Source organism: Eublepharis macularius, chromosome 12 (genome assembly GCF_028583425.1).
Source record: "Eublepharis macularius isolate TG4126 chromosome 12, MPM_Emac_v1.0, whole genome shotgun sequence".
Taxonomy (NCBI): domain Eukaryota; kingdom Metazoa; phylum Chordata; class Lepidosauria; order Squamata; family Eublepharidae; genus Eublepharis; species Eublepharis macularius.
The window spans coordinates 37,928,346-38,163,797 of NC_072801.1; the positions used below are offsets into that span (position 1 = coordinate 37,928,346).

General features: G+C 44.1%; 5 protein-coding genes across 9 annotated transcripts; all 5 read left to right on the top strand.

Annotated features, from left to right (window-relative positions):
• The first annotated feature begins 4,657 nt into the window (after positions 1–4,657).
• MSL1 (MSL complex subunit 1) lies at positions 4,658–23,915 on the top strand. The gene is made up of 8 exons (XM_054995026.1): positions 4,658–7,043; positions 10,869–11,095; positions 11,762–12,138; positions 18,171–18,235; positions 19,640–19,707; positions 20,237–20,361; positions 20,574–20,646; positions 21,583–23,915. The coding sequence occupies exons 1-8, from the start codon at positions 6,249–6,251 to the stop codon at positions 21,671–21,673; spliced, it is 1,821 nt and encodes a 606-aa protein (XP_054851001.1). The 5' UTR covers positions 4,658–6,248; the 3' UTR covers positions 21,674–23,915.
• Positions 23,916–25,217: 1,302 nt separating this feature from the next.
• On the top strand, positions 25,218–45,036 carry CASC3 (CASC3 exon junction complex subunit). Of its 2 annotated transcripts, XM_054995024.1 has the most exons (15): positions 25,218–25,245; positions 25,395–25,620; positions 28,724–28,751; positions 31,591–31,628; positions 32,077–32,235; positions 32,508–32,659; positions 32,857–33,033; positions 33,220–33,905; positions 37,659–37,723; positions 38,328–38,439; positions 39,779–39,877; positions 40,813–41,042; positions 42,013–42,135; positions 42,285–42,328; positions 43,549–45,036. In XM_054995024.1, the coding sequence occupies exons 2-14, from the start codon at positions 25,399–25,401 to the stop codon at positions 42,324–42,326; spliced, it is 2,133 nt and encodes a 710-aa protein (XP_054850999.1). In that variant the 5' UTR covers positions 25,218–25,245; positions 25,395–25,398; the 3' UTR covers positions 42,327–42,328; positions 43,549–45,036. The 2 variants fall into 2 exon arrangements, with proteins under 2 accessions (XP_054850999.1, XP_054851000.1); XM_054995025.1 differs by lacking the exons at positions 25,218–25,245; positions 42,285–42,328 and having other exon boundaries at positions 25,301–25,620.
• Positions 45,037–80,659: 35,623 nt separating this feature from the next.
• Positions 80,660–157,446, top strand: RAPGEFL1 (Rap guanine nucleotide exchange factor like 1). The gene is made up of 15 exons (XM_054993340.1): positions 80,660–81,070; positions 120,970–121,048; positions 124,377–124,530; positions 124,765–124,862; positions 126,175–126,287; positions 127,750–127,917; positions 129,159–129,256; positions 129,522–129,644; positions 132,298–132,476; positions 137,786–137,876; positions 142,254–142,304; positions 143,052–143,139; positions 144,176–144,240; positions 151,123–151,177; positions 154,046–157,446. The coding sequence occupies exons 1-15, from the start codon at positions 80,674–80,676 to the stop codon at positions 154,168–154,170; spliced, it is 1,884 nt and encodes a 627-aa protein (XP_054849315.1). The 5' UTR covers positions 80,660–80,673; the 3' UTR covers positions 154,171–157,446.
• Positions 157,447–161,144: 3,698 nt separating this feature from the next.
• On the top strand, positions 161,145–196,115 carry WIPF2 (WAS/WASL interacting protein family member 2). 3 transcript variants are annotated; one of them, XM_054993304.1, is made up of 9 exons: positions 161,166–161,201; positions 167,774–167,953; positions 180,977–181,091; positions 182,111–182,243; positions 183,002–183,127; positions 183,899–184,567; positions 185,881–186,090; positions 190,026–190,127; positions 190,782–196,115. In XM_054993304.1, exons 3-9 carry the CDS (start codon positions 181,035–181,037, stop codon positions 190,820–190,822), a joined length of 1,338 nt encoding a protein of 445 aa, XP_054849279.1. In that variant the 5' UTR covers positions 161,166–161,201; positions 167,774–167,953; positions 180,977–181,034; the 3' UTR covers positions 190,823–196,115. The 3 variants fall into 3 exon arrangements, with proteins under 3 accessions (XP_054849280.1, XP_054849279.1, XP_054849281.1); XM_054993305.1 differs by lacking the exon at positions 167,774–167,953 and having other exon boundaries at positions 161,145–161,201; XM_054993306.1 differs by lacking the exons at positions 161,166–161,201; positions 167,774–167,953 and adding an exon at positions 179,608–179,679.
• Positions 196,116–206,606: 10,491 nt separating this feature from the next.
• CDC6 (cell division cycle 6) lies at positions 206,607–233,753 on the top strand. Of its 2 annotated transcripts, none has more exons than XM_054994615.1 (12): positions 206,607–206,667; positions 208,457–208,657; positions 209,977–210,234; positions 211,455–211,654; positions 212,835–213,010; positions 216,941–217,047; positions 217,755–217,894; positions 218,668–218,768; positions 225,576–225,640; positions 226,904–227,121; positions 228,875–229,015; positions 232,614–233,753. In XM_054994615.1, the coding sequence occupies exons 2-12, from the start codon at positions 208,465–208,467 to the stop codon at positions 232,698–232,700; spliced, it is 1,686 nt and encodes a 561-aa protein (XP_054850590.1). In that variant the 5' UTR covers positions 206,607–206,667; positions 208,457–208,464; the 3' UTR covers positions 232,701–233,753. The 2 variants fall into 2 exon arrangements, with proteins under 2 accessions (XP_054850590.1, XP_054850589.1); XM_054994614.1 differs by having other exon boundaries at positions 206,652–206,708.
• Positions 233,754–235,452: the final 1,699 nt, after the last annotated feature.

A 235,452-nucleotide genomic window follows, 5' to 3' on the forward strand; every position in this document is an offset into this window, starting at 1 on the left:
CATTTTGAGGGGGAACACGCAGGAACGCAGTTCCGGCAGTTCCCCAAAGAGGTCACATGTCAGGTGGCCCTGCTCACCTGACTCTCAGCCATTTTGGGCCCATTTCAGCCCAGATCGGGCCTCTGACGGGTGGTGGATCACTCTCCCACTCAGCAGCAGCAGTCCGATCCTGACCATTTTGGGCCCCTTTTCCACCATTTACAGCCCCTTTTTGCTATTTTGGACCCAATTTCGGCCCTGAATGGCCAGGATTGGGTCCAAAACAGCCAGGCTAGGTGAGGTTAGGGGGTGTGGCATATGCAAATCAGCCAATGACACATTTTCAGTGATGTCAAGGGGTGTGGCATATGCTAATGTGTTATGCTAATGAGTTCCTCCAGCTCTTTTTCTATGAAATGACCCGACAAATATTATCCCTCCTGCCTACCTTTCTGGGTCATATTGTCCTTTGTACTTGAAAGCAAAATATATCATGACCATATGAGAAAGTATCCTCTCACTTTAAGCAAATCCTCTCACATTTGAGCACAAGTGGGATCATTTGGAGATATGCAGTGCAATCCTAATTAAGATCTAAGTAAGTGTGCATATAAATAAAGCCTCAGAATCATCTTTGTAAACCAAGCTTATCTCAGTACAAAAAAGAACCTGGAAAATTTTGTATTTTGTAGTCTGCTTGTCCAGGGAGCAGCTACACAACAAACTTGAAGGCCTGTTTAGCTGGCCAAGTAGCAAACGATTTACCGTAGCTATAAATAAAATTAAGTATATAAAAACTATATATTTATTATAACAAGTCCAATAATAATATATTTAAAAATATTTTCTATTTCCAGGTCCCCTCAGAGGTCAGAAGACGCTCGAACCAATTCCAGCTTTTGAGGCGCATAGCCATAACAAACATAAAAACAACAACTGTGCTTATATACCACTCTTCTAGACAAATTAGTGCCCCACTCAGAGCGGTGAACAAAGTCAGTGTTATTATTATCCCCACAATACAGCTCAAAGGAGTGGCTTACCTGCTGAAAAGTAGTGCAATTCAAACCATCAGAGTGATGATGTGCAACTCAACCACTTAACCACTATGCTATAGCAGCTGCAATATTAAAAGTGCTATGTGATGCACACAAAACTTGCAAAGCGTATAAAATACCAAAATATTAACAAGCATCCCAAATTTGAACCATCTCCTTAAGTTTCAGATCTCGGCCAAATGCTGCCCCCTCCCCAATTGGCAGAAAGGGAGAAAATCATGATCCATGCAGGGCCTATGGTGAATCCGAAGGAGTGGGGAAAAATGCAAAAAGAAAATTGAGATCCTTGCATGAATGGGTAAATAGAAATATTGTGGAATCCCTAAACAGGGATTCCAGGTCCAGGATGGAAAATTCCAGGAGATTTAGTGGTTGAGCCTGGAGAAAGCTGGGTTTGGGGAGGGGCTGGACCTCAGCAGGTTGTAATGCCATAGCGTTGACCCTCCAAAGCAGCCATTTTCTCCAGGAAAAACTGATCACTGTACTTGAGAGATCAGTTGTAATTCTGGAAGATCTTCAGTCCCCACCTGGAGCTTGGCAACTCTAACATAATATGCTGAATTCCAGTGTAATCTTTCATGGACTGCAGCCCACTTTGTCAGATGCAAACATTATATCCTACGTTACCAGGGAGCATTTATGGGTTAAAAAAAAGAGTTTGTTCCTCCTTTAGTTAGCAAGAAAGCCACATTAGGAATTTTCCACTGGTGAGGTAAGAACAGAAATATTTTACATAAATACTTTCTCAGTGGGTCAGAAGGGAAGGCAGGGCAACCTCAACGAACCCTAACTATATGCCACTATCTCCATTTCCTCACACCTTTATTGCTTACTCTACAATTGTTTCTAAATCCGTCAAATACCCCATCTATATATCCGACTTTGCTCCCTAACGGGAACCTATGAGAGCTGGGCTGAAGTGGAGTCCACAACCTACTAATTAACATGGGAAATTCTTCTGCACAAACTTAATGCAGTAATGCGCTTTTCTGCAGCTCTCCTTAACGTTCATCAAGTTGAGAACCAGTTTGGAGTGGTGGCTAGAGGGACAGACTACAATCTCAGAGGCCCAGATTCAAATTCTCCCCCCTCAGCCATAGAAGCTTGCTGGGTGATCTTGGGCCCAATCACACTCTCAGCCTAACATACCTCACAAGGTTGTTGTCAGGATAAAATGGAGTAGAGAAGACGAATGTAAGCCACTTTGGGTCCTCATTGGGAGTTAAGGCATTAAATGAAGTAAGTAAATAAATAAATTGTGCAGGTGAACAATCTGGGGGGGGGTGTTGTCTCAGGAGTATGCTGACAGGGGTTTCCTTTTTAATGGCAGAAAGTCAAAATCCACTTCCTGAGAAGGCCATCACTGCTTCTTGCCTTGCAGAAGGTCCACTTCTGCCTTTTCCATCCTTCCCATCCATTTCCTGTGTCCCCCTTCATTCATACCGCTCCTAGAAGCCAAGATGTTTTGCATTTCAGTTTGCATTTTCTTCTAGATCTTTCTCCAGGGTTTCCTTCAACCCGAGTTTGAATTTTGCCTCTGCCATGGATGCTCACTGTCTGACTGTGTCACTCTTTCTCAGCCTGACCTGCTTCACAGGGTGGTTGTGAGTAGGGGAGGCTGATATTGTTAGCCTCCCCTTGTTGTTTTCTGTTCAAGACCCTCTGGATTTAACCCCAAAGCATCAAGAAACAAGTGGGCTAAGGAAACACCACAGCACTCCATTTTACCCAGTTGGAGATCACTGGATTAGGGGACTAACAAGTAAACTGTGTAGCTTGGACTAGGAGTCAGAAGTCCCTAGTTCCGGTCCCCACTCTGCTACAAAGCTCACTGGAAAATTTTGGGCCAGTCACTATCTCCTGCAGTCTAGACTACTTAGCAGGATGTCCAGGGTTATGTATACCACCCTGTGCTCTTTGGAGGAAAGGCAGCATAAACGTGACAGGCAGAGAAAGAGAATGACTCCTTTAAGAGATGGTATACTCCTGGTCATTCCTGGGTTTCAATTCACTTCTCTTTTGTGAGAATAAAATATATAACACCTTGAGCTCTTTGAAAGGCTAGAATACAAAACATGATAAACAAAATACTTCTAAATTAAAAAAATTACAGAATAACACAGAAAATGTAATAAGCTAGCGCTGATGATCATGTATTGTCATTTCCAATTTTAAAGCATGTCATTGTTAAGTATTAGGGTTATGCAGCAATCACATTATTTTAATGAACAGACCATTTGGCTTGTAACCAATAAATTGTATTTTAAAATAATAAAAGCTTGCTATGTAGGTGCTGTTTGGAGGATATTGAAGGGAAAGTGTGCTACGCTTTAAATTCTCTTGTTCATTAGCTATTACAAAAATGCACTAGATTCAAAATGGCTTCCTTAAAGTATACCCATCAAACTCGTCACCCAATCAACTAAAATTTTAATCCATCAACTGAATCTTGCCATCCTCATAAATCAACGATAACTATTGATACATCATCACTGTATCCTGCAGTCGTCTAAAGCAGCTGAATTAAATAAAGCAATGAACGCTCCTTTACTATGCTCCTTAACCTGTCCTCACTTCTGTGAAGGGGTGCCTACTTCACAAGGTTGTTGTTAAAAATATAGTGGCTAGTGCTGCTCTCAGATGAGGATTTAAATCCCCTCATGCAAGTCATTCTCTCTCAGCCTAGCCTAGCCTACTTCAAAGGGTTATTGCCCGTAAAAATGTCACAGTCTAGGAGGGTAAGGTAAAGGTGTGCAAGCAATGAGTCATTACTGACCCATGGCGGGACATTGCATCACGACGTTTTCTTGGCAGACTTCTAGAGAAAGCTCTAGAAGAAAATGCAAACGGAAATGCAAAACATCTTGGCTTCTAGGAGCGATATGAGTGAAGGGGGACACAGGAAATGGATGGGAAGGATGGAAAGAGCAGAAGTGGACCTTCTGCAAGGCAAGAAACGGTGGCCTCCCCAGGAAGTGAATTTTGACTTGATGCCATTAAAAGGAAGGTTTGCCATTGCCTTCCCCTACACTTTACCCCCAGGAAACTGGATACTCATTTTACCGACCTCGGAGCGGGGTATTTGAACCTGGCTTCCGCCAGGATCGAACTCTAGATGTGAGCAGAGCCTAGGCTGCAGCTTACCTCTGCACCACGGGGCTCTAGTACCTAGGAGAGCCAGGTTCAAATCACCACTTTGCCATGAAGTTCACTGGGTGGCCTAGGGCGGGCCAGTCATTCTTACTCTGCCTAGCCTACCTCATGAGGGTGTTATAAGAATAAAAACGATGGTGAGAGAACTCTGCATGTTGCCCAGACTTCGCTGAAGGGTGGGATAAAAATACATTTAATAAAAATAAAACTACACCACGCGTTCTTCGCCTTGCTCGCCCAAACTTTCTACCCAACTTGTCTTTGTTCACATTCAGTATTTTTAAAGGCATTATTTGCAGTGGGCACACTAGATGAAGTGCAATATAAATAGATTAAAACAAACAAACAAACCCCACCACGGAAGCAAAATTTACAGCTCTCCAATTCTCAGTACGTTCAACCTTCTTTTTCGCCCCTCCCCCTCCAAGGCACCCCTCCCTCTACTGATGACGGTTGGCGCATGCGCACTGGCAGGAGGCGGCCCAGGCAATGGCGGCCGTTTAAAGGTAACCGATTCAGCCCAACCGCAGAGGCGGATATATATATATTCGTCCAAAGCGCCCCCCCCCAGCCCAGGGTTATGAGAGCTTAACGAGGCTCTGGGTTAGCCCCTTGTAGGGGGGAGTAAGAGGAGAAAGGGAAGCCCTCCAAATTCCCGCTCCTCACTTCAGCCCCCAACCTCCCCCCCTCACGAACTTGGAGTGGGGTGGAGAAAGTCTCAGTTTTTCACCTAAAGGAGCAGGAGGTCATTAGCCTCCCAATGTAAAAAGGAAGCCGGCCTGCGTTATTCTGGGGAGAAATTTCCTCCTTCGGCCCGCTTTCCCCGCCTTCAGTCATAAACACCCCCCCCCCAGTATTCCACTCCCTCTCCCTAAGTGAGAATCTCCCACTTGAAACCCCTTGTCCTCCCCTAATACTCTCCCCATACAAGAGGGTGGGCGAAGGAAGAAAGGAGCTCCTTTATTTTCAACCACCCTATGCTAGGAAAGGGGTGGGGAGAAGACCCCAGGATGCTCTGAGGAAAGAAGGACCAGTGAGCCCCTCTCCAGTTGTTTTGGGGGGCTCGTTTTCAGCAGGTTTAGGGGGAGCATCTCTAGCGGGGTGGGATTCTGCAGCTGGGGCGATTTGGATATCTGTTAGGGAACAGGGTTGCTCCAGCCCCCCTCTCAGTGCTAATTGCTGGGAGGGGAGGGGGTAATCGTGTGACGGGGAGAGGGTGGAGCCCGCAGCTATCTGGGGGGCTCTCCCTCCTAGCAGGTGAAACCCCCACCAGTAGAAGGGAAGAACCCTGAAGGGTTCTCATTGCCAGGGAAGGGGAAACGCATTTGGGAAGGAGGTCGTTTCTAGGTAGCCCCCCCTCCCCGGCCGATTCCGGGGAGGCAGATCCCACAGCGCCCTAGGCAGGAAAGGCGGCCATTTCTTGGTGCCCTTTCTTGGCAAGGGTGAGCAGGAAAGAAAGAGGCCCAACAGGTGAACAAAAATACTGGGGTGAGGGATCCAGTAACTTAAGAGATTCCCGTCCGGTATATATTCGATTTCCTAGTATCCACTCATTCTTTGCAAAGAAAGCCCCTCCCTATCCCCCCCCCAATTCCTTGTAGGTTATCCTTGCAAATAAAGAACCCTGTTTTTAAAAAATTATTTCCCGATTCCCCATCCACTTTTTGCCAAGAAAAGCCCCTCTTCCACCGCCCCGACTTCCCTCTTCCTGCAGCGAAGGGGGTGGCGCCCCCTTTCCTCCCCCCTCCCCTTGAGTGGCGCTCGGCGGGGAGAGAGAAGCCAGGCAAGGGATGCTCGGTGCAGCCGCAGCAAGAGGGAGCGAAGAGGGAGACGGTCCGTGAGTGGGTCACCGAGGCAGGGGGAAGGTTGCGTCGGAAGGAAGGGGGCGATGGGGCTTGGCGGGGCGGAGGACGGCGGCGGCGGCGCCCCCCGAGGGGTCCAGGTGGGGGATCCAGCCCGGGCGGGGAGAGGAGGAGGAGGAGGAGGCGCCGCCACCACCACTATCAGCAGCAGCACCGCGGCTGCGGAACCCGGAGCCTGAGCCGCCGCAGCTTCGCCATGAGATCCACCGTGTACAAAGCCGCGGCGGCGGCAGCGACGACGACCGCGACGGGGACGGGCTTGCTGGAGCCTGGCCCGGAGGAAGAGGAGGAGCCGCCGCCACCCCCCCATCTCCGCCAGCCTCCGCCTCCCCCGCAGAACCAGATCCCCGTGCCAGCCCCAGCGGCGGCAGCGGGTCCCAAGGGCCGGGCTATCGTCCCGGCGGCGGCGGCCCCGGGGCCACAGCAACAGGAAGGCGGCGGTGGCGGCTGCTGTTGGGGCGGCCTGGTGCCCTCGCCGTGCCCGGCGGGCAGCACTCGACAGGCGGGCGTGGGCGATGCCGCCGGTAGCTCCCGCCCCTCCAAGTACCAGGCGGTGCTGCCCGGACACACCGCTGCGGCTGCTACCGCCGCCGCCAAGGACAGCAAACGTGGCGGCGGCCCGCATTCCGGGCCAGGAAGAACCCCAGCTTCTCTTTCCCCTCCTTCTCCGCTGCCGTCGCCGGCTTCAGCCACGGCCGAGCCCGGCCAGCCTCCACCGGGGACAGCAGCGGCCGCAGGGGGATCTCCCGCCTCTTCGGACCCCGGCAGCAAGTGGAAAAGCGGGAGCAGCAGCAGCAGCAGCACCGGTAGTGGCGGCGGCGGTGGGAGCAGCCTTCGGAAGAGCCCCATGGGGGCCGGCGGGGGCGCCTCCAGCCAGGCGGCCTGCCTCAAGCAGATCCTGCTGCTCCAACTGGACCTTATTGAGCAGCAGCAGCAACAGTTGCAGGCCAAGGAGAAGGAGATCGAGGAACTCAAGGCCGAGAGGGACTCGGTGAGTTGAGGAAAAGGGACGGAAGGGGTTAATGTTCGGCGGTGTGGAGGGAACACGTGGGGGTGGCGAGGAGTGGGCTATCTAAAAGGAGGCGGTGGCTCACGGGTTAACGGGGCGGAGCCGCATAGGATGGGGTGCGTGCTGGGGCTCTAAGGGTTAAAGCTTGGTATGTAAAGCGGGTGTGTGAAGGGTTAGTAGTGGGCGGGATCGATGTAAATCCGCGCAGTGAGAGATGGGGGTTAATGGAGATGGGCTAGCTCAGTGGGAGGGATTTAGAGGAAGAAATGGGGCAAGGTGAATTGCCACCGCTAGAGATGTGGGGGAAGGGGAGAGTGTGATTTTAAAGATGGGCATGGCAAGGAGTTAGTTGAATGTAGATATGTGGAATAATGCAGATGGTAGCAGGAAGTCAGTCAAAAAGCAGAGCCCTTGGAAGTGACTTGCAGGGCATTCCTAAGCAGAGTTGCACCCTTCTCAGTCCATTGATTTCAGTGAATTTAGAAGGGTGTAACTTTTTTGAAGACTATAGTGTTGTGAATAAGCATCTTGGGTCACCCTCCACTTTTCAGGTAGCATTTCCAGAAGTGTAGCAATCTAGGTATAGTCATGGGTACTGGCAAGTCATAGGTTAATATGTGAGAGCAGATGACTCCAAGGGATAATTTAATTAGGACCTAAAGTGATAATATGGCATAAGGATACTCTGTGATGGAAAGTAAAAATAGCAAGTGAATGGTTAATAAAATTCAAAATCAGGTGCTGATAGAGCTGAATGGTAGAACTGTAGTAAGGCGCTCTAACAACTAAGGTGGTAAGAGTAACAATCAAGGACTGCAGCATGCTATAAAGTATGCTGGCGCCTTAAGTGTTAAAAAGGCCTAGGTCCTCCTCTAGTTAACAAGCAACTAGGAAGGGGTTGATAACCCAGGGGCTAAGCTGAGAACCCTGCTGAGTAGTTTGGGTGGAGTTAAAGGCACTAGAACAGCTCAGGCAAACAATGGTTGGGAGCGGATCTGGGAGGGGTTGTAGTCACCAAGGAGTTAATCAAAAGCTGGCCAGGCTAGGGGAGGGAGGGGAAGTTTGATAGCAACAAGGTTAACTTAAAGAAGCAGTTATCTGATAATAATAGGCACATGGTACAAATGGGGTTAATTAAAAGGCTGTGGCTGCCATATTGGGGAGGGGGCAGGAGCAGAAAAGCAAAGCACCTTCTGAAGCAAAACCACCAGCTTTAGTGTGTGCAATGTGGGTGGTAGGCCAGGGAGGGATTATAAGCAGTGCATTTTTAAAGGAAGATTACAGATTTAGTACTCTCCCTTCCTTCTCTAGAGATTTTCCCCTTTAGAGAAGCACTGGTCATCATTTTATTATGGTGATGGCAAAATATTTTGTGTGGCGGATTTTTTCCTACAAAGTGCTCTTCTTCACCCTTGCTGTGGCACTATACACTTCCAGCCTTGCTGCCTCCATGTCTCCTCTAGACTGTCAGCACAACAGCTTAATGGGGTACAGGGAGAAGCTTGGGGGGGAGGCTCTTTGGATCAGCTGCCAATGAAAGTTGGTTTGTTACTCTTGGTTTTTTAAAGATGACTCCTGTCTGCAGAGAAGGCACTTGGGTGCATAATGTTTGTTTCTAAGCCATTGTCTCAGAAGTAGTTGTTTGGTGTACTGTGCCTTCCTTCCCAAATTGTCACAAAGGCCCTGTCATCCCAGCTTCTATGCATGGCACGTATGCAACCTAAAAATAGTCCCCTCTTCCCAGTTCCTGCAGCTGCTGCACCCGTTATTGTCAAGACAAGGAATGCTTTCTTCCTCCCCCTCCCCTCAGCATGATCAATAGTATCTGTAATTCAAACTATGTTTGTATTTGTGGGGTGGTGAAGTTGCAGTAAGTGGCAGCAGTTTATTTTACGGGCTATAACAGAAAGATGGGATGTTACACAAAAATTCATCTTCCTGTCAGCCTAGTGTCAAGTTAACTAACATGGAGGTGCCACAGCTGCCATTTGGCAATTGGGTTGTGATGATGGCAGGCTGAGCATGTTGCAGGAATGAGTGAAGGCTCCCCCCCCCCAACAAAACAGAGCAACCCTCTTAAGGAGCTAGTGGACAAACAGCAAAGCTTGTTAGTCAGACTGATACCAGAACTGTTGGATCAGTTGTCCCTGCATCTGCTGTTGGCAGATTCACAAAGCTTTCCCCTTTTTGTGCTCCCCCACCCTGTGTGAGGTGGCAGAATCGTATGAGTGTCAACAGTATTTTGGTTTGAGTTATAGTGATACTAAAGCACTCCTCAGACTTCACAATTCAGCAATCCTCTCAGTTTCTTTTATGCTCTGTGCAGCATTGGCATCTAAGATGGAGGCTTTGCAGAATGTTTTTTAAAGATTATTCAGAAACACTTCAACAAGACTTATTTGAAAGTAGAGGGGCTCTGGAATACATACAAAGAACATTTCAGTTCAAAGTGCTTTGCAATCTTTAGTCATTCTCACGCAATCTTCTTCCATTATTAAAGATTTATTTACTGGCTGCAGTGTGCCAGGTGCTTGGGGGGGGGAGGAAGAATTATATGTTCATTTGTGTATAAGAAAGGGACTAAAGGGAGAATGCAGGGCTTTGATGGAAGGTGGCTAGGATAGGTCAAAGAGAAGGATCAGTGGTGGTCTCAATCAGAGGGCTTCTATATGCTTCTCATTTTACAGATTGGCAAATGGGACTAAGGCAAGAGTGGTGGTGGTTATCAGAGGCTTCATGCCGAATTGAGGGCTTTGGTTCCAAGTCTTCAAACCAGCCTATCCGCTGTCATCATTGGCTCTTTAGCCCCTCCCCCCACCACATGTATTTGTGCAGTTGCTTTAGGAATTATCCCAGTCCTGCTGGCTGCAAAGCTTGAGACACAGATATAGAACAGTTGATTACACCCCTTTGGGATCAGAGTATGTAGCTTGAGCACCACAGGGACAGGACTTGTTCCCAGTGCTATTTAATGAATGTATGCTGAGAAGAAGTAGTAAACAGTTTTTCTTAAAAATTAGTTATTTAAAAGAATGTACGGCATGTTTGCACCTATATATTTGATGGTTATAGGAGACAGAAGTATATTTGTGGGAGCCTTGATTCCCGTGGCTTTGAAACCATGGAGTTTGCAATATACCATCACATGCATACTATTAAAAGTGGGATATATATAGACTGGCTGTGGGGTTATTCCGTCTCCTCTACTGTTCATATTATTTGTTGGAGTGCCTGTTCCACTCCTTCCTCATAAGCCAAATGAGGAAAGGCAAATTACATTCAGTGATCTGGAAGAGAGGTGTTTTTCAGGGTTGTCTTATGAGATATTTTTTTACAGCTTTTTGTATATCCTCACTGATTATCCAGGCAGTGAAAGCAACTACCACAGAGCTCCTTCATAAAAAGGAAATGGGGTTTCTTTGTTGTTTGTGGTCAGCAGTTGCATCCTGGCAAATTGGTATAGAGTTTCCTACTCCAGTGATGTTGGCAGTTCAGGTATAGGGGTACATATTAGACTGCTATCCCTAGTTGTTGACAAAATAAGCAGTAATATGGGTAATAAACATGTCCAGATAGGCCTTGTCAAGATGTATGGCTTCATCACATAAGCAAAGATGAGTGGTCATTGGTAAGTATTCCAAGAACAGTCACATGCACACACTGGGAATTGTGTATTGCTTTGTAACTTCTGATTCCTTTCTCTCAAATGCTACAGCAAGTTGAGTTTTAATGAAGTGGGGGAGGGGGGAGTTGTTCAGGAGATGAAATACCACCTTTAACATCAACATTGCACTGTTACCTTCTCAGCTCCTTGCTCGAATTGAGCGCATGGAAAGGAGGATGCAGCTGGTGAAGAAGGATAACGAGCGTGAAAAACACAAAATATTTCAAGGATATGAAACTGAGGACAAGGTGGAGCCTGAGGCACCGGAGACATTGCCTATTGAATGCCCACCCCAAGAACTCCTGGAGATGCCCCAGCCACTGCCTTTGAAACATTTCCCATATGGAAGAAATGGAAAGGGTCACAAACGGTAAACCTACAGTTCGTTTTCTTGGATTTTTTAATTTAAAACATTTATTCTTTCTACCTTGCAGGAGTTTAAGACAGCTTACAATATAAATAAAATAACAGTAAAAGTTTTGGCAGCATGAATTTGTCTCTAGCTTTCTGTCTGTTGCTTTACCTAGAAGTGCTTTTCTGTACCATCCTACATCTTTGTCATCTGCATGGCAAACTGAAGTGGGGTTCAAACCTATTTTGCTAGTGTTCCCACCTATGGCTCAGCAGAAATTCTAGTTCTTTGTACATGGTGGGTCTTTCTGATAAAGAAGCATTGGTGTCCTGAAAAAATACAATTTTCAGGGTTCTTTGGTAGAAGCCATAACAGTTAAAACAGGTTAGAGACCTTTTAAAATGTGTAGTGTATATAACGCCTTCAATTTCCATTTTCTATCGAGCAGGTGGACCCAGGACCTGTTTCTCTCCAAGTGGTCCTCTGTGTGTCCCAAATATTATCTGTATATTAACTTGCAGGGATTTTTCTCTTTCTGGTATCTTAGATAGGAATACCATGAGATGTAGACTGGAGAATTCTGCTTCTAATTTTGAAGATGCTTGAGGACCGAAGTTAGAGATGCTTGCTTCAGCCGTCTGTGAATATGTTGCTATAATCTTGCATCCTTTCTGTTATTTGCAGAAAATCTGCATTTGGAAGTGCGGAGAGGAAAACTCCAATGAAGAAACTGGCAGCTGAATTCTCAAAAGTTAAGTGTAAATCACCAAAGTCTTCTCCATTGAAAGAAGAGCCTGGCAGTTCTTTAGCTGAATCTGTTACCAGACGTGAACTACGAAGTCAGGAGACTCCAGAGAAAGCCCGATCATTGGGGGACACTACGCTGAAATCCTTGGCTCCTCTGAAAGGACCTGGGGGCCATGCAAAGGACAACAGCTCATGCAGCGAAATAGAAGACTTGCCATACCTTTCCACCACTGAAATGTACTTGTGCCGATGGCACCAGCCACCTCCTTCACCATTGCGAGAACCTTCTCCCAAGAAGGAGGAGACTGTAGCAAGTAAGAAGCTTGCTTATGCCTTTGTGGTGGTTGTCCTGATGTGGGTTAGAGAGGGCATGGAATCCACCCCATTGTGTGGGGGGTTGCTTTAGAGTTTTTGAAACACTTAAAGACAACTCAGGGGCAACATTCCATTTCTGAGTTACGCTGTTGTAGGTCCTGGATCTCTGAATGGAGTAAGGAAGCATTTGAAACTTCACAAACAGCTTAGAACAGGTATGGGAAGTGTGTGAAGAAAATCAGCCATCCAGTTCAGGAATCTTTTGGTGACATTTCTGGTGCTTGTGGTGTATGCTGTAACAGTTCATTTTTGCCAGCAAACTGTTCTCCCTTTGCAACATCTCATAATGTGGGGTGGGCAGATAGAATTGATGGTTGGTGTGCCAGCCAGCTTGGTGGTCGATGAAGACTATGTAAAGAGACATGCTCATGGCAGTTGTGTGCTGGGAGACCTGGACCTGCTGAAGTGTGTGAGAGGTCTGGTATTGCCAAAGTGTTCTAAAATAATAATTTAAGTTCTCTTTCTTTCCCCGTCTTCATCCCTGGCAACAGCTGGCTTGTGAATCATTCGGGCTGTATTCCAAAGGAGCCGTATTAAAATGATTTAAGGAACCCAGGTATAGAGTGAAAGCTTTTGAGAGAGTTTTCGCAGCTGCAACTTTTATAGCTGATGAAGCCAACTGCTGTTCAATTTCTGAAACTGGCTTGCCTTGTTATGGCCCCAAACAGGGTTGCATTCTGATTTAAGATGCGTCACCCTGGCACTACTGAATTTCTTTTTAAAGGGGGAGGGAGAGCGAAGAAGTGGGAGCATCAGAAGGAGATTTGATTATTTATTTAGATATTTATGTGCCACTTACGAATGTAGATATTTATATGCTTCTTTTCCCTCTCCTTCGGAACCTAAAGCAGCTTATAGCATCCTCCTCCCTCTCCATTTTATCCTCACAACCACCATCCTGTGAGGTAGGTTAGGCTAAAAGAGTGACTGGCCCACAGTCACCAAGGAGGCTTTCCTGGTAGAGTAGGGATTCACACCTGGGGCTCCCAAATCCTAATCTGAATTTATAACCATGACACCATGTTGGCTCTGCAGGAAATATGATTCAGAATTAAAACTGAACTTACGTTACAGATTTGGGTGAAAGGCATGTTCTTAGCCTGAAATGCTTGAATTTCAGTAGGCTAGGAGAGGTACAGCAATAAGCATACAAAGCAAGTTCTGGTTGCATGCACTTATGCTGCTTTTTTAAATTGGAGTAAAAAAAAAATAAAGAGGTAAGATGGATTGCCCAGGTTCTGCGCAAATAGTATGCTCAAATCATGATAAGTGTGTTATGCCATTTCCCCCCAATGTTGCATTTTTAGCATGACACAGTCATACATTAATATTGCCACTTTATTTAAATACTTTTTGTAGGTTTGTATTTTTATTTTTTATTAAATCTGCTATTGGAGGAAGAGAAATGGGCAAGTGGAGAGGAGTGGGGTATGTGTATGATTAGCTAATGTGAGGCCATGCAGAAGCTCTGCTCTTGGCTTATCTTTGGTAAGCAGTGCCCCAGATGTCAGATCTTACCATATCTATTGAGAATTCTACATGTGGAAAAGAAGCAAACTGCTAAAACTGAAGGTTTTAGTAAAAGCCTAAATTCTGTCCCAAGATATGCCAAATGTGGCACTTGGCCTCCTTATATAAAATGCTCAGTAAATGCTAACTTACTTACAGGTGTGTAACTTAAGTGACTGTAGTTGAAGTCTTCCACAGATTATTAGCAAGATCATAGGGCAAAAATTTTGGAGACAGGGAGGATCAAAAGAAATGGGATCAGTCCAGTATTAACAGACCTGGAGAGATCCCAGTCTTGTGAGTCTCACGAAACTCTGAGCTGAATTACAGGTGCAAGATTTCCTTGAGGGAAGCCCTATCAAGTTATTATTTATTTATTTATATATTTTACTATAGAACATATGATTGAAAACATTGTCACCTGAGCCTTCAGTGACTTGTTGCTGGCATATTTTCAGGTCTTACATCATGAATATTAGTAGGAAGAGTCAATAGATGATCTGGGCTTTTTCCTTATTTGCTTAATTTATAACCCCATCTCCCCCCCCCGCCCCAAGCAGCTTACATCAGTCTTCTTCCCTCCATTTTATCCTAACAGTAATTCTGTGGGTAAGTTAGGCTGTGTGTGTGTGACTGGCTGGCCCAAGGTCACCCAGCAAGCTTCCATGACAAAGGGGTTTGAACATGGGTCTCCCAGATCCTAGCCTGGTCCCCAACCTTTTCAAGTCTGAGGGCACATTAGAATTCTGACAGAGTGGTGGGCGCTATCACAAAATGGCTGCAGCAGGAAGCGGAGCTAATCGCAAAATGTCAGGGAGTGAAGTTATACATAACTAATATTACTCTTCAATAATTTCAGGCAGAAGCTCTGTTTAATTGGCTATCTTTTAAAATGAACATATTAAAAAAACCCATTTCTTGTATTCATATACAGTAAAGATTCTTGTGCTGTGGTAGCACATGTGGCAACTTTTTAAAAAAACGACAGTGGAGCCAGGTGTGGCTTTTGCCCAGCAGGGCCATTGGAGATCTGACTGGCTATGCAGAGTTTTTTAAAGTTACTGTGCATATGCAAGAAAATATTTTTTAAAACGTTCATTTCTGAAAGCATCATGTTAAACAGAGCTTCTGCTTGAAAAGTCACTAAGTGTTCTCAGAACGTTCCATTGATATGTTGACTTGCAGGATTCTAGCAAAACACAGCCTTTTTCTACCAGTGAGCATCCAGAATGCAAATGATTCACAGATACCTGTTCTTCAGAATTGTGGACATAGTTTACCAGGCTGAATTAGGGTGAATAAATTTGCCAGAGTTCGAACTGGAAATCTTTTACAGACCAAAAAGGCTAAAAAGGCATGACTTCCATCCTGCCTACTTTCTGAAAACCCTTGGCGGATGGAAGTGTGTCACCAAGTGCCACACTGGGGACCCATGCCCTAACCACTACACCATGCTAGCTCTCTGTGAGTGAAATCTCCAGGAAAGTGTTCTGATGGATAGTAGCCTCATTTCAAAAGAAAAAAACTTGACTCTCAATTCCTATCCTGCCACTGGACAGTGTAGGGTTCAGCGAGGAGCTTTGGCTCTCAGACTTTTGAATTCGTGAAGTAATTGCTTAGATATTTTTCTAGTAGGTTTCCTTGATTCCTGTTAAGCTCCTTGAAATACTGTTTTTTCTGTACTTTCCCAATCTTTTGTTGGTTTATTTGGTAAAAAGCAGTGGGTATTGGTTTGTGTTTTTAAAAGCAGGGAAAGCAAGAACTATTACTTAAAGGCAATCTGTCTTCGTTTATTTCTTAGGAATACACAAGCCTTCGAGGAATTGGGATAGGGGCCAGTGGCAGACTTTCATGCATAGAGTCTTCCTGCTACCCAAGTCTTTCCATTCAAGCTGTAGTTTTGTTGGGCCCTTTAAGGGTGATTAGAAGAACACAATTATTCTGAATAGGGTGGGATGGGCTGTCTCCTTGACAGTGTTACCATTTTTTTCTTCTACTTATTGGGATTGTGGTTCCTCTACACAAGGAAAATCATCCATTACTTGTAAACTTTTTCGGCTGGAGTCCTTCTAGGACTGTCCTGGAAGTGAATCAGTTGTGCAAATATCATTCAAGCAACAGGCTTTGAATGCATGCCTCGTTTTCGTCATCTTTCCTTACGAACCTTCTCTCCCCCCGCCCAGCTTTCTTTGCAGGAAAAACATTCATTCAGCCTTGCAAATGTTTAGGTCTCTTGTACAAGGCCAAACTTCTGAGATTAACTGTGCTGATCCATCACCTTGTGCCTTGGCTGAATTGAGCCATCTTGCAATTCTGTTTTTCTTTGTCTCTTTTAACAATATGGCAAGCCAGGCATACTTCTGTGAAAAACTGTGAAGCAATTTCCTTCTGAAGGTTGAGAAAGATTTTTTTTCCTTTACGTAGAAAGTTGCTGAAACTTCTTCCTCTTCCAGTATTCTTATTTTTAACACCCAGGCAATATTTTCACAATAGAATAAACAAGGACAGTGAACCTGGAGGCTTGACCTGTCCTTGCTGACTTGTGCTTGGAATGGAAGGGATTTAGAGAAGACTATGCTGCTTATGGGGGTCAGTCCTTAATAAGACATGTAGCTATAAGCTTTGTGAGATCATCCAGAAGGCCCAGCTAGTCGAGCACCTTGTCTACACCAGTAGCCAACTGATTACCTCTTGGAAGCTCACAAATGCAACTTTATGAAAATAGTGATTCCCTAGAGATTATTAATAGATCTGAGAATCTGAGATATACTGCTTGTGAACAGGAAGGCTTTATTCTATTACCTTTTTCTATCCTGCCCTTTGTCCAAGCAGCTAAGGGTAGCTTACACAGTTCTCTCCATTTTAGCTTTGGAACATACATCCTGTGAGGTATGTCTGTCTAAGGAAGAATTAACTGGCCCCGGAGAATGCCATATGCTCCATGACTGAGTGGGGATTTCAACTCAGATTGTCCTAGTCCTTTCTAACTGCAACACCACATTCTATTAATTATCATGGCTACTAACTATTATGCTTGATAAACTTGTTTCATCATTTAAAAACCAATCTGTGCTCTGTGGCAATTCATAACATCCTGTGACAGTGAATATACTGCCAGGCTGTAGGCTGTTTGGGTGTCCTTCAAATGGAATTGGGGTTAATTTTAAACTCAAATATGAGAGCTGGTTTGATTCAGGTGGAGGTGGAAGAAGGTGTGGTTTCGAGAAAATGCAGCATAACGTCTCATCAGTCTTGGGGTCAAACTAGATATGACAGCATCCTTGTGGCTGCCACAAGGACACTGTTGCCATTTTAAAGTGATTATAAAATGCCCCAATGCCTGCAGTATGGTGGACTGAGGTACTTTTGTTCCTCCCCCAGCACCTTATCAATTGCTGAAACAATTATGCATGCATCCATACCCTGTGGCTATTTCAGCACTTGAAAAAGGGAGGAAACAAGAATGCCCCATTGTAGGCCAGATCAGGATTGGACGCTTGCAGAATTTTAAAAACACTGTAAAATGATGTTGTCTTTGTGGTGGCAACAAGAGCACATCTAGTTTGGCCCTTACAAATAGTCATTCACTTGGTCTTTCATGATAAATAAAAGTCACTCCTGGGAACTGGACAGGAAAACTTTGATAATTGGAAAGGAATTCATTTCTTTCAGGTCATTGCTGTTCTGCATGGGAATATGTGTGGACCAGTGGAGTTCTGTGGGCCAGTCACATTTATGGACCGTTTCTGTGGCTTGAACTAATGCTTCTTTTCCCAGTTCCTTTTAGTTAGTGATAGTTCTTAAAATGAAGATTTCTGCTATATATATCAAGTTGATGTTTGAAGGAGGCTTTAGGCTAGATTCAGCCAGCTCTTTCATTCACTCTTGCTCTTTTCTCCTTACTATTGCCCGTACTTGCGCTGTTCTTCATCCCACGTGGCATTTGGACATGCAGGTCCTATGGTCCCCAGCATAGCCTTATTGGGTAGTCAGAGGACCCTGCTTTCTTTTTCCCCAGTTGAATCCTGCCCCTTCTTTGGAACTTGGTGCATAGAAAAGAGCAACATGTTTGTTTGATTCTGGCACTAAAGTACATTTAGCAGAATAAGAGAGCCATTCAATTCATTTCTGGATTGTTTTGTTCCAGAAGATGGGAAATTAGGTAAATTTCAACTTTTAAAATGTAATATACATCAGTTAGACTACTTGACATAATGAATCACTTACCTCCACTTTAATGCTTTGTCTGAAGAGATCCAATATTATTATTCATTGATTTGTGAATGTAGAGTTGTGAAAACAGAAAAGGTAGATGTGCATTTAATGATACCACTGACTGTTCAATAAAATCTGGTTTGATTTAGTAGCAGTGGGGTTGGTGCTGTTATCTAGCATCCATTTCTCTACAGAAATATCCCTTCCAAACTGGCAGTTTTGACACTCTTCTCTTCCTCCCTTCTAGTTCCGTCATGGAGGGACCACGTGGTAGAGCCCTTGAGAGACCTGAATCCTTCAGAGCTTTTGGAGGTATGTCAGTGAATTAACAGCAATAAGGGAAAAGGCTAGAAACAAATAAAGCCCTGCTAGCGGGGTGGTGGTGGTGGTGGTGGTGGTGGAATGCTATAGAAGAAAAAGAGCTGTGTGGAACATCATTATTGACCACTGCTATCTGATCAGCCGTGCTGTTGTGCTTTAATGTTTGCAAGACACTGGCAATGTGTTTCTCAGCTGCCTTTGATATTTGAGGGATGGAATTGTTGAAATCTGATCGATAGTTAACAGATTTTTTCACCCTAGACCGATCCAGCTTCATTGTCCGCCCACTTTTTTTGTTCTTGAATTTGTGTATATGAGACTGATGAGAACATCTACCTCCCCTTGAATGAAATATGTTCTTAGAGCATTGCCTTCAGTTTGCTTGTTTTGCTGGGTCAGTGTCCCAGACAAGCTGAACATCAGTGGTCCCACTGATGTTCCGGAATGTGCCTTTGAATCTGGCAGCCCATCTTTGGAACTGTCTGTTTAAAGAAGAGTAAACTCTCCAGGTCAAGCCTGCAGATAATGGGATTTTATGATGAGGCATGGTTGCCAAGGCATCAGGCTTCACTTGGCAGTATTGTGATCTGCATAATGTTTATGATTTCTGGTGCTTGGGTTTGAACCAAAATGTATCATAACTCTCCCTGTGAGCTTTGAGGGATATGTAAGCCTGTCAGAAGTTGATGTTTATTATGGGTGGGTTGGGCAGAGGCTGTTGTAGAGATCTGTACAGTTTATACCTCAAAAGTGGTATAGAAATAATTCAATAACAATATTTAAAACCTTAAGATTAAAATTCCACAGAAACACATGAAGATCTGAAAGCCTGGTAGCAAGTCAGTGTTTGCACTTAGATCAAAGTCATTCATTCCTGCCTCTCAAGCTGAGGTGTGCTCTAGAAGCCAGCAACATCTGCCAGTGTGTGATTTCTTTTGTTGCTGAGGGGTGTCATGGAGCCTGATTTGACTGCTACTGTTTTAAAGACTATACCTGCAGAATCAGTCCCTTGTAACTGACATGTGCAACAGCTAGCATTTAATGTCTAATATTTTATCTGGTTGTGTGTATGTGCATACATGCACATAAACATCCCAGCAACCCTAAACTAGTTATCTTCTTGGTCTTATCATCTGTACTAATGATGCGAGAAACAGTTGTTTCACGGGCAAAATGTGTCCCATTATGGCATGAAGTCACAGGAGTGCTACCAGAAGACAGCGTCCTGTCAAAAAGATTAGGTTGCCTCACTGTGAGCAAGGCTGGTATAAAAGCCTTCTTTTTAAAGGAAAGACAAGGGGAATTCTCAGGAGGTGATTGAGAATCAGGTGCCCTAAAAAGGCTTTTAAAATTGTGTGAACTTGTGCATACTTATTTTTGCAAAACTTTTCACAGAACTTAGATGACAGTGTCTTCTCCAAACGGCACGCAAAACTGGAGTTGGATGAGAAAAGGAGGAAGAGGTAAGGGAAGGGAGGGGAGGGGGCCGTTATTTGCATGCCAAAACTATGCATGTTATTTTTCTCTGTAAGTGTGCAGTTTCCAAATGCATTGCCAGAAGGTGATAGAGAACAGGGTACAAATGTTCTGAAAACCTCGTGCAAGTGGAATCTAGTAATATCTGTTGATTGTTAACATGGCATTGTGAGTACTTTCAAAGGGGTCTGGGTGGCTGATTCAGATGTGGAGAGCATTGGATAGCAGTTTGCATTATGGAAGGTGTAAGCAAGTAGAATCAGAAAACCTCACAGTCATAGAGCTATTACGCAGGATCACCCATTGAAATTGGTAGGTAGTTGGTTTAATATGTAACTAGTTTCCCACGCTAGTTACAAAAAAATTATGGAATGCCTGGTAATCAATGTTTTGACAGTTCTTAAAAAGTAAAATATTAGACTAGTTGAGGATAGTGGCTGCTGGACATGACAGAGGTCTTCTTGAGGAAAGTTGTTAAAGCATATTTTCTTCTCTTCTTGCCGGCCTTTGCAAAAGGTGGGATATTCAGCGGATCCGAGAGCAAAGAATTTTGCAGCGACTGCAGCTGAGAATGTATAAAAAGAAAGGAATTCAGGAATCTGAGCCTGAAGTTACCTCATTTTTCCCAGAGTCAGATGATGGTGAGTGGCTTTAAGTGTAGTTCTGGAGGTTCCCCCCATTCCCTGCCAAAACACAGACAGAACTGGGAGAATCTGGTTATACAAAAAGGAAGACATTGTCAAAATAAGTACATAGGGTGTGTGTGTGTGTGTGTGTGTGTGCGCGCGCGCGCGCGGGCATTGTATCTATAGTACTGATGTTTTCCTGTGTGTTCTTTCTCTCCCTCCCATAGTTGAAAGCTTGCTAATCACCCCTTACTTGCCTGTTGTAGCATTTGGCCGACCACTACCAAAATTAACCCCACAGTAAGTATCCTCATATATTAAGTGCTTGCATTAAAGGAAACTGTACATAAGAGAAGGGCTTGAATTGTGATTGTCTTTTGAGAGGGAGGAAAGTGTTCTGTTTATACACTGATACCTTTCAAACATAGTCTGCTGTAGCAGTCAGTAATTACTGAGTATGCGAGTTAGTAGTCTCAGACTTCTCTGAGCATTGTCCCTTTGCAGTGAAAGAGGCATCCAGAATCTCAGCCTTGATGTGGGTGGGAATAGCAATAGAGAACAATAATTGTGACAACCTAATGAATATAAACACTTATAACAATTGCAAAAATATTCTTATTGTTATTGCATAGTTCAATTTGCCATTCAATATATATCAATACACACAGTCTTCATATACAGACCTATACATAAAGTGCTAGTGCAAAGCAATGGTGATACTACCTATAAACAGTTGATACTTTTAAAGTCCATTAGTATTCCTTAGGATCAAACTTGTGTTGATTGGGTGGAGGGTGAAAGAAAACTTTCTACCAAGCGAAGTAAGTAATGTACTTTATATATAGTATGAAGGAGGAAAAGCTGTGTTGAGCCTATAAAAAGCAGGAATATCGTAAAAGTGGGAAGCTTAGATTGATTTGTTTTGCTTTTGACATTCCTCCCTCTCCCTAATTTTGGTGCAGGGATTCCCCACTCTTAAGCTTAAGAGACATGATATAGCCACACTTTTATGTCCCTTGTGTTCTTGCTATCTTTTTGTCCATTATTAATTTCTGCCCCAGTCCAAGTTATAAACCATATGGCTACAGGCGATTTTCACACCCTGTGTTGCTTGTCTCTCTACACCAGACATGTGGTCCTGCTATTGAATCTTTTGTCAAGGACTAGAAACACCAGTTATTTTCCTCCCTTTCCCATTGACTTTCATCATCGTCTACTTTTTTTCTTGTCTGGCAGGAACTTTGAACTGCCATGGCTGGATGAGCGAAGCCGTTGTCGGTTGGAGATGCAGAAGAAACAGACGCCTCACCGGACATGCAGGAAATAGGCCACTAGGAGGTGTCTCTGCCTCAGTAGTTGGCCTGTGCCATTTGCAGCAAATGGCAGAGAACTGCATATATTATCACACCAGTCTTTCTTCCCTTGATGTACATTCTTGTTCACTATAGACATTTTTTATGCTTCTGTATGGTTTTTCTCTTTCCTCTTCTCACCCTCCCCCCCAAAAAAACTGTTCAACTGTTTTCTTTTATTCCCCCCCCTCTTTGTTTGGTAGAAAGTACTGGAGTTTATTTTGGGTCAAGGCGGGTGGCATTGGGTGTGTAGTGGTTGAGTTCCTTTGAGCAGGTGTAGCCAACCACATTCTGTTTGGCATCACAAAAGATGGTCAGGCATTAAAAATATAATGAAACAGTTCCCATTAGTAGATATCCCAACATATGGAGTCCACCTTCCTTTAAAAAAAAATAAACCCTAGTATGGTCACTTAAAAACATATTATATTGTATTGCAAAGGAGCACCAACAAGCATCACCAAAATTGGTTTCCTCTACTGCACTAAAGGCCCCAGACTATGCTGCTTGCTGTAGTATTGGATAGAAGCACCGTGCTGCTTGGGAATCACTGTGTGCTTCCTTCCCCACATCAGGCAACTGCTACTGGAGGGAAGGAGAGCAATGAGATGAGGTGGTTCATTTTCAGAATACCTCTTGAATAGGGTTGTGTTGCCTCCTCTTGTTTCCTCCCTTATCTGAAGTCCACCGTGACCTGACTATTGGCATTTTTTGTATGCCTTTCGGAAGGTTGGTTAGTGGTGATACCTTTGCTCATAGCTACAGCAAGTAACACCCACTGGCACTCCCCGCTCTTTGTACAATAATGAATTAAGCTAGAAACCTGAAATCTGTAAAACCTGAAACCTTTAATTGTGTCCATTGGTGTGTGGCTGGTATTTCTTTAAAATACAATTTTGATAAATTTTTATAGCTGGTGCAATGGGACTCCTACACACACTCATCTGTCTGATGTGTACAGCTGCTGGAAGCTCTGTGTGCGTGTATAGAAGACCAGTGATACTAACCTCTTCCCTTTTCCATTTCTATAGAAATTTCATTTAGTGCAAAAGTATCAGACCTCAGTTTTCTGGATTAAGAGTGCAGTGCAGGACAGTATCTGTTATTGTTAAAAATGCTAAACTTGGGAGGAGGCAGTCACCCAGCAATGTTGTTCTTCTTTCCCAGCTTTCAAATAGTTCCAGTAGATGCTGCTCCACTTCTGCAATATGTTCTCTAGAAATTCAAAAGGATACCTTTATGACAGTAGGTAACAAGGTGACTACTATAGAAGAGTCAAACTTAAGACTCTCTTGCCAAGTAGCCTGTGTTTGTTGAGGTTGCACACAATGCTTGCTGCCTAATTTAATTTGATTTAAATTAAGGCTGTATATTGGTCTCGGTTTTTAGCATGCCAGCATGCATCCTTCTCTCCCCTGCCTCGCTGTTAAAAGTCTGGATGTATAAAATAAACATTAAGTGGAGGTTTCTTAAAGGCATTGTTGATTTCACAGCATAATCCTCCCTAAGCTAAAGAGCTTTTAAAATTGTATTTTGGATCTGAATACTGTTTTGAGGGGGAGGAAAAAGTTACCACGTAGTGCAAAATATTACTCTATTGGAAGTGCCACAGTCCTGTATTCCTTAAAAATAAAAGCGAATGTTCCCTCTTTGCCAGTTAATATGCTGGCTTTTATGGAGAATCCCATTAAATACTAACATATGCATCTGAAAAAAAGATGGGTAGATGGGCATAAGTAGTTAGGGGTTTGCACAAAAAGTTTGCAGTGGATGTTAGCTGGGAGAAGGAATAGTCTCTTCTCCCTATAAACGATACAGCACTGTGAAATTCATATTAATGAAAAGCCCTTGGACATTAGATCTGATTTTTGATTTAAATAAAAATGTTCCTTTCTTTAACCAAGTTTACTGTAGTTCTAAAAGCAGTGTCTGTACTTTCCCTCGTTTTTCTGCCTTTGACACGTGGTTGTCTGCAAATGCATCCTTTTTGATACCATTTTAAATATGTAAAATCAGTTGTCTTGTAAATATCTTATAAAAAAAAAAGTTTGTAAATACCAAATTTGTGGCTGTTAATGTTTGCCTTTTTTAATTTTTGCTTCAGTTTGTTTAGGTTTAACAGTGTTAACAGGGAGTATTAAAAGAGATTCTGCTCGTATGTTTAAACAAAATTGGAACAAAATCATTTTTTTTTTACAATAAAATGAAAAACATTAAGGCTCTTGTCTTGCTTTGTGCTTTAGTTGACAGCTTGGGTAAAATTCTGAGGATGGCAATCTGCCACTGGCAGTGGACTCATTCTCTTATTCAAGGCCATTTTTCAACATACATCAGTTTAACACACAAAATACAAACCCTCCAATAACAGCTAATAATATCATGGTGCAAGCTTTCATGAGGCAGAGCCATCACTCAGTAGCCGAACAAGACCCAGTTCAATCCCTGCAAAGGGATCTCGGGCTTTGGGTAAATCAGCTTGCAGCTGTTCTTCCATAGTAGGGCAGAGGTATCAACAGCCTGAATGTATAGTCCTGTATGTAAAATTCCTTCTGCACATACAATGCCATCTGTTGCCCAAACATGCAGAGGCGGAATAGACATGAATGTGCTGGCTGGGCATCTGCATAACTTCCATCTGTGAGTTGGCCCCTAGGTGCAGAGATGAAGTACATATGTATACTCCTTTTCTGTGAACAGCCTGTTTGGAAAGCATCTCCAATCAAAGGGAAGATGTGTACATGTGAACATTGCATCTTTGCTATAGGTGCCGTGCTGATCATGTGGGGGGGGGGGGCAGTGCATTCATGCCCCTGCTCTGTACATTCAGTGAACAGAGAGGATGTGTGTAAGGGGCTTATACAAGAGGTATTCATAAACGATCTGCGGGGGAATTCTGAATAGCAGAACAAAAAGGCCATATAATGCAAACATTAGGAATAAATCTGTTTAGCACAATACCTATACTAAGTGGGAAGTTCTTAAAACTTCACCTATAAGACGTACAGAAAGTAAAAAATCCAAAATAATCTATACTAGTTTTGGTATAATTAGTGAATTTGATCAGCGTTATTCTTCATTGGGTTTGAATTTTAGTTAAGCTTCCCCCTGCACTTCTTGATGCCCCCTTGACTCCTACATAAAATACCTTCAATCCGCGCATTGCATCTACGCAACTACTCTATAAAAAGCTTGTGATTAAATAAGACGTTGCTAGCCGTTACGTGATTATTACTCTGCCGCAACATACACGGGTTGCACACACACCCCACACATCTCCCTTTGCAGCGCCTAATGCGACTGCAGGAGCAACGCCACCGTCGCCACGTGAAGACGTCACCTAGGCAAAGTTTTCTCGCCCACCTCTGCGGAGCGCGGAGCACGTGACACTGTTGCTGAGGCGTCTGCTTTCCTTCCCTTCGTCTCGAACTGGGAGCAAGACGACGCGGCCCCCGTGCTCCTTCTCTTCCTTGACATCTCTTCGCCGCGGCGCCGTCATTGGACGAGGCCGCTCCCTCTTCTCTCAACCCCGGAGCAAAGAATTGTGGGAGTGAGTTGTAAGGTTGGGGAGGCGGGAAAGGCGCGCATGCGCGTTAGGTGCCGGACGTAGTAGTCCTGCGGCCGAGAGAAAAGCGCCCTTACCCGTCGTCCGCCTCGCGCCTCCTCAAAACCGTTTTCGCTTCTTGTTTCTTCTCCTAGCAAGATGGCGGACCGTCGGCGGCAACGCGCCTCACAAGATAGCAGCGAAGAGGACGAGTCCGACTCGCCGCCCGGCAGCGCCGCTCCTTCCCCACGCGGCCCTCACCGTCTCGGCCTGGCTGGCCCGGGTGCCGCTGGCGCCGGGAGCGGCCACGGTGAGGTCGAGAGTGCGGAGGCGGCCGCTGAGCCGCTGGCCGGGGGAGCCAGCCCGGCAGACTCGGAGTGTGTGAGTAGCGGGAAACCCGAGGGGTCGAGGACGGGGCTCCAGGAGAGACCACCGCTTCTCTCCCCCGAGCGGAGGCTGCAGCCTGGGTCTTCTTGAGCATTTGTGGAGTGGCCTTCTCACTTGCCTCACAACTGTGCTAAGCTACGTCCCGGTTATTTTGGCCCAGGCATTGCGGGCCAAACGTTGTTCCGGCTCCTGCGGCAGGGAGACGAGCGTCTCAGAGCATATTCATAGTGACTTTTTCGCAGCTTAGTTTCCAGGCCTGGACGATGTCATTTTTCAGAAAACGAGAAGCAGGCTGCTGTGTCGCTGAGAGGCGAACGTCTGTGCATGTGCCGAGTGGTTCCTCTCCCAGCTTAGTTCCCAGGGCCCAAATGTTAGAACGAGATTCGAGTCAGTTCAGTAGTATTTTAAATACCTGCACAAATTTTCAGGGTGTTTTCTTTCATGAGTCTCTCAAACTGAAAGCCTGTACCCTGAATAATTTTGCTGGGCTTTAAGACGCTGCAGGATTCGAATTTTGTTCAGTTGCTACAGACTAACATGGGTACCCCCCTGAATCTAGGCCCAAATGATGTTCCTTTGGGGACCTTAAAAACTGCTTTGTGCATGTGATTTGTTTTTATGAGTGTTTACTCAAGTTAGCAGCAGTTCTCTGTCCTCTCAGGAAGAGGCCTTTTCTAGTTCTTCTATCTGAGATTCCACTAGGACTAAAGCATATAACGTACTCTTCAGCTGCAGTTCCTCCTCTGGTTTAGGGAGCAGGTGACTGACCTTCCATAATAATGTGTGAAGTGAAAGAGCCACTACTGAAATCTTGAAAGTTTTAGGTAACTTGTGTATGTTTACAAGTGGTATTTCAGTACAGAGGGCATAATTATGTCTGCTGTTGACCATCACCTAAAAGACAAGTCATTCTGTGCCTGCACAGTTTCAAGTGGCTAGCCACGTTGGTCTGTAGAAGAGCGACAGGTCCAGTAGGAAAGACCTGTAAGATTTTCAGAGTACGAGTTTTCAAGAGTAAAAGCTGTTTTTGTCAGAAGCATGGAGTGGAAAAAGGTAGAAGTCTTTGTAGTCCAAGCAGAGGGTGGGAGGTGTATTATAAGTTAGAGTATCAAGAAGTGCTTTCATGCAGCAGGCATGAATATAAGTAACATTGATAAAATGAACTATGAATTTCCATGTCCAAAGCCTGCATAATGTTAGGTCTGGGGAACAGATTTGGCCTGCCTTGGTCAGATCTCAGTGCAGGGTATTCCTTGGGTCTTTGGTAGACATTAGACTATATTGTTAATCACTTTTTCCCCTCCCCCTCTGCCCCAGAGCTGAGGAATCTATTATACACAAAGTGGTGCTTAACAAACAGTGTGGATGGAAGGTGTTTTAACTTTTTTTCTTAGCAAGCAGATTTTACTTTAAAATGTTATAGTTTATGAACATTATATGGTGGTCTGTACTGCTGCATTGATTGCCCTGCATAGAAAATAATTCTGGTAGAATGTGTTGGGAAGACAGACAAACATTGAGTTGAGAAGTTTAAAATGGAAGTGCATGCAAAAGAAAGGTTGCTGAAATAAGCCCCTTGAGAGGCATATGGCTGCTTCAGGATATAAGAATGGTTTGCATCTGATTTTTATGCCCTTTGATTATCCCTTGAGCACATCTGGCAGGACTCTGGCTAATTTATTTTGTGGATAACTAAATAATAGACATTTTTTCTAGTAATTGTCTGTAGATTAGGTTTAGTATTCCGGTGTGTGAGATCTGAGCTAAGAATATCTAACTTATCTTATGATATATAGGTTCTCTCTCTAGACTGGATAATTTTGTGATTTGGTGGAATTAGTTTTTGCCTGGCTGGGCAATAACTAGTGGCAGTCATTTTCTCTGCATCTGCTTTCCTGATTTTGTGTTTTCTTCAGGGTGTGGTTCTCAAAGGGTAAACCTGGCCATTGCTCTTAGGAAACTTAAGTAGCTGCTTGAGGTAGGGGCTAAGGGAAAAATGTGCCATGATCAACTTACTCAAACAGGTTAAACTGTGATACAGTAACAATGAAGAATCATTATGCTCATTTATGAAGTGTCATTTATAGTCAATTATTCTGGAATGCACACAAAAAGAACTACTGAGCGTAAAAGTCATTCAGTCATCAACAGAATACATAGAACATATTTAAATCATATTGGTAAACCAGCCCAGCAGTGTAGGACTAGTACAGTCATAAATGTCTAAAGTGCATAGTGCTAATGTTTGGTACCTTCCATAATAAATTAGTATTCTTTAATCACAGCAGTTCCAAAGTGCTGGTGCCTGTATAAAGTGTCCATGCTACTCAGCATGAATTACATGTAGATACAGCTACACATTTCATACAAAGAGATAAAGTGCAATCCAATTTAGAAAAGGGATATATCTTCTGGATTTCTCCACTTGTGACCTACATTTTCCTGGAGGATGATGGAGAAAGATGTTCTTTATCCTGGAATGTTTTGCTGCTCCTCTTCACAAGAGTGCACTTTGCATTCTCCAAGAGTAGCCCAAAGTGATCCGCCCTGTGATATGACAAGCTGGCCTCCTTATTCATGAGAAGGTCTGCTGGTGAAGCGCACTCGTCTCTGCAGCTTAAAGCTGAACTCACTCCAACCAAACTGATCATCTGCAGCCCTTCCTAGGATGTAAATTATCTAGTTGGGAGTAATTGCTGGTGGGTCAATTCCAGAGTGCATGTTGGATATCCCCACTTTACTGAGGAACTAATTGCAGAACATCCTGGGGGAACAAGTCCCTCTTGTCCATAATTAAATCTGATAAAACAGTGGTTTCACCCAGAGTTTGCTGTGTTGCACTACCAGCTTTTCCTTGGTGACATCTTCAGTCAAATGTAAAATTGAGAAATGTATGGTTTCTGATTAGTATTTGGTCAGATGATAGGGGTACTTTGTAATTGGATTATTGACAATATACACCCTCAATCCTCCAGCTCAAGCTTCTTCCACATTCTAGATTTTAAAAATATATATATTAGCTGTTATTTTTCTGTATGTGCATCTCTGTAAGGTAATGTATCTCTCTCTCTTTCTTTCTCTGTCTCATGTATAACAGGAAAGCGAAGATGGCATAGAAGGAGATGGTGAGTGGGGATCCCCTTTGTTCTGAACCAATGGGAATGAAAAGGGAGGATCCAAAGGGTAGATTAGTCAGTACCTGTTCATATTTGGCTCCTGAAAGATAGTATGCTTTTTCCTGCCCAGGCAAATGTACTAGTACTGTCTGCCCTCCACTTTTAGGTACATTACAGTACTTTTTGTTGTGTAGACTGCTTGCTGCTCCAGGCCTTCTGCTGATAAAAGCAGATGTTTTGTCTGGTTTAACAAAGAGAGGATGTGAGCCATGTATTTTAGAGAGCTTGAACTTGGGATAAGCATCTGGAAGCTTAGAGCCCCCAGCATAATCTGGTTATAGTGTTGGACTAGGACTTGGGAGAACTAGGTTCAAATCCCTTCTCTGCCCTGAAGCTCACTGGTTGATTTGGGGCAAGTTATTTCTCAGCCAAGCCTATTTCACAGTGATGTTTTGAGGGTAAAAATGGAGGGAGACTGTGACCACCACTTTGAGCTCCTTAAAGGAGAGGTAAGATAGAATGTGGTACAAGAGACACGGGCACTCTTATGCATATCATCCATTTTTTTCTCAAACTGAGACACAGAGGACATCTTTCACTATCTTCTTTCCCAGAATGAATTGTAGCAGAGCCTCTGTGAGAGCTTTCATTGTATGCTCCTCAGCTTTTCTTTCCTGTATGCAAGTTGAGACTCAAACAAATGAGCAGAAGCAGCTGAAATGTTAAAGGAAGAGCTTTGTTGAAGCTTCTGATGCTGATTCTATGCAGGGATTAGCAGTGCTTTGCTTGTGCTTTGGGCTTCAATTGGCATAGCCACTGTTGCTAGCCCTTCAGTCCATGCTCCATTTGAAATACAGTCCCTGTTACAAAACAAATGACTTGCTCAACTAAGTATCATACACTGTTCTCCCCTTATTCATTTTATCCTCACAACCACCTTGTGAAGTAGGCTAGTCTGAGGTGTGTCACTAGCCCAAGATCATCTAGCAAGCTTCCATGGCAGAGTGGGGATTTGAACCTGCATCTCCCAAATCCTAGTCTGAGACTTGAACCACTACACTATCATGGTACACGTTATGTACTGCTCAGCAGTACCTGAGGGAATCCCAGATCTCCACTAGACAAGCAGCAAAAGCCAGAGAGGTTTGCTGTCAAAATTTTTCAAAAAGATGACAGGAAGAAAAAGCTGTTGACTGAGGCCCATTGTTTATCTCATCCTGGCAGTTGATTTTCCCTGCTCTGTCCCTTCCCAACTTTTAGGGAAAAGTAGCCTTTTAGAAGAGAATAGTGGACTGTCCAGCAGAAATTTCTTGCCTGAGTATTGACCAGTCATCCTCTCAGGCTTTCCCTGTCTCTTGGTAAAAGAGCCTTTGGAATTCTCGGGGGGTGCAGTTGAGATACTGGTGAGGGAATCGTGTAACCTGGCTCTTGCCTCTTAAGTAAACATAGGGTCATGCTGCTTAAATCCTTGATGGATGTCTAGTATTTCAGTTTGCTCTTCTGCCTAAAAATGGGAATAGCCATGAGAGTCTGTCTCTTGAGGAAGCTGGGAGACTCTACAGAGCTTGTAGAACGTAGACATTGGTTCTTCTGTTCTTAAGTTATTTCAATTGAACAGGCGCAATACTGTTAACCCAGTGAAACTTTGCAAACGTAGGCATTGTTTTTTGCAGGTCCTTGAATTGTTTTTTTTTAACAGAGAGGCTGTTATAAAAAAGTAACCCATAGAGATCTTGCTGTTTCTGAGCCCTGCTGTGCTATTACTGAAGCATTAATTCATTCACTAAGCATTATTAGTATTCTGGTACAAATTCACATTGCTCCTTGTGCATAACCCTGCAGAACGTGCTGTCTGAATTCTCCACAGCAAGGAAGAGATGAAGGTAAATGAGAAGAATATGCATTTAGTCTAGTTAAGCTTGGTCCTCTTTGAAGAAATCAAGAGGCTGCTTCATGTAGATGCTGTTGGAAGTAGGTCCAGGCATAAGAGACGTCAGTGTTATAATGAATAATATGTACATATATTTATAAAATGACAAGTGCATATAATGAATAAATAACTCCTTCCTATAAATACCAATGAAATCCAATTACAATATATGTATACAATATCCTCCAATACATCCAATCTGCATAATAAATACAGTAAGTAACAACAATTTCAGAACACGTTCATGGATGCATGTGTAGGGCGGGGGAGGGGGTCTTTGTGCCCCCAGTTTGCAGTATCTGACCTGTAGAAAGAACATAAAGATGCCAGAAAGTTTGTCTGGCATCTACCTGTTTGTCTTCCAAGGACAGTGTTTGTTACCTTAAGGCTTCGTCCTGGTGTCTTTGCAGGAGAAGGAAACAGAAGGTATTCTTGCCTTGGACTATGAAGGCCAGGGTGGGAAGTTTGTGCTAGATGCAGGAGAAGACAGGAAGCCAGCGTAGGAAGCTGTGGTAAGGCATCTCACAGTGTGAGCTGTGTCTTGATGCTAGAGCTCTGGATAGCAGCAAAGAAGACCAAGGCATAACACCAGAAGGCCACAAAAGAGAGAATTGCACTAAATCAATCTGGTAGATTACTAGAGCATTAAGCAGACACTTTGCCAAAAGGCCAAAGAATGCTTATTTTTCAAATACTGTGCAGGGAGAAGTGACAGCACTTGGTGGCAGATTGAATGTGGGGAGCGACAACAATTGAGCAATCAAAGAAGAAGCAAAGTCTTTATGCTTATGGTGGGGTTCTTGTCACTGTGTGCTGAGAAAACAAGCGGATGACGGGAGAAAATACGGAAAGTTTGATCTTAGACATGTTTAGATTGAGATAATGTCTTTAATGTCAAAATCTCTCTTGTGTTTTTAGCTGTTCTCTCTGACTATGAAAGTGCTGAAGATTCTGAGGTGAGATGAATGCGTGTGCATTTTTTAATCATGATTTACCATTCTGCCTGTTGGCATTTCATGTTGTGCAGGATCACAGCATACAGATCTCAACTTGTTGACTATTGTAAAGTCCCTTCAAGGAGCAACCTATTAGAGAGAGATACTTGAACCACTGATCGTGAGATCACACTATGCATCCTGGGCACAGAATCGTTAGCTCACTGTTTGCAGGTGGTGGTCCTACACCTGTGATTTGCAATGTTATGCTTCCCTCTGCTCTTCATATTCAAGGCTGGCTTTGTACGTGTGTGAGCTGAATGCTTGTTCCTTGGATGTGCGGATTCAGTTTCTGTAGATGCTGGCAAATGTGATCACACTGACATAGTCAAGCATGTGTAGTTTTGGTAAAAGTGTTTCCTTACTCCCAGACTGAATCAGCTCACGTCAGACTCAATGTTTGTTTCAGGGTGAGGAGGGGGAATACAGTGAGGAAGAAACATCTAAAGTGGACCTGAAGCAGGACAGCAATGACACTAATGAGTTGGCAACAAAGACAGACAAAGGGGATGAAAAAACAGAACCTAAAGGCACTGTGGCAGGCGAGAGGCAAAGCGGGGATGGCCAGGTGAGTTGACTTCAGTGTTGAGGGCAGGTACCAACCCTTTGTGTTAGTTCCACTGGCTTTTTGTGTTTCTTGAAAAATAAGTTTCCTGTTCAATGTGTTGTGTCTTATGGGTGATACTTTTATGAATGTGTCTCTGCAGGTTAGCAATTTCCTTTGGTGAAAGTTTGCAGAAACAAATTCTTAGTGGGAAGTAGGGAGTTATTATTGATGTTTGTGACAAGCATCTGTAGAAGGGAAGGTTAAAAAACATTTTGCTCCCTTGTTCTCCATAGGAAAGCACTGAACCAACTGAAAATAAAGTTGGCAAAAAAGTTCCCAAGCACCTGGACGATGATGAGGACCGCAAGAATCCTGCATACATACCTCGCAAAGGTCTCTTCTTTGAACACGACCTTCGTGGGCAGACCCAGGAAGAAGAAGTCCGGTGGGTGACATAAACAGCAGGGAGGCATTAGAGGCTCTTATGGTTTGGAGACAAATGAGAGGGGCATATTTATATGGGATATAATTTTGCTTTAACTATTTGGACAGTTAATGTGTAGAAGTTGCAAGCCTGCTTCTTTTGAGCCTCCTTGTCTTTATCAAAAACTATCATTGGTTCCCTTACTTTTGATGTCCCAGTCCTAAGGGTCGGCAGCGTAAGCTGTGGAAAGATGAGGGGCGGTGGGAACATGACAAGTTCCGAGAAGATGAGCAAGCACCAAAATCAAGGCAGGAGCTGATTGCACTGTATGGGTATGATATCCGCTCAGCTCATAACCCTGATGACATCAAGCCCAGGAGGATGCGCAAACCAAGGTGAGCTAAAAAGTACAAGGTGAGGCTGTATGTGTGCTTTTATTAGGTGATGGGATCGGGGGGGGGTGGAGGCCTTAATGCTTTATTGAATCTGACAGTATCGGAGGGGAGTTAATTATGGTAATCTTAATATTCCATCTCACATGATTTTGAGGATCTGACCTGTAGCATCCCTTCTTGATTTAGGTTTGGGAGTCCACCTCAGAGAGAGCCGAATTGGGCTAATGAGCGGCCTAGCAAGCCACCACGTCACCAAAGCCATGACAGTACCCCTGTACCACCTCGGACATTCATCAACCGAAACTCTGCAGGGACAGGACGGATGCCCCTGCCAAGGACTTTCCCTAGAACTGGCCATAAAGATACCCGTTCAAGCTACCATGCTGTGGATGTAAACATTCAGCATACGCCTCATTTCGGCGAGCAGTCCAAGCGCGAGAGCAATTACCGGATCAGGCGCTCAGAGCCAGTTCCGGCAAGAGAGCCTTCTCCCGAGGCAGAAGTCGTACATGTTCGAAGCAGCCCTGTCAAAAAGGAAGAGGGTCTTGCAGAAAGTCCAATCGCTCCTGCAGATGCTTTGCAGCCACCTCCCGATAGGCCCATAGAAAAGAAGTCCTATTCGCGAGCAAGGAGAAGCCGGACCAAAGCAGGCGAGACAGGGAAATTGGCAGATGAAGTCCCACCACCGTTGGGGTTGACACCTGCACCACTAAAAACTGCAGAGGTTATACCATCTCCTTCGCCAGCAAAGACTGAGAATTGGGAGGTACCTGTTGAAGCCAGTCTAGATGATCTCGAGCAAGACATGACCCAGTTGAATATAACAGAACAGAACTGGAACCAAGGGCAGCCCCAGTTCATTCAACCTCAGAGTAAGCAGCTGCCAGATGTCCTGAAACCAGAGGAGTGGGAAATAGCTTTAACTTACTTACCTTAAATTTATGATCCACCCAAGCAGAAGTTTGGGAAGTTTAGAAGGCTAGGTGGGGATGCAACTTTTTAAAAAAATTACAGCATGATAGAAGCTTATAGCCAAATATTTGGCTGATAGTTTAAAATCAGTGAGTGATCATTAGCTTTCACCCTCTCAGTTTTCCCTCTTTTCAGATTTTTTTCTCCTCTGGCCATCTGCAGATCTCACCATCTCCCAAGTGCTGGCCTTGATTTCCTAGCTCTGTGTGCTTTCTGTGGCCTGCTTTCCAAGTTTATCTGTTCTTTTCCTACATCTTCATTTATCTTCTTTTCCTACATCCTTTGGTCTTCTCTCTCTTTTTCTGGGAATAGAGCAGTGATAGTCAGAGACTCTTCTGCTCGCCCACTTCTCTGTGACTTTAAGTCATCATAGCCATAGATTTCTACACGGTCGCAAAATCCCTAACAATTAGAACATGTAAAATCCCTGTTGCATGTTTCCAGTCACTGAATGTATGTGCCTAAATTGAAAGATTGGAAAGTGATCTAGGAAGGTGCTTGCTCTTCAGCAAAACTGAGGAGAATTCCAGGGCTGCTGGAAAATGTAGTCCTGCAAGAACTTCCTTTTGGGGTGGAGGGTACTTTGTTGTCCTGCAGATGTTTGGGATAAGTTCATTTGAGAGATCCCAGTGGGGCAGAGAGGAAAAAACTTTCTTGGAGGATCTGTAGGACCCAAGTTGGTGAAAATTCCTTATGGCAAGCCTTTTGCATTGTTTGCACATTACAATTACAGTTGTTGAACACTCTGCCTGCACCTTTAAAACTCCACATTTTTACACCATGAGCTCTGCGAACTTCACAAAATACGGATCTTTTGAAGCCATGTTCTGTGCTCTGTGAACAAATATGAGGGAATAGGCACAGCTCCATATAAATTGTTTTGTTGCTGGGTGTCAGAGCTGTTGAGGGAGCAGGAAAGTTGGGATTCATACATACTAATCTTGGAAGGGTAGCAATTACGTTGTGAGTATCTGATGGTAAATCCAGAAGCAATGTGGCATTGTGGCTAGGACTAGGATCTGGTTCAAATCCCCACTCTGCTGTGGAAGCTTGCTGGGTGATCTTGAGTCAGTCTACACACTCTTGGCTAACCAGCCTCACAGGGTTATTGAAAGGATAAAATGGAGAACAGGAGAACAATATAAGCTGCTTTGGATCTCCTTTGGGGAGAAGTGTGGAGCATAAATGAAGTAAATACAGAGGTAGTGTAAGAGTGCAGAATCTCAGTTTCTGGGACTCGCAGCATCCAGCTTGGCTGAATGGAGTCATAGGATCCAGTCCATTACCTGCAAGATTGGTTTCTTGGATATCTTTAGGAATGAAATCTGTGCCAGCTGCCCCATTTAGCCATGTCACCCAGCCATGCAAGCTTTTAAATATCTGGGCTGTGTTGAGCAATTCTATATGAAGTGATGACTTTGTGCATGCCACAATCCATGCTCTTCTTTGCCTGGCCCTCTGCCACACCCATGATTCTTGCAACTTCTCTTGTACCCAACTCCAACTCAAACATGGAAAAACGGGGGCATAACCATTCACACACACTCATCACTTGATGACTTCCATGTGTGAAAAAGCTGTTGCATTTTTATCTTACTAAGTCTAGACAGAATCTTTATGGGGGTTGATCACGGGCACTTTGCACTCTGAGCTGAATGTCATTGAGAGGTAAGAAAGCATGTGTGAATCAGCCTTTGGAAGCAAAAGTGTCGCAAACATACTTGTAGAGTTTATTCCAAGGGAAGGGATTTAGTCATTCTTGGTGAGGTTTATTGTAATTGTTAAGGGCAGCCATCACACACTCTTTAGCCATCCAGTTATTGCCATGCTAGATTTCATTTGCAGGCTTTCCTGTTGCAGCTCCTCCTTTTTCTTGTTTAATCCACCCTGGAATGCTCAGAACAAGACAGATCACCTTTGCTCAAAGTTGTGTGTACACAAGGCAAGCCACAGCATGACTGTTTGAAATTTTTATACTTACGTGTACACCATCAAAAAATATTGGCTCATGAGATACTCTACTGAGGCCTCTCAGGTTGTGAGAGATTTTATTTTATTTATGTATAAATATATACATATTTATAGAAAAGAGCAAGAGTCCAGTAGCACCTATAAGAATAAAATTTGTGGTAGGGTATGAGCTTTCGTGAGTCACGGCTCACTTCTTTAGATCTGAAGTGAGCTGTGACTCCCAGAAGCTCGCACCCTACTGCAAATTTTGTTAGTCTTATAGGTGCTACTGGACTCTTGCTCTTTTCTGCTGCTAGACAGACAGACCCAGCTACCCATCTTGATCTATTTTATATGTGTGAATTCTGGTTAAGCTGCCAGCAGTTAGATGTATGTGAAACCAAATACACCATTGAAACAAATATTAAAATAATTGCTGTCAAATGAATTCATGCGAGCATTTACCTATGTAAAAAGAAGTTATATTCCCTAAACATTTGCAGTGGTTATGAGTATATTTGTATTAGTCTTTAGCTTAATCCACGAAATGGTCTGTCAAGTGAAATGGTCTGTCAGGGTAAGCAGAGAGTACTAGGCTAAAAGAGTGGGAACATGGCAGGGTGAGGCGCCACTTGAGGCTCTCCTGACCTTCAGGAGATACAGGCCTTCCATAGGCACCATTACATATCCCCGAGATGGAGTCTTCAGTCTTGGGACTTTCTTATTCTTTCTTAAAAGGAAGTTGAGGGTCAGAGGGTGACGGCACCAAATTCTGCCCTTCCATTGTAAGCTTTGCAGGTATGTGAAGTGTGCCAACCTTACGTTTCAGCTAGGAAGACATGAAAGTGGTGGCCACCCGCAATAGGGAACTTAATGGTCCTCATGCCGCAGCTTGGGTGGATCTCTCTTGTTTCCTGTGTGGGGCTCCTTTGTTTTCCAGTTGTGGGCCGTGATCGAATCCTGAGCTTTGTAGAAGCTAGCTGTTAAAACCAGGCAGAGATGTAGCATTGCAGAGCAAAGTTCTTCATGTTGTCCACACATGTGAACCCAAATGTACTGCCTGGGAACCAGGATGCTTAACCTGCACCTTCCTACAAAGTTGGTTGCATTTTGTTATAATAATTGGTTTGTATTTAGAAGTCACCTTGGTAGGCTTGGACAAGAGTCCCATGAACAAATGGGTCATTTGAATGTGATCATTTTCTTCACTATGCCTCTGAAACAGTGTTCTAGTCATAATGGAACCTAGCTTGGCAGGCAATCTGAGAGTGGAATGAAATCATCATAAAAGGGCTGCATTTGTGTAGGATTTTTGCTTGCCCATCTGAACTGGTACAGTCCCAGGAATACACTTGGTATGTTGTCTCCTATTTGCACATGAACTTTTAGGGGAAAGAGATGTCAGGAAGGGGTTGAGGTACAATTTCTTCTTGTTGTATATAGGTGGCACAGGGAATGCTTAGTTCTTAGCCTCTTTGCATGGTGTTACCACAAAGGGCTGGTCAGGCATTATTTCCTGAATGAGGAATAAGAAAGGACTTGCCCTTCTTTCCCTGGGTTAGCAAGTAATATCTGGTTTTATAGGGTACTCATTAACATCTGTTTTTACTCAGGATCCTCTAAACTCACTGGCTATATATGCATATAAAGATTGAATAGTAATTGGTGTTTTTATTTTTCTCTCTCCTTCCTTTTCCCAATAGGTATTCCTAATCAGATGCATATTGGAGCAGCCCCACCTCCTCAGTTCAACCGGATGGAAGAGATGGTAAAAATCCCTGCATCTCTTGCCTGTCCTGAAATGTTGACAAGCCAAGAGGGGGCAGGCAGAGACTAGAACAACATATCAGTCCCCATGTTCAGCAATGAGAAAAGCTAAGTTAGGACAAATTGTGCTGCTCAGGTCTTGTTGAGCTTACACCTTTGTGGCAGGATTGGCCCAATTTCCGAATTGCTCTCATTTTTTGGTGGGGGGACAGAATGCAGTACAGGCAGACACAGTAATAAGGCAACGTGTTAGTGGTGTGTTGTAGCAATGGGTCTTGTCAATCCTTGCTCTGTACACCCTCCCCCCTTGTAGCTGAACCATTCATTCAGACCTCTTCACCCCTCTCCCTGTTCCGAAGTATTTAATTACAGGGTCTTGTATGGTTACCCCACCCTGAGGCTCCAGAATCAGAAGAGTGCTCATGCCACTGTGGCCTTCTTGTTTTGAACTGCAAGGACTAGAAGCCTGAGTTTAGATTTTTCCTGTTCAGACATCTCACTCAGCAGGACATAAGATACGAAGTAGCCTGAAAGCTAGCAGGGCAGGGAGGTCTTTTCTTACAACCCCCCCCCCCCGACGCTCTGACCCTGTTGCCCTTGTCCAGGGAGTCCAGGGAGGCCGTGCAAAGCGTTACTCGTCACAGCGCCAGAGGCCTGTCCCAGAGCCTGCTCCACCTGTGCACATCAGTATAATGGAAGGACACTACTATGACACACGTGAGTGCAAGTTGCTGCTGAAGGACCCTCTCCTTGTTGGCTGGTTTTCTAGTGATGCAGAGTTGGAATGGGCTGCAACTCAGGTATTCAGTCTCTGTCTCGGTGTCCAAGTTACTTGCTTAAGGAAAGCAGATCCGTGTATTCCAGTTTCATTGTTGGTGGTGGGGTGTCTCATGTGGGGCTGAGTAGGGGCTCTTGCCAAACAGCCAGGGATGTTTTGCACATGGGCAGCCAGAGAACAGATGTGTGGAGGACTTATGTCTCCTGTCAAGTACAGGCACACAACTGATCTTCCTGGTTCAGAGCTTAGATTTTAGCATTGATTTTATTTGTATCCTTTCAAAGCATTTGGAGCACCATACACACTGCTGTCCTGTTGACTGCTCCTTCACATAAAAAACTCAATGCAACTAGAAAGCTAGCACAACAGGGGAGACAGCGTATGCACGCACACATTTTTTTTGCTTGACATGCTCTTCTTCTTTTAGCAGGGAGTTGAAAATACAGGAAATTCCAAAATCTGCTTCACAGTCTGAAGTGGTTCAGTGGAATAGCCATGTTAGTCTGTTGTAGCAAAACAGTTTGGAGAAGAGGAGGTTGAGGGGGGACATGATTGCTCTCTTTAAATATTTGAAAGGCTGTCATTTGGAGGAGGGCAAGGAGCTGTTCCAGTTGGCAGCAGAGGGTAGGACGCAAAGCAATGGGCTTAAATTACATGCACAAAGGTACCGGCTGGATATTAGGAAAAACTTTTTCATGGTCAGAGTAGTTCAAAAGTGGAATCAGCTGCCTAGGGAGGTGGTGAGCTCCCCTTCACTGGCAATTTTCAAGAAGAGGCTGGATGAATACTTGTCAGAGATGCTTCAGGCTGATCCTGCACTGGGCAGGGGGTTGGACTAGATGGTCTGTATGGCCCCTTCCAACTCTATAATTCTATGAACAAGAGAGAAGTCTGGGAAGTGAGCTCTCACTTACGAATGCTCATACTGGAATAAATATTTTTAGTCTTCAGGATGCCACTGGGCTTCTGTTTTGAAGTGGTTCAGTCTGTCCCGCCCTCTCTGCATATTGCCATTTTGTTCCTTTGAACTGATGAGCCATAGTGATCGCGTAGGAGTAACAATTGAGTTAGGCTGTACTTTGAACCCAGATCTTTCTGACCAGTGCTCAGCACTGATTCAAGATAGTAGGTGTGGCTGAGTTTCCTTGGGACTCGAACTCTTTCCCACATCACGATGAATTGTGTCTTTTCTTGTACTGGTATCCCAGTGTATTACTGCTAAAGTGTCTGTGGTATAAATCTTTCTCTCATACTCTTTCCCTTTATCTACATTTACAGTACAGTTCCAGGGTCCAATCTACACCCACGGTGAGAACCCTGCCCCACTGCCTCCCCAAGGGGTGATTGTTCAGCCTGAAATGCATCTTCCCCATCCAGGTAAGGTGGCCACCTTCTCACACCATCTCTGCAGAGAAACAGCTTCCTAAGAATATTCTTGTAGGCATTCTTTCTGTGGAGGGCACTCTTCCTTTTACATTGGACATATTTTTTTGAAGATGGGAGGTTCCATGTTGTCACTTGTAGCAGATGGTCATGGTTTTGTATCAAGGAGGCCTGCTGTCTGTGTACAAATACAGTGATTTATGAGAGTGGACTGTGTGGTCAGCACAAAAGATTGGTTTCCATATCCTGGAGCACTTTTGATCCCGTTAGGTGATTTTTCTCTCTCCCTGTCCTCTGCTCCCATTGATTTATGAGGCCAAATTTCTGCTTCATTAGCGTTATACTTCCCTTAGTTGGTTTTCTTTTTTTAATGCACCATTAAAGCTTTGCACCTTAAGTAAATCTTTGACATAAAATCCAAAGCAACGTTTCACGGTTCCATGGAGTGGGCAGTTTCTATTGTGATATTCTTTCCTTGCTAATTGGGGGACCCAGAATAGGTGTAATTCCATCATTTTTGTCAGCTGATCTTACCTGGAATCACAATGCCCTACAGTTGCAGGCATGAAAACACTGCTTAGAGTTTGCTGAAAATGGAGAGGTGGTATTTAACAGTAGTCCTCTCTTGTTTGGTACCGCAGCTAGGCAAAGTAGGGTTAAACAACCCTGTTAAAAGATAGTCACTTCATTTCCCAAGGCAGGCAGCTCCCTTTGAATCAGATCAAAGAAGAGAGGTGTGTACAATGTGTTTTTGCAGAACGGTGCTCCAGGCATCTTGCTTATCTGATAGAAGGTTTTGTCCCATAAAATGCTGCCATTCGTGGGGTAGAGTCCTCAGTTGTAAAGAACTGTAGCATTTTCCGCATGTGGTATTTTGGTTGCATAAGCTCCTGGTTGCTTATTCATTCTCTCCCTCTCTGTTTTGCCAGGATTACATCCTCACCAGGCGCCTGCACCTTTGACTAATCCCGGCTTGTATCCTCCAGTCTCTCTGCCTCCTGGGCAGCAGCCCCCGCCCCCGCCCCCACCTCAGCAACTACTGGCACCCACTTACTTCTCCCCTGCTCCAGGAGTAATGAATTTTGGCAGTCCAGGTTACCCTTACCCTCCAGGAGCTCTCCCGCCACCCCCACCTCCTCATCTCTATCCCAACACTCAAGTAAGTTTGCTCTGACTTGGGCTTGGATCTGGGACACTGAATCCAGAAGGGAGAAGCAAGGTTGTTTGCTTGCTTATACCCTGCTATGCTCCACAGTGGGGACATAAAGGAGCTACAGCATCATTCTCCCCTCCTCCACTATATCATCACAACAATCCCGTGAAGTAGAAAGAGTGACAGCTCAGAGTCACCCCGAGTAGTGAACCAGGGTCTCCTAGGTTTTAGACCGACACTCTTAACTACTACAAAGTGCTGACCATCTCAGCAGGTTGTAATGATAGAAGGCCCTGCTCATGTTCTATAAATATAAGGGCTAGAAACTTGCTCTTCTTACAGCTTAGAAGATGTGAGCCTTTGGGATAATGAACTTACAGTGGGAAGCTTTTATTCATTTATGCCCCACCCTGCCTTTCTCCCCAGCGAGGACCCAAAGCGGCTTAACATCGTTCACTTCTCCACAATTTGATCTTTACAGTAACCTTGTGTGTAGGTTAGTATAGGTGGCCCAAGGGTCACCCAGCAAGCTTCTATAGCAAAGTGTGGATTTGAAGTGTGGATTCCCTCCCTCCATCTCCAAAATCTGGGAAATGATCATCTTGATACAAAGACAGATCAGACCCAGCACAATACCTAATCTACCCTTTCCCTGTTGCTCTCCAGCAGGAATTGGAGGGTTGCTGTAGGCAAAGATCTTGTGGTTCTTTGATGTTTGGGGGTGGAGACAGCCAGACTTTTCAGGACTCAGTAATGCAAGTGGTTAGTGTCGTGGTTAGATAGTTGAACTTCACCTCACAGTTTTATTGTGACTATAAATGGAGGCAAGCAGAACCACTTATGCCTCCCTGAGATCTTTGAAGGAAAGACCTAGTGCAATACAATAAATTAACATAAAATAGACTAGACACCAGAAGTGGGCTGGGTGGCATCTGCCAGTTGATAAAGTATAGTTTTCTTTCCCTTGGGTCTACAGGCCCAGTCTCAGGTGTACGGAGGGGTCACCTATTACAACACTGTTCAGCAGCAAGTCCAGCCGAAGCCTTCTCCTCCCCGAAGAACCTCTCAGCCAGTCACCATCAAGCCACCCCCTCCTGAGGTACCTGTTGCGTGCCTGCTGTGGCATGACTCGGTTGTGTGATCCTGTCTGTGCCCTTGAGCAGGATTTCACTCTTCCTCTGTCTGTTTATGAGAAATGCTCCACCTGTCTGTTGTTGATATATTGCAAACTCTAGATTCTCGTTGCAGGTGGTAAGCAGGGTTCCCGTTAACGTTTCTAAACGCTTTTGAAGGTGAGCTTAGATGTTACGTCCAAAGTTGATGCTTGGACCCTGCTTATTATGAATTATAATTAATACCATCACACTCTAAATTCCATCTTGTTAATAAATCACAACTTTGCTAGATTTCAAACTATTTCAGCATCAAGTTGGTTGCATCTGTTGTGACAAATGTAAAAGAATAAAATTCATTATTCCTCGAGTTTTAGACAACCCTTGCAGGGCTATATTAAAACATGACTTTTTACCACCTCACCATAGCAAAATGTTCACCCAAAAAAGCACAGACTATGTTTTTGACATGCTAGCTTTCTATATGCAGGGTTTTTTTTTTTTAAATGGAAGGGCATTCAGTCATGTCAGCCTTCAGTTGCAGTCTGAAGTGGTAGAACCATGACACACATCTCTCTTCACAGAAAAGACAAGGCCACAGTGAACTGTGAGTGACCCAAGAGAGTTGGCAAGAGGATAGTTTATTATTTTTTAAAAAAGATGTACCCTAAAATTCCTAACCTTAATCAGCTTCTGAATGTATACTCTTGATTTCCCAGTACTGTGCTGTATTTAGAAAGGTTCCCCCCAGGCTTTTGATGTCTACTCTAGCCCGCTCATTTGTTGAGGTAAATAGTGGCATCATTAATAAGATGTGGCAGAAATTGTAAGGTTATGCAAATAATGGTGAGAAGATCTGTGTTTACTTGTAATCCTGGAAATTATGCTGTTCCACCAAGGAGGTTTGGCTAAGCCAGAGTCCAGAACAAAGTCAGTGGCTCTCGTTTTGGAGATCCCCATGTTGATCACTGAACTCTGTTTCCCTGTCAATGGAAAGTTCCAAGATACATTCAAGGGCATGTATACACGGGCACAGTCTATGCCTGTTTATTTCTGGGGAAGCTTTCTTTCAAGACGCCTTCTGTGCTATTACCAGCCTTATTAATTGGAAGCCCTTGATAAACTTCAGCAGAACCTGCTAAGGTTCCTTGGCACACAGTTTGAAACCACTGAATTTCCCAACCAAGGCAGTCCTATGAGGGGGAAAAAGGGGAAGGGGGGGAGCAGACAGAACAGGCATATTTGCTGCTGGGGTGGGGGCCATAATGGAAAGAGCTTGGATTTAACCTATCAGGATAAAGAATTACGGGTTTTAGGAGCTAGCGATTCCCAAGCTGAACAATTAATGCTAAGATTTTTTTTTATTTTTCCCATCCCCTCTCTCCATTATTTCTATCTAGGACAACAGAAATGAAAAATCCTAAGAGAGGAACAACCCTTAAGGACTCTGCATTTTGCTGGTTTCAGGAAAGTGTCAGAGCTGACATCTGTGGCACGCAGAAGGCATCTCCTATGTGTGGAGCCTTTCCTTTTCCCTTGGTATAGGCAATGCAAGTAGATGTGGCTGTTTCTGCTGTGCCAAACCGTGTCAGTATTGAGACTGGGGCCAGGCTGTCCATCAGAAGAGCACCAGCAAACTTGCATCTCTTTGCAGTTTTTTTTCTCTTTTTATGCCCCCCCATGACAAAAAGACGACACAAACATTGGATGTAAGATTCCTTTCTGAGTATATTATGGGGCGGGGGTTTTTTTGGTGCTGAACTAAAATTCCTGCTTCTTCCTTGTGTTCAGCTTCCCATTTTGAAGAACTTGACTGCTTTTTTTCCTGCTCCGTTAAACTGTTGTTTGCTTTCCTTAAGTTGTGGGATCTTGCTCTTCTTGGCTGTCCTTCTACCCCTGCCCCATGATATGATTTTAAAGTAAGTTATATTTTGTGTGTGCTCTTAGATTCTTAGTTGAAATTTATCAAGGAATCCTGGAAAGGACTGCTGAATCAAAGGGCACCAGGCTTCTTTCCCCCACTACCCAGTTACCACTTTTTACTTTTGGTGAGTCAGACTGGGATAGAATAAGCTCCAGCAGCAGTTGTCTCGTTTCCCTCAGTTTGGCCCTTTTAACTACACCTTAATTTCCCCTTCCTCAAATTAAACATGCTGGAATAAATCTGCAAGTGTGCGTGTTTGGCAAACAGAAGTAAGTGCAGTAAGTTTCTCTAATCCAGTCCTGATACATTGTTTAGGAGGCAAAGGGGAGCGTCCTCCTTCCACTTGAAACAGTGTGGGTCCTTCTCCAAGCAAAGCTCTGCAAATAGCTAGCTGGCTTGTTTGCCTCATCACAGCTTAGATTTTGCCTGCAAAGCTGCATGGCTTCCACTGACTTTCCCACAATTTGTACACTTTTTAAAGTTCATTTTCAAAAGTACATTAGGAAGGCAAAGTTCAATTGACCAACTTTCAGCCCCATGTGTTGGCTGAAGGAGATATCCAAGATTGGACTCAGCCTAAAAGTTTCTAAGGCACCATACTAGGCCTATCTGCTTTTTCTGAATAGTTGTTTCGTGCATGTATAGTTTCCTAACTTGAAGCACCAGGAATGGTGAGCTTCCTTTGTTTAAATTCAGTAATTCTTTAACATTTTAATTTTGAACAAGTACAACTGGCATTTTTAAGGAGAAAGTCCTCTATGTTCTCAGTGTATTTGTTTGTTCCTCTGCCTTAACGTTTGAAATGTATCCTTTAACATATCAGTCTTGAAATTTTTAGACCTAACAACACTGTGATAGCTAATTTTTTGTTAATAAATATTCTTGTTCCCGTTCTCAGAGTGCATGTTTTGTAAATGGCACTGTAATTGCTTGCTGCAAATGATATAATAGATGGTGTAAATTACTTGGTAGTGGTTTCTTGCTTCGTGCGCCTTTTAGAACCCAGGTTTGCATAGCCAGGCTGACTGTTGCCCAGACATGTGAAAAATTGTATACAAATACATTTTTATACATATGCTTAGTGTAACATGGCTTTGAAGATGTGAGTCTTTAATTGGAACTCAGGAAACAAGAGATGAGGAGATGAGTTGGTAGCTCGCTTAGAGTAAAGTTTGGGGAGAGCTGATAAGGCGAATCTTAGCTGGGGTAGCTGCACAAGGTATTAGAAACGTTGCTATTAACACCTGAAAGCCTTAGTCAGTTCCTTTCTAGTTTCTGAGCCTTTCTCAGGAGTCTTGTCTCAACTTCAGGTTTTCTCCCAAATTTAATGAGGGATAGAAATTTGCTATCTTTAGCTAACACCCGCACATAAATTAGGTGTAAGAGTCAACTCTGTCTTGCCCTCCAGCATCTCTTGATTGGCCCATTTGAGGAAAAGGTCCACCAGATTCTGGTATGGAACAACTATTTTATGTTTCCAAGACTTCATTCAGGCGCACTGCATTCACTGATGTGTTGTTCTGCCTGTGAGAAAGAGATTGAAATAACCTGTGTAGAACAGATATTTTAATCACTGCATTTAGCAATGCAGCCAGCAGAGGGCAGTGTAATTCAAACCCTTCTATTTCTTGGTCTTGTTGCTGAGATCTGCAGAGGCTGCTCAGAGAACCTTATTTTTACAAATCAAGAATTAAACCAGCTCCGAGTCTTTTTAAATGAAAAGAAAAATTCAGAAAGGCACATGATGCAGTTCTGCTCAAGCTATAAGCTGCCCAAATAGGAGAGTGCTTGCCATTCATATGAAAGCCATTCAGAGCTATGATGGTATAATAATAAACCAAACTTCAATTCTGTTCTTTTTAGATAACCAAGAGGGGTGGGCATTAGGAAGGGAAGGCAGGGATATGAATATCACTTTAGAGGTAGGCTTGGGTTGCAAATGGAATTGACCTTGCTTGCCTTTAGGCAATTCTATCTACAGCCTCAGTTTAGCCATCTATAGAATAGATCCAATGAGGGGAAGGAAAGTAATAGTAATAAAAGTAATGCCCGCACCCCCTGCCACAATACTGGGTCACACCAGGGAGGAAGTAATACATTCAGCAGTTGAACATGCTGCTGTGGCAGTAGGTGGGAAAATGAGGGGAGTATTTCTAATTGACCTAGCTAGAGCCAGTTAAGGTGCTGTCCCTTCCTAAACAGAAGGGACATAGAATAGAATATTGTGCTAAGAGGGTCATGCTCTTGGAGCTTGTGTTGGCACTTGCCACCATTTGCCAAGGGCATTAGTAGTTTAAAGCAGATACACATGCCTGGTATAATGGGTTTAGAGAGTAGGCTAGAAAGGGTGCTTCTCAGCTGATGCTTGTCCACAAGAGTCCCTTGCTTTTTAAAGCCTCAACTCCTGACTACTGTCCAGCAAAAGGCCTCAGAATGACAGCCCAGTGATTTTGAGGGCATCTCCTTTTGTAACCCAAAAGAGGGTTTCAGCCCAGGGCAACTTCCATACCAGAATCTCACTGTTTTCCACTCCTGATCTGGCCTCTTCCCTCCTTTTACATGCATCACCCCTGTGCTGCTTTTGTAGAGCTGATTAACCTTACACCTGGCTCTGGCACATGATGTTCCGTGTTTCTGTACCACACCTTTAATTTTTTTCAGAGCTTGGATGGTGTGAGCTGTGCTAATCCTGCAAAGAGTAGGCTTGCATAGGAGCTAAATTGGAGCTGTCTCAAAATCTCAGCAGAACCTGCAATCTGCTATCCAGGCTATGTTGGTAGGCATGGGTAAGCATCATGGTAGACATGTTCTCACAGATTTTTCCAACTCTTGCTACTTGAAGGGAATGCTCTGGCCATGGGAGGCATGGTCTTTGCCACATCCTGAAACATTTTAAAGGCAAAAGGGGGCATTTTTAAATATTGGGGGGATATCTATGTTTGCCCTTCGTGGACCACAGGTATCATTGCTGGCTAATCTTGACTTTTGTGGCAATCTAAATTCACTGACCTTATCTTCCCTGGATCTCAAATAGTGGCTGTTTTGTGTATCCCTTTGTTGACATACTAGAAAAATATAGATCAAGATGGGTAGCCACGTTTGTCTGCAGCAGTAGAAAAGAGCAAGAGTCCAGTGGTACCTATAAGACTTAACAAAATTTGTGGTAGGGTATGAGCTTTCACGAGCCACAGCTCACTTCAGTATCTAAAGTATCTCATAAAGCTCATGCCGTATCACAAATTGTCCTGTAGTTGGTTATCAAAAGGAACCTCATCTGCTGCTGTCTGTGGAATGGCTCTGCATGGTTCCTTGAGTGTTCATGAGCACACATTTACATTTGGACTGCTAGAAAATAAACACACTTAATAGATTTAACTTTTAGATGGTGAGCTGGGAGAGGGATGAAACCAGAGCAACACAGAGGCAGCATTTCACACTAATGATGTTCTTAAAAGGCATTTTAGAAATGGCAAAATTAGGGACAGTGATTTAGCAGGGAGGTCTGGGATGTGTCCTTGGTAAATGTAGATCATTGGAGCATTTTTGAGTACTGGTATGAAAATGGGTTAATAGATGCATAGACACACACTCTGTGAAAAGGAATTTTTTCTTTCCCTTCTCTGAATGCCATGTAATTTGTCACTCCCACACATGGTCTGTTTGGCAACGTCGTCGCCAAGGTTTCACAGGCAGCACCCGGCTGCTGGGGTGCCAGGAGAACTGACAATTCTTTACAAGTAAAATTGAAATGAAACTAAATGGGAGGGAGCGGACAAGGCAGCTACTCTTCAGATACTGGCTCCGTAGCTGTACAACCTTCTTGCTCTCTTTTTTGTGGCGTGCTGCTGCATAAGCAGGAAGAGTTGGAAATGTTTTTAAATGTGGCATGCTCAGAGCATTTGTGAAACTGAACCATGATTAATGAATGCAAAAGAGAGTTTGCAAACCTGGTTCAAATCATGGTGATACATGCTGGATTGCAATCTTTTTTCAACTGTCTTTCAAACATACATTTGGATCCAGCCAGCTTTTTCACGAAATCTCTTCAGTTACCCCCCCATACATACCCGCCCCTCCACACATAGCTTTTAGCCATGCAGTTTCCTTGATCACCAATGTAGCCTTTTGGGGTGGTCTAAGGACATCCTTTTTCACCAGCAGAAAAGCTGGCTGAAATCTAACCCATAGGCCTCAGCCCTGGTTACATCTAAGCATTGATTGTATTTGAACTCTGACCTGGAGTGGCTGAAGGTTTCTTGAAAAAATGTCAATGCATTCCTAGGGCAAATGATAGACATTTACAAATAAGAAGAGATTTTAGAAACTCCTTTTCTTTGGGACAATTCTTGAACACCTAAGTTTTTCATTTAGACCAAAAAGGGATGAAATTAAGAACAGGTTGCCTTGCAGCTTATGCTTACTGGGGTGGTGGTGTTGCCTTTCCAATTAGTAACTTAGGCTAAGCTTTCCTCCTATGGGATAAAGTTTCAAGGTCAGAGGGTAGTATCTTCCCAGAGACCTTATTTTTCTGCATCACACTACAACGCTGGATAATTCTGCAGAAGTATCTGATCTTTCCTGTTCTTGAATAGCAGCATTTCTCCTAAACTGGTGGTTTTAAGGGAGCCTAAATCTCTGGAACTCTTTGGTTGGGTCCTGAAGTCTATCGATGGTTGGCCAAGTCAGCGAAGATGGTGTTTAATACTACAAAGAGTTAAATGCTACAGAAATGTTTCACTTAAAAAATATTTACTTTATGCCCCACCTTTATCACCAGTGGGGTTCTGAAGTGGCTTATATCCGCCATTTTATCCTCACAACAATCCTATGAGGAAGGTTAGGCTGCGAATGACTGGCTCGAGGTCACCCAGCAAGCCTCCATGGGAGAGAGGGAATTCAAACCTGCATCTCCCAGATCATAGTCTGACACTCTACACCACCATTTAGTGGTTAATAGATGTAGAGAGTTGCTTTTCATATATGATTCATAGTCGATATTATGGGTTGGTTTTGTACTGGGATTTTGTGTGTTTGGGGCAGGGGGCTCTCGGCTCTTCTCATACCTGAGCAAGTTAGTTATTGTTGCTTTTTTATTAAAACAATTTTCTAGTAGTGCAGAAGTGTTCTGGGATAAACCAGACCTGTCTTTCTCTTCTATCCTGTGCCTTGAGGTGTAAGATGGCCTGATATGTGACTTTTTTGCCCATCTCAACAGACACACCAAATCATGTGAAAGTGTGATATCCCTCTTTTCTTGAGTACATGATGGGAGAGAGGCTTTTGCATATCTAGACAAGAAATACACTGAGAACAATTCCCACCCTCCTTTCTACCATCTGCCTACCAAGCTGTCACCTGGCTCCGACATGCTTTCCATCTGCAGTCTCCAGGAGAAAATTTGGAGGGAATGCATGAGCCCTTTCCTGCCACTCAAACTAAAGGTAGAAATCTGCTCCCCCACCCCTCTCAAATGTCTGAAGTGGAATAGATCTTGCCATTTTCCAGCTCCCTAATTTTACAAGGTAAAAGTTGAGAGATGTTGCTATTGTGATGTCTGTTTTCAGGCTCCACCAGTGACCTATCTTAGACTTCAAGGAAAATGTCTAACTTCCTGTCCACCTCAAAGACATATCAGGGCCCCAGGTCCATGTTCAAAAATCAATTTATTTTCTACATCTACTTAGCCAGTGTGTAGTAGTGGTTAGAGTGTAAGACTAGAATCTGGGAGACCCAGGTTTGAATCCCTGCTCCGCCGTAGAAGCTTGCTGGGAGGCCTTGGACCAGTCATGCACATGCAAACTAAACCACCTCACAGCATGGTGGGGAGGATAAAATGGAGGAGAGGATAACAATGTTAGCTGCTTTGGGTCCCCGTTGGGAGAAAGATGGGCCTATAAATGAAGTAAATATATAAACAGTTCAAAAAGGAGTGAACAAGTTGAACTGCATAGGGGGATTATACCTATACTCAAATAAATAGAATCTACCTCAGATCAGCCTACAAAGAGTCAAGTTCAATGTTCACGGGGAAAACATGCATACCAAAAGAAACAAAAACAATATGGGAACCTGCCAGTGGTCCAGCTACCTCAGCACTCTGTTTCCAACAGTGGACAGTTAGGGAAAACCTGTAAGCAGGGCCTTTAGGCCGCATCCCTCTCCTGCCAGCTCCCCCCACCCCAGTATTCTTTCTGTGAACTTGGAGAGCCCATTAAGAAATAAGACAAGCTGGATTAGACCAGTAGTCCAACATCCTGTATCACACATTGGTCAACCAGTTGCCCTGGAAGATCAAAAAACAAGGTTCAGAGGCTAGGGCCTTCTCCCATTGCTGCCTCTGAATATAAAGGTTCTCTTTAGTCATCTTGGTTGGTAGCCATTGATTGATCTATCCATGAATCTGTCCAATCCCCTTGTAAAGCCAGTTGTCCTTGTGATCATCTCTACCTCCACTGGCTGTGAATCCCACAATTTAAGTACTTCTTGCATGAAAAAAACATTTTGTGCATTTTGGTGTCTCCTCAGAACAGATGAGAGGTGACCATGAGCACCGTTCAGAAGTGTGAGGTGCAGCAAACTGCCCAGAAGGTAATAAACCAGATTTAGCTGTGTGGGAACAGGGGGATTGGGAGGTATTTCAGGAAGACTGTGTAGTTCCTGCTGTATACCAGGCTTGGTATCAGTTGTACCTTATATATCTCTGTGATTCTATTCCCATGAGATTACTATGATGCATTGTAAGCAGGGCAGAGGCCGTGGCTTAGTGGTGAGTGTTTCCTTTGTATGCAGAAGCATTCAGCTATTATGGCTAAAAGCCAGTGACAGACCTATTCTCTCTAAATTTGTTTAGTACCCTTTTAATAAGGACATAAAAATGTATTGCACCAGAGATGGAAGAAGAATAGACGTGGGAATGCTCCTCCCTCTGCAGAAAGGGAAATTGAGCATGGTTCTTGGTTGCTTGTGAAATGAACTACCTGCCTCTCCTTTTTTTTGTGTTCCAGTCACGTAAGGTTGGAGGTACTTATCCTCAAAGGGGGGGGCACGTTAGCAATGATGGTGCATTCACTCTGATCATAGAATTTATGAAGCACAGAGGAGATACAGGGAAGGGGAGACAAGAGAGACATGATAATTTCAAAGGAAAGTAAAATGCTGTATCTAGCAAAGTGATATTTGATGCATGTCTTAATGCAAAGTTACAACTCCTGCCCGGAAGAGCTGGTTGGTGAAGAACATTTGTTAGTTTCCTTGTACTTATGAAGGGGTTTCAAAATGAAAACAATTTCTCCTGCCCCGAAGGGTCAAAGTTAAGGAAAGCACGTTTTCCAGTGGGGGTTTTGTGCTTGGCCTTTGAAGAGGTGAGCAAAGCCCAGACCTCTTTCGGTAAGGATGTGCAAAGGTTCTGCTTTGCACCTGTCAGTTACCAGTGGATGGTTTGGTTGTCACATGAGGGTTCACCCATTAAAAGTCCTTGTCTGTAAGGAAAGACCAAGCAGTCTTCTGGGCTCTGCGTCCGAGAGAACTCCCAAGTGACAGAGCTGAGGGCTGTTTGTCACAAACAAAATGGCAAGCACAGGGGATGGGGGTTGCACCCTGTACAATTAAAACTGTAGGATACACTTCACTGTCACTTAAAGATAGGAATGCTTAATTGGTATTAAACAGCTTTAACAGGTAAAACTAACACTTTCCTTTTTAATCGGTGGTTCAGAAGAGGAAATAGTATGTACCCCAACTTTTAAAAGGGGGGGTTAATGATTTGATAATTTCCAATTGTCATGGAAATTGTACTCTGTTGGTTCTAGCAGATCCTGAGGTCTATAAGAAGTTGAGGATTTGGTTGTGGGATTATGTAGTTCTTTGCCTTCCTTTCGTTAAGCACCGTCCACTCCTTCAGAGGCCCTGCTTTGGGTGCCCCCGCCTTCTGAGGTTGAATAGGTGGCAACCCAAGAAGGTAAAGAGTCCAGTAGTACCATCTGACAAAGATAGCTGTGGCTCTCGAAAGCTTATGCTACAATAAAGTTGGTTAGTCTTAAAGGTGCTACTGGACTCTTTACTATTTTGCTACTACAGACTAACACGGCTAACTCCTCTGGATCTATAACCCAAGAAAGGGCTTTCTTGTTGTGGCACCAAAATTATGGAAGTCCCTCCCCAAGGAGATTTGTCTGTCTCCCACGATCACTGTCTTCCACCAATAGGTTAAGACTTCTTTGTTCTGTTTGGCTTTCCCTCATTGACCCTCCATGCTGTTTATGTAAATGCATTTGTGTTTTGTTGAACTATTTATAAAGTTTGTTTTTATCTTCACTACCTTGAGAACCCTGAAGCGGTTTTAAATAAATAAATCCATCCATTGCAATGAAAGTAAATGGGCAGGAATGCCATCAGGGATCTAATGGTGTGTCCTCTGTTTTTTGGCTCAACAGGCTTAAGAGGTTTCCAGAGGAAGCCCTGTGTGAAATATGCAAAAACCATCCCCATTATGCCTCCCTTTCTTTGTCATCTTTATTTACTTTCTTAATTTATAGTCTACCATTTTAGCTGAAACCTGAGGTGGATTACAGAATTAGAAAACGATGCAATAAAAGAAGTACAGCACGCACACAAAATAATAGTGCAGTAAAACTAGATTACATTATACCCTGTTTTTCTACCCAGTGGGAATCAAAAGCAAACATTCTCCCGTCCTTCCATTTTTATCTTCACACAACCCTGTGAGCTATTATTAATTTATCTAGGGGATGTATTTGGCCACCTACGGAGAGCTGCTTGAGACAGCTTGCAAGCAGAAGTAATACCACAGAATCATAATCATAAATAATGTAAAAAGCAACCAGCTGTTGGCATAAAAGCAGCATAAAACAACCTTTGATCGCCATAAACGTGTTCATAAAACAGATCCCAGACCAGAAGCTGGACCATAAAGCAGCTTGACTTAAAAAACAGAACAAATGTTTTGGCCTGGTGCCTAAAAGAGGGTAGATCGGTGCCAGGCAAGCCTCAGGGAAGGCATTCCAAGGACCGGTAAGTTACGGTAAGAGAGTGACTGGCCCAAGGTCACCCTGCGAGCTTCCATGACGGAGAGGGGATTTGAACCTGGGTCTCCCTAACCCTATTCCGACACTCCAATCCCTGCATCATGCTGACCTTACAGATGCTTCATAGCGGGTTCTTACGACTTCATGGGGCCAAGCCAGCTGAGGTCAAATACAGACAAAACAGGTTAACAAATAAGAAGGTTAACAAATAACCTCGGAGCTGCCCGGCCAATCTTCCCAGCGCAGTCCCATCTGGTTTCCACAAAGCAGAGGGAATTTCACTGCGGAGGTCCTGTGAGAACAAAAGACAGATTGTCACAAGCAGAGCTCAGCAAGATCCTGGATGCACATTCTCGCCTCCCTCCAGGGCACTTTCTTCTGCTGCTGCTGCTGTTTGGCCATGTGATTTAAATCTCTTGTTGTGCTATCTTGACGGAGAGGTGCCTTGGAATATCCCTTGCACCTGATGGACAATCAAATCGAGGATGAGCATTAGGCAGACCTCAGTCTGAGCCAGAATTTGCCCCCCCCCCTCATTTTCAGTGTTCAGGTTCTGCCCTGGAGCAGGTGAAGCCACAGAAATGGTACTGGAGGGACAGCCAAGAACATGAACTGTGAGCCAGGACTGTTCCAATTCAGATCTCTTCTTGGCCATAAATTTATGAGATGTACTGCATCAGGTGAGTTCAGATCCATCAGTGTTTTGGCTCCAAGAAATGTGTTAGCCTTCAAGGCATCACAGGATTCTTCTGGGGATTTTTTTAGGTAAACATCTTTCAGCTTCAGTGCCCATTGTCGTCACTTCCATTGAGGTGGAGCAGGCCCCCGCCTTGGGCGCTGAACTCTGAAGGAGGCGCCGTGCTGGCCCCCAACAATCAGCGTTCCCTGCAGTGTGCGCGCTCCTGTGTGCTCGCGCAAGAATTCTCCTCTTGGTGCAAGGCATTTCTTCTGGAGTGCAGAAGGGCAGCCCTGCCTTCCTGCTCATCCAACCCCCAAGGAGCTTTGAGTTCAGCCCCATCAGCAGGGACATTTCTTTCTCTGCTTTTTTCCCCCTTCTCCTTTCTCTCTCAATTTAAGCCTTGGGCAACGCTTCTGCGAGCAAGAGCAAGAGAGAATCTCGCTGGCTGGGGAGCAGAGAACTCCTGTCTGACCTTTTGTCCCCCTTGTTCCCTCCTTTCTTGCTTGCTTCCCCCCCCCCACCCCATGTACTAAAAGGAATGACAGGAAGATTGCCCATTGGAAATAATAGGAGAGGCTTGAAGGCCCATTGGACATAATGGGAGCCAGGGATGCCAATTTACTTGCCTGGGCTTCATTGAAATGCATCACAACACAAAAAAAGTTGCAAAGAAAATGTGGAATGGATTTTCCATAAAGGTCTCTGGGACCAGATGGAATACTCTGGGAGTGGAATGACAGCCCCCAGAGTGCAATGATGGTCCCTAGGAATAGAACCTGTGTTCAGGGACTGGAATGACAGGTCAAAGAATGGAGCGACTGCTCCTGGGAATAGGGTCAGGGCTCTGGGACTGGAATGACACCCCCTGTCATTCCACACCCACTGCCATTCCAGTCCCAGACCTGATTCTTCTCCCAGGGACTGTCATTCCACTCTGTTGATAGATCAAGATGGGTAGCCGTGTTTATCTGTAGCAGTAGAAAAAAGCAAGAGTCCAGTAGCACCTATAAGACTAACAAAATTTGTGGTAGGGTATGAGCTTTCATGAGCCACAGCTCACTTTTTCACTACTGTTGTAATGCATTTCAATGGAGCCCATGCAAGTAAATTGGCATTCCTGGCTCCCATTTTCTCGAATGAGCCTTCAAGCCTCTCCCATTATTTCCAGGGGCAATCCTGTCATTCCCTTTAGTACATCACTTTCCCCCTCCCCAGCTGGTATCAATTCTACTTCTCACCTTTCCTCAGGCTTTTGAGAGGGGGGGGGGCTGCTTTTGGTGGAAAGAGTGGCTGGTTGTGTATGCACCGCCACAGAGGAAGGAGAAAGCGAGGTGAGACACACACAATTCCCTTTCAGTCCCTGTGCAACGTAGGAGCAAATCACTGTTGTTGGGTTTAAAGTTGTTGTTTTAGATTCTATTACTTTCATCCCCCCTTCTCCCTTTCGTTCTCCCTCCCCCTTGCTATTCTCCGATCTCAATGCTGCTCCCCCTTCACTCCAGCAGAGCAGCACCCCCACTGCGCCCCCTCTTTATCACCTTCCTTCTCTCATTCCCTAGTTTACATATATCACCCCCACCTTCCCCCTCTCCCCAATAGTTTATTTCAATATTTATACACCACATGCTTAGCTGCCAGGGGCTGTTCACTTCCAACCCAAGGAGGGGAGGAGAAGGATGAGCATGGAGGGTAGTTCCCGAAAGGGATCTCTGACAAAGGTGATCGATATTTTAAGGCTTGGAGAGGGTTGGAGAAAAAGAGAAGGCTTCAGCTCAGTCTCCCCCTTCCAAACATCTCTCTCCTCCAAGCAGGCCCTGTAAGAGAAGCCCTCCTTCTACTGCCAAGAGTCCCTGAGTTCAGATAGAGGTGAGAAGAAAGAGAGAGGGAAACTTTTACACACACACACACACAAGGAGGTGTGCTCAAAACTTCAATGCAAGTCGCTGGTTCTGCTCACAAAATAGATGTTTGGCTCACGATAAGAAAAACAAAGATTGTTATTCTCATACTTATTTAAAAATTTAAATTTAAATTAAGAAATAAAAATTAAATTTAAAATGTAAAAAGTTTCAAGTTTTGTGCTTTTCATTTTTTCTACATTTCTTCTATTTTTAAAAATTGGTTAGTGGGGGTGGGGGCACAAGTAGGTATCTCACCTCAGGCGCCAGAAACCCTGGCACTGGCCCTGTCAGTGCCCCCCTCTCAAATATAAGGACTGTAATACTGGCCTACTTTCTTGGGTTGTTGTTAGGATTACTGAGCTGCTGCGGCGTAGTGGCTAAGTGGTCAGGATGTAAATCAGCACTCTTGCTAGTTTGAATCCCAATACTGTCATGAGTACAGCAGGTGGCCTTGAGTAAGCCATTCCTCTAAATCCCAGCTCCTCAGATGTATTGTATATTGATGATAATAATACTGACTTTGTTCACTACTCTGAGTGGAGCACTAATCTGTCTAGAATAGTGGTATATAAGCACAGTTGTTATTTTACAGAGAAATCCTAAGCAGGTCTACTTAGAACCCTACTCGGGTCTATTCAAGGGGGCTTAACTCCCAGGAGGAGTAACTGAACATACCCCCCCCTCCCCAAAAAAAGATTTGTGTGGAATTGATGTCTTAAAAACATGATTCTGCCTTCCAAATATTTGAGGCTGCTTCTTAAGAGATTTGGGGAAAAAATTGTAGAGATTGGCTTGGCTTCCAAGTCCGAGAGCATGGTTTTGAGAGAGAGAGAGAGAGAGAGAGAGAGAGATTATCTCACCAACAGTGACATTCCAGGCACTATTAGAGCCTTCTAAACCCATTGAAATCCGTGGGCTTAGAACGGGGTGTGTGTATAACTCTGCTTAGGGTGCTACTGCAAATAAACCTTCCCATATTCACATTCACTGACATAAAGGAAATAATTGGGTATTGGGAGGGCAAAGCTGGAGAAAGTACAGAAGGCAACCAAGATAATTAGGGGGTTGGAACACCTTTCCTATGAGGAAAGGCTGAAGAGTCGGGGACTTTTCAGTTTAGAAAAGTACAACTGGAGGTGGGGAGCATGATGCAGGTATATAAAATTATGTACAGGGTAGAGAGGGTGGACACAGAAAACTTTTGCTCCTTCTCATAAAATACTAGAACTCCAGGCATCCAGTGAAGTTAATGGACAGTAGATTCAGGTCAAACAAAAGGAAATGTTTCTTTACACAAGTGGTTAAGACATGGAATCCACTGCTGCGGGATGTAGAGATGGCCACAGGCATTGACAGCTGTAAAAGGGGATTAGGCAGAGTCATGGAGGAGAGGTGTATCAATGGCTACTAGCCATAGTGAAGGGAACCTCCATATTCAAAGCCAGTCAACCTCTGCATCCCAGTGTCAGGGAGCAAATTGAGGGGAAGATCACAGCCTGTATACTCTTTTTGTTGGCCCACTAGGGCAACTGGTTGGCCATTGTGTGAGACAGGAAGATGGACCACTGGTCTGATCAAGCATGGCTTTTCATATGTTCTTATGGTCTTATTTTCAGGAAGGGTTGGCAGGCGAGAGGGAGCAAGGGTGCTTTGACCTTTCTGTAGCTGTCAGTTTCCCCCTGCAAATCCCCTTCCACCTGCGTTTGCCTCAACTAAGCTTACTTCCACGGGGTGGGAAAGGGGCCAATTAAAAATGGCCTGGGGGCACAAATATAGAGGAAACAGGAAAGGACTGCTTCTGTTTGCTAATTAGGGTCAAACTTGACAGAAAGAGATGGTGACCAGAATTTTTTTTAAAAGGTAAAAGCAGCCAGAGATGTCTGTAAAAGTGGTTGGTGGTAAACCAGCACAAGAAGGGTTAAACCTCCCACCCCGTGACATCTTAATTCAAGTCCCGAACCCTCTGGAGCTGGTATTTGCCCCATGGGGGGGGGGAGACTCACAGGTGTCATAAGGTCCCTGCACATTTTCTTCTTTAGGGCAACTATACCTGTGGGTGTGATTAGCAGCTGGGAGACAATTGATAGTTTGTAGGGTTGCAAACTAGGTTCTGGGAAACACAGGTTGAAATCTCTGCCATGAAACTCACTGGGTGACTTTGGGTCAGTCACTCTCAGCCTAACCTACCTCAGAGGGTTGCTGTGAAGATAAAACAGAGGAGGGTAGATCCATGGGTGCTGCTGAGCTCCTTTTACAATGATCAGGATAAAAAAATGCACACAAACAAAAAATGCATAAATCCATTATGCAAGTAAGGTTGCCTGGAGAAAAATGTCACTTTAATAGAGGCTTGAAGTTTGGAAATAGGCAGTTGAAGTTTTTCATGGCATTAGAGGTAACACCTGCAAATATACAAAAATTTCCCAGTCCAGAGCTGGCAAGCCTACCCACGAGTCACCTGGACGTTGGTAACCATAGGGCATCTGGACTGGGGAGGAGCCTGTTGGGCATCAAGGGGATACCCTCCTTCACGGTTTGCACTCCCCCCTACCACATCACAAACAGTCCCTTCCCAGAGCATAATTTCAGCTAAGGGCCACCACCAGGATTAAATCCTGGGCTCTTTTTTTTTCATTGTGAGGCTCAGCTGCAAGTAGCAATATTGAGAGTACCTCTGAGCAGGTGCAGGAACTTAAAAGTCTGAACCTAAACTGTGGGGAGCCTCAGGACCCTTCTTCTGTACCCCCACTGCACAAGCTGTCAGTAGATAATGTCAAAATGGGTAGCCGTGTTTGTCTGTAGCAGTAGAAAAGAGCAAGAGTCCAGTAGCACCTATCTGAGGAAGTGAGCTGTGACTCACGAAAGCTCATACCCTACTACAATTTTTGTTAGTCTTTTAGGTGCTACTGGTCTCTTGCTTTTTCTACTGCTACAGACAAACAGAGAATGGAAATTCATCAGCCTTGTGAAGAAACTTGCACAAATACAAACAGACATCAGTAGATAATGTATCTGAGTACATAGAACAGCAACATAACAGGAGTATTTTACTTCATTTATACTCAGTGTCTCAGAACATTCGACCCATCTCCATTTTATCCTCACATCAACGCTGTGAAGTAGGTTAAGTTTGAGAGTATGTGACTGTTCCAAGGTAACCCAAAAAGCTTCCTCAGCAGATTTGAACCTGATCCTCCCAGACCCTTGTCTAACACTAACCACTGCATCATGCTGATGTAGTTCCTTATGTAGTATAGAATCATGATAATAACCATAAATGCCAGTTCACTAGATGGGAAAACAGGCTCTTTATGTGACTCTGTCAGTCATGGCCTTGAAGGTGAAAGGTCAGATGGCTACGACCCTAGGCAATGTGGATCAATTATATTGGGGACCCCAGGGCAGTTTGTCCCCCTTTACCCATCACCCCTGCATGCCAGCCTATACTAGTTTTTGGAGGGGATGTTAAGTAAAAATATGTGCAGCACCTAGGAATGGTTTAGATCTGTAGGAAGGCCCGACCCATAGCTTAAGAAGAATGCTGGGTGTTCCTGAGAAGGGATTCCAGCACGGGGGCAGCAGCGGTGGGCAGATTTTCCAGAAAGTGGGTCTGCTCTTTAGAAATGACAGTGTCTCTTTTACATGAGAAAAGTCTCCACTGTACAAGCCAAGCATCTCTGGCTCTGCATTCAACATGGAGGTGGTTTGGAGCAGGGTCTCTGAGATGGCAGAGGCAGAATAAGTTGTGGTTACTCCCATGAGCCCCTTTCTCTGATTCCCCCGCCCCCCACCTCTAGTCTTCAGCTAACCATTGAGTGAAGCAAAGGGGGTTGCTAGAGCAGCAGCTTGGTTTTCAGTGTTCCCTCATCGCCATCACAAACTTCAGTACTTCACCCAGCAAGCAGGTTGCCAGGCAACTGGCTTTAACATAGCAACACACATAAAGGTGCCAGAAGCTGATGTGGGCCCCAGCCTCCACCTCGTCATGTCAACACACATTTTGTGCCCACACCAGAGGGTTCCCCCCTTCGTATTTCAAAAGGAGAACATGGGTTAGCACAAAAATCTCTATGAGCAAAAAGCCAGAGGAAGACTCATCTTCTGGAAGATCTTGTGGAATAACTGCACACATGGGGAGGCGGGGCAGGGATATTTTATGCACTGAAGCCATAGAGCCCTTTATTGTGTTTGTGTCCTCACAACAAAATTAACAGGCTTGAGTCATTGTGTTTCTCCTTTGGCAGACAGTGGGCTGGCTCTTCCAGTCACTCTGCTGAGGGAAGTGCAAGCACAAGTGATCCTCCCATGTAGGACAGGCCTGAATCAGGTGATCTTCCTTTACTGAGGAGGGGGGAAGCATGGCATGAATCGGACCTCCCCACATGCCAGTCAAGAGCTGGAGAACCCCATTCAAACAGTGCCTTTCCATCTTCCCACCTCCCATAAATGTACCATCGTATTTTTTAAATTCAAGTATTTTCCCTCAGACTCAGCATAACATTTTTCTTGCTGGAGAGGTACATTTTCTAAACATTATTTCGTACCTGAGTAACTGCAGCCTTTCAATTAGGCTGTCATGCAGTTGCTCTTGGGTTGGATCCAAAAAGTTTTCCTACTAAGTCTGACCTAATTCCTCTCCTCATGGTGAGTCCAATTCGGTAGATTGCAGCTACATGTTCTTTAACAGACTTTCAATGCACTGAAATGGAGGGGGGGGTGTATATCACCAACATTCATGTGAAGGCAGTAGCCAGCACAAGTTTGCAGCCCTCATGCTGTTCTATGCAATATCAGCTTGTCCACTTGTGAAAGAAAAGCTGGGCCTTGAACCTGGGCCTTCCTTCAGGCAAAGCAGAGGTTCCATCACTGAGCTACAGCCACTTCCAGAATGGAAAAAGGCTATTTCTCTATCCAGCCCTTTCAGAATTAAAAAAAAAATATATTGGGCAAGGGGACTTCTTCCCCCACCCACAATTGCTATTCATTAGTGACCTAACAAAATGAATTAAGTTTCTGGTAGTGGTCTTCCTCCATTATTGTGTTGTTGTATGTGTTGGTCTGTTGATATGATTTTATAGAGTATGCTTTTATAGAGTTTTACAGAATGCTGTTTTAATGTTGAAATGTTTTGATGTTCATCACCTTGAGGACCCTATCTGGGTGGGAAAGCAGCACAGAAATGTTTTAAATAAATTAATAAAAGTTTCATCAACTTTGGTTCAGATCTGTCAATGTTATATATTGCCAAACATAAGGGGAAAAATCCCTAGCTACTTAGGTCCTGTTTCCACTTCCCTGAGTAGTAGAAAAGTTTAATGGTGTGCCTTTTTCAGGGCCAGTTTACTTGTGGAAGATGACTGGAGATTAGGGTTGCCAATCTCAGGTGAGGCCTGGAGATCTCCCGGAACTGATCTCCAGACTACAGAGTTCTGTTCAAGGGGAAATGTTGGTCAGTGGAGGAAATGTACATAAAACTGTCTGGATGCTCCACTGTGAATGCCGATGTGAATACTTCTGAGGGCCAAGCTAGAAGTGACAAATTACACTTGAATGGCAAGTAAACAGACTCACATGTATTCCTCCCTGTTCACTTGTACTTCACTTGCACTCCACTCAATCACGTAGTGGAATGCAAGTGGAGCACAAATGAACAGGGAGGAATACATGTGAGTCTGTTCACTTGCCATTCAAGTGTAATTTGTCACTTCTAGCTTGGCTTTGAGTTCTCACTGTGCGGATGCAGCCTATTGCTCTCAGTCCTTCCATGCAGGTGAGGTGGATTCAGTAGCTAGTATCTCCCAGACTTCAAAAGCCATCAGGTGATTACATTCTCCATTCACACCTTTGGAGGCAGCCTTAATTCTAGTTCCAGAGGAGTTAGCCATGTTGGTCTGTAGTAGCAAAATAGTAAAAAGTCCAGTCGCACCTTTAAGACTAACTAGGGCTTCTTGTCTGGGAAAAGAGGTGGTGGAACTTAGTGGTGGAACTCAAGACCGCACAATGATATCACTTTGGGTCAGCTGGAACAAGGGAGGAGTTTTTTAAAGTTTAAATTGCCCTCGGCAAAAATGGTCACATGGCCGGTGGCCCCGCCCCCTGATCTCCAGACAGAGGGGAGTTTAGATTGCCCTCCGCGCTGCTCGGAGGCATGGAGGGCAATCTAAACTCTCCTCTGTCTGGAGATCAGGGGGCGGGGCCACCGGCCATGTGACCATTTTTAAGAGGTACCGGGACTCCATTCCACCGCGTTCCTGCTGAAAAAAAAGCCCTGAGACTAACCAACTTTACTGTAGCATAAGCTTTCGAGAACCACAGTTCTCTTTATCAGATGCACCATAAAGGTTCTACTGGACTCTTTACTATTTTAATTCTAGTTATTAGCTTAAGAACCGTTGAGGAAACGAATCATGCACACACCCAGCCAAAGATGATGCTTACAGTAACAAGATTGTACCCCGAATTTACAGACATGGGAGAATGAAAAGGGAAGAAAACCAACATCTTAAAGAGAAATGAAATACGATTTTCTGCTCTGCTTTATTGATTTGTCCCTAATTTGAGTTCTGGAGCTGCAGATTGAAGCTCAGCTGCTCCAGGGAAGGTCACCTGCTGTCAGACGCCCACAAGGCAGATATGCAACAAGACGGGGAGAAAAGGGTGCCAGTTTTAACTCTCTGCCTTCCAAGGCTGTGGAAGAAGGCCAGGCTGGTTTCTTGTTCTTGGTTGAATGTGCAAAACAAAGCTGAAATGGTCATCCTGAGTGAGCCCTGGAAATCTCTCCTGCCCTTGGAAGAGAGAATGGTTATGGCACTTCTCTGGAGAGCAGAGGGCACTCTCCACATGTTCAGAGGAACTCACTTTTCTAGATGGTTGTTGTGGATTTTCTGGGCTATATAGCCGTGGTCTTGGCATTGTAGTTCCTGACGTTTCGCCAATTGCTGGCGAAACGTCAGGAACTACAATGGCAAGACCACGGCTATATAGCCCGGAAAATCCACAACAACCATCGTTCTCCGGCCGTGAAAGCCTTCGACAATATATCACTTTTCTAGCCTGCTTGTGGATGCCCAGGAAAATAAGGCTGAGAGATGGACTTACTTCACAATAAAGATGAAAAAAGCCCTTCCCAGTGTGGTTGTGCAAGGGTGGCCAGCACAGATGCTGAAGAGCCCTCCTGAATCAAGAACTGCGTTTCCTTTTTGAAAGCGTGCTTGGTGTGAAGATTGATGATACCCTCCTCTTCATAGAACAAGGATGGCCAAACTTCTCCTTCAGCTGTGGAGGCTCCTCCGTGGGAGGGTTCTCCCCAACCAAATGGCTTTGGGGGCTAGACCCCCCCCCAGCATAACATTACTGCTGCCCCCTCTCACTGTGCCAGCTAGGACAAAGCTTGGCCAGCATTTCCTGCTAGCTGACTGGAGAGTCTAATTTCTTGCAGGTGACCTGTCAAGTCAAATGCAGCACCTGGCATTGCTGCTGGCAACGCTGTGAGTCAATTGTTTGATTTGGGACATGGAATCTCACATTCAAATGTGCTCCACCAGGCGCTCTTGGCTTTGACAAAATTATCCCCCCACCCCTGCACTCAAACATTAGCCACTGAACTCCACTTTTGGAGTTCCCTTCTGTTCCCACCCATCAGCCTGCATAGGAGTGCCAGTCACTGACTCAGGGCTGCTTTTCTGCAGGCTTGCTTGCCTGTCACCTGTGTGTGCATCTCACCATGCCTTCTCTCCTTGGCAGCTCTCCCTGTCTGCTCACAGATGCTCCCCTCTTGATCAGCCATGCAGAGGAATATTTTATGAGCCAGCCTGTGATAGGCCTGAGGACAACTTCAAAATAATGTGGGTAAACCCTGCTCTGTGCTCAGAGAAAGTGCCTCCTGTCTTAATGCTGCAATCTCTGCAGAGGACCTTAAGCACCCATGTTTATTAATAGTCTCCATCCCACCCACCCCAAAGCAATGCCTGGTTCTCAGGACTTTCAAGAGCCCAGAACCTGTTGTAGCCCTGGAACAAATGTGAGAGCATCTCCGAGTATATAAAAGTACCTTTACCTTACTCATTAGCTGCAACAGCCACCCCCCCCCCCCATTTGGGGTTAGAAGACTGGGCATTTCTACTCCAAACCCATCAAGAGCCCAAGAATCTTCCTTTCATCCCTCTTATTTCCACCTATAACCCATAACTGAGAAATCCAGTTTGAGTAGTCGGAAGAAATGGCAAAGAATTACTTTATTACATATCCCATCTTTCCCCATGTTGTTTGTGAGGCTCCCATACAGCTACTGAGCCCACCAAGGCCTCCATCAATTTCGTAAGATGATTGCATTAGACTCTGCCCCAATGTATATCAGCACGTGTTCAGTGTAATCTGAGATTTTAAATGAGGTTTTTTTCCTTGCATGCAGATGGGGGAAAGAATGGATAAAGCAAATGGGCTTTCTGTAGCCTTTCCTATAACTACGAGAACTGGAACCTTTATATATGTTCATATGGCCGTGTATAAAACTCTGGGTGTCTTGTGGTGCTCTAGACATCAGATTCTAAATCTACGCATCAACTACATGGATGAAAACACGTAACAGATTTTTCTGTTCTTCCTTCTCCACAAGACCTAGCATTAGAATCATCGCATTTCATGCAAGAGTGCTTGTTTCAGATGGGTATGCCCACCAACTGTGCCAATTTAATAAAGTACCTTTTTCTTTTTAAACTTTGGGTATTAGGTGCTGGCAAGAACCAAAGTAGTATCTAATACTGGAGCAGATCTCCCCGTCCCCCACAAGATGCAGCTATTTGGCTAATTGAATCAAAGCTGTCTCCAGATATTCCCAAAGCGACTGCAGTGTATGATGCGCCACGGGCATTTAATCCTGAGTTGGGGCTGTGCGTTCACATCCTGTCCTCCCCCATGCCAGAGTGGAGCAGAGGCCTGTGCTTTGGGAGGGCTGAGCTTGCACTTTGCAAGCTGGAGTTCAGATTTCCATGAGGCTATGCATTTTGTGGGTGAATTTGGGGCAACCATGTTTCCTCAGATCAGTCTTCCACAGAGTTGTTGTGAAGGTGAAATGCTGTACAGGTATGCTGTTTTGAGCTCCTTGAAAGAAGGCTGTGATTTAAATAAATAAATGGAATTGGAGTGGTCCCCAAACCCTTGCTACATCACAAAGGATTCTGGGACATTGCTTTCCAGTTGCACGGATTTATGCTTCCTTTTCTCACAGTGAGAAATTGCAGGGGCAGCACTATAGGATTTAGCTTCCTTTTGGATGAGATTGGTGGAGAGTTATAATGTTTGTTGTGATAATCTGATTATTTACTAATATACCAAGTTTGGAAGAGTGAACAGGCAGTTCTGCCCTGCAAGGCAGCATCAGAGTAGACAGGCAGTCCTCATCCGGCAGGCAGCATCAGAGTAGACAGGGAGCCCTAGTTTGCCAGGCAGCATCTGCCCCAACAGCAGAGAGTGACATCCGTTTAGAGCGCCTCTAGACTCTTTTTTGCTGGTCACCAGGGGAAAAAAGCAGACTTTTCCTTCTCTTTTCTCCCAGGAGCTTCTTTCCACACATATGCATACACACATGTATGTGCTCTCTCTTCAGAAAGGATCGTCCCTGGCGGTAGACATGTCTTGACTGGTGAAAGCTGTCAAAGAATCATCCCGCCACTGTGAAAATAGACAAAATAATGAGACACTCAAAGATCCATGAAATCTCTTCTCAGAGGGCTTTTAAAAAAAAGTAGCCCAAGCTATGATACAAGAGCTTGTGCGGTATAGTGGTTAGAGTGTCAGACTGGAATCTGGGAGACCCAGGTTCAAATCCCCACTTGGCCACTGAATCTTGGTGAGTGATCTTGGCCAAGTCATACATTTCAGCTTAACCTACATCACAGGGATGTTGAGATGATAAAATAAAGAGCAGGAGAGATTATATTTCAACCTGATTTCTTGGAGGAAAGGTAGGATTAAATAAATAAGATGGGGGAAATGGGCCATATCATGTTGCTGATAAAGTCCAACTCTGTTATTAGCTGCATATGGTGAAACAACAGGCTTCTTCTCGCCTCTTTCAAGGATAATGACAGCATGGGGGATCGCTTTTGATCTGCAAAACAGGGAAGGTTGAAAGTTTAAATCCCCTCTAGCCTTTTGGTGCTGTCCTGATCTAAATGGGGAGGGTCATGTAGCTTCAATAAATATTTTAAAATTGTTGAAAAAACCTTCATGAACATCTAGGCATCTAGTCCAATTTGAGCCAACATCAACCAATCATCACTTACCATTCATAAACTGCCAACTACGGAGTGCTCAAACAATCCTCGTTTACTTGGGACAATCTCGGTTTTCTGGTAAAAATCACTGCCCTTGGTTTGCCCAGAGCTGGGGGATGCATTTCAACCAGTGGGCCCCCATTTCTATCCTTCCCTCCCGCACAACTGCGCATCCAGACATTAAAAATCACCAAGTGTGATTAAGATACAGCCAGCCCATAATTAAAATAAACTGACCTGTTGTGAGATGAAGCATTGTCTCAAACTTTCCTTAAATATGTTTTAAAAATTAAAACAACTGCTCCTTATCCCTAAGGCATAAATGGTTTGAGGCTGGGGTACTTGAAGGACTCTGTTCTTCTGTACTGTCCAGCCTGCCAATTAAGATCCTTTTTGGAAGCCCTGCTGATGAAGTGAGTAGCAGCCAAAGACAGGGCCCTTTCAGTGGTGGCACCTCACCTTTGGAATGCCCTCCCCCTTGAGGGCTGCCTGACACAAATTTTACTGTCTTTTCAGTGCCACCCCCAACCATTTCTTTTTACCCAGGTTTTTAACTAATCGTTTCCCTCTTTTTTAAAGTTATTTTTGTGGTCCGTTTCTAGTGTGAGAACTGTTTTTTAAATATCAATTTAGGCAGCTGGATTTTGTTTTCTTCTGATTTTATTCCCTGGTTTGTTTTTGTGGCTTGTTTTCATGCTGCTGGTTTTTATGATTTTACTGTATCATTTTTAACTTGTGAGTTGCCTCGAGCAGGTCTCTGGAGAGGCAGCACGGGTGTTTTCTAAATCAATGAAAGTGTTAGAATTAGTTTACTGACAGACTCTGCTTCAGAAGCCAGCCCAAGATGGGTTGCTGGGCGGGGGGGGGGGAGTGGGTGGTAAATGAAAACAGGGTACATTGGACAGAGATGAGCTTTCAGCTTGTGCGATGTAAGAAGGCATCTTGCTCAGGCAATGATCTGTTGAGTAAGAATGGGGTATAAGAACCCAAAAGCTTTCCTAAATTCATCTTTGAAATGATAGCAAGCAGACAACTATACGAGATAGGCTTATCTGAAATGGTCCTTGTTTTTATCCCAGAACTAACACATGTGTTAGTATAGGCTAGACGTTGGAGACTCAAGTCTTGTATTCAGGCAGTGCATCACCACCAAAATGGGAAGCTGAGGGAGACCAGTCAAGGACTCCTCCTTGCTTGAGAGCGCGCCAGGCAATTCTCATTCATTCATTCATATCAAATCATATCAATTCTCGCTCATTCGTTCATATGACTGCTGCCCTAAAAGTATCTGTCCTCAAATAGAGAAACTTCAAGGGGAGGTTGCAAGGAGAGATTGCTGAAACTGAGCTCATTCACAGATTCAGAACAATGAACCCCCTCTGGGCTGAATTGAGACAGGATTCTTATCTCAGGACACATGCTAATTTCTGCTCTAATCAAGCTGCATTATACATTGTAACTTTACATCCTGACTTCTTCCTTGCTACACCCCTCCCATCTAATCAAGCTGCAGCGCATATTTGCATCCTTCCTGATGCCCTTCCTTGTAACACCCCACCCACCTTTGGGCTGGGATATAAAGGCTCAGGGATCTCCATTCCTACTCACATCTGAAAAAAGGAGCTCTGCCTCTTGAAAGCTCATAGCCTGAAAATCTTCTTAGTCTCTACTGCAAATCCTACTGTTCTATTGCAAATCCTACTGTTCTACTACAGCTACCCACCTACAACTATCATATCAAAGCTTCCACTCAGACTTGCACAGTAGTCTGAGCCAGCTGCTTTCAAACTTTTGGAAATAAGACCCCCTTCTAAATTTACACTACGTTTTGGGACCCATTTGCAAAGTAAATTTATGCTACTTTCCAGCTTCTCCAACATGTCATGCAAGAATCTCACACCGGTTGACACCAAACAAGTTTATAATATAATTTTCATTTTAGTATTTATAAATGAACAAGTAGGAGGAGACTTGGAAGGAATTATGGGGGCATCTCATTTTCCCCTGTGCCTCCCCCACACCGTTTTCTCTTCCCCTTCCCTGGGAGCCCCCGTAGACTCCTCCCCTTTTCCTGCTTTCTTCTCTTCTTCTCACCTACCAGCCAACCTACCTTTATTTGCCCCCACTACTTCAGCTTTCCCTCCTTGCTTCCCATTGGCCATTTCTCCCTGGCAAAAATTGAACCCAGCTGCAGAGTGGCTACTGGGGATATTTGCACAGTGGTCACTGGGGAAGGCCCAGTAGCATAGGTACTGGTCATCACTGAGCCTGCCTCCAGTGAGTCCTCCTCCACCAGGGAAAATGACAGGAAGGGGGGGGGGAAACCCTTTCTAGGGCTGTTTTTGGCTTTCATGTCCACACCTGCCCCCCATAGCTTTGCTTTATAGAAACCAAGGCTTTTAAAAAAAGATTTAACATTTTTAATTAATTAACAAAAAAATTAATAAAAACACAAAAATACAATGCTGGCTACAAAAACACTATTGGCAAATCTATACGTAGGCTTCTTTCTAGAAAAGGTTTCCAAATATCTACAAATAAGTTCATACGCATTTGCTGTCTATACTTGATATGTTCAAATGTTGATAAATTTATAACATCCTCAGTCCAATTAATTACAGAAAGTGGGCTTTTGTCTTTCCAGTGTTATAGTATAAATGTTTTATTGACTGTAAGGGCATGATGGGTCCATTTATGTTGACCATCAGTGAGATTCCAAGAGACACGCAATATTTTAATAGTACATTAACATCCTCAAAAATAAATGAATATTCTAATACAAAATTACTATCAGTAATGACTTCCTTCCAAAAGGGCTGAGTGGCTGAATATGTCAAAACATAAGCTTAAGAGCTACATCTTGTAAATTACACTGCCAACAATTAGACACTGTGCTTAATCCTTTAGTAAAAAGGTGCTGTGATGTCCAATATACCCTAAACATAATTTTTTGCTGAATCAGTCACAAAGATCCATAGCAGCAACAGGTATAAGGTTTAAACCTGTATCCCATTGCTTTAGCAGAATTGAAAGCTTGGAAAAATCAGCAATATTGTTGTGGTTGCCTAGCAACTTTCAAAATGGCAACTGAGACCTCAGTGCTTTTCTTAAAAGCTTCTGTTATTTCTGGGTTTTTTTAATCCTCCAATGTATTTTGGTTTTTAGAATTTCAGATTTTTCTGCAAACCTGGGACTTCCTTCGGGGTTATAGAGAACCTCACCACAACCAGGCCTTAGCTCTATTTTGTTGATCTATTAATCTACATTCTATGGTCTGGTTTGAAATAAGATAGATGATGGAATTATTAATTATTATTAATAACTGGCTGTTTTATAGAAACTACTGGTCTGAACAGTTAGGAGGTATACAGCACCATCCTAAGCATGGTTGCGCTCTTGTACGTCAATTGAAGTCCACACACACACACACACACACACACACACTTTTCCTCCCCCCAAAGTTTAGGAAAAAAGTAGAAGGGGTGCTGTACTTGAACAGAGAGTGTTCAGAGTGCAAAACAAAGGCATAGTTCTCACAAGCGGTGTGAGGCTGTAAATTTGTGTCTGGACTGTACCACTTCAGAAAGCAGCTAGGATTTCATGTGATAGGATGTCCCCTGACTTAAAAAATCCTATAGATGGAAAACTGGAATATTGGGAGAAGGCTGGGCTGTAATTGTTCTCCTTAGCAGATTTTTTTTTAAATCTGGAGGAACATACAATTATATGAGCTTCCAAAGCTATATAATCCCAACTCAGTTTACTCACCTCCTCCACTCTTTGTGAGAAGTGAAGCTATGAAATACTTTCCTGCATATAATAGAATTTTACCTTGACTCATGTGAACACAGCCTCGGGCACCTGCTAATTCTGGGCAACACAGCAGCACAGATTCTTTTAAAATGTATTTTTATCTGACAAAACATTGCAGCGTGGGTTATTCCTCCATGTTGTTCAAGGGCTTTTGATTGACTTCAAGTTGCATTGAATGTTTTTGGCTATAAACTGAAACAGACGGTTTGTTTCCATGGTTGCAGCACATGGAGAGAGGCAGACCCACTTGGGCAGCCACATGTCACAGAAGCACGTTGCAGAAACAGAGGATGAAAGTGCCAAGACAGTTTTTACAAACTTAAGTTTGATCTGACTAGGCTTTAACTGGTTCATAAAATATTTATTTATTTACTGTATTTATAATCTACTTTCTCACTGAGATTCCAAGCAGATTACACAGTGTAGATCGATAACAGTCCCTGCAAAGAGACATCTAATAAGCACAGTGTAGGTTGATGCAATCAATATAAGGAGACGTCAAATGAGCAATGTACTATGACTAGAATTACTGAAATCTGCATAGCACATTAGGCATGATATGCAGGGTGGATATAATGAAGAAAAATGGCACTACATCAGTAGAAAACAATGGAATGCAATAGGGTAATGCTCACAGCAAACTGATAATACGCCCTTTACATAGTGATGTAATTGACAGCCCCTTTCTTTTTGTTAAAGCACCTTCTTGTACTATTCTGTGGTAATACAGCCCTATTAGGTATTTCTAAGAATGATACAAGAGCAGAGCTGGAAATGGTTGTAGAGCAATAATAAAATGTCACATAATTTGGCTTTCCAATTTTCTGTCATTAATTATTTCCATTGGTGTTTTAAATCTTCCTGATAGCATTAATCAAGGTAGGAAAAAATATAGTAGCTTCAGGTAAAAAACCCAAACCAACTAGCACAATTCCTGCCATCCCCCGCCTTTGTTCTCATCAGCTGGGCAATGTGTACTTTGCACTAAAAGTTTAAAAATCTGGTGCCAAGAAGAGGAGGCTTTTGCAATCTGTAGAAATTAGGCAAATGGAAGCTGCACAATTTATCTTGTTGTGGGTGATTTATTCTGCAACTTTTTGTTATTTTCAATACATTTTGCTAGCGATGAAAATGGACAAGGAGGTGCTTGTTGAAAGGAAGATACGCAAACACATGGGAATTTTAAAAGGAGGTTTCACCAGACATTATCCAAAAGCATAGCTGTAAAAACCGGAAACTTGCTTTAGAAAATGGCTAAGATTCCCAGGAAGCTGAAATCTCATATTCACATTCTGTGCCTATTCTGTAGGTTGGTTGTCACTGTAGCATTTACACAGCATTTGAAATGAAAGGGGACACCAACAGGAATATTGTTACCGACACTCTTTCAAAAATACCCATGCCCTTTGCGCAAGCAAAATCCATATCATCATTTGCAGTATCAGCAAATTTGCTCAAGATTCAGAATTTCCTAGCAAATAACACTCAGGAAAAAGATGCTATGTCTCTGACACCTGATTCTTGTTATGATGTCTGGATTTTGTACAACAAACAAATAGCAACTGTGAATTTTTTTAAAAAAAATGGGCTCATAAAATTGACTGCCACACAGTTTGTACTTTCTCCTCAATTTGCATAAAGAGACTTGCATTTATCTATTTTTTTTTATTCTCGGCTTCTGTAAGCATAAGCACACAAGAACTCCTTGACTAGATCAGACCCTTGTCCAGCTTGTCCAACTTTCTGGTTCTGTCCAGTCATGGTGGGGGCCCCACAGGGCAGAGACAAGTTCATGCTCGACTCTAAAGGATGGAGTCACCACTGCCAGCAAGGGTGGCCAGCCAGGCTTGGCTGGAGGCAAGCTGCAGAACCTTGGAGAGCTCCAAAGCAGACAACTTCTGTTAAACCTTGTTACAGGTCTTTGCTACCAGAAGGGTAGATCCAACTAGGCCCCAAGAAGTGCTGGACCTACCTTGCAGGATTGTTGTGAGGTTAAAATGAGGGAGAGGAGAATGATATAAGCCATATTAGATCTTCATTGGGGAGAAAGGCAGGGTATAAATAAATGCATAAAGTGCTTCATAAATTGGGCCCATATTTAGAATCTGAGTTTGGACTTCCTGTGTCACTTGGCAACCTGGAAAGCCAGCATATTGTAGTGGTTAGAGTGTTGGATTGGGATCTAGGAGACCCAAGTTCGAATCCCCACTCTGCCATGGAAGCTTGCTGGTGATCTTGGGCCAGTCACACCCTTTCATCGTAACCTACCTCACAGGGTTGTTGTGAGGATAAAATGTAGAGGGGCAGACTTCTGTAACCTCTAGCAGAGAATTCCACAACTGAATTACTCCAGTACAGGAGTAGGGGCAAGAGATCTTAATCTAGTCTAACAGTCATCCCTTTCTTCCCAGGGCACTGTCATTTAGAGAGGAGGGAGGTGTCCAATTGGGAGCCATCAGCATCTCTTACCAAGCTATGATTTCCAGGATTCTTTGGAGGATGCCTTGACAGTTAATGTGGTATAAAACTGACAGGGGTCTGTACATAGTAAACATTTGTGTGTCTATCAAGAGAAGAGAGAGAGAGAGCCTTGCCCAAGGCTGCCCGGTGAATCCATGGCAGAGGTGACGTGCCCCCCCCATGTCCCAGCTCAGTGCAGTGTGCCCCCTCCGCCCCCAGGATGACACTGTCTCTGCCTTGTTTTCCCTCCCTCCAAGGCCCTTTTCTGTTCCTCCTTTGCTTGGCATCACTCAGCCTTGCCATTTGCCCAGCCTAGCTCATCTTGCCAGAGTTGCTTGCCAGGGCTTGTTGGCCCAGTTATTCACCAGTCTAAACATTCCAGTTCTCCTCCACCACACCCTGCCCCAATGTGGCACGTAACCACCTGCTCAGCTCCTCTTGCAAGAAGGGAAAGCCCAGGAGCCAAGGAGAAGGGCGGGTTTGGAGCTGCCCAAACCTGCTTGTGCTTGGGAGATGCTCTGGAATGGCCACAGGAACAGTCAATGGGGGAGGAGAACTGGCATCTTGGCATCTAGCTGCAGAAAGGATTGCCCAAGTCAAGGGTGTCTTTGTGTTTATCCGGGCAGGTTACATATAAAATGCTAGCGCTAGAAGGCTGTTTGCTGGTGATGCCTGCCTGGTCGGTTTGCCTCCCCAGGGAAATTGCCAGGCAGTCCCCATTGCAATCTTTAGAAAAATCAGTAAAAACATTTATTCCACCAGACTTTCTGAGAAGTGCTATCATTCTATCTTTTAACATGGGGTGTTCCTGCTGTTTTGTTTCTTTATTTGCATATTTCTTTCATGATGATTTACAGCCAACATGGTGCAGTGGTTAGAATGTCAGCCTAGGATCTGGGAGAACCAGGTTCAAATCCCACTTTGCCATGAAAGCTTGCTGGGTGACCCTGGGCCAGTCACACACAGAGAGCCTAACCTACCTCACAGGGCCATTGTGAGGATAAAATGGAGGAGAGGAGAACAATGCAAGCTGCTTCAGGTCCCCATTGGAGGAGAATGTGGGGTAGAAACTAAGTTAAATAACTAAATTTGCTTTAAGGTCCATTATGGCCAAGGAGAACCCTGTCAAGTCTAAATCTGAAATGAGTAAAAGAAAATCATATGTTTATGCAGCCAAATCTGTTGGTTGGGGCAAGGTAGCAAGCGTCCAGATTGTGCAGAATTTTTGGTTCAAGACAATCCAGTACCGAGTGTTTAAGAAGATAATCATGGTTCCATGCTGTGGTGCAGAATTCCTCCATCAGGGTCTTGGGATGCAAAGTAGCCTGGGAGGTTTACCCTATAAACCAGAAACCTTATGCATCAGTCTCCGGTGTGTGGGAATCGCCTACAGTTATTCAGCAATGAGAAAGACACATCCTGTATATGGTGGCAAGCATTACCTTGACTATTACTTCCTATCGTCCCAGACGCAACCTGATTCAAAACAGGTTGGTTTTCTGATCAATAGACGAGGGATTCAGTTCCATTTGGTTCTCCTCTCTAGAGAGCTATGCAGTGGCTGTACTGTGGAACCAGAAAATCTTTGGTTCAGAGTTCACCCCTGCCATGAACTCACCATGGCCTTTATGGATCAAACTCAGTGAAGTGGACAGAGGACTAGGGTCTAGGTGACCTTGTAAGTAATGAAAAGCAGTCATTCATAGAAGTGAGAGAAAATAAGGACATGACCTGCACGGGGCTGGGGGCTGAAAATGGCTCCACATTTCTGATAGGACCAGCCAATAAGGACTCCAGCACAACCTCTTCCTGCCTTCTGTTCCATGGTCATGCTTGCTGGAGTGTGGAAATAGGTTTATGGGGAGGGGGATGGAGGGATTCCTTGCTGAGGGGCTATATCAGGGGTCAGCAACCTTTTACAAATAAAGAACCAAAGTACATCAACATTCAGAGCAGGAGATCAACAGGGAGCCAGTATGAGATAAATCCCATTTGCAGAACTGAAACGATACAATTTGACATTGCTGATCATTTGACCTGTTGCCAAACACTGTTGTGAGTCCTTTATTTGGAAGTGGCAGGCGCAAAGTTTCACAGTAAATAATAAATATACACAGGAGAACTCTGCTGTATTGTTGTAGTGCACCGGCATAAATTGACACATGGCTCACCCTTAGATTACAGGAAATGGTTCACCTCTATCATTTCCATTTCTGTAAACTAGCTCTAAGGAGCAATTTAATGCAATAAAAAAATAACATTTGCTTGCCATTTCCTTCACATCCTAGTTGTTCTAGTGTCCCACCTACCCCTCCAGAATACCTTAACTTGAATAAATTATTATTTTTTTGGTAATGGAAAGTAGAGTCAAGTCATAGCTAACTTATGGTGACCCCGAAGGGTTTTCATGTCAAGAGACTTCAGAGGTGGTTTGCCATTGCCTTTCTCTGCATAGCAACCCTGGACTTCCATGGTGGTCTCCCATCCAAATACTAATCAGGGCTGACTCCGCTTAGCTCCCAAGATCTTACAAGACTGGGTTAGCCTTTTTTAAGGGGCCACATTTGGCTCTAGATGCACAGGTTGCAGATATAGAAGCTTCAATGGGGTCACAACACTGTGTGGAGGGCATGTGACCCTGGAAAAAGTTATAGGCTTGGAAGTCTCAGTTGGCAATAGAAACACTTGGGGGGGTCAATATGACCCCAATATCCTATTGACAAGTCTGAGAAATCAAACAGGAGCCCAAGGGTGCCTTAAACACTTTTATTTTTTTGCAATAGCAGAAACGTTAATGAGCCAGAACTCACATCCACGAGAAGCATGGAGTGTATACCTGATCCATCTGATGGAGTGAACTGCAATTTACACAAGCTCCTGTTGCAATAAATTTTGTGAGTCTAAGTTGCCCATGGACTCTTGCCTGAGTGTGCTGCTGGAGGCAAATGAGAAGGGCATTGCTGCTTTAAATGAAACACAGTGCTACATAACTGAATTTTAAAACAAGGCATGTGCAGCCCATTCTCTATGCAGGTGCGGGCATGTTGTTAAAAAAAAGCATGTTTTTTGTTCACATGTTCAAAAACCTGTGACAGATTTTGTGGAATGGTACTTTTCTACTTGCTGTCTGTCTCTAGTAGTGTTGTGATTCGATTCTACTTTTCCTTTCTTTTTGCACTCAGTTTGGAAATCATGTAGTAGCCTGAGAATTAAATAAGCAAAGGAGAAAAAAAACCCTTCTCAAGGTGTGTGGTTGAAATTGCAAACAACAATAATCTCCTTGAGTTACATGCTGCATTAACAATATGCTTTGAGCTCTTACACTCTGGCTGAAATCCAGCTGGAAATTATTCTCGCACAAGACTCAATGAAATAAATGGGAGCTGTGCAGAGCTTCTAGAAGGCTTGAGGAAAGAGACCCTCCAGGTGGGGCTGCAACCATTCTTTTTTAGGCATATACCTAAAATGAGTTGTGAACAGCTAAAATTGTGACTGATTTTGCAGGCACCTGATTCATACAAGTCTATTGCCAAGGAGTCAGAAGTGCTGGTGAGCCAATCTGGTGTAATGGTTAGAGTGGCAGGCTAGGATCTCAGAGAACCAGGTTCAAGTCTCTACTCTGTCATGGAAGCCTGTAGAATGACCTTGGACGAGCCTTTCTCTCTATCTAGCCTACCTCAAAGGGTTGTTGTGGGGATAAAATGAAGGAGAAGGAGAAAACAATGTACATCACCTTTGGTCTCTGCTGGGGTGAAAAGTAGGGAATATATAATAATAAATAATAATAATAATATTCGATTTATATACCGTCCTTCAGGACAACTTAATGCCCACTCAGAGCGTTTTACAAAGTATGTCATTATTATCCCCACAACAAAACACCCTGTGAGGTGGGTGGGGCTGAGAGAGCTCCTAGAAGCTGTGACTGACCCAAGGTCACCCAGCTGGCTTCAAGTGGAGGAGTGGGGAATCAAACCCAGCTCTCCAGATTAGAGTCCCACGCTCTTAACCACTACACCAAACTGGCTCTCTGAAGTAAATAAATAAATGGCTTACGAGACAGAGTTGTTGCTGCAGTTATGAAATGGAGGAGGGAAGAACAATGATGTAAGCCACTTTAGGGTCCTGTTTGGGAAGAAAAGTGGGGTATAAATATCCATATAAATATAACAGCAGTGGCTCCTAATTTGAATGCACCCCTAAAGGCAAACATTTACTGCTGTATGGTTTTATTTATTTATTTTATTTACACCCAGCCTTTCTCCTCAGTGGAGACCCAAAGCGGTATTGTTCTCTCTTCTGTTTTATTCTCACAATAACCCTGTGAGGTAGATTAGGCTGAAAGAACATGACTGGCCCAAGGTCACCCTGCAAGTTTCTGTGGTAGAGGGGGTATTCGAACCTGGACCTCCTCGACCCTAGTCTGAAACTCTAACCACCACATGTTATGATGGGGGAACCAACTCATCTAAAGTGTGTTTTTTCTTATAACTTTATCACCTTATTGGACTGCAGTTAGAAGATGAAGAGTTTCATGTTGGAGGATGAGGATGTTTCGGCAGTTGTGATACTTGCAGTCCAGGTGGGGCCACATTAGTAGTCCCTGTGGCTGTCCAAGACGGGTAGAATCAGCACATAAGAACCTAACAGCCCTCCTGGATCGGACCAGTGGGACATTTAGTCCAGCCTCCTATATTACAGAGTGGCCAACCAGTTTCCCTGGAGGACCAACAAACAGGGCACAGAGGTCAAGGCTTTCCCCTGACATTGCCTCCAACCACTAGACATTCAGAGGTTTGCTGCATCTAAATATGGAGGGTCCTTTTAGTCACCGTGACTGGTAACCATTGATGGCTCTCTCATTGACGCATCTATCTAATCTCTTTTTAAAGCCATCCATGCTCATGTCATCACTATAATTGATGGCATTCCATAACTGATTTACTCATTGAGTAAAGAAGTATTTCCTTTTATCTGTTTCCTATTACTGCCCAAATGAGGATGGATGGAAGACTGAGTAAAGAAGAGGAATGGTATTGAAAAGGAGCAAGAGAAAAGTGAGCAAATCTAGGTGATAAGGCAAAATAACATGCAATTTTAAAAAATCCAGTTTGGCCCATCATTGATGCACATTGGTATTAAAGGTGGATCTGGAGGAGTTGAAGGGGTCAGCTTACAGAGAGGACAGGGGTTTCTGTTGAGTAAACGTGGGCATTTCAGAGGGGTGGGTTATGGTCAGTGGTGGATGCCTGCTTTGCATGCAGAATGTCCCCGGTTCAATTCCCACTATCTTAGAAAACCAGATAGTAGGTGACGTGAAAGCCCTCTCTGCCTGAGACCCTGGAGGGCTGCTGCCAATCAAAGCAGACAATGCTGACCTTGATAGACCAAGAGTCTGACTCAGTAGAAGGCAGCTTCATGTGTATGTATGTATTTTGGCAGGTGCCACTGGAGAACTGGGTGTGAGAAGCACACCAGTCGGAAGCTCTGTTTGTGTGTGCTTAATTATCAAAGGTACAGGAGCTGAGACCTCTTTTTCATCTGAACATCCTTCTAGGGACCTCTTTCAAATTTCTGCTCTCTCGGGTCCTCCCAGGCTTAGCTTGGTCCCACTTCTGTGCATGGAATAAGGGTGACCTTACTCCCAAACTCTGCTGCCCAACTTTCATTCATGCATTCTGTATCTGCTCAGATTTTGCCTTGGTTTTGTACACTTGGTAGCTCTAATACAGGGAACCTTATATCTCCTTGTATAGTTTTAAACTTATGTCTGCACCTTAGTTTTATTTGAGCATTGTTCTTATTTCTACCGCAGAATAATTTTTAATTCAATAAAAATTAGTATTTTCCTTCACTTGGCAAAACCTTGGGAAGTGATGCTGGGAAATCAATCAAACTCTTACGCATTTTTCCAGGGACAGCGATTGAGAATTCAGTGTGGGAGGCTTTCTGTTGCATAAGGGCATAAACTCTTTGCAGAAGGGGCCACCTTCCCGTGAAAATATGTGAACGGAATCGTGACAAGCAGAACTTGATCAAGGCTGATCTAAGTGGGCCGAGGAAGAGGACATGCAACACATATACAACAAATGACTTGAACAATCCTTGAATGAGAAGTACCAAATTATTTAGTTCATTTCTAGGCAATCAACATACCTCATTTTTACTCCCATTCATATTCTTAGCCCGCTTTCCAAGGCTGTTGGTTTGCAGCAACAAGTTGAAAATATGCACAGAAAATAGACAATGAAAATCTGAACCTTTATTTTTTATTTGCTTCATTTACACCATGCCTTTCTCTTCAAAGCATCTTCCATCCTTCTCCTGTCCCAGCATCCCTGTAGGTTAGGCTAAGAGTGTGTGACTGGCCCAAGGTCACCTAGCAAGCTTCCATGGCAGAGCAAGGATTTGAACCTGGGCCTCCCAGATCCTAGCCTGACACTCTAACCACTACACCATGCTAGTCTGTTACAGCAAGGGGTGGGTGGGGATGACCTGATGCAGCTGTAGCTCAGTTACAGCCCCATCCTTACCCTGGCAGTGGTACCCACATACTTCCAGATATGCTGGCTTGTTTTTAGGATACACTGGCTGGTGTCACTTCGGGATATGTGGGCACAACGCTTAATTGGCTTCCTATGCCCTTTTGCCTCAGGGTTTAGGATTGTGCTGCTAGGCATTCATTCCAAAGGCACAGGTGACTAGTTCATCTCAGAGACCAGGTGGAGTACTGTAATGGTTAGAGCAGAGTCTTAAGTATGATTTCTTTGGGCACGGTAGAAGTGTTTTACAGTTGAACCCATTGAATCTCATGAGTTGTGAAAGAAAAAATCCTCCTATTTTATGTCTAAAACGACTGTGAATAAACCATATAATAATAAGCTTGCCATCCAAGCCACATCTCTCAGGATTCCTCAAGAGCCTAGAAAAGTGTACCCATTCTCCTCCATACTTGTGCTCTTATGAGACAGGGGAGACCAGAGTTCAAATCCCTTCCTGCTATGTAATTTACTAGGTAGCCTTGGGCCAGTTTAGCCTACCTCATCCAGTTGTTGTTAATATAAAACGTCAGACCCCCAGAAGCTGAGTGTGCCAGGTTCAAGCAAGATTTTTTTTAAGTGCTTGAAATGTATTGTGTGTGGCCAGCTTCCTCAAATTCATGAGGAATTGTCTTTTACTTATTCTGGTCTGCAAGTTTTTATACTGTATGAAAGGGGGGGGGAGCTTCTGCTCTAAAATACCTGTCAATAATATGTATGTGATTTTTTAGGACAAGGAAGTGGTAGCCAGCAAATTGTTCTGCTGCAGCCATAACAACAATAGTAATTTATAGTCCACCTTTCTCACTGAGACCCAAGGCGGATTACACACCACAAATGAAATACAATACAATATAAACAACAGCTAGGAAATTCACCGAGCCAAATACAATAATGAACAACATTTTGGACATTCAGTGAGCAGAGACAATAGGGAATGGTAGCAGAAAATTTGAGAACAAGCATCAAACCGGGAACAGAGACGAAAATCTTTATGAAACAGAATAGACAGTCGCATGGTGGCCCCTGGAGGCCAAACGTCCCTCCGACCACCAGCAGCCAGGGGCGAGAAGACGTGGAAAGGCATGTCGTTAGTCTTTACGCAGCCGCCAGCCTCTCGTCCATTGAGGCGGCTCTTTCGTTTTATAAACGCTCTTTAGCTTAGCGGCCGGTTCGCAGCGAGTCGCCTCCTCTGGGCAGCCGAGGGCCGGTTCCGACACCGACACGCCTCCGCACCGCGATCGAGGCGGAGATCCCGCCAGTCCGGGCCCCACGCAACAAGTGCGGGCAGGCGGGAAGGGGGCGCGGCGTCCACAGAGGGGCGGGGCCCGCGCAGCTTTCCCGGGAGGAGGCGGCGGTGCGGCGCACGGCGCGGCGGAGCCACAGTGGCGCTCTGCGAGCGGCGGATGCGGATTGGCGCGCCCGGGCCGGGAGCGCGAAGGCGAAGGGGGGTTCCGCGGGAGGGGGTCCCCGCCCGAGGCGCGGCGAGGCGAGGCGGCTTCAGCCCCCGCCGCTGTCATGAGCGCCCATAAAGGAGGAGCCCGTTGCCCGCAGCCGGGCGCGTAGCGAGCGCGCAGGGCACACGGAGCCGGCGAGGCGCGGCAGAGCGCAGCCTGGTGGGGCGGAGGGGAGCGGGCAGCGGAGAGCGGCCAGCCGGCGGCGGCGGCCTTTGCTCGGGAGCCGCTCCGCCCGCCGCGCCTTCCTCGCCAGGTGGGCCCCGGCGGGCGGCAGCTGCGGCTCTGCCCCGGCCATGGCTGGCTGAGCGCCCGCCTGCAGCCCTCCTCGCTCCTCGCCGCGCTCGCTCGGGCCCGGCCGCAGAGGAGAGGGCGCGTTGGCTCAGCCGCAGCCCCCGTGCTGGGGCCCCGCGGCGCCCCCCGCCGCCCCCGCCGCCATGAAGCCGCTGGAGAAATTCCTCAAGAAGCAGGGCTCGCACTTGGCCGGCGGCGGCGGGGGCGGCGGGCAGCTGAGCCGGCGGCCCAGCGTCTCCAAGATCCTGCTGCCCGGCTTCCTCAAGGACGAGCCCCCCGAGGCGGGCCCGGAGGGCGACGGGCGCTGGCTGGAGCTGCGGCCCCCCGAGGGCGCCCTGCGCTCGCCCACCTCCTTCTCTTCCGAGGAGCTCTCCCCCGCCGGCGGCGGAGGGGGCGAGAGCCAGCTCAGCCCCGAGGCCGTGCCCACCTGCTGCTGGGCGCCGCTGGCAGAGCCCGAGAGCCCCGAGCGCTTGCTGGAGAGGCTGCTGGAGGGACTGGCCGGAGACCCCACGGCGCCCCACGGGCACGGCTGCGGCGCAGGTAAGGGCGGCTGTGGTGGGGGCGGGGGTGGCAGGACAGGGCTGCTGGTCGAAGGCGCACCGGAGCCAAAGTGGGGTGGCGGGATTTGCACCCAGCACCTGACGCTGTCAAAAGCCTTGAGTGTGTGCAGTGTCTCTCCCCCCCCCATCCACTCTTCTTCCCTGCCTCCAAGCATACGGCGGTGATCTCCAAGCAAGGGTGACCCAGCATTTCCCCTTATCTTAGGGGCGGATCACCCTGACAGTGTGGGCCACCAGCTCTTGCTGGAGCCTATTTGATCCCAGGCAGTCAAAGAGTCTCACTATTCAGGATCTGTTCCAAGGTCTTAACTGGTGGGACTTCTGTCTTCCCCCCCCCTCCCTCCTTGACTGTCTGGGATCATCAGAGTTTGGGAGCAAGGATCTGGAGAAGCAGCCCCCAGAATGGAGGAAGAAATCTTGGAGGGGGGTTAGAGAAGGGAGAGAGGAAAAAAGAGGAGGGGCCCCTCCATCTCTCTCCTTGATGCTAGTGCTTGCTCCAGGGTAAGGACGGATGACAAATGTGGGTGGCGTAAGTACAAAGAGAATGTTTTCTGTGGGCAGGAAGGTAGGATATATATAGTGCCCTCCTAAGCAGAGCTGCACCCTCTTCAGTGGCCTTAGAGGGGTGTCAGTTTGCTTGGGATGGCACTGTTAACGGGGGGGGGGATTGTGAAGGTGGGTTCAGGGTCAGAGCTTGGCTGCCCCTTGGTCCTGGGGCTAGGCCATGGAAGCTCTTGCAAGTGGCTGCAGTGAGAGAGTTCTTTCTGAGAGTCACGGGGAGGAAAGCACAAGATCTCCTGCTGTTCATTCCCATCTAATAGCATCAGGGAGGTTTGCAGTTGAGAACTGACAGTATGGGAGGGCTTTGGAGGAACCAGAGAGGGATGAATGAGAGAAGCAATCCAGGGCTGGTTCAAGGAGGTGAGGGGCTTCCTGAATGCTTAGTATGGCAGCCAGCAGTGCGTTAAGAGCTCTCAGCCAGAAAGTGTCCAGTCACAAACCTTTGCTCAACCATGAAATCTCTGGAAGGCGGGTTTTTTTTCTGGGAAAAGAGGTGGCGGAACTCTCAAGAGAGAAATGAGGAAGAAACACACGGGATTCTTTGAAATCATATTATTTTCAAGCACTATTGCTGAGTATCTTCAAGAGGTGCCAGAACTCCGTTCCCCCACGTTCCCCCTGAAAAAAAGCCATGGGAAGGCCCAAAGCAAGCCACTGTCTCTGGGCTTCAAGGTTCCTGTTTGTGAACATCAGGTTCTAATAATCTTGGCCTCTTTTTTGCAATGTTCTTGTAAGGGTTGCTGAAAGAATTCTGAAACCTTTGGTAAAAGAGCTGTATAAATATTAAGCATTTAATTGTTCATTTCTCTAGACTTTTTTCTGAAGCATTTTATTTCTCACCTGTCTTTGCTAGCACCCTGGGAAACATGTTATTTTTCACTCTAGGCTTGCAAAATAGCCAGTTGATGGGATTAATCTATGGCAAGTTAGAATCACCTCTAGGTGACCAGGCAGGTTAGGGTTAGGCTCATCTTTCAGGCCACCAGTTGACCATAAACGGCTACTAAACTGGTAAAGGAGAGAGGGGGCTGATAAAATGTGCATTGTAGACTGGTCATGTTTTCAGACCAGGTGACAAGGCTATTTTCTTTTCCTCTCCCCAGTTCTGCAAACTGAGGCTGAGAAAAGGTTACTTACTCAAGGTCATCCATTTTTTAGCATTTGGATTTGAGCCTGTTTCTAAAGGTTGGTTTGGGTGTGCAAGGGTAACTAGCAGCTCAACTGAACACGTGAGGTGGTGCATGGCGACGGGGAAGTTCTGTCCATGCGCCACCCCGTTGCGCCACCCCGTTCACATGTGCTCGTCACCTTCTGATGCTGCAGTCAGTATTGAATCAGTCCCTGAGTGAGCTGCTATAAGTACAAAACTGCATTTGGGGGGGGAAAGATCTCTGATTGAGGAGGCTGGTATGGATTGGGGCCACAGCGCTTGGAAGGGGAGTGGTCGAACTCTTTCCTGTGCATGCCATTTTCCTGATAAAAGTGCTCTTCACTGTGGGCTACTTTCAGCCCCAAGGAAAGCTACTAGGCCAGGAGGGCATTTTCAATGAGAAAACGGTATGGGGAGGGTTTTAAAAAATTCTTCATGACTGTGGTTCCATCTATATTGGGCTCCCTCAGGGTATTGATATAAGGGAAATTCACTCTGGAACATAAAGTAATAGATCTCTAATGCCATATATATTTCCCCTCAATGCACCTTTGAACCCACCTGTTTGTAAAAATGCTTGAATAACTAACCCTATATTTAATGTGAAAGGATGTGCCTGAGGAGCTGTGAAGGAAAGTGAATGTCTGTTTGCTTCATGTGTCACCTGTGAGCAGACATACTCTGCATGAAGCTTGCCATTACTCTGAGATTTCTTGGATATGCTTTTACTGTGCAGTGTGAAAATGTTCCAAAGCCTGCTCTCAGTCCCCTACACCGGTGTCCCCCCCCCAAAAAACTTTCTGCTTCAGAGAACACTTTTCACATTGACTCATCTCCTGAGGAGCATCCGTGCATATTGCAAGAGGATTCTGGGAATGTTCTGGGTTGCACATTCATTTTACGGGGCACGTGCCTGGCCGGATGAGTCTCGTACTGTCAACTGAGAGTGTGCTGTAGAGCAGCACCAATGCTTTGTTGCAACTGCACACTGCCTGGGGAGGCTGGGAATGGTGAGCAGGCTGCCTTGCAGGGAGGTCTGTCTGCCCTTCTCACCTTAAGCTTCCCAGGAACTACTGGCTCTCCCAGAAGACAATTTGTGAAACCATTGTTTTACACCCCATTATACGGGAATATGGCTTGGGAAAGCCAATGTGGTTCTGTGCAGAATTACGCCAATATAAGCACCTTATAAACAGTGGGAAGCTTATCTTAGAGTAACTCTATGTAGGATTACGCTGTAAGTGGTCCAGTCGTTTACATGCATGTATATGTCATGGTAGTTAATATTTGGTACTGTGCATTAATCTTCCCCATTTGGAGCCAAGGTTTTTTTGGGGGGTTTACAGGTATTATATATGCTATATATAATGTTTGGGGTTTACATATAATGTTATATATGTTTGAGGTTTACAGGTATTATATATGCTAATATCTATTAGCATATTAAAAAGTTTTTTCCCTCTGGTAATTTATATGAAGTGATAATCGTAGTGCTATCCTAAGGATAAATTATTTATTTATGTATATTTATATTCCATCTTTATCTCTAATTGGGGACCCAAAGCAGCTCACATTGTTCTCTCTTCCATTTTATCCTCACAACAACCCTGTGAGATGGCCCAACATCACCCAGTGAGCTTCCATGGCAGAGTGCATATTTGAACCTGGGCCTCCCAGATCCTAGTCCAACACTAACCACTATGCCACACCTTTCTAAGCCCAGTGACTTCACCGGGTTTTAAAGGGTATAATTCTGCTTGGGATGGTGCAATGAGAACATGACCCAGAAAATGTAATGAGAATGTGTCTTATTTTTGGAGTGTGTGTGTGTGTTTACAGCACATTTTTGGAAAGTCAGATCGCTTTGAATCAGATTAATGGAACTGAATGTGAATTACACTTTTGGTATGCAACATAAAAGGGTCCTATCTGTCACTTCAGGCTACTGCTGAACTTACCTCCCTGCAATGTGTGTAAAGGACTGGGGAGGGTGGGGGGATGGCTAAGTTCATGATCAGGCTTTGGAGACACTTGGAAGTGGTGCTTTGGTGTGTCCCTGGCTCAGAGCATGGTGTAATGAAAGACTTGCTTGGCACATACCAGAGATCTTGGAGAGACCGAGAGGCCTGGGCTGTATTATCCCATGGCTGGGCCCCTAAGCTTTCAGGTATCTCGGGCCCCCTCCAGCACTTCAGTCTTTCATCCCACTGCAGCTGACAGCCTGACGCTGGCACGGTAGGTACTAGACCGCAGTACATACTAGCTCTATATCCATTTTGAGGGTCTCCTGAAGAATTCTCTTCACTGTGCAAAGTGCCTTTAGCCATCGGAGCTCTTGGGTGCAGGTAACAGTGCCTCAGCAAAAATAAAAAATAAAAAAATGATGGACCCCTAGTCCCTGCGGGGCCCCTAGGCTTCAGCCTTATGAATAATATGGCCCTGAGAGAGGCACCTGTCTCCCACCAGTGAACTTAGAGGAGGGGGAGTATCTTTTGCTTCTTGCTTGGCAATCAGATGCAGATGGTCACCAGAGTACCGCGGCTGGTACAGTGGTTAGCAGTCATTGCAACTGTGGACCTTGAATATGAGCTTTGGCCCTTGTGTTACAGCTACCGCTTTTTCAAAGTAGATTAGTATAATGCCCATTTTACAGGGACAGTTGTAGGCTGATTGAGTTGTGTGTTAAACCAAATACACACATAAAGCTGCCTCTTCCCATGTTAGGCCTGTGTTATATCCTGGGAAATCTCTACTCTGACTGGCCGTGGCTCTCCTGGGCCTCTGGCAGAGGTCTTTCACATTACCTGCTACCTGATCCTTTTAACTGGAGATTCCAAGGATCAAACCTGGTGACATATACTCTACTCCTCTAAAATTCAGTGGCATTGACCAGAATTCACAGGTGGGCCTCCCATGTGGCAGGCAAGAAGTCTACTACTGAGCCACTGGTGTTTTCAGGATTAAGCACACAAAGTTCCTAAAGAAGGTTGAAAGTACATTCTGGGGTATTGGAGACAACTCTGTTTTCTCATTGGGAGCCAAACTTTCCACTTATGTTTGTGTGTATGAGTGTGGATAGATATCTGCCAATGGAACAGGCTTGTGATTGGGTTTTTGTACTGTTTTTCCATGTTAGAAATATTTGAATTAGGCAATAACAAAGACTCAAATATCTCTGAGTATGTACAGAGTGAGTATTGTTGTAGTTGTCTGCATACACCTGAGAATAAAAGGCAAGGTTTCTGGGTCAGAGAGTACCATTGCAGGAACGCTTGGGCCTCGGCACTTCCCTTTTTGAGAAATTCGCCTCTGAGTTTTGATTTGTTTCCATGTTTTCAGATCCACGTGGAAACTTCCAGTCGGTCTGGATTTAAATGAGCCAGGAGCATAGCGAGACTCAAAAGAAATTAGGCCTGGCTTGGCTCCATATGTCCTTCAGGCACTATTGGGACATAAGAGAGTATTACCTATATGGAACCAGATGACTTGTTTGGAGAGGGGGGGTGGACTTTGATTTCATGCTTTGCATAGTGGACCTGAATCTCTTTGTTAATCTTTAACACTGGCCCAGTGTTCATTTGTGTCTGGATGGGATGAAAAAGGCCAGGAACGACACAAAGTGGCCTTTGGTCTGTCTGGAGGAGGAGGTTTAGGGAATGGAAGCTTTTCCTGTGCATGAATCTTCCACCTGTCAGGAGCAGCAGAGCTAGACACACTCCTCTTTCTCATGTTATGTGAGGATCCATGCATCCTTCTCCACTGGAGCTGAACTGCAAGGCTCTTGGAGAAACAAAGGCAGAAAATAAGATGTCTAGGGCAAGTGAGCCCCCTGTTGTGGCTTTAATTTACAGTGTCTTGTCCTTTGCTCACAAACAGAAAGCCCAGTTGCATATGGGAGTGGTCCGTGGACCAAGCCATTTACTCCTGTGTGTTCTTCTAGAAGACCATGCAGAAAGAAGGAACATTAACAATTTACATTGAGGGAATTAGCAACATTAGAATTACTGCATGTTCAAGTCACTAATGGGCCCAATTCAATTGGTCTGGCTTTGGCTTTTAAACTGAATCTGGTCCCAGCAATTAACATCTTCTTCATCTAGTAGCGGATGCAAGAGTCACCATGCTTAGAAGCAGGACCTTTTTGGTTGTGGCACCCCAGCTTCGGAATGCCCTTCCATGTGGAAACTTGCAGCTTATCTGGATTTATGTGAGCTAGTAGCATAGCGAGAATCAAAATATATTGGGTTTGGCCACGGAATGTCCTTCACCTTGATGGCTGATCTGGTGACCATCTGGAGGCAAGCAAAGACATTGTTGACTCAGGCTTTTCTGTAACAGCGGTTTTGTTCAGCTTTCCGCTGATGCTTACATTTTAGCTTTTAAAATATTTGTCTTAATTTGATGTTTTACATGCTTTGTTGTGGGTGGGGCGGGGTATTTACCTTTGATATTTTAATTGTATTTTTTTGTATATTTTATGATCAGGTGTGTTTATGGTACATCCTGTATTTTAATATGCTGTAAACTGCCCTGAGAGCCTTTGTGTTGAGGCAGTGAGAACTGTTCAATTTAAAAACCTTGTGGTAGGAAATTTCAGCAAACTGAGGTATGACCAGTTTCTTTGTGAGGAGAGTTTCCTATTGGTTTACAATCATACAAGTTTTATTATAGTAAAGAGTCCAGTAGCACCTTTAAGACTAACCAACTTTATTGTAGCATAAGCTTTCGCGAACTACAGCTCTCTTCGTCAGATGCATGACAAAGAGAGCTGTAGTTCTCAAAGCTTATGCTACAATAAAGTTGATTAGTCTTACAAGTGCTACTGGACTCTTTACTATTTTGCAACTACAGACTAACATGGCTAACTCCTCTGAAGCTATGACAAGTTTTATTTAAAGTCTGCATTTTTTAAAACATGATGGAGCAGACAGGACCTTGGTGAAAAGTGTTCCGCTTGTAAAACAAACAGGATTCTCTAAGAAAACCACCTCCCACCAGCTGCAAAAACTCAACCTTTTCTTTGCTGGCTGCAACCCTAACTCCCAACAGTTTCTCTCTAGTCCACTCATCCCCAGTAGACAGAATTCAGGGTCCTCTGCTCCTTGGCTGGCTTACGTTTCTAGCTGGAAGTTGCCACCAGTCATCAAACCCCATTTGAAATACATTTTTTCCTAGCCATTAATGCCCATTAAAGGCACTTTTTGTAACAATTAGTGTACACTGAGGAAACATCTCCAGTTAATAGCTAAACAAGGCCTACAGAGTAGCAGCGAGAGGATTGGAGCCAGACTAAAATGGCAATTTCCACTGCCCCCCTCCTTTCCCCACCGCAGACCCAGAGAAGCAAGAGCCGCCCCATTCCCCAGGATCTCCCCGTGGAGATCAGTGGGATGTGCTGGAAGGGGGAGGGGAAGCAGAAAAAGTTCTGTTCTAATGGTGGAATATTTAATCTGGATCCAACGCAGCCCAGGGTTGGAAAGGGGGTGTAGTGGTGGAGGTGTATCTCCATTCTCAAACGTCCTCATCAGCCCAAGAGGTAAAACAAAGTTAGACTCTTGGGGTGGGGGTCGGGGCGGGGGGTTAGAATGGTCTGCACCAATTCAGAATAGAGTTAGAGGGTCCCATTTTTAAATGTAGCAGCATATGAAAACTTCCTGCAAGGTTTAAAAAAATCCTAGCACAACAGGGCTAGAGGTTCTATTCCAGCTTAATCCCTTCTGTGCTGTTTTTCTATTCATAGGAACTTTCTTATATATAGAACCATTTAAAAATGTTGTCTTTTTTCTGAAGTGATACAAACCATTGGTGATGATCGCTTCAGCCTCCTGTGTGTGTAGATCTGGCGAAACTCTTCGCTGAATGTGTAGACCAGCTTGCATTACAAAGAATTGTATGTGTGTTGTTTTTAAATTGGAGAGCTCTCTCTGTGCTGGTTGGTTTGCACTTGGCTCATTCACTTGTACCTATGTTATCCCCCCCCCACCCGATGCGGCAGCTGACCAGTTGCATTCATGCATGTGTGAATTAGCTATTGGCCTTGCCACCATAAAGGGCACAAAGTTTGGCTAGTTCTGTATTTAGCTATGAAGGAAGAAGAGAATTGGCTTGCCTCAACTGAGCTGGATGCAGGGATTTTTCTGTGCTGCTGAACCTGTTCTCTTCTTAAGGTACAAACTGGCTTCACCTGGGTTGTGTAAACTGATCTTTAGAGGGATCATCAGGGAAGGTGATCTTGATTCTGGGCAGTGGGGACTAGTTGGCCTTTTGCCTACACTAGCTATGCAGTGTTGCAAACAGTTATTTGAAATGGAGCTCAGCCCCCATGTTTTGCTTGTCTGTACCCCCTTTTTCTTCTGCCAGGCTGCATCCACACACCCACTAGATATTGTGCTTTCATTACTGTACAGTAGTGATTTGCAACTGGATTATCTTGTGTATAGAGGGAAATTCATATAGTGCAACTGGGAAGTGAAAACCGCCCGGGAGCAAGTCAAGCTGAGTGGTCTCTGCTCTGCACTGCAGGGCCGTTTTTTTCAGTGGAGCTGATAGTGGGCAGTAGCTCACCCGCTTCATCACCCCCAAATTAGAAGCAGTGCAAGAGGAGACAGTTGGTGCCCTGACATTAACTGCCACTGCTAATGAGGGGCCTGAGCCAAGCAGCCCCTGAGGCTTGGAGCCACTTGCTTCTGCTAGAGCAGCTCTCTAAGGCAGTGGCTCATTGGGAAATTTTCCCAGTAAGTTAAATTGCCTTTGTACCACTGAGTGCAATGATAGTGCCATAGCCAGTGATGTGAGGATGTGGCCCAGAGACTATTGCTTCCAGATAATGTGCTACTCTAAGAACGGCTTGAGCTCAAGGCCTCTTGTCCATTCTGTGAGATTTATACCTCACTGTTCTCCTTGGAGGGACCCAAAGCGGCTTACTGTACTAAATATACCTGTAGGTAGGCAGGAAAGCAAGCAGGACCAGCCCAGGATGTACTTGATGGAATCATTGGCTGGCTTGTTTTGAAGATGAGCGGTGAGCCATTTGGCATGTGCCTCTGGCCATGCCCAAGCTTTAGAATGCATGAAATGAGAAGGGAAAGACTGATCTTCAGCAAAGTTGTTAAACAGCTGGTAAGATATTCCTCCTACACCTTCCGTCCCTCCACTTATGCAGGCTCTTGCTTAGACCAACAATGTAATCCTAAGAACGCTTCTCTGGGAGTAAGCCCTACCAAGAAGACTTCAGTAGGATTTTGAGTAGCCCTGCTTAGATTTGCAGGTCTGGTCCCTCTGTTGTTTTGCTGACCTCTTGTTCCCATCTTCTTTGCATTCATAACCATAAGAGCAGCCCTTCAGGGTCAGCCCAGTGGTCCATCTAGTCCAGAATCCTCTTTTGCATGGCAGCTAATCAGCTGCTGTGGAAGCCCAACAATCAGGCACAGAGCCCGGGACCTTCCCCTGACATTGCCTCCAAGCACTGGGTATTAGGAAGCTTGCTGCCCCCGGACATTGAGATTCCCTTGAGTCATTCTCATGAGTAATTCCCACTGATGGACATGTCCTCCATGAATCTGTTGGCTTGCAATGGCTCCGTTGTGAGCACCGGTAGAGGGCAAGGTTGCCAGCCTCCAAGTGAGGCCTGGAGATCTCCTGGAATTACAACTGATCACCAGACTAGATATAAGTTCCCCTCCAGAAAATGGGTGCCTTGGGAGGACGGACTCCGTGGGATTATACTTGACAGAGAGCTCTCCTCAGGCTCCACCCTCAAATCTCCAGGAATTTCCCAATCTGGAGTTGGCAACTCTAGTCGTGCGCTATTCAGACAGCAGTGGTCTTGCTCTGGTGGTGGTGTGAAAATAGGAGTGGAACTGGAGCAGAGCAAATGCATACCTCAGGTTCAGATCAGGCCCCTCAGGGGCTTTCGTCAGCTGTGTGCAGGCCCATGGGATATCCTAACATCATTCTTTATTGTAGACAGGCAACAAGAGGCTTCTGGTTTGGTGAAGCCAGTTATGAATCCCAGTTGCGGAACCACTGGTCCTTGCCTGGTAAACAGAGCAACACTCCCTGGGGTTGTTCTCTGTTCTTCTGGCTTGAGATGTGGCATCACAGTGTGTGAGTTCCCACTCCTTCGATCCTTCTTCCAGCCCCTGTTTGTCTGTTTGGGCTCCGTTTGCCACCTGCCTCATTCCTGTTCCAGATTGTCTTGCCTGTAGTGATCTACACTTCAGCTTCTAGCTCTGCTCATTAGCAATGCGTGGCTCTCTCTGGGACACTTTTCCTCAGGCTGATTCATCCTTTTCCCCTCTGAGGACAACAGAGCAAGAGGCACAAATTACCCACAGCTGTAGCTCCCTGTAATGCTGTCCTTAGCCTCCGGAAGACTTGACAAAGCAGGTGTCTCTCCCCTCCTTCCTTCTCCGTTCATAGCTTAGTTCCTGTCCTATCTCAGCGGGGACAGGAAGGAACTAGATAGAGGTCAGTCTTGGGGCTTGGAGGGGCTGTGTGTGTTGGGTGTGGACTAAATGTGCTTCCTAAGTGTGTGCTTTGTGTGCTCTTAATTAAGATCCCATGGGAAGAGACATAATGATTTGATGAGTGAAAACATTTAGGAGCATTTAGCCTACGCTAGCAATGCTTGGTTTTCAAATAACTTTCTCAGCCACCATGAATGCAAGAAACTTGTGCTTTGTCGTAACAGCTTACATGATGGGGGAAGCGAGCTGTATTTGCCTTCTGGGCTGGCTTGCAAATATCTACGGGGTTGATCCTGGCAGTTCAGTTCTGTGGCAAACGGCCTGAGCTCTTCACCTGAGCTTGGGGCTCTCAAATTGTGGTTTCTGTGGATATCTGAAGCGACCTGAGAGACTGAGTGGGTGGGCCATCGAGCTCCACCTATGCAAGGAAACCAAGCAGATTGGAGGCTTGCTTTCTCCAAGTGGACAGATAGAATCCTTTGCCAGCCCTCTGTTCTGGGGTGAGAAGTTGGCAATTGAAAGAAAACTTGCAGAAAATCTTACCAGGCTTCCAAAGATGGCTGGATGAAAGGAACCAAAGGATGCATTATAAACCCTTTCTACAGACACTGCTGGTTCAAGGTGGCTTCTAAGAGCTGTGAGAGATAAGACAATAGAGCTATTTTGGCCCAGTTTGGGAACCACCACATTCAGTGGCAGTAAACCTCTGGATGCCAGAGACAAGAGGCAACATCAGGTGAGGCTTTGGCCTCTATGTCTGGTTGTTGGTTCTCCAGAGTAACCAGTTGGCCACTGTGTGAGACAAGATGGTGGACTAGATGTACCACTGGACTGATCCAGCAGGACTCTTCTTATGTTCTCAGGCAAGCCCTAACCTTTTGCTCAGGTGACGTTGGTAGCAGACGATATGTGGATATAGCCAGTAGCAGTTCCCTTATGGTGGGCGGCATGAGGGAAGGAATGCCTCTGAGCCTATGCAGGCTGTCTTTCCAGTTGCCCCTACAGCCTTTGGCCAAGCATCTTTGGAAGGGAGGTGGGGCTTCCAGGCAAGCTTGAGCCCCAGCACTTCTCATTTTTAATACTGAAGCACTGCCTGATTATGTCCTTTGAGAAATAATTTCCTACCACAGGGATTCTTTCCTTTATTCCCCAGCCAAAGGCATTGCCCACTTCTCCCCTCTTTTGTCCTGGAGTGTGCAGTCCAGGGCTCCAAGACCCCTTGCTGTTTACTCCTTAGAATTTGGGCGTCCCTGCCCCTCCAGTTTCCTGTGCAACCACTGGGGAGACAGCCTCCTTTTATGTTGCTTCCCCTAGGATATAGTTATCCCCCCCCCTCCAGGAAAACTGAAATGGGAGGCTTGTAGGCTGTTGAGGGCTGGCTTGAAATGTTTGCACAGGCCTGCCTTGCCTGGGAAAGCGAGGGTTTCTTTTTTTTCCCCTCTTATTGTTGTGGACTGCTAATTGCAGGACCACCCCAGCCGCAGAGCATGGCTCTCCTTTGTGCTGTGGATTTCCTTAATCCTTGCCGCCGCCGCTGGTGCAAAATTCCCTCTCTGCACAACAGCCAGAATCGCTTTGATGTGAGCTTGACGTCCGGGCCTGTTTCTCTCTGCTAGAGCAAGGGTTTCCCAGACTTCGTGACTTTTTTCCTTCCCAGTGGGTAACAGCTTGCATCATGAAAGAATTATGATAGCTTCTCTCCATCAAAGGGAGAGCGGGAATTTAAGGATTGCTTTGCTGGGTAAGGCTGAAGGTCCATCTAGCAGCATACAGACTCCAGCAGCCAACTGAGATGCTTTTGAGCAGGTGTCATGGAGATAACTGTCCCATGATGTTTTCCCCAGAATTTGGTACTCAGAGGTTTTCTGCCTTGGAACATGAATTAGGCTTGCCAACCTCCAGGTAGTAGCTGGAGATCTCCCAGAATTATGACTGATCTCCAGGTGACAGAGATCAGTTCCCCTGGAGAAAATGGCTATGCTCGACTGAACTCTATAGGGTTATAACCTGCTGATCTCCAGCCCCTCCCCAAACCCCACCCTCAAGCTCCACCCCCAAATCTCCAGGTATTTCCCTACCTGGAGCTGGCAACCCAGTGTTTGCCACTCTGCTGTGACATCCTGCACTGTATAATAACAACAGCAACATCTTTTGATTTATATACCGCCCTTCAGTACAACTTAATGCCAACTCAGAGCAGTTTACAAAGTGTGTTGTTATTGTCCCCACAAAAATCACCCTGTGAGGTGGGTGGGGCTGCGAGAGCTCCGAGAAGCTGTGACTGTCCCAAGGTCACCCAGCTGGCTTCAAGCAAAGGAGTGGGAAATGAAACCCAGTTCTCCAAATTAAAATCCTGCCACTCAACCACTACATGAGACTGATATGTAGTGTTCCATTCTCAAGCTTATCCATATCTCACCTTAAGCAACCTTGCAACTAAAGCCACACAAAGTTACTAGCCCACAAGAATCTTTTCCCATTTCCCTGACCCCACACATACATTTGGGGCCAAAAATGGCAGAAGTAACTTTTGTAAAAGTTCCCAATCTGGTCACTTGGAGGCAACGGTTACTCTTCAAAGGTGACCAGACTAGTGGCTGTTTGCAAGACTGCTTCCTGCCCTTCCAGTTCCCTTTGCATCCTCACAAGCCCAAGGACCATCACCCCCCTTCCCCCAAACCTGTTCTTTCCTGCCCCCTGGCATAGCCTCCCCTCTCCTTCCATTAAGCTGCTGCCCTTTTCTGAGTCTTAAGAATTTTTTCCTGAATTGCCCATGTGCCCCATCTGTTTTTCTTCCCAGCTATTTCTAACCCCATCCTCACAGTTTATTTGCCTATCTGTTACATAATCCCTGGCCCATTCCTGCCTTGGTCCCTTCACACAGACTGCACACAGAGATCCTGTCACTTCTGTGACTTGTGCAGCACCTAGCACTCTCTTGGAGCGAAGAAGCTGTTGAATAAGCATCAGTGAAGGGGAACTGCTTTCCTGTGGGCTGTTGTCCAACCGTTATGGCATTTCTTTGGCCATTGGCCAAATAGGTGCTCAGCCTCGTCATGCGGGATTCTGTGCCCTAAGGGGGCAATGGTCCGGTGGCTCCCTTAGTTTCCAGGAAATGAGTATGGTGGTGGTGGAGTGATTTGCATGTGGATTTGAGCCTTTGAAAAAGACGGTGTCGAAACGGGAAAGCAGGCTGGTGGCACCCATCAGGCTTGTACAGCCCAATTTTTGGGTGGTTTCAACTGTAACCATTAGGCAATGTTGTCGTTTGAAGATATTCAGCTGCAACCACTAGGCAATGATGGCATCTGAGGATCCTCTACACAGTTTTCAAGCTCCATACAAATATTAACAGCTTTGAAAGAGAATAAGATCAAAGAAACTATAGTTTACAACTCTGGAAATTGGAATTGATTACTTAAAGTGAATTGGAAGGACTGGACGCTTTATGAATATTTATGAATATTTATGAATATTTATTGGTGATAGACTAGTTGGATTTTAGGTATTTATTGTAGTATATTTATCACATTTGAGCACTTGCACTTTTGTTTGAATTAAATTTTTTTACAAAATATATAAAAAATTATATAATATAACCTTCGAGGTCTGTAAGTTGTTTGAGAGTATACAAAGGCCAGCCTCTGGCAAAGTGTGATTCTGCGACACATTTTTTTCTGCTAATCCTTTCCCAGTATAGCAGAACACAGGAGGTGGTTGTGTCTGTCTCTCCCATGCGTGAATAGCTTTTCCTGGCAGAGCTCCCCGGCCATTTGGGTGTCCTGTCATTATTAATTACGCTGGGACTGCAGTCCCGACTCCCGAGCTGAGGAGGAGAACTCAAGGGCTATTGCCCCCTTCTGTGACTTGCGTATTCAGCTTTGTCTTGTCTCCCTGTGCAGCTCTTGTCATGCCACTCATCTGCAGAGCCATCCCTTTACAGTGAACAGTGTTCTTCTCTCCTGTTGGCTGTTATTAGCCAGCCTGGTATTCTAGGCTGAAACCAATCAGTTGCCCAAAAGTTTGAATTCTGCAATAGGAATGCGTTATTTTCCTATACCTGTTTGGTTTTCATGTTTGGTTCAGGCTTATTTCATGCTTGCTGCTGTGTAGAGCCATGTGATGCAGTAGTGAAGAGTCTGGGCTATGACCCATAAATGCTAGGTTCAAACCTCACCTCTGTCATAGAGCCAAGCTACAAGTGACGCCTGACACAGGTTGGACACTTGTCAGCTTCCCTCAAGTTTTGTTGGGAAATGTAGGCGTCCTGGTTTTACAGCTTGGCTCTCCATTACAGCTGCAAGACCAGGATGCCTACATTTCCCATCAAAACTTGAGGGAAGCTGACAAGTGTCCAACCTGTGTCAGGCGTCACTTGTAGCTTGGCTCATAAGTGTAGTGGTTAGAGTGTGAGACTAGCATACGGAAGACTCAGGTTTGAATCTCCGTTCTACTTGCAAGTTTGCTGGGTGACCTTGGACCAGTCATTCTCTCAGCCTAACTTACCTCACAAGGATGTTGTGGGAATAAAATGGAAGAGGCGACAACAACGTTGTGAAATGCTTTGTGTCCTCACTGAGGGGAAAGGCTGAGTATAAATTAGCCCTTGTCTCTCGGCTCAGATGTTTGTGGCATGGGAATAAGACTGGTTTTACTTTGCAGAGCTGTTCTGAGGATCACTGACATGATGTGATTTGAAACTCTGAGGTACTTTATAAATGCAGATTATTATTATCATTGTTACAACTACTCTTCTTCATATGTATACACTACAGGAAAATTTCCAATGCCAGGATTTATTTATTTTTAAAGTGTGCATCTCCTCTCACTAAATAAAATACCCACAAGACAATTTTCAACATTTGGTTAAAAAAATAAAAAGCATTAGCAGCACAAACTGCTTAATAGAACAGGCATAATGACCATAAAAGCAACGTTTTAAAAAATCGCACAGAGGGAGCTTTTTAAAAGAAATGTCTTCAGCACAGCTAGTCTGACAGGCAAAAACATAAAACCAATAGCTCTGAAGCAAAATCCTTAGCAAACCAAGAAAATAAAATATTCCAAAGGGAGGATAGAAGGTGTCTTTTAGCATTCACTTAGTTCTCAGTGGTTAAAGTTTAAACCCCCAGATCTGACAGACACTAGAGCCCAAGGCCACTCTGACTCCAGTGAGCAGTCTGGCCCAATGCATAACATAAAAACTGGGTTACAGGTTTTGGTAGGAATTTTAGTAGTGTTGTGATAGCGGAGTGCAAGGTTATAAAGGCTGCATGTGGGTGTAATGTCTGTTCAAATTATGATCAGAGACTTGACTCTCCTTGAGGGAGCCAAACATATTTTGGTGAGAGTACCTCTCTAATACACATGTACATGTCTACCTAGTACTTTTTAATCTTGCCCTTCGTCAGAGGAGCTTAGAGCAGCATTCATTGTCCTCTCCTTGTTCATTTTTTCCTCAGGTCAACTATCTGAAATAAGTTAGTCTTGGAGAGAGAGGGAACATGCTCAGCTAAAAGTCACCCAGGTAGCTTCATGCCTGAGTGAGGTTTTGAACTAGAGGTGGGCATGAACCGAAGTTCATCACGAACTGGCCGGTTCGTGGTTTGCGAACCAGCAGCTTATGGGAGCTCATTTCTCACAAACCATGGCGAATTTTAGCTTCATTCATTTGGTTTATATTTTGGTTTGTCACTGCAGTTTCCTAGTAAACAGGGGGGATGGGCTCTCTGCAGACCTTCTGCTGACCCAGAAGTGATGTTTTCACAAACCAGTTCATGAACTAGGGCCAGTTCGTGAAAGTACGTGGTTCGTGGAATGCAACGACCCATGAATCGCACAGTTCAGAATTTTCTTGGTTCATGCCCATCTCTATTTTGAACCCAGATCTTCCCAGTCCTGTTCCAGTACTCTAACCACTACACAATTTTTGCTCTCATATATGTGATGTACATCAAATATAATCAAATAACCTTATCCAAGTCCAAAACAGGTCCTGTTACAGACAGGAGGGCTTGATATTAGCCCTCAATGGCAGCAGCATGCTAGGAGCTTTCTCTGGTAAATTAAGGGGCCAGTCCTCCCATCTCTCCAGTTTCTGCATTAGTGTTAAGAAAAACTTAGGGCTCTGTTTACATTTGTTTTGTATCCTGTCGTTTTACTGTGAAATCTAGGGATACACTGAACTAAGATGCTATGGTCAATCATAGAATGTCCCCTCATGGTTTGGTCCAGAGGAGATCCTTCTGCTGGAGTAGAAATAAGGACAAAAGCCTTGGGGATTAATAATTATTTCCCCCTACCTGTGAAATGGCATTAAATGTAGGCAGCCCTCTTCTTCAGCATCAACCCTTCCTGTCAGTAAAATGGGTACAACCATATCCTACTTTGCAGGGTGGTTGATAAGATGAATAAAAGATAATTTGTCTGACTGGTTTCAGGCTTACTAAGCAGATTTGTAGTAACCAAATTCCCACATAGGAAAAAGAGTCCCCGGCAATGGAATGAATTGTGGATTGATTGGAACCTGGGACGTCATCACACGGCCCCTTATTTCGTCAGTTTTGTGCTAGAAGTCGTTTTCTCTGTTACCGTTATCAGAATGGATTCTCCCATCTTTTGACGACTGCTTGTGCTTCCAGTCGGTCACATTAACAGAGAAAAGCACAATTTGACGGGCAGTCAAAGTGCCTCCGGAAACGGGGCCAAAAATCCCTGTTACTTTAAAAAAAAGCTTTAAAAAAAGTTTTTTCGCATATTTGCTTTATATCACACTTCCGTTATACCAATGTTGTGCTGGTACAACACTGATATTAAAAAAAGGGGGGTTAGATGGGCAGTGAAGCAGAGAATCCATGGCTACTTGGCACTAAAATTTTAGAGGAAATGTCAGTGTACTCAATCAGTGTAAACTGCTTCAGTTGTTCTTGCATGGTAGAATATCGCAATAGTGCTATAAGACTTACCTTTAAAAAAATTACTTTGAGGTTTAATTGCGGGTCGCACTGGGGCTTGTGGGAGTGTGGGGCGGGAGAATCAGCATTAGGTGGGACAGATGATCGGGGAAGTGAGCACTTTGGCGTTGCAAAGCGTTAACAGTCGATCCAGGGCATTCACATGGGGCAAATCCACCACTCACTCATCTTCCGCTTATCTTGCGCTGTTGTGGCAATCGCCTTCATTCCGCTACCAGGCTGTGCATCCTCACATCCACCCTTGCGGTGAGTCTTCATGGCATAATCAGTTCTCCACACGCCACTGAGTAAAGTGTCACAGTGGGCGGTTCCATCCTCTGCCATCAGAATCGACGGCGCTCGTCACTTCCCTTTTTTTTTTAAAAAAAAGGGTCAATTATCCAGTATACTGATATCTTGACTCCGTTGACCATTTCTTCCCGTGCAAACCGCTGCTCACTACGGTTGGTTTACCAGTATACCGACCTTTATGCACTGTGAAAAAAAAGGGGAGAAAATGGATTTCCGTGAATATCGCGTGGTTTGGAGGGAAGGCGCAATAGTGGCGCAGTGATGGCGAGGAACACGCGGAATGGGAAAGCGTGTGAGTATCTGCATGAATAGCACGCCAATTGTGAAAAAGCCGCGGAAACAAATAGGTAGTGTGGATTCGGCCATGGAAGTGGATGAGGACGACATAGTCACAAAGTGTGATTTGGGGAGAATGGCGAAATCGCAACAGAACCAGAATAAGGTGAGCATTCAGCGTGAGATGGCGCTCGTTCGGTGCTAAATTTATGGCCGTGTGACGATGGCCCTGGCCTTAGCTTAAGAACATATTTTTAGGGTTAGGGTTCAGTCCTACAAAGCTGCCTCTGACTGTGTGCAGAGCATTTCCACACTTTGAGCAGTCGCACTAAGTTCATTTGGGGTTAAGCAGGAAGGCAGATGGTGTGACTTCCAAGACATGCTTGAGCCATTCCAGCCACTGAATGTTGCGGGCCTCTCATTCAGTAACTTTTCAAGAAAGGATTGGGCTAGTATTTTTCTAGGGAATCTTTTGATATAGGATCCCTTTAGAACAAGGATGAGGGCTAGATGTTCCACTGGGTTTCTTTCCACTATGATTTCTAGTATCTGCAAGATAATATAAGATACAATGATTTTGTATGTGTGTTGGAGGGGGAATAGATTGTTCTACTCTGAGGTCTAAATTCAGGGTATGGATTCCTAACAATTAGAAGATAACAAGCAGTGCCTGTCTCCGTTATGACATCATGTTCACAGCCTCTTTGGTGCATCTGGATGGCGGGTCAGATGAGATGTCTCTTGAGTCTAATCTAGTAAAGTTTGCTTCCTTTGGGCATAATCTGAAAATAAAAACAGGAGCTTTGAATGAACTTTTGCGTATTCTTATGCTGCTTTCTGAGTGTCCAAAATTGCACATGTGTATACAAGGTTCTTCTCTATGTTCTGTGTGCTGTATTAATTTCCAGTAGCCTGTCCTGTATAGGTTTAGAAGTCAAGAGGGTAGCTGGGTTTATTGGTTGGGTTGAAGAAATGCTACAAATAGATAATTGTCCTGTTGAGTATTACCAAGAGTTCAAAAGGAGCTGCATGAGATGTAGCATATTAAATAGTAAGCAGTGTACTGTGCCATGCCAAGCCTTAGTGTTCATGCCTATGCTTTTAAATACAACCTATTAAAATTTGGGGAAAGTATTCTGAAAAGATGCATCAGAAATATCCTCCAAAGGCAAAAATAAGGAAAGTGACTTAACAGGACCAATATCTGGAGAATCCAAACTGTCTCTTTGTCAGTGTATCAAATGGTTCTTTCATTTTCTTCCCTCCCTACTGGGGGTACAGCCAGCGGGAGTTTTTGCATAACTGTTTTAGCAGGCGGGGAGAGCAGTAACCAGGAATCATGTTAGCTTAATATATTTAGAAGGAATATGGAAAACCCCAGTAGAGCTTCTCAAAGCAGAGGCTTAGCAGAGGCTTGGCTGAGCTCCCAGGGTGGCACAAGGCAGACTCAAATGGGGAAAGTGAGAGGGCCTGACTTATGGCATAATGCCATATTGGGGATCCTTGTATGCAAAGATGAAATTCTGTGTTGTAGACTTGGGATACTGCAAGACACGTTTATTGTAGTGGTCTATCCAGTTTTCCAGCCTGCGTATTGGTACCCAGTACCGATATCTGTTAGCTCACATGACTCAGAAGGGGAGCAGCAAGATCTGGGTCCAGGCATAGTAGAGAGGTGTCTGGTTGCTGCCTGCCTGCCTTTCAGTGACCTGAGTGGGAGCATGGTGTAGCACCAGCCCAGCTCTGGGTAGGTGTGTTTCCGGTTTTATTTTCTTCCTTTATGTCTCACACACTCTTGCCTAGAGAAGCCAGCCCAATAAAGTAACCTTGCCTGGCTTGTTTTGGGTCTCAAAATCCTGCCAGATCAAAACCATCAGAAGCAGTGCACCAGTAAATCATACCTCTAGTTTTAGGGGTTGCCCACCCTTTTGGAAAACTTTCCCAACCAGTTCCTTGGTGCTGCCCCATTATTGCGATGCATTAAAAGGTGTTTCTGTCTGGTCTTTCAAAGCGCTTCTCTTTTTAAAATCCACCCTTGCAATGCAAGCCCAATGAATACTCTTGTAGCTCCCTCCTTTGATAGAGACCTTAGGGAGAGAAAATGATTGTGTGTGTAATTGGAAGGAGGAATCCACAGAATTTCTGCATAAGGATGTATAGACGAGAACAAGAGAAGATGGGCTGGCTATAGAATGAAAGAATCCACTAAGACCCTTTTAGCCATAGCCAGCACCTGTAGTTGACAGGGTTGGGCAGTTGCAAAGAACCTGAGAGCCAAGCTAGAAGTGATGCCTGACACAGGCTGGACATTTGTCAGCTTCCCTCAAGTTTTGATGGGAAATGTATGTGTCCTGGTCTCATAGCTTGGCTCTCCATTTAATTGAAGTTTACAGAACCCCTCCCCCTCATACACACACACAACGGAGGGGAAGGGGGGCACCCAGCAAGAGCCCAACGCCTGCACTCCCCTCCCCACCGCATGTTCTCCCTCCCATAGACTGCTGCTCTTTAAACTTCAGTTAAATGGAGAGCCAAGCTGCAAGACCGTGCACGGGACACTTTAATGAATTGTTTTTAGAACGCATAAGATGCCTGTATAATTGAGGTCTAGGGAGGTTGCAATATATGGTGTAGTATATGGTTGTGTCAAGAGAAACAAAAGAATATACAAGTTGTTTATTACATCCCTTACTCTGTATAAACAAATTTGTGAAACAGTACTCAATTAATATATCCTTTATTAAAACAATTGTGAAGACATAATACCACACGGGAGATTCTCTGTTGTGACAATTACATTACCGTGTTGCTCTATTTTGTTGTACAAAATCAATTATCTGACAATTGCAAGAGGAAGGAAGGAAATGCCTCCCCGACCCCCTCTTCTCCAAAGCTTTAGGTGGGGGAATGTCCCCTGAATCCTACTTAAGCAAAATTGTTTCTTGCCAAAACCTGCACTACTTCTGAGAACATGCTTTGTGGGAGATGTGTATGGTCAGGCGCCACCGACTGCCTCTTTCCAAATGCATCTTCCTGCTGTTAGGGTTGTAATTTCTGAACTGTGTGCTGTGAGAGCATGGTTAATCTGCCACGAGATATAAAAATGTAGGTCCAGAGTATCTGCCCGCTGAAGGAGGCTGCCTGCTGTGTCTCAGTACAAACCATTGCTCTGGCCTCAGCCGCCTTCCATCAGCCTTCACTGTGGGTGGATAATTCTACCATGTCTGTGCATTGCCTTTGATTGGATCATTCCATTATTCTGGATGCAGATACACAGTGGACTTTCCTGCCTTGTAGGAGGCTAGTCAGAGCAATGATGTGGCAAGTATTTTCTGAGGGTGCATAGTTCTTGCACTTTCTTGATAGTGCATAGTTCTTGATGTTCAAAAACCTCTTGTGTGCCTCCCGTTGTATTTCAGAGCAAGTGTGCCTCTGCTTTCAGCATGGCACCAGGTTGCCTGCAAGAATGAGGTTCTTTTGTCCCTTTCCCCAGCACTGAGTCAAACGTTGTTGTTAAGCTGCTGTGTAGACGAAGCTGGCTGGTTTGGAGTAGGCGTCAGTGCCCAGGCATTCATTCCCATTGTGAATCTGCGCCCTTGCCAATTTGGCCTGGATTCTCACCTCCTTCAGGCTTTCCCCTTTCTTTCTGGGGTGCTGTCTGGCACAAGGGAGAAAGAAATCTCTAGCTCCCCAGCCTGGCTCCCCATGGTCCATTTTCCCTTTTCAATTAATTAAGGCTTAGCTCAGTAGCAGGCAGGAAGCCAGCTTGGCAAGCCAGCTGGATTGCAGTGTGTGTGATGAGCTCTGAGTGGATGTTGTTCGGCACTGGAAGAAGAAAGTGGATCCCTCCAGTGCTAGTCTGTGATGAGATGCTTAGGTTGGTGGGGAGACCTTTCCCCACCTCTCCAGCCTGATGGTTCATGAGGCTCAACAGATCCTCACGTGCAGTGATATGGTTGTCTCCCCTGGCTATCTGTTATCTTACACTCTAAACAAACTTTGCTGCAAATGGGACATGAAAAGAACTCAAAGTTTAAATTACTAATTACAATCATGTTTTCTGAGTTACAGAGTTACTGATTGCCACATACATGCGTGTAATAAACACACATACCAGCCAGGAAGGAGCATCTGCAAATTGGAATGTGGAGGAAATTCTGTCTAGCCACTGCTTCTGGCTTGCAACTAGCAACACACATGGAAAGGTCATAGTGTTTTATAGCGGTTCATCCTTTAGTTTGACTCTTAACTCCCTCCACCTGACATACTACAGCTAATATGCTGCTATTGCAAAAACTCAGCGGAAAATTTAGCAGTCGTTTGTCTGCCACTATGACCTGGGCTTCTGGAAGGGTTACATTCACTCTGTATTTGGGAAACTCATAAGATAGTTAAACCACAAACAGAATGGGGGATTTTGGCTCAGACCCTGTTCTGTGACTTCCCTTAATACAATGATTACTCCGGCTGACCCTGAGGCACTCTTCTCTTGATACAGAAGTCTCTGTGTGTTTTAACAGTTTATTTAGGGATGCCAGCAATGGATTAGAATCCCCTCACTAGGAAAGGCATAATAATAAAAGTGTCTAATTAACTTCCTCTTGTCTCCCCCCACCCTATCAGACAGTTTTGATTGTCTGGGCGGCTGGCTTTAAGGAACCTGCTGTCTTTTGAAGTCTGGCTGATGCTAAGGGATTTAAAAAAGCTGACCTCCTTTCTCTCCTGCCCTCTTCCCTCCAAATATATTGAAGTTACTTCAATAGGATTTTCTTGCGAGTGAAAGCAAGACATTCACATGCTCCTTTTCCTTTTCTCTATGGCAAGGAGGAAAAGATACAGACAGAAGCATGTGCTTAATTCATGCACCAGCAGGGAGTGTTGCTGCCTGGTCTGCACTGTTGCACCTCAAGATCAGCTGCTGTTCTGCAGGCTGTGGGGAGGTGAATACGCACTTTTTAAATGTCCCTGAAAGCTGCCCCATAGACCAGCGGCAGAACACATGTTTTGCAAGTACACATGACATTGTCTCAAACCCCTTGGTCCATTAAAGTCGTTGTCAGACTGGGAGCAGCTCTCCAGGGTCTCAGGAAGTGGTCTTTCACATCACCTGGTTCTTTTAGCTAGAGATGCCAGCGATTGAACTTGGGATCTTCTGCATGCCAAGCAGATGCTCTACCACTGAGCTACAGACCCTCCCCGATTCAATCTCTGACACTTCAAGTTAAAAAAAAGGTGGCCAGTACCAGGGATGGGGGAGTTCTCTGCCTGAACTGTGATCTAGATGAAACAAGACATAAGCAGGAGCTCCACAGCTCCTCCTCCTTCCATTTTCAGCAGTGTGTTAGAAAAACAAAACGCATGACATGACAGAATTACACCCAAGTGTTCCCTTCCCCTTGTCCTCATTCCACTTCGGTGGCTGCCATTGTGTATGTGGGTGTAGGGGGAAGGCAGAGAGTGGCGACTTCGCATTTCATGTTTTGATTCTCTCTGTGTTGTCAGACAGAAGAGAGGAGGAAGAGATACAGTTCTTTTTTTCTAAAAAAATGTTTAGGGGTACTCTCAGTTTGACTCAAGAAAATCACCATTTTGTAGTTCAAATTGGAAAAAATAAATGCAGACAATGGACAAAATTACCAAGAACATGCATTACCTCATATTACACAGCTCACAATAACTTCCAGATTGGCATGAGGTTGTGTTCACTAACATCTTCCCGATTCCTCTGCTTGCTTTTGGTGTCCGTCGCCAGATGTTGTCCTTTCAAAAACCATGAATTTACATACACTGAAGGCTTAAACAAACTCAAAGGAGGGCCTCTATAGTGACACGTGCGCACAACCAAAGAGTTTTGGTATAGACAAACTCTGCACTCTTTGCGCAAAACGTACACAAATACACAAATTGTTTGCCACCATCGGGGGGGGAGGGGGGTAGCAACAATACTGACCAATTACCGTGCTAGATGCCAACTACCAGAGCTCCAAGTGGCTTAGAGCGGAACTACAAGTGACAAAAGGCACAGGTTGGACACTTGTCAGCTTCCCTCAAGTTTTGATGGGAAATGTAGGCAGCTTGGTAGAATGTTGGACAAGTGACAGTTGAAAAGTCCATTGGACAGCAGTCAGAGAGCCAAGCTGCAAGACTAGGATGCCTACAGTTCCCATCAAAACTTGAGGGAAGCTGACTTCCGGTTTGGGATTCATGGAGGTCTAACGCAGCTCCATTTGCGGAGCTGACCGGATTGCCGTTTTAACCGGCCGGAGGGGTGAAAATAACCCGCGGCCGACTGCTCTCAGGCGGGGAGCAGGCAAAGAACGCTCAAGACCCTAGGGTGAGCTAGATCTCGGACGAGGGGGGGCTCTACACAAGGAGTCTCCCCCCCGATCCTTGAGGTCCCACCTTGCGACGGGTCGGCTATAATCTCTGCGGCAATTTTGGGGCCAATTCGGCTGGCATAAGACCTACATACCCAAGCTTCGATCGGGGAGGGAAGTCGAGAGGAGAATTTAAGATCGAAACAGCGATTACAACCCGAGAAAGTTGAAGAGAAGGTAAAGATCGCTATCTCTTGAAACGGGACAGATTGACAAAAACAGAGAGGAAAGAAAGTAGATTTTTAAACTGCAACAGACTAGTGAAAAGGAGGTGAAGACTCGGCAGGAGTTGTATTTTAAAAGAGACTAAGTTTAAAGAAGTTATTACAAAAATCGGACTATTGTTTTGAATACCTGTGGTTTTGGAGCTGTGGGAAAAAGACACCATCGCGAGACCTGCTGTGGGAAGACGGGAGACAGGAAGTGCGTAACAACAATAGAGTGGCTGGAGGGAAGCGGCCCTTGCCAAGGGACAGGAAGTGGGGAATCGCCATTTTTGAAAGTGGAAGGGTCGTGGCTTCAGCGGAAGAGGAAGTAGGCCATCTTGGATTATAATAACATAGAGAAACCATAGAGAAAAGACGCCCGACATTTTGGATATAAAAAATTAATTTTGGCAAAGATTGAGACATTTGAAAAAAAGGAAAACGTTTAATTATACGCCACGGAGCTGAGGAAGAGAGCAGATTCGTGGGAGCGAGCTAAAGCAAGCCCCACGATGTCGAAAAAAGAGTGGCAATCGGCAATAGAAAATTTGGACAAAAAACTTATAGACATGATGAAAGAACTTAAGGACACGAAATTGGAGCTTATTAAAGAGGTCAAAGAAGTTACACAGACAGTAAAGTCGGAGCTGTCAGAAGTGAAAAAAGGCGTGGAAACGATTAGCAGTGAATTACAAGGAACGAAACAGAGAGTCAAAACAGTAGAAGACGCGATGGAGAATTTAATAGAAACGCAACAAACAGAGATGAGATTGGTAAAGGGGAGGATGTCAGTTGCAGAAACTAAACACATGGAGAAGCAGCTTCGTTTTCGTGGTCTGCCAGAAGTTGAAGGGAAGCCAGCGCAAGAACAGATGACTGAGGTGTTGGCTGAATACCTGGGGAAGGAGGAGGAGGAAATTGTGGCTATCCTAGATGTGGCGTATCGTGTGAACTCGAGAATTGCAACCCAGAGGAAACTACCAAGGGATGTGATCGTGCAGTTTACAACTAGAAATATGAAAGAGAGGATTGTGACAAAACAATTTCAAGATCCATTGGAGATTGATGGCAAGACGATTATCATAATGAAGGAATTGCCCAGATCAGTGTTACTGGACAGGAAAAAATACAGAGTGTTAATTCAGACTTTGAAGGACATGAACATTAGGTACAGATGGGAGTTACCGGAAGGAGTGTCCTTTGAGTTTGGAGGGGCAAAAAAGCGTATCAGATCTGAGCGGGAGATGGAGAGATTTATTAAGGACAATGAAAAAGACTTACCAACAAAACCATGAATATGGAGTGTAAAGTATTATCTTGGAATGTAAATGGACTAAACTCACCGAATAAGAGAAAAAATATTTTTCATTGGCTACTAAAACAAAAATGTGATATTGTTTGTTTGCAGGAGACCCATATTAGAAAACAGGATGTAAAATATTTAAAATCTGGAAAATTGGGCAAAGAATTTGTAGCGGCTTCCAACAAGAAAAAAAGAGGAGTGGTGTTGTATATAAAAGAGGAGCTGCAGCCAAAATTTGTTATGAGAGATGTGGAAGCTAGATTTGTAGCAGTGGAATGTAATTGGAACTTAAAGAGAGTGTTGGTAGTCGGACTTTATGCACCTAACGGTGCAAAGGAAAGCTTCTTTGAGGACTTAAGGAAGCACTTAGACGATCTTGTATATGACCAGATAATTCTTGCTGGAGATTTCAATGGAGTGACAGATTTGGAACTAGACAAAAAGACTACAAAAGCACAAAAGAAAAGAGGACTATTGCCAAAGTTTTTTTTTGAGTTGATTCAACAAGAGACTCTCGAAGACGTATGGAGGAGAGAATATCCTAAAACCAGACAGTTTACTTTTTATTCTGCAAGGCATCTTACATTATCAAGAATTGATATGATCTGGGCCTCAAAGGACTTAGCGTTATGGACTAAGGAGGTAGAAATAATGCCGATGGTAGGCTCAGATCACAACCCAATTATGTGGAAATTTGGAAAAAGGAGAAAAAGGAAAGCCTGGAGAATAAATGAGGACTTGTTACAGGAAAGTGAGAATATGGAAACATTGAGAAGAGAGACTAAGTTTTTTATACAATACAACGTGAATAAAGAAGTACCAACCAGTAAAGTTTGGGACGCGTATAAGGCGGTTGTAAGGGGCATACTAATGGACTTAAATGGTAGAGCAAGGAAAAAGAAAGAGGAGAAAAGACAAGAGATTGAGGAGAAAATAAAGGCCAAAGAAGTACAGTTAAAAAAGAGACCAGGGAAAAAGAAAATACATCAGGAAATCAAAATTCTTCAAGAACAGTTAACAGCAATGAGTAATAAAGAATTGGAGTGGAACCTTAAAAGACTGAATCAAAAAGCTTTTGAGGGTGCTAATAAACCTGGGAAATATTTGGCATGGCAATTAAAGAAGAAAAGGGAAAAGAAAATAATAAATAAAATTTGTGAAGAAAACAAAACGTATTTGGAGCAGACTACCATTAGCAGAGCCTTTTATAAATTTTACGCTAAGCTGTATAATAAAAAAGAAGTAAACAAAGAATCAATAGCATCATATTTGGAGAAAACCAAACTTCCAGAGATCTCGGAAGCTTGGAGAAATAAGTTGAACAGTGAAGTAACTGACGAGGAAATAAGTATGGCAATACAATCCGCAAATCTAGGAAAGGCGCCAGGGCCAGATGGACTTACGGCTAAATTTTATAAGACAATGGCCAACGAACTGGCACCATTCCTAAAAGAGGTGATGAACGGAGTTTTTAGGGATCAAAGAATTCCAGACACTTGGAGCGAAGCGAATATATCACTGATCCCAAAAGAGGGCCAAGATCTGACTAGCGTGAAAAATTACAGGCCTATATCGTTACTTAACAATGATTATAAAATTTTTGCAAAGATATTGGCGGAGAGACTGAAGGGGTGGCTCTCGGAAGTTATAGAGGAAGAACAAGCAGGTTTTTTGCCGGACAGACAAATAAGAGACAATTTAAGGACAGTGATCAATGCTATTGAATACTATGACAAGCGTTGCGATAAAGAGGTTGGTTTCTTCTTTGTAGACGCTGAAAAAGCGTTTGACAATTTAAACTGGGATTTTTTGTTTGCCACTATGGAAAAGCTACAATTGGGAGAAAGATTCATCAGAGCAATTAAAGAAATATATAGGGACCAGACTGCAGCAATTGTAGTGAATGATGAACTGACCAAGAAATTGACGATTAGTAAAGGAACAAGACAAGGTTGCCCGTTATCTCCATTGTTGTTCATATTAGTATTGGAGATTCTGATGATACAAATACGACAAGACGAGGAAATACGAGGAATAAAAATAAAGGACTATTCATACAAGGTTAGAGCATTTGCAGATGACATAATGTTAATTGTAGAAGATCCATTGGAGAACATGCCAAAAGTGATAGATAAGATTAAGGAGTTTGGTGACTTGGCAGGTTTCTTCATTAATAAAAAGAAGTCAAAGATACTATGTAAAAACATGACTAAGCAGAAACAACAATTGTTAATGGAAACAACGGACTGTGAAGTAACTAGTAAGGTGAAATATTTGGGAGTTGAGCTGACTGCAAAAAATATAGATTTGTTCAAGAATAATTATGAAAAATTATGGACTCAGATAGAGAGAGACTTGATCAAATGGAATAGACTGAATTTGTCATGGTTGGGCAGGATTGCAGCAGTTAAGATGAATGTGTTACCAAGAGTAATGTTTTTGTTACAGACAATACCAATCATCAGAGACTCTAAACAATTTGAAAAATGGCAGAGGAAAATATCAGATTTTGTTTGGGCAGGCAAGAAGCCTCGAGTGAAAGTAAAAGTTCTACAAGATGCAAAGGAGAGAGGCGGAATGCAACTGCCCAATCTGAGACTTTACCATGATGCAATCTGCCTAGTTTGGCTAAAAGAGTGGATGACATTAAAGAATAAGAAACTATTAGCCCTAGAGGGATATAAAAAAATTTTTGGATGGCACGCATACCTATGGCATGACAAAGTAAAGGTCAACTCGATGTTCCTGCATCATTTTGTAAGGAGAAGTCTATATACAATCTGGAAGAAGTACAGAACTTACCTACAAGAAGGAACCCCCTTGTGGGTGGTTCCATATGAGGTGATAGATCCGAGAGCTGTGGATAATGAACAACAATGTTTAACGTACAAAGAAATAACTAAGATTGAAATATCTAAACTTAGAATAAAGACGCAAGAGGAACTATCACCTAACTATGATTGGTTCCAGTATAGACAGATTAGAGACTTATACAACTCGGACTTTGCAAAAGGGGGCATACGAACAGAGAACTCGGAACTAGAGCAGACCCTTCTTAAAGAAGACAAGAAAAGAATATCCAAGGTATACCAAGTACTGTTGAAATGGTATACTGAGGATGAGATAGTTAAAACACAGATGGTGAAATGGGCTATAAATTTCAATAAAGAAATAACAATGGAGGCATGGGAATACTTGTGGAAAACTACAATGAAGACAACGACATGCATTAATATTAAAGAGAACATTTTCAAAATGATCTATCGTTGGTACATGACACCAAAGAAGATTGCGCTAGGGAACTTGAATACTTCTAATAAATGCTGGAAATGTAAGAAACATGAGGGCTCCCTCTATCATATGTGGTGGTCGTGTGAGGTAGCTAGGCAGTTCTGGGGGGAAATAATAAGAGAAATGAGTGAAATTTTACAGTTTCAAATAAATAAGAACCCAGAACTCCTGCTGCTAAACTTGGGAATGGAGGGAATTCCAGCCCATCATAGGACGTTGATTTTTTACATGACTGCAGCAGCTAGACTTTTGTATGCGCAGAAATGGAAAGTACAAGAAGTGCCAACTATTGAAGATTGGATCTACAAATTGCTGTATATGGCTGAAATGGACAAGATGACAAGAAAACTGAGAGATCTGGACTCAGGGCAGTTTAACACAGACTGGGAGAAGCTGAAACAATATCTGGAGAAGAAATGGGAGGTGGGAGGAAAACTGTGGCAGTTTGAGAACTACTGAAGTATAATAAAAGTATAAAAGAGAGGGGTGACTTTACCGGGGGAGGAAGAGAAATGTGAATTTATAAGCAGTTAGATTAATTGATTGAGATATATATAGATATGTATAGGTTAACTGATAGAACATTGATAGAGAATAATTAATGATAAGGTTTAAACATGAGGATTGAGTAAATAACAATATTTTCTTTCTTTGATAAGATTTATATGCACCAAACTGAATGTACAGAAGAGTTAAATTGATTGATTATGCGAGGAGTTATATAGAATTACCATAAAAAGTTGAAGTGAGTAATATATAGAGAACAAATCAAATTGTTTGATTTAAATGTGGGAAATTTTTATGGTTTATGATATATAGGTTTATATAGAAATATTCAAAACTGGAAAATGGGATAAATTGTTTATCTAAAGACGTATAGTTTGGGTGTATAATAAGTAAAGGAGTTAAAGATGTACTGCTTAATATAATGGAGAATGTATATCTGTTTTAGACAGAGGAATTTAATAGAAGTAAGGGAAAAGGGACAGAGGGTGGGAAAGCTGTTGGAAGTCAACAAAAGGGGGGGAAAGGGAGGGGGTTAGAAACGAAAAATTAGGGGAAAATTGACTGTAATGTAAAAATAAAAATGTTCTAACCCAATAAAAAATTTTTCGAAAAAAAAAAAAAACTTGAGGGAAGCTGACAAGTGTCCAACCTGTGCCTTTTGTCACTTGTAGTTCTGCTCTTAGAGAAGACTTGTTTGTATTTATCTGCACCCTAACAATTACCGATTATGCCAGCGATCTCGGTGACGTGTTCGATGCTCAAAGATGTTCTATTTTTTGTAAGACAAACAGTGCTCCTAGTGAGTTTAAATATAACTAAACATCTTTGTTGCCAACATACGCTACATAAAACTTAACAAATCATATAAATATCCATAATAGTACGTTTGGAGTTGGTTTAGCGGGAATTCCAACATTTTAAAATTTTTACTTTCTCCTGTTAGATTCACAAAATGTTTAGGGGTACGCGTCCCCCTGCGTCCCCCCAGAAAAAAAGCACTGGATACTCATATCTCTTGTACTGTCCTGTTGCCCTGAGAGCCAAGCTACAAGTGACGAATGACACTTGCCTTGTGGAGCGCAAGTGAATGGTAAGTGAACAGGGAGGAATATACGTGAGTCTGTTCGCTTGCCAGGCAAGTGTCATTCGTCACTTGTAGCTTGGCTCTGAGAGGTTGTGTCATTTCCCTTCCCAGGGAAGACCAGTGTGTCTGCAGCTGTGAGACCCGGTGTGTTGTAGCAATTAGAGTGTCAGACTAGAATTTGGGAGGCCCACGTTTGAATTCCCTCTCTGCTGTGGAAGCTTGCTTGGTGACCTTGGGCCAGACATGCACACGCAACCTAACCCACCTCACAGCGTTGTTGTGAGGATAAAATGGTGGAGAGGAGAACAACGTAAGCTGCATTGGGCAGAAAGGCAAGGTCTAAATAAAATGATATTGGCCACAGAAGCAGACATGGGGAGCATAGCTCTGCCTTCCCTGCCAGAAGGAACTCTGCTCTGGCTACCTCAGACTGGAGGAAGAAAGGAAAGGAGGCTGTCACTTCTGGATTGCTTCTCTGGTCAAGCCACCCAAGTGGCTGTTTGGTAAGGCTCAGTCCTCTGCAGGGGTTCAGCTGGTTGGCTTCTCCTACTTGCCTCCACTGTCATCGAATGGGTCCAGGCAGCAGTATGTGTCCAGAGAGGATGGGTGTGTTTTTCTTGGGGCAATGAAACACTTCAGACTGACTGTGCGGGGAGACAATTTTCTGAAAAGCCCGACATAAGTAGTAATAATAGTTCTACCCAGAACATGTTGATATCACCAGTATCATGATTTATGTACTGCCATCAATGTGTGTGGTCCTTTGCACAATGATGAGAAAGATCTCTGCCCTCAGGAGTTTACAGTTTGAAATTTGATAAAAGGGAGACTACAGAAGGGGGAGGCAGGGATATATGAGAGAAGAATATGCATTTATTTCAGTCATACATGCTTAGTTTTGGTAGGCAAAAGAGCCACTACCTGTCAGAGTGGATCGGATCAATGGTTGGGCTTAGTATAAAGTAGTTGTTTAGCAGTAAATATAATTTGCATTCTGAAAGCTCTGATCTGTTCCTGGCTTCTACTGGAAATCCCAAATCGTCCATCTGGGTTTTACTAGTGAGTAAAGTAGGAAGGAATCCCCATATCCCTCCATTTTACTACATACATGCCTGGTCTCGATGGGTGCTGCTGTTATATAGTAAGATTTCTTCCTGCAAATTTTGCATGATAAAAATAAGATGTCCAGATTTTCCAGGTTTCGGGTCAGATTTCACTCTTCCACCATGTACCATTGTGGAAGTACATCAAAAATACCTATATTTCAATAGTTACTGGTGAATTGGTGAGCTGAGGTCACATCCTTTTATCTACATATCCCAAATCTTCCTGATTTTCACTGTCTGGTTTAGATCCGGTTTAAGATTCGTGTGCACTAAGCGCTTGCACAAGCAGAAGTGAACCTTGCTGGCAGCTTGTGCTACATTAAACTCACTGTGTTCCAACTTTCATTTCCACTTGTGTAAGATGTTGTGGAGATTATTGGATACTGCAATATATGCTGTTGCTTTTGCAAACAAGGCTGAACTAAATGTGTTTACATGTCCTTTCACACATCACTGAATCCGGCTCTACATCTCCCGGTTTTGCCTGTCTAAATGGGTCCTGGAGAGCATCGTAGTGCCCTCCAAAACTAGTGTTCAAGCTACTTTTTCTTCTTGCACTGCCCAAATATTATTTCAGAATATTTCCGCTTCATGAAGCCCAGTGAAACGGATATAGTCATTTTGACAGTGTTCCACTTTGGCTGTTTCATCCACTCAGTCTACCCTTCTGATTAAAAAAATTAACATCTCTTTGAGTCCCTATTTATAGAAATATCCCCCTCTTGAGTATCCCTTTTTTAGAGCCATTTAATTCCCCCCTCATCGATCCTTGTCTGAAGTACATTAATGTACTATAAACCTGGAACAGGTTTTCAGCTTCGTGGCTTCCCCTTCCCAGAATACTCTCCTCCATTTGCAGCGAAGGGGCTGTTTCTATGTTCACTATACAACTTCTGTGGAGAGCAGATTGTAGCATGTAGCTGAGTGGCATGGCTAAGATTCCTTGCCTGGACATGTGGGGTCTTGGAAGGAAGGTAAAGCTCACCTCGCCTGCCATGTACCTGGAAGCTACTGGCTGCCTGACTCCAGCTAGTTGCTGATGTTTGGTGGTGAACTTACAAGCCCCCACCACCCCCCGCTGGCACCACTCATAATATGGGGAAGATTTTGAGAATTTTTTGAGCTTTCTAGACCCTCTTTTATAGTTGCAGAAGTCATGATACCTTGATTGAGTTTAAGACATGCCCCCAAGGGGGCTCTTATCCCTTGTTCTTAAGTCCAGATATGGGCCGAATCCACACTTCCTTTTTGTTTCCGCGCCTTTTTCACAAGCGGTGCGCTATTCATGCAGATACTCACACGCTTTCCCATTCCGCGTGTTCCTCGCCATCACTGCGCCAGTATTGCGCCTTTTCTCAAAACCACATGATATTGGTGGAAATCCGTTTTCTCCCCCTTTTTTCACACTGCATAAAGATCAGTATACCGGTAAACCAACCGTAGTGAGCAGCGGTTTGCGTGGGAAAAGAAACGGTCACCAGAGTCAAGATATTGGTATACCGGATAATGGACCCTTTAAAAAAAAAAACCGGAAAGTGACGAGCGCCGTCAATTCTGACAGCGGAGGATGGAACCGCCCACTGTGACGCTTTACTCAGTGGCGTGTGGAGAACTGATTGCGCCATAAAGACGCAATGGAAGGGTGAATGTGAAGATGCACAGCATGGTAGCGGAATGAACCCGATTGCCACAACTGCGCAAGATAAGCGGATGGTGAGTGCGTGTGGATTCGTCCATGGAGACATAGGGGCAGTGGACATGACATTTCCTGAGAGGTGCCTTCTGCACCCTTATTGCAAGTAGGGAGAAGTATTTTTATTTTGTTTATTTACTTAATATCCAACCCCGCCCTCCAATAGGGAGACAAAGTATCTTACATTGATCACCTTGCCTCCATTTTTATCCTCACAACAACTCTATAAAGTAGGTTAGGCTGCAAATCTGTAACTGGCCCAAAGCCATGCAGCAAATTTCCATAGCAGCTTGGGGATTCGAACCTGCATCTTCCAGATCCTCATCTGAGACTCTAACCACTACACCACATTTGCTCTGTGGTATAAAAGGTTCAGCTTCAGAGCACTACATGGTCGTCTCCCCTCAAAAAGACAGCCAGAAAAGATACCTTTTGAAAGAGTGAAGAAAATGTTGAGGCTTTTTTTACGTATAGGGGGGGGATCCTGCAGAAAATTTCTGCTAATGGAAAGAGAAGGGAATTGTTGCTAATTTCTTCCTCTTGCTGTTTCTGCTCCCGCCCCTGCCCCAGAGCAGCATTTCATGGAGCATTTAGGGCTATAGTGGGAAGATGGAAGTCCTGTTCTGCTGACGAAAATCCTGTCCATCCGTAGAGATTTACCATGGAATTCAAGTCATTAAGTCTGTTTCTGACAAACATCTCTGTGTTATATTAGCTCAAATATATGACATTGGTTAAAAAAAATGGAACCAACATTCTGGGGAGAACCTGAGCAACCCCCCCCCCTTAAATTTCCTGTTCAGTTATCATTAGTTCTTTCCTTTGAGATGCTCTAAAGAATAAGCAGTTAAAATCTATTATTCAAGTTTCACAACAGAAATCGCTCCATTATAGGCAGGGCTCTCCTTTCAAATTAAGAACCAAATGATTGCTGTCTTTTCTAAATCAGCGTGGCGCTGAAGGAGGCAGGAGGTATCAACTGTAAATGGAGCTTTGACTTTGTAATCTTGAGGGAGTGGTATGAAGGCTTAATATTATTGGGAACGGGTGCTTGGGGGATATTATGAAGCTCATGTAGATTGATTTTCTTGTTTGTGTGTGTAGCTGACACATTCATTGTTTGATTTAGGGCCAAATTTGATATGGGGAGTGTCTCTGCAAGGGAGTGTCTCTTCATGGTTTCGGTTGTTACTTTAATGCAGCCACATGTGGTTCCATGTTTGGTCCCCACCCCCAGTAGGGAAGTAGCAGGGGGATGGGATGCTTAACCCATTCCTTGCGGGCTGTTTTCTGATCAAAGTTTGCCCTCAGCTGCTTTTCTCCACACAGGGGATGGGGGTGGGGGTAGATCAAGAAAACGGCACAAGGGACAAGGCTAGATGCCCTCTCTCCCTTTCCTAGGGCTGCCAGCTGCAGATTGGGAAATTTCTGGAGATTTGGGGTTTGGGAGCCTGGAAAAGGTGGAGTTGTGGAGGGAAGGAACTCAGTGAGGTGTAATGCCAAAGAGTCCACTCTCCAGAGCAGCCATTTTCTCCAGGGGAAATCAGTAGTAATTCTGGGGGATTTCCAGCTCTAACCTGGAGGTTAATCATGAAGGTAGAAAACCACACAGGGAGGATGGCAAAATATACAACAACATTCGATTTATATACTACCCTTCAGGATGATTTAACACCCACTCAGAGCAGTTTACAATGTATGTTATTATTATCCCCACAACAAAACACCCTGTGAGGTGGGTGGGGCTGAGAGAGCTAGAAGCTGTGACTGACCCAAGGTCACCCACCTGGTTTGAAGTGGAGGAGTGGGGAATCAAAACCAGTTCTCCAGATTAGAGTCCTTCACCCTTAACCACTACACCAAACTAGCTCTCAAAATATGTACTGCTCAGTGATAAACAACACAATAAAGTGATAACACACCAAATGGAATAAATGAGCTGCCGCATTCTGGACCAGTTGTAGTTTCTGGATCAGGCCTAGGGGTAGCCCAGCGTAGAGTGAGTTACAGTAATCTAGCCTGGAGGTTATAGTAAGCCTGGAGTTACAGTAATCTAGCCTGAATTACAAAATTGGGACATCAAAAGATGCTCCCGGACTGCCCGACATGTTTTGATGTCCCAACTTCATTGGTACCACCTACAAAAGACAAAGGAAGAAAGTCAACATAAAGAATATGAATATATAGAACTTACCTTGATTTTCCTTATGTTTTACCATGGAGGCTTACCTGTTGGATGTCTTCCCAGTTGGAGTTTCTACTGTACCTGTTGAACTTTTGATATTTATTTTGTACTGGTTTGGAATAATCAGTTGTTTATAGGGAAGTGTTAATTTGTTCACAGAAATTTATGTAGAGTTGATATTATATTCACAATCATTTATTCTGTTTGGTGTGTTATCACTTTATTGTTTTGTTTATCATTGAGTGGTACATATTTTGCCATTCTCCACATGTGGTTCTCCACTTTCATGAGTAGTCCTAACCTGGAAGTTAACAAACCTGTCCTTTCTCTGCTGTTCTGATGAAATGTGAAGCTCCTTTGTTGCTGCATTTAAAGCAAAAAGCACACATCACGTTTAAGTTTGGTCGCCCACATCACGTTTAAGTTTGGTCCTTTATGTTACAAACTCACGTCTGTACATGTGCATTTTGGCTGTGTGTTCACCAAGCTTGGTGTTTCACTATGTATTTTTAAATTATATCAATAAGAAAAATGGCAGGGCTGTCTTCCTGGAAAAGAGAGTTGTAAACCACAAATCCTAAAATCTGAGAAATGTGATTCGGATGCCTCCTGGGTGGGGTGCCTCTTTCCTCACTCTCTGGCAGAAACTTTAAAGAAGGATCTGTCTCTGTTTCTCATTCTTTAAAAATAGTTCTCTATTATCTCATTGTGACAGTTTGGTATGTTTTGCCTGAACCAGGTGGATGTGGTGTTGGTGTCCGGATGAAGTACTGTGTGCTCATGGACATATTTTGAAAATACGTGGCATTCCCTGAGGGAATGAGAAACCCTGGCTGAGGAAGTGTGGATTTAAATTCATATTCATCCTTTTAGCCGTTTCTGATACAGCCTTTTTCTACTTGTGTGTAGAGCAGCAGCTGTGATGTACAGTCCCCCTGTGTTTGTAATTTCGGCAAAGTAAACGTGCAGGTTTAGAAAGATGACTAAGGGCCTAACTGCAGCATTTGTTGTTTATGAGTCTGTCCTGTGACCTGCAGACTAGACATATGCTGTATTAGTTCTGTATTAGGAATGCAGTTATAGGTGCAGGGGGGCTAATTTCAGGACCCCAGTGTACAAGGAGAGTGGGCTTAAGCCTTCTCCCCTGCATCATTTTTCTGACTTAAAATGCCCCCTGGAATTGCTTTTTGCCCTGTTGGGGAAACTTAGTCAATCAGTACACATACATTTCTCCAACAGGGCAAATAGCCTTTCTTGATCTGGATCTGACCCCTGTGCACTTGGGAATTCATTTTCAACACAAAATAGTAAGGAATCCAGTAGCACCTTTAAGATTAACCAACTTTATTATAGCATAAGCTTTCGAGAACCACAGTTCTCTTCGTTAGATGCATGGAGGGTATGAAGAAACTGGCCAGAGATATATAGGTGGTAAGGGGAGGAGGGGGGAGTAGATGCAAATCAGTTGCAAAAGTCATGAAAGAGGTGGAGTGCACAATTCAGGCTGGGAGAGACGCCTCCCCTCCATAGCTGAATCTGAATGGAATGCCTGAAAGGTAGTTACTTCTCATAATGAGATAACCATCCAGAGTCTCTATTCAATCCAAGTTTGATTGTGCACTCCACCTCTTTCATAACGTTTGCAACTGATTTTACCCTCCATGCATCTAATGAAGAGAACTGTGGTTCTCAAAAGCTTATGCTACAATAAAGTTGGTTATCTTAAAGGTGCTACTGGACTCTTTACTATTTTGTGACTACAGACTAACACGGCTGACGCCTCAGTTTCAACACAGAACTCCTAAAGCTCATCCCGTCAGGCAGACAGGTAGGCATCCTCGAAAGTAGGGTTACCAACTCCAGGTTGGGAAATTCCTGGAGATTTGGGGGGTTGCCTTGGGATGGTGGGGTTTGGAAGGGGAGGGACCTCAGCTGGGCATAATGCCATAGAATTCACCTTCCAAGGCAGCCATTTTCTGCAGAGGAACTGATCTCTGTCACCTGGAGATCTGTTGTGATTCCGGAAGATCTGCTGTGATTCCTGGAGACCACCTAAACGTTGGGAACCCTATTCAAAGGTGGGATTTGAGATAATTATTTGTAGAATTATTTACGAAGAAAGGCTAGAGAGAATTTTTCTCCTCTCAAAATACTAGATTTTGGTCACCCCAACAAATTTGGTGGGCAGAGGATTTAAAGCCAGTAGAAAGTACCCATTCCTACAACTGAGAAATAGAATTCACTGCCATAAAATTGGGTAATACTAATAGACACCTGGTTGCCAACCTCCATCTGGGGCCTGAACTTCTCCCAGAATTATAAATGATCTCCATTTTTCCAGGTTACAGAGATGAGTTCCCCTGGAGAAAATGGCAGCTTCAGAGGACAACCTTTATGGTGTACCATAGATTCTCAGTGAAACTCCTTGCCAGATTCTCCCTTTCACAGGCACCACCCCGAAATCTCCAGGAATTTCCCCGGGCAGATCTTGCAAACCTAGGCTATTGCCTTAGAGGGAGTTAAAATAAGTTGGATAAGTTCTTCAGATATAGGTCTATCACGGTTGCCTAGTCTCCGGCTATGTCAGGAGACCTTCTGCTGGCACCCCCTACTTTCTGCTAGTGATCTGTTGGTGAAAGAAAAATTGGTTTAAAAATCACTATTAGTGCAGTGTCACTTCTAGGTTTCCCCCAGAAGTGACACCATGCCTATGGTGTCCCCCATGTCTCCACCTTCCATCTCCTGCAGGGTGGCAGAGTCTGGCAATTCTACAAGGTCCCCTCACAAACAGGATAAAAGTGGGATAACCGCAGTTTCAGAGGAAAGCAACTGGTAGGGGAAGGGCGAAGTACTTTCTTCCCTCTTCTTCTCTGAAGCAAATCAACCTCTCCCTTGCGCTTTGCAGAAGGAGCCTTTTGGGCTTTGTCGCATAATGTTGCTGCATAATGTGTGTAATATATGTGGGCTCGGAGTCCACAGGTTGATTCTGTTGTGCAATGGAGTGCTTGAACTGTACTGCAAGCTGGCATGTTCTGCTATCTCTGTCGTCGTTCTGTGAACATGAGGGAAGAGTCGTCTGGAGCAATGTTGGTGAGAGGCACCACACTCTTCCGAACCTCAGAGCTGGGGTCTCCAGCTTTGTTGATCTTGTGGGCATTTCTGGAATTTTAAGAAATTCAGTTTCACGCACAAAGTCAATAAAGGGTTTCCAGTTTGCCATAAATGTGGACAATGACTTCTCTCTTATCAAAGCCATCTCAGTGTGGCGGGCTTAGCAACAGGACCTGCTTTTTGGTCTTGTGAACTGACTGGTTACATTTTCCAAAGAGCAGGGAGAGATTGCTCCTTGCAGAGCTACAAGGAGAGGTTTTCAGGCCAAGAGACATAAATCAGGAACTCTGTGTGTAATCAAGCCCGGGGCACACAGTTGTGATGTGCCTGCCCCAACTAGGTTCAGTGCTTTGATGAGAGCCAGTCAACTGGTAGGGTATGATCCAAGTTTCCCTGTTCATTTTTCTGTTCCATTCAAAGCTATTTGGATTTTATTCCCAAGGTTCAAGCAAGTGCCAGGAAACCCATCAGTGGGCACTATAGCACCCAGTGAATATCTGCTTTAGTGGAACAGTGTTCTTTGTGACCTTGTGGCCTTTGATTGGTGACCTGTTGCATTAGAGATAAAGTTGGAGTTATTATCAGTACTTTATAAAATAATAAAATAAAATAAAAAGGTACGAGGTGTGATTGAGGAGGTGATGAAGGGCTGGGAGAATGAGATCAGGGGACTGATATATAGGAAGAATTGGGGATCATTCCAGAGGGGTAGCCGTGTTAGTCTGTTGTAGCAAAATAAAATGAAAGACCAGTAGCACCTGAAAGACTAGCAATATTAATTCCACCATGACTGCCTAGATGTTGTTATAGATTGGACCCATGGGCTATTCTTTCTCATGAGAAATATGTTGGAGCTGGTTATGGTTGGTCCTTTGGTGTTGCAAAGACAATCTCTGCTCATGTTCAGAGACATGGTGTCCTCAAGTTGCACATCTGGGGCACAGCACTGGAAATAAGATAGGGTTCCAGTGCACCTTGGCTTGGATCAGGTCCTGCTTTTGATAGTGCAAGGAAACAGATGATCCAGGGCTGGTGGAGGGTCCTTGTTCTCCCTGTGTTTGAGGCAAGGTTTAGCAGCTCTACTCACATTTTCTACCCTCAGTGCATGTAAGCAGAAAGTGGTAGCCTTCAAAACTTGTTTGCTACAAGTGTATTTCAGCTTCATGGGACACATTTTTATGTTTTTGTCTGTGCTCATCAGCCTGTTGCAGCACTCAAGGAAAGTTGATGGTTCTTTGTCCTCGACAGCTGTATAATCTCTCTCTCTCTCTTTCCTCCGTTCTTGTCTTCTCTTAGACCTGCTTCTAGATGACATTGTCCTCACCCACTCGTTATTCCTGCCCACGGAGCAGTTCCTGCACCAGCTACATCAGCAATATCCTTTCCACGTGGCACTGGAAAAGTCGGCTTAAGAATGGCAGAGTTGGGGAGGGGAGGGGGGGCATCATGTCATTCCGCCACATCTAATCCTAGAAGAAACTCTGTCCATCCCACCCTTTCACACTCCTGTGGCATAGAACTCTCTGGATTGTTTATTTCCACATCTGCTTTCTTGCCAGAGCAGAATGGAGAGTGAATTTTAATCTCCAGCGAATCTTTCAGCTTTAATTCTTCTTTTTAAAGCAAGAAGGTTATGAAGGAGGATGTGAAAATTAGTTGAATGATGCTTGGTGAAATCTGAAAAGCTAGAAAGGGACGCCAGTTGGAATGATTTCATCGCTCCACTCAGCTCCTTGCCCTTCCCTGGAGCTAGAAGAAACTGAATAAATTATTTCAACTGAGCAAAGATATGGAAAATTAGTATTGTCCTCTTTGAGGATGATATGCAACCGATTCCTTCTTGCAAATTTGATTTCTTTCAAGTTCTAATCTAATCTGCCTTTATTCATAATAGTTTCCCCCCTTTTGCTACCTTTTTACATAGTCCAGTATTTGGAAGTCAGCTAGCTGGAAGATGTGGCATAGGGGAAGGATGACCATTAACCTGGTTCGCGACAGGTGAGCCCTTGATGGGAGGCAGCAGACCCTAGTAGTTAAACCTGTGCCTTGCTCTTTTGAGGTCCCTGGCATTTCCAGCTAAAAGAAAACCGGGACTTTGAAGAACTGCTGCGAGCCAGATCAGACATTATTAGGTAGATGAAGCAATAGTCTTGACAGTATATGGCTAGTCAATCCAGCTGACATTCTGCAATAGATACTACCACTGCAATTCCCCCAGTCAAAGGAATGTTAAGGGGAAATTCACTCATTAATTTTATTGCATATATATGTATAGGAGTATACAAAGCTCAAATCCAAAAGGGGAAGAAGAAGAATTAAAGCTGAGAATCTCCAGTGTATGAGAGTCAGTGTAGTATAGAGGTCAGAACGCACTTGGATCTGAGATACTCAGGTTCAAAGACCCACTCAGCTACAGATAATTGTGGGATGACCTTGGGCCAGTCACACACGTTCAGTCTAACCTACCTCACATGGCTGTTGTGAGGATAAAATGGAGCAGAATGATGCAATCTACTTGGGCTCCGCATTGGGGACAGAGGCAGGAGTATGAATGAAGTAAATAATACAGTTCCTGACTTTTGAACATGAAGAGTCTACATTTCAACTTAGTGAGGAAGCCTGCTCAAAATATTGATTCCTCACCGTAACTCAGTCAATACCAAGTTCCTTTATGTGGATACAAATTCCAGTGGGGTAGCCCAGTTAGTTTGTTGCAGCCGAAACAAAAGAAAGGTCTCTAGCACTTTAAAGACTAACAGATTAATTCTAGCATATGTTTTAGTGAGTTTTTAACGTGACACAAGACAGTCTTCTTTTTGTATAGATTGATGAATAAGACAATATAGTTGTTAGACAAGAGCTTTCAGCTTAGTCCGTATCCCTGATCATGAATCCCAGTCTCTGAACAGTTTGAAAGACACAAGTGACTTACGTGTTGTCCTCAGTTCCAGCACATGTGGTTCCTGGTCCAGATTGGGACTGCAGTTGTGAACCCCTCCCTGCCCCACCATGCTGTTACCTTGAAGTGAAAGTGTTCAGTGAAGGAATTATTTCGCAGAATACTACATGATGCAGACTCAAGCACCTCTCCGTCGGATTCAGACTTAATGGAGCAGACCCTTTATGCTGTGAAATTCTAAACAGGGGTTACACCCTTCTAAGAAAAATTGACTTCAGTATAATGTAATAATTCCATTTGCTGCCTAGTGTGGATCAGTCCCCAGTGAGAAAACTTGCTGGATGACATGGGGCCAAATCACTTTCTCCTATGCCCAGTGGTGACATGCGTGGGCCCCACTGACCTGTGACTTCCCCCACATCACCCTGGTAACATGTAGTTGAAAAAAATACACAGTAGTGTCATTGTGGCATTAGGGTTTGCCCACTTCCTACTCTGCTTCGTGGGCCAATGGTTGAGAGGGAGAGCAAAGATAATATAGTGACCTATTCCATGTTTGTTTTTCCCAATTGCACATTAATGATGGAGATGTAAAGTAGGGAGATCCCACCCCCCACTCCTCCTGGTAGGACATAGTTTAAGCTACTTTAGAGGACAGCTGTGCGGATGAAACAGGATCATAGCTGTTTCACTCCTCATCTGTTTCTCTTTGGAAAAAGGGTGAAATATAAATCTAATGCCACACATAGACATATACTCTGAAGTGAAAAGTAATTTCTGGAAAAAAATGGTGAAATTTGTGAAGAAATTTGCTTAGGCCTAGTTAATTTGACAGGACAAATTGAATCTCGGTCTGGTCTGCTTTAGTGGGGAAACGTGCAATACAATCTGACACAGAGTTCCTCCAGTCCATGCCCATTGAATTCAGTGGGCTTTAACTGGAGTAACTCTGTGTTGGATCACCCTGCTAATGTTGCTCTGGTTAATCTGATCCAACAGATAGCAATTAAGACGCCCCTCCCTGTTAGCAGCCCCCTCCCAGCCACCCAATATGGCTTTGGTAGGTTCAGGGATGTGAGAATGTGTGTGGACAGTGGAATGCAATCTTCTCTGGTTCTGTGAGTTCCCAGTAAGAAGCTTAAAACACACAGAAACATTCTGCTGTGCAGCTGCTGTTCCTTTAAAAATCAGCTCTGCTGACCGCATTTTCTTAGAGCTGGTTTGCCCGTGACATCTTGTCAGCAGAACAGCAATCTCGACTGTCCCTGCTGGTTTTGCAGTGTCATCCCTGCAATTGCAAAATCTGGAACCGTGCCCCTACCGCTCTCTGTAACGTGTGGACACAGTTGAAAGAAACTGGCGATCTCGAGATACTCAGTTCGTAGAGACAGTAATCGTAATTTTAATTCACTTTTTCTGTCTGATAATGTCTTTTCCCCACCCCCAATTTTATCCTCTCACAACAATCCTGCGAGGTAGCCTTAGAGAGAGTGGCTGTTTCATAGTTGCCCTGTGATCATGGTGGCTGGATAGGGGATGCGAACTAGATCTCTATAGCCCTTGTCTGAGAACTAAACCACCACAGCACTGATGGTAACTGGGGTTCTTAGAGAGACTGAATTCATTAAAGGTTTCAAATTCCACTTGGGCAGTTGGCAGGATAATATTTAAAATATATCTAGTACAGATTATTGGAATCTGAGGTTAGGTGTTGTCCTTTGTTGTGCTAACATCTAGGTCAAAATCTTTCCTCCTCCCCCCACATTACCATTTTATGATTTGACCTTGACTTCTCTGTTGCCACCTTCATGACGGCGTCAACAATCCCTTCACCCCAGTGTTGGAAGGAAGGTGAGGCCATGCATCGAAAACGGGCTGTTTTGGTTATCTTGCTGCATTTCCTTGAGACCTACAAGGGGATCTTGCAGGAAGAGGAGAAAGCAGGGAAAGTAATCAAGGTATACATACTATGGCCATCCTAACTTTCATTCTCATGAGAACTAGTCACTTGCATGTTTTTGAAGAAATGAATACCATCAGCATACAAAGTGTTAGTGCAGCCGTTTTCCTTAAAAAATGCCAGCTTAGCTTTCAGAGGTGTTTTGTGCCAGGTGCGTGCGTGAGCAGAAAGTGCCCTTCTCCGCAGGCGTCAGGACGCAATCGCCTGAGCCTTTCTTTTGCTTTCCTTTTAGGATCTATATTTGCTGATCATGAAAGACTCATCCCTGTACCAAAAACTGGAAGATGAAATTCTGAAGCTACATCAGCTTGTGGAGACAGTGGAACTCAAGTAAGCATTGAAAACCAGAAGGATTTCAACTGCCCCAGCAAAACCTGTTGTGCTTCCTTTAGCAAAGAACATTAAGCTGTCCACCAAGGACATAAAAGTCAAGGAAAAAAATGTCAGGCATTTAAAGAACAAATTTTCCAGGTGCTACAGGGTTGTTGTTACTATTGCTCAACTGACCGGAAGAAACTGTGTCTCCTATTCAGGAGATAAGCCTATTGAAGCTGAACACGATAGACATAGGTTCAAATCCCAGTTTAACTATGAATTCTCAGGCCCCAACTAGATAAGATGTACACAGTTGTTTGTATCTTTTCTTCCCATTAATAGGAGGTAAACTGTTGGAACTTTTATTAATCTGAAGCCAGCTTTTGATGTAATTTCAAGGGACCTTCTCTGGACAAAGCTAGCAAAACATCTACACTGAAAAGGAGATAGTTACACCTGATAAGTTGTCTTTAGTCAAATACTAGTTTGCTGCTGAGTACTTCATTAATTCAGTGCTCACTACTAGAGGTATAGGGGAAGTGTACAGTAGCTTACTTTCTGTTTAACCTTTATTTAAGCAATCTGATCTTCATTCTTAAAAAAAAAAAGATGCCTGTGATTTGAATGGTAGAGGAAATTGGGGTGGGGGTTAGCTCTGCTTAACCCTTTCTTTTCTGGCAGTTCTTTCATTCAGAATTCCCCCATCCTAGCCGATTCTTTTCAGCCATGGAGAAAATCAGCATGGGAGAGAGGATGATTTCCAGTTGGGCCTTCTTGTTCATGGCTCATGCTCTTGTTCACTGTCTGACATCGGATTCTGAATATTAAAAGACACCAAGTTGCTAAGAAATATAGACTTGCCATCTAAACAGCCTAGATGTAGCTTTTGTGGTACCAGTTGCTCCTGCCCTTTTCTTTCCTATCTCCTCTCATTTACCTGCCTGGCTGAAGCAAGTGAGACATTAATGCTGTCTCAGATCAGACAAGGAAGGAGAAAAGCCAGTGAGACTCAGGAAGGAGAAGAGCAGGAGATCAGCCGCAACAACCTTGCCCAACTCATTGGCATAAGATAAAAGCTACAAGTAGGATATCAGGATGGCAATTTTAGGTGAACGTGACTAGCATAAGGTATGTTACTGATCAGCAGAGAGGGGGCCTCCTTATGTGACTCTTCTCTCATTCAGAAGTGCCCTAAATGCTCTCTCAATGCTGCATTCTCTCCTTTCAGAAATAGACCCATAGCAGCTTCTCTCCCCTCTGAAAATAATTTACATCGCAGTCTGTGTTGTGTGGATTCTCCCTTCTAAATATTGCTGTCTGGCTTCAGGGTGACCGACGAAAGCCATCCCCCCAACAAACAAGTCAAACCCCTTTTCCGGCACTTCCGGCGCATAGATTCTTGCCTTCAGACGCGGGTCGCTTTCCGCGGGTCGGATGAGAGTGAGTATTAATGAGATGGGTCAGTGGAACAGGTGGATTTCCCACTGGGATTGTTTTTCCAAGTATCCGAAGAGCTAGAAGGCTTATTTGCTGTCAGATGCGTTCATCTGTAAATGCTTTTTTCTTTTCATAGATAAGAGAAAGGAAGGGTTGGAGCTCCAGAAGCTGGGGACAAGATTTTATGTTGGGAGGTGAAATGAAAATGATTTTTTAAAAAGGAGGTGTATTAATGCTGACCTCAAGTTTGAAACTCACACCGTCCTTCCTAATCCAGGGCCTGTCAGGCCTGGCACTTGCTTTTAAACATTTGAAAGAAAGATCTGTGGCTTTGCTTTGGAGACTTCAAATCAGTCTCAAAGACAAGCTTCCTTACAGAGATACAAGTGAAGTAACCTTCTCACTTAATGTTCCTTCCTCTTAAAAAAGTATAAGAATGTGTAGAATTTGGTAAGCTGATACTTAAATGTTATTGTCTTAAAATGCATTCTAGAAACTTCAAGTTTAAGCATCCTTGAAAGCCAACTTCCAAATGACAGATCTGAGTGTGTTTGCAAGCTTGATGGCGCTTCTGAAACTTTTGCCAAACTGAGAAGCCCTGTGTAAACTTTATTTTGCCACCAAATAAATGTTTAATCTTGTTTGTTTATTTAATTGGACTGTAGTTCACCTCATCGTAAAAGTTTGGTACAGTGAACAGTACCACTAATAATTTCAGTCCAATCCCACTCTGCACCAAAACCTGTCGGAATACAAACTACTTCTGCCATTTCTGGAAGATGTAGAGAATCAGCCTTTGATGAAGCTTTGTAAGGCCTTTTGGGCTTGATCTGGAGCACAGATGGTATACTTTAAGAGAGCATTCCTGATTTATCTTAAAGGTCATGGTGGAACATAAGGATGGAAGCGATCTTTAAAGTATGCCAGGCTCATGCTGTTTAAGGCTTTGTAGGAAGTTGCCAGCATCCTGAATTGGGCTTGAAAAGCCAACAGTGAGCCAGTACTGAAATCAGAGTTCTGTTATTATTTGCTCCTCATCCTTTCTCCCTTCTTAGAAGTTGGATTGCTGCTTTTTTTTTTTTTTTGCATCAGCTGAAGATTCCAAACTGCCATCAAGGGCAGTTCTCTATAAAATGTGCTATAGTAGTCTAGTCTAAGAAATTAGGCATGAATGATGATCGCTACCTCTATATCTGTGAGAAAAGGCTGTGAGAAAAACCTTCTCAACAAGTAGAGCTGACAGAAAGCACTGCTGGCCACCGGTGCAAGATTGGTATTCAGGCTGTGTGATAAATCCTGGAAGCAAGCCAAGGGCAAAAGCCTTACTAACCAGTAGGAATTGAATCCTATCCCTTTCATGCAACAAGGCAGTACTTCAGTGTGATATTGGGACCAAATTCCACCATTGCTATCTTGTTGATTCCAACCTTCAGCCTTGGGTCTGTCTGTCTGTCTGTCTCCCCAGTCTTCTGCCGCGTCTACATGCCCGACCACTCCTACGTCACCATCCGCAGCCGCCTCTCTGCCTCTGTGCAGGACATCCTCACATCCGTGACAGAGAAACTGCAGTATTCTGATGAGCAGCCCACTCGGGAGGAGGCACTCATCCTGGTGGCGGTGACATCCTCAGGAGGTAATCTTCTCCCTGGGGCTGTGTTGGGGACAAGGCATCAGTGTTCTTGTTCGGTCTTCTGTCCCTGGTCTTTGTCAGCTGTCTCCGATGTTCCCAGTTTCCTCTTCTCCTCTATCTGAGACATAAATGCTCGAGTTGCCACTTTCCCCCTTGGTATTTGCTACTGTGCCTACAGCACCAGCCTAACACAGAGATACCTACCTGGTGAAGCTTTTCCTGGATATTTAGTAGGGAAAATGTCCGTGCAGTGCATAGCAGTTAAAGGCACAGGTCCATGGAACGTGGCTTGGCTTACTTGCTTGAAACAACTGGAGGGAAGACATGAAGCTAGGGCTGTGAGGAAGGTGGCAACCCTGCCAATTACAGCTGACACCACCTTAGGAGGTAGGCATCTTCAGAGACACTGGGATGATTGAGAGAAATGGGAATGCATCATTAAAATGAAACTATGTAGAACACCCCAGAAAATCTTGATTTGGGGAGCTGGGCAGGGGATGGTTGCTGCTGTTCTTGTGATGGCACTGTAGGAGAAGGGGAGTTCAGGTATCTAGATCAGCCACCCATCATTGGACTGGAAGTAACCAAAAACTGAAGCCTGCATTGCTGGGCACGAATACATACTATCCACTCTGACTGACAGCGGCTCTCCAGGATCTGAGTGGAGATCTTTCAGGTGACCTGCTCCTGGATCCTTTTTACTGGAGATGCCAGGGATTGAACTTGGGATACTCTTCATGCCAAGCAGGTGCTCTGCTTCTGAGCTAAGGCCCTGCCCTAATGGAGCATCAACTCACCATGTTCCCAACAAAGCACACTAAGGGGCTCCCTAGACATGTCGGTTTTTAAAGACCTAGACCCAACTCAGGTTCCTGCAGCTACACAGCAGCTGTGGGGAATGGCTGTTAAAAATAAAGGAGAGCCCAAATGGCCTCAGAACGGTACAGCGCGGGGAGGAAGGGCTCCTGTCTCTCCCCTCAAGCTATTTCCCCATGCCAAATTAGCATGGGGGAGGAGATTTCCCTGTTTTCACTGCTCCATGTGCACAGAATACTCCACATGGAAGAGAAAAACTCACGCCCCCTCCCCCTCCCCCTCTCCCCCCTTGCTGTTTTGGAAAACAGCTCCACTTTGAACTTGCCACCTGAAGCGTCCCCAAGAACATTTTATGAGTTGTGATGTTGCTTTGCTGTTCTCCCCCTTCCAAACAATTCAATGAATGGAGACTTTCTCCCCCATCCCAGAGAAATCTGTGCTTCAGCCCAATGAAGAATGTGTTTTCACCACTCTGGGGATAAACAGCCATCTCTTTGCCTGCACCAAGGACACCTTTCCGTCGCTGGTGAGTGAACCCTCACCCCATTCCACTTACATTTTGCTGTCACGGCTAGTCCTGAGATGGCCTGGTGTGGGTTTTTGCTTCCGGGTTGGTGCATACTACTGTGTTCATTCTTGTAGCTGTCTGTGCCCCTAGTATCATCGTAGCATGATTGGCCAGAAAGAGTGCTCTTTCCCTCAGATCTTATTAGAACGCATCCCACCTTTTTCTCCTGGTCCTAACACTCACTGGAATTCCCCCCGCTTTAACTCCTTGGACTTCTATCCAGGTCCCTCTCCCCGATGAAATTCAAGTGTCGCCAGGTGACACAGAGATCCACCGGGTTGAAGCTGAGGATGTGGCGAATCACCTCACGGCCTTCCACTGGGAATTGTTCCGCTGTGTCCATGAGGTGAGAGATCCTCCTGTGTTTGGTAGCTGACAGGAAATGGGGCACTGGACTGGGGAACTGTCTCCTTCCAGATATGGAAGTTTGAAAATGTTGCTGTTTAGGAAGGAATTGTAAGCCATGGGCAACAGCACAATTGCCAAATGGGAGGGGGGAAACAGAGAACAAGGGAGAAGGAGTGAGAAAATTTAATCCCCCCATCATATTTTAACACAGTCTGAATTTCCCCTGTCCCCCATGTCAGGTATTTACCATTTAAAAATACGTGGGAGATCTGTTTATGGATTTCCTAAATGCCTCATCTAAGTTTGATTTTCAGGACCAAAACAAACGTGATGAAAATCATGGAGCTCCACTCCCCTTTAAAAGGTAAATAACAGGAACATATGGCCCTGATTCAAATCAGGGACATAATAGGTGAAGAGAAGGAGTTTAATCCATCAAGCTCTGCATAGTTTTGCTAATCAAAACTGCTTTCTCTACTTATGCTACTGTTAGCATTTTGAAGGGGAGGGGAGTGAGGTCATTTTAACAAGGTATAGGGGCCAGTTTCAGGTAACAAGTGGAGGTTGAAGTGTTACCACCACCACCCTGCCCCTCACCCACCCTATGCAGCTCTGATACAAATCAAGACCTTGCACACTTATTATTTACCCTTTAAAGACAAAGCTCTGTTTGTTTTTTAAAATATGTGCTTTGGCCCTTGGACTTGAGACCCTTTTGTCTGGTTCCCTGCTCATCGGCTGTCTCAATGATGATTCAAGCAGTTAAGAAGGGCACGTGGTACAGTCCTAGCTGGTCTGTACCATCACAGAATGTTGTGCTAGAAAAGTGGGATTGTGGCTTATCAGAAACAAGGGCCTGCTGCTGACAACAGCTCCAGTTCTATATCAAGTTCCTCCCTCCCCCCTTCTATATTACATACTTCAGTTTGCCCTAATGTTCTGATATCAGTGTTCTGCATGTTGTTACCTTGACCCCATTCCACATTTTTGGCGGTGGCAGCTGTGGATTGAGAAACACTCAACAGAGTGATGTTGGGACAGACAGAAAGTGGTGGCATTTTCAGCAGCTGCCCTCTCATTTCTGAGCACATACAGTTCTGTCCTCAGTCTCTTCCCTGACTTGCTAGCTTTCTGTGTGCATGATTAGTCTGACCGAGCACTAATTCAGACATAGGCATCCTGCGGTAAGAATTAATACCATGTGCCATTCTTGGACTTAGAAATATCTTGTTTGGATTGCTGTGTCCTGACCTCAGCTAGAGTGCTTGGCTCAGATCCGGGAGACATAGGTTTGAATCTCTACTCTACTTTGGAATCTTACTGGGATACCATGCTCTAGTCACACCCTCTCTCTCTCTGTCTAACCCACTCATAAGGCTGTTGTTGTGAGGATAAAAAAAAGTGCAGGGGAGAGCAATATTGTAAACCACTTAGGGTCCTCATTGGGGAGAAAAGTGGGGTATAAGTAAAATATTGAAACGAACAATTTGGCAAAGGAAAACAGTGTTGGTCAGGAGGAAGTCATGGCAAAGGGCTTAGATCATTGCAACATGACCTGTAAGCAGAGCTGCATATACCCCAGTTTCTGCAACTTGAAATGTGTGTGTGTTATTCCTTTGAGCATTGAAAGTGCATGTTCTTGAATGCTTTCTTTTTGCCCTCCTTGGCATATTCTCCTTGACGTTTCTGCACCTGCTGATGAACTCCAGGGAGCCCCAGTTCTGTTCTGGCACTTTTGATTGTATGAAGGAAAAATTCCATCATGAGAGTCCCACCCCACCCTTGTAACACAGTCTAAAGTAGTTCTGACCTGACATGGGTTGATCACGTCAGTGAACCCTGGCTGAAATCTCATGAGCATTATATACAGTGCCAGAAGAGCCTAAATGTGATTGTACATCAGCATTCTGGTCATTGGCTGATTCAGCAACTTGACGCAAGTACGTTTAAAACCAGCTCTTCTTTTTCTGCATGTACTACATCACTGAGAGAATGGCAGAAAAGGACACTCAAGGGGCAAGGATGAGCTCAGTCTCTGTCTTGAACTGGACAGGCAAGCAGAATGAGGTGGTAACTGATGAGGTTGCAGAGAGCTGCCATGGGAGAATGAGCCGAACCATTGCAAAAGGAGGGGTTATATTTTTCATATAATTTTTCATGTTTAATAAATTTTTGCACATGAGCACAGCCTATGAACAGTTAAGCAAAACTCCTCTCTCTTGGATGTGGTATTATAAAAAATGCTGAACATTTTAATATGGAGAAGACAAAAACAAGTGACTTCCCCCTCCCTGCAGTCTGACAAGGTACAACCTGTTCTACCACCTTGTGATTCTACTATGAGCCAAGCTACAAGTGACGAATTACACTTGCCTGGCAAGTGAGTCTGTTCACTTGCCAGGCAAGTGTAATTCGTCTCTTGTAGCTTGGCTCTATTTCACTCTGTTGTGTGGGTAGACCAGGCCTAAGTTCTCCTCCTATATACTTTCCTTCTCCTTCACCCTTCTTGTATATGGAAGAAGGGCAGAAGAGAACTCATTCTAATGCGAAGACAGTGTTTGGTATATGTGCGCGAGAGGTTCCTTACCTTGACACAGAAGCCTGGTCAGGGCATGAATGACCTGGACCCTCTCTCCCACCCTGGTTTGCAGCTGGAATTTGTGGATTACGTCTTCCACGGGGAACGTGGCCGGCGGGAGACAGCTAATCTGGAGTTGCTGCTGCAGCGTTGCAGTGAAGTTCAGCACTGGGTGGCCACAGAGGTGTTGCTTTGCGAGTCACTGGGGAAGCGGGCCCACCTGCTCAAGAAGTTTATCAAGATCGCTGCTGTGTGAGTGTGCCCCACCTTTCTCTCTCTTTCTGCTCCGAGGTGGAGATATTCAAATGAATGTGGTCTATTGGTTAGAGTGTTAGACCAGAGTTCCATGTTCACATTGTCACTGGGCATCCATCTCTCTCTCTCTCTCTCTCTCTCTCTCTCTCTCTCTCTCTCTCTCTCTCTCTCTCTCTCTCTCTCTCGCTCTGAAGTTCAGATTTTCCTGTTCCCGCCCATACAGCAGCCATTTCTTCTCCCTTCTGCAGAGGGTTTTTCTTTTTCTTTTATCAGTGATGTAACAGAGTTATATTGATATGCCAAACTATGCAACAGGTTCTTTGAATTTCCAGCTTTCATTTTTTCAAAAAGTTATTCCTGTCCCTATCTTCACAATAGAATGGGCTGGAGATTTAAAAGCTGGGAACTCAGAGAACCCAATACAGATTTAGTGTAACAGTATATTGATACAACAGTATTAAATAAGCAACTTTTAAAAAGTGGGGAGGGGACCTGCTATGTGGAAGCTTTATTCTTACTGCACTATATTAGCAGCCATGGCAGCAACAGGGAAAGTACACAAACCTGTCCCCATGTGGAAAATATCTCTTTCTTCCTTTCAGCCTAACCTACCTTGCAAGGTTGTTATCAGGATAAAATGCCAGGAAGGGAGAACCATTATGTGGTGTCGTTGGAGGAAGGGTGGGATAAAAACGTATTAGAAAGACTGCTTGAAGACTGACTGTGGCTGATGCAGTGTGAGAACCAATCATCCGTAGCTTCTCTTGTTTGATGTAATTTGTTCTTCAATCTTTATTATTTTGCCTAATTTACTCTGGTTGTGCTGCTCAGGAGGAAGACGTTGAAGCTTCAGTGCTCGAAAGCTTAGTCTCCCCTTTTGCCTTCTGAGAGCCTTAGCAAGCACTTGCCTGAACAATTTGAATCACATCTTAGCTACTTATCACATGGGAATTTCCCCCCCCCCACATGGAAATGCAAGAAGCCCCTGAATTAAATGGAAGTGTCCACACAACTGTGGACTTTCTGGGTTTTTCCCTTTTAAACCTGATCAGAGGAAGACCTCATGAGATCTGGTTAAAAGAGGACTGACTGTGGACCGAACTGCACTACAAGGAGAAAGGTGGAGCTGAGTTTCACGTTTCATCTACCCCCCTCCTCTTTTGGGTCATTTCAACCCTGCAGCTTTACAGTGTGGCTTAGCTGGGCTAGAGTGTGTTCGAGGCCACAGTGAGGGGGGACCAGTGTGATCAGCATCACATCTGTGCACTTGCAGAGATGCAATGGAGGAAAAGGACTGTGGCATCAGCAAGCGGTGCAGGGACAGGGTGTGTGGACATTGTTCCCACCCACTCCCTTGCTACTACCTTCATGGCAGGTGTACGATGATGCAGCTGTAGGTTTTTACATGCGGAAGCAGCCCTGCACAACATAAGTGTTAGAAACCTGCTTTCTTAAAAGTGAAAGCTGAGGTCCTGGGGCAGCTGAATCCTGCACTTGATACCACCTTTTGTGCAACATAGGACCAGGCTTGGCCTTAGGCGTAGTAGCATATGGCAGTTTAATACAGAGCCTGGTGTCCAGCTCCTGCAGTTTTTTTTCTAGCAGGGCACTTCTGTCTTCAAGAGCTGAATGACAAACAACAAATCTGACTTTTCTTACTTTGGAGGTGCAGACATAGTGAAAGACACAGAGATGGACAAAATTTTGTCTATCACTCGGCGGTCCAAAGGCATAGGAGCCCATCTTCACCACTCTCTGAACAATTAAATTTTTAGCTGAAGATCAGTGACTCGGATTAAGTTTTTTAAAAGGCATCAGGGCAGCCATCATTGCTCTAACCCCACCTTTGGAGGTTTTTTTCCTAACCTGAGGAAGCTGTTGCAGCTTCCTTAGGTTGCCCCCCCCCCACCAAATCAGTTCAGTGAGCTTGTTTTAACTAAAGGCTCCTGAAAAATGGGGATGGGGATGGGATGCAGTTAAACGTCTCCCTTTGAAAGCAGGGGCTAGGATGAACGTGCCATTGTGTTAGCATCATCAGGTATTGGGAAGTTCTTTCAGAAGCAGGGCTGCTAGATGTGGTTCAGGGGATTCCTGATCAGGATTGTGTGTGTGTCAACTTCAAAGCAGCCCCATGGGATTGCTAATTAAACTAGGTGAGTAGCGGAAGGGGCCTGCACTTTCTGCTCATGCTGTTTCCTCCATCTTAACTCCCCCCTCCTCTGCTTGCAGCTGCTGTTAGCGCCACAGGGAGGAAAACATAAGTACAGCGTGAAACCTCACAGAGCCATTGCCTGTCTAAATTTGATACTGTGAGCCTAGATCCATGGATCAGACGGCTCATAAACAGTGTTGGGTTAATTTTGTGTTCGGAATTGATCAGGCAAATTAAACTACATTGGCTTAGTTTTGCTTTGGGTAGTGGTAACTGAATACTTGTATCCCTCAGTGCAGCAATGTTTTCTTGTTACAGGCAGTTATTTGCATGGTGATAATGAGTGCATCTAAGCCATCCAGTTCTCCTGTGTGAAAGCATTACAACTGGAGTTTCTAGCCTCGAACTCATGGTTGTGCCTGACGGCACTTGTCTCAAGAGTTCTGGCCAGGGTCTGATTCTGAAAAATGTAGATGTGGACTCAGAATGCAGCTTCCTAAGAAATTCACTTTTCAGTTTTAAACATATCTGCTCCTTATGGTTGTACAGCTTGAAGGTGCAGGTGGGCAGGGCTTGGTGAAATTGCAGGAGGCAACACAGAGCAGGATTTCCAGTGAGTGGATGTGGCGGATCAGTGCCCTTGCAAAATAAGTTAGGTAAATGTACGCAGTGATTCTCACAGGTCATATAATTTAGTTTTTCAGGGTGCAGAGTTTTTTTGCTTTTAGTGCATTGTGCTCAGAGCTCTGTTTATGCCTCTTTCCCAAATTAAATGCATAAAAGTCCCCTGTGCAAGCACTAAGTCATTACTGACCCATAGGGGGATGTCACATCATGACTTTTTCTTGGCAGACTTTTTTCCCCCTGCAACTCTATGTGGAGTTACGCTGGTCTAAGCCCATTGATTTCAACGGATTTAGAATGGTGTCACTCCACACAGGATTGCAGTGTTCGTTACAGAGCAGTTTGCCATTGCCTTCCCCAGTCATCTATACTTTACCCCCATTTTACCGACCTCGGAAGGATGGAAAGCTGAGTCAAACTTGAGCCAGCTATCTGAACCCGGCTTCTGCCAGGATTGAACTCAGGAATTAAATGCATACCATTCCTATTTTCAAACTTCTGGAACGAAGGACAGATGCAGATGATTCACATGGTAGCTAGTTAGATGCTTGTTATGTAGGGCATGCAACTTCCTATGGATGTGGTCCTTTGTAACTTCTTTCCCTGTCAAGTTCAGTTCAGGTGGCTAGGTCTCTTGAAGTTCAAGCCTAGGGAATGGAGCCTCAAAGCGCAGGAGCGATGCCTTTTAGAATTGGGGGTGCAGCCTGGTAGTAGTTGGTGTAAATGGCTGTTTTAATCTGAAGACTTCCCTGCAAATTTTTCTCCAGTGCAGGATTATTGTCCTCTTTCCCAAGTGTTTCCAAAATATGTTATGCTTTTATTGTTGTCTGTCATTCTGCACCACAGGAAGAGAGAGAGAGATACTGAGATGGGGGAGAGACAGTAATGTAAAATGGGGGGACTGAGATGTGCCAGGTACACAGTTTGTCCTCCTGGAATTTGGCACCTCAAACAAGTATTTAACACTCTGAGAAGGAGGTTAAAGCCCTGAAATGTTGAACCAGATTTGGCAATCCTGTGCTCAGATTTAGTACTCCTCAGCTTCCCTGGATTTCAGCAGCCACAGAGAGTGGGGCAATGCAGGAGCTTTGAGGCGACAGGTGTGCTCTGTAGCCAGTTTGTAACTAACATCTTGTGTGAATCTACCCTGACATTGTCGCTTTTGCGAAACAAAAGCAAGGCTTCTGAGGATGCCCAGCATCTGTGTAGTTGTCCATCTAACACTGCAAAATTGCTGCTTTTTCTTCCTGTCAGCCACAGGGAACTCCTCCCTGGCCTTTTCCTCTGCATGCACAGTCTGCCTCCTGCCTCCAGTTCCCTCAGCACTAACAGCTAGTGAAGTCACAGCCTTGACACCATCACCCAGCCTGACTCTAATGACCCGCGACAGCCCTATTGTTGCTCTGGCCTCCTTCTCTGCCTGCTTCTTTGAAACTGGGGGTGGGGCGGCATGTTGTGGCAGAAAGGCTGATGTTCGGCGGGCTGTTGAGCAGAGCCCTGAAATGTATTTGGAAGTGGGGCTGAGCCTTCTCGCCTAGAAAACAGCTCAGTTGCCTTGTTTTTTCATGTCAAAAAGAGGTTTGGTGCTCTGCACAGAAGTGAAAAGGTCCTTGCCTTCTTTGACAGATGCCAGCCCTGCATAGTGAAACTGCTGCTTTTCCCGTCTTTCCTTTTTCCCTCCCTTTTTTGTTCTACTCTTGCTTTACAAATCATACTAAGCAACTGTTTGTCCTGAGGGGAGGATGCTGTGGAGATGCTGTGGTGCCAAATTTGGGCTGGGATATTTCTAGAGATTTGGGGTGGGGTGGGGTGGGGTGGAGCCTGAGAATGGATAGGTCCTTCTGTTATCTGGAGATCGGTTATAATGCTGGGAGATCTCCAGGTCCCACCTGGAGGTTGGCAGTCTTATACAGAGAAAACTTGCCAGGCTTTGCTGCTGTTCCATAAAAAGACCTGCTGGAAAGTTCCCATTGCTGAAGCCACTTCTCTGACCTTCTAGACTGGCAACTGGGGCCGCATGATGTATTAGATTTGCCCCAGGGGCCAGCAGCTGCTGATCCTTAGCATGCAGTCTCTGTTGGCAACAGTAAATGACAGGAGGGAGTGACTGATAAGGAAAGTATGAGAATAGCGTCCAGCCAGGGTCTCCGACCTTTTTGAGTCTGGAAGTGCCTTTGGAATTTTGACTGTGGGGGGTAATAACCACCCCAAAATGGCTGCCACAGGAGCCAGAGCCAAACACAATATGTCCCTCCTTTGCAAAAGAATAGTTATCTTGGGAGGTGAGATTCCTGTGCTTTCAATAGCTGAGTGATAGGTAGAAGACAGTTTTCCTCTTGCTGCTTCAACCTGTTGGGAAAAGCTGTTCCTGATGAATCTCTGTCTGCTGATCAGTTGGTATAGTCTCTCTTAGGTATAGGGTGGCAGCCCTCAGTGTAAGGGAAGGCGTGGTGAAATCCACAGAGAATTCTAATGTTTGAGCTTTTTTAACTGTTTTAGTTCTTAGCTGCCACCATTTTTCTCCCTGCAGGTGCAAACAGAATCAAGACATGTTGACATTCTATGCTGTGGTGATAGGACTGAACAATGCACCTGTCAGCCGGTTGCGTCTCACTTGGGAGGTAGGAAGGAACTTGGAGTTCTAAGAAAACAGGAGACTGTTTTGTTGGCCTAAGTGACAGACGATGTTGTGTGTTCTCCCCCTATTCAAATTCTGCAACTAAGCAGTTTCAGTTCTGTTCATAATTCTGTTTTTTGGCTTCTGTGTTTCATGTTCTTTCTTTTAATGATTTTAGGAGTGTTTATTGAAAAAAAATGAGAAAATATAATTGGTGGAAGGGAAAGGCCTGGGGAAGCTTCCAGGATTCTCTCTGCATTCTTAAGAGCTAGAAACTTGCCCTTTTTGAAAAAGAGAAAGAAATAGACACTTTCAAAATCATGCCAGATTGGACATTCATAGCTCTGATTGGGAGAATGGAAATGTTATCCATAAGTTTTTGTGTTACTGGGATCAATTTTTTTAGTACCCCTTCACACACGCTCATGCACGCACACCCTCTTTCTTTCACTGTGTGTTCCCAGGCTTTCTGAGAGCTCCGTTTTCTGTTTGCCAGGAGCAGGGGGTCCACCAGTTCTGTCAAAGCTCCCCCCCCCATTCTGCCCTGCCCCACAATTACACATAATTTCTGGTATCAAACTGGGTCATCGCTGAGCCAGGAAATAAACAAGAAGCTTCTATGTTTCTGGAAGAAACATGATTCTGTCCTCAGGGGGAGACCCTGTTGATGGATGCATGACAGAATGTCAGCAGAGAGTCTTGGCCCTTGTATTCAGTGCAGCATTTTCACCCCAGCTGCATCTTAGAACTTGGAGTCAACATGCCCGTATAGACACTCCCCCCCTATCACTTGTATGCCAGCACAAGTTCATATATTCAGATATTATCTGACAGCAGCTCAGGCAGCCAGTTTGCTTCTGGGCTTCATTACAGGTGCTGTTCTTTCCTTCATCAGTCCAGTTTTATGTATTATCAGAAATAAGTTTCACAGATTTCAGTGCATCTTTCTGCTGAAAATGCGCATGTAGGATTTCAGCCTTTGAGTCTTTAACAGTGGTAGCCCTGCATGTCTTTTGGAGTGTCTTCAGAAACCTCCCTGTTTCTGAAGATCTTGTGATGGGGCTCATGAACTATTAGATTTGTTCATGCTTGGAGCCGGCTGTTTTCCATAATGGAGCCCCAGTTTGGCAATTCTCCCTCCAGTAAGACCCATGGCATACAACATCTCTTACTAATGCAAGTGAAGACCTTCATGTCCTCTCAAATTTTTCTTTCTTCTTAACTATTTTATTGCTAGAGCTAGCTTTTAAGGCTGTTCTTAACATCATGCTTACATTGACACTACAGTTTTAGGATGCAAACCAGCCAAATCTTTTAAGACCTCATTGATTTCTGCAATAAAGATTCCCTTCCTTTGGAAGGGCGGGGGGGGGGGGAGAGCTTAATTTTTGTTAGGGGCATTATGCTAATTAAATAGTATATTAAGTCTGAACCTCCATTTACACTAGCAGTATTCCTCTGAATGCCAGACCATTAGAGGGAGGCTATTATCATCCCCTGCTTGAGTTTGGATGTTGTTGAAATACAAATGAAATACAATGGTCCATGTTCTGATCTTCCAAGTCTGCTCTGGTGTTATTTATAATATATTTATACCCCCACCTTTCCCACTGCTAAACAGTAGCTCTGTTGTATCCATATTTATCTTTATATTTTGCTGTTTTGTTGTGTTGTGGTTTACACTTTTGCAAGGCAACTTGGTGCATAGTTAGCTGCCCCCAAGCCTCCTAATCTGGGGTGCTAAGCTCAGCCACTCCAACCATCAGGCAGGTGGGATGCACTACCCTTTTTATTCTGAGACTGAAAGCTTCACTTACCACAAGGCCTCAGCTTTTCAATCTCTGGATTTGTTCTGGGGTGCACCCACATTCAAGTCAGGAATTCCAGACACAGCTTAATTAAAAGTAAACTTTGTTAGGTTTAATAAAGCTGATATGTCACAAAGCATAAAACACTCAGATGCAGGCAACAGGCATAAAACAAAGAAACCTTACTGTTGCTAACTAAAAATCTATCCCTCTAAAAACTTAGCAGCTTACTACATTAAGCATCTCTGGTTGGCATCAGTTTGTTGTTCATCATACCCATCTGGTAGAACGTGTGCCCTCTTCATGCCTAGTTGGTCTGGCATGGGGACATGCCAATGAATAGAGAAGGGTGTGGAGTGTACTGAGCAGCAACTCAATGCATCATCCGGCAACTCAAGAGCCAATCAGGGCCAAGCTGCTAATTAGCACACAACCGTGAGAACATCTTGGGGGGACAGATAGAGACTCTGAGACAGCCTTTCAAGGTCGAATCACTTGGGAGTGCAGCGACCACTTTGCAGGTGGTGTTGATTAGCTTAGCCAGCACTATTTAGGTCAGACCAGAGCCTGCTACCACTCACACCACTGAACCAAAGTTCAGTCATTCTTACTAGAATCCTGGCCTTAATTGGCAACTTCCATACACATGGGTGCATTTAAAAAAAAAAACTGGAACGGTAGTCTAGAAAAGGTTAATTAAGGAAATTGCTCTTCTTGCAACAGTTTAAAGTACATTTTGGGGGTGGTTTCCTTTTCCCTGAGCTGAACATGCCGCTCCCTTGGGTGTTGGGGGCAGTCCTTGTCATCGGGCAAGTCCTTGCATAAGAGATCTGGCTCCCCAGACAAGCTTTGCATCAGGGTTGGCCTAACACAGCCAACACCTAGGCTGACTCATGGCATGAGGCAAAGGCTGCTTGAAATGTTTTGCTGGGTTGCTTCGTCCATCCTAGGTGCTATAAGTTAGCAAGGATGCGACCCCCAGGGGAGCGGGCAATACTGTTCTGCTGCAGACTCAGCTATTGGTGTGGGTTTGCTTTCCCCGTCGTAAGAGGCATACAGTGCATGGTGCAGTCCAATGTCCCAACCACAGCAGCTGCAGCGCATCCCTAGAGTTTGGCTCTGGAAAGAGGGTTCCGGAGTTCAGGGGTGGTTCTTACTCTTTCTAGAGTTGGAGTTCTGTAGTGGAAACAAATCCAGAGCTGCAGCCTGCATCCCTGACCTGTTGACTGGGTGAAGTCAAAGAAAGGGCCAGCGTGGTGTAGTGGTTAGGCTAGAAGCTGGGAGACCCAGAGATGAATCCCTACTGTGAAACTTTGCTGAGTGACTGCGCCAGTCACTCAATCTCATTCTGAACAACCTCACAAGGTTGTTTTGAGGATAAAATGGAGAATAATGTACCTCCTTGGGCTCCTTAGAGGAAGAGTGGTTTTTTAAAAAATGTACTAAATAAACAAGGCCAGATAGCTAGTATTTATACCAGGCCTGGCCAGTCTGAATGCTGCTGCCTGCTGATTAGTCGCATGTCCCTACCCCCTTCTGGGACTAAAGGGAGCTGTGAGCATGCACTCCTTTCTAGGTACCTTGCAAGGCTAGGTACCTTAACAACAGAGATTCTGATTTCAAGGCCTGATAAAGAGGCAGATTTGAAAGAGAAAGTCATCTTTATTTCAGACCTTTTGGGACTCAGAGTTGCATGAGTTCTACATGCAGATCCATTTTGGGTCATTAGTGTTCATGCTTGTGTACATGTTGCAAACCAATGTGTATTCATTGTGTGCAGTTTAAGTATGATTCATGCACTGGAATGATTTCTCTTGTGTGGAGAGTCTCTGAAGAAAGACCTATAAATATGTGGGCTTTTTAAAAGGACTGATGCTTTACTGATGTTCACTGAGAAATGTTCAATAAGACACAGTCAAATGCAAATATGCATAGAATTGCCCTTATACCATCCTCTTTCTGGAAAAGTAGCCTTTGGGAGGTTAAGAACTGGGAGCAGAGAGGTGGTGGGAAAGAGGGGCACTTAACCCTTTGACTGTCATCTACTCCTGCAGAATTTCAAATACACGTTTGGCTTCACACTGAGTACCTGGAAACTGGGATAAGATACATTGTTTCACCTTCCATTTTAAAAGTATTCCTTAATTTGGCTCATTGTTTTTTTACTTGTGTATTTAACTCTTCAGTGAACATTAGAAAGTATGTATTGAGAATGCTAGGAGACACTTGAAATACCCATCACCATTTTCCTCATGCCAAAGGAAATGATAGAGGACTCACCTTTCCTCCCTCCATAAATTGTAACCTGCCCAGATTATGTCCTGCAGAAGCCTGCAAAGAGGTTCGTACCTCCACACATTTGCATATTTGGGGGATTTGGATACAGGTCTTTGTATTCATTAGCTCTTTCTCTCCCCATAGATTAGTTCACATAACTCAACTGAAGCCTGTGGATGACTGAACAAGATTTACTAAGCCATGTATATATGAGATATATCTGTTTTTATCCATTTCTCATCATGTTTGGAACTTTTCTTTTGTGGCTCTGAATGTTTTTGTTGTTGTTGTTTCAGAAGCTTCCAGGCAAATTTAAGAACCTGTTCCGGAAATTTGAGAATCTTACGGTAAGCACCTGAAGTAGAATGGGCGTGAAGTTATAGTTAAGAACACAAGAGATGAACTGGAAATTCCCCAGTTCAAATAGCAGCTAAGCCATAAGTATTGCTGCCGTGCTCCACAACACTCACAGAGAAAAAGTCCCTTCTGGGCCCTCTGCTCACACTTTTAACGGAAAAAGAGAGGGAAGACATTTACCAGTCCTTAATGGAAGAGAGGAAGAAGAAGCCTCTTTAGGAATTCATAACTGTTCCCTTTTGCATTTGCTGAGTTCAAGTCCAGCCATTCTGGGTTCCTAGAGAGGCTTCTAGCTGTTGCTGAAGCCCTGAGATTACAGGCATTGTGCTGGCTTGTTTTCTCACCAGGATAGCAAGGGACAGTTAGGCAGGTGGGTTTCCCAACTTCTTGAGTCTCCAGAAAAACCCACAGAATTATGTGCCCCTAGTCCCACTCCTCTAAGTGGTCTTATCGCTGGCTTTAGAGAAGCCGTCAGATAACCACCATTTAATATATTGCTGCTGCCATGCAGGGTTATGGGAATATAATCACTTAGAGAATTAAAAATTAAGAAGCAGGAGCATGCTATATGATGATGTAAATACCAAGTAGGCCCTCCTCTCCAACACAGAGGATAAGGCATGGCTCTTTTGCTCTTAAGTGAGCTCAGCTTCAGACGTGGACTTCCTTCCTCACTTATTGCTGCTACTTTTTAAATTCCTGTTCTTTAGTAGGCTAACTGTTCCTTCCCACTGCAGGACCCTTGCAGGAATCATAAGAGCTACAGAGAAGTCCTTTCTAGGATGAAGCCCCCCATCATCCCCTTTGTTCCTCTCATCCTGAAAGGTGAGCCGCACCCACTGTGTGGTCCCTGTGTCTGTTCCCTGCGCCATGTCGTTGTGCATCTTGAACCTGCAGGGTACAGAGAGGTCAGCGTGTGCTTCTTGTAGCCGTATTGTGGTTTTGAGACTGAATAAGAATCCAGGTTGTAAATGTGGGTGGGATTTGAACTGGGGGAGGCATTTGAAATAATTATGTATCAATAGAAAAAAGCCAGTTCCCAATTTTCCATCATACAGGTTAAGCAAGATGTGCATAACCTTTTAAAACGAGTCTGGCTTGGGTTCCTTGTTTTCCCTGCAGCCACACAGCAGGCTGGAACACTGTTGTGATGAGGACAAAAACCAGTTTTCCAGCCCTGCAGGGGAAGCGTTGGGTAGGTTCTAGGTGACCCTCTCAGTTCATGTGCAGCAGTGAGTGAGACCTAACAGACCTAGCCCTGTGTGATGTGAGTGTGTGCCTTAGGACACCTTGAGTATGCTTCACCTTCCTTGAACAGACCCTTCCCCATATGACATTCATCGTAATGAAGGATATTTTTTTTGGCTGGTAATAAGAGGGAGGGGGAGAGAGAGTGTATAGAGTTGCCTTTTGTTCTAACCAATGAATAACCACATTGGGCCTCTAGGAGTATGGGAGAGGGATTACAGGCCAGAGGCTACGTTGTTGTTGTTGTTGTTGTTGTTATTTCTTCTAACCCACTCTTCCCACCAACGGGCTCAGAGTGGAATACAACATATATAAAATACATAAACATATTAATTTAAAACCATATAAAACTTCCGTAAATATATAATACAATCTCTAAAAGACAGCAACGCACATATTGCACAACCCAACCAACCAGGAAGCTTTCTTAGCCCCAGCTCCCCAGCTGTATTGTGAGGATAATAATAACACTAACTTGTTTACTGCTCTGGGTGAGGCACTAATCTGTCTAGGTAAGAGGTATATAAGCGCAGTTATTATGATAGAAATTAAGCATTGTTGGCATTCCAAGCCTTCTCTCACACCTCTTTTTTTTTTCTCTCCTAACTTTCAGACCTGACCTTTTTGCATGAAGCCAGCAAAACCTTGGTGGACAGTCTGGTCAATATAGAGAAACTGGTAAGAAAACCCAGGGTTTTTTTGTTCTCCTCCACCTCATGTTCTGTTTGTGGTAGTGAGCACAGATGTACAGTCCTCATCCTGTACAATGGGTATAACAACATCATAGAGATGGAATGGATCCAAAACCCCTTTTCTCCAAACCCCGCCCCCCATGAAGCCTAGGGTAACTGCTTACGTGGAAAGCTTTCAGTTACATGATGGGGCATCAAAACCAAACCAAAACATGGGGCAGGTAGTTCCTTGACAATAGGCTGTTGTTCATATCTACTCACTTGGCTTCTACAATTGAGGGACAGCTTTGTGGTTTGAGGGCAGGTTTGGGGTGCAGAGTAGGGGAATAAACATAGAGGTAGAACTGTTAGAGTAAAACACAGCCCTTGGTTTACAGTTTGCTCAGAGAAAGTCTTTCAAGTTCTGCCTGATCTGTTTGCCATGTGGAGTTGGCCTTTTTGCTCCCAGCAGCAAAAGAAAAGGCAGCACAATTCAGCACCTTTTACATTGTTCGAAATTGTGCTTTTGTTACACCGTGGCAGTCATTGACTGCTGGATTTTGTTCACACAGGAAAATCTAGATGCACGTGATTACTCAAGTGCAACATCTGACAATGTGTAGATGTGACCTCTGTCAATTAAAGGAAAACAAGGGAGGAGAAATCAGGTTCCTAAAACCCCTGAGAGCTTGGAAATTATTGGAGGAGATCTGGTTCAGGATGGATGTTCAAATTGTTCTGTCTCCCATGATTCTAGCTTGTATCTTATCTAGTCCCCAGAGTTCAGAACAGGATAGATGATCCCCTCTTCTAATTTTGTCCTTTTAACAACTCTCATGGTTAGGCCAAGAGAGGGTTACCAGCCTAGCTGTGCAGTCCTAAGATGACTTACACCCTTCTAAACCCATTCTGCATCTCATGAACTTTGTGGCAGAGTAGGTAATGGCACCCCCAGGATGCCACAATATTTTAGCCACTGTATCCTAAATTAGCTGTTTGTTTGTGTCCCCCCAATCCCCCAACATACATTTTGCTACCCAGAATGGGCATAATTTACACTATGTAATCCACCTTGAGTCTCACTGAGAAAAGCTGTCTATAAATAAAGTAAACGAATAAATAAAATGAAGAGAGCAGCCAGGAGGCACCTTCTGTCCGATTTTTGTCCTTGCTGCGTAACCGGGAAGCGGTAGGTACAGCATCAAGCCCAGCCTGCCAAATGCCGCAAGACGTCTTTTCTTCTTTCTTTCTTTTTCTTTTTTTGCAAGGGTGTGAGAGCTCAGGTGGTTTCTTCCTCACGCCCACCACACTGTGGCCTTCACGTCTCACACACCCCTTTCCCCTGCCCTCCGGGGATTAACTAGCAGTTGGTCCTCTGTAAGGTTTCTAGCCCGGTGGGACAGCGACATCGCCATGGCAACGGTTGCAGAGCAGCTCCACTTATCGAAGGATGTGGAAGGGGGGGGATGATCTGTGCGGGAGCTGGCCCAGATTTTTCTGGTCTCCGGGGAGGAGGTGATGGGAGAAATGAAGCTGCATCATTATCGGCTGAGTCCCGCTCTCCCCAGCCTTTCCCTGCTGGTCTGCATGCCATACAAGAAACGCAAGATAATTCATTTGCTGCATGTTCATATCCTCCAATAAAACAACCAGTTCTGTAATGATTAACGTAATGCACCCCAATCAAGGACATTTACACCAGAGTGCCTGTTTTGCATAATGTGACAATTTGTCTATTTTCCTGCTAGAGCTGATTTTGTAGGTAGGGGGGAATGGGGTGGAGTTGCCTGTGATAGGGATAAGGAACACTGCGGTAGTAATATTAGGAGAGATTTTAATAAGTAAAAAGCAGAATAAGATTCTGCAGGGGGAAGGGGAGAAGAAACCATGAGGGAAGAGAGACTTTGAGTGTGTTAGAGTGGAACACCCTCCTTTGAATATTGCAGGGGGCTTTGCTGAGATTGACTGGTTAGTCATGAGGGCATGAAGCATGGTTTGAAAATTATACAGTGGAGAGTCAGGAATCCAAAACATGAGCTTGAGATTGCAGTCTCACAGCACTTTTTTTTTGAGGTGGAGTCAAAATAATGCTAATAGTTTACTAAGCACAGCATTCTCGTCTTCAGACAGCGGGACCACCTTGATGCCTCTGGAAGGTTAACCCCCCCTCCCCCAAATCCTCCCGTTGTCAGTTCTAGCATTTGATAATTGGGTGGAGGGAGGCTTAGTTTTATTTTCAGTGCCTGGGTTCACTCTGGAAGATGTGGCACATTATTTACAGGAAAGTGACACCTGAACCCAGGTGAAATTCCATTTGTTCACCTGATGGATGCATCTGACGAAGAGAGCTGTGGTTCTCGAAAGCTTATGCTATAATAAAATTGGTTAGTCTTAAAGGTGCTACTGGACTCTTGACTACATTTGTTCACCAGTGAGTGACCACAACCAAACCCATTTTAGGGGCTGAGGCTGTTGAGAGCTGCCCGGGCTTCTTTGGTAGAGATTCCTTCTGGGCATCCCTCACATCAGCCAGATCCAAGGCAGGCATCATATGAAAACATATACCTTAACCTGTTCTGTGGGCCCCAGGATGATGAAGGCCAGTGGACTTTTCTCCAGTTCCTTCCCGTCTTGGTACTCCTGCTTAGGCCCCCAAATGTGGAAGCCCTCTCCATTCATCTCAGGTTGTGTAAGAAAGTGGCATGGATCCATTGGGAGAGAAATTGCATTTTCTCAGTAATATACAGCAAGAATTCTGCTGCTTGGTCCTCCTACCTTCTGTGGGAGCTTCCATGCCCAGAAATAAAGCAGTTTTTTCTTCATTTCAAGGCACTATCTGTGACTGTTGGACTTTATCACTGTCCTCTTGAACTATGGCCCTTTCCACACTGCTTACCTGCTGCCGCAACAACGCGAAATATCGCACAAAAACCGTGGAACATCGCATTTTCTCGCACGAGATTTGCACGATGTCGTGCAAATCTCGCGCAAGAAAACACGATGTTCCGCGGGTTTTGCACAATATTTTGCATCGTTGCGGCAGCAGGTAAGCAGTGTGAAAAGGGCCTATGACTTATAAAACCTAAATACTCACCCACACACTCTTTCTCCTGCGGGTTTGCAATGCAAAAGAAGATGCTTGACTGTTAAGTGGCCTTTTCCCAGAACCCCTCGAAACCTGCAGAATTGCAGGATTCTCCAGAACACCATTTCAAAACCTTCCCTCTACCTGTTATATCATCTAAGTGCAATGAGACACTTTAGCAACCAAGTGGGTTAAAAATGGGAAAGAAAATGTGACTCAGATCCCCAGTGTGACTTCTCCAAGCACTTTAGACAAAAAAATATGTAAATTTACTTTAGACTGGAACAATCTCATAAAATTGTATTAATTCTAATTAACTTGGAACAGACCAAAGATGGTATTTTCAGGCAGTGGTGTCAAATAACATTCACCGTTACCTATACAGCTTTTTTAGCAGTTTCATTCTTTGGGGAGGAAAGGAAATCCATAGATGGTATCTACTGTAACAGTTAGGAATTCCAAAATGAGCCATTCTGTAATCAAAACCTCCTAGGTCTGTATAATTTGCTCAGGGAAACTATATACCTTCTCTGTGTGTTGGGTCCCCAACCTTGTTGACCAGAATGACGCCTTTGGAATTTTAAGAAGGGATAATCGGTGCTCCCCCAAAATGGCTGCTAAAGGGAGAGTTAGCAAATCACAAGATGGCTGCTGCGGGGACAGGGCTAAGCATAAACATTGAGCTGTTCCACAAAACATTGGGTGGTTGCGAACCAAGCATCCTCCTCCGACCAAGGCAGCTGCTTCCGAATTGGCATTTCCTGCAAACGCAAAGGCAGTTCCTCTTAGGCTCCAAGGCAGTGAAGGAAACTTGGAATCAGTTCTTGGCTCTGGGGAAAAGTTGCTATTTGTTTTTATTTCTAAAGAAAGGGGAAGGCTTGATCCCTGCCTGGCTGCAGGGTTAGATTGCTGAGCTCAAAGACTGAAGAAAGTCTTTGTCTACATACAGCCAAGCCAAGGGTGCGTGGCTGCGACACACCTTTTCAAGATAATCTCAGCACCTTGCTAGTCAGTCAGCCCCTTGTTTTTTCTGTTCTGTTCAAGACTGTTCAGCTTTTATCTTCAAGACTTACAAAGTATGTGGACATCAGGGAACATCTTGGTGGATGCTAAGGTACCCCCCGGCATCATTGGGGATTGCTGCTCTGCTTTGACCTGAGTGGGCAACAAAGATTAACAACAACTTTTTGATGGGATTCAGTCAAACTGTTGCAGTACTACCTCACACACTGGTCTAGTTCTCACTGAGGTGCTACATTTGTGTCTGGGTTGTTCCCCTTAAGGCTGCAGATGGGAGCTGGTGTCTCCATACAAACCCTGAGAAAAATATCTGTTGCAGAGAAGGGCTGTAAGCCATTTCCCTGGCATGCTAGTTTTCTTTGTGGAGGGAATTCTTTGGTGGGGAAGAAAAATAAACAGGAGCCTTGTGGCACCTTAAAGACAATAACACAATTTTATTCCAGCATAAGCTTTTTGTGAACAAGAGCCCATTTCTTTGGATGCTAAGTGTGGGTCCCTGCTATGTTGATGTTTTATAGAGGAAGCGTGGAAAAAATGTACGGAGGTGCTTTCAGTCAGTTATGGAAAACATGGCCACAGTTCGAGCCCTGAGGAAAACCTTTCAAGGTTTTATCTCAAATCAGAATGTCTACCCTCTCAGTCCCTCCTCATGGAGAGATGATTATGCAGATTAAGTTTCTGGCTGCTAACAAATACACTACATATTTGTTTAATGAGGCATCTAAACCTGCTTCTTTATAGGGATCTGTGTCCAGCCGATCCACACCCACTGTGAAAATAGCCCCCATCCAGCGTGGCTTTTCAGAAGTTCAGAACGAAAATGTTGGAGGAGGTGGGGGTGGGATGGGGAAGATTGTCCCAAGTCCTCTTTTGATCTGCAAAATTGAGCAGCTGTGTGGAATGAGTGAATAGTTTTTATTTTCTAGGCCAGCAGTGTTTGGTCTGCTAGTCAATCAGGTTTCTTAATTAGCAGGATTTTGACTGGCTAAAAAGGGGGCCATGGTGGTGTTAATTTTTAATGTATACTAATAAAAAGCGCAGATGTCCAAGGGAAGGGGGACTTGTACTGCATCATCACATATATACAACCATCTAAAAACAAAGGATGCTTTTTTCATTAGACCTATTTTCCTTATATGCATACGTAAGCAGATTTAGTTGAACGATGCAATCCTAAGCAGAGTTTCACCCTTTTAACCCCATTTACTTCATCAGACTTAGAGGGATGTAACTCTATTTAGGACTGCACCAAATCCATCCACCCCACCCACCTCCCTCTCTAGATCTAGTTTTTAACAAAATCTTCACGATTTCCTTTTTAAAAAAATGCTTCTCCTCATGAAATACTCTTTGCACATATTGGCCTGTGAAATTGACCCATTAGTGCAATATCTGGTACTGAGGATAGCAAAATATCTAATTGACATTAGTTGAGAAATTCTTGATGAAAGACAATTTTTGCATACTGTCTTCTTACATTGGAGGCTGCTCTCTGCAGCTCTATTTCAGTGGGGTGGTGTAAGGCGCCCTCTACTGGGGCAAAGCAGTAAACAGACAGCATGGGTCCTATTGAGAAGCCCTCTTCTGTTGGTCCACTGCTTAGAGTTTAGTACCTTGGTCAGCAACTAATTTTACAGGAACATGAATAGAGGGTGGTGGGTTGGAGCCATCTACCCCATCCCTGAAACTGAACTGCCAACAATTTCTGTGTCCGCAGCTACAATTTTCTCTTTTATTGCTTCTGGGTTGGAAGGAGGGATAGTTCTGGTAATACTCCAGTAGCCAGACTGAGTATCGGGGTCTCCAGTTGCCAGTTCCTAATTTATATAATATTTAGGTGCCTCATTATAATAACACACTGTTTATTTCATGTATTGACATCTAGCCTGACGGTGCAGAGAGGCAAATGCATTTGAAACCAACGAGGAAATACAAGATAAAATTATGTTTTTAAACCCTGCAATATATTCAATTAAAATATTCCCTGCTGGTCTGAGCTGCTGTCCTGCAGTGCCCTGAAAAGCTGAATTGTACAACTGACATACATTATGTAAATGTTCCTTGTTTTGCATAGCTATTGTGTGACTTTTACTATTCTGCATAATTTATTCTGATCTAGCTAGATGGGGGAGGGGGAGGGATTTGCAAGGAACTCTGCAGGCCCCTTGTAATAATTAGATATTTTCACTTGCTTGGTTTTACCTGGCATCACACTTCTAAGCATGTTTTCACAGCTCCAAGGTTTACACACTTTCTCATTTTTTGTCCATGAATTCTGTTAGTGAGTGGATCTTTGCACTTTACATCACACATTGTGCAATTTTTCTGTCCTCCGTCTAATATCCTTCGCCATACTTCACTCACACACATTCTTCGGTTAAGAAATGCTCTTAATTTGATCTTGAGATCGCAGTAGAGAAATTTATGCTCCTGCACTAGGCGGTAGGATTTTATCTTTTCTGTATTGTTGCAGAACAGATCATGCAGTGGCAGAGCATTTGTTTGGCGTGCAGAAGGCCCCGGGTTCAAACTCTGGTATTCCAGTTAAAAGGATCAGGTTGCAGGTGATGTGAAAGACCTCAGCAGGAAACCCTGGAAAGCCCCTGCCAATCAGAATAGGCCATACTGACCTTGATAGACCAGCGGTCTGAATCATGGAGGGCAGCTTCATGCGTCAAGCAGAGAAATAGATTATGGTTCTGTTGTGTGTGGTTGCTATCAGGTTTATGCAGAAGGGCGTGTCGCAGGTGCCTAGAACAATGAAACTCTATGTCTCTCTTGCAGCACTCTGTGGCAGAGAAAGTTCGGACAATCAGGAAGTGCCGGAGTAGGCCCCTCTGTGAGTATTGGTGTCCCCACTGGGTCCAAAAGGGAGGGGGGACACACAATGTTCTTTAATTTCATTGCATTTTTATTACACATTTTCCGAAGATAGCTCAGAGCACCATTCACAGCTCATGTCCCTCCTATTATGTCCCAGGTAGGTTAAGCTGAGGGCCCTAGATTTACAGTGTGGGGCCCATGGGCTCCTAGTGCTCGCTGACACCCTTCCTGGGGCCTGACAAATGTTTTTAGAAAATGGGCGATGCCAGGTGGCAGGATTTCTAATTGGTCATTAGAGATCTGATGGGCTGCACATTTTTTTAAACGATGTTTTGACAGCAGCTGCCACCACTGCTCAAGGATTTTCACTGTGTAACTGAACTTAAATTGTTTGTATCCAAGAAAAATATTTTAAGTAAGTTCATTTTAAAAGGCATCCTGTTAAAAAGAGATTCTGCCCGAAATGCTGAAGAGTTACTATTAGAGTTAGGCATGACTTCACACCCTAATGTTTTGTGGATGGTTCTGCCTCCTGTGGTAGGCATTTTGGGTTGGCACTGTCTCCTCTGACAAACATTTTGTAGCTGTGCCCACCACTGTGTGTCAGAATTCCAAAGATGCCCACTGGCTTTAAAAGGTTGAGGATCTCTGCTATAGATGGTACCTCATACCTAAGTCTGCCCTGGGGTGCCATTTTGAAACCCGGATTTTTACTTTTTAAAATGCTGCAGGGGCGTGATCCTGTGGGGAACGGCATGGTGAGGGGATGAGGGGCTCCTCTGTCTCCCCCATTATGCTATTTTCTACAGGAGCTCCTATCTCCTTGCATCACACTCTCCAGCAGGATCGGGCTCCTGTGACATTTTAAAAATAAAAATTCAGGCTATAAAATGGCACTGCACCCATGTGGCAGACTTGGATGAGGTATCCTCAGATATGGCCCTGTGAGATCAGTGACTGGTCCAAGGTCTGCCAGGTTGCTTCATGGCTCGGATGGGATTTGCACTTGGGTCTTCCTGATCCTGGTCTGACATTCTGACTGCTGCAGCACATGAGACTTCTGTTTAGCTTCAGATTTCTGCCGTCCGAATCCTACCACATAGCTTATGGGATGTCCTGTCCTATTGATTGCATTGACTTACACTGTGCATAATCTGCTTTGAGTCTTAGTGAGAAAGTCAGACTATAAATAAAGTAATTTTTTTTTTTTTACAAATGAACTCTCGTATGCAACTGGCAGGTGCTGTAAATGCCCAAACAGTTTTTGACACATGCTGTAAGTGCGGAACAGTTTTCACGCACCTTACTGAACATAGAAGAATGCAGTCCCTGCCCCCCAAAGATTACCCTTTGCATTAAACAAACAATGCAGACTTTGGAGGAGACAGACATCAGGGATTGAAGAAGGAGTAATTGCCCAGATATTTTTTAATCCCATCTTGGATACTGGACAGCTAGAAACTAGGGATCCCATTTCCCTGGTGGGGGCAGGAGATCCCCCAGCCTCTGCCCCTGCTACCACTTATCTGTCTGCGGGGGAGGAGGCATGGGGAACAGGCCGGGGAGACAAAGAACCTTCCCGGCAAGCATGCAGTAGTCGCACGCCTGGCGGGTGCAACAATATCACTTCCTCAAGTGACATCATCACTCCTGGTGCCCAGCATGCTCCTGTACTTCACAGGGGCCAATTTTGACCCTCAGTGGGCTGAATTGGCCTCACACAAAGCACAGGAGCAAGCCCGCTGCCGGCTCAATGACAACACTTCCTGGAGGTCTACTCAGAAACCTACTAAGGCCTATTTAATAGGGCTTGCTCCCAGGAAAGCTTTCTTAGGATTGCACTGTAAATTCCATATTTGAGAGGTGTAAAAATGGGGACCCTGTTTGTGTGGGAAAGTGGCACATAAATGTTTTAAAATATTTAAATAAATAAATAATTGTGGAAATTCAGAATACACACAAACCTTACCGAGTTTTGACTGGTGAGCTGAAATCCTTAGGTTGATCTTAGAATAGCAGAATATATACTGTTAGGCTGAAACCAAGTGTGGAGAATCAAATTTCATCATGCGTCCCCTCATAAAACATTTCTTACAAAACTTAACAAGTCAGAGATGCAGAGAAGTTAGCCGTGTTAGTCTGTGGTAGCAAAATCAAAAAGAGTTCAGTAGCACCTTTAAGACTAACCAATTTTATTTTAGCATAAGCTTTCGAGAATCAAGTTCTCTTCGTCAGATGCCTATCAGGCATCTGACGAAGAGAACTTGATTCTCAAAAGCTTATGCTAAAATAAAATTGGTTAGTCTTAAAGGTGCTACTGGACTCTTTTTGATTTAACAAGTCAGAGAAAAGGATTGTTAACTTTTCTCCCTGAGAAATAAGTTCTTACATGTATATTACTTCAAGGAGCATTCTGATATCCAATCCCCTCCTTCAATAGAAAATAGTTCAGCCCAGCAACAGATTTTTGCCTTTTGGTCCAAGGCTTGTGTGAGATCCGTGAAGTGCAGGGTTGGACTTGGCATGAGGAGACCTGAGTTCAAATTCTTACCCAGCCTTGAGACACTGGCAGTGCAATCCCATGAAACGTGACTCCCAGGTAAACCCGTCAGTTTTGGTTGTCTTAGGCCGGAGCAACTTAGCATAGGGTAGTTTTAGGTGGGTAGCCGTGTTGGTCTGCAGTAGAACAGCAGGATTTCAGTCCAGTGGCACCTTAGAGGCCAACAAGAGAGTCAGAACTCCCTTCTTCAGGCTTACCAGACAGGGCAAGACAGAAAGGTTCAGTAGAGATAGTAGTTGTGTTGCCTGTGGGCTGAGCAAAAAACAATGCAGAGTGACTGTATGAGGGTGCGTGACTGTTTACCCTTTTTCTTTCCTCCTGTAGGCCTGGAAATAGAGTCGTCACCCCAACAGCTGCAGACGAAGGCTTACGTCCGGCAGTTCCAAGTCATCGACAATCAGAACCTGCTCTTTGAGCTCTCTCACAAGCTGGAGTCCAACAGCCAATGAGGCTAGCTGGGTGGGTCCTAGCAAGGAATGTTTACTTTGTGGGATACTCAAGCACTTTTTGGGATGGACAGGGGTTCTGCCTCCTGGGCTTAGCCCTGCTTGGAGGGCAACAGCATGGATTTTGCAAATGGCAGGGATGACTGATGGGGATGGCCCTAGGCCTTCACATGTCTGGGGTGGGAAAGCCACATGGCACCTCACTTCCTTATTTATTAACGTGGGATGCCATCTGCTGGGAAATTTTCCTGCCAATGGGCCCGAGATTGGATTTATTTTTCTGCCCTTTAACTGGACTCCACATTTCCTGCTTTTACTTAATTGATGAGCCTGCCCTGTCTCCCACAAAGGCATCTTTTGTGTTTCTGGGCACTGTGCAAGAGTTCATGCCAGTGAATTGCACACAGGAGAACTTCCCAACAGATTGGTTGAGTCTATAGGTCTCCTGTACTTCTGACTTCCATGGCACTCAAAGTCCACCCCGTAAGACTGCTGCTTCACATTGTGTCGTGATAGAGCCATCTCGAACAGTCCTTTAGAGGGTGGTTAGGACACAACAGGAAAAACAGTGTTTTCTGGAGGAGGTCAAGCGCAAGTCAGATTTCTTGTCTTGCTCACAGGAAAGCTCAAACAGAAGGTCAGTTCCCTGTTTGGGCAGTTTCTCTCCCTACAAAGAGTGTAAAGAAACAAGTTCTTTGAAAATGACAAAGTTTTGAGTTAGACAAATAAGCTGCCAAGTTAATGAATCAAACAGTACAGTTGCCAGAGGCAGCATGTACAGACATGTCAAGAAATGTTGAATTTCTATCTTTTAATCCTTCTCTTATTTCTGTATTGTTTGTGTATATTTATATTTCCACCTTGGAAAGGTTTGATGTGGAAACCTTTTATATGATTAAATATTCCAAGGAGACACTCAGCAGAATTTTCACAGGTTTCTGGCAAGCTGTTAATTTTTTTAAAAAATAATGCTACTCCAGGTAAATGAGGTGGAAAAAATCCTTTTGCCTTTTTTTTTTTGGCTGGGGGTGGGGGGCATGGTTAAAATTCAGCTTTGGCTGGTCATGGCATGTGGGATAGGTTGAGTTTCCATTTTGTGGGATTTTAACTGCAGGGATTTATAAAATTCATCAAAAATGTGTATGTTTTAGACCCCCTCACCCCTTGGGGCATATTTATACTACATAATTTAATTGGTCTAAAAACCTTTCCATCTCTCCAGGGAATCGCAGCTCTTAAATGAGAGCTGGGGATCACTTACAAAGAACTCATAGCCCTTTACCAAACTACAACTCCCAGGATTCTCTGCAGGAAGCCATAAAAGTTAATCTTGCATAAAAAATTATATAAGTTCTTAGTGTACATCTCTGATTCTAGCTCTTATCTGGATGTATTGTTCTTTGAGAGATATTAAATCATACTTTATTTTGCGAAGTGGGGGCAAGAAACCAATTACACCTTCTTGCACTGAAGTGCCAATCCATGTCACTCTTGACTTCTTAAGTATGTACTTCAGCCTAGGAAGATAGGATAGTTAGCATCTCTGGTGGGATGGCAAGGTCCAGTATCGTGACATCATTCACAAGAACACTAACAATGCATGTATGCTCGGAAGTAATTCCCACTTAATTCAATGGGGATTTCTCCATGCCCCGTATGTGTTTAGGATTGCACCCTAGGTACACTTGCTACTGATACAATCTCGATAAAACCATTTTGGTTCTCACTTTCCAAAGTGCCTTTAAAAGATGCGGCAATTCAAATCCATGAGAACTCCACATGAATTAACCTGGAATAAATGAATAAAATCAAGATGGGCTGGACATTTCAATTAAATGTTGAGCATATGGGGAAGAGATGTTAGAAGCACCTTCCAGTTGTGTATACAACAAGTCAATTGGAAATGTGTTTTGAGATTCTTAACCCTGCTGAAAAATGATTTTGAAATCACACCTAATTCTAAAGAGCTCTGACTTTTATCTATGTTAGTGTGAGTGATTGTGAGAACAGAACCAGAGATCTTATTCATTCTGGATCAAAGTATGAGGAATAAAATGTCATAACTCTGTTGGGAACCCCTGCCCCCACAGGTTTTAGCCTACTTTCTGTGGAGACACAGTGCCAAATATGAAAGCATATGCACATAACTTCAACTGCTCTGCATTTGTGTAAGGCCTTTGTCTGTGTCTGTCTCATCCTTTCTAGGGACTTGTCCCCAAGTCAAAGGTATAAATGTGAGGATCATCAGGTAAATTACTTGTCTTGATTATAGTGGAGAAATCTGAAATGTTGTTTTTGGAACCTCAGGAGCCTCTTCATGATAAAATATAAGAGCTCCTGATGTGTAGCTCAGTCCCATGATGGGGAATGGGGAGGGGGAAATCAGGCCTCAAGGCTTAATTTGATTCCAGGCTAAGTGTCAAAACCCAATAGGCTCAGCCCCTGGAATCTTTTCAGTGCCCTGGAAATGTGAAACAATAAATGTGCCTCTGAGCATGTCCAGAATGCATTGTTCACACTACTGAGTGACCACAGCCCATTTCCACCTATTTGTGATTAGGAGATTCTCAGGTTAGTGGGCCAAGTTTTGAATCTGGTGCTTCTCTTTTTAGAAAAGATCTGCTCTCCCTGCTATTGTTTTCTTTTCTAACAGCTTTAATATTCAGTCAGTTTTTTGACAGAATAGGGTATTGGAAATAATCCTCTGGAATTTTTAAAAAGATGATGTACTTTGCTGACTTCCCCCTTCTCTCTGTTAAGATTGTGTGTGTGTCTGTGTGCGTGTGCGCACACATGTGTGCACACCCGCGCGTGTGCTCGGGGGTGGGTGATGTAGCCTATAGTGGCTTTCTTGTCAGGGACTTTTAATTTCAGGGTTTCTTGTTTTTCTTTATAATTCTATCTTTTTCCCCCCTCTTCCTCTCCCGGCGAGAGTTTCAGGTCCTAATGCAAGGATGTGTAAATATATACATATATATATTTTTAAGAAGACATTCTGGAATTGTACATTTATTTTTTAAAAAAAGAGCCTTGTATCATATTGGACCATTGTACAGAGAATTTTTTATGATAGGAATGAGGGACTGCTTGCCTAGCTATACTACCCATATGCGCTTCCGCAAGGTGGAATGTAAGATGTGTTGTGTTGTTCCAGGGAAGCTCTGTTTATTTTGGGTGTGGCTGTTTATGTTGATGATTAATTATTATTATTATTATTTTGCTACAGAAGCACTTGGGTGAGAAGCCAAATGGTGGAAATAAAAAGAAAAAAATGGATAACTGATGGCTGTTGTGTTAATCATGTAACCACTGCAAATCTCACTATGCAAAGCCTTCTCAGAAAATTAAAAACCCAGACATTTCCTGTTTGTGGTGTATATGCCTTAAAAAAGGTCCAGCACCATTCTGCCCAAGCATTCTGCCTTCTTAATGGGTGGCAGCATTTCCCAAGTTCTTCTCTGGGTTAAAGATTGGAGGCACACTTGGTTCTTATATTCAACGAGAGAATAAATTCTCTACTTATAATTTCTTTATTAACTCCTGAAACCAAGGGGCAAGTGCCCTTTTTCCAGTGGTGAAAATCCCTGTAAATATTATCCCAGAATCCTCTCTGCTCAGCCAGAGCTTGGGGATGGGACCATTGTGGTGTTTCTGGAATTCCCCTACACCTATAAAATGTTGCTTGGGCTGCATCACAGAATTTACACATTTCTTCAGGCACTTGGGGCACTTTTTCTGCATGCATGTAGGCAGAGAGGTGGGGGATTTAGTACCATGGGTCCTCCCCCACTTTAAGGTATTTCTGACCCAATGAGCTGGTTAATTTTTCGAAGCAAGAACGAGCCCCTCTCATGGCACATGGAAATCGATGTAAGAAAGGGGTCCAGTTGCTAAGGAGCACTGTGGATGATTTCTAGTTTTATGCAAGAAGGATTTGGAGCAGGGGGAGCAGGTTCTCATACAAGGATGAGAAAAACCTTGCCCGCTGAGTTTACATCTTCTAAACAAGTAGGTCGGTTGCTGCTGGTCACTTTCCTAGTGGCTTTTCTCAAACCTCTGTTATCTTGAGCCCCTCACTAACCTTGGATCTGTGCATGAGAGGAAGCGAGCACAGTTCATCTCTTTATGTTGGTGAAATCTGTCAGTGTTTAAGCTTCCACATTTCCATGTTGCCAGTCACAGTCCTGACCTATATTTGGTGAAATGTGTTACATCTAATCCTCCTTTGCCGTATTATATAAAATAGGTGGGGTGAACATAAAGCCTTGCTAGAGGAAAAGTGTGGTATAGTGGTTAGAGTATTGGATTCGGATCTGGGAGACCCACTTAAAAGAAGAATAAAAATTTAAAATTTTTATTTGTGTGATAGGCTGATTCACACATTATAGTCTATTTCGATTCAGTTTCGGTTCTCTGCTCTGTTTTTCAGTTAGACATGAGCTGCAAGTTATTTTCTATTCCCCTGTTCAGGGTTCATCTCTTCCAAACACATGAATATGAAAACACATATTCACAAGTACTATGCTGAATAAGTCCTAGTGCTGTGTGCTACTATTCTTTGTGACATCACGAGGTGCATTCCATGACATCACAGGGATCTTCCCTATGCCTTCAGTTGTCCCTGTGCCATTATTCCAGTTTTAGGGTGTTCAGGAAGCTGGCTGCCTAGTACATTTTTACTCCTCCTTTTCTCCAAAGAGCTCAGTTCTCCAAAGAGTTCATGGTTCTCCCCTATCTGTTTGTTTATTGATTTATGTTATTTATAGTCCACTTTTCTTACTGAAACTCCAGGCGAAGTACACAGTCCAAGCCACCATGATCAATTACTGGAACATTCAATAAACAAAGCAATATGATTTGGATTGTAGAAATATGAATACAGTAGAAATCTGACACAAAGCTGAAACAATGCTGAAACAAAGCCTAAGCAATTAAACGACTTATTAAACCCAGTAGGTACACAGTAGTATAGCGTACCATCCCTGTCCGTTTACCAAAGCATCTTGCTGAACCATTTCCTTACAGTACAGCCCTCCCACCTATGCAGTTCTGCATAGTTTGTGGAAAGCCAGGAGAGCGGGAGGTTTCCCGACCTCTTCAAGCAGGCCGTTCCATAAGGAGTGGGCCACAACAGAGAGTGCACATGTACAGGCAGTTTGCCCATTTGTAGGATGGCACCTGCAGAAGGCCCTATTCAGAAGAGTGAAGTTATTGTGGCAGAACATAGGGAGAGAGGCAATCCCATAGATATGAGTCCCATAGATCTGAGGGACCAAGGCCGTGAAAGGCTTTATATGTAATAGTTGTCAGTTAGATGCCTCAATTCAAGGTTTTTGGCTATCAACCCTGTGGGGATAGGCTAAGTTAAGAGAAAGTGATTGGTTTGAGGTCACCCAACAAGTTTTATGATGGCAACCCTAGATGTTCTATACTTGATTACAATTTTAAGCTACACTTTGTGTTGTCCACAGTTCCTTTTTTCCTGTGACATGTTCCATAGATTGCCATAAGGCAAAACCACAGTGATGCCCTCCTCTGCTGTTGCTCTGCTGCACCACCACACCCTTTCCCCAAAAGGAAACTCTAGGTGTTGGTTTTCCTAACCCATCTTGGCTATTTTAATTATATGTAACACCATAGCCTATTGATTGCTTGAGACTGAGAAAACATCATTAAATTAAAATGATACTGGTTCACACAGCCTAAATCGATAGCAGAAGGGCCACCATTCTCCAACAAAGCTGTGCGTGCGGGTAAAACCACCACATATAAAGTTTGCCTTATATTTATTGCAAAACCAACAGGCATCACTACAATTTTTAAACATCCTTGCTAATCCTGCTGGTGAGAAATGCCACTGATGCAGCCTTTTGCTGTATTTAAAAATTCTGTTCCTTCTACCTCCAGCTAGCTGGGCTGGGTGGAGAGTGACAGAAATCCTAGTGGCCGCTGGTCCTCCAGCCAAAGTGTTTATCTCGTTTCAGCACCCTGAGTTCTGTGCTTGTTTGTTTCCACACGACTTTAAAAGGAAAGTACAGAAGGAAACCAGGAAAAAAACGCATTTACCTGCGTCCTGGGGACTCTGTTGCAAATGCTGATGGACCAGCAATGGAAACACGAACGTGGAAAGTCCCTTCTGTTTGGAAGCATCCCGCGTTATAGCAAAAACCTGGGGCAACGTTTTGCAAAAGCAGCATTTATGGAACATATTCTAAGAAGTACAAGATACCAAGTGGCCTTTAAAAACATTTCATCATACAGTAAATATTTCGAATTCCAGGGAATAGATTCGAATCTCAATTTCTTTCAAAAACACCTCCCCGAATCCTGTACCATCACCACTCTCAAATCTCAAGCTCCTGGATTTTTTTTCAATAAAAGAAAAAGTGGACAGGATAACTAAGGGCAGATTTCTATGGCACACTGCGAACTACACTACCCAGGGATCATTGCAAGGAAGCCTGACTGACGTTTTCAAGACTCGCCTGGTCTTAGCGCGTGCATTATGTGCCGTCAAGTCGCCTCCGACCTACGACGACCTATGAATGAAAGACCTCCAAACGTCGTATCATTCACAGACTTGGTGATGTTTATAATATGCGCTTTTGTTGACTGGGGCCGTTTTGATGACGACAGAAGCTCGCATTCGCAGAGAAGCCCTCGTAATGATCAGGGCGTGGCTTTAGAGGGCGCTCGTCGCTCGTTATGAGCGCGAAAGGCTTATTAAAGTTCTCCCTAAATTTATTTTAAAAGATGACACAAACGAACATAAAGCCGCTTGCTGTATTTCTATTGGCCTGGAGACCTTTCAACATGGTCGACGTCCACTGTCTCTACTGTCCCTCTTTGCCCTCACCAATATGGCTGCCGTGCCCAACCTTGCCCGCCTTCGCAGGCGAGAGTAGAGGGGAGTGGTCGCTTTGCGCACGCGCGTTAGCCGAGGGGGTGCGCCTCGCCGCCATTTTGTGTGGCCGCCGGTCGGGCGCACGGTTGTTTCCGGGTTGGAGGGCTCGGAGGAGAGTGAAAGGCTGCGGGTAAGCGGCGAAGGCCTCTGTTTCACCCCACCGTAGGCCTGAGAGGACTGGGTTTTTCTGACCTATGAACTTTTGCTTTGTGAGGGAGGGAGTGTGGCAAACGGAAGAAACCGTTGGCGGTGTGATCTTTCACCTGCTTTCCCATTGAGGTCAAGGGTCAAAGGAGTGGGGTAGGGCAATCTGAGTTGGTGGAAAGCCCAGTGAGGGGCGGGAAAGGGGGTGCCACAAAGGGGGGGGAGGTTGGGCCAAGTATTGCGTGGAGAATAGTGCCAAGGAGTAATGCATTGGATTAGTGAAAATTAAGGTAAGGGGAGGCTTTGTTATTTTCTTGCAAATGCTAGGCATTGTTCAGATAGCTTGCGGTTTGAGGTTACAGGAGCAGGAAGGGCGTGCAGTTTCCGATGAAGATTTGGAGGCAAAATCTCCAGCTTTTTTGGTACTTTGACTGTACTTGATGTCTAAGTGTCAAGCGGTTTTATCTTCTGTATTTTGCTCTGGATTGGGGAGGAAGAGACATTGGAGGAAATCTTGGGTGGGAGTGTATTTGTGGCTGCTGGGCTTTTAAGAATGAAAGAGACACCTTGCTGGTTCTGACCAGTGGTCCATCTAGTCCAGTATCCTCTCTCACGCAATGATTACTAGTTGCCCTAGAGAGCTAGTTGATAGGGTACGGAGGTCAAGGTGCCCAGATACTGTGTCCTGCCTGTGGAATCCAGAAGCTTGCTGCTTCTAAACATAGAGATTTCCTTTAGTCATCATGGCTGCTGGCCATTGATGGACTTCTCCATGAATATATCCAGATGGCTTTAAAAGCCATCTGTGCTAGTGGCATAATTTTTAGACAGGGGTGGGTCAAGGGCATGTTAGGGCTGCTCATGTTTGAAAACGGCAGGTACCTTCTAGGGAAGGGTTGAGTGGTGGTACCCAACATTGTATGTGTGCTTGGAATCAAGGTGAATGGGTGAAGCAGGTTGATGTCTGGTGGCCTTGCTGGGTGACAAACAGGATGACTACAACCGGGAGGAGTAGGCTGAAAGGGTAGGGCAGGTTGTTGTGGGCTGGAAGGCCTTCATATGGAGGGCTTCATTTGCAGTTGGAATGATAGCAAAGAGGAAGAGTAACTCCTTGGAAGAAGGCTGCCCTGGTGAGGGTGTGGCAAACATTTTCTTGCCTCTTCTACTTCTCACCTGCTAGAAGTTTAGGGTTGGCTACTTTGGGGACAGGAACAAGTGTTTCCCTGCAGCTTCATTGAAAATTGTCTGCTTTTGAACTTCAGAAGTGATGCTGAAAGATCTACAGGCAGAGCTGGGGCAGCTGAGTGGAAAAGCATTGTGCATGTGTGTCCTTTTGTAGGGAGGCTGTGTGTGTACACAAGTTGCCTTGTAGCCCTTGTGAGAGCAGAAAGATGGGGTATGAATTTTGCTAAATAAAAAAATAAAACCCTCCTATTCTTTTTGCTCTCTTTCTGCTTGCTTTCTTACCTACTAAAGTCATTTCCAAACATGCAGTAGACCTGGCTTCTTTTCTTGCTGCTTCCAAGGTATGCTTTGATTTAACATTTGTGTCTGTAAAGCGTTTAGGCAGCCCCCACCCCTTGCTGTAGATTCAGGCTTAGTGTTCCTTCCTGAGGTTCTTATTGGTAGTTGTCTGACTGTAAGGTTTGCCCACTAAATATGCCTTTCTTGAAACTCAGGAGTGGAGCTTCTCCTTGGGGGTGGATGCTGTGAAAGAACTGGTCAAACAGAAATCTTGATAGTTAAAAGGGATGTGTCAAGACAGCTTGGTGACAGCCTACTTGCTTGCTGGCCAGAATTGTACCTTGTTTCGCTTTACACCTGTTCCTGTAGTTTTTCTTTTCCACAGGAAACCCTGCAGTGTTACAATCTGTAGTTACTGGGCACTTGTCTTCAGCTTGGAATCCCAGGTGACTTAATAAGTAGAATTGTTCATTTGGACTTATGATCAGGCTAGCTTTGAGATTGTTAGGCAGCTTTTGAGCAGTCAGTTTCTCAACTTTAGTTTCTTTGTGTGTCTTCCGGAGGTAACTGGATTGTTACTAGTGTATTCTTAGCTATAACACTGTAATTTACAAAGTGTTTGTCTTGTCTGTTTAACTATGTAGCTGTTTTTATGCTGTGATCTGTTGTTACTACATGAGGCAAAATGTTGCTTCTGGAGGCTATGGGATCTCTGCAGGGATTTAAAAAAGAAGTCTGTCCAAGCATCTGTAAAGAAAGAATTTGTATAGTATAACTTGCCTGAATATGGGGGAGGGACGTTTCTTGATAGCCGGGTTGTGACCTGATTTGAGTAATATGCCTAGTTCCTAAAGAACAGTTGGCTTGTCCTGTACTTGGCTTTGTTGCCAGTTCTGGAATAACAAGCTTGTGTTTCTAGACTCTCTAGCCTATATATTGCTTTATCGTAGCCTTAGTCATGCCCTTCCCCAGTTCCAGATTCCAATAAAAGTTGAATAGAGAGGCTGCTTCTTTGCTCCTCCCTCCCCCACTTTGCTGGTTGCAGCTAGGTAGATGATCAACCTTTTGGCTACTCTCCAGAACTCAGCTGAGAATGGTTGCTGGTGTGGCTGGGTCCATATGCTGAGCCAGTATGTTAGAGCATCACACTGGGAGACCCAGTTTGAATCCCCACTCTGCCCTGGAAGCTTACTGGGTGACCTTGGGTCAGTCATATACACACAGCTGAACCTACCTCACTAGATTGTTGTGAGTATAACAGTAAAGGAGAGGAGAATGAGGTAAGCTGTTTTGGGTGAAAGACAGGGTATAAATGTATAAATAAATACATGATAAATGAGGGGGGGTATTAAACAAGCATCAAGAATTTGACTGGTTTAAATGTGTGTATGGGTGTAAAATTGATCCCATTTTCCTCTCTGTTTCAAGTCCAAACTGATGCTTCTTTGGAAGCAAACTTTTAATATGGTAACTTGAGCAGTGTTAATTCCATATCAGTTCAGACAAGATTGCAGGCCTTGACAAATTTTCTTTGGCCGTTAAAAATCAAACAGGTTTTCCAGTCTTCAAAGTTTTATGTATTAATGAATGTATTTCTAAGTATTCCTACTGCAGAACCTAATCCTAATTTCTCTTATATTTTTTTAACAAAAGAATAGCCCTGATTATCATCCACGCATCAAAAAGCTAATTTCGAATCCCAACCTAACTTCCCTATTTCTAATAATTTCATTATTGTTTTAAAAGCTTCAGTTGAATATTGGAGTCAGTATAGAAAGCAACTGGTGAAGAAATGAATTTATCCACCAACTTTGAAAGGTCTGAAATGAAGATATAAACAACTGATGGAAAGAACTTCATGCACATGGATTTTTTTAAGGGATACCACAAAATGTATTCTGTTGTGAAATGATAAATAAGCTTTGTATTTTTCACTGAAAGACACTGCAGTGAAATCATTATTAAAATACTAAGCACCACGGTGAAATTTCAAGCGCAACAGCAACCTGGCACCTGGATTTGTCAAGCACTGCAATATTGTGAGAAATAAGTGGGATAGTGGTGCAGGGATGCTTGCCTTCAGTTACAGTGTGTAGTTGCAGGAAGAGGAAGTATTTTGAAATTTGGCCTTGCAAGGCCTGTGCTCAAATCCCTGTTCATCTGTGAACTGAGCATTCCTTTAAACATTACCTTAGTTACATGGGACCTACTTTTGAGTCACTTTATTCCAGCTAAAGTGAAATTGAAAAGACTGCAAGATGTACGTCAGGGAATATTCTGTAGAATTGGGACCTTGCTAAACAGGAGTGCCATATGAAAGACTCCCTACCCATGTGCGGTGTTATCTAACTCTTACTGTAGCTATACAGGAATCTGTCAGGGGAAAGCAATTTTGAATTTCCACTTTACTGTTTCACTCTGTACCCATCCAGCAAAATAAATTTTCCTGAGATGGCTATGCTGAGCTCTCTGAAGTGTTCAAGAGTCTTCTGCTATTTTGTACTTTCAGGCTTATATCCATTGATTCTTTTCCCTTGATTCTTTTCCCTCAAACTCTGTGTGTTTGTTGTAGATGGCTGAAGGGCATTTGGTGCATGATAGCATGTACACAGACTAGTAGAAATGCAGGTATAAGTGACACAGTTGTGGGTAGCAGTGTTGGGTCTTCATACTGTATTGTGGGTATTGATTAATGACACACTTGGTAGTCGTGTGGTTTTGTGCTTCTGTTGTGGTGTTCAATACTAGTAATTCTAAGTTAGAGGCTTGTCTGCACTCCCCCTCTGCCTCTCGGAAAGTTGATAGTTTCAGGTGGGTAGTCATGTTGGTCAGCAGTAGAAAAGCAAGATTCAAATCCAGTGACACCTTAAAGGCCAACAAATTTCCAGGGTACAAGCTTTTGAGAGTCAAATCCCCCTCATCAGATATGTGTCTGACAAAGGGAGCTTTGACTCTCGAAAGCGTATTCCCAGGAAATCTTGTCTTTAAATTGCTGTTGGACTTGACTCTTGTTCTGAAAGTTGAGTCATTGAGCAGAAGTTATGATGTGTCACAGGACTTTTTGTGTAAAGCTGTAGGTGATTGCCTAATGGAGTCCTGTTGCCTCTCTTGAGTGACATGTTCTATAGTAGATTGCTCTAGGTTGGAGTCTTGCTTTAGCAGTTTGGTTCTTCACTGTTGTAGGATTGTGTCAGCTGGGGGCGAGGCATCGCATGCGCAAGGTCCTGGGCTCAGTCCCCAGAATCTCCAGTTAAAATGATTAGGTATTAGGTGATCTGTAAGATCCTTTCCTGAGGCTTAGGAGAGCCATTGCCAATCAGACTAGGCAGTACTGACATTGGTATGAGGCAGCTTCATGTATTTAACTAGACAGAAATGGTAGGCGGCCATGCTGGTCCACAGGTCCATGTCTTGATAGCATGCTGGTGTGTTTGTGCTTTATTACACACAGTTGTCATGATCTTGGGAATCCAAACAGATGTGGTCATAACACGTTGCTTGATAATACTCTACAACAGGCTATGGCTGACTGCTGCATGTGACTGCTCAAAGAATGAGATAACAGCTTAATTGTTTGGTGGCTTCCAGGTGGGATAGATAAGGGCAGTGGAGTGAAATAAAATCTTGATGTACCCTCTTGAGCAATTCTGTACCATGATTCCAAAATATGTCATCAATAGAATAAAGTTATATTAGTGGGACCAGATGGTAATTTTTAGGAAGTGCATTTTATTGATAGCCTCTACACTTAATAGAATATTTTCATTCCACCACTTTTGACTATTGGAGAAACTTTTGAAATTTTTATACAGCTCATAACATTACCTTGGTGTACCTTTTAAAGGCTTTGTTAAATACAATTCAAACATGCTAAAACAGATCCCAGTCAATTTGCATCAGTTATATTATCCTGTCCAATCTTTCCCAGAATCTCAGATGTGACAGAGCTGGTGTAATATACCAGCTAAGAGAATGATCTGTGATCCAAACAGTGCCTCCCCCCTCATTCAACCTTGCCACTCTTATAGACTCAGTGGCTTTCAGGAAGACATTTTGTCAGCCCTCACCCAGTGTGCAACAAGAGGGATGATACTGGCCTACCTTACCAGATTTTTTAAACAATTACAGCAAGCTAATGATTTTGAAGCACTGTGAATACTGAAATGGTATATGCCATTGATTTCTGAGATACTGCAAGAGCCCAGAATGCCTGGCTTATCTGTTTGGGGTAGCAGATAAAAGCTGTGAGGATGGGGTTCTTGTGGATTTGTGATGCTGTCCCTAATAATTGTAGCTTCTCAAACTTTTGTAAGTCACTCTATCTTTCAGTTAGGTAACTTTGTAGTGATTTGGTGATTCTGGTACTTGTAGGTTATCTCCTGACTACATTAACGTGTCCTCTGTCTTGTATAGCCTAACCCTTGCTGCTCCTCTATCGCTTTGTTCGACAGTGACATTTGGATTATTAATGAGAATCGTGAGAGCCCTTTGTCCTATTACAGAACCATTTTGTGCCATATGGCATGCCTGATTTATGATTGGGACTTGTGCCAGGACCAGAAGCAGCCTGCCTCATGACCCAGTCCTGGATTTTACTTCTCTAGAAGAGTCCATAAAAGTTTTTCTTTTTTGTGCAACCGGAATTAGTTTGGACATGGAGATGCTGTAATCCTAGTTGTTACATTGTTTTATAAATTTTCTCATTGTGTTGATTGTCTTGACTTAACACTCCTTGGGTCTCAGTAAGAAAGGCGGGCTGTAAATATCATTAAAGTAATGTATTATTTTGAAATGCAGCTATATTTTGCAGCTGTATGCAAAAAAGAGCTTCAGGATCACCATATACCTTCATTACATTATGTGGGTATGCACAGTACAGGGACAGGCTACAAAATGTATCTTTCCTTTTTGGGGGAGTGTATAGTTTACTAGGTAATGTCTGGTAATATTATCTAGATTCTGTTTGAATTTTTTGACTGAGACACACTAGTTCATCTTAACATTTCTTCTAACATCTGGGTGATGTCATCCAGGGATTTGCACTGGGTTGTCACCAATATGTGGATGACATTCAGCTCTATCTCATGCTTCCAGCAGATCCCAAGGAGGTGTGGAAACCTTGAATTGGTGCCTGAAGGCAGTTTTGGGATGGATAAAGGCCAATAAACTGAAGCTTAATCCAGACAAGACAGAGGTGCTATTGGTGCGTGGAAAGACTGAACCAGCAACTGAGGTCTCTCCTGGATGGGGTTGCACTCCTCCCTAAAGGAGCAGGTTTGTAGCCTGGGGGTGCTGCTGGGCTCAGGCTTGGGCTCGTGTTGGGATAAACCCATGGCAGCAGTGGGCAGGAACGCATTCCTCCAACTTTGGCTGGTGAGCTAGCTGCAGCCTTCCTGCGGTAAAAAAAAATCTTGCTACTGTGGTACAGGCCTTGATAACATCTAGATTAGATTACTGTGGTTCACTGTGCATGGGGCTGCCCTTGAACACTGTCCAGAAGCTATAATTAGTACATAATGCTACAGTGACAGTATCACTCCAGTCTTGTTCCATCTACATTGGCTTCCAGTTTGTTTCCTGGTCTAATTCAAGGTGGTGGTATTAAACTTTAAATCCCTGTATGGCTTGGGTCCTATATTCATTAAGGGCCACCTTCTCCTATATGAACTTCTCTGACTACTATTGAATCCTAGTGAAAGAGGTGGACTATAAACAACATAGATAAATAAAAATCTTTGAGGTTGCTGCTTTGGAGAGCAAGATCTTTTTGGCAACCCAAAAAGATATACTGTTTCTAAGTTGATTTTTAATATCTTTAACTGTTTGTTGTCTTAAGGGCCCCAGTTGGGCAGATTAGATGGATAAAAATATTTTCAATAAATAACATTTCTTCTTTGAGGAACCAGAAGGTGGGTGTTTGTATTTGTTCCAATTTGAGTCACTAATGATATTGACCTCAGAATTAATTAAGCAAATAGGACAAGTGAGAGCTACATGCATTTGATTTGCATTCTTTATTTTAAGTATAGTGTTAGTTATTTTAAGCTCACAATAAGGACAGCGCTGACTTCATTTAAATACTATATGTCCCTTGCTGATGTGTAAAATTGGAGTTGAAATGACTGCAGTCTAACTGTTGTAAATGTGCTTTAAATTCTTTTGATTCAGAAAATGCATGTCTGTAGTTCTACCAGGACTGAGAAGTCCAGGTTGTATGTTTGATTCTTCCCTCATGTTAAAAAGTCCGCTCATATTGAAAGCCAGCACATCAGTGAAGCTAGGCCAGAACAGTGCTCTCTAAGGCTGCATAAACATAGTTGTTCATGGAGTCCAGTGTGTGATCCCCTGACTTGTATTCGGAAGTGCTATGATCCTAGGAAGATTGACTGATCTAGCCCAGTGTGCTAGAGTGAATTATAATGCTTTGGATTGCAGGTGAAGGGGATGTATTTTTTTAATGTTTCCCTGTGTAGAAAAGCTCCTTGCAAATAGACAAAACGTGCATCAGGGACAAAGGTCCTAGTTTCCCTCTTCCTGTTGTGCTGGATTTATTATTTTCAAGGAGTTTCTAAGATATGGGGAGGGCTGAACATGTGATTCCCTCACCTGTAGTCTGAAGTGATGTAGTCCTTTCTACCATCTCATTCCACTGCGTGAGTAAGTCAAAAGTGAAAGAAGTTGGTGAGCAGGGGACACATTTTTCTACAGAGAAAGTGTGTTCATACTCTCAAACACTTTGTTGATGAGATCGTTACTAGAGTGGTGTCCACTCATGAGAGGATTATCACTTCCAATCTAGAAAACTTAAAAATAGAATTCATGTTCATAAAACATATGTGAACAGACACCATGCATGTGCTTATGAATTATGCAAGCAAAAGTGGTATGGAAAATACAGCTTTCGAGGGGCGTGGCGTGGCGGAGAGATCTACCCTGTTCTTAAAAACTTTGGACAGGGAGGGAGAAAGTATAGAAAAGTCTTTGGCTGCTGTGGAAATCTGGATTTGGCTTCACATAGATGTTAAAGGTGATCAACTGACTGTGTTATGGGAACCTTTTTTGCTGTGCTCATTCCGTGCCCTGCCATTTTTGTGCAAGAGGTAGGTAGAGTAGTTGATATGTCAGATGTGGAGAAGGGAAAACCTGATTGGGGACCAACTCTGCTTTCTTACAATTAGTTCTATTTTACGTTTTTGAAGGTGAGGGATGCTTCTGGCGAGGTGCTGCGACTCACAGATGCTGTGTCCAGAGTCCTCATCCAGCCTTCAGCGGGGCAGTGTTTGAGAGCTTCAAAGGTTTATGTAGCAACCCTGCCAGCCCATGTCAGTCCTAGCAAATGGCTCTTTGTCAGGTGCTGATCTGTTTTAAGGCAGAATGGTGGCCTACTTGGCATGTTCACACTCATGGGAGAGCTTTCGTTGAGCAACCATCTCCTGATCTTATTTCCTCTCTTGGGGTGCTGCTTTCCAACCTGAGATGGTCAGTCATCCCCACAGCTCATCCTGTGGTCCACTCTTTTAAAAAAGGGCCTAGATATCATAAAGCAGCTTTAGGAAAGGATCCAGCTAGCTTCTTGCCCACAGGATGAAAGGCAAACTGGGTTGGCAGCTGCACATCTCATCAAGTATGTCTGCATTGCCAGCTGTCCAGCGTTCCAAGAAATATGCCCAGCTCTGCCATTTTACGTTTTTGTTCATAGCCTTGTCCACGCTACAGGCTTTTGGGTGGACAATAGGTTCATCTTCTGTCTGTAGCATTGGTTTTTATACTTTGATGTTTTATTGGGCTTGGTTTTTATAAGCCACCTCAAGAGCAGGGTGAAGTAGGTAATAAATGTATGGGATGGGAGAACACAACCATATGAGGTTCTGTATGAAACATTTCTGTATTCATCCCAAGTAATAATAGAACTTCACATTTGTATGGAGCTTTAAAAAACTCAGAATGCTTTACATATTTGATCTTGCTGAAATGCTTACCACCATCATGTCACGCAAGTCAGCAGTATATCCATATAATATTTAGTGGGTTGAGAGTGGGAGACTTGAGTAAGATTGCCTAGTGGGTTCATGGCAGAGATGGAGGTTCAGTCAGGGATTCGTAACTCAGTCCTTTAGCACCGTTAGCACCCTTAGGAAGGGTGTTCCATAATTGTGGGCCAGCAGATGAAGGTGCAACTCTGCATCCCTTTGCTGTTAAAATAACTTGCCAGTGCACTCTTGGAGTGACATAGGATTAGTGGAAGTATGCTGGGCCCAGTATCAGAACTAGACAGCATTGACAGGGTATCCTATCCTCCTGTCAAGGATAGGAGGGCTGTCCTTGATAGGCTAGACTCCTGTTTATTAAAAAAAAAATCTGTGCTGCCTCTCTAGAAAATGTGCTTGAGGTGGCTACAAAGAAAAATGACAAAACAGCATTAAATCGGGTTTTTTAAAAACTTTTAAATCCAACATGAGCTTAAAAACACTGCAAACATTTAGCACCTTAAAAATTAGCCTCAAACTGTTCTCAGGCTAGAAGCAGACTGCAAAATTAATTTGAAAAGACCAACGCCTTAATTTAAAAACTTGTGTGAAAAGAAATACTTTGGCCTGGTTCTTACAAGAAAATAATTTGGGGGACAGGTGAACTTCAGGGATTAGGGCATTCCACAGGCAAGGTGCCACCACTGAAAAAGTCCTGTTTCTGGTCTCCAGGAGGAGACAATTAGAGTCTGGACTTTCTGAATGCCATTTGATGAAGCTGTCAATATTATAAAAAAAAATGGTTTTATATTGTTGTTTTTTAACATTGTGAGCTGGTTCAAACAGGTCTTTGGAGAGGCAGGGTGTGCATTTTCTAAACAAATATCAGTTTGGTGTCAGGAATACAAGAAATTCTTGCCTTGGCAGCTGCGTGCAAGCCAAACCTCGCACTAGAACGTGCTTGTCGTCATTCTTGCTCATCTGTGAACCTAATAACTCCCACGTCTTGTCTGTGCTTCAGGCAGTGCAGCAGTGTGGCAGCTGCATGTGTAACTTGCTGCTTGAGCCTTGAAGGGCCTTAAAGGTGAGAAGAGCTTCGGCTGTAGTATTGCATTGTTAGTGTGGTGCTGTCTTAGCTGCCTGTGTAGTTGTATCTCTGCTGCCAGTTACAGTGAGTTGCACGGTAGATGCAAGCGTTTTCTTCTGGGCTCCATCTAGGGCACATGAGGCTCCTGCGTAAGGCCACCCTCGTTAGAAAAGTAATTAGTGACCTAATAAACATTGGGTAGGGAGAGAACAGCATCTTGTTTTTGCGATAATTATGGTGATTATATGTGACTCGCTGTGCTTCCGAGGAGTTAATGAACCGAGGCAACTGCTGTTGCTCTGTTCTCCCAGTCGTAGTTCTGCAGCAGAGTCAAATAATTCTAACACAAGCCACTGATGGCTTTGGCATTGTGGCGTGGTGCCTGTGTTAGGAACTAGTAATGAACTAGTGGAAAAGAGCAAGAGTCCGGTAGTATCTATAAAACTAACAAAATTTGTGGTAGGGTATGAGTTTTCGTGCATCATAGCTCACTTCTTTGCTCTTTTCCACTGCTACAGACGGACTAATACAGCTACTCATCTTGATTAGTAATGAACTAGTTTGCTATGATATGAACCTTTGGAGGCATGAAATGGATGTGGAAAGTGGTGCATGTGCTGGCGAATTGAAAAATAAGGCAACAAGGCTCTTGAGAATCAGTGTAGCTAAGAAACTGAGTTGTGAACCAGGAAGCTTCTGATGCAGATTTCGCCTTGCTTGTGAACATACATCAGTGGTTCTCAAACTTGTTGAAATGGGATCTACTTCTTTTTTATTTTATTTATGTTGTTTATAGTCTGCCTTTGTCGCTGAGACTGAAGGTGGGTTGCGCAATGTAAATCAATGTAGTCATTAGGATGATACATCTAATGAGCAATGTAATAGGACTAGGAATTACAGAAATTTGAAAGAGAGCTACTATCTGAAAAAAGCATACGTATTAAGCATGTCATGTTAATTAGTAGCATCAGTAGAAATACATTGTATTTTCCTGAATCAATCTTTTATGATGTAGCCCAGTTTCCTTTATAAAAATATTCAGTTTTACTTAACTGCAAAATGCTGGGATCGTGGGAGCCTTCCTGAACTCCTCAAGCAGGCCGTTCCATGGGGTGGATGCATTTCAGAGAAGGCATGTATATGGGCAGTTGTTGATCTTGCCCATCTTCAGGATGGCACCAGTAGAAATCCCTACTCAGATGTGTGATGTTGTCGCATCAGGACATATATGGAGAGGGAGTCTTCTGGATATGAGGGACAAGGGCCATGAAAGACTTTAGGTGAGATGACCAGTACCTTAGATTCAGTCCAGTAACCGATGGGCAGCCAATGGAGTGACTGCAGAACAGGAGAAATATGCTTGCTCCACTTAGATCCTAATAATAACTGAGCTGTGACATTCTGAACCAACTGGAGACCAAGCTGATTTTGAGGGGAGACCTAGTGTGGGGTCCTCTAACAAGGTGGCTCTGTGGCACTTTCCCCCTCCCTAGTATATAAGACAGGAATCCCAGATCAGCTAACATTGAACAATTTTGTTTTATTTTTCATGTTTTAACTTTTTCAAATGTGTTGCATTACTAAGCAACAGGTTGTATTTCATGGCTGTTTTGCACAAGGTGCAGAGGCTCAGATTTGTCATTGAGTCTCCTGCATCTGCCTTCTCCCACCCAATTCACCCTGTTCCTCTTCCCCACTGGCCTTGGAATCCACCTGCAAAAGAGTCACAGCCCCGTTTTGGGTCCCAACCCACAGCTGGTGAGCTATTGCCCTAGAGGGCTTTAGGCAAGGCACCTAGTCTCGGTCTGAGCCCCTACTCTGCTTTCTGGAGATAACTAACTTTCCTTGCAAGTTGCAACAATATTGTAAAGATTATGAAAATTCTCTTATTTAAGGGATTTATGTTCTGTCCTTCCATTTGCAATGTCTGAAATGGCTTGTAAGCTATAAAATCACACTGTCGATTAAAACAGATTCCAGTGATGTCTGTGAAGTTCTCTGTACCCTGTAAAACACTATAATCACTAAACAAAAACACTAACCATAAGTGTGTCCTCTCACTTTGAAAAGTATATTTTCCTTCTTGTGTTGTGCTTCTGTGAGCTGGGTGTATATTTAGAACCGTTTTTCCATGTTGCTCCAAAGCGCTAAAGCCCTTATCTCAGTAATCCTTTCAGGGGCAGTCTAAAGCAGCCCGTTATTTTACACATTTGACAGCTGTGGTGGCTGAGGCAGGTGAGAGGGGTGTGCTGGCTAGTGAACAGGGTTGAGTTGGATCTGAACCCCAGCCAGCCTCTCTGCTTCTGTTCTTAAACCAACACACGTTACACAATGTCCTGGTACCTCCTCTTACTTTTGAAACCTGGTATATATGCATTACTTTCCCTCTTCTCAGTCATTGCATGAAGGTAAGCTCTTATCTCGCTACAGCAAAACAGGAACGAGATGTCTGTTTCGCATGAGGTGCTGGTGAGCACCACCACAAAAATCTAGTGCAGCCTGCATTGAATCCCGAGATCTTTCTCAATTGCTGCTTCGGTTCCAGTTCCAGTTGCATGGAAGTTAATGTTGTGCCAAAGAAGTACTAATCCTCTGTTAATGTCTGTCATGTTAGCCTGGACAGGTGCACTGGAATTCAGTGCTGTGTGTATTTAAAAATTCAGATGAACAGAGAATCCAAGGAGGAGGAAGTAATGAACAGGAATCAAGTGACAACAAGGAAAGGAGCAAGATTTAAAAAGCCCCAAAGGGTGTGTAACAAGGCTGAGTTATTTCAGTTATTGTCTTCCCAAAATGAACCCAAAGATCTCCTGGTTGGATCCCCTTACTTTAAGGCAGGATCCCTAGTGGGTAAAATCCTATCTATGCTAAGCAATAAAACCTCTGTGTAGTTAGACCCATTTCTGCTTTTGGTAATCTGACAAAGAGGAGTAGATAGGATGTGCTGGTGGCAAAATAGCAGCATCTAAGTTCCATCTGGGCTCAGTTTCTTCTCTTCTCCTTGTTGGTATTTAAGGCTTGTGTGAAGCCGGAGGCATGAGCTGAAGGGCATGAGCTGAAGGGCAAAAGCCAAAGGCTTAGCCTGGGTGGTGGCTGCTCTGTTGGGCAGCCTTGTCAATGAGGACCTGCTTGGGATTTCTGTATTTTGTTTATTTGTGTTATTTGGAAATTGCATTTTGGTGGTCCTGTGAGCCTCTTTTGGCCCCTTTGGGAAGAAAAGCAGCATACAAATACCATAAAATAAGATGTACCACATCTGCTGAATTGGAGAACAATAGTAGCATTCTGTACCAAGAGAGGAGAATGGGGGAGTGGCTTATTAGTCTGACTTGAGCAAGCACCTCCTGTTACTCAAGGAGGCTGTCATAGCAGGAAGTTTCTGTTGCCTCTTGAATCTTTGACTGGTGTGTATTTTCTGGAGCACGCGTTACGAGAGGCTGCGTGCTTAAGCATGTGGCTGGCTCCCCGTGAGCCAGTCACTTCCCTTCCTGTTCAGGTGATCCTGCTGTGAAGCAGCCAGGCCGCCCTCATGACATCACAGGCACTTCAGGGGCAATGTGTAAGGCATGCTTGTAAACCCGTCTTTGACTTTAGGATGAAAGAGGGAGGGAGTTCTCTGGTTCACGCATTGGCTGAGGAGAAACCATTCCATTTGTGGTCTTTTGCTTATATGAAATCTGTTGCTCTTTTGATTGACACCTCCTGCCTCGGTAAGCTCAACTCTTCTTCCAGTTGCTTCCCTTCTAGGTAGTTGCAAAGATCTGCTACTACTTGGAAAGTGCTATGAACTCAGGCAGAATTCTGTCTTCTCCTATGCAGTTGGCTGTCTGATTTAAATTGTATGCCATCCAAAGTGTGTATGTATGTGGGGGCGGGCGTATCATGATTTGGTGGTGAAGGCAAGCATCTCTCTTTGGATGTAAATATTTCTCTAATGCTTACATTGTTTTTGGTTTGATTTGTGTGTGTGTGTACTGCGTACTGTGCGTCTGTGTCCCAGTTGACGTTTTTCGAATAATGTGATCTGATCTTTTAGGTTAGCGATTGCTAACATGTTGCCCATGGATCCTGTGGCACTTGTCATTGTGTTTCCTGAGGCCCACTTTCCACTTACCCAAAGCAAGGAATGAATCCTAGTTTTCCTGCGCCTCATTGGATCAGGAAATACTTCAGAAGAGCCCAGGAGGCATGACCTTTGTGTCTGAAGGAAGCATCCCTTTGGAAATAATTGCCTCCATCATTGGAGGACGCTTGGCTTGGAATGTTTTGTGATTATACCTTTCCCTCATGGCAGCTATTTTATGATTGACCCCACCCCATGGAAACCATTTTGTTGTCATGCCCACTGTCTGTTCTCAGCCTTCTAAAAGTGCCCACAGGTTCAACAAGGTTGGACCCCTGTTTCAGAAGGGCACACGGAAGTCTGTTGAGAACAAGGTTGGAGGTAGGAGAGAAGTCAGCTGCCTTCCTTAAGACCCCCAAAGTGGATGAACATCTGTCTGGACAGTGATTATGGGTAATGATACAGAAATGAGAAAATGTCCATTAATACCAGCTTGGAAATCAACAGAGATTTCAATCCTGTTCTTGTTGGACTTAAAAGGGAAGAAGCAACCAGTTTCTAAACAAATCAGCTGATGAGCTTCACCCACCCCAAGCAATTGAGTAGAAGAGTGAACATTCTTATAGCAAGTGAGGTTGCACAAAAAAAATAAAGCACCACGTTAGGGAACCCTGCTTTAGGTCATATCCTGGGGGAAATAACTGGTACCAACACATGTCCATCTCCATAACCATAAAGGGATAGAAGCTTCCTTTCAGAAACTGAAGATGGGAGGCTATGCACCCTTTGGCTGTATGTTTCCTATGTCTCCTGTAAGGACCAGTCCATCACAGATGAATGAGCTTGGAGCTTTTGCTTGTTTTAATGCATCTGTTATTGTATAAGAAATACCCTAATAGATTGTGCCTGTAGTCTGAGAAGTATCTACCATTGTTCTATCTTGGAGTGATGGTGGATATCTGGGTTTGCCTTGAACGTTCAGCTATTCGGTGTTGGACATCTTTTTGGCTAGCAACTGTAAAGCATCACACAACTAGAGATTTGTGAAAGTGTCTAATCTCTGACACAATAAGGCTTCCTTGTTGGTTCCTTTGAGTTTAGTAGAATTCTAACACATCTCACAGCCTGAAGCTGCTGTAGCTCTTGTTTTGGTAGACAGGTATTGAAACTGGGTGCATTCCAGCAGCATTAGGCTTCCCAAATTGAAGTTGGTCTGACTGGTATGATTTGATGTCATTGGTCTTGTGGTTTTGATGGGTATCGGCATTATATTATCTGTGAGTGAGTCACTCCATTTCTTCCTGGATCAGCTTCCTTAGATGAAGTGTTTCTGTTGTGACGTGGTGTTTGGGATGCCATGTCTGTCTGCCAACTATGCTTTTAATTCCAATTAACAGGGCCACAAATTTCTGAAATAGTTACAGAATTGGAAAAGCTATCGGTTTTCACTGAGTTTCAATGTGCACATTTCCTGTAAATCAAAGCCCATTTTATATTGTGCTAGTTATCATGGCTTCCTTCAAAGACCTATGACACTACTGTTTTGGGAGTATGCTATTAAAAGATGAGCTCCTTCATAGAATTATAACTGGAAGGAATCTTTGGCTGGGAACCATGGCAATGAAGCAGGTATGAAATCTTCCAGAAGTAACATTTGGCTGCATATGGCAGCATTTCATAATGCAAAGCCCAATAACCTTGTGGGGGCATTTCTACAGTGCTCCATGTCAAATTGTGAGTGCATTTGCTTTCCCTATTTATTTTCATTTTGTGGGCAGCTTTTTGGATAGCACAAAATGCACAAGGTGATGCAATAAAAAATGTCAGAATGTGTTCGGTATACAATGTTGAACACTGATCTTCTGTAATATTCTCTATTGAAAATGCAGTAAAACCTCTAGGGTCCTCCTCTCCAAGATCTTCTGAGAATATTTTAGCTGTAGCTTTTGGTTATAAATCTGTTCTTTTTTGGTTAAGATTGGGTAGCCTGGGATCCTCTGATGCCCCCAGAAAGGCACAGAAAACAGGTTATTGTGGCCTATGGAGTATCCCATGGACCTCTTAAGAGCAGTGGGCATCTGTGAGTGTCTCCGAAGTCTGATGTGAACTGACAGATTGATCTTGCCTTCCCCTGAGTTCTTTGGCTTGCGCCAAGAACTTGAGAGGGAAAGGAACAGCAGACATAGTGAAAGACTCCACCCATTTTTTGTTCTTAGAAGAGAATTTGAGGGAAATTGTGATGGTCTTACATGTCACTTTGAGCAATCAGGATCAGCTGCGGACCGCAGAGACTACTGTTGCTGCTGGCCACCTAGTGCCCGCATTTGTGAACCCCCGATAACATGACATTGGAAATAAAGTTTGCAGTAGGGTTGTCTTGCTAGTTAATTGATTGGCATGAAGCCAAGACTGACCTTTAAAATTTTGTTATGGTGTAATTCATTAGTTAGGCTGGGAATGAGAGCCACTTGCCCTCCAGCTGTCAGATGCATTTGTTGCTGGTCATCTATGACTGCAAGCATCCCTTAACAGGAATGCAAACAGTTATTGGTGGCAAAGGTCATTGCACAGTTCCATCTCGATGGGAAGTATTTACTAAAAAAAAGAAATTGCAAATTGCAAAAAATGGCCTAACCCTCACAGACCCCACAGTCAAGATCCAAAAACTCAAAATTTGAAAAAAAACCTCTAAAATTGCAAAAAATGTCTAGACCTTCACAGGTCTTCAGTCAGGACCTGAAGAGAGCCATTCCCTTCCCACAGGCCCCCCCCCTCCCCATGCACACACCTCGTGTCTGGGCTGCTCTATAAAGCTCCTGTGAGGGATTGGATTCTGATGTAGAGCAAGTAGCCTTGTGCTGTCCTGGCACAATAGCATTTAAAAACTAATTTTAAAAAAATTACTTTGCTTTACTTGTGTATTTCATTAAAAATAAGTTTTGTAACTATAGGCTGAACTTGGTATCCAGGACCAGGATAATAGCCAGTTGTTTGAACTTGTTTACTTTTATAGAAGCCAATGTGTTACAGTACTTGGAGTGTTGGGTTAGGATTTGGGAGACCTAGATTTGAATCCCTGCTCTGGCATGGAAGTTTGCTGGGTGACCTTGGACCAGTCACACACACTAAGCCTAACCTACCTCACAGGGTTGTGAGGATAAAATGAAGTAGAGAAGGTTGTAAGCTGCTTTGGGTCCCCATTGGGGAGAAAGGTGGGGTAAATAAAATAAATAAATGTCCAATATTATTAGGTTGTAATAACCTTTTTTTCCTTTTAAAAAAAACTAATGTCACTATAACAACAACAACATTCGATTTATATACTGCCCTTCAGGACAACTTAATGCCCACTCAGAGCAGTTTACAAAGTACGTCATTATTATCCCCACAAAAACAATCACCCTGTGAAGTGGGTGGGGCTGAGAGAGCTCCGAGAAGCTGTGACTGACCCAAGGTCACCCAGCTGGCTTCCAGTGGAGGAGTGGGGAATCAAACCCGGTTCTCCAGATTAGAGTCCCACGCTCTTAACCACTACACCATACTGTGCCCTATGACTCTTCTCAGCAGTGAATTCCTCCAGAGCAAGGAGCCTCCTCAGACTTCACAAGGCCTTTTGTGCTCAAGGAAAATCTCACCATAATAGCTGAGTAGAAATAAACTCAATAAGTTATGCTAGTTGTATAAATTAGCTAACTTTTTTTTTGCTTTAAAATCTCTGATAGTAACTAAATTCTTTTTGGCCTCTCAGGTTTTCAGTCCTAATGTGAAGGGTCCCTGAGCCCTCCTGAGGCCAAACTCACTGTTGTGTTACAAGCAGCATACTGTGATACTGTTTTTGATAGGAATTACAGATGGAATTAAAAGCAGCAGGTGGTGCTTGCAGGTAGGTTTATCTGCTATCCTTCCGTCACTGGAAGATGTCATAGGCTGAAAAGTAGAAAGTCGTCATAGCTGTACCACTTGGACCTTCATGCTTATAAGTGAAAATGAGGTGCCAGCTTTGAACATGTATTGCTGGGGAAAAAATCATTTAAAATTTGATAGGGGAGACTAAAAGAGGTACCAGGAAAATATGCCCATGCAGTTAATATGCTAAATAGGGAACACTGACCAATAATCATAAACCATATACAAGTTTACCAAATTAAGGACTTCTGTGCTTGCATTTTTTCACTTTCTCTCCTTGCCGAGTGAAATAAGATTACCAATGGTAATTTACCATTGATCCAAAATTTAACACCGGAATTGTTTTTCAGTACCCACTGATTTTTATAACAAGTGAATTTAATATTGGGTACAATGATCCAGGTTTTCTTCATCAATTCTTTTAATATAGGACTGATGTTTGTTGTGATACTGTTTTTCATAGGACAGATGGAATTTATGGTAGGACAACAATTTGTATGTTAGTTGTTTTGATACTGTGATTTTTTTAAAAAACAGTTTTATGATCATTTTAATGATATATATTCTAAGCTGCCTTGAGGTATAAAGTTTTAAAGAAAATAAAATTTATTTATATTACTCCATCTGATGCTTCCCTTCTCCCTGTTACAACTTTTTTTAAATGAAAAGAAATAATCTTGTCAATTCTTTTAATTCCAATATAAGAATTAATTTTTTTTTTTACAAGTAAGTTGGCAAACTTGAGTTCATATAGACTACAAGTTTGACACATCTAGAATTGGGATGATGTGACAAGTCAAATCTTGCAGTAGGAAGCTTGGGCTTCTGGTCGCTTTTGAGCTATTTCCAGGTTTTTTTTCAGTTTAAGCTACAAACTGAGTGTCCGTATAAGTCTAGCTACAGGCAGGAACATGTATTCAGTATTCTAGAAACTACATATATTCAGGGCAAATTAGTTGTTTCTCCTCCCTCTCTCCCCCCGTTGCAGTCTACCATGCTAAGCTACAGTCACCCCAGAATCCTGCTATGTCTTGGTGGCAGTTTCAGAGTACTCTTGCAGTTGCCTTAATGTAATTCCAGCCATTCTCTCCTGGTATGGCAGCCAGTTTGTATGAGGGGAGTGAGTGAGGGAGGTTGTAATATAGGAACAAAAGCCTTCAAAGGGATTGTTGTGGGGAATGCATGCTGGCTTCTGGCACCCTCTTCTGCTGTGGCATTTGCTTTGTTTATTTCTGTCTTGTTTGTAATTGTTCTGTTTCACTCCTGATCTGCAGGTTTATATGAGTGACCAAAAATTCTCTTTACGCTGAGCCAGCAGGGAGTGGGGTGAAGATGCCAATACCTCCTCCCCCTCCACCAGGACCACCCCCACCCCCCACTTTCAATCAGGTAAGGTCCCTCTGTCATCCCTTACGCACTTCTGTTCAGCGCTTGGCAGAGTTCTTAGTTCCTGGGAAGAGGAGTACGTTGCATAGTGGAAGGACTAAGTTCGTTCCCTGGTGTGTCTTCATTTTGGGAAGCAAGGTAGATGATAGCCAGGCCAGATAAAACATTCTGGTTCCTTGTTTTGTGAAGGGCTGGTTCTCAGTAGCATCCCATGTTTGATCTCTGGCAACTCCCTTCAGAATGAGCCGAAACACTGAGCCCAGGAGATCCTGCAACATTTAGAGAGAACATCAGTAAGATTAGCCATGAATGCCTCGATGGGGTAACTTCCCAGTAAGGCAGCTCCAAATATTTTTGACCTGGCTGTGTTGTCAGTGGAGTATAGTGCACTGTTCCTGGTGCAGTTCTTGCTTAGAAGCTTCCCCACCTAAACCAGAATGATGGTATAAATGGAGGGAGTGTGATTTTACAGGTTGTTAAAGAAGGCTAGCAAAAAGGGGAGGTGGCTGCTGGTAAAGGGAGGATCTTTAGGAGAGGAGGGGCTTGAGAGGTAAGGGAGGCGGTTTCCACTGTGAAAATAGTCTTGTGCACAGCAGGGGAGGATGCAGTTCTAGACTTTTTTGGGGGCCTGGTTACTATGCTCTTCTACCCACCCACTGGGGAGACATCCCATTAGGCTGATTACTGTTGTGTGCAGGAATGGCTCTCTTTCCTTTAAAAGCCCTATTTGCCCTGTCGTTTGAGGTTAAGCTTGGATTGTCCCGGCTTCATAGGGAGGCTCACTTCACCTGTGAGTATCCTTTCAGACAGTACTGAGAAAGCTGATTCCGTTTCTCATAGGCTGCCGATAAGCTGGTAGGTCTCACTTCCTCAGAGGAAGTAGAGAGTGGAGCTTTCCATTCCCAAAAAGCAGCTCTTGAGAACCTATGGCCAAAAAGTATTTGTTTAGGCCAAAATTGCTGCTGTTTCTTCCTCTCTTTTTTTGGCGTGTCTCACATTTGTGCACCAATGTCTTCCTTCAGGCAAACACAGAACCTCCAAAACTGAACAGGGACGAACAGCGAGGGAGGGGAGCCCTACTGCAAGATATCTGCAAAGGGACCAGGTTGAAAAAGGTGACCCAAGTCAATGACCGGAGCGCGCCCATAATTGAGAGTAAGTGTGGGTCTGGGGCAGAGAGGTACTTGCTATGTGGTTACTGCTAATAGAATACTCCCCAACTTCCAGATGGAGCTTTCCCACAATTTCCAGAGACCTTTTAATATTTAAAATGCACAGCTAGTAGGACTGGAAAGAAGTAGTCAGGAATTCTCAGGAGTTGAAATTGGGGGAGCTCATGGTCGATACAATTATCTTATTGTTGCAAGATATGTTTTGCTTACCCTTGAGATGCACCTTACCCTTGAAATGCAAAAAGTCTTTGGGTTAGCAGTGTAATGTAGCTGATGGCTATATACTAAAATCTTGGCAGCAGACATGAAATGGATGAAATGAATCCTGGTGTGAAGGTGACTGTACCACATGGGATGCATTCATGCTTACCTTTTCAAGCTGCAGTGGTTTGACACCCATGTGGGCCAACAGCTGTTCATGCTGGCCCTTCACCTGGGTATAAATATGCTGACTAATTCTCTCTTATTCCCTTACCTTGAATAAAGAAATGTGTAGAAGGCCACCTCTGAAGAAGGCACTCTAAAGGAGTGGATGGCCATCCACTGTTGCCCACAAGAGCAGAACCACTCTTTTGCCCTTCAACTCCAGAACTATTGTCAGAGTCACTTTCAAGCATCTTCCAGGAAAAGGCAGTCCGAACAACTGCATTTTGGGGAGAAAGCTGGAGTAGAAACGTAGTAAATAAATAAATTGCCAGCCTCTCTGATATGTTACGTAACTTGGGAGTCTTCCTGTTCCAGAATCCAAGGGGTGCGGTGGCAGCAGCAGTGGCTACAGTTCCAGTACATCTCCCCTGCAGCCAAAGGGAGGTCTTTTCCAAGGTGGCGTTCCTAAGCTTCGACCCATAGGAGCAAAGGACAATTCTGGTAATTTGACCACATCCCGTGTGTGCTGGGTTAGATTCATTACTGGAGATTGTTTCAAGTCACAATTTAAAAGACCAGGCTTAAGGCCTTGCTATTTAAAATTGCTGATATCCTCAAGCGTTCCTTATGTATGTTGATTTGTAACTTGCTATTTAGTACAGTCTACGTCCTATTAACATGGTTAGTGACACTGACTCTTAATGGCACTCAGACAATGGTGGGATGATAAGCAAAGATCCAAGGAAGCAGAGAGTTAGGAAAGGGTCAATAACTGGGGTGGGGGGTTGGGATGCTCCTGATGGCAGAGGGAAGCTGGCTAGTCTGTGGGATTGAGGGTGGATGCGGGAAGAAACTGTCACCTGGGAAGCTACAAAAGTAAGGAGGTTATGGATAGCATAACTGAATGTCACAAATACCTGAAATAACCCAGATGTTGGCCAGTCAACTTCAGGTCTCTGGCCAGGATAAAAATGTCCCAGAAATTTCCCACTGTTGTTGGAAAATGATCACTTGCAACTAAACTGTGGGGCTTCATTGCCTGGTTTGCTGATCTGCCCAGTCCTATATAGCACAGATCCTATATGCCAGTTGTAAGACAGTTGCAAGAAGTGCTGTAAATTTCATTGCATAGCATGGAGGCTTTGCACTTTGGGCCTGGCACCTCTCCTGAGGGCAGGAGTGCTTTTGCCTAGGTCAGAGTAGCTATACTACGCTTCAGGGCTGACCCAGTTAACATTGCTAACAAGTAATCTTTGTGGATTTCCCCTCCAGTTTTGGAGAGCCCCTCTGGGAAACAGTCCTTACACGTTCCAGGGTCCAGATCAGCTGCTCCACGGCCCCCAGTGTCTGCTACCAGCAGCCGTCACCAAGATGACACCGATAACAGCCGGGCTTCCCCCCCAGAGCTTCCTCGTACACAAAGACCTTCCTTGCCAGATCTCTCGCGGCCAAACAGTGCCAGTGGTACCGGCATGAAACATAGCTCATCGGCTCCACCACCTCCACCTCCAGGACGCCGAGCTAACGCACCTCCTGCTCCCCCTTCCATGCACAACAGCAAAGCACCTTCCTACAATCGTGAGAAGCCATTGCCTCCAACCCCAGGACAGAGGCATCCAGGGAGCCGGGATGGGCCGCCAGCTCCTCCGCCCATCAAGCCACCTCCTTCCCCACTGAATCTCCGAACAGGACCAAGCAGTCAGGGCCAGTCTCTGGCACCCCCTCCTCCGCCTTACCGGCAGCCTCCTGGTGTCCCTAATGGTCCTGCCAGCCCCACCAACGAATCTGCCCCCGAACTTCCACAGAGACACAATTCCTTGCATAGGAAGACACCGGGGCCTGTGAGGGGCATGGCACCACCGCCACCCCCTTCAGCTTCCCCTTCTTTACAGAGTAGTCGGCCCCCTCCTCCTGCTCGTGATCCTCCAAGCCGAGGTGCAGGTAAGAGCTCTCTCCCCCAATCCCCTGGAACAAATTGGCCTTGATGGTATTGACAGACTTCTTGATACCTAAAAAAAGAGCACAATGGCTCAAGTTGGTCAAAAAGCTACACTTGCCATATCCCAGGGATGTATTCATAGCATGATGTGTATGTGTGCCCACTTCCTGTATAGATCCAGTTTTTTGGAATGCAGCCTGCTTTTTAAATTCCTTGATCTGCTATTCTGGCAAAAGCCCCTTGATGTACATTAGATTTGAATGTCTGCTGGAGAACTTGTGTCTGGTGCTGGTTAAGAATGAGCTTGAAGTTCCTAATTCACATCTTGCCTACTGCTGTAGTGCTTTCCCCCCAACCCCTTGCAGCATGGGAAGAATACACTCTGGTCTACTTCCCAGGGTTGTTGTGGGATCATGGAGATAATATACGCATACCATTTTGAACATGTGAAGGGAACTGTGGAAATGCTAGCCACTGGTATTATCTGACAGTGTCATTATCTGGCAGTGTCATATGGTCTCAAGTTTTCAGGAAGTCTGGGTGATGTTGGGGTTTGACCCTGGAGCCTCTGCCACCATTTTGCCATTATGTTACCACTTTATGAGGGGTTTTTTGCTACCAAGCTGCCTGCAGGTGGGTGGAGGGATTGGTTCATTGCATGGAAGAGTATACCTGGTGCTCATATCTGCTGTTGTACCTGAGTTGTGGGTGCCTGAGTTGTGGATTCAGGGCTGCATCAGTCCTAGGACTTTGGAACGTAAATAGAAGATGGGTGTTGCATGTGCTTGTAGCTCAGTAGAGTATCATGCTGGTCCTGTAAAACATGAGGATTTCAGCCCACAGGACCATTTAGTTTACAAGTAATCAGGCCCTTTTTTGAGCTTGATGAGTTACTGTGGAGTATAGCAAGCGCTAAGCCTGTGCTAAAGTACTCTTCCAGTGGGCTTGTGCCACTTGTTGCAGGCCTCTAGAAAGAACGGGCAGTGAGTCCTGATTAGTATGTGGAATAAAGGAGTCATCTCACTGCACATTCTCTTAATTTGCTACTTAATTGTCACGCTTGGTAATTTACATCTTGCCATGCTTGAAAATCATGTGTATGAATTGAATAAAGTTCCTGATTGGAGTTGTGGAAGTCATCAAAATATGGACCTTGTGTGCCAAGCATGGGATAGGACAAGGCAAGCTGAAGTAGTGGTATCAGATATAGTGGGGGAATTGGCTGCTGCTTCAGTTGGGCGTGGCAGATGTATCTGTCTGTCTAAAGAGCCGTGGCGCATCTTCCAGACCTTACTCTGAAGGATTTCCCTTGCAGCCCCTCCACCGCCACCACCCATTGTCCGAAATGGTGGTAGAGATGCACCTCCCCCTCCTCCACCCTACAGAATGCACGGGTCTTCGGATCCCATGAGCCGCGGGAAACCGCCCCCACCGCCCACTAGAACACCAGTTGGGCCGCCTCCTCCACCCCCACCAATGAGAAATGGGCACCGGGACTCAATCTCCACCGTCAGATCTTTCTTGGGTGAGTAAAAGGAACTTGCTGTCTTTCTCAGTAGAGCTTGCATGGCATTTATTGGCTGGGAGGGATGCTTTGGGTTCAGAACTGGGCCATGTTAATAGATTTCTGAGTTCATTTGGGGCTGTGCAAATAGTCTAATAGGCCAAAGGGGATGGGAGGGAGGTTTGTGGAAGGAGCAGAGAAATTGGTTCAAACTCTGTTCACCATTTTAAAATCAAAGGCATTTTCTTTCTTTAGGTTTTGGCATTTTAAAAAAATGCTTGGTAATTTGAAATGTATATGCTAAAGCAAAAATGGCCCTACTGAATTGTAATTGAGGCATAGCTAAAACCATTTTCTGCATGAAGTGGAATCCTCCTCTTGAAATTTCAGAATCCAAGGCAGATAACTATTTATTTGACATAAATAAATGAAATTAATAAATAAAATAAATGACATAAATAAATGACATAAATTTATGTCATTAATAAATGACATTAATAAATGACTTTATTTATTTATGTCATTAATAAATGACATTTATGCCTTTTTCACTGAGAAAAACCACCTGGATATCATATAACAATTAATCATTGATTATTACAGTAATTTTAGGATACATATACAACCATACAACAATTCTATAAATACAACAATATTCAGTTTATAGGAGATCCAATAAATATCACATCTAATTATTTCAATGTGCAATACAGGCTCAGAATACTTCTATTCCATATACAGCATATCAGAGAATCCCCTTTAACAATTTCTTCTGTGGTAAATTCAAGTGAGGTGGGGTTTGCTGTTATGTCCTTTGCCCACAATAGTCACAAAGTGTCTCTGTTCCTTTATTCCCAAATGTTTCAATTTCCTTAATCTTTGTGGACTTTGGAAACAGATCACCCCAACTAAATGTCTTCTATAGTAGGTATTTTCCAAACAAGGTATGCACTCCCTGGGCTAAGAAGACGGTGTTAGTATACCCATTCTTCATTTGATTTTATCTTTTTGTTACAGGTGCCTTGAGGGATCCATGAGGTAACCCTCTCTCCGAGGAGGTGTGCCACTCACGGTCCAAACTGCAGCCGGCTAAGCGGCAGCTTTCGTTGGGACCACTTCTGGGACCGGTGGCTTGCCTGTGGTTAATTCTTTCAAATGCACCCAGGAGTGACGTGAAGAACCATGTGGTTCTAAGGAAGTGGTCCCAACGAAAGCTGCCGCTTAGCCGGCTGCAGTTTGGACCGTGAGTGGCACACCTCCTCGGAGAGAGGGTTACCTCATGGATCCCTCAAGGCACCTGTAACAAAAAGATAAAATCAAATGAAGAATGGGTATACTCAGGATTTTTTTTCTGGGAAAAGAGGTGGCGGAACTCTCAAGAGGGAAATGAGGAAGAAACACATGGGATTCTTTGAAATCATATTATTTTCAAGCACTATTGCCAAGTATTTTCAAGAGGTGCCAGAACTCCGTTCCCCCTGAAAAAAAGCCCTGGGTATACTAACACCGTCTTCTTAGCCCAGGGAGTGCATACCTTGTTTGGAAAATATCTACTATAGAAGACATTTAGTTGAGGTGATCTGTTTCCAAAGTCCACAAAGATTAAGGAAATTGAAACGTTTGGGAATAAAGGAACAGAGACGCTTTGACTATTGTGGGCAAAGGACATAACAGCAAACCCCACCTCACTTGAATTTACCACAGAAGAAATTGTTAAAGGGGATTCTCTGATATGCTGTATATGGAATAGAAGTATTCTGACCCTGTATTGCACATTGAAATAATTGGATGTGATATTTATTGGATCTCCTGTAAACTGAATATTGTTGTATTTATAGGATTGTTGTATGGTTGTATATGTATCCTAAAACTACTGTAATAATCAATGATTAATTGTTACATGATATCCAGGTGGTTTTTCACTGTTGTCTAGTTAGGCATACTGGATATCTAGCCTGTTTTGCTACCTTTTTCACTGAGAAGGCAGATTACACAGTATGAGATTAGTACAATCAGTATCAAGTATATTTCAATACAGTATCAAGGACATTTCCATAACAAATGCCATAAGGTAAATAGATACAAGTTTAAAAGAGTATAAATATATAAATATAATACCAAAACCATTAAAACAGATAAATAATCTCAAGCCCATTGATACTGCCCCAGAAACTGTTTGAAATTGTTCTATTGAAACCAAAGAGTTGAATAGATAAAAGTTACAGCCAGTTTGTTTCTAGAAAAAAATCCATTAGAGCATGTGTATTAGCAAAGAAGCTCAGGCAACACCAGCAAACTCTGTTCAACTGGACAAGGGACTCACATCCAAATGAAAACAGAAGGGAATGAATGATGCATGTCCAGAGGCTCAAGACTGAAATGGAAAGTGATGGAGTTTCAAAGCAAATTTAGAAAGGAAAACAGAGGCTGGAAGAAATCAGAATAATTGGAGTTCATTGAGGAGAGTCAGGGTTATGGACAAGCAGGTCATAGCAGTATTTCTGTATATTTCAGCATACAAATACCATACAGCCCATCAATACCAGTACCTGATTCTGGCACCTAGCCACTAGTTACCACTGCAGAGCAGTGCATACCTCAGAGAAAAAGGGGAAGGGAGAGCAAGAAGTAAGCCAAGGAGAGAAAGGAGATTTGGGGGGAACCCTCTGGGGAGCATTTGGTTCCATTGGTCTTTAGACTGTGGCTTGGAGAAGCAGTCCAAAGAAAGTGCACGGCAAGGGGGTGAAGCAGGTGATCCAGTAGCAAATCCAGGAAGTCAAATCGAAGAGGGAGTGAAGCTAGGTCTAATCAGTAGTGCAGAAGCCAGGGCACACAGGATGCAAGCAAGTGCGAAGGCACATGTGCAGCATAGTAGAGTGACATGTGAAAATCAGTGCTTGCGATGCTAGTGCGCTATTTGGCATTGGGAAGGAGGTGGTGGAAATTGCTAAGTTGACTTACGGCAACACCATGAGGTTATCCAGGTGAGAGTTAGAAGTGGTTTTCCATTACCTTCCTCTGCATATCAATCCTGGATGTCCTTGGTGGTCTCCCATCAAAGTACTAATCAAGGCCAAGTCTGCTTAGCTTCCAGGATCTGATGCGATTGTGCTAGCCTCAGCAATCAAGGTCAGGGTTCATCTATAAGTACCAGGCACCATTTCAAAACTTAACAGAAGGTAGGAAAGTCTGGGAAATTGGAAGTGATGCTTATGATTGGTGCAAGAGGGAGAGTACAAGGTGGAGTGGCAGCCTGCTGTTTCTCCAATCAGAGAAGGAAGGGAGGAATTGACAGTATGAAAGAGGCATGATTGATCACTTTGGAATGAGAATTAGTGCAAAGAATCTAGTTGGCCTGTTTAAATGAGAGCTGGTATAAAGGGAATTAAGGCAGATGTTGTCTAGACTGTACATTACTTGATTAGGTCAAAATATACAAAGTATTAGCGGTGGTGCCTTGTGTTGAGCTGGGTGTGCTTCTCAGGATTCTTTCTTGATGAATCAGCCATTGTCTCAGGAGACTCGGATTCAGTCATGTTGAGTGGCTAGTCTCGCCTCACATTCCTTTTACCAGCTCACCTCAGTTTTTGCAGTGAGGTTCTGTAAAATCTGACAGTCCCATTTTGGAACTAGCAAAGGCCCTTTGGTGGGTGCTAAATGGTATCATTCTTAGCAACATATGTGAAGCTCTGATTACTTCACAGGAGGCTACGCGGGTTGGGTGTCAGATCTGTCTCCCACTCTTACGGATGCCCAGAATATTCCTCCTGAAAGGACCACCTGTCCTTCCCTGTGATGCAAGGCTACCTTTCTGCTTTAGCCATCACTCCAAGTCCTCTTCCAGAGCCTTAAAGTCTAGAACAGTAGAACCATGGGAAATGCTTTAGCAGGTTGGATGCAGCCTTCAGGCTTCGTGCTGCCTGACACTTTGCCAAAAATTATTTCTCTTCCTGCAGATGACTTTGAATCCAAATATTCCTTCCATCCAGTTGAAGATTTCCCGGCCCCAGAAGAGTTCAAGCACTTCCAGAGGATTTATCCCAGCAAAACAAACAGAGGTGAGTACTGGTTAAGGTTCACTCTTCTTTTAGTCTGGTCAGTTAAAATCATCCCTGCTTAAGCACCCTGATTAAGAATTGATGGTTGGTGGCAGGAGAGATAAGCCACTTCATAGGGCTGAGAGAAATCGGCCGCTTGCTGTACATGCTTGACACCCTTGGCCATCTGACTATTTTGTTCTCTCTCAGTTACTTTCAGATAATACAAATGGTGCAACCTCATTCCGTATTCATGTTGGTTGCGTACCACCTTACTTGGGTTTTCCCAGTCTTAGGGTGCTTTGGCAAGGAAGAGAAGGGAAGGCATAAAAAAAACATTCAGGATGCCAGATTTGAGTATGGAGGGGTAGTGGTGCACAAGGAGTCATAGGTCTTTGTGGCAAAGTATTCATTGGAAGAAGCTGTCAGATGCAGAAAAGCCTTGCCATGAACAGAGCTGCCTGAGAAGGATAGTATCCTTCAGATGACAGAAGGACTTCGATGAATTTGGGATTTTTAAAAATCTGTTTTTTCACTTGTTCAGTATTAAATTCAGTCTGCACCTCTCTCTTGTTGAGGATTATGTTCCCCTTTGAGGGCCTGGCCAAAGTCCCTGTGGAAAAATGGCCTCCTGTGCCCCACCCATAACATTAACAGTCATTGTTGTCTTTTCAGGGACTCGTGGGGCCCCGCCTCTGCCTCCCATTCCCAGGTGAAAAGCAGCAGCTGGGCATCGTTGCACGGTGCCAAAACAAATAGACCTGTTTTCCTCTCCTCAGCTTCTTCTCCTTCCTGTCCCAAGAAACCTGCATGACAATTACACTCCTGCTATTGATTTTGTTTTCCTTCCTTCACAACCGTTGCAAGAACCGGATGAATCCACCATCTCTCACCTCTGTCTATGCATTTCACACCTGGACTTTAAAAGGACATCTCTTCGTACCAACAGCTGGGTGAGATCTCTCCTCTGCAGATCTGAATTGGTTTCTTGCTTTCTCCGCTGCTCATGTCATGTAGGGAAAGTTCAGATCATGACCACTGAAGAATTAAGGGCACAAAGGAGCATTTCCCAGAAAAGCATGCCAAACAGGACAGTTTTGGAACTGCGGGCCTGCTTACGACAGTGGCTTCTGTCTTTGTTTTTTGCCTGCTGTGGGGAAAGGGAAATGGCTGTGAATTGGGTGAAAGGGGAGTTCCAGGTTTTTTTAAAAAAGAGGTTCAACATAAAGAACTGAATTATCTAAATCTGTTGGATGCAGACACTACATAACTTACTAACTTGTTAAACTATATAACTTGAAGTAAGGAGGACAGAAAATGAGTATCAACAGCATGCTGCTAGAGCAAGGCCTGCATAGTGGAAGAACACAACTGTCTCCTTTGCCAAGGCAGTAAGAGAAATTCAGGGTCCACTGCATAGCTGTATTTTGGGGTTCTGCCTTGTCATGCAAATTTGAGAGCCCTCCTCTCTAACGATCCCATGGAGTGTGAGAGAGGTCAAAATGCCACATGTGAACAGAACATTGGTGGCTGCCCCCTGCAACATGTCCAGTTTATTAATAAATACTGGGATGAGAGCCACCCTTGAAAGCAGCAGTGGGGAAATGGCAGCAGCAAGCTGATTGCCAGGGTACAGTAGGATTGAAAGTGACACCTGAGTACTGCAGCAGTGCCAGGGCACAGTGGACTTTAGGCCTCAAATCTTTGAAAGGGGGGCTCTCTTATTGGCTTCCTCAGGAGATCCTGTCCTGCGGTTCCAACAAATGGTGGCATAGTCCTGTTGTGGCCCCTTTGTTCTGCTGGTAAGTCGAATGGGATAGACCTACCTGTATCTTTAACACACAGCCCAAATCTACACTCTTCTGCTATGCTCCCCTTTGTGCTGAAGGTGGACAGGTATGACTGAGGTGAATGTCTATGAGGCATTGAAAGTTGATCAAATTAAGAAGTCTTCTGCTCTAGTTATTAGCAGTTCACTGCCTTTGTGACACCCCAATTAAGATCTGATTTTTTTAATTGCTTAAAATGCTTAAATGATCACATTAGCTACTTTAATCCAAAGTAATTCACGTTACTAGGTGATAAACCATTCTGATTAAGTAATTCTTAAGGTGCATTGTGGTGGGAAACAGAGATCCTGTTGTATGCTTTGTCAGTTGTGTACAATTGACGGTGTGTGGTTGGTGATTCTTGCGCCAGATTTGGGTGAGGAGGAGATAAAGTGGTGTGCCACTAGATGGAGACCTGATAACACTACCTTGCTGTTTGAGATCAGAGTGGTGTTGTGTCCCCACTTATCTTTTCCTAGTAATAGAGGGAAAGTTGTGTACACACTTGTCAATGCAATAATTTGCAGTACTGATAACAGGCCTTTTGGGAACATTATGCTACGCTTGCCCCCAAGTCTCTGTGCGTGTACAGCCTGCTGGGAAAATCACTACTAGACTGTCTCGCCCCCATTCGGGGCCACAGTACCATAAATCTAGGCTTGGAGGAGAATTCTTCCCCTCCTTCCTATGATGCGGTTGTTCAAACTCTCTGCAGACAGTTACACAACACCAAACCTAGCTTGCTTGTTGGTGGGTATTTTTTGCCTTACACACTACTTCGTCATGTGACTGGTACCAGATTTATTATTATAATTATTGTGTATATTTACTCTGAAATAACTTGGGGGTTCGGGAAATGTGTTATAATCATAAATATTGATCTATTTTGTATGTTGTAAAAAGTTTGTAATATAGGATCAAGGTGGGCTTCCTGGCTGTATACTACAAAAGTTCTCACCTTCTACTTATCTTTTTTTCCTTCCTACGATGATGGAAATTGTGTCTGCATTTATGTTTAACAACTAGGCAGCCCCTCATGTTGAGGGCCAGTGCTTGGTTTGAGGAATTTCTTTTTTTGTTTTTTCTTCTGGAGGAAAATTAAAATCTTGCCCAGCATAGCTGCCTGGGACAAGAAGTTGAATGCACTGCATTTGGGGATGGTATGTTTTTGATTAATTTTTTTAAGTCATGTTCCCTGTAATTTTAGCTTCCTGTAAATGATTCCTTTGGGAAGCAGCTGTGAAGGGGGATTCCTAAGCTTGAAACAGCAGTGTAATTAAAACTTAATAAAAGAGGCACGTGTGTGTGACTTGCATGTTCTGGGCCAAAGCACTGCTTTGCTTTTCCCTTCTTTCTCCTTGTTTTCTGCTGGCACATTGGTTCAACGTTTGGGGGAGGCCTGTTTTGCCTTTTCTTACTGACCTGAGAAGTTGGGATTTCATATTGAAGTGGGTGGTAGTAGCCTTTCCCCTAAAGCACAGGGCAGATTCATATGGCATTTGGGAAAAAAATCATCACAGTTGCCCTATCACAAAATTAAAAATCTCAATTTGTTCTCTCAGCCTCTGGTCCATAGAGGATTCTACTAAACTGTATCTGAATTTGTATGGAAAGCTGTTCCCTGACATGACAGGAGATTCAGGCTGCTCTCCTCATTCAGCAGAATCAAGTGTTTTTCCTAGACTTTGCCACAGCAGAGGAGGAAGGAATGCATGTTTGAATACTAACGTATCATTAAAAAAATAAATCTCCTTGCACATACAAAACTGTTGGTGAGAAGGTTCTGCTGAGCATTTTTCTGACTTGCTATGTTTGGAGGCATAAACATGATTGTGCATGTACATCCTAAAAGCGGTACAGTCCAGTAAAAAAATTTTCTGCTGAATGTATGAACCTCTTTAAATGGAGGCTAACAAAAGGATCGATTTGATTTAATTTCTGTAGCTGTGACAAGTGTATATTTTGGGGGAAGGGAACCTGCTATTGAGAAAATGCAAGGAGAGAATTTCCAGGCTACAAATTGAAAGTGTTGTTTGCCTGATTTCCTAATACAGTTGCGCTAACTGATCGGGATCCAAGTAGAGCAATGCCTCAAGGTGAGAGAGGGTATGCAGCATAACAACACGCTAGGGCCGTCTGCAACATATTTTGGATATAAACTCTTGAGAGACTGCAATCACTTAATTACCCTGGAAGAACACTTCTGAAGTAACAAGTCTGCAGAATTCAGCACCTGGAATATGCCTGCTTAAAAAAATAGAAACAGAGGCTTCTAACTGTTGTGGTTATAAAGAAATTTCTGGAAATATGTGGGGCAGTGCCTAGTAAAATCAGAGGTGCCAGAAGAGTGAAATAAGATTTCTGAGGGTCCAGAAGGATGGTTTTTTGTTGTCCTGCAGTGTTCTCTGCACCTTAACAGAAGCCCGGTAGCACCTTAAAGCCTAACAATATTTATTCTAGTATGAGCTTTTGTGAGACAGAGCTCACTTCGTCAGATACAGTCAATCCCCTTTGTATCCAAAGAAGTGAGCTCTGTATCGCAAAAGCTCATGCTGGAATAATATTAATCTTTAAGGTGCCACTTAGACTACTGTTTGTTTTGATACAGTAGCCTAACACAGGTACACTCCTGAATTTTGCACCTTGCCATGACTAGCAGAAGCAATTACGGAAAGTGAAAATAATGCATATTTGCTGCAGATTTTCTCCATAGGCAAAATTTAAATACGGGTTGCAGAAGTAAGTGTTTCTTGAGGTGACATTTAGGTTATCTTGGCTCAGTTCTCTTTATCATGGATCTGTCCTGCTCTAAAGTCTTCTGTTTTCAGCTAGAGTCAGAAACTGTACTAGAATACCAGGCAAAAAGTTGTTGCACAACTTGGGGAAGGGTGTGAAGGTGTCCATGATTGAATAGCAAGTTGACTCCAAGCTTCGCTCACTGTGCCTTAAGCTCCCAGTGGGTTTTTGGATGTCTGTCTCAGATTTAGCATCTGCAAAGCATACATGCATTTTGTATCTTTTGTATTAATGCATTTTTTTAAAAAAAAATTAACTGGAGAAACACTACTGAGAGAATTTCTGTGGTTTTAGAAACCAGAATTTGGGGTTTCTTGCACTGTTCCAGAATTTCAAGTCTGTCCTTAAGATAAGCAATTGTATGTACACTTCATATTCTGCCTGTCTTTTGTAAGGATTTGGGGATGGGGGGGAACCCTTTGGTCAAGATTGTTCTAGTTTTCTTGCTGTGGACATAAAAGTATCCCATTTGTGTTTTTTAAATGCCATTTTAATGGGTTGGAGAATTTTATACAGTTCTGTTACCCTCCCCCACCTTGTTACAAGATATGGAACCGGGGCATTATCTCCAAGAAATATTCTTGATGTGATCTTTGGAGAAGTTATTCTTTGTCATTTCCTCTCCCCCACCCAGTCTTTAGTAAATCCATAAACTGTGTGATGGATTATTTTGCTGAATTCTTTTTGGTATTCTTATATTTATAGTATACATGCTTGTTGGCTGAAAAAAACCCAAACACTAAACACACACCTCTCTCTGAAGTTTTCCCCCAAGGGGATCTCTGAAGAACACGACCAGCCAGTTTCCTCCAAGGCTCATTTGCAGAATGCTCTGCTGAAGGCGTGAGTGGAGAGGATGGCTGCATGCTCTTCACTCACTAGGCTTCTGCTAGAGGGCTTCAGCTTGGAGTTGGTGAGTTGCGAAACCACACAGCGAGGTTTCCAATGCAGTGTAAGCTTTGTAAAATGTACAGCATCGAGTAGAAGGTGGTGGGCTTCCCTGGCAATCTCTTCTCTCTTCCTCCGTATCATTAAATCAAATCCTTAAGTTTAATCAGAATCCCATTTTTTTAAAAAAGCTACTAATTCTCAATGTTTCTCTGTGTAGAGATGAGGGTTTTTTTAAATGTGAGAAGTGATACTATCTGCTGGTGAAGGCTTTTAAAAAGAGAGGTGTGCTGGAGAGGAGAAAGAATGGGCTTCATTCTTACCTCCTTCCTACAAGTGGCATACAGTGCCTCCTTCCCTTTGACTGTTTCACTAACTTGCACGACACTGTACCTGACCCACAGTACGTGGTGCTGTCTCTACTAAAACTGTAATTCCATCTGCTCGTGCAGAATTGAGTCTGTGTCCATGATCTAATAAATTAATCAAGTACCAAGCAGTGTTTGTATAATTTATTTAATTAATGTGTGCCTTGCAGATAGACAATGGACAGAGCCTGGCTATCTGATTTTATCATTTATTTGCAGAATGGACAAATGTTTAAGACTTTTTTTTAAGGGGGAGGAGAATAGAAATAATACAAAAACACTGTTTAACAAGTTTCAACAAACTCAAAAGGAGAAAAATCATGGTTAAACTTATTAAACTTATTGCATAGCGGTAAATTTAATCAGCCCTTAAATCTTGATTTATACTTCTACTTAAGTATGTTGTTTTTAGACATGAGGACTACTTTCTACATTCTCATATTCCAATGTTTTTTATGATGGGTGGACTACAGATTTCCAAGAAGATATTATAGTTCTCTGAGGCAGATGCAAAGCAAATAAAGCCCATTGGTCCAGGAAAGGCAGCAGAGTCGGGAGCTAGTATCCCAGTTTGAAAGCAAGGTCCCTGAATACATCCTTGGAAGTGCTGCCACCATTCTCCCCAACCAAATCCTAGCACAGAGTTGGGGAAAACAAGTCTCCAGCTTCACTGGATGTTTCCTGAGAGTCAGCTTTTCTGAATCTCTACTGGTCTGCACACTGGTTCATGTTGAAGCCAAAGATCAAAGAAACGCCATGCAGTTATGAAGAATATTTTGTTTATTGCAAATGAGCATAAAGGTGTATAAAAGGATAGATAAAACAAAGATCCAACTGAAACCTAATGCTATACACACCAGGCAGTTCTCCTGCCATTCTAAGCCATTATGGAAACTTGTAAGTGTAACACAACTTTCTTAGCATCAAAGTTTCAAGTCAAGTTGTAATCCAAGGGCAAGAAGGAACCCATAACTGAGAAAGTCAGAAAGGGCCTCAAAGAAGTCTCCAGAAGACATTAGATACCTCCTCAATGCAATTGATTATTCAAGGAGAAAAAACTGAATTTGTTTCTAGATGCTGAAAAAGTGTTTGACAATGTTTCTTATGAGCATTGCAAAGAATGAATTGTGGGACTGAGTTCTTTAATTTGATTCAAAATATTTACACCAACCAGCAAGCTGCAATTTTAATAAATGGTTAATTTACGGAAAAAAATTGAGGTCCCCAGTAGACATGGGCATGAACTAAAGAAAAAAAATGAACCACATGATTCGTGGTTTGTCGCGTTCCACGAACCACAAACTTCCATGAACTTTCTCTGGTTCACGAATCGGTTCGTGGTTTGACGTTTCAAATGCCTGGCGCCGGCCGCTGAAGCTGATGCAGGATGTTTGAAACTGACAGCCCCCTTCTCCTGTTGCCCAGAAGCGGCAGAAGGCTGTCAGTTTCAAAACACCCCATGCTGGCTTCATCTGATGGGGCGAAGCCAGCGCTGGGCATTTGAAAGTTGCAGCCTTCCCCTGTTGCTTGCAACCGGCAGGGGAAGGCTGTCAGTTTCAAAACACCCCGTGCCGGCTTCATCCTATCGGGTGAAACCGACGCGGGGCATTTGAAACAGACAGCTCCCTTCTCCTGCCACTTGTGGGCGGCGGGAGAACGGGGCTCTCTCACTTTCACACACCCCGTGCTGCTGCGAATCGGCTGAACCCAGCATGGGGTATGTGAAACAGCTCCCTTTTCCTGCCGCTTGCGGGTGGCAGGAGAACGGAGCTGTCAGTTTCACACACCCCGTGTGGAAATTAATGGATCGGCAACGCCAGCCTGTCTGGCTTCACCTACCGCTCATGAACCAGGCAAAAAAGTTGTGAGAGTTTGTGGAAAACACGGCCCCACGAACCGCATTCATGCATTTTTTTAATTCGTATTACGATTCGTGCCAACCTCTAGTCCCCAGGCAGAGTAACAAGCAAAACTTGATTGTTTCAATCTATTCCCAGCAACTTGAGATTTCACTAAACAATCAGTGCCCTGCAATACCATGTGAGGTTAGTGCTCTATCAAGCCCACAAAGCAGTACTGTGAGCTGGTACCATCTTCTCTTGAAAACTGCAGCTGGGTCATATAAGCTTAACTGGTTGGAATGTTTGGCCTTCTCTCTAACCTTGGATGCTTTAGCAACCGTACCTATGCATCAAAACAAGCTGTGGACTCACTCTCACAATGGCATCCCAAGCAGGCCTATTTCTTTCCAGCAGGTACACAATGTATTTAATATAATAAAGCAGTTGCATCATTGAATGATAAATTATGTCCTGTTAATTCTAAAATATACAAAAAGATTTGGAACAATTCTGAAAAACATAAATTTGTCTGACTTGGGTGACATCTCCAACACAAGTTCTGATATTCTGGGTATATATAATTTAATAGGGTGTCAATTACTAACAGTCCATAGTTTCTGCAAAGTTTTCTCTGAAGTCAGCTGAAATAAGTGTTTGATAGACATGTGTCCATAACCATTCCCAAAGATCCTTTGGTAATTTCAAAGATAACATTTGTTCTCATTAGCACTGGACTGTTTCTGTAACGCATCTGACGAAGAGGACTTGATTCTCGAAAGCTTATGCTACAATAAAATTGGTTAGTCTTAAAGGTGCTACTGGACTCTTTTTGATTTTGCTACTACAGACTAACATGGCTAACTCCTCTGGATCTATGACTTATTCAATTAGTGTGTGTGTCTGACAGAGAAAATGGGCAGAGCCTGGTTATGCAGCTTATTATCATATGTTTGCAGAAGGTGTGTTTGAGAATTTTACGCTTCTGTGATTAAACATGGAACTGCTGATGTTCGAAGACTAGGTGATGGGTGGTTGTTCAAAACAGAAAAGCTTCTGCATGTTCTTGGTAGAAGTGAAAGTCATGCAATGAACCAGAGTGGACTCAGCCTACAAAAAAAGGAAGTACATCTCCCAGTGCATAGTTGACTGAATATTTGTTGTCACACAGCTGAGGATCAAGACGGCTAGAAATACATATATTAAGGGGGAAGGAGCTACCATCAGCTATTTAACTGAGGCAGTATATCACAAAATAGCTGGTCTTAAGGTCAAAAAGGGGTGGTGAGCTGTTCATTTAGGTAAGCCCCGCTTTTCACCCCACTGGAGACACAAAGTAACTTAAAACATTCTGTGTTCCATTTTATCCTTACAACAAGCCTATGAGGTAGATAAGGCTGAGAATTACTGGCCTGAGGTTGTCCTGCAAGCTTCCATGGCCAAGTGGGAATTTGAATCTGGGTCTCCCAGATCCTAGTCTAATGCAATAACCTCTACACTCTCTGCCTTCATGTCTGATTATGAGTTTCCTTGCTGTTTTGAAAAGTATGCTGGATTTTATAGATTTTTGCTAGGGTCTCTTAGCCCAAGGTAGATGCAAATACGGCAGACCCCCAATTCACATGATATGTAGCTTGAAAGTTTCATCTGGCCCTCTGCATGCTGCGGCTTATAAAATTTCAAGCTGGGTCTCTATAGCATTGCTCAGGGAGGGGTGTAGATTGTCTCATGTTTGGGGTGTCAGTGATGTGATACTCTACTCTTGCCTGGTTATATATTCCAGCTGGGCCTAAATTGGGAGTACTGCCCCCTTGGGGATTGTGGCCACCTATTCCATCTGGGAGGGGGGGGAGTCGTGCTATCATGTTGCAGTTGACTTGTGGCAACCCCATAGTGTTTTCAAAGCAAGAGACATTCAGAGGTGGTTTGCCATTGCCTGCCTCTGAGTAGCTACCCTATACTTCCTGGATGCTCTCCCATCCAAATACTGCTTAGGTTCTGAGATCTGACAAACCTGGGCCATCCAGGTCAGCTCATTCAACCTACTGAGTTAGACTAGTATGCTACCAAAGTTCTAGTTTCAGGTGGGTAGTCGTTTTGGTCTGCAGTAGAAGAGCAAGATTTGGGTCCAGTAGAATCTTAAAGACCAACTAGATTTCCAGGGAATTTGCTTTTTTAATTTTGTGTCACAGCTGCATGCATATCAAGGGGATGGGAGAAGTCTGCATCCAGTCTTGCGCTAGCTGAAGTTGCCTTCAAATACTGAGATGGGCCTTGGCTACAACCTGCAGTGTATGTTGTGTGTGAAATCTTTCCCTGGGATCCAGGAACAGCCACCAGCAGAAAGTGATGGAAGAGAGGTACGATAAGTTGGTATACTGCAACATTTTTAAGCAATTCGTTGTGACCTTGAGGGTTGAACTGCACCTAGCAGAAGATCTTTTGGATTCTTCTTTAAGGCAACTGTGGTTTGCAAACAGTTACAGCAGCAGCACTTACTGGTCACCCTCTCCTCCAGTATTATTGCTGCAATTGCCTCTAAATAGTCTTAAATATTGCTAAGTACATAACACTACATGTATAAGCAAAACAAAAAAGCAAAAGCCATGTACCGTCTTTCAGTAAGACCAACCAAAATTAAACCTCCATAAGTTTTGGATTTCTCTTGATGTTGGATGCTAGGGGGGTGGAGGTATCTTAAGGTCTTTTCCTTGGAGCCCTATGGCCTGAGCTTTATTCACCCAAGCCAGCCTGGAGAACACCCAAGCTTGCACACTGTATTGTGTTATTTTGGTTGGTCTTAAAACCGACCTCCTTTTCTGTCTACTATATAAATAAAATAAATTCTATGCATTATATACTGTAAGTATAATTATACAATTATGTCCGAGAACCATCAAATTGTCAACGAGTGGAACGTCTAACTTTGCCAAGCTATCCCTCACCTTAATTATTTAAAATACTTATAAATCCACCTTTCTCCTGGTAATTTTATGCCCAAGGTGGTTAACAGAATTAAAACCATTATTAAAAGCTGACTTGGTTGCTATAGCAAGGCCAGAAGATTTTTAGAAAGACGCTGGTGAAAAACTCGCACAGAAGCTGACAGAGCTTGCTACAGAACACACTGGAGGATCTAAGTGGCAAAAAAACATTATTTCTCAGCAACCATTGCGTTGGCTAGTTGTTCTCAACCGTCCCAATTGTTCAGGATATCCAGACACTTTCTAACCCCTAAATCTGAACCTTTACAGTCCCAAGAACAGACTATTAGCTGCGAGGCCTTTGCTAAGTTTTTTGCAGATATAGCATGAATACGCTCTGATCTAGATGCTAGCTGCAATGCAAACGAGATAGGAGAAATCTCCCATCCATCTGGCGTACACCATCTGACCTACATTTGGACTGCTTTGAACCAATTACAATGACAGACCTTAACAGGATCCTGGCATCTATGAATGCCACTACTTGTGCGCTTGATTCTTGTCCATCTTGGCTGTTAAAATCAAGTAAAGATCATATAAGTGAACCACTGAGATCTTTTGTAAATCAGTCACTAACTCAAGGCTCCTTCCCCCGGCCACTCAAACAGGCAGTTATCCATCCACTAATTAAAAAACCATCCCTAGACAAAACTGATGTGGCCAATTATTGCCCAGTCTCTAATCTGCCCTTTCTGGGAAAAGTGATTGAGAGAGCAGTAGTTGACCAACTCTAGATCATCTTGGAAAACTCTAGCACTCTAGACCCTTTCCAGTCTGGATTCAGACCAGGGCATGGGACAGAGACAGCACTAGTAGTGTTAATAGATGATCTCCATTTGAATATAGACAAGGGCCATGCCTCCTTAATGCTCCTCCTGGATCTGTCTGCAGCCTTTGACACAGTAGACCATGCCATCCTGTTGAGGCGTTTAGAAACACAAGTGAGCATCAAAGGATGTGCCCTGGACTGGTTTAAATCATTTCTCATGGAACGGAATCAAAGGGCTGCCGTTGGAGATCAGCTGTCTCCAGAATGGGAACTACCTTGTGGGGTTCTGCACAGCACAATCTTATCTCCCATATTATTCAACCTCTACATAAAACCTTTAGGTGGACTCATTTGCAGCTATGGAGTGGGATGGCATCAATATGCAGATAACACCCAGCTCTATATCTTGCTATCCAGGTCCCCACAGGACGCAGTAGAAATCTTAGATTGCTGCCTGACAGCCATAGTGAAATGGCTGAAAAATAACAAATTAAAATTGAACCCAATAAAAACTGAAGTGATGCTTGTTGGGAAGTAAGAGATCTTGAAAGACATTGTACTCCTCATTTTCGATAGAGTTCGTCTGACCCTTGCAGACTCAGTTAAGAGCCATGGGGTTATACTGGCTCCAGCGCGACTACTAGAAAAACAAGTTAAGGCAGCTGCAAAAAAATGCTTACTACAATCTCACTCTAGCCTGGAAGATGGCTTCTTACCTTGACACGGCTGATCTAGCCACCTCGATCTATGCTATGGTAACATCAAAACTTGACTATTGTAATGCACTATATATTGGTCTCCCATCTAAGTTAACTAGGAGGCTCCAATTGGTACAAAATGCTGCAGCTCAACTATTAGTAGGAACAAGCAGGGGCATGAACATCACTTCCATCCTACAGTCACTCCATTGGCTACCTATCTGTTGCCATTCTCAATTCAAGGTATTGGTTATTACATACAAAGCTCTTCATGGCCGTGGCCCAGCATACCTATGGGGCCGCCTCCCTCCCTATGTCCCTCCACGGCAGCTTTGCTCATTCAAACAGGGTCTCTTGCAGGTGCTAGCCTGCACATGGGTGAAATCGACAGCAGCCTGTACACGGGCTTTCTCTGTGGTGGCCCCTACCCTGTGGAACCACCTGTCTGAGGAGGTCAGGAGAGCGCCCACTCTCCTGGCTTTCTGCAGACAATGCAAAACCAAATTGTTTTAAAAGGCTTTTTACTCAGATAGGAGGGAAGTATTGTAGGGAGGGGGTCTCAGATACTTCACTAATGAGTTAGGGACCATAGACTTCACTACTATGTTGCCTTGCATATTATCTGTTGCTTTGAATATGTACTCCTATATACTACCTGTGCTTCATGTTACCTAATGTCAGTCCTAGAAGTGATTATGTTCTGTCTCAGCAATTCTTCAACTCTGTATTGCTAATGCTGTTTCTGTAAAATCCTATGCCACTGTTTATGGAAATGTCTTTGACACTGTATGGAAATGTCCTTGATACTGACTGTACTAATCTCACACTATGTAATCTGCCTTGAGTTTCAGTGAGAAAGGCAGACTATAAATTACATTCCCTCTTCTAGGAGAAAAGAGTCTGATAGCTTAAATACTTACAGGGCTTTATTTCAGCATAAGCCTTCACGAAATATTAATTCCAGATGTTAGTCAGTAGCAGCAAAACAAAATAAGGAGTCCAGTGGCACTTTAGTCCTGCAATGAGTAAAAAATCCACAATCTTTTGTAACCTTCTCTCCTCCAACACAAAGTCTTTGGATTTCTTACTTCTTAGGGCTGTTAACTATGTAGGCAATAGTTAATTATTTTAGCATAACTAGTCTTGACAATGGTGTTTTTCCTGATTAGATTTGAATCTAATCAGTTACATTTCCATCTGTATCTTGCCCATGCCCTTGAGTCATCACTATTACATTACATCCTAAGAAACGGGCTTTAGTTTACAGGAGTGTATGCTGGAATAAAACTGTTAGCTTTAAACAAGAGTCTTAGGACACTTTCAAAAAGAGTCCAGTAGCACCTTTAAGACTAACCAATTTTATTATAGCATAAGCTTTCGAGAATCAAGTTCTCTTCGTCAGATGCCTGATCAAAACTGGGCAGATACAGAAGAGGAGGGGGAAAGAGAGGGAAGGAGGGGAGCATAAATCACAAGAAGGCAGAATGCAATTAGCATAGAGGCAATCAAAACATTCCTTTGCTTGGAAATGTAAACATTTCCTTTTGGTGTGCAGTCAGTTTGTAGCAGTGAAGGTATCCAATTCCTATGTAGTATAAGCCTTCGGTAACCACAGCTCTCCCTGCCAGTTGCATCTGACAAAGAGAACTGTGGTCCCCGAAAGCTCACACCAGGCGTCACTGGGCTCCCCCAGATCACGCCTCTGTAAAGAGAATCTGTTACCTGTGGTAATGTGATAACCATTCATAGTCTCTATTCAGTCCCCGCTTGACAGAGTCAAATTTGCATATGAATTCCAATTCAGCAGCCTCCCGTTGGATTTTGTTTTTGAAAGGTTTGTTGAACCACAGCGACCTTTAAGTCTTTGGTGGAATGTCCTGGTAGATTGAAATGTTCTCCCACTGGTTTTTGGACGTTTCCATTTCTAATGTCAGATTTGTGTCCATTTATGATTGTAAGTGAGAAGTCGTTTAAGATTGGGGGGCTGTCTGTAGGCAAGGAAAGGTCTTCCACCCAGGGCTTCTGAGAGAGAGGTATCATTTTCCAGGATGGGTTGTAGCTCACTGATGATACGTTGGATGGGTTTGAGCTGGGAGCTATAGGTGACAACCAGTGGTGTTCTGTTGTTAGTTATGCTGTTAATTTGTTTCTTCACTTCATTTGGTGGGTACTGTAGTCCCAAAAATGCTTGTTGTAAATCTCTTAAGTGTGAGTCTCGGTCGAGAGCATTGGAGCAGATACGGTTGTAACGTAAGGCTTGGCTGTAGACAATAGACCGAGTGGTATGTTTAGGGTGGAAGCTGGAGGCATGTAGATATGAGTATCGGTCTGTTGGTTTCCGGTATAAGGTGGTATTTATTCATCCATTATGTAGTTGTACAGTGGTGTCCAGGAAGTGTACCTGTTGTGTAGAGTGGTCCAGGCTTAAGTTGATAGTAGGGTGAAAGTTATTGAAGTCCTGATGAAATCTCTCAAGGGCTTCCAAATGAAGTGAAGAAACAAATTAACAGGGCCAGACTAGTACCCAGAAACAGTCTGCTCCAGGACAAACCTAAAGGAACTAACAACAGAACACCACTGGTTGTCACCTATAGCTCCCAGCTCAAACCCATCCAACGTATCATCAGTGAGCTACAACCCATCCTGGAAAATGATACCTCTCTCTCAGAAGCCCTGGGTGGAAGACCTTTCCTTGCCTACCGACAGCCCCCCAATCTTAAACGACTTCTCACTTACAATCATGAATCGGCCAGCAGAGTCACCAGCACAGGTACCAAGCCCTGCAACAGACCCAGATGCCAGCTCTGCCCCTATATCTACCCAGGGAATACAATTACAGGACCCAATGGCATCAACTACACTGTCTCTGGCTCTTACAGCTGCTCATCCTCCAATCTGATATATGCCCTCATGTGCCAACAATGTCCCTCTGCTCTGTACATTGGACAAACCAGCCAACCTCTACGCAAAAGAATAAATGGACACAAATCTGACATTAGAAATGGAAACGTCCAGAAACCAGTGGGAGAACACTTCAATCTACCAGGACATTCCACCAAAGACTTAAAGGTCGCTGTGGTTCAACAGAAACCTTTCAAAAACAAAATCCAACGGGAGGCTGCTGAATTGGAATTCATATGCAAATTTGACTCTGTCAAGCGGGGACTGAATAGAGACTATGAATGGTTATCACATTACCACAGGTAACAGATTCTCTTTACAGAGGCGTGATCTGGGGGAGCCCAATGACGCCTGGTGTGAACTTTCGGGGACCACAGTTCTCTTTGTCAGATGCAACTGGCAGGGAGAGCTGTGGTTACCGAAGGCTTATACTACATAGGAATTGGATACCTTCACTGCTACAAACTGACTGCACACCAAAAGGAAATGTTTACATTTCCAAGCAAAGGAATGTTTTGATTGCCTCTATGCTAATTGCATTCTGCCTTCTTGTGATTTATGCTCTCCTCCTTCCCTCTCTTTCCCCCTCCTCTTCTGTATCTGCCCAGTTTTGATCAGGCATCTGACGAAGAGAACTTGATTCTCGAAAGCTTATGCTATAATAAAATTGGTTAGTCTTAAAGGTGCTACTGGACTCTTTTTGATTTTGCTACTACAGACTAACACGGCTAACTCCTCTGGATTTAGGACACTTTGTGTCACTTTTACAAAACACTCTGTAACATACACAGGCAACTAGCTGTCTACCTGGAATTACGTGGGGGTGGGGGAGGTTAGGTATTCACGTTAGTCCAAAACTTATGAAAATAGCTTTACTAAAGACCAACCAAAATGACACAACCCAATTACCCGTGGGAAAAGCCCATAGAAATCAATCAACTCTATATTGTTCTGATCGTGCACACATGGTATCTGCAGAAGTGAGCTGTGGCTCACGAAAGCTCATACCCTACCACAAATTTTGTTAGTCTTATAGGTGCGACTGGACTCTTGCTCTTTCCCACATGGCTTTCCGTTAGGGCTCTTCCGGGAAGGACACGAAAAGTCCTCCTACTAGGCGGGGGTCAAGTAAGGAGAAGTCGTCGATTGGCTGAAGGGCAAGAGAAGGAAGGGAGACAATCTGATGCTAGGTTTTATGCGCGGCGCGAAGAGCGCTGATTGGTTCTAAGGGAGGCGCGCGCGGGAAGTAATAGGCGGGGCCCAATAGCGTAGCGCGTATGGCTGGGCTCGAAGAAGCCGACTCGAGCCAATGGACAGGCCAGAGTGCCGCGCGGAGGAAGGGATTGGCTCAAAGGAGCCAATGGGAGGGCCGGGGTGGTAGAGCGCTTACGCGGGAGTGTTGCGGTCAATTCAGTCAGCGCGGGAACGAGTGAAGGTTGGATGTGCGCGTGCGCAGTGAAAGCTGTCTCTGCTTGAAGACTCGGATCCTGGTAGGCACGCTAACGTGGAGAGGCTCTTGTGGGATTTTGAGGTTCGTGGAATAAAAGAGGAGTTGCATGGAGTGGGAGGCGGGAAAAACAAACAAAGGAAAGGGAAGCAGCGTGAAGCAGAGTAAGTGTAGCTAGCTCATGGAACTCCCTGCCACAGGAGTAAGGCTGCTGCAGCTTCATAAGTCACGTTTCCTGTGCTCGTGGGACTTGGCTGTGCGTTTCCGAGTAAGGGTTTCCGCAGAACCCCTGATCTGCCCGTGTTAGCAGGCTGAAGCAATAAGAGTTTGGGTTGCGGATGGTGGAGTGCATTTTACTGCAGCCTGTAAATGGAAGGTACCGATTTTCCTACTTGCCCCTCTGCAAGTTGGAAAAGTTAATGTCGGGAAGTATTTCAGGGAGAGAGTTGTAACACTGGATGTCGAAAGAGCTTTGTAGATGCAAGGTCTTTATGACAAGGGCATTTTTTGCCCCAACGAAAATCTTGTTAATTGGTGTCCTGTAATATACCAGAGTTATGAAGCAGCTTTCATTTCCGTGATGGAGGAAATCTTGTATAGTGACCTTGATGGGAGCAGTCCAGAATACTTTTTTAAAAAGTGCCTTCACCCTGCTACCTTCTTAAGCAATTTGATGTGTATTTTAGTTACTTATTTTCTGTTATTTATACCCTGCCTTCTCCCCAGTGGGGACCCAAAGTGGCTTACATCATTTCCCCCTCCTCACAGCAACCCAGTAAGATATGTTAGGCTTAGAATATGTGACATCAGCTTCCATGGCAGAGCGGGGATGCAAGCCTGGGTCTCCCAGATCCTAGTCTGACATTCTGATCTCTATACCACACTGGTTGTACAGCTAAGCTGACTTTGTCACTTCATCCTTCTTAACACTTACCGATTGCATGACAATTGTATTGAGTCCTTACTTAAGGCGGTGAATGAATCACTTCATTCTGCAACAGCTGTAGTTCAGTCTTTTATTTGTTTATTTTGCCCTGGCCTTTCTCCAAAGAAGCAAAGAGCCCTGTGATCTCTCTTCTTCACTACTTGGTTTCATCCTCACAGAAGCCTCTATGAATGTGAGTGTGGGACTTGCCCAAGCTCTCCTGGGAAACTTTCATGCCTTTCCCTGCCCCTCCTGTCGCTAAGTGGAACTATGTAGAGAGAGAAACTTGGATGTGTGATGTTGGAGATAAGCACAGGGACAGTCTCTGTTATCATGACCTGCTTGTCTGCTTCTGAGAAACTTCTGTCCAGTTGCTTTTGGAAACAGAATAGTGACCTAGATGCTTTAGCCTGTTGCAGAAAGGCTGTTATTACATTAAGGGATGAGTAGACTTAATTGTTGGCTTGCCTGCTATCCACCGTGTAAGCTTGTCTTAATATTTCCACATGCACACAGAGAGGCAATGAGTATTTTGATATTGCTTAAGCATGGTGATGCTTGGCAAGTGCGGAAAGGGAAAAACATAGCGGTGGTGTGAGCAAGGAGGATGAATGCAAAAGAGCTTGTGTTGAGCTGGATCTGTAGTTCATCTTGAGGGATGAGGTTTATTTAGGAGTTAATGCAACAAATAATGCAACAAATAACCCTCAAGCCCTGTCTAGAGCTCCTGCTGCTGATTTAAGATCACAAACATTGTTTGCTAAGTTAGGAGGCTCAGATTCACTCCCGATCTGTTACTGACATATAAACAAGATGTGGGTGGAAGGCAGGGCAGTTGTAGAGATGATTTGTGATTCTCCCTGCTTAACTTGTCTACTCATCTTCTATCTGCTCCTTTGGGTGCTAGATTCTATTATGCGCAGCACTAGATCACAGTCCCGATGCCAAAGCCAGAACACCATCGACTTTCCGAAACGGAAATCCATAAGAACAGCTCATAAACAGCTGGAGAATGAGAGAACTTCAAAGCTGGATCCAACACCACTGTCGGTCTCACCACGTTCCTCCCGGGAGCAGGTCTTGCCTCTTAGCCCTCGCAAGCGCCTAGGTGAGGTGTTGTCCTTTTCCCTCTCGAATGACGCAGCATTAATAAAAAAACAGAGCTTTGCAGCCAAATATGTGGGTAATTCATCCATGACTTGTCTGTATTAGAAGACTTGAAACTGGATTAAAAGATTGGTGCCAGAACTTTATAACACGTGAAGCAGACCAATAGAATGCACAGTTAGGTCTACCAAAGCTAATTGCATCCAGTGGACTTCAGAGTGCCTAATTCCATGTAAGTTTGGGGTGTTACAATCCTGGTCAGCGATGCAATTGTTGAGTCACAACTGACTAGCATTCTTTGCCATGAAAGCCAAATTTTTTAGGTTGGCAGGTTTAAAGAGAGATGCGTCAAATAAAACATATGTACCCAGATATTTAAACAATATGTATATACAGAGAGAGTATTTTACAATGCAAGGGGCATTTTATTTTTCCTGAACCTGATGTGAAGATTTTATAAAAATTGGAGATGAACAATTTTTTTAAAAAAATGCTTCATTTATACCCTGCCTTTCTCACCAAGAGGGAGCCAAGTGGCTTACACTATTTTCTTTCCTCTGTTTTATTCTCAGTGTAACCCTGTGAGGTAGGTTAGGTTGCAGTTGTATGTATGGCTTGCCCAAGGTCACCTAGGAAGCTTCCATGGCAGACTGAAGATTCTAAGCAGTTTCCCAGATCCTAGACCAACTCTCTAACCGCACTACACGGCCTCTCAAGTGGGGAATTTAGTAGAACTTCTCTTTTGTGAATGTGTGACATTGGTCCAGTAAGGGGGGACAAGCAGGGCATTTAATAGGTACTTTTACAGAATGATCCATGTGATCATGAGTGCTAAAACGTTTATTTTTTAAAAAGGTAAAAAATTCTTCAGATGTTCATCTCAGTTAGAAATAGGTGTTTTTATAAAAGTAACAGGTCTGTTGTCTATGGCACTGTCTGTAGTGTGTTTTATTTATTTTGTGTGCTCTGCTCTTAATTGCATTGTGTTCTAATGCTGTAATTAAGCTCTCTACATTGTTGGACATACCATATTTGATACTTTGTTTGCAGTTCTAATTTTTGTAATCCTGGCCCTATCGCACTTTTTTTATTCGAGCTGTCGGGCTGCTTGATTGCTTTGTTTTATGCTGTGTTGCAGCTGCCTTGAACCACATGGAAAGCTGGGTATACATTTTTAAACAAATAATAAATGAATTGGATTCTATAGAGACCAAAAGGCAACCAACCTGCCAAAATGTCCATGGATTCTAGGCCAATGGGAACCTTAACTTCTTCCCCTTGGAGTCATCTTCTAAACTAGCTTCCTTTGGTTTTTCACAGGAGATGACAACCTCTGCAATGTTACCCAAGTGTTGACCTGCTCCCCAACTAAGCAGAGTAAGAAAGAGAACAGCTTCTCGCCTCTCTCCCCCAAGGGACGACGTTTACTCTTCAGTGAACAGTCAGCCACCAAGTCTCCAACTAAGAGTAGCGATTTAGCCCCCTCTCCCCTCCTCAGGTGCCAGGAGACTCCCAAGACTCCACTGCAAAGACGTCCTAGAAAAGAGTTGGTGTGTATTCGTCTCTTTAAGCAAGAAGGTAGGTTACAAATATCGCCCCTAGTAAAGGGCTGGGTTCTGTGCCTACCAAGTTTCCCCTGACTTTAAAACTGCTTCGTTAACTGCAAAGCTGCTCCTAAACAAGATACTTTAGTTGTTGTATTTCTGTGAGATGGCCTTAGATTGCGCACAATATGCTCTGTGCTCACCCCAGAGTTCTTGGTTGAGGGTTGGGGTGGGGTATCCGTTAAATTGCTCACATTTTTAGCCTGGATCTCTGAAATAGTGCCAGTTTATCTTGGATCAAATGGTTGGTCAAAATGTGACAAAGTTAGGAGGAAAGCCCTGAGCGTTGTACTTAATTTCTCCTTTTTTGCCTATATTTATTAGCTGCATGGGCCGCTCATTAAACAGCTAGCAGCAATATTCAAAATAGGAGGTCTGTCATAGTGAAATAAAATAATAACAGTGGCTAGATTGAGAGAAACTACAAGTTTATTAACGCATCTGTGAGTTCTCCTCGAACAGCATCTGCCCCCTAGGGGGACTGTCACGTGAAGAGCCTCAAGTTAGGGAACACACCATCTCTTATCTTTCAGCAACAAGAAAACAGTAACAAGTAATATTCAACCTTTGGAGAGACAACTGTCTCTGGGCAGAAAAAGAAAAGAAACATTTCTTCTCACAAACTGGTTCTTTTTGGTTACTGCCTTTCTTTCCTCCCCCTTCCTTCTGTTTGTGTGACAGACTTGTCTTCATGAAATGGAGTTCAATATTCCAAATGTATTCTGCAGGTTGTACTTTATTCTTTTGGTCCTATTTTACAATATTAATCACTTGATTGGTTTTATCGGGCGCCATTTTATCTAGTTGAGCAATTTTTTCAGTAGCAGGCAGATAGAATCATTAAATAATTTGCTAAAAGTTACATATCGATGTGTTAAACATAGTTGTTGGACTTTGTTTACCATTTATTTTAATATTTGTTCAATTTTTTTTTAGTTGATCCAGTGGTTTGTAAAATGACTGATTTTTGTCGTATTTGTGTTCTGTTTTATTAAATACCTTGAGCACTTTGGAGAGGCAGTCTATAAATTTAAATTGGCTTTAAAAAATGAGAGGTGATGAGGAAACTTCCGCGGGTCCCGTCCTGCAGTCCCTTAAAGTTTTGCCAGTTTGTGTGGTGGAAGAGAGTTCTAGTGGTCGCCTCTGTGTGTGTGTGTGCTTGTGTTAGACCTGCTGTCTGTTTTGTTGGTTCAGGCACCTGTTACCAACAAGCGAAGACTGTCCTGCACACAGCTGTTCCAGACCAGCTGCATGCAAGGGAGACGGAGATGTGCTTCCTGCATCAGTTCCTCAAGGAGCATCTCTGTGGAGAGAAGCCCGGAAGCCTTTATGTCTCTGGAGCCCCCGGCACAGGGAAGACCGCCTGCCTCAGCAGGGTGCTGCTGGACTTGAAGGTAACTCTGAGGCCTGGGTGCGGACCTGTTTTAAAAGAGTTGCTATGAAACAATGCCAGAACAATCATTGCCCACCTGTGACAAGATGCGGTTAACAGTTTTATGTCGATGCTTGGAGCCCCTTTCTTGTCTCCTCTCAGCCTTGCCTCCCCACGTCCCAGGTTCCCTTTTTTAACACCTGTTGCTATGAAAGCCTGTCCGTCTGGCTTTTTCTTTCAGCAGCTTGGATGCTGCGGCTCAGTGCAGACGCCCAATCAAAGCATGGTTGAAGTGTGGTAAAGATTTATAAATCACAGTTGGTGCCAAAGGTCGCTTGGCATAGTCTCTGAATGGACAGCCCATAGTGACGGTCATTGTTTACCCTTCAGAGACACAAATGAGAACAGACAAACAGTTCTAAGCCACAGCTTGCCTACTATAGTTTCAGTCTTTCAGATGTCCAGTTCATCTAAACCCTTGTCATGAAACTTGAATCAATCTTGCAAGAAACCCAGTTCAATGTCTTCTCCATTGGACACTGATACTCTTTTTGGGACTACTTTGCACTGGAATATTTTTGCGCCATTCGGTATGGTTATCAAAAGAGTAAAATACCTTGACGACTAAGTGGTGTGTGTGTTGCCTCATTCCCTTTTAAAATTTGTGTGTGGAGGGGTCGTTCAGGCATTTTTAGATTGCTGGCTTTCCAGGAGGCTCGCCCTATGCATGTGACTTGAGCATGGTCGGGTAGTTCAGCAGGATGAAAGCTTTTGTGCCTGGGAGCAAATGCTTTTCCACCCCACATGCTGGATTATTGGCCCATGGGGCCTAAGTGCGGGGAGAGTATCTTCAGAATTTTGTTTATTATATTTTATCTTACTTTTAAGCTGGAATTGGATTCCCAAACTGCTCATAAGAATTTGCAAACACAAAAAAGACAATTGGGAAGAGATTCTGAGCTATCCTGGATCAGGCAGGACAGAGGTGTGCTCAACTGCTTCCTGCCCATCCTCAAAGTCGGTGAGAGCCAGAGAAAGGAGGCCTCTCAGCCAGAACTGGGTTTAAGTACTGTAATTCTCTCTCTGAGCATCTTCCTGCCCAGTTCAGCTCTCAAGTCCTGCTCAGAGCTGCCCTTGCCCTGTATGTGAACGATCACTGTTCACTACTGCAGAGTTGTACTCTTTATTTTTCTCTATCACAGAGGGAGCTGGCAGGGAGCAAAGTCATTGTCCTGAACTGCATGGCTCTGAAGAACTCCCAGGCTGTTTTTCTGGCAGTTGCTGAACAGCTGGGCCAGGCAGGAGCAGACAAAAAAGCCCAGACCAACACTATCAGGAAGCTGGAGAAACGGTTGACGGCAAGAAGCGGCCCCATGGTGTGAGTAGCAACTCCTGGGCAGAAAGGTTTTTGAACAAGCCAGTTTTAAGCACAGGTAGCCTAGGATGTACTGAGGTGGTGGGTAATAACAGTGGCATTGTATTGTTTAAAACATATTTTTCTTATGGATTTTTTCTCAGTAGTGCTTCACTGTATTTGTGGTTTGCATGGTCTAAATTGGTGGTCTTCAATCCATGCAAGCCCTTCTAGAGCCTCCCATTATTTCTCCTGCTTTGGGGAGAGTCCTGCTGCTAGTGCACATGCATAGAGGACAGGGGGACCATGTCTCTCGCCTCTTTTTGCATGCACATTGAGAGGAGCAGCAGGATGGCAAGGCGAGGTCATTCCGCAATGGCAAGGATGCCTCCGTGGCTCTGACCCTTGACTTGTTCCACGCTGCTGTACACTTCCTGGTGCTCAGCTTGTGCTTCCTGTCCCTGGCTTCTTTGGCCTGCTGTCCACTGCCCCATCCTTGACGCTGGTGAAGTCATACTTATGGCTCCTTCTTGTATCACATCACAATTACATGATGAGACATGTTTTCTGCTTAGCGGGTTCCATGTGGTCATGTTTTGGGTGACTGTGGTCAGGTCCTATTCAGATATAAACGTGTGCTTAACAAGTCCTAGAGGTCAAATTAGTTTTTCAATGTCAGATCATACACCTGAACAACATTTCTGGTCTGTTTTGTGTATAGTAGCACAAGTAAAAATATTACTAGAGACTCCATTTTCTTATTGGAACATAATTATTTACATTGTTCACATGAACTTTTAAAAAAATCTACATAGATAATTAAAGGAGAGCAATTATTTGGGCCACTTCATTATTTGTTACCCAAAGTAAGCAGGTTACAGGCAAGGAGTATCTTCAAACACAATGTTCCAGATCAGTTTGGTTTCTCATATTTAGAGGTTTTCAAAATCTTCCGACTGTAGCTTGCTGTCCCACCTGATAAAAGACACATATTCTTCACTAAATAATTATAACTTCGCACACCATAAAAAAGTTATCTAAACTCTGATATACTACGTTGTGTATATCAAAGTAGCTACTTTGTGCTACAGTGACTATTTAAAAATCATGTTTACAAGTTTTCTATTCATGTGACTTTTAGCTGGAACCTAGCCAATCTTTAAGCTATCTTCATTTCTTTATTTAGTTAGGCCTTCTTGTAATTCCCAGATGCTTCTCACACCTGGGCCCTGGCACACATTGTATCTATTTATTAATTATACTATTTGTAATCTCGTAAAGGACATAATACTCTGTTCTTCCTTTGTTCTTTGTCTCTCTCCAAGGCTTTCCTCTTCTAAGTGTCTGGAGTCCCTATTTTCTCATGTTTAACTGAGAGGCCCTTTTCCTGTCTGGCAGAAGCATTGTCCATGGTCTTTTGGGTCTAAACCAGCAATTGTTCCCCTCTATTCCTGGCCGTATTTGTGGATAGCCACCTAGGGGGGTTAGAGATGGGTCGCATGACTGCAAAGCTTGAAGATCATTGGTCTTGATGCCACTGAGCCGTAAAACAATGCTTACTACTAGAAGACGCTGGCATTAATTTGGCTTGGCTTAACATCTAAATGTAGTATGTGGCTGGTCTGTGGAATTCACTGCTGTAAAACTGGCTTGAATTCCCATCTCAAAACAATGTACCTGTTGATAAGGAACTAGTGGGGTGTATTGGTTAAGATTTGAGGCTAGGGTTGGGGAGACCTGGGCTCAAATACTTCCTCAACCATGAAGCTCACAGAGTCACCTCAGAGCTTTCACTCTGTCAGCATAACCTGCCTGACAGAGCTGTTGTGAGGTTTAAATAGAGGAAAGGCGCAGTATGAATGCTAGCCTTGGTTGCTGGTGATGAAAGAGGTGGAAAGGGAGAGACTTCATCCCCTTCCCTGTTGCCGCCTCTTGTCCTTTGTGGCTGTTAGTCTGGGGAGGGGGGAGAATAAGCCTTCCTGAAGTTGGGGGAGGAATGTGAGTGAGATCTGTGACTGTCAGCACCTTCCGCTGACAGATCACTGGATCCAGTCGAACATGGAAGTCCCAAATGCCCAGCCCTGAAGCTCACTGGATGACCTTGGGCAAGTTGTGCTTGTGAGATCTGAGGCAAACAGGTACTTGTGTAGGAGTAATTCAGGTATACGCCTCTTATTTTCACCATGGAGATAGATCAAGTTGGGTAGCCGTGTTAGTCTGTCTGTATCAGTAGAGAAGAGTAAGAGTCCAGGAGCACCTATAAGACTAACAACATTTGTGGTAGGGTATGAGCTTTCGTGAGTCACAGCTCACTTCTTCAGATACAGCTAGAATGTGAGTCCATCTGTCTTTACACCTTGGAGAGTGGAGTGATTACAGAAGCCGAATGAGATAATAGCCGGTGAATGACAATGGCAGGCATGATTTAACAGGGTGGGGTATGCAGAGGGATAGTGAGTGTGGAGAAATCAGCATTGGTAACGAGACAGGAAGCCTGTGTTTCGATTTTCTCCATGGGTGTGTTTTTTAAAAGGTGATGGCATTCTTGGTTGTTGGGGTTTTTTTTGGTTTGTTTGTTAGAAAGAAGGTCTTATTCATTGAAGTCCTGTGATACACCAAGAGGCAATTGGATCTCCCTTTTGGAGCCTCCTTATTTTAAACAATACTTACATGGAAGAATTAGAGAATTAAACATGTCAAGAGTGTGACGTGAACTTGGGCTGTATCTGTAATGTTGAGACTTAAGGCCCTACTTACAAGTTACAGTGAACGCACATACAATCTGTGTACACCTGCTTTTTCTTCATACACGCACTGAGTCATTCTCATGTTATATTCAACACAAGTACAGCTTAACAAGTGATTGAAACCTCACATTTTATCCAGGTACTGGTCCCTGGTTTTGTTTATAAAATGAACACAAGTTAGCTGTTTCCTACCAACAGATGTGCACACATACAGACTGGATGCTTGCACGGTCACTGTAACATGCTAATGATACATGAGGTGATTGTATGTGTGCATGAAGAGTACTATAGAAATAAGGTCTTTATAAATCTTGTATTTGGTTTATTTTGCAGCAGCTTCTTACGAGCTGACTCCTCGGATTAATTGCTGCTCTTCCCATTTCACATTTATCTGTGGTGTTACATTTTTTTATCCTGCCCTTTCCCCAAGGAGATCAGGACAGTGTGCATAGTTCTCCTCTGCTCCGTTTTATCCTTGCTGCAGTCACATGAAGTAGGTTAGGCTGAAAGAGTGTGACCGGCCCCCATGCGCTTCATGGCTGAGCAATGAACTGAAGCCAGGTCTCCCCAGTCCTAGCTTGGCACTCAAAACCCACAGTGGCTCCTGCACATGGGGAGCTGAGTGTGTTTGTAGGAATGGCTTGTCCAAAACCAGTCTGAGTCAGTTACTAGATGCCTTTTTCACCCAGTTTCCAAGGCCATGCAGATTCACAGTGTCTCTTGAAAATACTTTGCTGTAGTACCGAAAAGTGCTAACTTTGTAGGGTGGATTCATCAAAGAAGCTTTAAATAAGGGTTATGTGTCAATCCCTGTACCTATCTAATGTGGTTTAAAGCATCTTGCTGTGATGCCCTTCATGTAGATCCAGCATCTGGTTCCCAGGATGATAGGGAATTCAACACTAAAGAGATCAACTTTGTGAAGGTCTGCTTGTTCCTTTTGAGATTAATTGCTATAACTTTAATTCCCCCCCACCCCACCCCCACCCCATCTTGTCTGGATAAGGTACCTGGCAGGTGATGTGTAGTTTCACCCCATCACTATTAGCTGCATTTCTGGGTACTGTGAACATTTAGATGTCGGTTAGAAAGATGTCCATGTGATAACAGCTTCCTTCCTCTATCTCCACCAAATGATGTAATGTCTGCACAAGTATCTTTGCCCCAGCAGGGCTAATGCTCACCTGCTTTGGTCTTCCCTTTGCAGTTTGGTTGTGCTGGATGAGATGGATCAGCTGGACAGCAAGGGGCAAGATGTACTCTACACAGTGTTTGAGTGGCCCTCCCTCCCCAATTCCCGGCTCGTTCTCATTGGTGCGTATTAGAGGCATGGAAGCCTAATCTCACTGTTGCTCAAAAGCCAGAGCGAAAAGCAAGGAGGCGCATAATCATACCTCTTTTGAGATCTCCCCTGTTAGCATCTCTGTCTCTGAGTTGATAGTAAGGAAAGGGGTTCTTAATTGCAGCGATGCTGGTGTAGTGTTTGACAGGAGTCCAAAATCTGCAGAACAAAACCTGGGAACACTCTCCTCCCTTCCAGCTTCCCCAGAGATCCACCCATGTAAGCTGGACCAAGCAAGCAACCAGTACCTGCACAGCAGTAACTCCAGTAGAACAAACTTACCAAAGAGTGCTTGCTTCCAGATAAGCTCATGCTTCTCTTTTGTTCTCCTGGGGTAGCTAAGCCCTGACTGTAGTAGGGCCTTCTCCCTCTGAACTTACTTGTATATGTATTTAATAAAACCCAGAAGCGCTGCCTCATTTGTTAACTACTTTGCCAGACAAGAATGGCAGCATGAATATTGACAAGTGGCATGCAAGGGGAATGACTGATATTTCAGGCAAGCTACAACCCCCACGCACTCTTTGTTTTCTCTGGGTGAATTCTCAAAGGGCGTGAGCGCTTGTCTGGTGTAGGGGCCTCTCTCCCATCTTACAAGGAAGACCCTGTCAGTTCTGCAGCAGGCTGTCTGAAGGTGTGGATCATTGGGAACTGGCATGTGTCTCCTCTCTCTCAACAGGGATAGCCAATGCTCTGGATCTCACTGATCGCATCCTGCCCCGCTTGCAGGCTCGCCCCAAGTGCCGCCCACAGCTGCTGAACTTTCCCCCATACAACAAAGACCAACTTGCCTCCATTCTTGAGGAACGCTTGAAACAGGTAAAATATTAGCAGCTGGGCTCCAAAATCAAATCCTACATCTTGCGGGGGGGGGGGCACATCCCAAATCCACCCTTAATGCTTAGCAAGCTTCAGACTGAACAGCCCTATCCACATTGTAGCTCTGTTCCAAGGGAGTTCATGTTAACTGAAGAGTAAACTGATCCTTCACCTCCCACCAGGAACTCTTTCAAAATTACTAGTAGCTAAGAACTAACCATCAGACTTCCTCATGGCAAAAGAAGGGCAACCACGACCAGTTCCTATAGTGAAAGAGAGCTTAGAACGGCCAGCCTCAGAAGCAAAATATTCTCTGCCTAAAGTCTGTAGGTTCAAGAAGAGACAGGGCATGCCAAAAAATGATGAAAGTGGTTATGCTACTACCAGGGAAAATGTAAGGAACAACATCAACCAGTAACCATTAATCTGGCCTTGCAAGTAGACTGGAAGGGTGCAGTCTCCTGTATTGACCAGGTGGCATCCTGTGTACGGAGAATTCTGTACTGATGGACTTGTCTTTCAGCCTGGTTGCTCACTAAACTAAACTACAGTCCCTGCCTCTTTCTCTCTTTCTAGCAACTAGTCTATATTCTGATGACAACAGATGTGGCTGAAGCATTCTAGCAGGGTTATCATTTGGAGAGGGTGGGCACTATTTGGGTTGTGGCCAGACCTTTTTCTGCAGTTTCTCTTTGAAGCTGGCAAAAACATCGCCTGAGAAGGGTCCTGAATTACTCTTGTAACCACCCTGCGTCTCTGTCCTTCTCCTTTAGGTGTCAGGGGAGCAGGTGCTGGACAGTGCTGCCATCCAGTTCTGCGCTCGGAAAGTGTCGGCAGTCTCCGGGGATGCTCGCAAAGCGCTGGACGTCTGCAGGTGACGAATATATAGCGCTTTAAAATCTAAGCTAATTACAGTGCGTGGGATGTGATTTAAAGCTTCATTATTGTGTTTGGTCCCTTGCCTGGTGGGGGAGGGGGGAGCCCACATGTTTTTAGTGGCGAGCAAGGAGGGTGCCGCCTCCTGGCTGTGTTAATGTCTGGAAACGTTCACAGCCCATTACCTAGGAAGGGTGAGAGGAATTGTTGCCGCCTGCTGCGATTATAGATTGGTTAATTACATTTGGATTGCAAAAGGCCCCCCGTTAATGGTTCTCAAGGAGATTTCTTTATGGTGTTTGGAAGTGTTTTTTTTTCCCCTTTGCAAGTTAGTTTATAGTGGCTGGTTTCTGCCTTTCTTGACCTCGCTTGCATATTTGCTAACGTGGCCCCCCCTTTACCTGTGCTTGCTTTACAAGCAGGGCAAAAATGGATTGGGGCTTTTTAAAAAAAGTAGTATACAGTAGTGGTGGAGGTCACACCCAGAGTGTCTGCTTGGCATGCAGAAGGCCCCAGGTTCAATCCCTGGCATCTCCAATTAAAATGACCTCTTCCTGAGACCCCAGAGAGCTGCTGGCAATCTAAAAGGTCCGTGGTGACCCTGATGGACCAAGGATCTGATACAGTATGAGGCAGGTTCATGTGAATACTGTTACCACTTTCTGGCAGTGTCAGCCCAGATTTTACCTGGTACCATCACCAGTGCAAATAACCACAGATGATTTTCTAAAGGAAGGCTATGGGTCTCTGAACAGTTACGTGCAAGAAAGCCCCTTTGACTACTGCAGGACTTGCTTCCAAATTTATACTGGATTATGCTGTAAAATGATATAACTGCCAATGTTATTGACCTGACTCAGAGTCTGTCTTTGTCTGTAGTTGAAGAGTATTCCTCTTCAAACCCAAATGAGATACGTGCAGGCATTTCTGAGATCGAACTTCGCTTCTAAAAGCGCCTGTCAAAATTTGGCCTTATAGATTTTTAAGAAGAAAGTTAAAAGGTTTTCATCAAGTCGGGTGTTTGTAAGTCTCATAGTCTCTGTTTATAGGATTTATCTATTTAATGATATTTATAGCCTGCCTTTCTCACTGAGATTCAAGGCAGATTACACAGTGTAAGTCAATACAATCAAAAGCTGGAGCATTCAATAAACAATACAATATAGGTTACAGAAGTTTTAAAACTAGAATAAATCTGAATACAGAGACAAAACATTACTGAAACAAACCATTATTCATTTGACGTGACATATTAAATGACAAAGAAACGACCCATATCTACATCAACAGACAATCATCAGTAGTATAGTCTGCAGACCCTGTTTCTTTGCCAAAGCATCTCCTTTGAGCCATTTCGTTCAGCGCAGTCTTGTTATCTGAGTAAGAAAGCCCTTTGACATAATTCGGTTTTGCATAGTTTGTGAAAAGGCGAGTGCGAGCTCTCTTGCCTTTCCACAGTGCTAGAAGCATTCAGCATAAATACTTACTAAGATAAATTGATCTTTAAAAAATTTGCCCCAGAGCCATCTTAATTTTTCAATTTATTTTATTTACATTATTTATGGTCCACCTTTCTCAATAAGTCTCAAGGCAGATTACATAGTGTAAATCAATACAATCAACAACTGCGGCATTCGATAAACAATACAACAGGATAAGAATAGCAGGAATTTGAAAACAATCAGAAATCCAATACAGAGCTGGGGGGGGAAAGTGCTGAAACAAGGTGTAAGCAGATTGATATGACAGATACAACGTGGAACTATCCAATAGGAGTGTACTTACAGCAACAGGCAGTACTCAGGAGTATACTTGTCCCTTTACCCGCACATCTCGCTGAACCATTTCCTTATAGCACAGCCCTTGAATTTTGAATGTTTTAAAAAAAATATTAGGAGAAATACAGATTGTTAATAAAAACTAATCCAGGAAGGGAAACTTCAGGAACTGAAATGACTTTGACTGGATATCCCCTTCATCTGCAAATAGTTGCTTAATTTTGCCAAAGAAATGTAAGATTTTAGATCACCCAAGACTGTTTCCCTTTTAATTCCACCCAAACATAATACTGGTTTTATAAAACATACCATTTTTTTTCAGTAGGGGTGTACATAAAACCTTAACAATGTGGTTTCGTTTGGGCTTTCTTTCCTTGTCAACAAGATTCCAGAAGTCAATTTCCCAGGCAGTTCTTTTAGCAAAAAGTAGCAAGGTAGTTATGGAGTATATTAATATTTCCAATAGAAATGTCTCCTGTATGTGTCTTGAACCTTTCAAGAGGTGGTAACACAACTTCTTTCAAAGCCCTGATTCAGACTGTAAAGAGAATCCCCAGCAGGGGGAGTGTCCTGAAAAACCAGACGTGAAAATTTCTTTATTTAGAACAAGATGCAAGTGCTAACAGGCTATTTAAAAAACAACAACAACCCTAATTCTTAAATCAGTGAAAAGACTTAACACTGGTTCTATGCGTATGCAAAATAAGCAGGTCTCTTCGCGGTAGGCAGATCCCTACTTTAAAACTGCAGATACTTCACAATATATGGCAATTGATCCTCTGTCTCTGCTGAGCTCTGAGACTAATAAACTGGCCCCTCTGTGTAACTATACACCCATAGCCTCCAGACTGGACTACTGTAATGTGCTGTATGTGGGGCTGCCTTTGAAGATGTCCAGAAGCTTTGACTGATAAAAAAATGCAGTGGTGAGATTTCTTTATGGGTTTAACAACAACAATATAAGGGCTTATATACTGCTCTTCTGAATAGATTAGAACCACACTTAAAGCAATGAATTAAGTCACTGTTACTATTCCCACAATACAGCTGAGGAGCTGGGAGAGCTGTAGAGGAGGGGTTTGCCCAAGGCCACCCTCAGAGCTCATGGCCACAGTGGAAGTCGAGCTAGCAGAGTCCCAATTTGCAGACCAGCAACTTAACCATTATGCTACAGCAGCTCCATGAAGACTTCTGCCTTTCCAACACAGGCAGAACACCATTGTAAGCAGAACTGGGGGGAAATCACTGCCCTGATCTTAGGGCTTTCAGAAATAGCCAGCCCTTGCAGACAAATAAGGAAAATCTAAGTTAAACTGCTTAAAATCTGTTTCTTTAAGGAGCTCAGAAAAGATGGAACAGGCACCTCCAAACCATCAGAAAGAGCAGCACAGCTGTTCCTCCACTGTGGATTTTGATTTGTTTTGAACAGATTTTTTTATTGGCTTTAACTGTGTTAGATACTTTGTGTTTCCAACTGGGAAATAAAGTGGATGGAAATTTTGTAAAAATAAATAGGTTGGAGCCTGAGCATGAACAGAAAGGAGTAATTTTATAAAATATTACATCCACTAGTGCCTAGGATCCTATCTGTGATTTGGACAGGGTCCCAGAAGAGATGGGGGCAGGGGAGAGAACTTTTTATTTTTACTTAAGTGGTCTTGTACCAAAGTATCAGAATAGAAATCATGCATTGTTAAAATTGTCCTGCTCTGTTTCAAAGCCAACCCCAGGTTCTTACCTTCTAGCATATCCAGCTGTTAAGGTTTTTTGCCCCTTGTAGATTTTTTTTTCTTTTGAAGGCGTTTGACTTTATAACTCAAATTTTGTTGTAGCTGTTGAGCAACTGTCAGCTTAAATGAGAGATTTAGCCTCGCCGCTCGCCACCTGCAGGGTGCCCAAATTAGGCAGTGTTTGGCTCAGAGGCTTCGGGTCGAAAGGCTGCCTCGAGCGCTGCTTTCACGACTCAAATAGAGCATTAGTCTCATTAAGAGACAAAATAGTAATGAGCTTTCATTAAATGGGCCTTGCGTGTCACCCCAGGTCTCCTTCCCCAAGAAGTGCAGAATGTGGTTTGCATGGTTTCTCCCCCTTGGGTCTCTTCCAGCACAGCTTTAGAGCATTTAGGGCTTGAAGAGCCACTCTGCAGAAAAGTAGAAACAACTCCACACCGTGATAATGTCAGGGGCGAATTGGGTACATTGTTGGCTAACTCTGGGCTTTCTGAGAGTATTACACGAAGAGCACTGTAGCTGTTAGCATAAAGTCTGGCTCAGGGTGTTCGTTCCTGCATTTTCGCTTGAGCACAGTCTCGCAGAATCTGTTTCAGGGCCCTGCAGTATACGGGGAGTAAAGCATTAGGTGTTGCAGCAGGTCATGCTCAAGGCTATTATTGGGACCGATGAGGATCACAAATATCACTCCGTTGCTACCTGTCAGTTACTGAGCTCAATTCAACATATTGGCCATCACCTACAAAGTTCTTCATGGCCTTGGTCAATCATATCTACGAGATTGCCTCCCACCCTATATTCCACCACGGCAGTTCCGTTCATCTGAACAGGGTCACCTTGCATATGAGCAAAATTAACAGCTGCCTGTACACGGCATTCTCTATGGTGGCCCCCCGTTTATTATTATTATTATTATTATTATTATTATTATTATTATTATTATATTTGGTTTTTAGTCTGCCCTCCCCGCCGAGCGGGCTCAGGGCGAAGCACATTTTAATTTACATAAAAACACATAAAAGCAGATAAAACATTACAATAAAATTTAAAACACTACATATAATAAACTTCTCCTCGGATGGCAATGGAAGAGTACTTCATTTCAGACATGGTCCATATATCCATATCTATAGATATATATAGGGTGGTGGACAGATCTTTTCAAGTCAAGTATAGCCAGTGGGAGCCCAGCCTAGCCTCCGCCATATGCCTGGCGGAACATCTCTGTCTTACAGGCCCAGCAGAAGGATAATAAATCCTGCCGGGCCCTTGTTTCATCAGACAGAGTTCCACTAGGCCGTGTCAGGACCAAAAAGGCGCTGGCTCTGGTCGAGGCTAGGCGAGCCTCCCTAGGACCGGGGACCACCAAAAGTTTTTTGTGTGTAGAATGAAGTGTCTTCTGGGATATATATAGGGAGAGGCGGTCCCACAGATATGCTGGACCCAGTCTGCATAGGGCTTTATAGGTCAGCACCAAAACCTTGAACCAGACCCGATACTCAACCGGTAGCCAATGCAGCTGGCATAATATAGGTGTTGTATGTTCCCCTGTCGGGACTCTTACAGTCACCCATGCAGCTGCATTTTGAACCAGCTGTAATCTCCGGATCAAGCCCAAGGGAAGCCCTGCGTAGAGTGAGTTGCAGTAGTCTAATCTAGAGGTAACCATTGCTGGGATCACTGCTGTTAGGTTGTGGGTCGTCAGGTAGGGGACAAGCTGCCGGGCTTGCCTCAGATGGAAAAATGAAGACCAGACAACTGCTGCGATCTGTGCCTCCATAGTCAAGGAGGCATCCAAGATCACCCCCAGGCTTCTCACTCTTGTAAGCAGCGCTCCATCAAGAGTGGGGAGCCGGAGTCCCGTACCCATGGACCCCAGACCCACATGCAGGACCTCCGTCTTTGTGGGATTTAGTTTTAACCGACTCTGTTTCAACCACCCAGTCACAGCTTTGAAGGCACGCTCCAAGACTTCCGGGGCAGAGTCGGGTCAGGTAGACCATTTACGGAATGGTCTACCTGAGGCGGTTAGGAAAGCCTCCATTCTTCCGCTAACAATGCACAACTGATTATTCAAGAGGGCTTTTTACTCAGGTGGGAGGGCGGTACTATAAGGAAGTGGTCTCAAAGAGATCCAACACTAAAGGGATTGGGCGGGACCACAGACTTTACTGCTACTGCTGTGAATGTTGATGGACCATAGACTCCACTGCAATTGCTATAGGTATGGTCCTATTGGGTAATTTCTATTTAATATGTCAGTGGTAGAATTGCTTATGTTCTGTATCTGCATTTATTCAGCTTTGAATTGGATTTCTGCAGGTTTTTACATCTTTGCAAATTTGCATGTATATGCTCATTATATGCTTATTGATTCTTTGATATTGACTGTACTGACGTACTGTGTAGTCTGCCTTGAGTCTCAGTGAGAAAGGCAGACTATAAATAATAAATATAAAAAAATAAAGGATGACTGCACTAAGTCAATTTTATATTTCTACTTGTGCATCACTGGATCCAGGCCAGTATAAGCACACTTATCTCTCCCTGATGAAGGGAACTTTGACTCTCAAAAGCCTATATCCTGAAAATCTGTTTGGTCCTTAAGGTGCTACTGGACTCAAATATTTCTGTTCTGCAGATCAATATGATTACCCACCTAAAATTAACTCTTCCTGTGACACTAGATTGGCCAGGGCAATACTTGTGAGGTGGTAACTGATGCTCACTCAAAGAATCCCAACAAAGAGGCAAACTCCCAAAGGTGCTATAAAACCTTTTTACTGAAGGACTAAAAGATTACAATATATGCCTGATGCCTTTAGAGTACTAAAAACAACCCAACCAAATGCAAAATATCTCATGCAGGATACTGGAAATTACTTACTGCCTGGGAGGAAGAGGAGTGGCATCTCATACTCGAAACGTGTCTGGCACAGTAAACCTTCTGCGTGTTGCTTGAGGGAGTTGTCGTAGCCCTTTCAGAGATGCATCTCTTTGTGTTTGGCTTTGATATCTGTCACTGCGTTGTTAGTAACATGGAGCAGCCAGCAGACACTGAAAACTACTGGAAGCCAAGCAACGTGGGTGGTTGTGATTAGCACCTTTCCCACCGAAGCTTAAGGTGCGGGGGGTGGGGGTGGGGTAGAGTGAGAATAGGGCAGCTCCATGTGTGCCGGATTAAACTGTGGGCTGTTCTGTTTACAACTGCATGTGAGGAAATGCAGAAGTAGGGTGGTGTAGCACTTGTGTTATGGCGTAAACCAGTGAAGTCATCTCTGTTAATCTCACCCTTAGGAGGGCTATTGAAATTGTGGAATCCAATGTGAAGAGCCAAACCATCCTTAAACCGTTGTCTGACAGTAAGTAGCACACTTCCCTCCCTCCCTCCCACCGCAGCAGGTCTTTGCTGAGATGCTTTCCTGTCTGGTTTCATTAAGCTTTTCTCTGATGGGTAGCCCATCTTTCCAGGGACTTGCTTGAACCTTAGCGGGGGAAGAAACCTTCATGAAGAGGGTGGCATAAAATGTGTTCTCTCCTCCTGCATTCAGGAAGCAAACAGAGGCTAAACTCGCTGCCTGTCTTCCCTCTCCGCTACTGGCTTGGAGCGTGATTCAAGCAGTGTCAGAGCAGGTGTGAAGCAGCTACATATTGGGAGCGGCAGGCAGGCAACATCCATCTTTTATAGTCAGGCTGAGCTGTAAACTGGTGCAGCCTGGGGACCTTGTACACATTTAGCAAACTTCGCTGACTCTGTGGCAAGGCTGCGAAGTCGTCTTTTCCCTCTACGTCCTTGCTGTAGGATATGGGCAACTGGTACGTGCACCTAGTAACAAACAATCCCTAGCTCTCAAAATTGGGGGTCAGAGGTATACATTTTATTAGGCTTAAATACAATCTGAAGGCATGTGAATCAATACTACAGTGCTGAGAGATTTGCATTGGCTGCCCGTTTGTTTCCAGGCACAATTCAAAGTGCTGGTTCTTACCTTTAAGGCCGTAAGTGGCTTGGGGCCAGGGGACTTGAAGGACCTCTCCTCCCAATTCTGTCCAGCCTGCCAGTCAAAATCTGCCTCTCAAGCTCCTTGCCAGTGGCCCCACCTCCAGAGGTGAGGTGATTGGCAAGCAGAGATAGGGCTTTTTCAGTAGTGGCACCATGCCACTTAAGGCTCTCCTGGCTAGTCTCCAATAGGCAGCCGGCCAAAACATTTGTAAAGGGTTGACCCTTTACCACCATTTTTATAGAGTGTTAAAAGTTTGAAAACTGGCATTCATTTTAAGCTGCTTTAATTATCTATGTGTTCATGCTCTCTTTGGTTGTCTTAGGCTGGGCTTTAATTAAAAAACATTAATGTTTGGGGAGTTTTATGCTTTATATTTCATTTTATAAGCCACCTCGGGCAGGTTCCCTGGAGTGGTGGCATAAAAATTCCCTAAATAAATAAGCAGATTTGGGTCTGATTGCTTGGGGAATCCTATGTATGCCATCTTGAGACTTCATGTTACAAGACTCTTGTGTTGCCTTTTGATCAGAAGATGCATCCAGGGCTTGCATCTAGGGATTTGATCAAGCCACTTTTCTTCCTGTCCTGCTGATTCGCTTTCTTTTCTGACTTCATCCTCAGGCAAATCATTTTCAAAAGCAGCTGCAGATTCTCCAGCGCCCAAACGGGTGGGAGTGATCCACATATCCCAGGTGATCTCTGATGTGTATGGCGACCGGATGGCAGCTGGTAATGGCTGTGGAGACGCTGATTCCTTTCCATTGCAACAGAAGGTCTTGGTCTGTTCTCTGCTGCTTCTGACTAAGCAACAGAAAGCAAAGGAGGTGACCCTAGGAAAGGTATGTATGGATCCCCTGAAAGCAGTTGTTAGTATATGTTACAATTTATTCACTCATTGTGTGAAGAGATTTCAAAATGCAGCCCTCTAACTAAATAGGAAAAAATGCAATCAGCCTAAGACATCCGATGAAAAGTGGGACTATTTATCTATTTTCACAAAATTTATACCCCACCTTTCTGCCCTTATAAGGTCCACCAAGGCAGCTAACAAAACACATACATAATAAAATCACATCTTAAAAACCTTAGAACCTAACAGAAGCTCATCACTCATTCTAACCAGAGCTAAAATACTCATACAAAAACATAAAAATAGTAATTAAATCCTTGGGCTTGAAGGAGGGGGATCATTGAGGGAATGCCTGCTAAACAAAAATGTCTTCGCCCCCTGGTGGATGATAGCACCAAAAGGAGACAGAAAAGTCTCCCTGGGGGGAGAGAGCCAGAATGTTGGTGCCACAGGCGAGAAGACCCTCTTCTGGGTTGCCACCTACCTCATCTCAGATGGCAGGGGCACCACAAGTTCTCATATCTTTATAAAAACGCCCTCCTGAGCGCTTCTGTTTGATATAGTCAGCAAAATGAGGCGGGGGGCTTCCTTGACATCCTGAGGCTGGCCATTCCACAAGGTGCTTTTCATTTGGCAGGGGCTTTCCTTGACCCCACAAGCCCTGTCAGGCTTAAAACTGGAGTATCACACGCACCTCCCTTCCTCCATAGATAGACTTACATCCTCCATTTTTTCTTCACCACCACCCTGTGAGGTACATGAGGCTCAGAGCCAGTGACCGTCCCCATGGACTTCATTGAACTTGGGCCTCTTTCAGTCCTAGTCCAGCCCTAGTACTACTGCACCACACTGGAGAAGCACAAGAATTGGATTCAGAGGTTCAGATGTGCGTAAGCAATGTGAGTCCTGCCATGGGCCCACTCTGGACATGTACGGCAGCTGTTTACCCGTAGCTGTTCTCAGTGTGCTCAAACCAGCCAGCTTGAATGCAAGAACCTTCCAGGGGTTTCGTCTTATCTGCCTCCTTTCTGTTGTGTCACAGTAATCTCACTTTACTAAAAATGATTGACTATTTTAATGAGATCTGTTTGCTGATGTTAAGAGTTTTATGCATGAGCTAAATTAAAACTAAGATGATTGCATGAAATAGACTCTAGTGTTTGGTGCAGTGTGGCCTAGATATCGCTGCATCATAAAACCAGCAGCCTGCCACTTGCTTCTCTTCCCATTTTGGCTTTAGCTGGCACCCTGGTGTGGTGGGCTTTGTAGCTGAGAGGTGGGGAGAGGAACTGTCCTTTCAGCTCCTCTTACAAGAAGGTCTTACCAGGGGAGTGCAAGGATAGTTTCCATTCATGTTTGCTTCCCAACATTATGCATAAAGTTAAAATTCCTGTTTTTTACAAATAGAGGAAGCTTTGACTGAAATAGTGATTGCCTGAGGCTGACTGATGGAATTGGAGGGAGGTAACACTCTCTCTGTATCTTTTACAATGGTGTGTGTTGCCTTTCCTCCTGCCCATCTTCTTTTGAAGTTGCAGGAGGAGCTGCAGTATGCATCACCTAGAGCTGCAAAGCATGGCCTTGCTGAAAGCTTCTTTGGAATGAGTATTGTGAACCACTCATCCAGTTGCAGGATCCTGGGGCACTCAGAATTGGAGAGTTCCGTTACACATTTGCAAGAGAGACATCGGAGAATGAGCGCAGGCACTTGACTCATTTTCACTAATGTTTCTTTCTTTTAGTTGCATGAGGCCTACAGCAAAGTTTGCCGGAAGCAGCAAGTGGGAGCTCTTGACCAATCAGAGTGCCTCTCGCTGTCATCCCTTTTGGAATCTAGAGGTGTTCTGGGGCTGAAGAAGGCTAAAGAAGTTCGGCTGACCAAGGTAGCAATACAGAGATGCTGTTGTCCTGTAGGGAGCTGCAGAGGGGGCAGGGGTAGCTAAGATCCTGGTATCTCTGGGGGAGGGGCTGTGATGTATGGGGAATATTTGCTGCGTCTATATATCACTCTTCTAGACAGATTAGTGCCCCACTCAGAGTGATGAAAATAGTTCCTGTTATTATTATCTCTATGTAATGTCAGGGCTTGTCACTGCCGCCGCTGGGCGGGGCCCCAGCTGGGCCGGCCCTGACATCAGAGGGACACCAGGGATACTGCAGGACCCTGCTCTGTGGAAGGAGGGGCGGTATACATCACCCGGACTCCCTCTCAGTCCACTCTCTGGCCTGCTCAACCTGGTCTGCTTACCCTCTGCGTCCTCCATCATCTCCTCCTTCCAGAACTCACCTCCACGCTTGCATTGCACTGCTCTCACTCCACATCATCACTCCTTACTCACACCCACCACCTCAGAGCTCTTCCTAGCCACCTTATATAGGGTTTCCTTTCCCCGCCTCGCCCTCCTTCTAGGCTTGTTCCCTCTCCTGACTTGGCCCAGCTGTGCCTTCCCTCAGGTGTTTCCCTCCTACCACTAATCCCTTCCTGGCTTCCTTGCTTTGCTGGCAGGGTGGGGCTGAATGCGAGCCATCCCCAGCTGAGGTCTCCTTGGCCTTGCTCACGAGGAGCTGCCCTGGCCAGCTTCTGGGCTGCCTGCTCCTTGATGTTGGGCGGGGCTACCCATCTCCTCCCCCAGAATGCCTGTGGCAGCTCCACCTGGAGGGGCTTGGCTCCTAGTCACTCCTGAGCCAGGCTGCTGTCCTCTAACCAGGGTGTGGCTCTGGGCTGTAGTGGCTGCTTCTCCTCCTTGGCAGGTAAGGGGTCTGTTTGGGCTGTTGCTGGGTCCCTATTCCCCCTGCCTTGGCCCTTTTCCTCTAGCCTGCTTAGCCCCCTCTCTTCCCCCTGGAGGGTGGGACTAGCTGGCTTCTCCCTGCTCCCTCCACCCTTCTGAGGCTTAGGCCTTTTGCCCCTTCCCCCTGGAGTAGGCAGGTTCTGGCTCTGTTTGCCAGTCAGAGTGGTTGAACTGTTGTCTCCTGGATGCCCCCTGCCGCTGTCTGTCAGCAAGTCTGGGGGCTGGGCTGCTGACCCCGGACATGTATAACATGTGTTTTTCATGCATACAGTTCCAAGTTCTGAATCGGGCATCTCCAGCATCTTGGAGAATCTTTGCGGGACAGGATATTTTTCTGAACTCTGGAAGCACCACTGCCATTTGGAGTAAATGATGCTCAGCTAGACAGACCAATATACTGACTGCATAAGATACCTTCATATGCTTGGTTGGGTGTCAGTGCTCACCAAAGACCTGGAAGTGACCGTATGCACTTTTTTGGGACTGTATTGGTGGCAGCTCTGTGGCATGGGTGTGTAACTGTTTAGGCCCTGCTTTTCTCCACCATTTGGTGGCGCAGGGAGGGAGGAGAAGGCCCAAAGCAGGTTTACAACATTATTCTCCAATGTATTTTCAAAACAATAATCCTGGGAGGTAAGTTAGGCTGACAGAGTGACTGGCCTAAGGTAACCCATGGCAGAGTAGGGAGTCAACCTGGGATCTCCCGGATCCTAATCTAGCACTCAAACCACTACTATACTGTGTATTGCTGCTCTGTCCCCCTGATGCCTGGAAATTTCTTCTAGCCTCAAGAGCTTTGAAAAGCATTGAAAAGCTAAGTTTTCACAGGGGAGCCGCTCTTTAAAGTTTTACAATGGCAAAAGCCCTGTGAACTGAATCTGTGAAAGAAGCACGTAGGATGTAATGCTTCTGTTGAGGGTGCAGAAATCCCAGTGAACTTCCAGGGCTTGAGGTATGGTTTCCTACCCCTCCACCAAGTGTGTATAGTTATGGGGCAAAGTTGAGTGCTAACAACAGGCATTCTGCTCTAGAACCCGGGGGCAAGAATAACCTGTGACAAAGTGTGGCCTGTGTTCTGCAGCCAGGATAATGCATCGCAGAAGTCCAGAGAATGAGGGGTGGCAGATTTGGGGCTTGTTGAATCCCCCACCCCCCATCCCATTTGCTGTAGGATTTGCTATGATATGGAGGCATTTGGAGACTAAAAGAGTGCTGGTGTGGGGGTAGAAAGACTTGGTGCACCCAGGAGCAGACCGGGAAGTGAAACCAGCCCTGGAGCAAGTTAAGTTGAGCAGCCCTTGCTTTCCCGCAAGTTAGTGATACAGGGCCACTCAGTTCAGTGGGGCTGACAGTGGGCACTATTTCATCCACTACTGGAAGCATTGCAAGAGGAGACAGCCGGTGAGCTGGAACCAAATGTCACTGCTGATGAGGGGTCTGCGCCAGGCAGCCCCTGAGTTGCTGGGGCTTGGCTCTGGTTGCCCACCAGGAACTTCCCCTGTAAGTCAAAGGGCCAGTCTGCCCTTGGGGGCACCGCTGTATACCCAGAGATCTTGCACATGTAACTCTTCCCGCAGCCCTTCAGGCTGACTGGCAACAGGAATTTTATGAAATTCTGCAGCAGCAGCAGCAGCAGTAGTGTTTTTCATGGCAACTGTGTGATCACACAGTATCCTGGCTGAAAGTGGGGGAGTATCTAGAAGCAGTGAGAGCGCAGTCCTCCCACGTTAACTAAATTCCTGCTTTACCGCTGAGGGTCTTGTGCCTTTGGCTGTGGTGGATTCTCACTGGTTCCGTGATGAAACCTCTCCCCACTATGCTCTGCCATGGCAGCTTTGCTCACCTGAAGAGGGACTACTACAGTTGGGCATAATGAACAGCTGCATGCACACACACTTACCAGCTTTTGTAATTGCCTGCCAGAGCAGATCAGGAAAGCTCACACTTTCCTGGTTTTCTGCAAACTGTGAAAAACTGAATTATTCAGGAGGGTTTTTTTACTCTGATTAGGCGTATCCGGGCTTTAATTCAGACCACTTTAGGAGGTTACCATATGGTGGCTGTTTAAGATCTCTGCTTCCTAATTTTAAAGTGTTTATGCAGGGCTATATTTATATTTATGATAACTGTTGTAAGATATGTAATGTATGCTAATTAGATTTGATAATATTTATATTTGTAATTTTTAACTGAAGTTTTAACTTGTATAATTCTTACCAAATAAGGGAATGTCTTATTTTACTTGTTTAAAGCAGGCCGTGAACCGAAATAAATTCATTCATACTCTGATTATAGAACTGAGCTGTAAAAATTGGCTCAGACAGATGCTTTGGATAGGGACAGGGTCTGTAGACTGTTCTACTGGGTACTGTCTATTGATGTGGATATGCTCCCTCTGGGTAGTTTCTGTGTCATTAAAGAAGTCATGTTTAATTACATACGTTGCTTCAGCAATGTTTCATCTCTGTGCTTCTGATTTATGCCTGTTTTGTATTTATGGGGCCCATATCCTATTGTATGTGTTCATTGAATGTTCTAGCTATTGATCATATTGTATTTGTTCATTGAATGTCCTAGAGGTTGTTCTTATTAACTTGCATTGTGTAATCCATCTTGGGTCTTAGTGATAAAGTTGGACTATAAATAAAATAAATAAATACCAGTGGGTAACAACTTTTTTCTTTCTTTCCAGGTCTTCCTGAAAATAGATGAAAAGGATATCGAGCATGCCCTAAAAGACCGCATCTTGGTTGGAAACATCTTGGCAGGGGGGCTTTAAATGGTTGTGTGCCTCTCGCCTTGTGCAGTGACAGCGAAGTGGCCCAACTCCTTCTTGGGTGCTATTATCCTTAGAAACAGCCTTTGGTGAAACGCATCAGCTAGTGAATGCCTCTGAATCCTTGGGGCATGGGGTTTCTTAACAATATTGGTGTGTCTTGTTCTAAAGATGCCCTGTTTTTATCTTCAAGACATTTTTCTAAACTTTTTAGATGTCTGTTTATTGGCTCTTTTGGTTTGGGGTGGAATGGAGCCTCCTTCCATCTCTTAGTGTTCAGGATGTGGACTTCTGTGCATCACCAAACATCACTCTCTTCCCTTGCTTTCCTGAATGCCAGAAGGATCTCTCCCCACCCCCTTTGACATCCTTTTCTTCACTACACCCCTCCCCATCTGTACGCACACATTGGAACGGCTTGCGCTGCTTCTGGTGTGTGCATTGCACATGTGTCTTTAAACATCAGAGATGAAAGAGGACAGCGGGTGTCAGCAAGAGAGCCCGTTCACAGAAACAAAACCCTTAACGTCGCAGGAAGAAATAAGAAGGCAGCTGCTTCTCTCCCAAGTTCTTTGAAGTTGGACTGTTTCCGTGAAGCAGATGTCAATCTTGTTAAAGCTTAGCGTCTCAGGAGCTGGTTGTGGGGGGTGACACGCACATACCCACAGGCTCTGCACATCTTAACGTTTATGAACTATGGATGCAGCCACGACATTGAGGCTAGGTTAGACCTGTGGGGCAAAGAGCTGGTTCTCTGCTGCTTTTTGCAGAGAGTTAGCTGGCTCGGTTTGACAACTTTAGCATGAATTTAATGTTCTCAATAACAACACACGGCAGATTTTGGAATCCAAACCTGCTTTGTGTGCGTGTCTTTGAATACTTTTTTAGCCGAATGACCCAATTAGCACATGAATTGGTAGGTGTGTTCCCCCTCCTTTTATACTGGCCTTCAATACAACAGAGGAGAAAATCCCTCCTCCCTGCCCCCATGCAGCAAATGTACTTATAGCCAGATATTTTAGCACTGGAATATTAATTTCCTATTGTTGTTTTTGAGTATACAGATTAAAATAGTCCATTTATTATTTGTACGTGTGGTGTTTTGCTGCTCATAATCTGCTCACTTTTTGATTAGCAGAAAGGCTGTAGGCCAGTGATGGAACACCTGGTTGGGGTGCACAAGGCATTTCATCCCTGACACCTGCAATTTAAAGGACCTTGGGAAGGTGGTGGGGAAGGTCCTTGGCCCTGGACAGTTGCTACTACTCAGACAGAACTGAGCTAGAAGGACTTTGTGTAATGTATAAGGCAGCTTCCTATGGTTATATGCCATATGCTTTCCTAGAAGATGGGGTGGTACCAATTCCCTTGTCTGGGAGTCCTAGGTTCTGTTGATGTTGTCTGATGCTGTTATATTTTTCCCTGAGTGTCTTTTTTCTGAACAAAAGTATGGCCACTCTTGCACCACATTGCATTGCAGAGGAAGAACAAAAAATGGTTACTGCATTTGCTTCCTCAGGCACTTCCAGCATGCCCTGTAAGCTCAGATATTTCAGAATTAGTTTGGTAAATCAGGTATGCTTCTAGTTTCCTTTACATCTTTTTGAAAAGGTGGTGGCAAAATTGCTGAAAAATTTGGGTAAGCAAAACACCAGGAAGCTGAAATGGTAGTAAGTTCTTAGGATCTCTTAAATATACTTAATTAAATATATAATTTATTTAAGATTCTTCAGCAATTCAGATTTTTTTGTACTTAGAGAATAGTTTCACAATGCTAAATTGTGAAATGCCAGGTGTCCCACCAGGTTCAAGTTGTGCTTTTTATTACTGGTATTGTTCATGCCTTGTTTCAGATTTTTGTGCAAGCTGTGACTCGATCACAATTACTTCTGTGGCCGAGAGGGGTTGGGTGAGAATGAGGCACATTCAGAAACTCCTTGGGAGGCTTGGTTGTACAATCTTGGGCTGCCTCTGCCTTCTGTAGCTGTTCTGCCATGTTATTCTTTTAGCTGGATTTGTGACACTGGTCAGCAGCTTGAGATCTCAGCTTCATCTGTATAGTCATCTAATTCTCTTGCTGCTCAGTACCTTAGTTTGAAAAGCTTTGCTTTTGCCAGGTGGCAGGGCAGAGGAGCACCGTGAAAGCATCGTTCTGGAAAGCTGGGGCAGATTGACGCATTCCCTTGCCCAGAACAGAGTGGGATGAATTAGCTCATCTGCAGTCCTGGTGGTCATCTCCTGTATACCACGACAGTGCTGAGTTTTAAAAAGCCCTGACAGTGTTAAGAGAAACCATCCCATCCCAATAATAGAATGGGGTTTTTTTGTGGCTGTGCCCTTCAGCCTAATCTTTCTGTAGCACAGATCGATCTTTGCCACCAAAGCCAAATGCTCCCACTTTCCTTCCTTCCCGTTTCTCTAGGTGGTTTTAGCCTCCCTCGTTCCTAAAGGTCTTGTGATCCATTCCTAGGTTTTGGGATCCCAATGTTGCTGGCAAACTCAGTGCTCACAGCAAGCTAGTATTCAAAGGGTTAAGACCTAGAGCGTCCGCAGCTAATGGAAAGCAGGCTCCTGGAAGAATTGGGAGCAGATGGGCAGCTGGATTTTAAATCACATTTTGCTGGCTGCTGGGACCTTGAAAACCAGACAGCTCTCAAATACATCATGGGCAGCCACTGTCCACTGTGAGGCCAGATGTGTGTTTATGCAATGATAACAAAATCTGCAGGCTGAATGAACTATTTCTCCTTTCAAG

Excerpts from the sequence above, each read along its gene's own strand:
- CASC3 (XM_054995024.1), top strand. The coding sequence starts at position 25,399 with ATGGCGGACCGTCGGCGGCAACGCGCCTCACAAGATAGCAGCGAAGAG. Across the intron at positions 25,621-28,723 it reads GCCCGGCAGACTCGGAGTGT|GAAAGCGAAGATGGCATAGA; the intron begins GTGAGTAGCGGG and ends CATGTATAACAG. Across the intron at positions 33,906-37,658 it reads CCAGTTCATTCAACCTCAGA|GTATTCCTAATCAGATGCAT; the intron begins GTAAGCAGCTGC and ends TTTTCCCAATAG.
- RAPGEFL1 (XM_054993340.1), top strand. The coding sequence starts at position 80,674 with ATGAAGCCGCTGGAGAAATTCCTCAAGAAGCAGGGCTCGCACTTGGCC. Across the intron at positions 121,049-124,376 it reads CTGCACCAGCTACATCAGCA|CTTCATGACGGCGTCAACAA; the intron begins ATATCCTTTCCA and ends CTCTGTTGCCAC. Across the intron at positions 129,645-132,297 it reads TGTTCCGCTGTGTCCATGAG|CTGGAATTTGTGGATTACGT; the intron begins GTGAGAGATCCT and ends CCTGGTTTGCAG.
- CDC6 (XM_054994615.1), top strand. The coding sequence starts at position 208,465 with ATGCGCAGCACTAGATCACAGTCCCGATGCCAAAGCCAGAACACCATC. Across the intron at positions 210,235-211,454 it reads TCGTCTCTTTAAGCAAGAAG|GCACCTGTTACCAACAAGCG; the intron begins GTAGGTTACAAA and ends TTGTTGGTTCAG. Across the intron at positions 211,655-212,834 it reads GGGTGCTGCTGGACTTGAAG|AGGGAGCTGGCAGGGAGCAA; the intron begins GTAACTCTGAGG and ends TCTCTATCACAG.
- WIPF2 (XM_054993305.1), top strand. The coding sequence starts at position 181,035 with ATGCCAATACCTCCTCCCCCTCCACCAGGACCACCCCCACCCCCCACT. Across the intron at positions 184,568-185,880 it reads TCCTCCAAGCCGAGGTGCAG|CCCCTCCACCGCCACCACCC; the intron begins GTAAGAGCTCTC and ends TTTCCCTTGCAG. Across the intron at positions 186,091-190,025 it reads CACCGTCAGATCTTTCTTGG|ATGACTTTGAATCCAAATAT; the intron begins GTGAGTAAAAGG and ends CTCTTCCTGCAG.
- MSL1 (XM_054995026.1), top strand. The coding sequence starts at position 6,249 with ATGAGATCCACCGTGTACAAAGCCGCGGCGGCGGCAGCGACGACGACC. Across the intron at positions 11,096-11,761 it reads AATGGAAAGGGTCACAAACG|AAAATCTGCATTTGGAAGTG; the intron begins GTAAACCTACAG and ends TGTTATTTGCAG. Across the intron at positions 19,708-20,236 it reads GATGAGAAAAGGAGGAAGAG|GTGGGATATTCAGCGGATCC; the intron begins GTAAGGGAAGGG and ends CCTTTGCAAAAG.